The sequence below is a fragment of the Marmota monax genome, unplaced genomic scaffold (genome assembly GCF_021218885.2).
Source record: "Marmota monax isolate L192 unplaced genomic scaffold, Marmota_monax_Labrador192_F-V1.1 WCK01_AAM20220418_F8-fsc00025, whole genome shotgun sequence".
Classification (NCBI taxonomy): Eukaryota; Metazoa; Chordata; class Mammalia; order Rodentia; family Sciuridae; genus Marmota; species Marmota monax.
Window position 1 is genome coordinate 12886806 of NW_026691950.1, and position 234252 is coordinate 13121057.

At 37.4% G+C, this 234252-nt stretch overlaps 3 protein-coding genes and 1 pseudogene across 11 annotated transcripts; 2 read left to right on the forward strand and 2 right to left on the reverse strand.

The window, feature by feature from the left end:
• Nucleotides 1–10885: 10885 nt before the first annotated feature.
• Nucleotides 10886–103766, reverse strand: LOC124107196 (cyclic nucleotide-binding domain-containing protein 2-like). Its single transcript, XM_046465140.2, has 14 exons — nt 103623–103766; nt 100885–100999; nt 98952–99026; nt 91026–91114; nt 86712–86865; nt 84350–84433; nt 64242–64306; nt 42749–42826; nt 40350–40410; nt 39592–39739; nt 39198–39274; nt 27363–27422; nt 14662–14709; nt 10886–12241 (listed from the first exon to the last, which is right to left on the reverse strand). Exons 1-14 carry the CDS (start codon nt 103742–103744, stop codon nt 11978–11980), a joined length of 1440 nt encoding a protein of 479 aa, XP_046321096.1. The 5' UTR covers nt 103745–103766; the 3' UTR covers nt 10886–11977.
• LOC124107264 (heterogeneous nuclear ribonucleoprotein A1-like) lies at nt 16041–17888 on the reverse strand (annotated as a pseudogene).
• Nucleotides 103767–124924: 21158 nt separating the features above from the next.
• On the forward strand, nt 124925–141954 carry Exoc1l (exocyst complex component 1 like). Its single transcript, XM_046446458.2, has 3 exons — nt 124925–125071; nt 135778–135908; nt 141688–141954. The coding sequence occupies exons 1-3, from the start codon at nt 124951–124953 to the stop codon at nt 141952–141954; spliced, it is 519 nt and encodes a 172-aa protein (XP_046302414.1). The 5' UTR covers nt 124925–124950.
• A 16226-nt stretch (nt 141955–158180) lies between these two features.
• On the forward strand, nt 158181–209522 carry Exoc1 (exocyst complex component 1). Of its 9 annotated transcripts, XM_058586066.1 has the most exons (22): nt 158181–158336; nt 158755–159058; nt 161163–161296; nt 164882–165012; nt 167818–167977; nt 171054–171074; nt 172630–172817; nt 174542–174769; nt 174971–175103; nt 175701–175810; nt 176687–176740; nt 181952–182101; nt 186997–187102; nt 191792–191836; nt 192983–193146; nt 193954–194061; nt 195441–195517; nt 196093–196321; nt 200002–200185; nt 202750–202949; nt 205909–206103; nt 208829–209522. In XM_058586066.1, the coding sequence occupies exons 3-22, from the start codon at nt 161173–161175 to the stop codon at nt 208979–208981; spliced, it is 2760 nt and encodes a 919-aa protein (XP_058442049.1). In that variant the 5' UTR covers nt 158181–158336; nt 158755–159058; nt 161163–161172; the 3' UTR covers nt 208982–209522. The 9 variants fall into 9 exon arrangements, with proteins under 9 accessions (XP_058442049.1, XP_058442026.1, XP_058442074.1 ...); XM_058586043.1 differs by lacking the exon at nt 158755–159058; XM_058586091.1 differs by lacking the exons at nt 158755–159058; nt 191792–191836.
• The last annotated feature ends 24730 nt before the right edge of the window (nt 209523–234252 follow it).

Consider the following 234252-nt stretch of genomic DNA (forward strand, 5'->3'; position numbering starts at 1 on the left):
AAGATGTTTTTAATTAATTGGAAAATGGGGATTGGGAATATGTTTTATGTGTATGCTGAAAGCAATTTAATCCATTAATATTTTAATGAGGTGCTTCTGGATGGCCACTTCTGCAAGTTCTGCTTTATTTAAATTGACTCAATTCCTTCCATCATTTCTCAATATTTGAACTTGACATTTTTGTGCATCATTTATGTCCCAGAAACAATGTAGTCTCTGTTCTGATACAGCTAATTTCATAGGTTGAAATATAGAAAAGCAGACAGGAATAACTACAATAATAAGCTCTATAGTATAATTAATTGCAATGTTTTGTGTTGTATAAAGCACAGGGGGAAAGAGGGAATGATTATTTCTGCGGCAGAGAAATAATTATCACCAGATTATTTCTGGTGAGCAAAATGAAAAGAGGAATTCCAGGCAGAGGAAAAAACAGGAGAGAAGGCTTTGGTGTAGGATATGCACAGCGTGTTCAGATAAACAAAGGTGAGCAATCTGTCAAGGGATAATGAATGGAGGCAGGTCTGGAGAGATGGGCTGGTGACGGTTATGAAGGGGCTTTGTTTATTGTGCTAAGATGTATGGGCTCTTTGAAAAGGACAACGAGAAGCCACTGAGAGTTTCAAGTGGATAAGTGTCTTGGAAGACGTGTGTTTTAGAAGGATCACTCTAATGCAGTGTGGGAGGCTGGATGGAACAGGAGGGCGCTGGGGGTGTGCTGCTGGGCACATTCAGGACTGATTCAGGTAGTAGGGGCGGAGGGGCAGAGATGGACCCGAGAGAGTTCAATAGATCTCAGTGGCCTCACTTTTTAGAGAGACTGTGGCGATATGACAGGAGAGAAGCAGAACAGCACACACGGTGTGGTTAAGTGGAGCAAATCCGTTTAATGCCGGAAGACAGAAGCAGCATGAAAAAATGAGAATGTACAGCATTTTTGACCAGGTTTCCACCCCAAAGTGCTGTCATATCTAACTTCATTAAATACATGTCATTGTATTTAATGGACTGACTTTTGGTGAGCCAGAGAGGTAATTTTCAGAGGATGGGAGAGGGAGAATTAAGTAAATAACTTGTGAGAAAGCAGCAGTATGTATACACATGGACGTATAACCAATGTGATCCTGCAATCTGTACATGTGGAAAATGAGAATTCATACCCTATTTGAATCAAATGTATGATATGTCAAAATCATTGTATTGTCTTGAGCAACTAAAAAAAAAAAAAGAACTGAAATAAGAAACCACAGCAGTGACTCAGACTATCACCTCTTGGTAACCACCAAGTAACCATAAAGTTAAGCTGGATTTGTTTCCACTGAGTCCTCAAAAGTGTTCGAATATGTAAGGAGAGAAAAGCAAACCATTCAAATTCCCTTTTACCAGGATATTGTTAGCGGTCAAAGGTCCACTGGTAATCAATTGCTTTTCAATTTTATAACTTCAGTGTTCTAAAACTCTGTACCTGTGGTAAAAGAATGAAGTGAGACCTGCAGCTCTTTCTGTTAGGAGAACAGACCAAATGGTCCATGAAGGAACCGAAGAGATAGATCAGAGTTGATGCTGGACTGAGGATAAAATGAATCCTTGGCTGATATTTAACTTCTCTGTGTCATTTACTATTTTATTATTTTCTTGCTGACCTGTTCAGACTTGCTGGAGAGACTCATGTATCATTATTAAATACATTTCTGCTATCATATACTCTGGAGTACACTGCCCAGAGATGGCCACGTGAAAAGCAGCTTGCAGGAAAATTAGTGCCGTAATTGATGGCCTCCGTACTTGAACCATTCATTCCCTTTGGTGTCTACGTTTGCAGGCTCTGATTTCTCTATCCACATTGGCTTAACAACTAGAGCATGTGGTCTACCTTATATCAGCAGGAGGTTTTGTGCATGGAAGCAGTTTTTTTGTATATTAAGATAAGGAATATTGAATCCAGAAAAACCAGAAAGAGGGGGCAGGGAATTGAAAATACAATTGGAAGAGAAGATAATGCAGCAAGATTTTGGAAGAGGCAAGAGACACGGAAAAAAATGTCCCCATTCATCTGAAAAGTCATTTTAAAACTGAATTCCAGAAGGCTGCTAAGAAATGCTCCAAGTTCTCTAACTTGAAAATCATTCAACTTTGCAACTCCTCTGTAAGTTTCTTCGAATCAGAGTAATAGAGTAAAATAATAAATCAAGAATTGTTTTTTGCTGTTCGACTCTCTGAATTCAGGCATTCAGAATACAAATTTAAACTGTAGTGGCTCCATTGCATTTAAAATGTTTGAGTTCCTGTGAATTTGGATTTGAGTTGATTATTCTATTTAAGAGCCACATTATGTAAATGTAGCTTTATGAATGCATGTGTAATGAACGCAGTATAAATTATTTACTATCCAGGCATATCCAGACAGTTCAGTACCTAGACAAACTATTTTTACTGTGTCAAGCCTCAGTACTAAAAACAACATGGAAAAATGGCTGTCAAATTAGTGGTGATGGTACAATTAGATGACCTGTAAGGAAATAATATATTAACCAGGCATTTGAGAGTAGTTAATTTGGTATGTGTGTCTTTATACTTTTTAAAATTTCATATTATGAGACATCAATAATGTAAACAAATAACAGGATAATATATACCAATGAATACTTAGCTTTGACAAGTTGGTTTCAGCCACACTCTGTTCATTCTTGATGTGTTATGGTTTAGATATGGGGTGTCCCACAAAAGGTTCTATTAATGTGGAAATATGCAGATGCAAAATTATTGGATTGTGAGATTTATAGTTCCTCCTAGTTTGAATGGACTGAATGGTGGTATAACTACAGGTAGGTGTGGTGTGGCTGGAGGAAGTAGGTCACTGATGCATGTCCTGGAAGAGTTCATTTTCTCTATAGCCCCTTCCTTCTCCCTCTCTCTGCTTCCTGATTCCACAATGAGCTGGGCAGCTTTCTTCCACTGGGCCCTTCCCCCATATGTGCTGCCTCACCTTGGGCCAAGAGCAATGGAACTGGTCATCTATGGACTGAGACCACTGAAATTGCGAGTCCCAAATACACTTTTCCTCCTTCAAGTTCTTGTCAGATATTTTGGTCACAGTGACAGAAAAGCTGACTAAAACAGAAATTGTTCCTGAACAGTGGGGTAATTGCTGTGTCTAAACTGATTATGTGACTCAGAGTACTTTGGAGCTGGTTTGCAAGAGGAATTTTGAAAAATTTAGAGATTCAATCTGGAAAAAACTATGTTGTAAGAAGGGCTTAATGGGTGGTTTTGGTGGGAGCTCAGAAGACCAGACTGTCAATAAGTCCAATTTTACTTTGGTTCAGTTTTGGAGGTTCTAGTGCATGATAATTTGACCCTGTTTCTTTGGGTCTATGACAGCACATCATGGCAGAAATATGTGGTAGATCAAAGCATTTACCTCATGGCCAGGGAGTGAAAGGGAGGAAGAGAAAGGGACTGGGGTCCCACCATCCCCTTCAAGGGCATGCTAAAGATTACCCAAAGACCTTCCACTAAACTCTGCATCTTGAAAGTCCCACAACCTTCCAGTAGCATTAAGCTGGGAACCAAGTGGGCCTTTGGGGAACATTCCGGATCAAACAATAGCACCAGGCCATTGGCTAATGCACATGAGTTCAGCTAGAACCCAATCAAGGGCTCTTACTATTGCTCAAGTCTTCCATCACTGCTAGGAAAACAGTATGCAATTCAGCTATTGAGCTAATTTGTCCCTACCTCCTTCAATCAGAGTCTTTTCATCTGCTAGTCTTAATATTTAAATTTCAAAATGGGCTACAGTATTGTCCATTTACCTTAGAACTCCTATCTGTAAATCAAGCAGATCTTTGCTAGTTGATTGAGAGTTTTTTTGTTGATCACTGTCCACATGGCAATAGGTAGTTGATTCAAAAACAGTCATAAAGAAAAAGAGGTTACTTGCCTTTGGCTACAGTGGATGCCACTGTGCTTTTCCTTAGTGGTATGTTCCTGTGTAAGCCATTTCCAATTCCACAATTTATTATGGAATTCTCATGGGCACTCCCTTTCTTATTAGAATGTTACATAACCCAAGGTATTATGGGTATCTCAGGTTTCATGATTATTTTGTCTTTTTTAGTCACTGATACAATCTCAATTAATGCTCAATAGCAAGTTAGTAATTGTCTCTCAAATGGTGTAAAATGGCAGACACATCTGGAAATGTACTGGTCCCAGATTCCAATGGTGGCCACTGAGAGGTGCTCATGGGCTTCTTTCATAAGATCCAATTTTCATGAGGTGAGTGGCAGATGTTTCCAAAATCATCTGAAAGTGGATCATAAGGCCCAAAGGCCCCGAGAGTACTACTGTTTTCAGAATTCAGGCTTGGCTTGCTTTTGTTTAGCTCTCCACTCAAACATAGTTTTCTTTCCTATAGTCTTATAGATTGGAGCTAGAAATGTTTCTAGATGGTGCATTCTCCAAAATTCAAATAAGCCAATTAAACGCTTATCATCTTCTTTGGTTCTAAGGGTGGGTAGCAACAGCTGTTCTTAGTTGCTTGTAGACTGTTCCAAGTAGTTCCTGCCCAAAATATTCCTAGGAATTTCACTGAGCAGGCTCTTGGGTCTTTGCTGGATTTATTAACCAGCCTTAGTCAGTCATGTGAATCACCATTGCATTCAAATAAGTCCTAGCTTGATCTTCAGTTTGTGATATTAAATAAGATTATCAATATAGTGTACTATTACACTGAGACTTGCAGGAAGTGCAAATCTCTTTTACCCCAATTATGACAATGAACTGATAAGTTGAAGATAATCAGGCAGCAGCACAGCTAATTTAAATTGGAGTCCTTCCCACACTAATGAAAACTGAGGTTGGCTCTTCCCAAGATTTAGATAGAGAAGAAAGTATAAGATCAAACACTGAAACCAATTTTCCTTAGACTGTTGAGTTATTTATTTTGTTGAAAAAATATCTGGGATTGCTGAAGCTATGGCCAGTACAACTTTATTTAAGCCTTGGAAGACTGCTGTTAGTCTCCGTATGAAAAAGTCACCCACCTTTTTCAAAGATGACAGAGGACTACTATACAGAGACTTCATTAATACCAGTACTCCAGCTTGTAGCATGCCATTGATTAAAATGGCAATCCCTTTTTGCCCAGCAGGAATTCTATGTTAAATTAACCAATCTGTGTAGCTCCAAGCATTCAAGTGTTCTCCATTCAGCTTGTCCAATCAAGTCTGGCCTGAGGGCAGACTAACGTGATTCCTATTTTACTAGGTATGAAGGGGAAGAATCCTCAGCTGTACATAGTATTCATGCTAGTAATACATTCAGATAAAGGAGACATGACCACTCATATAATATCTGTTCAAAAACCTCAATTTTCACCTAAACTTTCACCTTAATCTCATCAACTATTGCATCTCTATATCCTCCCAATCTAACTTTAGGTCTATTAAGATTACCAATAACTTTCAGAATCACACTGCCTGGGATCCTGCATCAAGGAGTACCAGAACAAGTATCTGTCCCCTGGCCATTTTATCTACACATGACTTTTAGGTGTCCAGTCCAGTTAGAAGACCCTACTTTTTCTATTAATCTTTGCCTTGACTAATATGCCATGTCCATCATGCGAGAGTAGGCATTTTGTAAGTCCACAGATAGTCACTTTGGTAGAAGTATTGTGTTAATCAGCTTTCCATTTTCTATAACGAAATATCTGAGATAACCAACATATAAAGATAAAAGGTTAGTTTTGGTTCACAGTTTTGGAGGTTTGAATCCACGATTATGTACAGTGCCATTTTAAGATCCTCACCTATGTTGGAATAATGTAAAGTATCCAGGAAGCTGTGCCCAGCAACTCTGCCAATCCAATCATGTGAAACAGCCAAGTGGCCCAGCTTACCTTCACCTCCACACCCACAGGAAGCAATCAGGAAGCCCATCCTGCATGGATTAGCTTACTGAAGCCCCCAGGAAAGTATCAGACAGCTCCACCTACCTTCCTGCTGCCTCCAGATGGCCCCATCTACTCACCCTCATCCCTAGCAAGTGGCCAGGCAGCCTGCCCAGAGTGGTTCAGCCCACAGAAGACTTGGTAAGCAGATGGGCAGCCCTACCTACCCACCCACCCATGACCCTGGGAAGCAGAAAAACAGCCTTCCCTGACTGATTTGGTTTACCTAGAGCCCTGAGAAGTAGATGGGCAGCCCCTCCTGCCCATCCACTGTGGTGGCCCTGATCCAACATGACCCTCAAAGATTGATGGGTGCCAGGTGCACCATGTGCAGAGCTAACTGAAAACCTGCTCCACTTAAGAAAGCTGAATCCCAGATGACAGTGCCTGTGGTCTAGGCCTCTGAGGCACCTGCAGATAGTACTGATGTTAAAAACAGCTGTTGAAGTTTCACCTTATAATACTGGTAGAGGCAACTTACCTGTCAGATGGACAAAGCAACAAAAGACAGAAGAAGAATGCAAAAATAAATAGATAATGTGTTACCACTTAAGGACTATAATAATAAAACCCTCAAAAAATTTGGTATAGAAGGAATGTATCTCAATACAATAAGGGGCATCCTCTTTTTCATCCTAAATTATATTGAATGAGGAAAAGCTGAATTTTTTTCCCTCTAAGTTAAGGAATAAGACAAGGATTCCACTTTTACCACTCTTATTCAATATTGACTGAGCAATAAAGCAAGAGGAAGAAAAAAGGAAGGAAGGAAGGAAGGAAGGAAGGAAGGAAGGAAATTCCTATAGGAAAGGAGGTGGTCTAATTATCCTTTTTTTCCAAAAAATATGCTTTTATGGTACAGACAATCCTAAAGACTCCACCAAAAAAAATTGTTAGGACAGATAAACAGATTCAGTAAGTTTGCAGGATACAAAATCAATGTGCAAAAATCAGTAGTTTTCTTATACATTAATAAAGAAATTTCTGAGAAAGAAAACAAGAAAGAAATTACATTCACAATATCTACAAAAATACCAAGGAATAAATTTAACTATAAAAATTAATATCTGTTAAGAAATACAAACATTGATGAAAGAAATTGAAGAAGACACAAAAAATTGGAAAGACATTTCATGTTCATGGATTAGAAGAATTAATATTGTCAATTACTCAAAACAATCTTCAGTTTCAATGCAATTTCTATCAAAAGAACAATGACATTCTTCAAAGAAAAAAAAACTCCCAAAATTTGTATGAAACCACAAAAGACAGAATAGCCAAAACAATCTTGAGCAAAAATGTATTACAAATTGATAGAACCAAAACAGTATGATACTGACTTAAAAACTGACACATAGATCAATAGAACACAATATAGAAATAAATTCACATATTTACAGCCAACTGATTTTCAACAAAGAGAACAAGAACATACATCAGAGAAAGGAAAGTCTCTTCTATACGTGGTGCTGGTAAAACTGGATATCCATATGCAGAAGAAAGAAACTAGACCCTTATCTCTTATCATATACAAAATAGAACTCAAAGTGGATTGAAGATGTCAATAACTATAAGACCTAAAATCATGAAACTACTAGAAGAAACTGGGGAAATTGCTGCAGGACGTTGGTCTGAGCAAAGACATTTTGGATATGATCCTAATGGTGTAACACACAAAAAAAGCAAAAATTTACAAATGGGGTGACATCAAACCAAAAGCTTCTTATAGCAAAGGAAACATAAACAGGGTGAAGATACAATTTACAGAATGGGAGAAAATATTTTGAAGCTATTCCTCTGAGAAGGAATTGATATCTAAAATATATAGAGAACACTCAACAGAAAAAATCTGATTAAAAAAAAAAGGTGAATGACATGAAAAGATATTTCTCAAAAGACAATATACCAATAGCCTACAAGTGTATGAAACATTATCATTATGACTAATATATCAGGGAAATGCTAATGAAAACCACGATGAGATTTCAGGTCATCTCAATTAATATGGCTATACCAAAAAGACAAATGCTAGTGAGGATATAGAGAAAAGAGACTTCTCATACACTATTGGTGGGAGTGTTAATTAAAATATCCATTAGGGAAAACAGTATGGAGGTTCCAGAAAAAAATTAGAATGATCCACTCATCACAGTATATCCTAAGGACCTGAAATCAGTAGGTCAAAAGTTACATTTGCTTTAGTATGTTTATTGCAGAATAGTTCATAATAGCCAGGATATGTAATCAACATAGGTGCCCATAAATGGATAAATAAAATGCTTATATGTTTTATGAATTTTTATGTTATATAAATGTTTTCGTATATAATATATACAATAAATGCTATAAATGTTTTATATATGTAAAATTATAATGGAATATAATTAAACCATTAAAAAGGATGAAATTCTATCATTTGCAGCAACCTGGATGTAACTAGAATAAGTAGGCCCAGAAAGACAAATATCATATATTCTGACTTTATCATGTGGAAACCAAAAAGTTGATCTCAAAGAAGTGGATAGGGCTAGGGCTGTAGCTCAGTGGCAGAGTGTTTGCCTAGCATGCGTGAGACACTGGATTCAATTCTCAGCACCACATAAAAAGAAACAAATAAAATAAAGGCATTCTATACATCTACAACTACAAAATAAATTAAAAAGAAGAAGAAGAGGAGGAGGAGGATGAAGAGGAGGAGGAGGAGGAGGAGAATCGAAGAGTGGTTAACACAGTCCAGGAAGGGTATAGGGGTAGGGGTGTTGGGGAGGATGGACAATGGGTATTGGGATGCAGATGTACTGAAATATCACACTGTATCCCATAAAGGTGTACAGCTGTGTGTTAATTGAAAAAAATTTCAAAAAATATTTAAGTCAGTGGAAAATGACCACAACCTAATTCAGGTAATTTAATGGCCCAAACCCCTCAGGAATGAAGGTCTGGGTCACCCCACCAGGTAAATAACCATGACCAACTGAAGGGTTTTGGTGAAGGCCAAGGGAGTACAGATGATACTGTCTAAGGTGGATATGAAAATCAGCCATGACCACCTGATTAGTTATGGAAGCAAGGACTGTAATTGTCGTGAGCATTTTCTCCATGTATTGTTATAGATATGTTTGTGTATTTTTATTCTTAAAACTTTTTTTCTATTGTGTATATTTTATATTTATATACACGATGTTTTTATTTTCTTCCTTTCTTATCCACTAGTCTTGGCACATAAGATATAATGACATTATGTCATATGGCTTAGGTACTATTAACCTTATGTCGTAGTGCCCAAGCCACAGGATATCAAAGAGAAAAGTAAACAGCATCCCAGGACCATGGATCCTCTTCCAGGGAGAGGGTTAATGCGCTTTCGGTTTTACACAGGATGGATGTCTCAAGTTAGACACGAGTATGATCTTATCATCGTCTTCATTTGAGATAAAATATGATTTAATGAGGTGCATATGGGTGCCAAGTTGACAAGAGTGGATTTGTAAATGTTAATTTTATGTGTCAACCTGATATTTTTGGATGAAATTAATACTTAAATTGGTAAATTTTGAGTAAACAAACTGCCCTCCATAAAGTGGTGGGCCTTGTCCAATCAACTGAAGGCCTGAATAAAACAAAAAGACCCACCTCCCTGAGCAAGAGGGAATTCTCCAGTAGTCAGCCTTCATTTGCACTATCAATTCTCGTAGGTTTCCAGCCTGCCACCCACAAGGCAGATTTTGGACTCTGCATCCTTAATAATTATATGAGTCGATTTATTATAATAAATTTTCATACAGACTCTCTCTCTCTCTCTCTCTCTCTCTCTCTCTCTCTCTCTCACACACACACACACACACACACACACACACATACACACATCCTAGTGGTTCTCTTTCTTTCAAGAACCCTGATTAATATAAGGAGCATGATAAATGCAACCTACTTTCAAAGTTCAGCAAGCATTTTAAATTAGAAAAAAAATGTGGTAAAATATTAAAAATTGATGAATATGGGTAAAGGTATATGGAAGTTCTTTATATTATTACTGCAAATTTAAGTTATTTCAAATGAAAGCATTGAATATTTGCAGTAGGTGGCCACTTATTTTTCAATTAACAAAATTCAAGGAAGATCCTGATTGACATTTTGCATGATGGGCCAGGATTTCCCTTACTTATTTGAAGGGTTTTGTTTTTGTTTTTGTTTTTGTTTTTTCTGAAATGAGAACCCAAGTCAGACTGAGACATAGGGAAGTCATGGGGGAGTGAGGGTGTCAGGAAGTAGAAATGAGGGAATGGGAGAGGCATACATGGAAGTAGAAAAGGACAATACCAGAATGCATGACCAGTTGATCTCTCACATAGACACCTGGGACTACTCCTGCAGGAGACCTGTGGTAGGCAGCCTCCAAGATATCCCCCCATGATCCCCGTCTCCACATTGTCATACCTCTATGTAGCGCCCTCCAGTGCTGCACCAGGATTGGTCTGTGTAACCAGTAGCACACCGTAGAAATGATGATGTGTCACTTCTGAGATTAGGTCATAAAAAAGACTATGGCTTCCATTTGGGGCACTGGTCTCCCTCTTTCTTTCAGTTGACTCATTTTGGGGAAGCCACATAGGATGGACCCTTACAAAGGGGTCCATGTGGCAAGGCGAAGTTTTCTCAGTTGAAGCCTCCTGCCGATGGGAAGAAGAGAGCTTGGACATGGACCTTCCAGACTGAATCAGGCTTTAGTTGACAGCAGCCTTCACTGACATGTTAATGAAAGCCTCGTGAGAGGCAAAACCACCCAGCCAGCTGGCTCCCTGGTTCCTGATCACAGAAACTGTGAAATAAGAAATGTTTGTTATTTTAAATCACTGTTTGAAGTTATTACACAGCACAGGTAACTAGTATTGGACCCTTTGAGGGACTGTGTTGAAAACACCTTAGAAACATTCCACCAAAGATTGGAAGGCTGGAACGTTTATCCATCCAATCCCATTCTTACTCTGCTTGAGCTTTTCTCCTGGAGAACCCTCAGGGTGGGCACTGGGGGCGAGATGCTGTTGTCCTGCCAGAGTGCCTGAGAGCCGAAATTAGAGGTAGGTACCTGGGATAGAGGCATGAACAAACATCCACTAAAGTATCTAACCATTGTACCATCTTTAACTCTCCCAGGACAAGACACAGGTTTCATATAATGTGAAGTTCCCTGCAGGATCATTTCCCTCTTTATTCACTGTGTTAATTTTTCAGTCTTCCAAGTTTATATCATGGAAACATTAGCCTAAGAAGAACCAGGATTTTTTTTTTAATATTTATTTTTTAGTTATCGGCGGACACAACATCTTTGTATGTGGTGCTGAGGATCGAACCCGGGCCGCACGCATTCCAGGCAAGCGCGCTACCGCTTGAGCCACATCCCAGCCCCGAACCAGGATTTTTTTAAGACTTTATTTTTCTGATTAAAAGAGTAATTTGCTAGTATAATATTCTTGAAAAGACAGAAATACTCAAAAAAGAAAAAAAATAAACACAAAAATGCATAACTTGGAGACTGGGAATTTAACCCAATGGTAGAGTCCCTGCCAGTACACATGTGGTCCTGAGTTCAATCCCCAGTACTGACAAAAGAAAAAAAAAATAAAAAACAAAAAAAAAAACTTCCATTCAGTTTACCATTGCTAAATTCTTGTGCCATTTTGTATGTGGTAAACACACACATGTGCACACACACACACATATTTTTAATTGCAATCATATTAGTCAGTTTTCTAGCCTGCTTTTATTACTAACAAATGTATTGAGCACACTATCCAATGTGAACTAAAACCTCTTGGATAACTAAATCTTGAACACATCATTTAATGAAAAATAACAGTACAACTTCTCAGGTTTCAATTGTGTTTTCCAGTGTAACAGTTACCAAGATACAGTTCTGAGCAAATTAGACTGTGACATCATCTTTTTGAGCAGCACTGCATATATATATCCTGTGCCCTCATCTCCGTAAAGGCAGGTCTTCGAGCATACTGAAATGAACTTTCACTTGTGTTTTTTAATGTCTTTTAATATTTTTAAAAAACAAAAATGAGCTCTGCCAGTGGCCCTGCTTCTTGTGTTCGGGTGCTGTGCCAGGAGTCTGTCCTTGTACTCATTCCACACTTGCTGTGTGGTCAGGTGCTCCTGAATGGCCTCCTCTGTGGGGTAAGGACACACCAGCTCCAAAACTGCTCTCCTGAATTCAGTGCTGGCTTCTGCTAGAAATAAGTTTTTCGGAATAAAAATGCATTCTGCTCCTTCACTAATCTAGAAGAGAGAAAAAAAATATGGAATGCTTAGTTATTTAATACACAAAGGAAATGTAGTGCCGGATCAAACATGGACTTGAAAAAGTTAACTTGCCCCACCCATGTAAGGGCCTAATCAATCATCATGAATGTGTTGAATGTAGGAGGAGCTATGGACTGAGCTACCTAATCTGGGAACCAGGTGGCAACTGTAAGGTCATTTGGGTCCTTCTACTTCCGATATCCTTCCTTGTCAATACCTTAAGAGATAAGATTCTACATAAGGAGTGCAAAAGGGTTAATTTAGAAAATAGAAATGCCAACTGGGTGTGGTAATGTGTACCTATAATCCCAGCTACTCAGGAGGCTGGGGCAGGAGAATTGAAAGCTTGAGGCCAGGTTGCGTGATTTAGCAAGAGCCTGTCTCAAAAATTTAAAAAATTGAAAATAAACAACTGTGGATGTAGCTAAGTGGTAGAGCATTTGCCTAGCATGTGTGAGGCTCTGGGTTCCATGGCCAGTACCAAGAAAAGAAAGTATGAGTGGAGGGGAAAAAAAATCTAAAACAAAAGAAAGGATGAATGCCAAATGGGACAAATCATACATGGTTTATGTACCAACAGTTATCAAGAATACAGACAACAATAAATGTCAGCGAGGATGTGGGGAAAAGGCACACTCATATGTTGCTGGTGGGACTTCAAATTGGTACAACCAATCTGGAAAGCAGTATGGAGATTCCTTAGAAAACTTGGAATGGAACCACCATTTGATCCAACTATCCCACTCCTTGGTCTATACCCAAAGGTCTTAAAATCAGCATACTGTAATAACGCAGCCACATCAATATTTATAGCAGCTCAATTCACAATAGCTAAACTGTGGAAGCAACCTAGATGCCCTTCAATAAATGAATGGATAAAGAAACTGGTATATATACACATGGAATATTACCCAGCATTAAAAGAGAATAAAATTATGGCATTTGCAGGTAAATGGATGGAGTTGTGAAGTGAAGCATGATATTGTCCAAATCCAAAAAAAAACAAAGGCCAAATGTTCTCTCTGATAAGGGATGCTAATCCATAATGGGGGGGGCATGGGAAAAATGGAGGAACTTTGATGGGGCAAAGGGGAGGGAGGAGTGGGCAGGGGCCATGGGGGCATGAAAGATGGTGGAATGACATGGACATCATTACCCTATCTATGTGTATGACTGCACATATGGTACGACGCTACTTCATGTACAACCAGAGAAATGAAAAGTTGTGCTGCAATTGTGTACAATGAATCAAAATGCATTCTGCTGTCATATATATCTAATTAAAATAAATTAATTAATCAATAAAAAAGGTAGATATATAACAATGTGCTGGTGACATGGAGTATGGTTCTGATGTTAACTGTGAATTCTCCCTCAGGAGGACATAGCATTCCAGTCCAGATGTTGCTCTTCTGTTGGTTCAGGTTCTGTGCTTCTGACTTCTGTTTACACTTTGCCCTTGCAGGGTCCGAGTGTGCCAGGGATTCAGCAATGAACACAGCACCAGTCACTTCCTCCCATCAGACCTCATCTCTCTTTAATTATTTAAAATTTCTGTCTCCTTAAGGTTTGTCAAGATTTTTTGTTGTTTTGTTGTTTTGCAACTTGTATTCCTTCTTAGTTGATTCTATTCAATGCCAAAGTATCCTAACATAGGATCCTGAGCCTCTAAAATACTTTCTACAGCAGTGCAGGAGTGGATTAGACTAAACTAAAAAAAACAATTTTTTTTTCTTTCAGATTTTGAAAAAAGGAAAATGGCGTATTCTTAGTTGGATGCTGCCTGGACTGCAGTCTCTTATTATGTAAGTGACTCTTGAGTTCTTCCTTTGTCCCAGTGCAAATGGTTTCCTTGCTGATGGCTGCTAGGAGAACAGAGACTGGCCTTGTAGCCAAGAGTTCTGCAGCTACCTCCTTACCTCCTCATTATCGGTTGTACAAACACAGGGATGGCTCTGGCTATGCAAGTTTCAAACTTCCTGAAAGATTCCTTCCTACTCTATGTGTTCGAAAACTTTTGTGAATCTCAGGAAGGGGTGAGGGGAACCTAAAGGACTACTCCTAGGAAACTCTACATAAAGTTTCAGTTAACATGGGTAAATCCCAAATATGTGTAACATAGAAAATAGCACATGAAAAAAAAGTATTTACTTTAAAAAAAGAAAGAAAGAAATCCAAGGCAAATTCGAAAATTTGAAATTCTATTTAAAATATCTCAATAATTTTGAACTAGAAGTTTTATGATTTCTGTGAATCTCTTGGGACTTCTACACATAGGATGCTGCTAGGAGTGCTGTGTCCTGTCCGTGAGCTCCTGTGTGCTGACTAAATGGACATAGCATAGGGCATTTCTAAGAATGACCAGACATCATTTTGGAAAAATGACATGCTCTTACCAAGCACAAATGAAGATCACAAGGTTTTCCCACTGTTTCTTCCAAGCCCTGTAATTGAAAGAGAACTCAAATCATTTAACTTCAAAGGCACGTCAAATAAGAAACATGATTATTTTTTTAAAGAGAGAGAGAGAGAGAATTTTTAATATTTATTTTTTAGTTTTTTGGAGGACACAACATCTTTGTATGTGGTGCTGAGGATCGAACCTGGGCCGCACGCATGCCAGGCGAGCGTGTTACCTCTTGAGCCACATCCCCAGCCCAAGAAACACGATTTTTAAAAAGTAATTCCACTGTAGCGATGGACCTACACTTGATTCTTTAGGAGTCAAATAAAGTGGGAACTGAACCATGTGAGAGTACTCTAAAATCCATATGAATCTGAGAATCAAATCTTCACAGGAAATGAACTACATCACCAACTAAAACATCACTTAACATAACCAAAGAAAGTAATCCATTTTGTTAAGCTTTAAGAAATTTGTTCTAATGGCAAAACTGAATGAGTATTACTTGTGGGAATTATTGGACTAGGGTTAGGACTTGTAAGACAGAAAAATTCTCATTCAGGAGGGCAGATGATATAAAATAATCCCCATTTACTCAGTTATCAATATGTATGACTCTTACTTTCGACCCATACATGATTTTTATTTCTTAACTTAAGAGACAAATATTCATACATTTTTCTTCAGTGAAGAAGCCGAGAACAGGGCAGACGTTGGTAACCATGTGTTTAATACTCAGCTTTCACTTTGACACAGGAAAGTGAACACCTCAATTAAGCAGGAAATTACAAGCCAGTTTGAAAAGCCTGAACCCAGAAGCTAAATGCCCTAAGGTCTATTAAGCAAAGGTTTGGGGAGGGAAAAACTTTTCAAAGTAAGCATTATGTGATTATAAAACAAAAAGGTTGGTTCATCTAATATTCTTTTTGAAAAAATATAGGTTCTGTCAAAAAGAAGAAAATTTTGTAATTATTTCTCAGTTAATATATCTCAATATTATGTGTGTGTATATACGTGCATGTGTATAAATTTTATTAGTACATTATAGTTATTCATAATATTAGAATTCATTATACATTCGTTATATATATATTATTAGAATTCATTTTGACATAATTATAAAAGCTTGAAATACAATTTGCTCCAATTCTGTCTCCAGTGCTTCCACTTTCACTCTCCTCCTCCCTCCCCCTGGTCCCTTTCCTCTACTGGTGTTCCTTCTGTTTATTTATAGTTGTTTTAAAGTAATGCTTTATAGATATACATAGAGGTGAAATTCACTGTGGCATATTCATATATGTACGTAGCCTAATTTGGTCAATTGCATTCTATTGTTCTTCTCTTTTCCCATCCCTAATCCCTTTCCTTCAATCTCCTTCCTCTACTCCACTGATCACTCTTCTATTTTCATGGTGTTTCTTTCCTCATTCCCCATTCCTTGGTCTAGCTCCCACATCTGAGAGAAAACATTTGACCCTTGACTTCCTGAGTCTGGCTTATTTCACTTCGCATGATGTTCTCCAGTTCCATCCATTTACTAGCAAATGTCATAATTTCTTTCTTTCTTTTTTTTTTTTAAAGCATCATGATCAGACTATTACATTTAGCAATCAAAGCATGGGTGCAAAAAAAAAAAGTCTACATTAAAAGCCTTTGTATACTTTCCACAGAACAGAAACTAAAGTAACCTGTAATACAATTAGTCACAAATACAGTCTTCGAGTCTTTTTGCCCATACCCAGGAGTATTGTCTGAACCATGTCTTCTTTGTAGCAGCTTGGCTCTGCCACCACTGCGCTGGGCTGAGTTCACAAATCTGTTGTAACCTGTAGCTTCCCTGTCACTTCCTGGCTCTCCTCTGCTGCTAGGCTTTGTTTCCTGGCAGGATTAAAACCTTCTGCCATTGCCATAGCTACTGCTGCTGTTGGAAGCGCCATGGTCACCTTGGTTTCGTGGTTTGGCAAAGTATTGGTCCCCACCACCAGAAGATCCAGAGCGTCTGTCTCCAAAATTTCCCCTCTTCATGGGTCCAACATTTGATGACTGATTGTTGTAACTGCCAAAATCATTGTAGCTTCCACCACCTCCAAAATTGCTTCCATCATTACCAAATCCATTGTAGCCATCCCCGCTGCCACCATATCCAACACCACCACGGCTGCCACCAAAGCCACCACGACCACTGAAGTTCCCTCCATGACCAAAATTGTCATTTCCACCAAAACCACCTCCACGACCACCACCAAAGTTTCCAGAACCACTTCGACCTCTTTGGCTAGAGGAGGCGCTAGCCATCTCTTGCTTTGACAGGGCTTTCCTCCCTTCACAGTTGTGGCCGTTCACAGTATGGTATTTCTGAATCACAATCTTATCCATAGAGTCAGGGTCATCAAAAGTTACAAAAGCAAAGCCCCTTTTCTTTCCACTGCCTCGGTCAGTCATGATTTCAATAACTTCAATTTCCCATACTGTTCAAAATAATCTTGTAGGTGATATTCTTCAGTGTCTTCTTTAATGCCACCAACAAAGATCTATTTCACAGTTAAGTGGGCCCCTGGTCTTTGAGAATCTTCTCCTGAGACAGCTCTCTTTGGTTTCACAACTCTTCCATCCACTTTGTGTGGTCTTGCATTCATGGCTGCATCCACTTCTTCCACAGTGGCATAAGTGACATACCCAAAGCCTCTGGAACGCTTGGTGTTTGGGTCTCTCATTACCACACCGTCTGTGAGTGTTCTCCATTGCTCAAAGTGGCTTCTCAGACTATCATCAGTTGTTTCAAAGCTCAGCCCTCCAATGAATAGCTTCCACAGCTGTTCGGGCTCTTTAGGGGACTCTGATTTAGACATGATGGCAGCAGGGATAGAGACTTGAACGATGCTTTCTCGGCAGTGTCCATGGGCAGAAAGCAAATGTCATAATTTCATTCTTCTTTATGGCTAAGTAAAACTCCATTGTGTGTATATATACCACATTTTCTTTATCCATTCATCTGTGATGGGCCCCTGGGTTGATTCCATAACTTGGCTATTGGAAATTGTGCTGCTATAAACATTGATGTGGCTGCATCTCTACAGTATGCTGATTTTATATCTTTTGGATATATGCTGATGAGTAGGATAGCTGGGTCATATAGTTTCCATTCTAATTTTTTGAGGATTCTCCAGACTGCTTTCAGAGGTGTTGTACTAATTTGGAGTCCCACCAACAATGCATGAGAATACCCTTTTCCCTATATCCTCATCAACATTTATTATTATTTGTATTCTTAATAATTGCCATTCTAACTGGAATGAGATGAAATCTCAGAGTAGTTTTGATTTGCATTTCTCTGATTGCTAGAGGTGTTGAATGTTTTTTTCATATATTTGTTGGTCATTTATATTTCATCTTTCTGAGAAGTGTCTGTTTAATTCTTTTGCCCATTTATTAATTTGGTTATTTGTTTTATTTGGTGTTTTTGAGTTCTTCATATATTTTTGTATATTAATCCCCTGTCTGAGGAGTAGGTGGCTAAGATATCCCATTCTGTAGGTTCTCTCTAGATGCTTTATATTATTTCCTTTGCTGTGCAGAAGCCTTTTAATTTGATGCTGCCCCATTTATTGATTCTTGGTTTTATTTTCTTGTGCTTTAGGAGTCTAGTTAAGGAAGTTGGTGCCTGTGGCAATATGTTAGAGTGTTGAACTTACATTTTTTTCTAGTATTTACAGAGTTTCTGATCTAATTCATTGGTCTTTAATCCACTTTGAGTTGACTTTTGTGCAGGGTGAGATGTAGGGATCCAGTTTTATTTTTCTGCATATGGATTTCCAGTTCTCCCAGCACCATTTGTTAAAAAGGTGTCTTTTTGCTAGGGTATGTTTTTGGCACCTTTGTCAAGTATCAGGTGGCTCTATCTATGGGGATTTGTTTCTATGTCTTCTATTCTATTCCACTAGTTTTTGTGTCTGTTTTGGTACCAATGCCTTGCTGTTTTTGTTACGATAGCTCTATAGTATAATTTGTGGTCCAATACTGTGATGTCTGCAGCATTGCTCTTCTTGCTCGGGATTGCTTTCTCATCTGGGCCTCTTATTCTTCCAAATGAATTTTAGGCCTTCCCCCGCCCTAGTTCTGTGAAGAATAGCATTGGTATTTTGATGAGGATTGCATTAAATTTGTATAATGCTTTTGGTAGTACAACCACTTGGATAATATTAATTATTTCCATCTTCTGAGGTCTTCTTCAATTTCTTTCATTGGTATCCTGTGGTTTTCATTGTGGAGGTCTTTCACCTCCTTGGTTAGATTTATTCCCAAGTCTTTTGTTGCTGTTGTTTTTGATTTTGGGGGTTATTGTGAATGGGATAGTTTTCCTGATTTTTTTTTCCTCAGCAGATTCACAATTGAAGTAAAGGAAAGCAGTTGATTTATGTATGTTGATCTTATATCCTGCTACATTGCCAAATTTGTTTATAAGCTCTATAAAGTCTTCTGGTGGAGTTTTTTTTTTTTTTTTTTTTTTTTTTGTGTGTGTGTGTATGTGGGGGGGGTGCAGTTCTAGATATAAGAGCGTGTCATTAGCAAATAGAGATAATTTGACTGATTGCTCTGGCTAGAGTTACAAGGACTATGTTGAATAGGAGTGGTAAGAGTGGACATCTTTGTCTTGTTCCTAATTTCAGAGGAAATGTTCCCCATTTTTCTCTGTCCAGTATGATGTTGGCCTTGTGTTTGTCATATACTGCTTTTACAATGTTGAGGTAAGCTCCTTCTATCCCTAGTTTCTCTAGAGATTTAAACATGAATGGTGGCTGGACTTTGTCAGATGCTTATTTTGCAAATATTGAGAGAATTATATGATTTGTGTCCTTAACTTTATTTATGACTTGAATTGCATTTATAGATTTGTGTATAAAAACCAACCTTGCATCCCTGAAATGAAGCCCACTGGATCATGGCGTACTACCTTCTTAATGTGTGTGTGTGTGTGTGTGTGTATGTTTTGGTTGTAGATGGACACAATACCTTTATTTTGTTTATTTATTCTTATATGGTGCTGAGGATCGAACCCAGTTTCTCACATGTGCCAGGCAAGTGCTCTACCACTGAGCCACAAGCCCCAGCTCCCTTACTGTGTTTTTTAATGTGGTTTTTAGATGTTCTATTAAGAAATTTGTATCTGTGTTCATCAGGGATGTTAGTCTGAAGTTTTCTTTCCTTGATGTGTCTTTGGTTTTGATATCATAGTACTGGCTTCATAAAATAAATTTGGCAGTGTTCCTTCCTTTTCTATTTCATGGAATCATCTGAGGATTGACATTAGTTCTTTTTTAAAGGTCTGATAGAGCTTGACTGAAAATTCATCTGTCCTGGGCTTCTCTTTGTTAGAAGACTTTTAATTACTGATTCAATTTCATTGCTTAATATTAGTATGTTTAAGTTTTCTGTACCATGCTGGTTCAATTGGGTAAGTCATATGTATCTAGAAATTTTTCAATATCTTCAACACATTATAGCTTATTGGAATAAAATTTTTCAAAATAGTTTCTAATGATCCACTGTATTTCAGAAGTGTCTATGATGACATTTCCTATTTCATCTCTAATTTTGTTGATTTGGGTCTTTTCTTTCTTTCTTTTGGTTAGTTTGGCTAATGGTTTATCAATCTTGTTTATCTTTTAAATGAACTAACTGTTTCATTGATCCTTTTTATTATTATTATTCTCAATAATAATTATTGAGATCTTAATTATTTCCATTGTTCTATTAATTTTGGAATTTTTTATTCTTTTTGTAGGGTCTTGAGGTTTACATTAGACTATTTATTTGGTATCTTTTTATCTATTTAATATAGGAGCTCAATGCTATAAACCTTTCTCTTAGAACTGCCTTCATACTTTCTCAGAGATTTTGATATGTTTTATCTCTATTCTCATTTGCTTCTAAGATTTTTTAAATTTCTCACCTGATTTCTTCTGTGACCCATTTCTCATTCAAAAGTGTAATATTTAATCTTGAGTTGTTAAAATTGTTTTTTATCTTATCATTGATTTCTAATTTCATTCCATTATGAGCTAATAGGATGCAAGCAATTATCTCTATATTTTGTATTTGCTAAGGTTTGATTTATGCCCTAAAACAATCTATTTTGTAGAAAGTTCCAGGTGCTGCTGAAAATAAAGTGTTGTTGAATGAATGAAATATTCAATAGATGTCTATTAGGTCCATTTGATTAGTAGTATTTTTTCTGAAGCTTCTTTACTTAATTTATGTATAGATGACCTACCTAATGGTGAGAGAGGTGCATGGAAATCACCCAGTATTATCTATTGTGGTCTATTTAGTTCTTTATAATAAGTAGGGTTTGTTTTATGTACATAGTTGCACTGTTGTGTGAGGCAAATATTTACAATATCTTTTTATTAGATGATTCTCTTCACCAGTATGAAGTGACCTTCTTTGTCTCTTCTGATTAACTTTGACTTGAAGTCTACTTGATCTGATATGAGAGAAGCTACATCTGCTTGCTTTCAGTTTCCATTAACTGAAAGCAAGCAGGTGTAGCTACTCTCATGTAAATGGTGCATAATATATCTTTTTCCATCCTTTCACCTGCAGCGTGTGGATGTCTTTGCCTATAAGGTGAGTTTCTTATAACTAACAAATAGTTAGGTTTTATTTTTTAACAAATAGTTAGGTTTTATTTTTTAATCCAATCTACCAATCTATATCTTTTGATTAGAGACTATAGACCATTATTTACATTCAGTGTTATTATAGAGTTGATTTTTATTTTCTACCATTTTTACTTATTTCTAATGCTTAATTCAAACTTGATTCTCCTTTAGTTAACTGTTCTTCTAGTGTGCTGTATCTCTGTGCTGGTTTTCATTATTATTTTTCATTTCTTCTGGATGAAATATTTCATTGAATATGGCTTGTAGTGTAGACTTAGTAATTATGAATTCTTTTAGTTTCTGCTCATCATCGAAGGTTTTTATTTCACTTTCAGTTCTGAAGGATAAATTTGCTTGGATAAAGCAATCTTGGTTGGCACCTGTTTTCTTTCAGGAGTTGGTATATATTATTCTAAACCTTCCCTGTTTTCAGGGTTTGGGTTGAGAAATCAGTTGAAATCTGAATTGGCTTACCTCTAAATGTAACTTACCATTGTTTTCTTGCAGTTTTTAAAATCCTGTCCTTATTCTTTATATTAGGCATTTTAATTATAATGTGTCTTGGAGAGGATCTCTTTGGATCTTACCTATTTGGTTTTCTATATGCGTCTTATATTTGGATTTCCATCTTATTCCCAGAATTTGAAAATTTTTAAGATATTATTTCATTGATAAGGTTCTGCATTACTTTAGTTTGTATTTTGGAGTTCTTCAGTTATTCCAATGATTCTTATATTTGGTCTCTTTATGTTATCCCAGATTTCTTGAATATTCTAATGATGGTCTCTAAACTTCTTTTCTATATTGTCAACTTTTATTTTTAAGATTATACACTTTGTCTCCAAGGCCTGAAAATCTACCTTAAAGTGATCTAATCTATTGTTGATGCTTTCCATTGAATTTTAAATTTGATTTATTAAGTCTTTCACTTCCAGGATTTCTGTTTGATTCTTTTTCAGAATCTCTATCTCTTCATTGAAATAGTCTTCCTTTTCCTATGTTTACTAAATTTATTCCTTACATCTTCTTTTAGATTACTGAATGTTTTAACTGTGAACTTTTTAAATTCTTACTCTGACATTTCCTCCACTGTGGTGTCAATGTTGTGGGTTGTTTGGGGTGGTTTATTCCTTTGCTTTTTCATACTGCTTGTATATCTACCCATCTATTGGGATGATTATCACTTCTACTTTTATGCAAAGGACCGTTTAGTGAGCTTCTCTCTCTTAAGCACTCCAGGCTGGGCAAACATCCAGGTATTGATACTTTCACTCAACACGTGTCTTCTGCTTTTCCCAGTACTATTTACTACAGACACTTCAGAGCAAAGCCATGTATTGATCAACCTTAGGAAAAACAAAAACTTGTTGATAACATTCTCCACAGTTCCTCTAATCCAGGTATAAAATTATAGTAATGTCCTGGAATAGGTTGAGAAATTAGTAATATTACTATTACACTATATAGGGGCAGAAAAGGAGAGGAGAGTAAAAATGAGCAAAAGAAAAATAAATAAAGAGAAGACAGGAAAGAATAATACAAGCCAAGAAAAAAGAAGGAAAAGATGTATGGGAAGGGTGAATTTGAGGCAGCAGCAGGTAATGTAAGAAAGGGAAAAAGGGACTAAGAGAAGCAAGTGTCAACCTGATACAGAAAAACAAAAAGGGGATGATTCCAATTAATGCTTTAAAACATTGGAAGAAATACAAACAGATGGACTGAAGTCACAATATTTAATACTAGGGAACAACTACCAAATCAAAATGAAGAGTAATATACTTATGATCAAAATTGACATTAGGGCTATTTTTGATAATCCAGGCCAACGTGGAGAAAACTTACTGAGTCTTCTTGGATTGGGGACCTTTAGAAGATGCCCATTACTATGCAGTTTTGGATCCTCCTAGAGGTGCTGGGGAATAGGAGCTACTTCTTTGGTGCTACGAATTTCTCACCAACCGATTCCTGATCATCAGCTTAGGCACCAAGTGTACATGCTGTGTTGGAGGGTGCTATGTTGAGTCTGTTGTCTCTTTCTACTGGGTGCAAGAGTACAGGATGCAGGGCTCAGGACTTTCACTCTGACTGCTGTGGGGTGTTGTGCACTCATTCCCCTCCACAGGGTTTTCTTTAAAGTGGTATAGAGCCCAGTGGCTGTCTGCAATTGTGGGGTTTGAGATTGCGAGCTCTCTGAGGGCCATCTGAGGCACAGAAGCCTCAGCGCAGGTTGATATAGATCACGGGGCTACCATCCTCCCTGTGGCTGGAAAAGAGAGTCAGGTGGTCTGCCTGTGTCTGAGCTCTTACTGACCACAGTAGTGAATCCTGGGCGTTTACTCCCATCTTTGCCTGATCTCCCACAGAATTTTTATGGAGCACTGGGTTAGGGATAGTGCTCCCCAGGAGTGAGTAGCTCTTGGGTTTGCTCCACCCACAATATTCCATATCTGTGGTGAATTTCAGCCAGCAGCAATCCCTCTACAAATCCTTCTAGATGGATTATTGAGACATCCCATTTCAGAGGCATACCCCCCCCCCCCCCGGTTTTATCTGTTGCTATGTGAAGATGGAGAGAAACTGCATTGATTTTATTTCTTCTAGGGAGGCTGGCTAGGTATGGAGTCTACAAAATGGCCACCATGTTCTGTTCAGCTTTTAGTCCACAATTTGAGTTTAACTGCCTGGTCTCTTTTACTGTCTTTGCTGTTCCCATAGCATTTCAACTTGGTCTGTTTTTCTTTCCAGCTGTTGATAAGGAAGTAAGCTTATGGGCTTTTGCTCTCCCTCTTTCTCTCTCTCTGTTACTCCTCCCTCCCAGTACTACCCTGGTCTGGGTTCAGGGTTAAGGATTTCTGACCTTATTTTCTGCTCCAGTAACCAAACTTAAGTCCCTCCAAGTCTCAAACTGTCCAATATTGAGTCTTGGATTATTTACTCTATCAGCCACCTCTCTCATCATCTGTTCTTTCACTGTTTCCTTTCTGGGCTATGGAAGAAAGGTCAGGGAATCTATCCTGTGCCATCTTCCACAACTAAATATGAACTTTTTGTGAAGCATTATATTACCTGTGCCTATGATGGAATTTGTTATTATTTTAATTCATGTGCATCATTTCAGCTTATTTGTTTCCATCTTCTTGTCTTTTGACTTTTGGTTGCAAAATACTAATATTGTTATAAGAGCAGGAATTTGGGAATCAATCCTGGTTCTGTAAGGTAAGATACTGGACCAATCCTTAACTTTATGGAGACCAATTTTGTTTTTATTGTTTTTAGATTTTAAAAAATGGAGATAATCATTAATTTATGGACTCATTATAAGGATCAACTAAGAAAGCATACATAAAACCCTTACTGTAGTTTTTCCTTTATTGGTTACTTGAACGGGAGACTCCTCCTTTTGTATAAAGCATGACAGACAGCCTCCCCCTAAAACTGATAGTTGTCTAGACCATGAGAGTACATGTAAATATCCACTTTAAAATCGTGGTTTCAATCAAATGTATGCAAACTGAAAAGTAAGTACAGTATATATTAGATTCTAATAGCAGGCTGCGAGAGGACTATAATCTAATCTTAAGTCTCATTCCTCCAGAGCTCATCAAGAATGGAGTCAGTCTAAAAGCCAGATAATGTGAAGCTAAATAAGCTTTATTCTTATCCTCTGTCTGCGCCTCTTCCATAGAGACATAGCCCCGTGAAAACATGCAAAGGCCATAATCAGTCATCTCATGACTGTGGCGACCACTTGAAGAGCTAGAAAAAGGCCTTGCTTTATTTGAGGTTTATAGTTAATGATAACCCATATAAGTTACTGAAGAGTATTTTATAAATATACATGTCTGAGAAGAATGGCTAGCAATCAAGAAATATTTATGTAGAATGTGTGAGACTATGGGAAAGATGAATAAAAAGTGATCTTGCCTTCAAGAAAACCCAGTCTGCTTTGGAAGACAAGACTTGATCTTCAAGTCCAGCAAGGTGGCTCACACCTGTAATCCCAGGGGCTTAGGAGGCTGAGACAGGAGAATTGCGAGTTCAGAGTCAGCCTCAGCAACTGCAAGGCACTAAAGCAACTCAGTGACACTCTGTCTCTAAATAAACTACAAAATAGGGCTGAGGATGTGACTCAGTGTTTGAGTGCCCATGAATCCAATCTCTGGTACCAAAAGAGAAACAAAACAAAACAAACAAAAAAAATTGCAAAGAGCTAATGTCTAATTGCAAAGAGCTAATTTTAATCAATCAAAGTCACATAATGAAGAAATTCACATATTTTGCATGCTGAATATGTGCCCAATCACTGGGGGACATGTTGTCTCAATACTCACAGAATTTCTGTGAAGTGGATATAATTATTCTTATTTTGTAGTTGAGGTCATTGAAGTTTATACAGGTGAGATGACTTGGATATGGTCACATAACTAGGGAGTGACCATTGCAAGAAGGCTATGTAGGCCAGTATTTCTGGATCCAATGTCCTGGTACTTTCACTACCACTGGGATGGTAATAGGGAGAATGGAGGAGAGAAAGCATTACAAAATGCACTGTGAAGGGAGAATTTGCAAATTCTTGTGACAGCTTGAATATGGATGATATTAATATCAATATTTTATTAACAAAACCACAGGGAGCCCTGACTGAATCTTAATAAAATCTTTCATAAACGAGACAAGGTGGGAGCATAAGGAAACAGAAATCCAATTAAGTGTGTTGAAAGAATCAGATTAGATTATATCTATCTATTTTAAAAGACTCAATAATTTAGGAAATCATATTACTGTCCTCTTATGCAGTGTTTTAATTGTTGACATTTAAAATTTATTATTGTTATTGTTATTAGTGTTATTATTATTTGCATTGCTGGAGATTGAACCCAGGGCCTCACACACACTAGACAGGTGCTCTACCATTGAGCTATGCTCCCAACTCAAGCCTTTGAAATTTATAGGGAAATACTGTAGAAAGGGAAAGGCTTCCATTAGAAGATCTGGGTTTGAGTTTCAGCCCCAAATTACTGTGGCATGACCTTGGGAAGCTCATATAATCACTTTTAGTCTTATAGGAATATTAATACCTATCCTATCCAATTCAGTCATCACTTTCCTGCCCCCCCCCACATGTATTTACTCATCCATCTTTCATTATTCCTTCTAAATGCATTTATTGAGTATCTAGTAAGGGCCAATCCCTTGGGACATATCAGTTAAACTAGATTCAGACTCTGCCCTTGAGGAGCCCATAGTCTAGAAAGAGAGACAGACAGGCACATAAAACAATGCAGTAAAACATGGTGGGTACTATAAAAAGAAACTGTCCTGGTCACAGTGAGCAGAAAGGAGAGGTCATTTCCACTTGGTGGGAGATAGAGTGAAAAGACATCTCCCTCACACTGTAGGAAAGAGGTGGGACAGGTATCATGAAAAAGGTGATGCTTCAGTTGAGTCTTGGTAACGTCACTCTGGGTGATGTTGGAAAGGGTGTTCTAGCCAGAGTAAAAAACGTATTGGTGTTGTGGTCAGCGGCATGTAGCTTGATTTGGTTGAAACATGAGGTAGGGGAAAGCCACAAGTGGAGGCAGGCTGGAGGGGATGGTATGTCATGCAGAGGACGTTAAACTTTATTTTGGGGCACTGGGAAGTCATTCAAATCCCATAAGTGAAATAATCAGATTTGTATTTGAGTTCAGGCATTCTCTGAAACATAACTAAAGGAGATGGAGAAAAGAAGGCAGAAACGTCAAATGTCAAATTCTTAAAAACAACTGGCTGTAGCGTGGAGAAGCTGTGGAGATCAAGAGAGGCAAAATGTGATGCATAGTAAACTGCAGATTACTGTCTACACCATTACGTGTTTGCTTTTATTCGTAGCATGATATAAGTCAGGATTTGCTATATTATAGCCCATGTGTAACTGAAAACCATAAATTCTATTGTACTCTATTCATTTATTTAAATAAAGAGATCTATGAAGTAAAATATTTTTCTTTAATCAGAATCAAATTATAGTAATAAACTACAGGAAACTCACAAAAATTCCACCTTGTTCCAGAACTCTTATCTCAACAAAACATGTTGCTGGTGAAGATCCCTGAAACAAACAAATCAAAACATTAATGATCTTTAAAAATAACAGGTTGATGAGAATATGGAGAAACTGGAACATCTGTGCACTGTTGGTAGGGGTATAAAGTTCAGCCAGAATAAAAAACAGTAGGACAGTACCTCAAAAATTAAAAACAAGAATCACTGTATGATATAGCAATTCCACTTTGGGACATATATCCAAAAGAAGTGAAATTCAAAACATGAGCAGATATTTGTACATCCATAGCAGCATTATCACAACAGCCCAAAGCTGGAAACGATTCAAGGTTCTACTGATGGATAAAGGAATAAGCAAAATGTCTACACACACACAGTGGAATATTCTTCAGCCTTAAAAAAGGAGAGAACTTTTGACACCTGCTGCAACCTGTATATGCGCACACACACACACACACACACACACACGTTAGAGAGAAATTACTTCCAATTCGTTAGGATGGTATTTTCCAAACCTGAGTAAGAATAAGAATCATCTGGGGAATGTATGAAAATTGTAGATCCCAGGCACCATCTCCTCCCACCAGATTCTGATTCAGTGGGTGGTGAAGCCAAGGAATCTGCATTTGAGCCATACATGGGGAGAGATTCCAGTGCTTGAGTTTCATAGACTATTCTTTGAGATAAACTGCATCTTAGACGACATAATAAAAACAACCTCTCATACATGCTGCTTGAATGTTGAGATAGGGTTGAAAATGGTCTGTTCTAATTGAAAGACTCTTTAACTTCAACAGGTAAGGCTCATATCATGCTGTGTTTATCTTTGGAACAAGATCTCCAACAAGCGGACCGTGATCCACAGGTCAGACTTGTGTCTGAGATGGTTGTGACTGTGACATGCACTGGCAGGTTCCCAGTAGGCAAGAGTATTGCCCGTGGTCTCTTCTGTGGGAAACTTGCTCTCTGATTGTCCTAAACTCAAAAAGGGTTATTTTAATTAGCTATTGGAATTCTCTGAAACATAACTAAAGGAGACAGAGAAAAGAAGGCAGAAATGTCAAGGGATCCTGGAATTTCAGAGCTAGAAGTTGATGCCTGATTGAGTATCTAAGTCTCTAAATTCACAGACAAGGAAACAAAATAAATAAAAATATAAGCAACTTACTGAAAACCACACTAGTGGGGTTTCCCTAGACTCCACAGTAATGACGGATTGCTATTCTTCCAATGCACCAGGAAAAAAACAAACCAATTAGATACACATTTTTTAATTTTGAATGGCAAAAGGAGTTCTTGCAGGATGATAGCAGGCAATTGGAAAGCTGGCAATCTTCCTTATAATTATTTCATTTAAATTTTTAAAATCTGACTTCTTTATGCCTATCTCCACTGGTTATGAATAATGACAGGGATGTAAATTTACTAACTAAAATTTCACATCATGGAAATGTTGACTCTCAAAGTTGAAGAAAACTCATTGATTTTTTTTTGCTGGTAAAGTACATAGTTTGTTTTTATTTACTCTTAGATTTTTATATTGTATCCACCAGTACAAGAAATAAATTGAAACAGTGCCTGATTTGATAAATAACTAGCATTTATAGTAATATTTTATATATATAACATTTTATATAATATTATATATATATATATATATATATATATATATATATATATATGTATATATATATATCAGACAGGAAGAAAACAAGTGGTCATTTTGGGTAGTCTTTGGGGACCAGAAAGTGAAATCTATACCCTTGACTGCAGTTGAAAAAGTAAATCACTATGAAAATGACATAAGCATTAATAAAATGAGAAAACAAAAGATTCCTACACTCAAGACCAGGTGCTTCTTGTAGGCTATCACAAACCCTTTGTGAAATAAATCAAGGCATAGACCGACATGTGTCGACCTGTGCACTCATGCACTCTGTATAACTGAATTTCTCTTTCATGTCACAGTCAATTAATTCAACAAATATTTATTGAGTGCCTACCAGGTGCCAGATGCTAGTGTGAAGAATAGCTGCAAATGAGGCACCTGGTCCTCTGGAGCCAAAAACCTAGAGGCAGGAAGCCAGACAACAAGAAAGAAAGCAAACAGATATAGAAGGTGATTTCAGAAAGCAGGACAAGCACAAAAGAGTGAACCAAGACACATGGGAGAGCCTAGGTAAGAAGAGGTCTTGTGAATGGAAAGTCCCTGTGGAAGAAATAGCATAGGAACCCGAGATGGGAACAATGAGAAAGAGTCTGCCAGTGCCAAGCACTGTGGGGGGAGGAGCATCTGAGCAGAGCCAACAGCAAGTACAGCTGTCAGTCAGGAGGCGGGAAGGAGGCTGGCCTGAGCATCCTGAGCAGGGAGGGGATGATACCAGCTGAGGCAGCTGTCAGGTGGAGCTGGGCTTGTGGGATTATTCCAAGGTTGCATAAGCAATAGGGTCAGAACTTGGACCTTCCTCTATGTCTCACTCAAGGCCCCTTTGTTCTCACTCTTACCACTCTGCTCAGTGGGGAACAAGAAAGGGAATAGATAGTCACTCAAATTAAACATAGGAACCCCACCCCCAAGCTCTGCCCATCTCTCATTCTGCCTTCTTGACTGTGGCTCCCTCTGGGTTCTTGATTTCTATCACTCCCATTCAAGTCCCCAAAGTATGGAGGTCCACACATAGATACAGAAATATTCTTGTCCTTGTCTCTCTCTAGAATGTCTGAGATGAGCAAACAGTTTTAAAAGAGAGATTTAGAAAATGTGAAAGGGAAAATAGAATTCCAAGATAAAGATTTCTGAACATAAGATTCATTCATCCTATATGGACTGGTGTTGATCCTCAACTATCTCATCCAGCTTGTTTCTAACCCAAGTCCCTCCTGACATTTGGCATTCAATCTTGGGTTGCTGTTATGGTTTGGATGTGAGATATCCCCCAAAAGTTCATGTGTGAGACAATAAAGGTTTAGAGGAGAAGTGATTGGGTTATGAGAGTCTTAACCCAATCACCGAATTAATCCCCTGAGTGGTAACTGAAGGAGGGTAGGGTGTGGCTGGAGGAGGTGGGTCCCTGGATGTGTACCTTTGGGGTATGTATTTTGTTTCTGGAGAGTGGAGTCTCTCTGCTTACTGATGATCATGTGAACTGCTTCCCTCCACCACATTCCTCTACCTTTGATATCCTGCCTTACCTTGAGCCCAGAGGAATGGAGCCAGCTGCCTATGGACTGAGACCTCTGAAACTGTGAGCCCCAAGATAAACGTTTCCTCCTCTACAATTGTTCTGATAGGGTCTTCTAGTTGCAGCCATGAAAAAGCTGACTAAAACAGTTACCATTCAGTTTTCTAACCCTGGGAGATGACTTATCTGTCTAATCTATATCATTCTGAGACAAGTTTTCAAAAAGGTTGAGTTAAACTTTAATTTAAACTACTCTCCTTATGAATGAGTAAATATTGGCTCTCTCAGGAAGACCTCTCTTTCTTTACTGCCTATCCAAATCCTTTGCGATCATTAAGATTTCAGTTCCCATCATATCTGACCACTGCAGGTCACTTTACTGTCCTACCGTAAGTGGCCACCTACTAATCACTTATATAAAGCAACAAAGTACTTATTTACATATAGTTTTATTCTCAAATCACAGCAGCAAAGCTGTAGATTCCCCAAAGCAAGAGACAAAATTATAATATTTTAAGGTTATTTTTATTTCTGCTGATCATAGCTTGAAACTTGAATGCGTATTTGTTAGATTGAACGTTACTCCCCAGGCTTTTTTTAAATCATAAACTCAACTTATATCTTTAAAAGTCAAACAAAAAGATATGCTTTCTTAATTAAAAAGTTTAGCATAACACTGAGAACAATAGTATATATCTAATATCTTTGTTAAATTTAATTAGGAGGTAGGAGGTTGCACTAATACACTAATGGTTTTCTTTGTGCCAGGCAATGTTCTTAGTGCTTTGCATAAATAACTTTATTTAATTAAACAAAATAAGATGAGTCACATGTAAACATTATCATACATTTAGAATGTGCAAATCAGATGCATAATTTTTATCAACTTAAAAATGCCAGCTAACTCAATTTGACTATCCAAGAGATCATTCCTCAGAATCCCAAATTTTTGTCTTGACCTATTCCATCACAATGAACATGATCAAACTTAGAATATTAGATACACTTGATAACATTACTAAGCATAGTCTCCAACCATTTATAGTGATAATCATGTTTTAATATTCTTATAAAATTATTATAATTTTTCTGAAAATATTTTTCATTTTATGCATTTGAATTATGTCATGAAGTAAATAATTTCCTCCAAAACAACTATTTTATCTTTTTTTCTCAAGACTATGCTTTCTTTATATTAAATTCATGTGACTGTCAAAATATGTAAATGTGGGCACCAAAAATATTTTCCAGATCAGAGCAAATAATTATCTGAAAATTTTTGCTATTTTTTGCTAAAATAATTTCTGATAACTTTTTTCCTAAAAATACTCAATGTAAAATGTAGTAGAATTATTTAATGTTTGTACCACAAAACTTTAATTGAAATACTGTTCACCTGAGTGAATGTGAGTCATTAAATGAAATAAAAAGATACAACCCGTATTATGACTGAAATATTAAGATTTCTGAGCTACATCTCCGGTCCCTGGCACTCAACATTTTTAATGGTGAGGTTTAATGAGTGTTAGGGAGAAGTTATTTGTATGTCAGTTCTTCATAAAAGTCTCAATCTTCTCTTATTTAAAATAGTTACTCACACATATATACATTTTTTAAAACTTTTTTGTCTACATAATATGTGCCTGGTCCTAAAGAATTACATGTTTTCTTTGATATACAGAGAATGTATATACACATCAGCACCTAATACTCCAAAGTTTCAGTATTATTTAATATCTCTCCCAGGGAGTAGTCATTGAACAATGAACATACCATGTTTCTATTTACATTTCTAATCTTAAGTAATTACCATGAAATAATGAATCTTAAGATCTAGAACCCCTCACTGGCACAATCCTCTTACAAGACCTAAGAGGAGCTCTAGGAGCACATTCACATGGGCTTATATTTTTGTAAAATTTGCCAACGTAAAGCATATTAACCATAATTGTTTAACTTAGCTTTCTCTTTCTACCACTTTCCCTCCACCACATTTTTCATCTTGTTGGATGGTGCTGGAGTAGTCAGAGATATTTTGAGAACCAACTTAGGGGAAGCTGAGTTGGACCCACATCTAGCTTGGATTCAATGGAACATACTGGTACAGTTGTCCATCACTTTTCTACATAATGAGGTTACTGCTGCCCCGCTCCCAAGATAAAATTTCTCTCATGAATAGTCCAAATGACCATGCTGGGACTCAGCTGGCTGTATTGTGTTATGAATGTGGAGACAAACAGCTTCAAAACATACAGATCAGAAGCTCATCTGTAGAGCCAGGTATGGTGGCTCATGGCTATAATTCCAGCAGCATGGAAAGCTGAGACAGGAGGATTGACATTTAAGGTCAGTCTCATCAATTTAGTGAGGCTCTAAAGCAACTTAACAAGACACTGTCTCAAAATAAAAAACAAAAAGGGATGGGTATGGAGCTCAGTAGTAAAGCTCCTCTGGGTTCAGTCTGAAGTGGCAAAAGGGAGAGAGAAAGAGAGTGAGAGAGAGGGGGAGAGGGAGAAGAAGAAGGAGAAGAAGATCATCTATGGAGATGTCTTTCAATTATCAGACATATAAAACTGTAAATTGAAGATTTGATCTCATTGTCATCCGGTCAAAGTGGAATTTCCTTTTTATCAGACATGTTTAATATTGCAATGTATGCAAATATGAATGCACCATATTTTTTTTTAAATGAGAAGCCTAAAAAAAGAAAATGTTCAGAATTCCTGAGTGTAGCATGCAAACTTACAGCAAAACTACAAACAGTACCAGGCGCAGGGCGCACACCTGTAATCCCAGAGGCTCAGAAGGCTGAGGCGGGAGGATTGCAAGTTCAAAGCCAGCCTCAGTAATTTAGCAAGGCCCTAAGAAATTCAGTGAGACCCTGTCTCTAAATAAAATACAAGATAGGGATGGGAATGTGACTCAATGGTTGAGTGCCCCTGAGTTCAATCCCCGGTGGGGGGAAAATTATATATATTAAGTGTTTCTGTGAACAAATGTACTATAAGCATCTCAACATATCAGATTACATCTTGGTATATCTGCACATCTTGCAGTGTGGCAGTTCCAGATGAAATGGTTTACAAAATTCTTTTTCTTAAAAATGATCACTAAATTATATAAGCTTCAAGTACCACAAAATCTGAATATGTCCCTAGGAAGCAATTCTGCTTAGATTATCCTCACCCAGTGAACTATAAAATCATAATATCTTAGAGATGATATAGACTTCAGATACCACATAAGTACTGGGTTTTTTCATGATTCAAGTTTCAAGGTCCCTTTTTTCAAATAAAAGTTTATGCTGGAAAATACAGTAGAAAGTCTCTGTATACTGAGAAAAAAGTTAATAAAATGGTTACTAGTGCTCTAAAAATAAGGAATAATAAGCTAAATAATAAGTAAATATAAAACAGTGCAAAAAACAATAAACTAAATTGAAAGACTCCGTGTAAACTCATAATCTTAAAAAGATATATCATCTCTTCTGTTTCTGTTCAAAGTTATTTATTCAAAATGTTGGGGTAGGCAAAAAATTCTCAAACAGAGCATAAAAAACATCATCAATAAGAGAAAATAAATTGGGTCTCATCAAAATTTAAAAAAAATCATAAAAATACATAATTTCTTTTTAAAGTGAAAAGGAAAAGCCAAGAGGAAAGATCAAGAACAAGTCAGTAAAAAAAAAAGAAAGAAAGAAAAGAAAAGAAAAAGAAATTTACCAATAAACAAAAGATGTGGGCAGGTGCCTCACAAGATACTCAAATAGCCAATAAGAATATTGAAAAAGTGCTCAACAACGTCAATCATTAGGAAGATGCAAATTATAACTTCAGAGAAGCTAAAATGAAAGGATTAGCAATACCAAATGTTGGCAAGGATGTGGAGCAACAGGAATTCACAGACATTGGTGGGGAGTATTAACCTGTTCAACCATGGGACTGCAAATTGGTGCAGCCAATATGGAAAGCAGTATGGAAATTCTTTGGAAATCTGGGAATGGAACCACCATTTGACCCAGTTATCCCTCTTCTTGGTCTACACCCAAAAGACTTTAAATCAGCATACTTCAGGGCCACAGCCACATCAATGTATATAGCAGCACAATTCACAATAGCTAAACTGTGGAACCAACCTAGATGCCCTTCAGTAGATGAATGGATAAAAAAAATGTGGCATATATGCACAACAGAATTTTACTTAGCAATAAAAGAGAATAAAATCATGGCATTTGCAGGTAAATAGGTGGCGTTGGAGAAGATAATGCTAAGTGAAGTTAGCCAATCCCAAAACCAAAATGCCGAATGTTTTCTTTGATATAAGGAGTCTGATTCATAGTGAGGTAGGGAGGGGGAGCATGGGAGGAATAGACAATCTCTAGATAGGGCAGAGGGATGGGAGGGGAAGGGAGGGAGCATAGGGTTAGCAAGGATGGTGGAGAGTGATGGACATCATTATCCAAAGTACATGTATGAAGACACGAATTGGTGTGAATATACTTTGTATATAACCAGAGATTGAAAAATTGTGCTGTGTGTAATAAGAATTGTAATGCATTCTGCTGTCACTTATTTTTTAAAAACTCAATTAAAAAAAACCGTTCAACCACATTGAAAAACTGCCTGGCAGTTTCTTTGTTAAACACCTGACAGCTCTATGGCCCAAGAAATGCATTCCTAATTCTTATGGACATACCCAAGAGAAATAAATGCTATGTCCACAAAAAGATGTATACAAAAATGTTAGCAGCACCTTTATTAATAATTTCTTCAAAAGGGAAATGATACAAATGTCCTTCAAAAGGAAAATGGAGAAACAAATTTTGAGATATTGATACAATTAATTTTGTTCAGCAGTAAAAGAGAAAAACTTCTGATACACACAACACTGATGATTCTTGTAACAGTCAATTTCAAACATTTCCCATTTGCCACTGTCACAACTTGAGTATCAATGAAAATAATAGTTGCTATTAATTATAAATAATGAGTAATAGGCATTAGTAATTACTAATATAAGTAATAAAACTTACTCATCATTTGGTTAGCTAAAATAAACTATCTATAAAATATACAAGTTCCAATAATACTCAAAAGTTAATAGAATGCAGTAACTTTTGATTTTTTTAAAAAAAACTATGACCCATAATTGAAAATATATTGTATGTGATTCAGCACACACACACACACACACACACACACTTTTTTTTTTTTTTTTTTGAGACCAGGTCTTGCCATGTTGCCCAGCCTGGACTTAAACTCATAGGTTCAAGCAATCCTCCTGCCTCAGTCTCCCATGTAGCTGAGACTACAGGTATGCACCATAGAATCAGCTCACACATACTTTAAACATTGTAGAAAATATTACCATTATTATTATGTTTGATGAAACCTGTTTCTATTTTATTCTACTTTTTAGTTAATTTTAAACAATGATTACACAAACAACCAATTGGTTGTAAACTACAGTTTATAAAACACCAATAAAGTTTCCAAAATTTGGTCAAAATGAAGGATGAGGGTAATTTTTACTGATTTTGAGATTTTGGTAAATAGGTATAAAGGAATTTTATATGCCAACTTGACTGTCCCAGATATTTAGTTAAGTGTTATCTCTGGAAGTTTCCGTGAGGGTGCTTCTGACTGATTAGCAATTCAGTTTGTGAACTGGATAAGCTGTGTGTCCTTCTCAATGTGGGTGGACATCATGTCATCCAAGGAGGGAAAATTCCCTCTCTCCCTTTCTCTCTCTCTCTCTCTCTCTCTCTCTTTCTTTCTCCCCTTCTCTCTCCCTGACATTTGAGTACGAACATCAATCTTTGCCTGCATTCAGACAGGAACTTAAACATTGTTCTCCAGTTGTCAGGCTTTGGGCTTTGACTAGAACTTACATCACTGGTTCTCCTGGTTTTCAGGTCCTCAAACATGGACTAGAACTATACCACTGATTTTCCTGGGTCTCCAATTTGCAGATGCCAAATCATAGGACTTCTTAGCCTCCTTAACTGTGTGAAACATTTGCTTAAATTTAATCTACATATGTATGTGTGTGTATATATACACACATATATATTTGTATCTATATATGTACGAGTGTGCGAATATATACACACCCATATCTCCCATGGGTTCTGTTTCTCTGAAGAACCTGAATATTATTATATATGGATATTTTGTTTCAGTAATCCCATGCCTATTTTTATATAAGACATGTACTTGTTGCTCTTCAATGTATGCATAGAAGAATAATATTCAGATAACTGTAAGTAAATCAAATAGTCCTAGAAAAAAATAAGAATTATACCCAAAAGAGAAGGAATTTTCCAGTATGGGTAATAAAATGGTCTATAGAAAAGGAATCCAAAAATATGTTTCTTAATGATAAAATTACCAGAATTAAATATGTTAAAACTCAATCTTTCACGTCTAGGGATTGTAGCCTCTACATTACCAAACTAACTATAATAAAATGCTAATAAAAATACATAATTTTATTCTTAATTTCTGAAGAATTAATATATTCACATGGTTCATATTTTAATATAAAATATGAATAGGTATGAATGATACTAAATATTGCTATGGCTTGGATATGAGGTATCCCCTGAAGGCTCACATGTGAGATAATGCAGGAAAGTTCAGAGGTTAAATGATTAGATTATGAGAGCTATAACCTAATCAGTGGATTAATCCATTCGATGGAAAAATAATTAGAATAAATTAATGGGTGGTACCATAGACAGGTAGGGCATGACTTGAGTACTAGGTCACTAGGGGTGGAACCCTTGGGAATTATATTATCTGTGGCTCCTAGATTCTTCAAAACAAAAGGCTTTCATCTACACCCTCATTTAACAAAGAAACTGAAACCTAGGAGGTTAAGTGACTAGCCCTAAGATACACAGATTATTCTTTACCTGAATAGCTTCAATGGAGTAGGTGTCTTTAAATTAAGCCCACAGACCTAGGGATCTTTAATTAATTGCAAGGATTTATATACCTCCTGAGAGTTAGTGTAAAAAAATGGTATGGATTTATAGGTTTGGTAGTTTTTAGGAGTCCCTAGTTTTCATTAAATTTTCAAAGGTGTCTATATTTGTTCAGATAAATTCTCAGCTTCCAGCACAATAAACAGCAGTAGAGATATAAACAACAGTTGACTGTGTCAAATTTTCAACCAAGAAGAAGTTAATAACCATCGAAATGGTAAAATATAATATAGTCATTCTCTGGAAAATAATCCACACAATGTCCTGCCCCCATCATGCTCCAATATCCTGTATAGTCTTTCATCACCTTATTGTTTCAAGTCCCAGGTGAATTACCCAATGTTGTGCTTGTCTTTTAAACTAATTTTAAAAGAGTTTTAAAATCGCAGTCTCATCTGCTTTTGGAAATCATCCATCTTTTTAATTTAATTTTACAATCTTATTTAATTAACAAGAGTTTAATGACAGTTAATAAATGATATATTAATTAATTTAGGGAGTGACTATTTTGTCCTTATTAAAGTAATTCAAATTTTAAGTGCTTGTAATTTTAATTCATTCAATCATGTAAGACATTCCAAATCCAATTACACCTAAGTTACCTTACTTTACTGTTAGTTCAAGTCTGAAGGAAAATCTCTAGTACAACAGAACATATGCAGGAGTGATTATCCAAACTGTAACTTTGAAAAGGCAGGGAAATGCCTTGGACCCAAGCCATAAGCAGTGGGCAACAGCACCTCAGAGAAGGGTCCCAATACATATTTGAGGAAGCAAAGAATTATAAAGAAGTAACTAATGCTGTTCAGAGGATAGATGGCCTAAGCAGGGCACCATCAACCTTAAGAATAGCTAACAACACGCACTAGTGAAGGGTGGATTCTTAGGCCCTTGTCTCTAAGAGCATGTGTTTTTGTGGGACATTAAGGAATGGCACTAAACTGTATCAATGCACTTACCAAATACAACTCTCTTGTTAGTGTACATTCCTTTTCATAATTTGTTTCTAATAACATACAAATATGGAAGCAGCCAGAGACACAGAGAAGGTAGTCTTGAGACAAAAAGTATGATACCTTGCAAGAAACAGGCCAGGTCGTTTCATTCATATATATATATATATATATATATATATATATATATATATAAAATGATGAATCCCATTTTACTCGGAAATAATTTATAGTCTATAAAGGTATTTAGATATCATGATTCACTTATCTAATAGAGATTAAAAGCTCTCTGCCTTTACAAGACTGGGTTTTACTCAGCTCAAAATAGCTATTTAATAAATTACTGTGAATATAAATTAAGTATAATCAAGAGCATTATTAAGCAAAACCAAGAACGGACAAAGTCTTTTCATGTATCTTGTGTAGCTTGCTAGACTACTTGATACCAGCATTTCTCACACTAGAAACTGCCTGAAAAAGTAATCATCCATTTACAGACTTCTAAGACCATCTGAGACTTAAAAGCCATAAAAGAAACAAATGGGAATTGTGAATGCTTACTAGGTGAGATGAGACAAAAAGGGTATTTCTATCTTGTTATTCTTTATCTCCTAGGACAATGATCTTCAATATTTTAAGACAGAAGAACCTAAGATTCAGACTTTAATGAAACATTAATTTCAATCTGTTTATCTCACCTGGTGCTGGGGTTTTTTTGTGTTGACTGGTGTTTTTCTAGCAGCTGAGAATGAAATCTTTGGAGAAACTGTGGATCCTGTTTTTTTAAAAAAAAGTAGATATTTTGTTGTTACAGATTTTATTTTAAACCTATTCACCTTATGATCCATTTATGAGATAGAATACTAACCACTTCTTAAAATGGAGGCATAGATGTATATTTAATAAAAGGCTTACCTTAATTTCTCCTGCTTTTTGTGAATAATACATTTTAATTTTTCTTGCTTTTTTATATTGAACACTACTTCACACAATTAAGTATAATGTAGTAGATACAGGCCCAGAATGAGATGATTTCAACTCAGAAATAAATTCTAATGTTTGTGCAATAGGATTACATAGAAATGTTCTTACTTTCTAAGCTTTTCCCAGTTACACCAATAGTTTGCCTCGATGGAAGACCACTGTGAAAATTTTTTAGAGTGGAAGAAACTGTCTTCATCACCCAGGAAGGTACAGATATTTTCTCATAGTTAATCTGTGCAGTTACCAGACAATGACCCTGAAAAAAGACAGATAGCAGAGAAACTTGGAGTTTAAATGCATCACCTTCCATGTTGATACATAAAGATTATATGCAATAAAATGTCAAAAGAAGATTGAAATTACTATGGGTTAGCCATGCTATTGAACCATCTAATATCCATGGATAATCTGATCAGGTTCAACCAGCTCCCTAGACCTAGAACTGATCAGTAATAGGAAAGCGTGTCAGCCCTTCATATCTGTGGGTTCCACATCAGTGAATTCAGCCAACTGCAGATTGAAAATATCCAGCAAAAAGTTGCATCTTATTGAACAGGATAACTGATTTTTTTTGTCATTATTTCCTAAACAGCACAGCACAAAACCTATTTCCATGACATTTACTTTGTATTAGATATTATAAGTAATCTTGAGATGATTTGGAGTATACCAGGCAAGGATGTATGCAGATTGTATGCAAATACTACACCACTTTATATAAGGGACTTGAACATCCATAGATTTTGGTATCTGTAGGAGGTCCTGGAACCAATCCTCCACAGATACCAAGGGACAACTATAATCATTGGTTATAGCTCCCTGCCAGAATTTTAACTGAAAATTTAATGCTTCAATTACATACTTACAGATGTGATGAATACAAAGAAGCAGGATTTTAAATGATCAGAGATAATGGTTGTTCCAGCCCTGAAAGTAGGCGGGGGTAGGGAAGATAACAAGGCTCATTGAAAAATGTATTTATTTATACAAAAATTCCTATCAAAACTATTATGTGCTGGACTCAGCATAAAATGAGCCAGATGGAGACAGTCGCCCACTATGTGGAATTTAATGTATTTATCTGCTCTCAAGTAATTCTTGTGCCTACCTTGTAGAATTAGGGCGGGGAGGGCAATAGCCCACAGTGGCTTAGTCTTGAAAAGCAAGGATGTATTTTATTTGCACTATAATTGGAGATATTAAGGAAATACATTAGAAAAATGTGAGAGAGATGACTATAAGATATCATTTAAGCAAATGTGCAGTGGCATAATCAGAATAATTTGAGCTAAGATTATTAAGTAGATAAAGCTTGACTTTGGCCAAACTTGACTTTAGTGCTCTACTTCCATTTTCATAGATTTCTTTTCTTTGTGTGTCTCTGAGGTTCCCTGTCTTCTTCCTGCAGTAACCCCCTGGATATTCACCATCCATGGCTTCAGAGCTAATCCAAGGCCAAATAACTAATTTGATAAGCTAATCTCTACTAAATTGCCATGGGAAATAATTAGTATTCTCCTCCTAAATAAAGTTGTGAATTTTAGGGCTGAAGTTGTGGCTCAGCGGTAGAGTGTTCACCTAGTACGCACTGGGTTCGATCCTCAGCACCACATAAAAATAAATAAATAAATAAAGGTATTGCGTCCATCTGCAACCATAGATATATATGGTTCTGAATTTTAATTTCAGCTTTGTAGAGGACTTTGATGTTACCTGTTGGGTCCAAGCATCACCTAATGACCTCTCAAATTAAACCCTACTTTCTTTCCTTCCTTGGATCACAAGCAGGATCCTGCGTGCTGCTGTCTGCAGAGACCCTAAACAAAGTCTCTGCCATATTGTACCAGATGCCATACTGTCCCAAGGAAAAGAACTCAGAGATGATGATGGCAAAACTCCCAATGTACATAAATGTACACCTGGCTCTTTTTGGAAGCAGGATCCAATCTCCTCTTTACATGTTATAGAATTCAAATCCTGGTACTGACTTCATTATATAATGGAGAAAAAAGACTCAGGAAATTAACATTTTTAGAGTTCCTTTAGAGTAAAACTCTTAATTCATAGAGGAGCACTTAAACCCAGGATCTTAAATTAGTAACTTATTTGAATTTTGAAAATAGAAAAGTGAAAATGCAGCATTTTAAAGAAATAAGTCCTTTGAGTAAAAATTCTAATTACTAGTTATTCTCTGAGATGATAGTTGTTATAATAAAAAAATACTATTATAAAGGCTAATTAGAATGAAAATCATACGGCAACTTAAAGTTTTTCTTTTTCTTTCTTCAGACATAAAAATATAAGTTGAAGATTAGAGTAAATGTACTTTGGATTTTCTAAACTAATGCAAATGTTTTGCCTTAAAAGTGGCCTAAAAGGGACTTTTCTCTATAATTATCTTGGTCAAAATACAGAGGTTGAGTAGTGATTGGGTGGAAATATGAAGCATCCTATATTGTCACGGTGATAACCTGCATTTCCACACATTAGAACAGTCATAACATTCCGTCCATAGTTTGCCCCAGAGCCATAAATGACTATCAGCTGGTACCATCAGTTGCTCTCACAACATTTGGAAAATGATGATCATTTCCTTATCTTATTTGCTGCCCTGCAGATAATATAGAGTAAACAACAGATAAATGAGGATTCTTTTACAAAGGCAGCTGCAACTTGATAAAAAATCTGCCAGGGATTCATTTTACTAGATGTTGTGTATTAAATACACAAGCCTGGAATGGAAGTTCTCTGGGGGGAAAAACACACAGATATCCTGTCTCCCCAACATGATTATATGAATGGCCTCACAATCTTGGCATAGAAGCCCATAAAACTTGAAAACCTACTTGGTAGGTGTAGAGAAGACCTTCCAAGATATTCATGGAATTAGAAATGTTCTCGACTGAAAAATACCAGTACAATCACTATTGCCTAATAAATCCTACAAAAAGGTAAATTCTGTGATGTTTAAGAGTTAAAGGAAGAATATCCACACCGAGGTTCATAAAGAATTTATAAACAAAGGTGCTCAGAGGTTCAAGGACTAAAGAAACCACATATGGATGGAGGAGCCAGGAGAGGTTCTCATGATAGAGATGATTTTTGACATGGTTATAGGCAACAAGCAGGGGCATGACTGGCAGAGACAATACTGAAGGGTCTGAAAGAGAACCATGTTTACTAATTCATTTAACACATTTCACTTGAATGTTTTATCAACTAATTCTAAAAGACAACCATTTAGTGGAAAATATAACCATGCAACCTGTAGTATCGGCGTAAGGAGCAATGAACCAGAAATTCTATCTTTTCTTTGGGCCATGAAGAGAATAATGGGAGATTCCTGTTGAGAAAGAGAAACACATTCATTAGAATTCAGAAGGAGGCTCTGGGCTATCATTCCCATTCTTCAAAGGTGACTATACTTTCTGTTGTTCATTCTAAGATCAAGATCAAAATCCATACTTCCCAGCCTATCAATCCCCCTCTTGGCCCAAGAGAACCCAGCATTACTTTCCTTACTTTTCAGGGCCACTCCCACCTGCCTACTCTGGCCTCACCTGAGGGTAATGACCTCTAGTTGTCCTCCACAGCTACCAGGGTCTCCTGGGCTTGATGGCACTATTCAGGGCCGTGGAGACTCCCCTTTCTCTTGGAGAGACTCAGCCCATGATTACCCCCATCATAAGTCTGCTGAGTACAAGAGGGTAAAGCTTCAAAGACACCCAGGGCCTTTATTCATCCGGACCCAAAGAAGTGAAGCCTTGAGAGAATCCAAGTTCTCCTCACTGCCCCCATCCTGATGAATTCTGGTGTCCTGAGGACCTTCCTTTTGCCCTGATGGTTGCCATTCAGTGACTGCATCCTTCCAAGGAAAGACACCAGATTCTTCTCACAAGGGGACAGCCTTGGTCCATGACTTCCTTCTGCCATCAGCAAACACACACACCACACAAGCCTCCGTCTTCTGCTTGCACCCAGAGGGCTAGAGGAGTTTCACACCAACACACATCTGTGGCCAAATGTTTGACTACTATTGTGACTCCCAGGATCTCCTCTATCTTCCTATAAGCACTGGAGCCCAGTTCCTGTTCACTGGACTCCTGACTTCCACATCTAGAATGTGCCAGTCCCATTTCTAAGGCTGCATCTTGTTTCCAGAATCCCTTCCTGATATTCTATTTATGCACCCCTCTGAATCCACAAAATCCTTGCTTCCCAGCCTTGTTCTGCCCCGTGGGAGAAAACCTGAATTGTGAAGCCAAATAGGGTCCGGGAAACCAGTAGTTTCCAAAACCTACCTAGTCACAAGGAATCCTTAGGAACACTCAATTAAAAACACAGATCCTTGGGGCTGGGGAGCGGTAGAGTGCTCGCCTGGCATGTGTGGGCCACTGGGTTCGATCCTCAGCACCACATAAAAATAAAATAAAGATGTTGTGTCCTGAAAACTAAAAAATAAATTCTCTCTCTCTCTTTTTATTTTATTTTATTTTTTTAATTGGTTGTTCAAAACATTACAAAGCTCTTGACATATCATATTTCATACATTAGATTCAAGTGGGTTATGAACTCCCATTTTTACCCCAAATACAGATTGCAGAATCACATGGGTTACACATCCACATTTTTACATAATGCCATACTAGTAACTGTTGTATTCTGCTACCTTTCCTGTCCTCTACTATCCCCCCTCCCCTCCCCTCCCATCTTCTCTCTCTACCCCATCTACTGTAATTCATTTCTCTCCTTATTTTTTTCCCATTCCCCTCACAACCTCTTATATGTAATTTTGCATAACAATGAGGGTCTCCTTCCATTTCCATGCAATTTCCCTTTTCTCTCCCTTTCCCTCCCACCTCTGTCTCTGTTTAATGTTAATCTTTTCCTCCTGCTCTTCCTCCCTGCTGTTTCTCTCTCTCTCTCTTAAAAAAAAAAAAAAAATCCTAAGCTCCTCTGCTAAAGACCCTGCTAAGGCAGGGCGTGGCAATTGATTTTTAAATGATGTCCTAAATGATCTCTAAGGTGTTTGACATTTAGAAAAATACTAGAGTTTACTATGCCTTCCTAGACCTGGCAATTTAGACTTCTAGACCTTCTCAGATTCATTTCCCCTGGCTCCAACCCCAGCTAGTCTCAATCCTGTCCTTTTCTCTCCCATTTCCCAGCACATCTTACAGCCAAGGAAGGTCACCCTTGTCATGCCACTTCTTTTTTTAAAAAAATTTGTTTATTCTAACTAGGTATATTTGACAGCAGAATGCATTTTGATTCATTGTACACAATTGCAGCACAACTTTTCATATCTCTGGTTGTACACAATTAAGTTTGCATCGTATGTGCAGTCATGCATGTATCTAGGGTAATGATATCCATTTCATCCCACCATCTTTCCTGCCACCATGCCACCTCCCCTCCTCTCCCTTCCCTTTGCCCAATCACAGTTCCTCCATTTTCCCATTTTCCCCCTCCCCTGTTATGGATCAACATCCACTTATCAGAGAGTACATTCGGTCTTTGGTTTTGGGGGATTGGCTTACTTCTCTTAGGATGATATTCTCCAACTCCATCCATCTACCTCCAAATACCACAATTTTATTCTCTTTTAATGTTGAGTAATATTCCATTATGTATATATACCACCTTTATCCGTTCATCTATTGAAGGGATCATGCCTCTTCTTACACTCAGAAATCTTCCTGACCTAAGATTCTCACACTAGCCTTCCCAGGTCAGTTCCAAGGAAACTGGATAGGATCGCTGGCCCACATAAGTATGCGATGGACCTTCCTGCGAGGAGACCATCTCTTTATACTCATTAGGTTTTTTCTTTTTTTTCTCTTTTTAGCCCTTTATGGCAGCTTCCTCTTTGCTGTAAGCCAAAGATATAACCAGCAGATTTATGATCATACCAGCACTTCAAAACAACATAGTCTCTATTGCATGTGCATGCCTAAAATTCCCTAATAATTTATCCTAACTGTGTAATATACAACAGTCCCCACTTATCTATGGGATGCCTGAATCTGTGGATAGTATTGAACCCTACAAATGCTATTTTTCCCCCAATAAATACATTCCTGTGATAAAGTTTAATTTATAAATTAAGCACAGTAAGGAATTAACAATAATAATAATAAAATAAAATAATTATAAGATATACTATAGAAAAATTATGTGAATATGGCCTATGTTTACTTCTGGAATTTTCCATTTAATACTTTTGGACAGCAGTGATGGAAACCATAGAAGGCAAAACCATGATAAGTGAGACTATGGTAAATGAGATTTGCCTCTCCGTTTTCAGCACAAACCTAATAATTAAACAATAACTACTTATTTGGCACTTTTACCTACGCAGGCCATTCTATGAATGTATAAAATACAAAAAGTATAGTTTTAATTTTTCATTATTTTTCTTTGCTTCCATATCCTCAGCTTCTTTCTTATCCTTCACAGCGCTAGAATCCACAGGTACAAAGTAAGCAATTGATCACTGATTAGGAGGAATTAAAACTATAAAACAACTGAGGACTAGTAAGAACTCATCATCAATCTCAAAGACAAGAATATCTGGAAATCACCCACTAGAGGAATTTAATAGATCAGCCATGAAATGTCAAAAAAAGAAAAGTCTGCCTTTTTAGTCACCCAGGTCATTTCGACATCCAAAAAGACGACCTATCAATCTACTTGACAAATAGAAAATGAAATAGAATAAACAAATATACAACTAAACCTCAATTGCCCTTTTTGACTGAAAATAATGAACATGGAGGTTGGTGGAAATCTAAAAATTGGTGTTTTCTGTGTTTGTGTTGGCAGAGATCCCGTGCAAAAGTGACCACCTGACCAGGGATTGAACAGCTAAGGAATATAAGGAGGAATTCATTTCCCTTTCCATGAATTCTGCTTCTAGACATTTCTCTTATAAACCATCATAAGTTTTCTCTGAAAATGCTTTCTTTTGAATGAATGCATTGAAAAAACAAAAACATTCTAACATAAAAAGGATGGGATGGGTGTGAATGGATCAGAGAGCGGTCATTCTCTAAGCATCAACACATCCCAGGCCCTGCAGCTGATGTGCGTTCACACGGTCTCAGTTGGTCCAACTGTGCCTGACACCTGAGGAACCCAAAGCCCTGGAAGGGAAAGTAACTTGTCCCAGGTCAACAAGTGACAGTCAGGATTCTAACCACCTCTAGTCTGACTCCAGGGACAAAGTCCTTCTACCAACACCAGGTTACCAACCCATCAATCAGGGCGTTGATTGATGTCTTCAGGCACTGCCTCAGCCCTGGGGGCACAACAGTGAACACAAGAAAATCACTGCCTTTGAGGAATTTACATTCTAGAGACTCCCAAAAATAATCATTCAGGATATTTAAGATATTGAGGATAACTTACAGTATCTTTTAAATGTCTAAAGAAACAGTGAGGAAGTAGTCGTGAAGGTTATCAGAGTACCAAGTCAATAAGAAATTTCATCCTGAGTATTTTTTAAAATTTTTTTAAGTTGTAGATGGACACAATGTATGTATGTATGTATGTATGTACGTATTTATTTGTGGTGCTAAGGGTGGAAACCAGTGCCTCACATGTGCTAGGTGAATGCTTTTATACCTCAGCCACAACCCCAGCCCCATCCAGAGGTACTTTTGCACCCATTTTTCCAAAGCTCACTAAACCAAGGCAGTTTTTTTTTTTTTTAATTTCAAAGTCAACGAAAGGCAGAGAAGACATGCAGGCATGAAATTACTTTAGAAAAAGTCTTATTAATGTCTCATAAATGTAAATTTCATGATTTACCTGCTGTCACAACTACCGCTCCACAGCACCAAACCTACATTATGTACCAGTAGATCCCAGGATCCACATACTCACTTCTTGTGTCATATTTAAGAAAAGAAGTCCTTTTCTCCTTTCCACACAGACACTCCATGGAACTGCCATTGCAGATCTTACTCTGGCCTTCCCCTGACCTCAAAATTGTCAAAGCCTTTGGGAGAAGTTTAGAGTGGCCCAAGTTATAAAGGAAATTGAATATAAAGAGCCATTTCCAAGATTCCCCAAGTTCAATTAAGCAATGTAGAATCATTCTTAAATATGGAACAGACAGCTTTTTTGCACACACATTTTTTTTTTCCCTTTCATGTAAGGGATAAAAATCAATCAGGGCTGGGTGTGGTGGCGCATGCCTGTAATCCCAGCAGCTCAGGAGGCTGACACAGGAGGATTGAGAGTTCAAAGCCAGCCTCAGCAAAAACAAGGTGCTAAGCAATTCAGTGAGACCCTTTCTCTAAATAAAATACAAGAAAGGGGGCTGGGGATGTAGCTTAGTGGTCAAGTTCTCCTGTGAGTAAATTGTGTTGACAATATAAGGAGTTCTTATATTGTCAATATTTTTACCAAAGTCACTGCTACAGAATGCGTTACAATTTTACTTCTTATTTATTCCCATCCCTTCTCAGATGCCTCCAGAAGAACACTTCTAGAAGTGAGCAATCTAGTGATTTTGGAACAATCTGGAACCACCTTGATTCATTTGTAAATCTGGACCCTTTCTTGCCATGCAAAAGAAAAATTCAGACATGTCAATGCTCACCCTTAGCAAAGTACAGACAAAGAGGATTCTCTGCTCTGCACATCAGGATTCCTCTGGCACCCCATCCTCTCTCCAGAAATAAACATGAATGCACACAGAGCGGGGACCAGATTTATAACTATATATAGAAGACACTAACCTGGATTCTGGTTTTGTGGGGATAAAAAAGGAAATGACATTAGGAGCAAGGAATAGAAGGCAGTGGGATAGAAAGAGAGCAGAAAGCTTTTCCGTATTATAAAGCAGCACAGGAGAGTGACGGAAACTGGATCAATAGAGACACTGAGAAGCTGACACTAAAAGGAAACATCCTGGAGGGAATCGTTATCAGAAAGTTGTGATGGATTCCTGTAGACTTCCCTTTTCCCCAAAAATATTTAGTGTCACTGCCTCATATAAGTACTCAAAGAATTACATTCTGGTACATAGTTTGTTTTGTTTTTTGTTTTTTGTTTTTTGTTTTTAAAAAGAACCCCTTATATGCCGCAGTCTGGCTGGGCACAATCAGGAGCCACTTGTCAAAAGAAACTAACTTTATTTTTAGAACCACACACGCCAAACAAAACAGCCTCTCAGGAAAAATCCTCAGAGCCTCAACTGCCACCACCAGCTTTCCACAAGCCTCTCTCTCCCACACAAGCTTCTCTCCACCTCCCCCAATCCTCCTGCTCTTGAGGCCAATTGGCTGGGTCACGTGGGCGGAGCCAAAAAAGTCCCCCAATGAGCAGCTCCGTGGTCTGAAAGGGCAGGGAAACAGCCCAATGAGCATCACCGCAGAGGAGCCAATCAGCTAGATGTTGCTGGGGCCGCTGTGAGCCAATCATCAGCAGGCAGCTGGAAGTTTGCTGGCAGCTGGAAGTTTGCTGGGACCCCTTCGGCTGTGGCTCTCAACACTTATATATAAATTATTTCTTTTCACTGATTTAAAAGAATACTTTACCTTTGAAATAGTGTCTTCACAAAAAAATTGGAAAAATAGTAGAGAGAGTTCCCAGGTACTCTTCACCCAGCTTTTCACCATATTCTTTTTAATATATATTTATTTTTTATTTATATATAACAGCAGAATGTATTACAATTCTTATTACACACAGTTTTTCATATCTCTGGTTGTATACAAAGTATATTCACACCAATTTGTGTCTTCAGACATGTACTTTGGAAACTAATGATCATCACATTCCACCATCATTTCTAATCCCACGCCCCCTTCCTTCCCCTCCAACCCCTCTGCCCTATCTAGAGTTCGTCTATTCCTCCCATTCTTCCCCTCCCTACCCCACTATGAATCAGCCTCCTTATATCAAAGAAAACATTTGGCGTTTGGTTTTTTGGGATTGGCTAACTTCACTTAGCATTATCTTCTCCAACGCCATCCATTTACCTGCAAATGACATGATTTTATTCTCTTTTATTGCTGAGTAATATTCCATTGTGTATATATGTCACATTTTTAATCCATTGGAGGGCATCTAGGTTGGCTCCACAGTTTAGCTATTGTGAATTGTGATGCTATAAACATTGATGTGGCTGTGTCCCTGTAGTATGCTGTTTTTAAGTCTTTTGGGTATAGACTGAGGAGAGGGATAGCTGGGTCAAATGGTGGTTCCATTCCCAAATTTCTAAGAAATCTTCATACTGCTTTCCATATTGGCTGCACCAATTTGCAGTCCCACCAGCAGTGTATGAGTGTGCCTTTTCCCCCACGTCCTCATCAACATTTATTGTTGTTTGTATGCATATAGCTCCAGCCATAGTTAATTATAATCCCTACTGGCTACCGACCATGTCACCACTATTTCTTGTGGCTAGGTTGTCAGGATCCTCCCTTATCACCAAAACCATGTTACAACTACCCTGGTAACTAGGTCATCACAACCCTCATGTAGGAAGTCCACTAAAGGCTATAGTAAGGAATAATTAGCTGCTTATGAGGGTACAAGAGAATAGAAAAATGACAAAGAAACTCAAACGCTTATAAACCCGGCTCTGTAGGACCCGTGCTGTTCTCTTCAGACATGGTCCAGGCCACTCGGTGTACTATAGATTTATCTCTCTTATTCTCCCTTTTCCTTTTCCTTCTAAAAAACTCCTACCTGCTACTATGTAGGACTCTTGAAACCCTTCCTGTAAGGTGGCAAGAACTGGTGTCTGTGGATTCCCGTCGTTGCTCATGCTCTATGGGTCTCCTCCTCTGCATCACCCCCAGTACTAATCCTAGGTCACGGATCTGATCTTCCTGACTATAACTTTGTCACTTGGAGATTGTTATATAATCATACAGTATATCGCTTGTTGAGACTGACTGTTAAGCCTACTGTTAGGACCCACCCTTTACATTTATTTTTTATTTGTTTTTGGTTTTGCAGTACTGGGGATTGAATCCAGGGACATTCTACAACGGAGCTACATTGTCAGCCCTTTTAATTCTTTATCTAGAGACAGGGTCTCACTATATTTAAGAAGCTGGCCTCAAACTTGCAATCCTGCTACCTCAGTCTCCCTAGTCACCGGGATTAAGATGTGAGCCTATGTCCATCCCTTTACATTGATTTTTTAAAGTTTCAATTAAGGAAAATTCCAACATCTTCTTATCATTAAAAGTGATCTTACAGTTTTCCAGAAAAGGTGTCAGAATAGTTTTTGTTTCATTTTGTTCTAATTAAGAGAGAGACAGACAGACAGACAACACGTGAAATTTGAAATGAAATGCAGATTTGTTAATGGTTCTACTTTTGGGAGGAAATAAGAAATAGCTCTGTAATGGAAGCATTGTGTTTCAAACTCCCTCCAAAATACAAGGATCACTGGGACTACAGGCATTTTGTTCTGTTGCTCAAATAGCTGTTACTATTTCTGGAGAGCAGACTACAGTTTGGAGATAAGATTTGCTTTAAGAACCAGTTTCACAGAACCCTGAACTAATCAAATGTTGATGGCTACAATATATCTGTGTCTGTAACTAGAAACACAAACTACAAAAAGCAGCCGATTTTCACATCTATTTCTGTCATTAATGAAGTGGTGCATTTACAAAGTTTCTATTAAAAAGTTTGTTATTCTCAGAATTTTAAAGGCTTGGATTTTAAGAATTTAATATAAAACTCACACCAGGCTCAATTTTAAGTGTCAATTCTTCATAACATAAAAAGCACTTCTGGTTATACAAGTTTTGAAAATAAAAAGTAATTCAGATAAATGGGCTTTCTACAGTACTCTTTTTAGCATAAAAGCTGTTTTAGAAATATGGTGTAAACTTATATCCAGAAATTACTGAGTTAGTTTTTAAATATAAGTGAGTAGGACTGTCTTGCTAAGCCAGGACAGTAACATGTACTAAGCTAAGTACAGTAACATGCATCCTAATGGGCATTGCTGTTAATATGGATCCTAATGGGCATTCCCAGCTAGCAGATCTCCAGTCAGTCCCAAGGCTCCTCTGTGAGGTTATTTGACCTGGGACCTGAACCACCTGCTCTGAATGCACATCAACACTGAGCTCTTTACTTGGTTTCCTGGGAATCACCTCCTCTCACCCTTCAGACATCTTTTCTAACTCACAATGCTTCCTGCCTCCCTCAGGTGGACTCCTACCTCCGAAGGAGGTTCCATGAGGTGCAGCACTACAGGTGGCACTCTGCAGACCAGCACAAGCAGAAGCCGGCAGTCTGCAGCTGGATAGACTGGGGCAATTTAGAAGTCAGAGCCTCTATGCACACATGAATGGCAAAGAGACGCTACACACAATGCGACTGGATAGGTCTTTTCTAAAGCATCAGGTCTCCAGTGATTTGGAAGAGGTCATCGGGTAGGGCAATTATCAGGAGGTGGAGGGGGGCTAACCTAGCAGCAAGAATGGGAAGATTGTGGGGGCAAGAGGAGTGGTGGGCATACTCAGAGGGCAGCCAGCCATTCAAGAAGGCAGGCAGGCAAATGGCCACTGAGAGGTACAGAAAACCACATTGGGTGGTTGCCCAGCAGCACAGAGCACCAGACAATAAAGAACCAGAAGTAGCAAGATGATTTGGATGTGGTTTGAGTGCTCCCAGATGTCCTCCATGTGGTGATGTGGGGGCTGATGGGACCTTTAAGTGGTAGTGCCTAGTGGGAGATCCTGAGGTCATTAGGGTCACCATCCCAGAAAGGGAGTACTAGTCTTTCAGAGTTACAAAAGTCTGAGTCTCTCAGGCTTTCAGTTTGGTGAGATAATCACTTGCTCCTGCACATTTTCCTACCTCAATATGATGCTATCTGTCATCAGGCTCTCACCAGAAGTTGAACCAATAGAGCTCCTGATCTTGGACTTTGAATCTCTAAAACTGTGAGCTTTTTTTTTTTATTTATAAAGTTAACTTGCCTCATGTGTTATGTTATAGCAACAAAAAACTAATCAATATAACAGAGATCCAAGCAGTGCTCAGCATCAGGAAAGTCTGGAAGCAGGCTGTAGGCAGGAAAGACTCAGGGGAGCCCAGCAGCATACCTGTTAGCACTGATGTGGGTTTGGAAATCAGAATGGGGTCTTCGTTCCCCTAATGTTGAAGATTAAAAATTCGAGGAACCCTGAGGCACGCACAGAAAGAAAGTTTTATTTGAGAAAAAGAACAGAGAGAGCAGACTTCTCCAGAGAAAAGCCGGGGTCCAGAACTGGGTCCCATGGGAGTGGGGATGTTTTGCTTTTTTATAGACCCCCATCCTCTCTTTCTTCCCTGCAGATGTGCCCAAAGGCAGGAAAAGAGACCAGCCCAGCAAGTAATCACTTGTGTTGGAAAGTGGGATCTGTGATCAGTGGGATCCTTCCCCTTCCCTGTTGTGGGGATGGGAGGGGAGTGTTGTTATCCTGAGGTCAGCTATTAGCAACTCATTTCCTCTTCTTTGATAATCAGCTACCTGTCCTTTGCCCCTGTCTCAGCATGGAGAACAGATGTTGAGTTAGGGCACAGGAATAAGGTAAGCAAGGGAAATAGGCACTGAAATTGATGGGCAGTCTACTGACCTTGGCACTTGAAGCATTTGATCTCATTGAATCTCACAGCCACCATGCAAAGTAGGAAGCAGTCTACCACACAGGAGCATTTTCTCCTTGTGTTATTTACTGTTGCTCTTTATATTGTGCCATAAATTGGGATTTTGTTTTTTTAAGATAGTATCTCACTAAGTTGCCCAGGCTGCCCTCAAATTTGCAATCCTCCTGCCTCAGCCTCCAGAGTAGCTGGAATAAAGACTTGTTAATGATTTAAAAATTCACTTCCAGCTACTGTGGCTGGGAAATAGAGTCAGACCAATTTGTGAACGGCAACTGGATGCCTCCAAGAGGAAAGCAGGGGTCTGGGTGAGTTAGCCAGACTGCAGCTTCCGAGGGATCCCTGGAGGATGAAGGTGAACCAAAAGCAGAGACCAAAAAAAAACCTTGGAGAATGGAGTCACAGTTTATTGGGTGAGTCCCGGGGGATACAGAAAACTAGAGTTCTCCCTTGAACTTTTCACAGCATTCAGAGGGCATCCCACAGACCCACAGTGGGGCAGGTGGCTCTCACAGGGGACCAGCTTCAGCCCCGAGGATCTGGGAAGAGGACATGTAAACATATAGACAGTTTTGGTACAAATATTCACTGATTCTCTTGTGTTATTTTTTTAATTATACTTTTTGTTTAAGGAAACTGAAACTAGGATAATTAAATAACACTCCAATTTTCCTTCTAAAAATCATGTTTTGAATAAAAATATGTATTATTTAAATAATATAAATATTTCCACATGAAGGGTGGTAGGTCATGTATTCTTTTCACTTCGGGTAATAGCCAGCACTGAAAGTTCCAAGCAACATCATTTTTTAAATTAAGGACTGAAGTTTATTTGGTATTTCAGAGCACCACCTGGTGGATTAATTAACAATGACAGTCCAGAAAGAAAATGACTCTTAAAATAGCTCTGAACAACTGGTATTAGACCTCCCATGCTCATCCCTTCTGTTTTATCTTCTCTCTCCTTTAGTTCTCATTCTTTCTCCTCTGCTCTCTTTCTCCATCTCTCCATCTTCCTGTTTGGTGACATAATCACTTGTTCATGCATATTTTCCCACCATTATATGATGCTGTCTGCCATTAGGCTCTTACCAGAAGCTGAACTAATGGAGCTCCTGATCTTGGACTTTGAATCTCCAAAACTGTGAGCCCTCTTATTTATAAAACTAACCTACCTCATGTATTATGTTATAGCAACAAAAACTAACCAATACAGTAGAGATCTGGGCAGTGCTAAGCATCAGGAAAGTCTGGAAGTAGATACAAAAGGCAGGAAAAAGGCTGTGCCGGGTCTCTTTTCTTTTATTTATACCTTAAGCTTGTCCATGCTGTCTATCAGTATTACTAAGTCTTCAGAGTGGCAAAGAAACTTGCTCACTTATGCCTGATTTCATAAGATCTAAGATATGTATCCATTTCAAGAGGAAAGACAAGTATACATGAAGTTGGAAAACTCAGTTGTCTTCCAGAGAGAATCTTTCTACCAAAAATGCACTTGTGTTTCCTCAACATGGAATTCTTATTTGTTTCTATGTCTGTTTCATACAGAAACACTCTAATAGAACCCCTCTTTCCTATTTCATTTATAAATAATATCTAAAGTTGAGAAATTTTCAGTTTTCCAGACTTTTTGCTCTAATCCAGCTGCCCAGTGGCTTCTGAGACACAGGTTTACACTAACATTAAATATCTCTGATCTCAAATGACCCCAGATAATACAAATGAGTGGAATGGAATAAGTAAAAGACGTTAGGATATGGTAAAGACTAGAGACCTGGAGACCTCACAACTTGTCCACAAGTGTATATATTATTTGGATATAGCCAGGTCAGCTCTAACTTTTGAAGAGGCAACAAGAAAGACTTGATTTTTTTTTTTTTTTTTTTAGTGAGAGATATTTGTTAAAACTTTTTTTAGTTGTAAATGGACACAATACCTTTATTTTACTTATTTTTTTTAAATGTGGTGCTGAAAATCAAATCCAGTGCCTCACACAAGCTAGGCAAGTGCTCTACCACGGAGCTACAACCCCAGCCCCTGAGAAGTCTTAAAGCATTTAAATGTCAGAATTTTTTTTTAAACTGTCACTCTATTGCATCCATGAACTCAACCAACAACCCATCAAAAATATTTCTAAAAGTTACACCTGTACTAAGCACATAGACCTTTTTCTTGTCATTATTTCTTAAAAATACAATATAACAACTATTTGCATCTTATTAGGTATTATAAGTAATTTAGAGATGACTTAAAGTATTTGAGAGGATGTGTATATGTTATATGCAAATATTATACCATTGTATATAAAGAACTTGAGCATCTGAAGATTTTGTTATCCCCAGCAGGTCCTAGAACCCAATCCCCCATGAATACCAAAGGACAACTCTACTTTCTCACTTATTCAATGAGGCCAGCATTATCTTAATACCAAAACCAAAGACATTACAAAGAAGGTACTGTGGTCTGAATGTTCATGTCCTCCCCAGATTCATATACTGACACCTAATCCCCACTGTGATGGTATCAAGGACAGGGCCTTTGGAGAGGTGATTATGACATGAGGGCAAAGCCCTTCTGAATAGGGCTGGTACCCCAATGGAGGATGCCCAGGGGAGTTTGTTTGCCCTTTTCCACCACATGAGAACACAGCAAGAGTGCACTGTCTATGAACCAGGAAAAAAGCCCTCATTAGACACTGAACTTATGGCATTGAACTTCAAAGCCTCCAGAACTGTGAGAAATAAATTCTGTGGTGTACAAATTACACAGTTATAGTATTTTGTTATAGCAGACCCAACATAATAAGACTAATACCAATCATAAACATACATACAAAAATCCTCAATAAATAGTGGCAAATCAAATCCAACAATGTTGGAGAAGAATTGCACACCACAATCAAGTGAGTCTTATCCCAGGTATGCAAATTTGGTGCAACATTTAAAAATCAATTAATGCAATTCATTATGTCAATAGGCTGAAAAAGAGAAATTACATCATATCAATAGATGCAGAAAAAGCATTTGAAAAGAAACCCAACTCCTATTCATGATTTAAAAAAAAAACTCTCAGTAAATTAAAAATAGAGAATTTCTTCAACTTATACTGAACATCTACCAAAAAAAATTATACTTAATGATGAGAAACTTGAAGCTATTTCACTAGGATCAAGAACAAGGCAAAAATATCCCCTCTCAATATTGCTTTTCAACTGGAAGTTTTAGCTAATGCATTCCTACAAGAAAGGAATATATTGATTGGGAAGTAAGAAAGAAAATCACCCTTGTTTGCAGATTAGATGATTGTTGTATTAGTCAGTTTTGTGTTTCTACAACAAAAGTTATTTAGCTTTTAGTTTTGGAGGCTTAAGGGCACAGTAACTGTATTAGCTCTGTTCTGGTGAAGGTCTGTGTCAGATGGCATATGCTAGACAGAAATGGGAAGAGTTTGTGTTGGAGGAGCCAGAAAAGCAGAGATAAAGAAAAAGACCTGCTTACTACAATTCCTTTTCCAGGGCCTCCCACTAGGCCCACTTCCCAAAGGTTTCACATCCCTCACAGATATTGGTGACCTGAGATTTTAATATATGGACCCTTGGGGGACATAATTAAATCACATCCAAACCATAGCAATTGTCTATGTAGAAAATCTGAAAAAATCAACAACAACAACAACAACAAAACCCTGGAACCAATAAGCAGTTACAGTAAGGAAGTGGGATACAAAGTTAATATGCAAAATTCAATCACTTTTCTACATTTTAGTAACAAATTAGTGAAGTTTAAAATTATAAACAAATTGTTATTTATATTAGTAATAAATGGTAACAAAGACTTAGGCATAAATCTAACATAAAATACTTAGATATAAATCTAACAAAATATATGCAAGATCTTTGTAAGGAAACCTTTAAAATTGTGATGAAAGTTATCAAAGAATTAAATAAAATGAAATGTGTTCATGAACAGGAAGACTCATTATTGTCAAGATGTCAGTTATTCCCAACCTGATCTACAGATTCAATGCCATCCATCAAAATCCCAGCCAGTTATTTAGTAGATACCAAAATATTGTTCATACAGTATATATCAAGAGGGAAAAGGCCCAGAATAACCAACTCAATAGTGAAGAAGAAAAGGAGGAGGAGGAGGAAGAAGAAGGGGAAGGAGAAGAAGACATTACTCAATTTCAAGACTTATTGTAAATTGGCTACAGTAATCAAGACGGTGTGGTCTTGGCAAAAGAGGAGACAACAAATAGATCAACAGAAAAGAAGAGAGAACACAGAAATAGAATCAAATATAGTCAATTGTCTTTGACAAAGGAGCAAAGATAATACAAAGAAGCAAAAATAATCTTTTCAATAAATGCTTTGAATAACTAGACATCTACAAGTAGGTATCTACACATAAAAAGAAAAGGAACCAAACACAGACCTTATACTCTTCATAAAAATTAATTCAGAATGGATAATAAACCAAAACATATAAACTAAATAGTCTTAAGAGAAAATCTAGATGACTTTGGGTAAAGAGATGACTTTTTAAACATAACACCAAAGGCACAATCAATGACAGATATAATTGATTAGCTTCATTTTATTAAAATGGAAAACTTCATTGAAAGACAATGTTAAAAGGATAAGAAAAGCCACAGACTGCAAAAAAAATATTTTTAAAAGGCATCTAACAAAGGACTATTATCCTAGATCTACAACAAATTCATGAGACTCAACAATAAGAAAAGTGAACAGTCCACTTAAGAACAGGCAAACACCTGAATAGATGTGTCACCAGAGAAGATAATCAGATGGCAAGTAAGCATATGAAAAGATGTCCAGCATCATATGTCATTAGATAACCACAGATTAAAACAACAATGAGATGCACCTATAAGAATGGCACAATGAAAACACCAAAAATTGGTGAGGATGTGGAGCAACAAGAACTCTCCTTCTTTGCTAGTAGGACTACAAAATGGTACATGCTTAGGAAGACAGTTTGGTAGATCTTTACCAAATTAAACAGACTCTTACCCTATCATCCAGCAATGGTACTCTAGCGTTTACCCCCCATGAATTGAAAATTTACATCTACACCAAAACCGCACAGGGATGCAGCTGCGTTCCTTATGGCCAACACTTGGAAATCAGCAAGATGTCCTTCAGTAGGTGAGTGGGTAAATACCGTGTGTTACCTCCAAACAATGGAATACTATTCAGCACTAAAAGAAATTATCTAGCAAGCCACTGAAAAGACACGGGGGAAAGTTTAGTATGTATTACCAAATGAAAGAAGATAATCATGCTGTATGATTCCCACTACATGATTTACGGGAAAAGGCAAAACTATGGAGACAGTAAAGTTCCATAGGGATGGCCAAGGATGGGGGATAGGGGATGAATAGGTAGAACACAGGATTTTTAGGGCAGTGAAAGTATTCGGTACAACTCATATTGGTGGATACATGTCAGGATACATCTGCCAAAACCCATAGAATGAATATACACTACTTAGAACCCTAACATAAACCATGAATTTTGGGTAGTTATAGTGTGTCAATAGAGGTTCATCAGTTGTAACAAATTGGTATGGTGTACAAATGAGGAAATGGAGGCTATATAGGAATTCTTTGTGAACCTAAAATTGCTCTAAAAATAAAATCTATTATTAAAAAAGAATATTTAAAGGAGTGCCATTCTAACCCTTTATCATTTATAGGCTAGATACTGTGGTATGTTTCTCAGTATCTACCAGAATGTCTCTAGAAACTAAAATAAAACATCCCCTTTTAAAAAACAGTAAGTTCTAATGTTGGATTTTTGATCTTAGCAAAATTAGATTAAATCCATTCACCTTTTAAAGTCTAATAAACACCCTTGGTAATTATTTTCACATGTTCTGTTAGCTCTTCATCATGTTCCAACTTAGTCTCTGAAACAGTTCTTCCTTTGTTGTGAAATAATTTCTAAGATTTAGCTTTCCAGGGAACTTTGTGGCATTACCTGTAAGCAATAGGTATAGAGAGCTTCTCCTCCTCCTCCTCCTCCTCCTCCTCCTCCTCCTCCTCCTCCTCCTCCTCCTCCTCCTTCTTCTTCTTCTTGGCTTTAGGACTTGGGAAAGTCATTTCATAACTCCTACTAGGATATCTGGCTTAAAAACATTTAGATCTCTTGGAGTTCTTTATCTTCACTCCTTGGGAAATGAGCTACCTGACCACATATGGTTTTGAGAACAAATGGCTTGTAATATTTTCAGCTATTTATGATTTTTTTTTTAAAAAGCAGAATCCTTTTAACATCTTGAAAGGATACTGAGAACTGCCTCAGGCAGTGGACATCAGCCACGGGTCCTGTTCCTCCCATTTCCCCTACTTTAAGCCCTGCAGCCCTGTTTGTTCTGCCCTCTGGCTGAGCTCATTAGTGGAAAGCTGACCCAAGGGAACCAACTCAAGGCTGGACTGTGCTGATCACTTTCTTTCCTCACAGGAATCTGGAATAAGGAAAGAGAAAACCTAAGGAAAGAAGATATGGAGAATATCATGCTAAACAAAGTAAGCCAATCCCCAAAACCAAAGGCCAAATGTTCTGATAAGTTTATTCTGATCCATAATGGATGGTGGTGGGGGCATGGGAAAAATGGAGGAACTTTGATTGGGCAAAGGGGAGGGAGGGATGGGGTATGGGGACCAGGAAAGATGGTGGAATGAGATGGACATCATCACCCTAGGTACATGTATGACTGCACATATGGTGCAACACTACATCACGTACAACCAGAAAAATGAAAAGTTGTGCTGCAATTGTGTACAATGAATCAAAATGAATTCCGCTGTCATACCTAATTAAAATTAATTAATTAATTAAAAAAGAAGATATGGATGCTGGAAGTTTTAAATTTGTTCTTTTAGATATACATGACAGTAGAATGTACTTATTTAATATTTTGTTTTAGTTGTAGTTGGACACAATACCTTTATTTTATTTTTATGTGGTGCTGAGGATCAAACCTAGTGCCCCACAATGTTAGGCGAGCATTCTACTGCTAAGCCATATCCCCAGCCCCAGTAGAATGAATTTTGACATTATATATATAGTATAACTTATTCCTGTTAGGATCCCATTCTTGTGGTTGTACATGATGAGAAGTTACACTGGTTGTGTATTCATATATAAGGATAGGAAAGTTATGTCCAATTCATTCTACTGTCTTTCCTATTCTCATTCCACCTCCTTTCCCTTCATTCCCCTTTGTCTAATCAATGAACCTCTATTGCTCCCCTCGCCACCCCCCACTTGTTATGAGTTAGCATCCACATATCAGAGGGAACATTAAACCTTTGGTTTTTTGAGACTGGCTTATTTCACTTAGCATGATATTCTCCAGTTCCATCCATTTACCAGCAAACGCCATAATTCATTTTTCTTTATGGCTGAGTAATATTCCATTGTGTATTTATACCACATTTTCTTTATCCAGTCATCTGTTGAAGGACACCTGGGTTGGTTCCACAGCTTTGTTATTGTGAATTGAGTTGCTATAAACATTGAGGTGGCTAGGTCACAGTACTATGGTAATTTTAAGTCCTTTGGGTATCTACTGAGAAGTGGGATAACTGGGTCAAATGGTGGTTTCATTACAAGTTTTCTAAGGAATCTCCATACTGCTTTCCAGAGTGGTTTCACCAATTTTCAGTCCCACTAGCAATGTATGAGTGTACTCTTTTCCCCACATCCTCATATTTATTGTTACTCATATTCTTAATAATTGCCATTCTGACTGGAGATGAAATCTCAGTGTAGTTTTAGTTTTCATTTCTCTAATTGCTAGAGATGTTGAACACTTCTTCATATATTTTTTGACCATTTGTATTTCTTCTTCTGGGACGTGCTTGTTCAATTCCTTTGCCAATTTATTGATTGGGTTATTTGGGGTGTTGGTGTTAAGTTTTTTGAGTTCTTCGTATATCTTGAAGATTAATGCTTTTTCTGAGGTGCAGATGGTAAAGATTTTCTCCCATTCTGCAGGTTATCTCTTCAGGTTCTTGGTTATTTCCTTTGCTGTGAAGAAGCATTTTAGTTTGATACCATCCTCAGTTATTGATTCTTGATTTGACTTCTTGTACTTTAGGAGTCTTATTGAGGAAGTTGGTTGCTAAACTGACGTGATGGAGATTTGAGCCTACTTTTTCTTCTTGAAAAAAGAAGAAAAAGGCTCAGGGACTCTGGTCTAATTCCTAGGTCCTTGATCCACTTTGAGTTGAATTTTGTGCAGGGCGAGAGATAGGGGTTTAATTTCATTTTGCTACATATGGATTTCCAGTTTTGCCAGCACCATTTGTTGAAGAGTCTATCTTTTCTCCAAGTATGTTAATTTGGAGGCTTTGTCTAATATGAGATAACTGTATTTATGTGGGCTTGTCTCTGTGTCTTCTATTCTGTTCCATTGGTCTACATTTTTGTGCCAATACCATGCTGTTTTTATGTTACTATAGCTCTGTAGTATAATTTAAGATCTGGCATTGTGATGCCTCCTGGATGCTGGAATCTTAACAAGTCATCCAAGGAACCACCTGAGGACAGTTATGACGAATCACACCCAAGACAGCAGAGGAAGCTGGTCCTCAGAAAGCAAGAAGAAGGAGACAAGTGTTCAGAGCAAAGCTACGAGGGCTTGCAACCTCCACAGTTGCTAGTTTTCATACTTCTGAGCCCTCACTATAGTTAAGAGGACTTAGAATGGAGTCAGATTCTTATTGTTTTAAAATACAGTGTATTAATAGGAACATTGAGGTATAGTGAGATCAGAAGATGACTGTCACTGAAAGATAGTTTGTTACTCACAGTTTCCAAGAACAGGAGACCACACAAGGCAGCATTAGGGTCAGCCATGAAGCAAAGGAACAGGGGAGCTATAGGTAAGAGCCTTTACTGTGGATTCCATGGAAAGGAAACGGTGAGGCAGGATAAGTAGGCTTAGGATTGGCTTGATTCAAACAATTTCACCAGGCTTTGGGGCCTAAGGGATGTACCCAGTTGTGTGGAAACTGACCCTGGGGTCATTAGGGCAGGTGTCATGGGGCAGAGTATGAGAGTCTGATAAAGGAGAAGACTGGGTGTGTGCACTCTGGATTGGTTGGTTTGTTTTTGGAAAGCATGTCCTGGGGGTAGAACTCGTCCTAAAGGAGCAGAGAAGGGATGCGAAAGGCAGGAGGCCAACACGGGGTGACTCGGGGATGTTACTGAGCTGTCCAGCACACACATGTAGGGCAGATTTAAAGCATTGCATTTACAGAAACTAGAAACGGGTCAATGCATTTATATCCACACAACTCTGAAATAGGTTCAGAACTTGTCCTAAGTTGTAGGGCTGATTAGAAGCAACAGCAGGACTGAAAGCTAAGTTTCCTGTTAACGTGCTACACTGCTTCTAGTGTGTCCCCAACAAAACCTCCTGCCGATCCAGGCCTCGTTCTCTATGTAGAAAAATGTGGGCCAGGGGACCCAGCATCCGAAATAGCCAAAGCAAAAATACCCAAAAGGATTTCTTGATTTTCCTGGAAGGGAAAATGTTACCTCTGACAGCAAACCCCCTAAGCTACAGTACTGTTCCTTCAAACAATGACACAGAACTTGTACCTCGCCAGACATCAATGGCTAACTTTTCTTCTCACCTGTCACTTAGAAATGATTGACAATATCATGGTATGGATGTTCTTTGCAAAGATACATGGAGGGTTTCTGGGATGCTATTAAGAATGTGATCTGAGTGTGTCACTGTAGGGTCAACAGCCTGACCTCAGGATTGACAGGGAAGCCTCTCCTGAACATGCCTTTCACCTCGATTCCCCTGAACTCTACATTTCGTGTACTCAGACACATTCAGCTCCATGGCACACACTCTCATTCTTCCTTCATCTTACCAGACTTTACACAGTGCTTCTTCACTAAATGGGTAATATTGTGTGTGTGTGTGTGTGTGTGTGTGTGTGTGTGTGTTGCTGGGGATTGAACCCAAGGCCTTGTGCATGCAAGGCAAGCACTCTACCAACTTAGCTATATCCCCAGCCCAGGCTTGTTTCTCCTTACAGATTACAAATTTCCTAGTGGCCAAAGTATTTCACATGTCTTTTCTTTCCATTCTCTGGAGGCTTTATGCCCCTTATAAAGTCCAGCCTGTAAAAGGAGCCATGAGCACAAACGAGCTACAGCAAAGCCCAAAACTAAATGAAGTAAAAAAGAACCCAATTATTGGGAATAATGATAAAGATCTAATAAAAAAATTAAATACTAAAATAATATAAATGAATAAATAAATAAACTGAGCTGCTTTATAGCTATATGGTCCTCAGCTGCACGGTGATTCTTTGATTTTTAAAATGTTTGTACTTCTCATCTCAGAGCCTAATTAATTCATCCACTTATTCTTAGATAATGTAATATATGGCTGGTCTGAGATAAGGTATGATAAATACATGAATCATATGTAAATTAAATGCATGAAGATATACTGACTACATCAAATTTATTTGCCTCATGAAATCTTAAAATGGGCCATCTGAAGAACTCACACACACATGCGCACATGATGATACTGGCTTCTGACAGATGATGGTACTGCCTGATTAGGTGCTGCCCCAGGAATAGACTGAGCAGCAGAATAAAATAAAGGATCCAGAAATAGACACAAACTCATAGGATTTACATGTCAATTTTAGCATTTTGTCTACACTAATTCGTTCAATTATTTATTCATCTAACAAATATTTATTGAATAAGTATTGTCAGGTACTGCTCTAGGTGTCCAAAAAAAAAAAAGATGAAAATAATTTTGTCTTATTTCATGTACATCAGCCTAGTGAGGAAAGTACTGTTATGGTCACTTTATAGATGGAAAAATTGAGCCTGAGAGAGATAAATCTATTTTTCCAAATATACATAAATAGTAACAGAGGGATTCAGAGTTAAATATATCTACGCTCAAGGCTCAAGTACTTTTTACACACCCCTGCCCTCCAACACAGTAAACACCTATAAGATATTAGCCTGAATTTCAAATCAAAAGTCAGATGAATTCGTCAGTGACTTTCCTTTCAAACTGTAAGAACTATCTACAGAAAATGTGTACCTTAGAAAGCTGCACATTTCTTGGTATTGTTCTTGGACTCTCTGTGCAAGCATGCAGTGAAAATCCTAAACAACAAAGTAAAAGATAATTAGTTTCTCTTTATACAGGACACATAAAACACACAACACACACACGTACACACACACACACATTCACAGAAAAAAAGCTTTTTAAAATAATTCACTATTTTCCCCTGATCAAGTCACATAACTTTTTAAAATTCTATACACTTCTGCTGGAATACAGATTTGCCAGAAAAAGACAGTTCAAATTTTATTTCATGAAATAAATTTCAATGGCAGTAATAGTGTTAATGTATTTTTATTTTCTCTTTAAAAATAGACAAAGTGCACAATCTTTTACATTAGCCTTAATTTCTTAAAAAAGAGGCTTTCTCTTAAGTTTTCTTTTTAAAAGTTTCTTTTTTCTTAATTTTGAACTACATAATGTTTGTATTATAAACTGATGACATTAACTGCCTCGGGTAAGCTTTTCTATTTAATAGAAAATGTTTTTCAATGATTTGAATAATACCACACAAAAATAAAATGACATGCACATGTATAAAATGATTTTTAAAGGCAAAGCTAATTTTACCATTTCCCCCAATATTAATAAAAACCAAATTTGTTCATTAAAGGCATAGAAAGTCAAAATGAATACACTGTATTGCATTTTCTACACACTGAGGCATGTAAATGCCAGAAAAAGACCAAAACACAAAACACAGAGAAAACAATACAAAAGAAAAAAAGGCAGGTTTTTTGGTTTTGTTTTTTTTTTTAATCTGTTCAAACAGAAACTAAGGATTTTCCCTTGTTTCTTTCTAAACGCTTCCGTCTTGGTCATTGATGGTACTCATCACTGAGTCCTGTTTTCCAAACACATCCTAAGACTTCCTGGGTTTGGCTCCCCGTCAGCCAGGACAGGCTGGCTATTCTGTAGTCCCAGCAGCTTAAAATGACAATGTCTGTTTGTCACCCATGTTCATGTCCAGCATGGGTCAGCAATGGCTTTGCCTGCTCAATGAAGTGACCAGGGAACCTCTGTTGAGTGACTCTGTCATGACACACCCAGAGAGGCAGAGAACGAGGAGAGCCGTGTGCTGACACTTGGAGCTTCTGCCCAGAGTGACACACCTCGCCTCCACTCACCTGCCACTGGCCAAAGCAAGTCATATGACGGAGCCTGACATCAACAAGGTGGAGATGAACAATTACGTCCCTGGGAGAGGTTCTATTTCTATTTATAAATAGAATCTTCCACAAGCTCTAAAACTACCCTTCCCTCTAGGACTGTAGTTTACGATACAGGCTTGTCTGCATCATCGTGTTCGGTCTTGATAACAACTCAGGGCTCTGCAATGTGCAGGAATGATGGGGGTGAACAGCAACAACTGAGCACTGCAGAATATTCAAGAACTAACCCATAGTGTAACTGCTCCTGCTATTTCTGGTCTTCCATATCAGCCAGTAGATCTGATAGCACAGGGTAGAACAAAGCTAGAACAATTTTAGAAAAGAAACCATAGCTACTTCCAAATTGCTCTTACGTCCACCTGTTTCATCCACCCTAGTTTCTGCCTGTTGCATGCTTCCAATTCTCTGCACTCTCTAATATTCCCAGAAAATGGAGTGGGAAGATGATTGACAGAGAAGGCTGCAGGAAGGCATATGTGAGACATAAGGAAAGCAGTAGAGAAGCCTGGTCATCTGATCTGCGGGCGTGGAGCAATGTTACCAGACAGTTGTGTTTCTGAATAGTGAAGAGATATATAATGAGAACAGAAGATGCCTGTGCCTCATGAACTCTTGTCATAAATGCTAATTAATAATGGGATGTAACAAGTAATAGTGTGCATGAGTTCCAGCTTGAAGAAATTCAGGCAGGGATCTCAGGCCTGTTAGGGGCTTCAATCCACAATGCAGGGGCCCCAGGCAGCTGGCAGATCATTCCTTTCACAGCTGTCAATCCAGTTCTTTCCTTCTGCCACAACTTCAGGTACATTCACCTCTGGTCACCATAATCCAGTACCTTCTCATCTCAGAGTGAACAAGATGCGGACAGTAGCCATTTGTACACTGTGTCCCTCCAGTACTTCCTAGGTTACCGCCACCATTTGGAGCTCCAGGCACTGTCCTGCACCCTGTGGCAACTGTAGTAACAGGTGTCTGTAAAGTTACAGTGGATGCCTTCCCTTTCTTCTCCAGGCAGTGGAGCGTAGTAGTTAAGCACATAAGTGCCACCATCAGACAAACCTGAAGCAAATCTTTCACTTGCCAGGTGAGTATCCTCCAGTGACTCTCTACTTCTTCAATGATTCATTCTTAAATGGAAGTGGTAATGGCAGTGCTCACTGCCGGGGAAGGGTTGAAGGGATGGGGTGGAGAAGCACTCATCAGCACATCTCAGTTATGCCTGCAGCCGTGGTCATCAAAATGACAGTGCGCTCCTGAGCTGTGCAGAAGACCATACCCCATTGGGCCTGGGTCCTCAGGGTACTGCTATAAAGTCCCCTCCCCATTTTATTAAGCCAAGAAAGTGGCTCCTGACTTTCTCCCCAACACCACAGAAGAGGGAAGCGGTTTGCCTATGCCCCAAGATCCCCAACCCTTTTCCTTTCCTTCTTCTCTTGTAAGCAAAAAACATAAGACTTGTATCCCACCCCCACCCCAGTCCCTGTCATCCATGAACCTGGTACCAAAGTGCCTCAAGGGCTCACCATCCCCACGCCAGCCCTGCACTTTTGCCTGGTCCTTGCTCCTCCACAAGAGGCCCACTGTGCACTGGGCAAATTCACAGCCAATGGACCACCAAATATGTAATTATATGAATAAAAAAATAAACAAAATTAGCTTTAAGATGCCTTGAAAATCTTCTATTAAATTCAGACCGAAATCCAAGTCATCTCAACTCCCAAATTGGAAAGCTCCATTAAATCTGTTTCTTTCTCGTCGTTTTCTGCCTGCTGCCCATTATACCTATTGAGCAAATGTAGAGCAAATTAATTTGTTTTTCATCTTTTGGCAGGTCTCAGAGTATTATAGGAAAATAAAAGTGTTTTATTGATTTCATGGTGAATCCGAAAGGCTTTCAGATCTATCCTCAAGTCAATGAATGCTCTAAGGGTATGGATCGTTAAAAATCAAATAAAATTAAAGATTGAAAAAAAATACAGAAAAGGAATAGCTGTCATGTCACTGGAGTCCTCTGGAAAGCAAACTTTAGTGCTAAAGCTACCAATATATTGACAGTAGAGTGTAATGTGATGCTAATGGCCTCAGGGTAGAAAAGAGTTTGCAGTGTGGGGGGGCACTACACCTGGAGCATGGTGGGTAAAAGGTGACTGCTGGCAACAGACACTAGTATGGCAATATGTAAATCAATGGATGTGTAACTGATGTGATTCTGCAATCTGTATACGGGGTAAAAATGGGAGCTCATAACCCACTTGAATCAAAGTGTGAAAGATGATATATCAAGAACTATGTAATGTTTTGAACAGCCAACAATAAAAAATTAAAAAAAAAAAAGAGGTGACTGCTGGGAGATGGCAGAGAATGGCATGGTGAGTTGAATTACTAGCCCCAATCTCCCCCCGCCCGCCACACACACACACACACATGTGACCTTCACTCATGTAACTTCACAGTACCCATGGAAGAGGGAAAATATTTCCTCTGCCCTGGACTTTAGATTTACCATGAAATCTTTCTTGGCCAACAGGATGTGCAGCTGTGACAGAAGAACTGTGCTCAAATGCTCAAGTACACCCTCTGGTACTGTGCCAGTGCCTGTTAGTGACTGATCCCAAGAGAAGAATGAGAGACACTTGGAGAAAGTCCCCAAGCCAACCTGCTGCCTAAAGCAAAACTGCCCAGTCCACACAGCCTAGATCAGTCACCACCCACCCTGCAACATGTGGGCAAACAGCTTCAAATGGCAGAGCAGGCCTGGCTGAAAGGCAGATCCAAGAAAAAGAATTTTGAGGAGCCAGAGATTTGGGGGTATCTTTTACTTGGGTGTTTGTGTAGCATGAGAAACACACAATGCAACACCATTTTGAGGTGCCTCAGTGACGATCAGAACAGTCTCTGGTTTCTGGGCTGCATGCCTGGTGTAGGCCCCCTAGGAACTGCCAGTGGTGCAGAGTGTGGTCAACAGCCTCTTGGGAGATGTCTGCCTTGGGGGAGAAGGGGATTGGGAATCCACCTTTTCTTTGTTCTCTACAGTGCTCAGAAGATGTGGAGAAGGACCACAAGGGCTCCTTCAGCTCCCAGCAGAGATGCAAATGAGTTGACAGAAGGGCAGAAACAGGGACTGACTGGTCAGTGAGATGCCCTGCTCTCTGAGAGGTATCCGATGGAGTAAAGCTCAACAGCACCAAAAGAAAGCATCTGTACCACGTCAGGGGAGGAGGCCCAGAAAGGCCCATTCCTTAAGGAGACTTCTGTCTTCTCTCAAAGGGGTAGGTGCTGGAATCTCAAGTTAGATCACAACCCTCTATTCTCAAAGTAGGTGTCTAGACTGTGGCTCTAGAATTTGTTGGAACAAGGGGAGAAGCCAAGTTTAAAAACTGAGGATTTGGACTGGGCTGAATTAAATTTTAATAGCTTAAAATGATTGATTATGGGATTGGGTCAATTTCATGTTAAGGGGACTTCCAATCAGAAAAGAAAAAGAGTACAATTCAAATAAGCACAAATAAAAGCAACAAAATTAATTAATGAAAACATTTTGCATTCACATCTTTGTGTTTCAAGACTCTTAAACAAACCAGATCCACCTATTAGGCATTAAGGTGAAGACATCAAGTTGAGCAGGTGAGTCAGACTCAGATGAAGCCCTTGGTCATTCATGAGAATATTCAATTTGGGTATGTGAGTGTGGAGCTCAAAGGAAAGATGAGCAATGGGAGATGGATTTGGAAACAAGGTGGGACTAGGTGAGCCATCTAGGGAGATTTGCACAGATTAGGAGCATCCTAGGGCCTCCACACATAGACACAAAACATCCTTGGATGGAGTCAGCAAACAATAGTAAAAAGTGGACCATCAGATAAGAGAAAAAGAGGACAATGTTCTAGAAGCAATAGAAAAAAATGTTCCATGAAGAAGAGAAAGCACAACTGTGGTAGCATTTGTCTTTGGGAAGCCATTAGGTCATGAGGGTGGAACCCTCATAAGCAGGATTATCTCTTATAAGAAGAAACACAAGAGCTTGCTTCCTCTCTTTGGATTCTGCCATGGGAGGAAACAGCAAAAAGACGCCATCTGCAAACCAGGAAACGGGTCCTCACCAGACACCAAATCACCTACTGCTTTGATCTGGGACTTTTTATCTAGAACTGTGAAAGATAAATGTTTGTTGTTCAAGTCACCCAGTTTGTGGTAGTTTGTTACAGTACAGAACAAATTAAGACACAACTGATGCAAAGACAGAGATGGCAAATACAAGAAGACTCTAAGAGTTATCATGGTTCTCAGCAATGCAGCAGTCACTGGTGACCTTGATGTGGCTGTCTCTTGGGAGCAGTGGGAGCAGAAGGGCAAGTGGATGAAACTGAGGAGAGGATTGAGAGGAGGGTGCAGAGATGACAGGCACCTGGTTCAGCAAGCATTGCTGTCAAGAGGAGCAGAGCACCAGAGGGTAGCTGGAGGGCCAGGGAGAGAAGAGATTTTACTCTGAATGCTGAAGGGAGGGATACAGGGGAGAGGGGGAGCCTGGCCAAAGAAGGGAAAGGGCAGTAGCAGGTAACACAGACACAGCCCCTGCTGCTAAGCACATCCGTTCTAAGCATTTCACAGAAATCATTCCTCTGATGTTCACCATTCCTCTGTGAAAGAGGGAACGTTAACTTGATGGGCACCCAAGACCCCGAGAAATCACATCATCTTCCCAAGATCACACACCCAAGAGGTGGCTAAACTGAGATTCGCCCTTGGGTAATTAGACTCCAAGACCTGAACACTCAGCCACCAAGAGAAACTATGGGTCTCCCAAGAGATGCAAGAGGATGGGACCCAGGGTACCAGGGAAGGCTTGGGGACACATCATCCAAGGGGAGATTATAATTGCAACCCAGAGTGGCCATGCCATGGGAAAGGGATCAAATGATGAGGGGCCCCGGCTTTATTATTTATCTTCTCTAAGCACCATAGAGGGCAAGTGCATGGATCAAAACAAGTGGGGAGAATTAGGAGAGAGGAAAAGAAGAGGAAGAGTTAACTAGGGAATGGGAAAGCTATCATACTAAGGAAATAAGCCATGAGGGATTGTGATGCACTGGTCATGAACGTGAAGAGAGGCTGGTTAATATGCTCCAGTGGTTTCTCCACATTATTCAGCTGCTTGGTTCAGAGCGTACACAGTTCTGAGAGAAGGAGGAAAGCATGGCAATACGGGTATGATTACAGCAATGACCATGGAACCTCAGCTGGATTTGAAGGGAACTGATGATAGACACAGAGAAGAGAGGGAGACGTGTCCCCGAATTAAAGGTCCAAATGAATTTGAAGGACTGTTAGAATTGGAGGAACCGAGTAGGCAGGCAGGGAGCAAAGAAGATACTAGTTAAGAGGTAAATGCTTGAATAAATAATTTGGGGTAGTCCATTAGAAAGATCAGTGTTAAGACTGAGGGGAGCAGTGGGTAGGTGGAGAGAACGAAGCCCCGGTCAAGGGGACCCGGCATTGGGTGCAAATTGCCAAGAGTGAAGTCGGTGAATGGTGACAGGAAGACAGTGAAGCAAGCTGTGGTCAGCACTGAATGTGAAGGAAGAAGGTGGCCACAGTGAGCAGCAAGGGAGAGGCAGAGGGGTGGGAAAGTCAGAAGGCATAATCCTCAAAGGAGCTGGGTATTTAAGGAAGACCCGTCAGCAGGAGTAGGGTGCTAGGGGACAATCACCTGCCCTCCAAGTGAGCAATAGTAATAACACTAATATTAGAACATCAGGGATAAACCGCCTCTACCACAGAGGGCTGCAGGGGAAGTGGTGTCCACAGGAAGTGCCCAGGTTTCAGGCAGGTCCAGCAGATGGCAATGGTGGTCAGAGTAGCAGCTGAGGCTAGTTAATGACACAGGGGACGTTGCTGTGACCGACCATTGAATTCCAAAGGGCCTGTGGGAAAGTTTAGGAGGTTGAAGAAGAGCAGAACATTGGGCCAGATGAATTGAAACAGAGAAAAGTAGCAGAGGGCACAGGCACATGGGAGCCCTGGGGATGCGGCCTTCTGGTGGGAAGTGAGGCATGATGGGATAAGTTCTGAACCCTTGGTGGGGGTCCATTCAGGGTCCTGTGGACCTCAGAGTGTGGTGCCCAGGTAGGAAGCCTGGGTGCAAGGCTCTCCTTTTGACAGGCCATAAAGGCACAACCAGGAAGAAGAATTAGAAAGTTAATTCCTCACAGTTCTGTTTCTACTGCTCAACAAAAAATAACCAATCACTACCCAAGAAGTTAAGATGTTGGTTATTAGTGAGTATTCAATGGGTCTGGTTCTTGCTGTGAAGTGAAAAACGTTGGAAAATTCCAAGCATGGAACTTATGTTCTCAGCTATACTTGAACCATCAATAACTTGAATGAATCCAGAATTAAAATACACAAATGATTGATAGAACCTGCACAAACAAGAGCCTTCCTCAGAGTTCTTTCCTGCCATAACCACTGATTGGAGATATCAGAACAAAATGCAGGTTTGATTCTGCTGAAAACTGCAATGTGATATTGGTGTCGTTCCATTGTTGTTTTTTAGTCATAATCTTTTCGTATATTGCTGTTTTTAATTATCATATTTCATAACCCAAATGCCCACGAATGGATGACTCCTCGATCATTGTATAACTATTTTATAACATTCTATACAATAGTGTTTTAAAATGAGGTCTTATTTTTACCTCATTGAAAGGTGTGAGGTAACATAAACCAGGTACGGTGGCACACCCCTGTAATCCCAGTGGTTTGGGAGGCTGAGACAGGAGGATCTCGAGTTCAAAGTCAACCTCAGCAACAGTGAGGCACTAAGCAACTCATCGAGACCCTGTCTCTTAATAAAATACAAAAAAAGGGCTGGGGATGTGGCTCAGTGGTTGAGAGCCCCTGAGTTCAATCCCCGGTACCCCACCAAAAAAAGAAAGGTATGAGTAATATTAAGTGAAGAAAGAGACAGCATACAAACATATGCAAAAAGAAGGCAGCTGAATAGATAGAAGATAATTTTTCTCAGGGGTTACTTCTTGAGGGTCAAATATGGAATGTTGTATTTTTAAGTTTCTGCAGTCTTTCTTTTCCTTTTTTCTATTTACAGTACTCAGTTGTAGTAGAGAGGAACAAGGGACAAAAATAGTTCTTATTTATCTCAGCCAACTGAGAATCTCAAAGCTTAATCAAAAGTCTTATTATTCCTTGGGTGAATCCTGTTTATCCTTTAAGCTGTCGGAAAACCCACTGTTATACTGGCAACAAACAGTTCCTGTTTTCCAAGTAAAACTGTGTCAGCAACAGGATGTCCTGTGTCCAACCTAGATTGTGGTCTGCAGAACCGGTGACCCAGTGAGCCCTGTCAGTCAGTGTGAGCTGGTCATCAAAAGGGCTCACTTTTGACTAAAGAAGGAGAAGCATTTCTGTCCCGGGGTACACAGGAGAGAGGGACAAGGGGATGAGTGGACGGGATGGGATGAGATGGAGTCTGCGCCCTTCACAGTCTAAGGCCCTGGTTTTGAATCATGATGGAGAGAACAGTGAACCATGAAACTGAAGGGCATGAAGAAGAAGCCGACCCACCCCTTCCCACAACAGATCAAAAGACCGCAGTGTGGACCTGGCCCTGCCCAGGGGCATTCTCGGGGCAACCAAAGCAGCTTAGTGAAAAGGCAAGAGCAGAAAATGTTGAGTGGAAAGTTCCTGAACACAAGTAAATGCCACCTCGGGGATTCCTGGAACGAGGAGGGAGATTTCAGAGAGAATATAAAGTGGTGGCCAAGAGCTTCCAGGGTCTGGGCATCGATCTCCCATCCTGAGGGAGGCTGTGAGGGGCTCCTTCTGTAATTATGTATTTCTTATTTCCATATTTATGGCCCCTTGGAAAGCACGGTTTACTGTATCTACAGGACTGTTGCCTTGGTTATTTTGTGTTGTTATCATAGAACACCTGACTCTGGGTGATTTATGAAAAGAAATTTATTTCTCATAGTTCTAGAGGCTGGGATGTTCAGGATCAAGGGCTGCACCTGGGAGGGCTTTGGGGTGAAAACTCAGGTGTCTCTTCCTCTTTCTAAAAGCCACTTATCCCATCATAGGGGCTGTGTTAGACAGGTTTTTTTTTTTTTTTTCCTGCTGTGACTAAAAGATCTGACCAGAAAAGTTTTAAAGGAGGAAAAGTTTATTTGAGGGCTCACGGATTCAGAGGTCTTAGTTCATAGAAGGCCAGCTCGACTTCTTGGAGCTCCAGGTGAGGCACAACATCATGGCGGAAGAGTGTGGCAGAGGGAGCAGCTCTCATGGTGATGAGGAAGCAGAGAAAGACTCCACTGGCCAGATACAAATATATACCCCATAGCCATGCCCTAATTCCCACCTCCTCCAGCTATACCCTACCACTTCAGTTACCACTCAGTTAATCCTTGTCACAGGATGAATGCACTGATTGGGTTAAGACAATCACAACCCAATCATTTCTCCTCTGGAACTTCTCGAATTGTCTCACATATGAGCTTTTAGGGGACACCTCACATCCAAACCAAAACAGGGACCCACTCTCATGACCTCATCTAACTTTAATCATGTCCCAAATATTCCCAGTACCATGAATTTGAGGACAAGTTTCCAACACAGGAGCTTTTGGGGAGACACATTCAAGCCAAAGCAACTATACATGAGGTTGTAACTTCTCTAACCTATTGCTAAACTCAAATTACTCTGTGCTAATATCATAAAAAAAAATCATGGAATCTTCACTTTACATTTGAGTTTTGACCAGATTTTATATGACACATCTTCACTTGACATTGCAAGGAAATCTGTCCTCTCAGGCACTTAATCAACCACTAATCACATAAGAGGATTCATTTTCAAAGAACAGACCCATGAAGAGAATCCTTGAACATTTGCTTGATTTCAAGTTAAATGGCTGATTATTTCTAAATAAGAATGGCGGGGTCTTTAAAAAGTGGAGGCTCAATGACATTTGCCATATGTCTCCGTACAGGTACCAGACTGTACTTTAGCAACATGAAGTCTTTAATTTAAGAATGTGCCATAGACTCTATTGGAAAGGACATGAATAATGGAAACTGGAGCCTGCAAAATGGCAAGCTGGCTCGACCTCTTGGAGCATCATTCATTAGATCCAGCTCCAAAAGCTAGAACTTGTTAAAAATGCATGTAGAATTTCTTTTTAAGCATTAACACACCACTATTTTAAATGTTGATTCTGACTGAGAATTCTTCTCTGCAGGTGCTTTTTACCCCCATAACCTTAGCAAGCTGCCAGAACCTCTAGAGACTAAACAAATTGCTAACTTAAAAATTCATTATAGTAGCTATTCCTTTTCCAATACATAAAATGTACTTTATAATATTTGTTCTTCTGAGTCCCAAGAATTTAATCTTCAAGGCCCCGCGTGCGCACATGCTGCCCTCTCTGATCCATGATTAATTTACTAGATTGGCTTTTTTTAAAACACACACACACACACACACACACACACACATCACACCCAAAAGTCCTAAAATGAGAAGTGAAAATACCACTAGTCAGCACATTAATTTCCCTTAAATAAGCAATATCAACAGGGATGACAAAGGTAATGTCAATGCACTAGATTCTTAGGAAGGAAGGGAGAAGCATTAAACTCTATGGTTTGCAGTTAGCAACAGAGGGTGCACGGAGGCACTGTTAGAAGTCCAGGAATAAAAGAAATGTGATTTTGTGCACTTATGCAAATACCATAAAATTATCAAGGATACAATGCAAAAGTGTGGTATGTAAGCACTACTTTGAAAATATAGGAGCTAGACATCTGGGCAAGGTCCCTGGCTTAGAACAGTTAAAACAGGTGACTGATTGACTTACTCCATTTCAAAATCTCATATAAAAGGGCAGAGGAACTCAAGGCATTCAGAATTCCAATAGACCTAGTCAAACTTCTGCTCCCTAGAATGGCCACATGGACCAAAGAAGGAAACCAACATCTAGAACCAGGGAAACAGAGCCAGCCAAAGAGCAAAGGGACACCAGAGAAAGTGATAAAAGAGAGAAAATGGAGGTAATTGATACTAGTTTATTTTAAACCCATGGGTTCTAGCTCATGATTAAGAATCTGACTTTCTTTCTCTGATTGCTTAGGGTTTCAATTCCTAACTGAATTTAGTTCAAAGAACTTGTCTAAAATTTAGTTCATGGGGAAATATAGTAGAAATGAATTAAATAGATGAAAGAATTGGAAGATCTAACCAAAGAAAGACTCATGGATTATATACATCTAATGTTTCAGTTCTAAAGAAATATGGCATTGTGTGTGTGTGTGTGTGTGTGTGTGTGTATCTGTCTGTCTGTCTGTCTATACTGAACCCTGCGCCTCCTGCATGCAGGGCAAGCACTCTACCACTTTAATCCCAGCCCCCTAGGCAAGTGCTTTACCACTGAAATACATTCCCAACCCCTAGCATTTTTTGAATAGATAGATACGCACAAGCAAAGAGAAGAATTTCATTTTGACATGGGTACAAAAAAGTCCTAATTTGGCAAAAAATCACAACCCATTAGGGGTTAAATAAAAAACACACAATCACTTTAAAGAGATGGTATGATCTTAACTTATGATGGTAACTTAACCTTGATGATATTAGTATATCACTATAGACTGAGTCACTCAGAAGAGTAATCAGCCCAACATGGGAAACAAGGATCAGAAAGCATTAGCAGTGAGTTCCCAGCACTGGCAGGATATGGAATCTGTAGATACCATAGGTTTTCTCTGGAGGTGCTCTTAACTGCAGGGTGTAGATTTATACCAGGTATCCCCATGGCCTAGATAAAAGATCCCTTGGAACCATTTACCTGACTTTACTTCAATCCCATCTTCACTTAGCAACTCTTCTGACTGTTAATTCAGTCTCTCAGGCACCCTGATACTGGAAGGATTCATTAGATGATAAAAACGAATGTCTTAGTGACTGGAAGGAGACATTCCCCCATCGAAATTAATAAATCAATAATCAGATTTATGCACCATTCTCTTATAAGTTAATAGGAGCTTGTCCTCTCCTTTTGTCTCAGGAGGCATCCTGTGAGGCACTGGCACAGAAACTTCTAGAACTGCAAGTCTAAAATCAAGCCCAGATGATAGGAATTCTACCACCCAGTGAGTCAGCTTGGCAGCCAGCCAGACAGCTCCCTCAAGTGTTCCAACCCCTTCAAGTTACAGAAAAAAAAGAATCATGTAAGAACAATGATTCACTTAATGTCTTATGAATTTAGCACCATAAGATTATGTGAGTTGGAAAGCAATTCTATAAATCAAAAGTCAATATTGAATTAATTTGATTGTGCAAGAAAAGACATCATATTTATTTTGCTTGTTGTGGACTCCAACTCAGTGTCTGGTACATTTTAAGAACTCAAGAAATACTTTTTAAGTAAATAAAATTTGAAGAAAGAAGATAAAAAGAAAGAATCCAGTGTCTTTCTAGAAGATTAAGCTACTGATGAGATGGGATGACTTTTTTTTTGCAAGATTATGATGTTAAGTGGTTTCCATTCTTTGGAGAAGCTGTACATAAAATTTTGGGGAGAACAGAGAGAACTATCTTACTTGTGATGTAATTGGACTATTGATAATAGTACAAAACTATAAAGATATTAGTTGTCCCTACTTGTATCAGTCAACTTTCTGCTACTACAACAAAATGCCTGAGATAGTCAACTTATAAAGAGAAAAGGTTTATTGGCTCACAGTTTTGGAGGTTTTAGTCCATGGTTGCCATCCCCATTCCTTTTGGGCCTCTGGTGAGGTAGCGAATCATGGTGGGAAGCATGTTGAGGGGCAAAATTCCTCACTTCCTATTCAAGATGTGAAAAATTGGAAAAGGAAAGAGCTGGGGTTACACAATCTCCTTCAAGGACATGTCCCCCCTGTGACAGAAAGACTTTCCTCTAGGCCTCACCTCTTAAAGTTTCCCTCACCTCCCAATGGCACCAAGCTGGGGGCTAAGCTCTTAGCTCATGGACCTTTGGGGAACATTCCAGATCCAAACTGTAGCACTGCTTTAATATAAACATAAACTAAGATGATCTTATCCCACCTGTAATGGTTAATTTGAATTGTCAACTTGATTAAGAGATGCTGATGATTAAGAGGTGTGTCCATGAGGGTGTATCTAGGAATGATTGGCATGTGGGACAGCCAACTGAAATGGAGACCCTCCCTAAGCATGGGCAGCACCATCCAATAGGATGATGGCTTGGATGATAAAAGTCGGAATAAGGAAGCAGCAGCAGATGCAGCTCGGTTCTTCTGGTACTGGTTCTTGATTGCCGCTGTGATCATCTGAGGATATTGGACTCTTGCTTCTTCACTCTTCCTCAGTGGACTCTGACAGTGATTCTCGAGGGAGTTTCTGGAAGCCTTCAGTCTCTTGTTCTGGGGCTTCAGCCTCTTGGACTCTGCAGCTACTGGTGCCTCCAGCTCTCCAGCCTGCAGATGGCCATTGTGGACTACACAGCTTCTGGTCACATAAGCCAAGCTAATAAATCCCCTTTTTATGATTATGCTTCCTGTCAATTCTGTTCCTCCAGAGAACCCTAATACACTACCTGAAGAAACAAACACCTGAAAGTCCACAGTATTTGTCTATCATATGATTCAGGTACACATCATCTTCAGAACCAGGCTTCCACAACATATATGAGGGAGAGAAAGTGAGAATAATAACCTCTAAGAAGACAATACACTGCTACCTCCATATTGTCCTCACATTATCTGAGGGAACAGAATAATAGCCTGTCACAGATAAGTCAGGACCCTCAAATGTTTACCATGGAGTCTCATCAAGCCTTTCACACTTTCCAGGGACACTGCTGTGACATCTTTGGTTTGCTGAAATATTATGAGCTCCCTCACATCTAGCAGTTCCAAAGTTGTCATGGGTCAGAGTTCAAAGTCCAAGAAAAAGACCTGCTAAAACCTAGAGAGGACAGGTGCTGAGTGAAATAATCCAGTCACGAGAGGGCAGACACTGCATGGGCGTGAGTCCCGTTACCGAGGGATCTCCAGGAGTTAGATGTAGAGACAGGGGTTACAAGGGCTGGGGGAGGGGGGAAATGGGACATTACTTAAAAGGTACAGAGTGTCATCCTGGGATGAACGACGGTGGTGAGGGATGCACACCAATGTGAATGTACTTAATATCACTGAACTGTACACTTAAAACATGGTTAAAGCCTGGGGGTATAGTATCCTGGCATGTATGAGGCACTGGATTTAATCCCCAGCTCCACCAAAAAAAAGGTTAAAATCACCAGTTTTATGTTATGTATTTTGCCACAATTAAAAAAAAAAAAAGAAAGAAATCTAGTGAGGAGCTAGTCCCTGGACTCTGTAGCCACAAGGGGAATGGGATGGCCTGCGACCCAGGCCAGCGATCTCTCCCACTCGTGTGGCTGTAATCTAAATGTTCTGAGCAGTGAGCTTCATCATGACCCTTGAGTACATGCAGAATGTCCCTCCCTTCCTGGGAGTAACCGATTCTAAGAATTCAAGCGTCCACTGCTAATAGCCATGTCGTCATCCACTGAGGTGGGCCATGTGCCAGCATTGATCCCTTTATGTAAGCTATTTCTTTGGAATGAAGTCCCAGTCCCTTGTGCTGTGCCCTGGCTTCACTCTCCTGCCTCCTCCTTCTCGGGCTGTGTGCTCGACCCCCTGCATTTCTCCAGAATGCACCAGTCTTTTCCCCTGCAGTTACACACACACACACACACACACACAGCCAACTCTGGAGCATCCAGCAAGCTTCAGCTAGACACTCCACCTTCCTCTGATAAGCATCCCTAAACACAGCCTAAACCAGTGTTTCTCAAATGTTTCTTCTTGGCACCATATTTGAATCACCTGGGGGCTTTAAAATTCTGATTTAGCTGTGATGAGACCAAGACATTGGTTTTATTGGACAACAGTCAAGGCAGAGATCCACGGACCTAAACTGTTACTTACTTTTACCCTCGAGCACCTAAAGCCCTTTAAATTTCTCACTATCTTAGTCTGCATATTATTTTATTATAATTGCTTGTTAGCTTGCCTCTGCCCTTTGAAGTTCAAGTTTATTACCATCTCCAAAAGGCCTGGAACGGTGCCTGGCACATGGTAAAGTTTCAATAACCACCTTGAGTTGCATTCTTGAATTAATTCTGTTGCCACTGTGTTTAAAAGACATTATCTTCCCCATTTGCAGGTGAGCCAACTGAGGCTCAGAGAGGCTGTCATTTTATTCAAAGTCACACAGCAAGTAAGTAGCAGTGTCAGGATTAGAATTTATTTCTCTCTGGTCGTTAGTCATAATGCTGTACTGCTTTTGGACTTCTGGAGTAAATCAACTGTATAAAATGAGTCATTCCTGCTGAAATAAGGCAAGAGTGGAAACTGTAAGTGTGCTGAGAACAAATGGGTAATACACCTCCGAAGATCAATTTCCTAAGAACTTCTAGGAGACAAGTGTTTGTACAATCTGGACCTCGAATGGATAATCAGCCACATGCTGCTAAAGAGTGTAATCTCTAATCTCCCAGGGCCTTTTATTTCTCAGTGGCTCAGAACTCTTTTTTAGGGCTTAAGATCTAATCAAACCTAAAATGGTATTGATGGATCAAGTTTCTGAGCAAACAAGGAGCAGAACAAACATAGAAAGAGAAAAAGGTGACCTTGTAATGTCCCCTGTAATTTTCTTGGGCGACCATAGCAGTACTGGTGACAGCCATCCAACAATTTTGGGTACAACCTGTGATGCAGATGTTCCAAATGCAAAATGAGTCCTCCAGTTCCCTGTGGCTACCCACTCTCTGCCACAGTACTCATCCCCTTCCCCCCCACACACACAACCAAGGGAAGACTCAGCAGAGACCACTCCACTGCGGGGCTGAGCACAGCACCTACCAGCATGAAAACTGAAGTGAGATGTGCTCATGTCCTGGGACAAACCTCTCTACTGCTTTGGAGAGAGCGTGGCTGCCCAGTGCCAGGTGGCGTGGGAGCTCCACCTGCCTTCTTCTCGGTACCCAGCCCAACCTTACTATGGAAAAATGTTGAGCATAAATCTAGCAAGAAAACACTGTCGCCTGTGCTTGAGCCAGGCGGTAAGCACAGACGTTGAGTCAGGCACAAAGTGAGGTTTGGCAAGGGTTCTGGGGCCAAACTGCAGGATAAGCCACTAGACAGTGAGTCTTGGCACAAATGATGCAAGAGCCTTTTTCATTATCCTGGGAACCAGGAAGTTTCACAACCATCTCTCCAGGCTCACCTAGTCAGGTCCTTGGCGTGAGTCCTAGTTCCAAGGTTTATTCGTCTGGGAACCTTGGATAACTTCCTTAATATCCCTTAGCTTCCCCCGCTTAATTATTGAAAGAGTGGGGAAAGTAGTCCATGGGATATTGTAAGAATTAAATGAGATAAAGCAAGCAAAATCCTTAGCACACCCATGTTTTTACTTTAGAGTGCTCAATAAGTCATAGTGAGCGATACTGTCACCCCGCTCTCACTCCCAAGATCTCCTGATGGGCTCTCACCCAGCAGCCAGTGGCCTGGGTTCCCACAGGGTCTCATGACCACTGCCACTTCACCTCATCTTCACCTCGAATATTCTAACCACCTTCATGCAGCCGAGTGAGTTGGATAATTGGAACAGCTCTGAAGTCAGGGGACGGCGAGGCCACTCAGGCCTGAAGTGGTCCGAAAAGATTTGTTAGTGCCGGAGGCAGAACTTTTAAAGTCAATAATTTCATTTATTTATATCTTACCCCATCCCAACTATTTGCAGGATTTATTTAAAATGCACATAATACAAGGGTGAAAATGAATAGGTGAGGAGGTCAGAGGGAGGGGAGAAATATAGATAGGGAAAGAGAAAGGGCTGGCCATGTTATTTTACCAAATCACATCCCAGGCAATGTGGAGTTAGATATGCATAAATCTAGTTATAAATGTCCCGTTGCCAAGGCAAAGAAGGTACGTCATTCAGTTTCAAAATTCATATATGCCAATCTATGTCATATACCAGGCACTGTTCTAAGCATTTTATCTGTATTAACTAATTTAATGGGCACTGTTAACCCCTCAGTCCACTATTACCATTGTCTCTCTTTACACAGAAAAGAAAATGAAGCTCTTGAAGGCTTAAGTAAGTGGCCACATGCTCACGGAGGCAGCACTGAAATTTGAACTCTGGTCACCTGAGTTTACAGCCCTTGCTCTTCAGCACCAAGCAAAACGGTTTTGATAGTCAACGTAGCACAGACAACAACAAACCAGCAATGCAGAGGAAGCATCTCCTGACATGAGATCCGAGTCCTCATAAGACAAAACAGTCTGACAAACTACACCGTTTCCAGATTGGGGGATTTCCCAGATAGGTTGAAATTTTTTTTTAATCATAGAAGTAGAGGAATTTATCTAGAGCTAGAAACCACTTTTTGGTTTGTGTGTACCAAGAAAGAACATTAAAACAACTACCAGGGATGGTCAGTATCATTTTATTTTAAAAAATATGGCCTTATGTACCAAAAAATAAAAATAAAAAGGACATCATCTAAAAAGTTCCTCTGAACAAAATAGAAAAATGCTGCCCCTGTGTTAGCCTCAGGAAAACATATAACGTTCCTAACATCTAAAAGATTCTCCTTTAAAAAAAATGTGCATAAATTCAGCTTTGCAAAAAATAATGGACACCGTCCATACTGTTCTCATTCTGTCCCTGGAGCAGAATGAAATTGAAGCACACCAGTCAGAGAATGTGGTGTGTGAACTAATCCTTGAGACCGCTCCTGACCTCTCCCTGGAGTCACTCTGGGACTCAGAACACCTAGTACCTATGAGCAGAACTGAGACATCTGGTCTCTTCCTCCTGGCTGGAAGTTCTCAAAATCCGTCTCTTCAGACCCAGATGATGTGATCAGATCAGAGAACTCAGGAGGTTTGTGAAGAGGCGCCTGAGCCGAAGCCCAAGGGTCATGATCTTCACCAAGACATGCACAGTTCTCCCAGGCGTGAGCACATCACGGCTGAGATACACCACAGGGATGCTTGTGACTCTATAATCAGAGTCCTGAATGAAATGAACCCTTTAAAAAGAACATGACAGGCTTACAGATTGATGCCAGGAATGTTCTTATGTTTTCCTGATGGTAACGCATGGGTAGCATTTTTCTATTTTGTTTGTTAAGGAATTTGAGTTTTGTATAAATGTATATTGAAACCTGCTGGACACGTTCAGAAGCCAAAATAAGCAACCCTTCCTCTTCATGGTGTTGTATTTACAATACCTAGTGTTCCTGTATTTCCATTAGAATGCAATTATCCTGCTTGGGAAATAAATAAATAAAGGTCACTGGGTTAATGGAACTCACCTTTCTTTCTTAGTCCATAAATAATAAATCAAATATGATTTAAAATGAAAACCACATCCTATATATCATTGTACTCCTGATGCTTTTTTTTTTTTTCATAGAAATGTTGACTCTGTGGCACTTACTGTGACCATAATAGCTGCAGCCCATCAGGTTCCTGTAGCACCGGCTCAGTAAAGAAGAGCACAGCATGTTATCTATTAAGTTGATATTCATCAATGCTAAAGTGTTCAAGAAATTTCTCATGACATTTTCAAATTAGATTACTGCATATTCTACTCCAAATTCAAGGAGCATATCACAGAATGATTAATGCACAGAAAAATCTCATGAACTTCATCTGATAAGTATTGACAAAGGTATCCATTTAAAAAATTCTAATCAAATGCAGACTTAAACACATTCCTTTGCTTCCAGAATGGCTCACCAACAGTGCCTCTGAGAGACAGTAGATGGTTCTTAGGACCATAGGACTAATAATAAATATCTCTAGGCAAGATTTTGATGCTACCAGTTTCTCTAATGAAAGAACAAATAATTTCCTAACATCTACATAGCTGAACAGCATCTTCCCTAATCAATTAGTTCACTTCAACATTCCCAAGGGATCAATTAAGCCATTTCTCCACTCCCTGGCACATCAAGATTTATAAGGCAGGGTGGGAATGCATGGCCTAAATAGCTTCAGAAAACCATTTGTCTTGAGTAATAATAATAAAACCAAAAAAATAAAATAAAATAAAAGACAGCTTACAGTACCTGTTGTTAGATCACCATTAACCTCAAACTAAGGTTGTGTGTCTTCTGAGATTTACCTAATAAATATTTCTAAATAAAAAGGGGATGATAGTGCACCCCTGAGCCTATTATAAAAACTGTTAAACACTTCTAATCACTCCCCCAAAACGATGAAAATTTAGAACTTTGCTTTCCACTCGATACAGTAACACAACACACTGTGATGGCCAAACACCAGATGCACACACAGCTCTTGCTCAATTATTAAGAGTCTCAGCAGGGGCTGGGGTTATGGCTCAGTGGTAGAGTGCTTGCCTAGCATGTGTGAGGCACTGGGTTTGAGTCACATATAAATAGTTAAAATAAAGGTCCGTTGACAACTAGAAAAGACTAAATTACAAACAAAGTAACAAGCCAGCAAACTGTCTTGTTCCTAAACAATACAGCATTTATACTCACGTGACAATTTTATTAGAAGGACATATTTGCCATCAACAGCAAGAACTTATTTGTTCTCATGATAATCAAGAACAGCAACAGTTACTACCACTTACCATTTTGTTCTTCCAGGTACAGATCTAACAGATTTAATTTAATCCTTCGAAATGCCTTATGGTGTGTGATAAGACCTAACATTATTTATTCCATAGGCATAATTTTCATTAGTATTCATTCTCAATGTGAATATTTTTAGCTTTGAAAGATATCTGGGATTCCTTAAAACATCAGCTGTTTAATGTGCATCATCAGATACTCACTTCTTTACTTACCACCAGAAGTTCTACATTTGTTTCACATACAACTGAAGTAGGTCGATTGGCATTTGTTAAGAGGCAGATTTCCTGAAAAACAAAAACAAATGCACCTCTTTAAAGTTATTTCAGCTCTGACATTAATCTTACACTGGAAGTCTGGGAAACTATAAAATTACAATGGTGTATCATTTTAAATAAATAATTTTAATGTTTAAATTGATACAGAATAATGGTACATATTTTGGAGGTACAGCATGATATCTTTTTTAAAATATTTTTTATTATAGATGGACACAATATCTTTATTTTGTTTATTTATTTTTATGTGGTGCTGGGGATTGAACCCAGTGCCTCACATGTGAGGCAAGCTCTCCACCACTGAGCTATAACCCCAGCCTAATGATATTGTGATACATATAGACAATGTTTGATGATGAAGTCTGGTCTGTGGCATATGGATAACCTCAAATATTTATCATTTCTTTGTGGTGGGAACATTCAAAATCCTGTCTTCTAGTGATTGTTGACTACAGTCACCCTACTGTGCTATAGAACACTAGAACTTAAAAGAAAATCTTGAGCTTACAGATTAAATGAATAAGGACTAGTGTGGTCCATGCTTTCATATAACCCACAGTCCCAGCAGCATTCGTTCGTGCAAAGTTTTCTATGAAAACAGAACCCCAGGTGGAGACTTCTCTACTCTGAAACACTTCATGTGTCAAAACAGAATCATGATCTACAAACATACGTAATACTGTGTCCTACCTCCATTTAACACTTTATTACTGAGGAAAAGGGGTGCTTGGTTCTGAAGATAGCAAGCTTGAGGTAGATAAACTGATATAGATCCATGACACTAATGGGCAGGGGACAGGGAGACATTAGTGTGAACATTTACAAAACTGTAACACTTCTTTATGATTATAAAATTGAAAAGGTTGTGGCAATAAAGAACAAAAGTGTGCATATCACAGCATGACTTTAATATTAAATTTGCGTTGGGGTTTCGAGGACAGCCTCAGCAATTTAGCGAGGCCCTAAGCAATTTAGTGAGAACCTGTCTCAAAATAAAAAGGGCTGGGGATGTAGCTCAGTAGCAAAGTTCCCCTGGGTTCAATTCCCAGTACCAAAGGGAAGAAGGAGGAGGAGAGAGACCACAATATTTTAAAAAATTAAATTTGAGAAACATCACATAATATCCAAGATTCTTTCCTTTAGTTGAAAAACAATGGCTTGGTTTGATCTGCACAGAGTCAGGGCAGCACAGTGGACTCACTAGGATTAAAATCATTACAAAAAATGCAGGAGGAGGCTTCTGCAGCCCGCATCCTTCTCGGTATCCCCACATCCAGTGCCTTGGTCTGGGGGCTCCTGATCAGTCTCCCAACTCCAATTCCATTTTGTCTTCTCCCTGTTAATACAGTCCCCACATCACCACTAGTCATTCATCTTAATGAAAATCCAATCCATCTCCTCCCTACTAAAAAAAAAAAAAACCCCAACCAGTTTCACTGCCTGGAGAATCAAGTCCAGACTCTTTATCACTGTTTCTGATACTATATCTCACCTCAGTTGACATTTCTGAAATCAACCCAGCAAATATTCCCACTTCGCAAGATCTCTATACTTAGGGACTTCAGGGATCTCCAAATCCAATCTGGCCTTGACTAAATGTAGAAATGAAGTAAGTTTGATTTCTACACACAAGCTGCTTTCTTAACCTAAATCTTATCCCTTTTACATAAAATCTTTTGCAAGCATAGAATTTCTTCAAAGAACCAAAAAGAACTCTTTGAGAGTTGGGGCTGTAGCTCAGTGGCAGAGCACTTTTCTAGCATGTGTGGGCACTGGGTTCGATCTTTAGCACCACATAAAAATAAATAAAATAAAGGCATTCTGTCCATCTACAATTACAAAAAAAAATTATTAAAAAAAGAGTTCTTTGAATAAGTAGCAGTTAATTTGTGAATATCACCCTACCTCTACAGCCACATGGTTTGCAATTCATTCATTAAATTGGTCAATTAAAACAATAATTGTTTATTAATTTTATTGATAAATTTTGAGAAACTATATTAGGACATATGGTGGCTCTACACTACTAAGGAAAAATGTATTGTTTTTGAAGTATTTCAGTTACCAAAATATCTAATACTCGAGGACAATACTGTAGCACCTTCTTATTTTAACACAATGAAATATGGATTACATAATTTTTTTTCCTGGTACTGGACATTGAACCCAGGGCCTCATGTATTCCGAGAACAAATTCTACCACTGGGTGATACCCCCATCACAATTTTAAAAAATTTTTAAATAAAAAAATTATAATGAGAGACTGAGAAAGTGAGACAGTATTTACCCCAATGAAGTCGCCTTCTTCAAACTCACTTAAAATGTCAGAGTTTTTGTTGGTGCTTGTGTTACTTGATACAACCCTTAAACGGCCAGCAAGAATCAAGTAGCATTCAAGAGGTGCATGTCCTTGCCTTAGAACCAGGCTTTCAGCTCCAAACCTGGAGGGAAGGAACATCAAAGACATTTCTCCTGCAAAATGGCTAGCTGGAAGTCACAAACAGAACAAAAAGCAAAAACCCTGTCATTTTTTGCCTAACAGAGGTTTACTTTTGTTAAGGAGCAGTTACCATCCTCTTCTGTATAGACCCTGAGGGCAGTTGATACCCAGGGCTGTGGCAGCAGTGCCTGGAATGGCGCTGGTCCCAGAAAGTAGGTACTCGATGTATATAGATTGAGTGAATTTATGAATAAGCAAAAGGAGGTATTGCACAACCACAGAGTGGAAGGTCTCCACACAAATGAATTACTTAGGTGAACCCACTCTTTCACAAATATAGGCCTTTTTTAAAACCACTACTGCTAAATTCATGATATAAGGCAAAGGTTTTGACTTTCTGGGAGATAGATCTGGTGATGATTTGTGCACTTTTTATCAAGAATTTTTTAAAGTAATATATTCAGGAACAGTTTTGTAAAATTCACCACTTTTCTCAATGTAGATATTTAGCCAGAGGATAATAGTTTACTTACTCTTGGTTTATAGAAGCAGTTCATCTCTGGCAATAATTCATGATAAGCTTTAACAGACACAAACGTTTACCTGGATAAACTTTTTTAAAAACACGGTTCTCTTGCACCCTGGAAATTCTGACTAGATAGATCTGGATGGAACCCAGAGATCTATCCCTACAAGGCTCTCCATAATATCTTGAGGAAACTATACTTGAGAAACACTGTAAGGCTGAGAATGAACACCATTGATTTTATTTTAGTTTTCTCATGTGAGTATTACCTTTTGTGAAGACTAGAACAGAACATGTTCTATTGAAATATTGGTAAATCTGCATAATTTCACATTATCAATTAGTAATTATACTACCCAGAATCCTTTCTTCCTAGAACATAAATTATAATTCCTAAGTCCCAAATGAAGTTGGTATCATCATTGCAGAAAACCCTAGTGAGAAAGATGGCAGTACTATGTGGTAAAGATGCCTCCATTCTGATGTGATCAGTGAAAAGGTCTGAATTGAGCATTTGATCTTCTATCAGTTACTTAAATGACCTTGAGAAAATCACTTACCCTCCACTTCTAATTCTTCATTTACAAAATAGGAATAAACATGCACCTATTAGGATTCACAATGTTTTGGGGGGAAAATAAAGAACATCTACCAGTGATTTAGATTCTTCAAAAGGATGATATTTTATAAATACAGTATTGGGATTCAGCCCTATTTCTATAAGTATTACAGTGTGAAGGAGAGTTCAAAGCAGGAAAACCCCACCCAAAAAATAACAAAAGTTAAGAAATTAGGCTTCCACAGTTCTATGGATGCTGTTAGAAGGCACTAGACTCCTGAGCCACATACCAAATATTTATTAGTTACATCAGCCACAGTGACAGTAGTGTCAGCATGGTTGCACAACTTCCCCAAGGCCCATAGGACAATACTTAGGCCAGTGGAACCTCAATATGCAGCAGGATGAGTCACAAGAGACTGGAGCTTAGGGAATCCATTGATTTATAGCAAGCCGTATTCAAGCCTATTATTTGTCTGGAAGGAGCCCAGCTCTGGTACCAGAATTGCAATGCACTATTATCTCAGAATTATTAGGTATATGAACAATCCTGACAAGTGGCCCTTATGAAAAAAAATGATAATAATAGTCAAATTTCTGAGAGTTTTGGCATACATGGCAAGGCATGTAGTAGCACAAGAAGACCATAGCAGACTCAACTGTACCTCAATATACAGGACATGATAATGCAAGTGAATAGAATTCTAAGATCAACTTATATGGTTACTTAAAGAACTATGATTCTAGTTCCAAAAAAAGAAGATGCAAGAAGTTGTTATTTTCACTGCTGTTAGGAAGAAAATTATAAGATTAAAATGTGAAGACTTCTGACTTTCCATTTTTTTATATTAACAAAGACTCAAAAATTTTTTAAAGCCCTTATCTCAACTCCACAGTCTTGAAAAATGATTTAAAATTTCAGAGATAACTGTTACACCATGAAATGTCCTTAAGATAATGATTTGTTTCTAAGAACAAAGAATAGGGTAATAGTCCAGTGGACCACTGTGGAATCATGAGAATGAGGCCAATAATAAGTATGTGATGGAAAAGGAAGGGAGAGGGCACGTGGGAAGGCAAAGTTAGAGGGAAGAGTTCATGTACGAAAAGCCCTCCAGTGGATGCAAGTCTGATTTTCAGGGCTCTGTTGGATTAAAATCATCACAGAAAATGAGGGAGGAGGATTCTGCATCCTGCTTTCTCTTTTTTATATTGCAAAAATGTGGGTGAGGGCCAGTTCTTCTCAGCCAGATTTGGAAGTGCATCATTCGGGTGCCAGATGTCCATTACACTAATTGGATCATCAGCCTCTTCTACATTTCATTGACACAAAGATTACAGGGCTGCCCATTTCTCCTGCAGCATTAAAATTTAAGAATATTGCCCATATAATAAAACCATAAAATATTTACATGGACCTGTACTCTACTTTTGTATTATTCTACAACCCCAGAATGATTCTTCAAGAGCCTATTTAGTGATGGAATGCCAATACTAAATACAGTTCTCATGTTTAAACATTTAATTTTATGCTTCCGGAGCATTTGAAGCACTTATGAATGGATTCCTCTTCCTCCTTAATATTTATTTTCCTTGTTAAGCCTATAGACAAAACTATTCCAACACAACTAATATAGAAATCAGAGTATTTTTAAGAATAGAAAATGGCTTAACACCTTCACACTCAGAAATTAAACTATCTACATAATATGCAAATGGCTATATAGGTAAATTTTCTATTAAACTCTAAGAAGAGCCTATGAAAATTATTAATTATTTATAGAAAAATATTGATTCACTTTTGGTTTTTAACCTCCATTGAAAAGGGAAAATCTGAGTAAATATTAATGGCAATTTTCATTGAATGAACTGGTACTTAATGAAAGTAACTCCTCACTAAAAGTTCTGAATATCCATGATTTTTACTTGACAGTCTCCTGAGAAAAGCAGTCAATGATTCACAAGTTTTTTCCAAGAAGGAATCACATACAAATGGATCTTATATTAGACAGCTCTGAATTGCAGACAACAGAATCCACTTGGATTGGTTTAAGAAAGGGTTTACCACGGGGATAAGGTACCATAGAGACTCTTTGAAAAAGTTAGTAAAGTGTTTTTTCAGGCTCAACTTCTAGCATCCACTCTGGTGAAGACACTGGGCCAAACCCACTCCACACTATCTCCACCACAGTTAGGAAACCAACTCACCTAAGCAAAGATTCATGTGACCTTTGCCCATACCTGTACCAGAAACACTGAGGCCCTCACCCTGCTTTTCCTCTATATATTAACTTCAAATCAAAATATCTCAAAGCATATCTATCAGAATCTAAATCATTGTCTTATATATTAAGAGGGGTTCTGAAAAAGGTAGCTATTCTGTTTGTTTTATTTTGTTTATAGTCCATACCGAGAAGGTAGAGTTAACCTATGAAGAACTATGAAAAAGTTAGTTAGCATTTAAAGAGATTTGGGGTGACTCCAAACTACAAATTATCAAGTGCAGACCTTTATCATAAAACTTAAAGTACTTTGCCTAATACATTTTGCCTGGATTTGCATGTTCTCCCTCATTCTGTAGAAGTCTAGTCATTTTTTATCGTTTTGCTCCTTTGCTTATAAAAATCTTAGTCTTCATCCTGTTTTCTAGTTTGCTTCAGATTGGTTTGAAAACTCATCATTACATTACAGAGTTCAAAGCACAAACTACAAATGGTGACATATTCCTTTTGGTCAGTATTCGTTTTGTAACATGCCTTTTGTTTCTGAAGTTTTGCTAAACTCTACTCACCATCTGGCACTGCCTTTCTTAGGGACTGCAAAGACTTGAATGGAATATTTCTGTGTCACTTACTTTTTTTTATATACACTGGTGATTTTACCAAGGGACTCTTAACCACTGAGTCACATTCCCCAGCCCTTTTTTGTATTTTATTTACAGATGGGTCTCTCCAAGATGCTTACAGCCCCACTAAGTTACTGAGGCTGGCTTTGAACTTACAGTCCTCCTGCCTCAGCCTCTCAAGAGCCGCTGGGATTATAGACCTGTGCTACCATGCCAGGCTGTGTCACTTACTCTTGATATATTGCGGTCTGGCAAAGTTGGAGCTGAACTTCATTTGGCAGACTGCAAAATGACCTGTTCATCTTTAGACATTGTTGAATCTTAAAAAAAGAAGAAGAAGAAGAAGAAGAAGAAGAAAGAAAGAAATAAAATAAATAAATAATAGCTTAGAAAAGGTCTAAAGGGAAGTTATTATGCTGATGTTCTGCTATTAGCTTGGATCCTTCAATATTTCTGATAATCAAAACAAGAATAGGTTTTATGTGTTCTCCAAAGGCTAGCCAAGTTTTACATAGTGGATACTGGGATATAAAATATTCTATGAACAGAGTAATAAGACTTTGTTATGATTTTTTTTTTTTTTTTGAGACCAGGATCTCACTGTTTTCCCCTTGCTGGTCTCAAACTCTTGGACTCAAGTGATCGTACCACCTCAGTTTCTCAAGTGCTTGGACCACAGAAGCATGCCACCATGCCCAGCTTGGTATGATCCTAATAAGGCAAAACTTCCCCTGTGGAAGGAAAGAAGACATGAGACACAGCAAGAAGATGATGGTCCTCACCTGCATTTACGCATGAACTTCTACAATGTCAGAACTTCACTTACCTCTGTGAAGATGGTCTTTCTTTAAAGGCTACTGGAAGTGAGAAGTTCAGATATGCCTTATTTCCCTTCTTCCAAAGTACTAAGTTTGATATGCATTAATATTGATCTGCCTACTATTTTTGAGAATGTACGTGACATGGCTACTAAATCTTTAAAATGTTTGCATTTTTTAAAGTCTAAAAAAAGTAGCTCAGAACCCCTAACTCCTACCTTATACAAAGATTAGCTCCAGGGGCTGGTGTCAGCAAGATGGTCAGCTAGAAGTTCCTAGCACTTTTCAACTACATTTCATCCAAATTAACTAAAGAAGAGCACTAGAGAGGAGCAAAAAGGAAACAGAAACCCACTGAGAAAGGAAGGAAATACATTGCCTCCAACACCGCATCCACCCATTTGGGATCAGCTCAGAACCAGGAGGACCTTCTCCCTGCAGGGAAACAGTAAGCGAGAGGACCCTAGAAGTCCATGCCATCATCAACACCTACCATCTTTACTAATGGAAACTCCGGGAGCCTCAGAGGCTCTGAGCCTTGCTGGACTCTAAGCACTGAGCTACTTCACAGGGGAGCAGATGCTGTCCTCTTCCTGTGCTGCTATTGTTCTTTACCATCTTAGAACCAGAGCCACTTGTAGAGTGCGCCCTGTTCTAGTGGAGAGTAGCCATTGCATTCCCCCATCCCTGAGGCTCAACCACCACTGCACCATACCCACCCAGTAGCATGTCATCCCCAAGCAAAGCTGCTAATTATTATGCTTTAGGGCCACGCTGCCATATAGCTTTTGTTCTCCACCTATCCCAGTCCCAGCACTGTCCTAGTGCACCATCCCCCTAGGGCCAAGCTGAAGTGGTACCCTGCTACTGGGAACCCCGAGTTTTGAGCTACTGGAGTTGTCACACCCCAGCACCACAGCCAAGGCAGTACTTCATCCCCCAGGACCCCAGGCCTCCTGCACGTTGGAATAGTCACACCCTACCCCTAGCATCGTAGCTGATACAGCGCCCTACCCCTTGGGGATCTCAGGCCTCCTGCACTTAAAAACAGTCTCCCACCCACTACAAATAAGGCTATGGCCACCTCTGGGGGCTCCAAGCCTCTAGAACACAGGAGCAATTGCACCTCTTAGCACCACAGCAGATGCAGCACCATCTCCCTTAAGGGATCCAAATAGCTGTGATTTCTGAGGCTGAGCAGATATGACACCTCCCAACTCAAGAAATCTAAGCCTTGGCCAAGTTTGGTCACCCTGACCTCCAAGACAGCTTGCCAACCTGGAACTGGACTAGCTCTCCACAGTCTGAGCTACTTCTCCAGGCAATGGAGTCATTGCCGAACTGCTCCATGCCACCTAGGACCCAAGTCACAGCATCCCCAACCCACTCTTGGGTTCTTAAGGCTGCTGCACTTCACCTCACAGAGCATGAACCACTGCTGTGTCCCATCATCCCAGAATCGTTACTATATGGTAGTTTATTCCCTAGACCCCCAGGTGCCACTATTCCCTGGTGTTTCTGGGTCCCAATTTTGCAGCTGTGCCTTGGTCCTGGGGAACCAAACCTCTGGAGCACCATGGTTTCCCAGAACCAAGATGGTACCTTGTCCCCAGGGTCAGAACCCCAGTTATACCCAGTCCCTTGGACCTGAGCTGCTGGGGTATGCCTGAGAGCAGGAGATCCCAGCTTAGTGGGAGATGACATCCATGCATGCCTTGGAGAATGACCCTGTGCTTCAAGTCCCAGATGCTGCAGTAGTTTCCTAAGGTCTCGAGCACAGAAACCTTGTTCCACAGTTTGTCACAAAGCGGGACAAGAGAAGAAGAAAGGAACAAAGGAGCTACAAAAAGCCACAAACCAAATTGGAAAAGGGAAGTTAGTGACTCCTTATCTATCAATAATATCCTGAATGTAAATGGTTTTAATTCTTCAATTAAAAGACACAGAATATCTGAATAGATTTTTGGGGGGGGGATGTTGTATGCTATGCTATCTACCACAGATCCAGATAATCTTTAAGGATATTCATAGGCTAACAGTGAAAAGATAGAAGCTATTCCATGCAAATTGTAACCAAAGCAGGGAAGAAACTATGCTTATCTCTGATAAAATAGACTTCAAGGAATCAATTCATCAAGACAACATGATAATTATAAATATATATGTTGCTAATATTGGAGTGTGTGACTATATAAAGTAATCATCAATGGACATGAAAGGAGAAATAGATAGCAACACAACAATAGTAAGGAATTCCAATACCCCACTTTCAACAATGGGTAGATCAACTAAATAGAAAATAAATAAAGAAATCCTAGACTTGAATAGCACTTTTAACCACATAGCCCCAACAGACATATACAGAAATCTGTATATGTCCAACAGGAAAACACTGCACATTTTCCCAGTGCATATGGAACATTCTCCAGGATAGATCATATATTGAGCTAAAAAAACAAATTTAAGAAGATCAAAATAATGTCTAGCATTGGCTCAAACCACAATGCTATGAAATTAGAAATCAACAACAGGAGAAATCTTAGAAAATACATGGAAATTAAACAACATGCTCCTGTAAAACAACATGGTCAAGGAAGACATCAAAAGGGAAATGAAAAAATATATTGAAACAAGTGACAATGACAATACAAAATAAAAAAAATATGGAATACAGCAAAAGCAGTTCTAAGAGGGAAGTTTATAACAATAATGGTCAATATTTAAAAAGAAAAATCCTAAATAAATAAACTAGCTTTATGCCTCAAGGAACTAGGAGAAGGATTACAAATTAAACACCAAATCAGAAGGAAGTAACAAAAATCAGAACATAAATAGAGAATAGAAAAACCATGGAAAGAATCAATAAAAACAAGAGTTGGTCTTTTCAAAAATTAACAAATTGCCGAACACTTAGCTAGTCTATCATAAGAAAAAAATAGAGAAGACTCAAATAAATAAAAAATAAAAGTGGAGAAATTACAGATTTTCTCAGGAAAAAAGTGAAAAAGAATACTTATATAAAATTGAAAATGAAAGCGAAGAAATTATAGATGCCTCACAACTAAAAAGGATTGTAAGAAACTATTATGAATAATTATTTGTCAACAAATTAGATATAAGGAAATGAAATGAAATTCTAGAAAAATACAATCTAACTGATTGATTCAGGAAAAAATAGAATGTATGAGCAGACAAAAAAACAACAAAAAAAGGAGATCGAATAATAAATTAAAAATCTCCCTACAAAGACAGTCCCAGGACCAGATGGCTTCACCAGTAAACTTGAGCAAACATTCAAAGAAAAATTAATGCCAATACTTTTTAAACATTGCAGCTGGAGAGAATAGTTCCAAGTATATTTTATGAGGCCAGTATCATTCTAATAACTAAGCCAGACAAAGACATCAAACAAACAAGCCCCCCCCCAAAAAAAAAAAGGAAGGAAAAGAAAACTACCAGCCAATTGCTCCAACAAACATTGAGGCAAAAATTCTAAATGAAATATTAGCAAGCTAAATCCAACAACACATAAAAAAGATTATATATGATGACAAACTTAGTTTTATCCTTTACATACGAGAATGGTTTAACATACCCAAATCAATCAGTGTGATACACATTAACATAATGAAAGATAAAAACCATACAAACATAGCAATTGACATGGAAAACATATCATAAAGTCCAACATGCTTTCTTAATAAAAACTCTCAAAAACTTCCTTACATACAGAAGGAAGTTCCCCAACATAAGAGATATTTATGAAAAACCCACAAGTAACACTATAATCAACAGGGAAATAATGAAAGTTTTTCCACTAAATTCTAGTATAAGGTAAGCATGCTTACCTACTCTCACCACTTCCATTCAACACAGTAATACTAGCTAGAGCAATAAGACAAGAAAAAGAAATAAAAGACTTGAAATCAGAAAGGAAGAAGGAAAATCATTTGCAAATAACATTATTCTGTATGTAAAACTCCCAAATATTTCACCATCAAGACTATTAAAATTAATAAACAAATTCAATAAAATTTCAGGACACAAAATCAACATAAAAATCAGTAGCATCCTTATACACAAATAACAATCTAACTGAAAAAAATTAAGAGAACAATTCCATTTATGATAGCTTCAAATCAAAAAACTAGAAATAAATCTAACCAAAGATATGAACAGTCTGTACTCTAAAAACTCAAAAATATTGGTGAAAGAAGTTGAAGAAGACACAAACAAGTGGAAATATATATATATATATATATATATATATATATATATATATATCACACTCATGAATCATAAGAATTAATATTTTTAAATGTCCATATTTTCCAAATTAATCTGTAGACTCAATGTAATCCTTATTGAAATCCTAGTGACATTCTTCATATGAATTTTTAAAAATCGAAAATTCATATGGAACCATGAAATACTGAGAAGAAAAAACAAAATTGGAGGATTATACTTTCTGATTTAGAATTACATTACAAAATGGTAGTAATAAAACAGTATAGTTCTAGCATAAAAACAGACACATAGACCAGAGGAATAGAATAGGGAGCCCAGAAATAAATACAAACATATGTGGTTAACTATGGGCACCAATAAGACGCAATGGGGGAAAGACAATCTTCAATAAATGTTGCTAGGAAAACTAGATTTCCATCTGCAAAACAATGAAATTGGTCCCTTTTCTTACATCATGCACAAATGTCAACTCAAAATGAATAAAAGACATAAATATAAGATCAGAAATTATAAAATTCCTAGGAGAGAATATAGGGGGAGAGCGCCTGGATATTGACCATGGCAATAATTTGGGGGTTATTGCAAAGTTAAATGAGATTATTCATGTACCTATGGTAAAGTCAGAATAATATGTCAATTTTATTTGCTTCAGCTAGAATCATGAATCGACTCAGCATGAGAATATCAGTCATATTGCTGATCAAAAGTGCTAACTGATGGTAAGAGGTGATTTTTTTTTATTTTTTTTAGTGGGGAGATAAACTATTAATGAATGACTTTGTAGGGGAATAAACGCCTTTCAAACCACCAAACACAGGGTCATGAAGCTGCAATGATTAGGAGCCAGTGTGCTACTGTAAGACGCCCGCCCTCTACTCTTGGCTCTGAAAGCTGTCACCTCCACCTCATCGTCAGTATCTTCACCCCTGGCACTTCTTCCTATCCTGGAAAGCGTTCTTTGGTAATCTCTACTGTGAATCACAACTGCTTGATAATTTAACACATCTTGACTGATTTGTGCTTACTCAAAAAAGATGTGAATTGAGCTGCTATAAACATTGATGTGGCTGTGTCACTGATTTTAACTCCCTTGGATTATACCTAGGAGTGGTATAACCAGGAATAATGTGGTTTCATTCCTTGCTTTTTGAGGTATCTGCATACTGCTTTCCAGAATGGTTGCACCAATTTTCAGTCCCACCAGCAATGTTTATAGCAGCTCAATTCATAATAGCTAAGCTATAGAACCAACATAGGTGCCCTTCAATGATTAATTGATAAAGAAAATGTGGTATACATACCCACAATGAAATATTACTCAGCCATAAAAAAGAAAAACTTTATGACATTGGCCAGTAAATGGATGAATCTGGAGACTATCATACTAAGTGAAATAAGTTAGTCCCCCCAAACCAAAGGTTGAATATTCTTTCTGATATGTGGATGCTACACACAAGAGGGGGCAGAGAATGGATCTAACGTGACTTTCCTATGTACACGTATGAATGCATCACAGTGAATCTCCACATCATGTACATCCACAAGACTGAGATCCTAAATAAGACATACTTCGTGTTTGTATGAATATGTCAAAATATACTCAACTGTCAGGTATAACTAAAGAGAAGATATAAAATTTTTAAAAAAGAAGATATATAGTTCATAGTATGCATGTTATTCATAGAGTAAACCTCATGTCTGTTTATACACTTTCAGGAAAAATATTTAAAATGATTATATGAGAAAAATTAATTTCAATCATGTTTACTTATATTACTCTCTCCAGGTTTTAAGTTCAGAGCTTTCTGTACTCAGATAAAAAGTTCAGCTCCTAGCAACAAGAATTCCATGGCTATGCTATTTACTAATGTTGGATTCCCCCTGGTAAAAAATAGTGTAGGTATATTCAAGGAAATGTCAGATGCACAAAAAAAAATCCCACTTTTAGAAATGTCTGATGCCAAAAATAATGATTAATACTTTAATATTGCACTTTATTCTTTAGGATACTCTGAAATGTTTTATATCTTAAAATGTTTAAAAATCAATACAGCTTTTTACTTTATAGCTAGTTCATAAAACATGACATTCTTTAGAGGCTAAAAAACAACAAACACAATTCTGATTTGCCTAAGCATACTAAAATTTTAATAGAGAATTAGGTTCACCTAATTTCTTAGGGACAAAAATTCACATCCACATAATGGATCACTGAAGTTCATTCAAAGATTAGTAAGTTAAAGCTATGGAAAACATTTTAATAGGCTTTAAAGAAATTGATTTATATTCACAATTATTTATGTCAAATACATACCTCAAATAAATAGAACACAAAGTAGAAACTTGTGGACTAAAATTTCTTTAATCACTGTATAAAAGTAATGAAAGAAAATAATTGCTTCACTAGACCAAAAGAAAATATTAATATCTCAACCACCTTTATTTAATCTCAATTTGATTTCTAAACTTCTAAAAGTTAGGCAAGGATTAGGATGGTAGAAATCTAAGTAAAATTATTTGGCATGATTTTTTATAGTGTTAACGTGTTATTTGTTGAAACTGATAGGTCAGGGGCCGCCCTGAACAGGAGTTATGCACACATCTTTAAGTCCTGAGCCAGAAGGTACTGGACTGGAATCGACCCACTGTAATGCACGTGGTCTTGCCTCTGCTCAGGTAAGAAAGGCACAGCTCTGGGAGTGGGTGTCACTTGATGGGGCTGAGTTACACCCACCTGTTTGTTGTAACCCTACCCTTTGCCCTTTTTGGATAGAATGTTCTATGGATTCGCTCCCCCCAATAATAAAGGTCAAGCCTCAGGATGTGCTCCCCCTCTCTGTCGCCTGCCTGCAGTGTTTTTCTCTTGCCCCTCTTGTGGGAGCCTCTGACTGGAGGCGGGAAGCCGTCTAGACGCCCATAAAAAGGTATTTTCCATGTCTGCGTGGTCATTTCCTGTCACCCCAAATTCACCCAAGTGACCTTGGTTCAGTAGCCCGAGCTGGACGGGGGCTATGCTGATAGAAGAAATGCATAATTGATTAACATGTATAGGGAAAATTTATTATTATTATTATTATTATTATTATTTTACCTCTCTGAGATTTTCTTGGCTCCTTTGCTTAGGCTGAGTGAACAACAATGTCTTCAGCTTTTCAAATTTTTTGCTCTGTAAAATAAAGTGTATTTACATTGAATGTATGCTACTTGTTCCCATGGACACAATTTCTTCTAAAAACTTGTGAAGGATTTATAGTCTGGGGAACATGAAGTGGTATGTTTATGTAATATTGACTTTAAACTCTGCACATAAACTTTGTTGAAATATCTTGAAGAAAAAGATTTACTTAAAGCAGTTGAAGTAGCAAGTAATGGAATTTATTGACTGTTAAGTGTAGACATGTTTGATTATAACTAAGACAACAAAACCTTTATAATAAGCTGAGGATGTTTGCACAATAAAATGCTATTTTGTGAGTTATGATCATGAGTCGCTGTGTGGATTTAAATTAATCTCAGGCTCACCAGAAGACTTTGAGTACCATTAAAAGAGGGTCAACAGTATTTACAGTCCCCTCCTTATCTGTGAAAGATATGCTCAACCACCCCCTGTGAATGTCTGAAAAGACCAACAGTACCAAACCCCAAATATACTATTTTTCTATACCTACACATCTATGATAACATTTAATTTTAAAGTATGCATAGTAAGGGATTAATGATAACTAATAATAAAATAATATAACAATATGCTGTAATAAAAGTTATATGAATGTGGTCTCATATACTCAAGAAATACAACAGAGATCCTTAAGGAACTTTGCTTCACTCTGATACCTGCCTACATTGGAAACTATACCATACAAGCAAATTAACACTTGTGCCAAGCTGGGACTGTTTTAATGGATCTAGTAAATGTTATTCACACAGGGCCATGAAAAACAAACTTTTACCCTGACAAACCCTACATAATCTACTCTTAATAAGTGCCTGCAACCAGAAGAAAACTGTTATTGATATGACTAATAATAATAATTGAATTGTACCAAATAAAATGAGAATGAATTGTTTGTATTTGATATCCATATACTTACTAACTATATATACACAGTATTAAAAAAGGAAGCATAATCAATGAATTTTTTGAATTGACTTTTAACTTGATAGAATAAGCTAATTTTCTAATTTTAATAAACTTTTAATCATTATTAAACATAATAAACTAATTTCCAGAATTAAGTTTTAATTTGATAGAATGATATGAATAGTAATCTCAAATTATGTTTAGTATTGAATATGCTAAAATTTCAAACTGTTCTACCAAACATATATCACCATAAAAATTTTGAATACATTCATATCCACAGAAAGAAAGGAATCATATATCCAAAATGTTAAGATTGATCGTCTGTCCTCTTGGGATGAAATTCTTTAATCTTTTTCATTTTCTTCTTTATGACTTTTCTATAAATTCCAAATTTCTTTCATGAAACCTGAATTACTTTTATTTTACTTCAAATTTTTAAAAATAACTATAAAATGTTATAGTAAAGATAATATAATACTTTTACATATCAAAATAAAAACAGTTGAAATGTACATTGCTTTCTTTTTAAAAAGTTATAAACAATTGAAAGAACATTTTTGAATATACAAATGTGTGCACTTATCTAATCATACTCATGAGGTGAATTTCTAAAATTGCCAAGAAAAATACAACAGAGGTGAGACAACACATGATCCTTAAGCCAAGGAATGTGGCGTGCACATTCTGGACAATATTATGTATTGTCAAATTGACCTCCAGATCCCTGTAAGAATTTACATGCCCACAAGAGGAGGAAAGTGTTCATTTCTCCATGTCTTGGAAACAATGAACATTGTTATCCTTTAACCTTTACCATAGGTGATATCTTATAATTATTCATCACATTTATAATCAAAAAATAATAATTTTAAAATGAATTAAGATTTTGCTATTCTAAAAACTATGGTTATTAATTAGGATGCAAACAAAAAATACTAACCAAATTATATTTAGAAAAATCACTCATGGTAAACAAAAATGGTTCATTAGTTGAATGATTCTTCATATTCAAGTAAAATAGTGCCCACTCTTCTGCTCGACTCTTCTCAACATATCTGCAGAAAATAAAAAGGAAAATTATGTAGAAAAAAATAGGTCCCTACTTGATGGAGAAAATATGCACAATAACAAGCTAATATGGAAATATGTCAACTAGAGTAGAACATATACAGATTAATGTATAAGTCAGGATGTGAAGTGAAATTCTATGGCATATATTCAAAAAATAAGGTGAAATTGACAACTTAATATCAAGGTGGTTCCCTTAGTCCATTTTCTGGTACTACAACAAAATATCAGAGACCAAGTAGTTTATAAAGAAAAGAGTTTGTTTAGCTCACAGTTCTGGGGGTTCAAGATCATGGCATTAGCATCTTCTCAGTTCTGCTGAGCACCTCATGGCAGATGGCATCACACTGGTAAGAACGCATGTGAGTGGTGAGCATGTGGAAGAGGGACTTGGGGGAATTGCTGGATCCACTCATAAGAAACCATTTTTTCATGGGCACTAACACAGTCCCATTGAAACCTGACCCATTCCACAGTCCAGACTGCATTAATCTCGTCAGGAGAGTGATGCCTTCAAGTTCCTCCTCTCTTCTAGTTATTCATAAAATATATAATAAGTTATTGTGACTGTAGTTTCTCCACTATTCTGTAGAATGCTAGAACTTATCTATCTGTGTTTGGATACCCATTATCTAACCTCCCACTAACCCCTCTCCCCTCCACCATTCCCAGCCCCTAGCAATCACTATCTATACATTCTGACAAACATTTTTTTTTATTTTCTATCCCATGTGAAATGGACCAGGCAGATGTTGTCTTTCTGAATCTGGCTTATTTCACTTAACATGTAGTCCAGTTCCATCCATTTTACAGCAAGTGATAGGATATCATTCTTTTATATGTTTATACATATACATGTATTTACACATATATGTATCTATACTCCACATTTTTTGTCCATTCTTTTGTTGATAGATAGCTAATACCTTAGCTATTGTGAGTAATGCAGCAATAAACATGAGTGTGGGGGTGTCTCTCTGATATGCTGATAATCACTTCCTTTGGTTATAATACCCAGAAGCAGGATATATGTAGATCTATGTAGATCTATTTTTAGTTTCTTGAGGAACTTCCATACTGGTCTCCACGGTGGTTGCACTAATTTACATTCCTGCCAGTGATGTATAGTGATGTGTGAGAGTTCTCTTTTTGCCACATCCTTGCCAGAGTTGGCTTTTTTTTTTTTTTTTTTTTGTCTCTGTGTTAATAGCCATTCTAACTGGAACAAAAGGATATGTGATTATGGTTTTGATTTACATTTCTATGATGTAGTGAAGTTGAGCATTTTTTCATAAATTTGCTGGTCATTGAAATTTCTTGACAAGTGTCTGTTCATATCCTTTGCCTGTTTTTAATTGGATTATTTGTTTTTGTTACAAAGTGCCTTATATATTTTGCCTATTAATCCTTTATCAGATGAATAATTTGCAAAAATTTTTTCCCATTCTATAAAAAAAAGTTTCAGGAGATAGAAAAGTTAACTACCCTAATTTGATTGTTACACGCTGTATACATGTATTGAATTATCATGTGTTATCCCACTTGTTTCTCTCCACCACCCCACTTATACACACCTGTTTGGGGTTTTTGCTTGTTAGAGATTTTCGTTGTTATCCTTTTGTTGGTTTTTGTAGCACTAGGGATTGAACCAAGTGGTGGTCTACCATTGAGTTACAACCCTTTATTTTTTATTTTGAGGCAAGGTTTTGCTAAGTTGCCCAAGTTGGCCTCCAACTTTGCTGCATTCTCCTGTCTCCACCTCCCAAGTAGCTGAGATTATAAGCAAAAACTACGGCACCAGAACCTCTTCCCCTTTTTAATGTGAATACAAGAAAATTCAAAATTACAAATGTAATTCACATTTGTGATTTACATTGTATTTGTATTGGACAACAACTATCTAAACCAGTAAGGTCAAGGGCTGGATTATGAAGTTATCAGAGTGAATGTTGTGCCCTAAGAATCCTCCAGAAAGGAGCCATAAAGTGAAAATTTAAAGGGAGCTAGGAAAATACTGTGAATTGGGCTTGGCTTGGATCCAAACTATAGCAGATGCTGTCTCAAAGTCAGCTTTTTTTCATTTCCATGAAGACCTCTATAGGTAAATTCTTCATCCAGTTCATGTCAGGAAAAACAAACATCAAACAAAAATAAAACCCTCTGCCACCCATGCTGTCTGTCCGACTCCCACCACTAACCCAGAGCTCTCCTGGGTCAGCAAACATTCCCAGGGTTACTCCCTACACTTGGAGCAACACTTACAATCCAAGTCCCAGGGGGCCAGTTTCCTGACTCTTGCACGCTCCAGAGGCAAATGTGATAAACCTGGGACATCCTCAGGTCTCTTTGTTTGGGGGCCAAATTAACACCTCTGATTCACTTAGAGAAGGTGAGATGGGTCACTGGCGACTAAACACGGTTCCCCAGAGAAGAAAGGCAAAGATTTTCCCCTTAGGGATTACCAGCAAATTAACGGAGGGGCCGACGGGGCTGCTTTGGCCGGCTGCCTTCTGTTCTGCCCAAGGAGCCCAGTGGAGGCTGCCTCGGAATCAGGGCAGGAGGGAAGGGGCGGCCCTGGCCGCGGCAGGCCAGCACCTGGGCGACAGTTACCTTTTCATATACAGGGCTAGTCCGCAGACGTGCGCCAGGATCCCCGCGGCCCGTCGCAGCCTTTCCCTAGCCCCAGAACCAAGCGTCCCCAAAGAGCCCCCCGGGGTGAAAGCCATAGCCATCTGTGCACTTCTGACTCTTGGTCCCCAGAGACGCCCAGAGCTGGGCGCCCTCCTGGGAGGTGGCCGGAGGGCGGAGTCTGGGGAGGACACTCCTCTGACTCAAAGGACACTCCTTTGACTCAAAGATCCCCTGGCTCCTCCAAGTGGGCACCCAGGTAGTGAACCAGGTCTGGGGCAACGGGACGCGGGGCGAGAGCCGTGGAGTTGGAGCAGAAACAGTCAATGCGTTCGTGGAAGTGGGGAATTTGAACTTTAATTAATTGATTTATTTATTTATTTATTTATGTGAAACTAAAAAGGATAAGCTGAAGAGGTAGAATAGAGCATTTGCATTCGTTTTTAAAATAATGCCTGATTTTAAAATAAATGTAGCTGGGCGAGACAAATCATCGGGTAGGCATCAGAGAGGTCCTTCGGAGACAAGTTTGAGAAGTGCTGTTAGGCAAAAGATGCTTTTTTCTAAATACAAAGTCCTGAGGCTTCACCCTAAGTTCCCTCTTGGTCTGGATCCAGGAAACGCCCTTGGTCTGCAAACTGCTTGAAGTCATTCACCGGGAAAGGTGGGAGGCAAGACAGAGGACCCCCGTCCCCACTCTTTACCAAGAAAGAGTGTAACCTGCATCTGGACCCTTAGGGAGAAAAATGAGGGGACTGAAGCATTCAGAAGCCATAAGCATAATTTTAGGGAACTGTGCCGTGAAAGCCAAGGTCTCTACTTTTATAAACCACGCTGTGGACACTAATAGCGCAAAGGACCCTAGAAATTCCTTTATTAGATAGAGTCATAAGTCACGGCTGTTTTCACAGATAGCTTAACATTAACAAAATCACCTCGTTAGCCTTAAGTTTCCTGGGAAATGAAGTTAAATATTTTAGCCCTTTATAAGAATGTACGTTGTCACCAAAAAAACAGCCACTGTAATGAATTGATCATCAAGGAATTTGATGTCTTCTACAATTTTCACCTTTCATTTCATTAGAAAGGCCTCAGAATGGAGTCACACTAAGAGTATATGGAAATTCACTTGGTTTTGTAAGGAAATTCATCTAAGACAGTCAATCTATGAAAGCCACTATTGCTTGTATAAATCAACTTTATTTTTTAAACAATCATGATTTTTAACTGGGGAAGAATACAAGGATGCCCACCTGTCTTAAGACTTAAGGAATTCTAATAGTAATCATGAATATAAGACCTTTCCACTTCTAAACATACACTGATTTTTCTTGTGCAAAATCAGCTCTAATCAATCAGTTCCCCACCCCACAAGATTTGGTGAAAGACTTGTTTTCTGAGGTGGTTCCCTGGTTGAGTGAATGGAACCACCTGTCCACTTGTCCAAGACAGAGATCTGAGAATTACTCTTGACTCCTCCCCCTCTGCCCTCCATCTCTCTGCAACTGCAAGAATGACATGTATAAAATGCAAACCTGTACACATACCACTCCCTTGCAAGAAACCTTTAAAAGGTTCCCCATTAGTTTGAGGATAATCCTAATTTCTTCATTGAATTCTAAAGGCTTTGGGGCAGAGGGTTTGGCTCAGTGGTAGAGCCCTTGACTGGCCTGTACCAGGCCCTGGGTTCAATCCCCAGAACCACAAAAATTTTGTTAAAATAAACTAAAAAAAGAGGAAGGTAGATTTCAAAGATTCTTTTATGCTTTACCCCCTACCCCCTCCACTTGCTTTTCTAGTCTTATCTCTTCTTACTCTCCTTATCTCTCCACCACCCACCATCCCTCCTTCCCAATGGCACTCTTTGGGAAATTACTCCAATTTCCCCAAGGCACAGGAATGTCTCTTTGATCACTCAACCTGCTGTGCATCTTAGACTCCCCACAGTTTGATAATGCGGCACTGTAACCCTTTGGTACCCCCTAGCACATAATACAGTAATTACTTATTTCCCTTTATTTTAGATGACCTGGGCCCAAAAGGAAGCTGAATATGAAAAGAACCTGAGCTTTCAAGTAAGAAAAATTTGGGTGCCAAACCTGGTGACCCGCACTTACTAGCTGTGCACACTTCAGCGAGTTTCTTAACCCCTCTGCATCTCAGTTTGATTCTGTAAAGAAAGAAAATCATAACAAAATTTTAAATATTTTGCATACAGTCAGGTACTTGGTAGATGCTGAGGAGCTTGTTATAAATGGTAACAATTCTGCCTCAAATCTCCGTCCTGATTGGTCTCTTCTCAGGAGAGTAGACAGTTCTTATGACTCTAAGTAGAGATAGTTGAAGAAAACCAAGATTATCCCAACCCCAGAAAGATCCTTAATAACTTAATAACTTTCTAATTCTTAAAAAGGTTATTAGGTCTCTTTGATGCCTCATTTTTTTTATATCTGAACCTGCTTCATGTAATTAGTATAATCCAAGGATAAATATGAAAGTATTTTGAATGAAAATACCATCTTGAAAAGATATATTCTTTCACTTATTGTTTGCTGAAAGAAATGTGATTTTAAAACATTAAAAATTTGAAACTAGCTGGAGGCTAAGAGATAATAAATAATTTAAAACAGCAAACCCTCATTTTTAGCCAAGACTCTTAACATTTTCTTTTCGGCATCCCTTTTACCAGAAAAGATAAGCTATAGAAAAAGTTGTTAGGAATTTCACCCTACTTTCTGACCCTGTCCAATATGATAGCTATGTAACTAAGCAAATGAATAGCTAGTATAAAACAGGCCCTAGTAAAAGTCAGGAAAAATCTATATCTTGTTATCTTTTTTTTCTTAATTTTTTTTTAGTTGTTGATAGTCCTTTATTTATTTTACATGGTGATGAGAATTGAACCCAGTGCCTCACACATGCCAGGCAAGTGCACTACCACTGAGCCCCAGCCCCAGCCCTATCTTGTTATCTTGTACAACACAGCCTGGCATGATTGAGATTAGGTGTGTTTTTGGTTTTTGTTTTTATCCTCACAATTCTACATCCACATTTTAGACTGAGACTCAAAACCAGAAAACATAGTATTCTGGGTAAAAGGAGAAGACTGAGCACATATTTACTTTCATTACCTTCAAATTTCACAAAAATGAAAGTAAAAAAGATTGTTGTAAAACACACAAGATAAAAAGAATGAAAGAGTACATTTTGCTTTGCAACGAAATTATGTAAGTTGGAAAATGGTAAATGAGAGGAAATTGACTTACATGATTTTTTGTTTGCTATTTTTAATTAACAAATAACTTTATATATGGGTATGGTGTGATGTTTTTGTGCATGGATATGTTGTGGAATGATCAAATCAGGTTAATTAACATATTCATCACCTCAAATATTTATCATTTCCTTGGGTAAGATGTTTAAAATCATATCTCTTAGCTATTTGGAAATATACATTAAAATTATCTACTGTCGCCATGCTGTGAATAGGTCACAAAAACTGAAATTTTGTAGTCTTTGACCAGATAACTGATTTAAACCTCAATCTTAAACCAGTACAGGGAAAGCTCAGAAGCAGCCTAGTACCACTACTAAATCCCCAAGATTAAGAGAAAGCAACTTCAGTTATCCTTGAAAGTAGGGACAAAACTAGGGCTATTGAAGAAACGGGTAATGTTTTATTCATCCATTCACTTTCTTCTAATTTTAGACAGGGTCTCACTAAGTTGCCCAGGCTGGCCTCCAACTCACATCTTCCTGCCTCAGCATCCCTAGTCACTGGGATTACAGACTACTTGATTACAAACCAGGTCTTTCAGCAGATTGGGTAACATTTGTTTAAGAAGGATTTAGATCTTAACATCACTCTCTCCCACTCTGTGCAGCAAACCAAATGCCTTTCTCTACCCATCCAAATACTGGAGTCCTATTTTCTGGGAATAGAAAGACAGAGTTTCTGGACTTAGGGAAATTCAGCACAGAAATGGGGGTATTGTGAACCCAGAAATACAAACAGAACACACTCAATAAATGTTGAGATCTCCTACCTCTCCCCAGGCCCTTTTCAGTAACTTTTCTTGATGAATTCCAAAGTGAAGGGCAACAGGACTGGATCTTTCAAGCAGAAAATTAGAAGACACTTCCCTGAACATTTTATTCCAACAATTTCACTTCTGATCCAACAATTCCACTTCTGAGTATAAACTCACAATAGTTCACATACACAAAACCATGAAGTGTTCCATTTAAAAAAATAAAAAGTGTCGATGAGAATATGGGGAACTCTCTCGCACTGTGGATAGGAATGTAAATTTTAATGCAGCCACTATAGAAAACAGTATGACAGTTTCTCAAAAAATTAAACACAGTTGCCGTATAACCTGACAATTCCAATTCTGAGTTCTCAAAAGAACTGTACACCCATATTATTCACAGTAGTTTTATTCACAATAGTTGAAAGGTAGAAGTAACCCAAATGCCCACTGACAGACAAATGTATAAACAAAACATGGTGTTTGCATACGATAGAATATTATTCAACCTTAAAAGGGAAGGAAATTCTGACATAAGCTACAATATGAACGAACTGGTAAAACATTGTTCTGAACGGAATAAGCTAGTCACAAAAAGTGAAATTGCATAATTTCAGTAATGTAAAATACTCTATGGAGACAGATAGGAGGACAGTGGTTACTAGGGATTGGTGCAGGGGATCTTGGGGAATTATTGTTTAATGGGTACCGAGTTTCAGTTTTGGATGAGAAGAGCAAAGACAACGGTGAATGCACAGTCATGTGAATGTCTTTACCTCCACTGAATTATGTACTTAAAATGATAAACCTCATGTACTTTTTGCCACAATAAGAAAAACTAGCAACTAAGCATGTAACTTAAAAGATACAGAGGCTAATATTAAAAAGTAATAATTTGGAATTAGAAGTAGTTTCCTCTAAGGATGAGAACTGTCAGGGGAGAAGATGCTGTTTTTCAAAGAAGCTTTGTAGAACTAGCTCTCAAAATTATGAGCACATAAAATTTTGATAAGTACTATAAACAAACAACACTAATAACAAATTCAAGATAATTTTCAGTCCTTCGGTTTTATAGATAACCAACTCACAGAGAGACTAAGGTAATTCTAAACAGTAAGTGGCAAATTGAGGTCTTGAACTATGTTTGAAATCAGAGTTCAGCCTCCTTCCCACCTCAAACACGCTGGAACCTATAATAGCATCTTCTTGCATCTCCTAAAATAAACTTTTCTGGGAGTCCTGCCTTAAGCCTTCTTAAATTACTTTTCTTCATGTTTTATTAAATGCATAATAATACTGCAGATTTTTCCATTTTGCCTAGCATCACTTGTTAATGACAGTTTTTTTTTTACCTAACCCAAGCATACTATTGAAATAATGTGCTTTTCCTGATTTTCTTCTCTATTTTCATAATTCAAATTGAATGGGATTTTTGGGACTCACATTTAGTGTTACTCCCTGAATTGTTAGGGAGATTTTGCTATGGATGAATAAGACACTATTCCTTTATTTCTCATGTAGAGTATCTTGTACTAGCTGAGTCCAAAAACCTACCCATGGCCACCTTTTGGCAACAGAAAGCATTTCCATTTCAATTCAACTCAAGTCACCAGTCTAATATTAATTTTAATGTTAATATTTTCCATTAGAAATATGATATCATTATAAAGAGCAGTTAGACTAAGCAATAATATATAATTTACTATGCTTCAAGCTTTGAGTGAAACCCTTATGTGCACAGTGCTTCCAACAATACCCCATTAGTTATCAGTTGAACATATGCTAATGGGCATCTATAAAATAATTTTTTAAAGAACTATAAGGACATATCATCAGCACATCCTCCAACACTGACAGAGAGCTTTTTCCCAGAAGAGTGCTTGATAAGTCTTTGAACTCTGAAAAAAAAATTTACTGTGCAGTTATATTACCACTCTTTATCACATAGTGGAGATTATTGTGTGTCATTTCTCATCTCATCTGACTGTCTTGACCAGGTTGTGTGCTTCCTGAGGGCAAGGTAGTACATGATTACATTCATAAGAAGTGTTCCTTTAGTATTCGTAAAGAACCCATGAACCAGGGTGGAATTATGGAATGTTAACACTAAAATGGGTCTTAGGGATCCATGGATCTAATTTCTTCTTTTTTACAATAAAAGAAATACTAATAAACATTGAATGTGGGACTGGGGTTGTAGCTCAGTGGTAGAGCACTTGCCTGGCAAGTGTGAGGCCCTGGGTTCAAGCCTCAGCACCACATAAAAATAAGTAAAATAAAATAAAGTTATTGTGTCCATCTACAACTAAAAATATTTTTTAAAAAAAAAACGTTGAAAATGTGCTTATGTGAAACATTTCATATGAATTTGGTCATAGCAGCCCCTCTGAATAGGTACTACTTTATTACCCCACATTAAAGATAAGAAAAAAGAAAGTCAGAGAGATCAAATAACATGCCCAAGGTCACACAGATCACCAGTACTTGTACTTGGACTGCACCAAGGTGATTAGAGTCCAGATATGGAGCTTTGCTGCAGCCCAGAGAAGGTGTCAACTGACCCACATGGGCATTCGTATGACTGGCTGCTGAAGAACAGTCAGACCCAGAATTTAGAGTGACTGACTTCCTAGAGTAATAGCTCATGTGGGACCCACTGGTGCATATTTTAAGTTAAAAATAAGTTTCCGTCTGGGGATGCTCTTGACTATAATTTCTCATTTTTGTATAGCAGAATTTGATAAGACTTTGCATGTCAAGTACTCCTGAAAAATTGTCTCTTTGAAATATATATTTTAGAACTGACAAAAGCTATAGCTTCAATTGTCTCTCATTTCTTAAATAAGGAAACAAGCTCAGAGACAGGAAGAAACTTATCTGACACCATCCCACAGCTAAGAAAAGACATGGAACTGGGACCAGGTCTCCTGCCTCCTATTTCCATGCATTAACAGAAGCCACTATATCCCGTGCTGTATAAATCCATACTCCATACACATCCTTTTGGAATTTCCCATTTCCCAATTATTTGCATTGGTATTTCACATACTTTCAATCTCTGGTTTTCTCATTATTGTACATATCAAATCCAATTTATTCATATCCCCAGATTAGATCAGTGCCACCTGCCCCTCGCTCAGTTGAAAGCTCTGGCCACTGCCTTGGTGATTTCTCCTCCCAGAACTGCTGAAGTTCTCTTCCTTCCAAGGAGGAAGACAGAGCAGAGGTACGTGGCCTTCCCCGAGCCCCACATGGTAGCAATCATAGCAGCTTCAACCCCAAATTTAGCCTTTCAGACAGCAGAGGCTCTGTGCTGCACAGCTAACCTGTCCAAAGGGTCAAGTAACACAGCAAAAGAGAAGCAAAGGCTGGCCATTGAGAGACAGGTCGCAGAAGGAAGCAACAAGCTCATTTCATTTCTTTCCTGTGATAGTGTGCTTAGAGGCACAGCGATTCCACGCAGCCTATCTGGAACCTATTTCTGATACCAGTGTTTTCTTTTGCAGCTGTGTCCAGTGCAGGAGTGCTCCACCCTCCCTCTGTGTGTCCTCTCACTCTTGCCCCCTTGGGGTGCGACTCCCCGAGAAAACATTAGCATGAACTCTGGCCTCAGGTTCTGCTTCCTCCTGGCAGCATGGGAAGCAGGTGTGTTCTGGAGGAAAAAACTCCCAAAGGAAAAGCATCCTTTCACATGCTCAGATGGCTAATGTGGGTGAGCATTCTTTTTGGAGACCTCTTAAGTCCTGGCAAGGGAGAGGAGGGTCATACAGGAGGCGGGAGAGGAGTAGACAGTGGCCATAATCTCCATCTTTTCCTCCAGTTTCAAACGCAGTTTAACACGTCGACTCTAAGAGGGTATTTGATGGACCTAGGAGAGAGGTCCTCCAGTCAGGTGAGGTAGTAGATGTGTGCATTCTTCTAGGATATCTAGACTAGATGTGGGATCGTTGGATTGGTGTTAAACTCAATTCCAAGGGCGAGGACCTCCCTCCCCTTTGAAAGCTAAGTGTTAGCCATTCACCCTGGCACTGGGAAGAGGGGAGAGGTTCAACTCATGGGGGAAAAGAATCAGGAAAGCAGCTAGCAGCCCTGAAAACTAAACCAGCTGCAGTATATGGCTCTGGGGGTCCAGCTATGGAGGGTACCAGGAGAGCACTCAGGAGCTGGGGCATCCAGTTTGGGCACTTCTGGTGAGATATGACTGCTGATATTTACAGAGCCCTTTCTATCTGCTTAGCACTGCTTTCAGTGCTAAGGGTTAACTTATTTCATCCTTACCACAACCTATAAGGTAGATAATATTATCTATATTTTATAGATAAGGAAAGTGAATGAGATAAGGAGACACAGAGAGGTTCAGTAACTTGCCTAAGACCACCCAGGTTGAAAGGGGCAAAGCCAGAACACAAATTCAATCTAACTGACTCTAGGACCTACTTTCTTAAGCTTTATGATACTGTGATACTCAGAAACTCCATTACATGGAAGGGACATGGCAAAATCTTCATCTTCATCTGTGGTCATTATTATGCTACTGTCTCTCAGTTCCAAACGCATGACTCTATGCCTGCCTAGGGCTGGGACCTGTGAAAATCACATTTTTGCTTTGCCAGTGGGCTCATGATTACCCCTTGCCAACAGGAGGGATGCAGGAAAAGGAAGGGGCCTGTCCACATGCTGTGGGCTTCTTGTTACTCTCTGGCTTCCTGCTCCCAAACAATGGCCCCACAACACTTCTCCAGCCTGGTGGGGAGGCAGTTCCTGTAGCAGCTGCTGAATCCAGTCTGTAATTTCCATGGCTCTTCCAGAACCACTTCACCACTTCCTCACCAGAGACCACAGCACCAGCTGGCTGAAGATCCCTCCCCAGAGGTCAGGTCCCAGCCCTGGCCCCCTCCTGGGGACTCAGAAACACCAGCCCAGCCCCATAGCGCCCTTCCTCAGAGACCTGTGTGTCATGCCAGAGGGCCCCTCCTCTAAGTCTCCAAATTTTAATCATTTTAGCCTCCTTCCTTTGTTCCCCCAGGTCAAGGTACAAGGTTGCTTCTGCATTTGCTACTCCGTGAGTTCTTCTTCTGCCTTTCAGTCAAAGGTTCTTGGTACCTAGTCAACAAGTCTTTACATCAAATCTTCTCTGTCCAAATAACTCATGCTCTCTGCCTCTTGACCAGACTGATGAAAACTTCATCTTATGCTCAGTTCTGGCATTTAGGTTTGCATCAGAGTTTAATAATTTATCAATAGCTCATGAGATATTGCCAAGGTTGGGGGGAGGTACATGTAGAATCAACTCAGACAGTAAAAATGCTGGGCAAAGAGATTCAGATCAACTTGTGATATATCATTCTCAAGAAAATAATGCTCAATTCCTCGCACCTGCCAATTCCTCATCGTATACATCAATGATATTCTAAGTCTTCACCTTTTATTAAATCAATATTGGGAACCCATCCAAATATCTATTGTCAATAAAGGTCACAATACATTTCTAATCTTATGAAAATGGAGAGGGCTTCAAAAATATGCTCATAATGGAGAGCACGATCCTGCTGGGTGAGAGACTTCCCAGTGACATCTTTATCTTCCTTCTATACAAGAATCTTTCTGTCAAGCTGAGTGATTCTTCCAAAATTACCTAGCAATGATGGGTAGTATGAAATACTCTGGAGAAGATGGCATAGTGCCTGGGGAATCTCAGCTATACTACTCAATACTAACTTGGTGATCTTCAGAAAAGCATTAACTTCTCTGAACCTCAGTTTCTTTATCTGTCAAATATAGTCATTACTACTACTTCTTCTTCTTCTTAATTTACAGCCTTATGCAATTCACCAAATACTTACTGATCTTACTTCTAGGTAGGGTCTTGCATTATGTATCCCAGAATATACAAAGAAGTAAAACAGTTTCTGCTTTAAGAGAGTTTATAATCTAGGACTTTCCTCTGCATCCAACAAACAGTCAATAGAGCATCATCTACCAGGTGCTGTTCTAGGAGCTGAGAATACAGACATGACTAAAGTATGGTTTTTTCTATTGAAGAGATAAGGGCACAGATAACTAGAGCAAGAGACAGAGTATGCAATAAGGGGATAAAACATATTAGTACGGCAGTTAAGGAAATAGAAGCCCTAACCATTTGAACTTATTGAGAACAAAAACTTAGAAAGGAAAGATGAAAAAGGACCAAAACCATGAACCTGGCTGGCTAGCAGAAGACCCTGAAGTACAGTGGAGTCAGTAGAAATGTGAAAGGAATGCAAACAAGTGACAGGAGATGCACAATGCTTGGAGATCCATGTGGGGTGATTGGGGTAGTAAAGGCGAGTTATTAATGAGGACAGTGGGGTGACTAAGGAAAGCGTGGTTGGGACTGGGGGAAAGAATCAGTTCCCCTATTATAGCCTCTGGTGTAAAATGTGCAGTGTTGGTGGAGAATTTAAGGTTTGGTAAATTCAACAGAACTGGAGATAATTGCCTAGAAAAGATGGATTGTCATATTCAGAGATCTCAAGAGGAGGAGGCACATTGTGCCATGCAGTGGAGGTGTGGGCACCCAGGGAGACCCTGAGTTTGGTCAGGAGGTTTAACTCTGTTTCTGAAGGCAGCAACTGACAAGGCAGGGTAAGCTGGTCTAGGATTGGTGACTTTGAATCAGCTCTGGAGCATAGGACTGGCCCTGGTTGTCTAGTACCTGACCTTGGATTAGTTGGTTTGCATCTGAAAGGTGGACTCACAGCTGAGTCCTTTACTTTCTCCTGTAACCCCTGGTAACTCCGGAATCCTAAGATTACAGGCTCAGGAACAACCTGGGCAATTTAGCAAGACCCTGTGTCAAAATAACAGAAATAAAATGGGCTGGGGGTGAAGCTCAGTGGTACAGAGTCCTTGGGTTTGGCCCTCAAACACTCCCCAGCACCCACCCCCCACACACACACACACACACATATGCTCACTTTACTGTCCCTGGGAATTCTCTAGCTTTTGGAGGGTTGTCCCTCCAGGGTCAGCAAGGCCCTACATGTCAAATCATTGGATTACAGAAAATAAAAGAAACAGTTAATACAATTTCCTTAAAAGTTAGGGAGTTTAATATCCATCACAACACACTGTACACAATCAGTAAAGGAAGCAGGAGCATTTGTTGGATAGTCAGATTAATATCTCTAAGTCTTTAGTTGTTAGAATTGGGCAACTGTAACCCATCCTCCAGTGATCAATTGGACAGTCACTTCCTTAAGGAAGACCTTTCTGACTCCTCAGACTATTAGGTACCTCTATAGTGGACAGTATAATGCAATGCCCGCAGCCCCTGTTAATGATAGAGGGCTGACGGCAGAAGCCCTTTAGAGATTGGCTTCAGGAGATTGTAAATAAAAGTCCTGTCTTTTTCAAAGTAAAGGTATTATTAAAATAAAAAAAATTAAATGAGTGATCGCTTCTTTTATGGCAAGCTGCTTTATATCATGATTCGTATTCTTAAAATTTTCAAGAGACAGAAATTCAACTTGAACTTGCTTAAGAGGAAAAATAAAAAAGACAATGACTAGAGCTGTCCTGTGATTGGAAGGTTACTTTCAGGCTTAGCTGAATCTGAGGAGTCAGACAATGTCATCAGAATTCTCTCCATCCTCATTTGTCTCACATCTTTCTCACTCTGTTCACATCTTCATCTTTTCTCTCTTTAGCAGGGTACAGCTCAGAGCCATTCAGTAGATGCAACTTGCCATGATGTGAGGGTGCAGACAGGCTGCAGAAGCAGCCCACAGATGCCACAGGGTGTGACTGAGCAGAACTGCCTGGAAACGACTGCTGGGCAGTCAAAGTCACATTATTTTATTTTCAACTGATGATAACCAATGCATGGTGATAGTCACATAACGCTCTTTGTCCCACACTGTTCTAAGAGCTTCTCAGATGTGAGTTTACTTAATGTAGCTGACCTGAGACTGTGGTCAGAGGATACAGCTAGAGCTCCCCTGTGCAGTGCCTGTGCTTCCACTCTAATAGCAATAATAGCCCAGGACCAGAACCTGGAATGTGAGCATCTTCCTGACACTATTGCCTCGAGGGGTCACTCCATTGCCTTCTACGGATGAAGGTTCACATTCCACCAGTAGGCAAAGCAGCAGCCCAATTTATAGGGATTAGCTCCAAGATTCAAAGCAAGGCAAGAAGGATGGATTTGGAGCTAAGAGACAATAAATAAGGCACAATCCTGCACAGGTCATATGTACTGTCCTGAACCAATCACCGTTGCCAGGAGAAGGAGGATTCTGGTTAGTTGAGTCCAGATCAGCTTCATGTGCTCATTCTTGTGTTTTAAAATGCTATTCGTGGAGGGAGTTTCAAAATGGAGGAATAGAGAAGGTTGCTTTTCTGGCTGTTCCACGGTGTGAAACCAAGAAAGACAGGCAGCTTCTCAGCAAGTGAATTGTCATGCAGAGCACTGGTGCAGGAGTCAGACTCACCAAGGGATCCATGATCCACCAGTCGGAGTAAAGACAAGTCTCCAAAGGTGAACACTTGGGATCCTGGGTGAGATGTTAGAGGCCCAGTAAAAATGTTGGCACCATAACCACTAAAGAAAAGAATTTCTGACACTTGTTAAAACAGTGAGGAAGACTTCATTTAGGGTTAATGAAATAAGCATCAAATGTATTGCAACCAGGGGGCAAAACTAAACCTAACTCCACAAACCACAAGGACAAAGGGGGACATACAGTGAGAGGTCAGGGGATGGGAAATTATAAGAGGAAATATAAAAGGTAGCAGAATTATTGCTAAATTGGCTTAATAGGTTTCTTGCTAATAGGAAAAAATTATACTTGATTTCTAATAAGATAGTAAAATAGGTGTTATCCTACAATATACAGAAGAAAATACAAATCTTTCCTTTATAACTTTTCTTTGACCATTTATAAAATTTATGAAAAGATAAGATCTTCCCTGAAAATAGTTTTGTGTATATGTTTTGTCAAAAGAATGTTTTTTCATAGAGTATTCCTAGGATTTCTTTTTCTTTTAAAAGGCACTCGCCTGTATATGTTTTAAAATCACACCAGGATATTCCAAGAAGATGTATGTACTCAAATTTCTGCTTAAGGGTCAAAGAAGCCCTTCCTAACGTGGACTCTGGCCCTGGCTGTGGATCAGAGTGGCCCTGACTGTGGACCCAGCCCTTTCTCCAGTGACACTTCCTGCAACATTCTTCTCCTGATAAACTGAAGCCTGAGACTTCAAGCAGCTCAGCAGTTCACTTCAGTAAATGTCATGACATGGGGGATGAGAGGTCACAAAAGAAGGGACTGCAGTTCTTTTCCTTTGTGACATAGGACTGTATCCTCTAAAAACACCTATGATAGTCAGAGCTATGGGACTATATGAAGTATTCATATCCAGATGAGAACAAACAGAACCAAGAGAGAACATCTCATATTCCTGGATTCAGCCAGCCATCGATGGAAAATCCCCTCCCCTCAAATTACATCTATATCAGGCTGAACATATACAGACTTTTTTCTTGTCATTATTCTCTAAGTGAAACAATATGACAACTATTTACATAGACTTACCTTACATTAGGATTATGGTTTGGATGTGAGATGTCCCCCAAAAGCTCATGTGTGAGACAAGCAAGAAGGTTTAGAGGAGAAATGATTGGGTTGTAATTCTTAACCCAATCAGTAAATTAATCCCCTCAGGGGGATTAACTGAAGAGTAACTGGTGGCAGGTAGGGTGTGGTTGGAGGAAGTGGGTCATTGGTGTGCCTTTGGGGCATATATTTGGTATCTGGAAATTGGAATCTCTCTCTGCTTGCTGATCATCATGTGAGTTGCTTCCCTCAGCCATACTCTTTCACCATGATGTTCTGCCTTACCTCAAACCCCAAAGAACACAGGCTGCTGTCTATGGATTGAGACCTCTGAAACCGTGAGCCCTCAAATAAACTTTTCCTCTTTAAAATTGCTCTCCTCAGGTCTTTTAGTCACAACAGTGAAAAAGCTGACTAAAACAATTAGATATCATAAGTAATCTAGCAATAAACTATATAGAAGGATTACATAGGTTGTGTGCAAATAGTACAGTCACTTTATTTACAAACCCAGCCCCTACAGTTACTTTATATAAGAGACTTAAGAATCTATGGATTTTGGCATGGGGGAAGGGGAGAAGCCCTGAAACAAATCCTACAAGGATACGGAGGGATGAACTTAGCTTAGGTCATCATTTGCCCTCACACGCACTACCACACATACACACAATCAAGTGGATATATACACATACTCACAAAGTATTCCTAAATAGAATCACCAAAGATATACTGGACTAATTAAAAATTATGATCTGGTACAGTAGAATTTTTTTGTATAGTACAAGATAAAATGTCTTGATAATAACATTATCCTGATTCCCACAAATAAAATTTAAGAAATATAACAAAGAAGTGTCATTTTCCAGTCATACATACAAAAGTTTAAAGTTTAGGACTCTGTTAATGAAAATATTGTTACAGTGACATTTTATTACTGCAGACATTACTACAAAGGTGGAACCAATACACATGGAGAGAATTCTGGAGAGAGAATACTTCTTTTGGAGCCCTAATGAGGTGTCGGTAGAATACTGTTTCTCACATGTGAAGTGAGGGCAAGACAGCTCCCCCTTAGCTTTGTTGAAAGAGTAAATGAAACGTGCATGGCTCAAAAATCAGTGAGCAGGGCTGGGTAGAGTGCCTGCCCAGCATGCTTGAGCCCTTGGGTTCAATCCCCCACTCTAAAACAAGTCATTGAGCAGAATCTGGCATTTCCTTCTGTCCTGTGGGTCACTCAAGGATAGATGATGTGAAGCCAAATACAATCACAGCCTTTCCTTTAAGAGAAAGGACTGTGTTTGAAGTGTTGGTCTAAAAGAAAATGGAAGTTGGGGCCCAGTCTGTATTTGCACAGCACCTATTTCTATCTGCCTATGGACCTACAGAAAATCCTGAGAACTTTGGCGCCTCAAACCCTAACGAGGCCAACTCTAATTCCAGAGGAGCATTAACTGCCTTGGTTTAAACTCTGTGCAGACCTTTCATTCCCATAATTTGTGACTGTGTAAAAGGGACTCATATGATCATTTGCTAACATGATTATCTTATTACACATATACAACTAAGAAAGTTAGTCACAGATTTCTTCAACAAACAAATAATTTTGTGGTTGAAAAAGAATGCAAAAACTTTAAAGTTGAAAGTAAGTTAAAGCAAGATTCCAACACCAAAACTGAAAAGAAAAATCTTCCCTTAGCCTCTGAAAATAAAATGAGGATAAAATGGGCTTTGAAATTATAGTCAAGCCCTCTAGTTTAGCTCTTTCTCAACACAGACCTCAATCCCTCAGCTCCGACAGGTCACATATGCAAGACATTTTCTTCCAGTAACTCCCATCCCTCACCATCAGGTAGGCTGTATGTACAGGCAAAGCTTCCTGTAGGCTTTACCACAATGGTGGGCCAGCCAGGCATCCTTAGTATAATAGGAGGTATCAAAAATTCCTTCCTCCTAGGAAATACATTAGAAAATTTGGAGATTTTGGTTGTTATTGTTCTAATTAGTTACACATGACAGTAGAGTGCATTTTGACACATCATACATAAATGAAGTATAACTTCTCATTCTTCTGGTTGTACATGATGTAGAGTTACACAGGTCATATAATCATATATGTACATAGGGTAATAATGTTCAATTCATCTACTTTCATTCCTACCATCATACCCTCTCCCCTTCCCTCACTCCTCTCTGTCTAATCCAAAGTACCTCTATTCTTCCCTAGTGCCCCCCCCCCTTATTGTGAATTAGCATCCATATATCAGAGAAAACATTCAGCCTTTGGTTCTCTGGAATTGGTTTATTTTGCTTAACATGATATTCTTCAGTTCCATCCATTTACAGGCAAATGCCATAATTTCATTCTTCTTTAAGGTGGAGTATTATTCTATTGTGTATATATATACACAATTTCTTTATCCATTCATCCGTTGAAGGGCACCTAGTTTGCTTCCATAGTTTAGCTATTGTGAATTGAGCTGTTATAATTATTGATGTGGCTGTATCACTGTTGTATGCTGATTTTAAGTCCTTTGGCTATTAACCTAGGAGTAGAATAACTGAGTCAAACGGTAGAAGTTTTTATTCCAAGTTTTCTGAGAAATTTCCATACTGCTTTCTAGAGTGGTGGCACTAATTTTTAGTCCCACCAGCAACGTATGAATGTGCCTTTTTCTCCACATCCTCACCAGCATTTATTGTTGCTTGTATTCTTGATAATTGCCATTCTGACTGGAGTGAGATGGAATCTCAGCATAGTTTTAATTTGCATTTCTCTAATTGCTAGAGACGTTGAACAGGTTTTCATAAATTTGATGATGGATTGTATTTCTTCTTCTGTGAAATGTCTGTTCACTTCTTAACCCACTTATTGATTGGGTTAAATTTACAGATTTTTAAAATAAGTCTTTCCCCCTAAAATGCCATTTTTCCAAAGTGTCCTCCTTATCCCTAATTGATAAATCTATATCATTTCAAAAAACAAATTTACTAACTGAATAATCTTTGGTTAAGAGGAAAGAATGTTTTAGTAGCTCTATTAAATATTGTTAGCATCAATGTATGCTTTGGGAGGTCTATTTTTCATTTTTCTACAACCTCTTTTGTGATGTCAGTTTCCAAGGTCTTAGTATTTTATTTGCCTGAACTAACACACAGTGAAATTAAGATCTCTAAAATTTTTCCTTATTTCTATTTTTAATGAATTGTCAATTGCAGTTTTTTAAGGCCAATTATTTGAATTCTTTAACTTAGATAATGTTTTGATAGATTGTTCTTATACAATTTACTTAGAATCTTACACATTCGCATTTTAACATGCCTTTTTGACTTTTTCTTTATGACTGTCAACACAAATCAATGCCATAAGAATATTGAACACAATGGCAGATAGTTTCTAAAAACACTTTAGTTAACAGTAAACATTTCATTTTGGAATTATAAAGTTACAAGGACAATTTCCAAGCTTCTAATTTCAATATTACTTAAGACTGTATGAAATACAAATTTGCAATTTTTTTTAAGGACATGGAGGGAGAGTTGTGGTAATTCTTCCAGAAGTCCACTTGAAACTCTCACAACTGAAGACTAGGTCTTCATGGTAAGAAGTAAAAATGGATATTGGCCAAGAGCCATGACACATATCTGAATCCCAGCAACTCAAGAAGCTAAGGCAGAAGGAAGTCAGGTTCCCGGTCAACATGGGCAACTTACCAAGACCCTGTCTCAAAATGAAATTTAAAAAAAAATGGGATGTAGTTCAGTGGTAAAGCACCTCTTCATTCAATCCCTGGTACCAGGAAACAAAAAATGGCTATTGACACAGGGTAAATATCCAGTAAGACATATACCCTCACAGTACACTTCCTCCATGAGGATATATCGCTGCAAAACCATCAAAGCAAAGATTTTTTTAAAAACCATTACATGATTTTTTGATTTATTTATTTGTTCATCAGTTAATATGTACAAATAAATTAATGACTGAATGAAAGAATACAAGAATATCCAATATGTGCCAGGTACTGCAGACCACATATCTTGGCTATACTGTGAGAATAAAAAACTGCCCAGGTGCAGTGGCACAAACCTGTAATCCCAGCAGCTCCAGAGGCTGAGACAGGAGAATCGTGAGTTCAAAGTCAACCTCAGCAATGGCAAGGCACTAAGCAACTCAATGAGACCCTGTCTCTAAATAAAATACAAAATAGGGCTGGGGATGTGGTTCAGTGGTGGAGTACTCCTGAGTTCAATCCCTGGTACCAAAACAAACAAACAAAACTGTCCCTCACTATTTCTTCTGCTCCTCTTACCCAAATTGTAGGGGGTGGATGGTCAGTGTTTATTTGTTTGTTTGCAATGCTAATGATCAAACCCAAGGCCTCTCTCATGCTAGGCACATGCTCTGCCCCTGAGCCACACCCCCAGCCCCCAAATTGTTTTTATATACTCTCAGAATCACAGAGAGAATAGAAGGATATTAAAGTAGGAAAAGAGGTTGTTTTACATTATTCTATAGATGAGGAAACAGGCCTATGAAAGCAAATATCTCCCCCAGGACCCTGCAGTTCAACCTAGCTAGGAGCATGTCATTAATTTTTCTTTAGAGCAACCATGGAAGACGTTATCAGTTGCCTGCTCACAGTCACACCCAACCCCTCTTGCTTGTTAGAAAGTCCCACTTCCCCTGAAAGCAACCAAAGATGACAAATACTTACCTTACTAGTGGTCGTCATATGACCCAGTTACAGCCACTGAGATGCAAAGGGAGGTCTGCTGGCAGGTTTCTGAGAAGTATTTTGCCTCTGGAACAAAAGAAAAATCAAAATAGCTGCTTCCCCCTCTTCCCCCCCCCCCCCCCCCCCCCACCCCGCATCTTTGGAGCTGAACCACAGCTGCCTGAGGTGGTGTGGGAGGGGAGAGCCAGTATCTGAGGAGAGTAGAATGGAAAGCACTTGGGACTCTTTTCTATCAGCCTTACGCTCACCTTGGGAGCTTACGTGCAGACCTTATTACATGAGATTATTTATATCTTTATGTCACGTATTCTGTGTCTTGTAGCCTTGTACACCCTGAATGCACTGCTGCTTGGGTTAGTCCTTATTTTCCATCTACCCCAATGAACTTCTCAGAGCAGGGAATTGGCCCATTTTTTTCACTGTCATATCCCCAGTTCTTAGAATAGAGCCCAGCACATAATCAACTCTTGATAAATGTTTGTTAAAAGAATGGCTGAACGAATGCCCCCAAATTTTCATTGGCTCTCTACTTCTGTAGAATACAGTCTAGAGGATTAACTTGTTGTAGAAGCATTTCCATGATCTGGTCCCAATCTTTCTTTCATCTTTTAAATACACACACCCTACAACTCAAGAAAATAGGACAATTTTCTGTCCTCCCTCAACACCCTGCCTCAGTCCATTTGTGCTACTATAACAAAATACCACAGACTGCATAATTCAAAGGATGCCAGAAAGCTACGAGTCCAAGACAGAGATGGCTTGAGGTTGGATTGTCCAATGAGGGCTGCATCCTTCAGAAGGTAGGAATGCTGTGTCACCACATGGCAGAAGGCAGAAGGGCAAGCCAGAGGAAGGCTGTGGGAAGCCTGTCAGCCTTTATCCCACTCCTAAGGGAGAAGTCCTCATGACCTACTCACCTCTTAAAGGCCCCGCCTCTTAATACTACCACATTGGCAGCAATGGAATTTTGGAGAGGACACCTTCAGCTACCCTATGCTTACTGATGCAGCTCACAATGCTCCTTCCATTTCAATATGCCCCTCCTTCTCCACCTCTATGCTCTTCTCTCACTCTCCCAGCTTCAGACTCTCCCATGGTACTTCTTCTGTTCTTTCCAGGAAAAGGTACATTTCCTAGTCTGTTTTCCCTTCTGTTTGGTGCCATGTATCACTTTTACACATTTGGGTTAATTATATGGTGTACTTATCTCTATTAGACCATAAGCTCTTTGAGGATAGAAACTTCCCAAGAGCTCTCTCTCTCCCTCTCCCTCTCTCACTCTCCCTCTCTCCCTGCCCCCCTTCCCCCCTCTCTCTCTCCTCTCTCTCTCTCTCTCTCTCCCCTCTCTCTCTCTCCCTCTCCCTCTCTCCCTCTCCCCCTCTCTCTCTCCCTCCCTCCCTCCTCTCTCTCTCTCTCTCTCCTCTTCTGTAAACCTCGCTACCACATTAGGTGGCTGGAGGCAGGAGCTAGGAGAAGCCATCCCGGAGCTGGTTTAAAGATTACAATGGAGTGTTTTTCAAGTCTGCACAGCATATGGTGTTTCAACAGATTAAATATGAAGGCAGTTAACTCAAAAGCAAACTCTTACCTGCTATTTGAGCTGGGACTCAGGATATCAGGACTGCACATACAGGATTACAAGGACAGAGAAGGACAAGGATGGAGAAGGCTTCGTAACTCATCATCAGTACAGAAAACTATGCAAACATACTGTTTCTCCTGCTATTCCTGATCTTCATCCTTAGTGAGAGCAAGCAACTACTATATTGCCTTAGGTTAAGATTCATGGGTTTGCTTGCACAGTGCCCAGGCTTAGAAGGGCCCCATGCTTGGTTTAAAATGCCTTTGTCACCCTCTTGAAATCCTTATCAACTTTTGGAAGGATCCCCACATATTGACTTGTCCCTGAGCCCAGTGTATGATGACACCTGACCTGTTCCTAATCAAGTCACTCTTGCATTCCCCCAAAGGACTATCTCATATCTTGTTTTCTTTCTTCTCAAATACTTGCTCCTTTTCTCTTCTTCTTTTCTTGATGATTTGGGCATATTATACTACCACAGACACAATGAAAACAATCGAAAGAGAATTTTCACCTTCCTCCTACAACTATATTGAATAATTTACTTACGGCTATACCCAAATAAACTCTAATGTCCTGTTAAATTGGAAAAAAAAAAAAGAAACTTCCCAAGAAACAAACAGAATGCTTTCCCTTAGTAAGTACCTAATATATTTTCATCTGTGAGTGAAGAAATAAATAGCATTAAAATGATCCCATTTAAATGTCCATTTAAAAATAATTTTGAAAAATTTTTTAAAAATTACAATTTAGATCCATAATCTTTAGAGCTTTGGAAGCAAAGGTCTGAACACATTGCAGGTGGGGAAAGAAACTTGTTGAAAATGCCTAGAGCGAGAAGGGATGCCTTTTCCTTGGCGGATGAGAACAAAGTTCTTAATGGAAGATGATCCCAATCAATAGAGCCAGACAGCTGATTTATATGATGGCATCAAGCTGCAGTGGTGGTCTTTTCTCTGCAGAGTGCTGCTGTGAAAGGGGAAAGGGTACTTAGATTGGAATAACCAGGGGACTCCACAAGTAGATCTGTGGATATGGCTCGGCGTTCATAAATATGTTCCCCATCAGCGAGCCACAGGAGAGCTCCCGAGAGCAGCCTGCTTGAGGCTGGATGCTCAAGGCTGGCGGTGGGGCTAGTGCCACTGCTGTATTTTAGCTGCTGCAGCCGCTGCTGCCACTGGGCAGATACCGCAGTGAGGAACTGACCACTCGGTGCTCTCTGGAGCCTGGGTTCTAGCTACAAATGAGAAGTTAAAGGCAGGTAAACTGGGAGGATTGCAAAGCCTAAAGAGACAGCAAGGAGCAAAAGGAGAGCAAGCCTGAGTGTGAACCAAAATATCAGGCCAAGGGGAGCTGGAGGAAATGTCATCATTGGTGAAGGAGGACTTGGAGAAGAAACTGTTTAAGCCACTCTCACAGAATCTGTGCGAGTTTATTGAAATTGAGTTCTCGGTGCAGGACAGGTACTACCTCTGTGTGTCAGGTAATCTACTCTTTCTGTTCTCGTTTCAAAAAGCAAGTCATCTAAAGATGCTTGGGTGGTAGGGGGTTTGTCTGTGTTTCTTATACAGCAGATGTGTGCCTCTTGTGATAGAGTTTAACTATGCCTAGTTTGAGAATTTGGATTCCATTGAATTTTTCTTAAAGTGCTAAAATGAAAGAAAGAAAAATGATATCATAATATTTTCATTATTTGTTCAGAAATGAAACTGAATATGTACTTCTGATTTGATTATCTTGTCTCTAATCTTTTAGTTCACTCTCGTGGCATGTAAGAGCTCATTATTGTGTAAGAGTTCATTTTTAAAACTTCAACAGGGAGTTCTCTGTATATTTTTAAATACATTGAAGAATTGAGTTATACATCTCTATTTTCAACCATTTTAGATGACTGGAATTTTCTTTTCATCCTAGGAAAGAAACAAAACCTTAGTTTTTTTATTATTATTTTATTTATTTTTTTGTTCCATTCATTTGTTTAGATTTTCTGGGATTTAGATTTTCTGTTTTGAAGACAGAAATGAGCCTTTAAAAAATATTTCTCTTATATGAAAAACAATCCTTTAATGGTAGAAACCAGCTCATGAAGATGGAACTTTAAGGATAAGGGAATGTTCTCTAAAGGATTTAAGTAAAACAAGCATTTTAAAATTTATGAAAATTGTCATGAATAGGCTTTTTCACTTAATTATAGTTTGCTGAACCTGTGACTTTTTTTGTGCTGAATTTAGATAGAAATGTGTGTGCCACTATTGAATTTAATATCCCAGTCTGTGCCTTTGAATACTTTTCAGAGGCTTAGGAGAAAAGAAACTTGGTGTTCATTGTGGACTTTCCTTTTTAAAGTGCACCCCTATTTTCAGAGAACTTGTTATAATTCTTTTCCTGATAATTGGCTTAGAAGGTCTTTCCAAAGGTAACAAGAGGGAGTACTGTAAAGGAAATAGAATATCTCTAAGTTAAGTGCTTGAATTTAAAAAAAATATAATAATTTCTAATAAATACAGTCATATTTGCCCAGTATTAAGAAGAGTAATATTTATTGAACACCTTAGCCTCTTTTGCTATACATATAAAGTGTGGGAACTGGGCATATCAACAAATAGAAAAAACGTAATCAGCTCAGGAAAAACAAAGAATGTAAATTATGGGGGAAGGTCAATTAAACACTTTAAGTAAGAATCCATGTTGTATCCTAACTACCAAATCACTGTCTCATGAAACATCTCCTTGAATTAAATGTTTGGAATTGATTCAACGATTCTGTCATATATAAGAGAAAAAACAAGGTCCTCTCAAAAATGAGGAAGAAATCCAGGCACAGTGGTGAATACCTATAATATCAATGGCTCAGGAAGCTGAGGCAGGAGGATCACAAGTTCAAAGCCAGCCTCAGCAATTTATGGAGACCCTAAGCAACTTATCGAGTCCCTGTTAAAAAAGAAAAAAAAAAAACTGGGTGGGGATGTGGCTCAGTGGTTAACTGCCCCTGGGTTCAATTCCTGGTGCAAAACGAGGGGATGAGAAAGAAGACAATTTTATGATACTCCAGATAAAAGTTCACTAACTTTTTACTAACTTTTCTCCTCTATATCACATCCATCAATTTGTGAGCATTTCCCCCCAAAATAGCACATTTTTATGACCATTACAAACCCATTTTGGTAGAACAGTAATTTAAATAATGCTCGACCATCTTATCTTTGGCTATGTTTTACTTAGAAAATTTCCATCTATGGGAATCAAACAAGCTGAATCAAAATTGTTGAGGCAGGTTACTATCCTTGGAGGGCTCTTCCCCTTCAAGGAGACGTCACATAGTTCTGATTTCCTTGCACACCCTATAATCTAACGGTTCTAAATTTGCAAGGCTCACAGGTCCAGAGTAATCAAATCATATAATGCATTTTTCAAATTAAAGAAATATATTTGGCAGGTGGTGAAGCTCAGTGGTAGAGCATGGGCTTAACATGCCCAAGACCCTGGCTTTAGTCCCCAGTGCCGAAAGAGAAAAAAAAAATTGAAATTTGGCAATACTTTCTACTTATATGACTGGAGTCTGTCCTTCTGCAGGAGTCTCACAACCAGAGTATTGTCATTTACTGTTAAATCTTGATGATTACCTGACCAATGTAAAATGCAGATGTCATTAATTCAATTTTCCTCTCTGTAGTTGCTGGGATACACATTGAGGATGTCTTGGGTCCTCAGTTCCCTCCACCTCAGAGTTTACATGTCCCTTTCTCCCTGGGATTATCTTCCCAGTCCTCCAACAACATTATCATTGACGGTCAAAACCAGCATCTCATGAAAGGGGTAGGAGGTCTGTTAGGTGCAGGCACTAGGAAGGAACAAGTCCTGAGAGCAATGAGGAGAGTGCAAATGGGTTCGAGACACTCCAATAGACTTGAAATGGCATATTGAAACCTTAGCCAAAACTGGGAGGTATCAGGGCATGGTTAACACATCCCTTGGAATGCTTGGAATCAGGTCGATCTGGTTGTAAAATCTGGCCCTGCTTTGTCTGCCTATCAGCTATGAACTTGGGACAAAATGGCATCAATGTTAACATCTCTGGTATCAGTGTTAACATCTCTGGCATCAGTGTTAACATCTCTGAAATGGAAATAAAAACGTCTATGTTTGCATGAAGTGCTCCCCTATAAAGTCCTTACTAGAAAAAAAAATAATGACAAACTATATTCCAATAAATGAAAGGTGGGTTTTTAAGAAAGATAGCATTACACTTTTTAAAATGTACGGAAAAAATATATTTACTGTGTGGGCTGGGGTTGTGACTCAATGGTAGAGTGCTTGTCTAGTATGTATGAGGCACTGGGTTCGATTCTCAGCACCACATACCAATAAATAAATAAAATTTTAAAATTCATCAACAATGAATTAAAATGTTTATATATATATATACATATATATATATATAATATATATATATTTACTGTAAAAATACATGCTAAAATATGTGTATGTAGGTCTATACTATAAATATGCATTTGTAGTTAGAATAAAATATATAGTAAAGGTATATAAATATGTTCATTTGATATAAAATTAATGGAGTATACTGTATACTATGTTTTAAATTATATGCCTATTAAGATATAGACTATTTTAAGGTATTCTCATGTCTTTAGAAAACAATTTTCCATATACAGATATTAATTTGAAATTAAGGGCATTTGCTAGAATTGTGAAAATATTATATGTAATTTTTCTACATATATTAATTTTTGCTATCAAAGCAGAACTTTTTTCCTCTATGAATCAAAGAACCTAACAATTTGTCAAATCATTTACAAAAGAGTGTTAATTAAGAATATGAAGACAAATAAAGGGGGTTACTAAAAGTGATTTTTGAGGCTTCATTTGGAACCACTGTTGCTAAATTTGTGAATTCCCAAAATCTTATAAATAAATCACAAAACTAAATAACTTTTTAAATTTTTCATTTCATGATGATAGTGTTATCTGGGGAGATAGTAGTTTAATCTTTCCAGCACTAAATTGAGAACAAATTATTGTAGTGTTTTTAAGAATGAAAATATAGGATGACATTTTGAAAAGTTTTCAGACACTTAAAGATGTTATTTTGCTGGGGTGTGGCTCAGTGGTAAAGTGCTTGCCTGTGCAAGGTCTTGGGTCCAATTCCTCGGACATCATAGAAACAAAGAAAAGATGCTATAATAGTGGTAGAATAACAACTGTGTGGGTCAAATTATATCCAAACAACTATGCACATATTCTGACAACAGAGCAGAGGAGAGTGCATTTTTTTTTTATTTTTCAAGTTGCAGATTTACTTAAGGCTGTTTTGATATATCTTCCCATTCACAACCTATATTTCCTTTCATAAATATGAATTCACTTGGTTTTACAACAATATAGCACTCTGTTCTCTAAAAGAGAGCGAGCACTTGGAGAAATTCTAATTTGATTGCACTTATTCTCTATTCTAACAAATTAGGAAAAGAAGAAATATGGGATTGATTGATGAAAAGTACACTTTACTAAAAATAAAATACAAATATCATAAACCACAAAACTTAGTTTTCATCAAGATTATGAGATGAGGAACAAATCTTGAATATCAAAGTCAATTTTATACCTTAAAATAAAAGGCATATCTTGCTCTGTATCTAAAGGTAGAAAAATGCTTCATTATTTTTGAAGTCCCCGCCCCAGACACTCCCTCACACAAGCAAAGTACATCGCACATTCGTTGACCATCATGAAATATCTCTATGGAGAAATGTAAATAAACTATTCTGTATTCTGACTCTCCAAATCAGAGTAATTATAAGTGGAGAGTACAACACAGATATGTCCCCTTTGGGATCTCTTGTTACCTTGTATTTATTATGACTTAGCTTTTACACCTGAAAGGGTTGGTGACTCGGATACTAGAAGTGGAATACTATCATTATCTATAAAATCAAAGACTTACAATAACATCATAAGTTAGTCACTCTTGAGACAGATTTTCCATTGGTAATTTTCTACTTTGGGAATTTAAATGTGGAAATCAATATGCTCCACCTATTCTAAAGTCCAAGTCACATCAATTATAGAGTGAACAGAAACTTTATAGCAGAGCTTTTAAGGGAAAAAATATTAAAACTTTTTCATTATTAGAATGGCCTTATTTATTAGGGGATAAAATAAATAGTTGTAAATTATACCTACAGAGTGTCAGGCATAGCCAAACGTGGTGTCGCATTCCTGTAATCCCAGCAGCTCAGGAAGCTAAATTAGGAGGACTTAGGATGTGGCTCAGTGGTTGAGTGCCCTGGGTTCAATCCCCAGTATCAAAAAAAAAAAAAAAAACTCAGCCAGACTGTTAGGCACAAGTCTATTTAATTCCATTTCTATACATTATTCGTTTTCATCTTCATGACAACTTTATGAGGTTAAATTTCTGTTTTGCAGATGAGAAACCATGGTCATAAGAAGTAAAGTAACTACCCCACGGTCACAGGAAGTAATTTTAAAACCAAAGTTCTTTCCACTTTGTGACACTGCTTCTAACCAGAAAGATGACTGTGTTTCTTAACACACACGCCAGACTATGCTAAGTACTCCCCATGCATTATCTTATCTGCCACTTCTTGTGGACAATAAAGTTGAGGCTTACAGTTACTAAATAATTTGCCCAAAATCATCAACTAGCAAGTGACAAATGAGAACTTTAAATTCAGGTCACTTGTGCTCAACCACTCTCTTGTGTTGCTTTCAGAAGGTGATCTGAGACTGTTGTAGCTTGGAGCTCATTAAATAGACCTTGCCTGAGCTTTAGCGGACGGCCCTCTTTGTTTCTTTTCTTCTGCTCCCACAAAAAGCACTTTCTTTCTCTTCCATTCTCTCTCCTATTTCTGAGAGTACATCAATAACTTATGTCCTAACTTGCTTACTGTCAGTCATTTTAATATTTTAAAGATACCCAGTATAGCCCCAAAATTGATTTTATAAAAATATTTCTAGAAAAATGTTATTTGAAAATTACTTTTTAGGTGACATTAATGACTGCCTACTCAACAACCCCAAGGCATCATCAGTGCCTTGTGACTTGTCACTAAAGGCTTCTTTTCTTCAATATCTGGTGGTAATTTTTTCCTATTACTTAATTTAAATAGTGAAAACAATTATATAAACCTAGGATTAGAAAATAAAAGGATCTTACTTATTTAAAGCATTCCTATGCAAATTACTTATTTGCTACTGTTTTTCCTCTATTCTGCCAAATCATGTTGGATCAATTTGCTAATACTGACTCATGAATATAACCATCATTTTGTCATGATAATAGAGGTATTTATCAATGACAAAGCTCATTTTTAAATTTAAGGTAAAAAAAAAGATTGTTATGAGTTAAGATCATAATTCTGGAAACGCAGACTAAAATATTAAAAGTGGAGCAGTCTAATTCTGAAGTTCCCTGCATCTGCAGATATCATTCCCTAAGCCGTAATTCTCCAACAGAGGCTCTGATGTTAGTGAAACCGACACTCTATCGTTTTTACTATGTAAACACATTTCTGTTTTAAGACGATGTGCTAAGTTTCCACTTTGCCAGTGCCTTAATGTGGTGATGGCCATTTAATTTGAGCTGGCAGCAGAGCTCAAGTACGGAATTTAGGGATTGGGTCAACTCCAGCCTGAGCAGACTTCTTTGGCTTATGGCTACAGAGAATTCTTGGAGCCTTCTTAGTTCTAAAGGAAGTCATTTTGTCAAATTAAGGAGGCTGTAGTCTCTCTGTGCTGCTTCTTTTTATCAAAAGTTTAATCTTTAAAGCATGTTCTTTTATTTTCTTAGCTTTGTGTTGGTAGGGCAGTGACCATTAATGTAAGCAAACTCAATAACTGGTAGATTCTATCTGCTTAGCATCTCCTTTCTCTGTTCTCAACCTCTAACCCATCCTTTGTGGAATGTTCCAAAAGAACTAACTTACTTACTTTCTTTTCTTTCCTTCTTTTTTTTTTTTTTTTGTACTAGGGATAGAGCCCAGAGGGGCCTAACCACAGAGCCATATTCCCAACCCTTCCAAAAGAATTTTCTAAAATTTAAATCCCTGCCTGTCCATTCATTTAAAATCCCTCGATAACACTTCCTCACCACCTACCACAGCTTTCAGAATAACATCTAAATCCCATGGCTTGGCATTCCAGATCCTTCCAGGACTAACTCATGCTTAACTTGCTACCTTCCACTTGGCCACACTCACAGCTGCTGCCAAAAGCAGCAAATACTTATAATGACTCAAAAGTGTCAAGCGCTTCATGCTTTTGTGCCTGTGCTTCTCAGAGCCCCCTTTACTCTTTTCTTCATTCTACTAACTCCTACCTTTGCAGCTCAGATGACCTCCTCAGGACGCTCCTCCTGATGACCAGTCAGACGATGATGTCCCTCTGTGTCCTGACTCATTCATAGCACCGTTAGCATTGGTTTTCTTTCTGAAGCCCCCATCCCCTGCAGTCTCAGTGAGAATTAATTTGGGGAATTAATTTTTTTTATTAGCTACACATGACATTATAATGATCCTGGCAATTCATACATTTTAATCATTGGGGTATAATTTCTCATTTTTCTGATTGTACATATTGCAGAATCACACTGGTCATAGAGTCATCTATATACATAAATCCCTATTTATATACATAAATTTCAATTTCTAACACCATGCTTAGTACAAAAAAGGGCACTCAAATAAATATCAACTTAATGAATTGAATGAATGCCTTTATCTTTGATCATTTGGTTATCATAATTTGTAGATGAGGCAGTGGAATTTGCTCCCTGAAAGTTACATTTTCATATAGTGTCCTAGTATTTCTCCTTATCTCTCCACCCCCATTCTCTCTCACCCTCTAAAGTAGCTTAGTGAGACATCTAGCTGAACAAGAATATAATCCTCTGATTCTGAGGTACAGCTTCTGTCGGGAAGACACAACTGTCTTCTGGTTGAAGGAACCTCCTCCAAGATCCTGTGCTTAACAATTGTGACAAGCTACTGAGATCTTTTCCTCACTAAGGTTGCCTCCACTACAGTGCACCAGCCTGATGGCAGTTCTTCCCCTCCTTTCCTCTTTGCAAAGCTGACATCGAGAACTGTACAGATAGACATTTTTAGGGCTAGAGTGGTATAGATGGCAGAAAGCCACCAACTTCTACACAATTTTATTTAAAGACAGGCTCTCACTGAGTTGCTTAGCACCTCACAGCTACAGGGGTCCTTCAGACTCTTGAGTCATTCATTGATCCTGGATTAAGATCTTGAGGTCCTCTCTAGACATGCCCCTCAATTTCTCCCTTGACCCTGAAATGCACCATATGTCTTCTTCTGAACTCTTGGAATATGTCTAAGTCATAGCCTTTAGCCTCCATGTTTATTACCTTGTGTAATCTTACCTAACCCAGGAACTGGCACAGAATGTGTACTCAATCTGTATACAGTAGAACACAAAGGAATCCTCTGCAAACCATCTTCTGCTCTTGCCATTATAGAGAAACTGCCTTCATGGTGCTAATCAATGACCTTCCCAAGTCAGATTCAGTGCCAGGGCTGAACTCCACCTTACCTAACAAAGTGATTTCGCAGGATTGTCTCCAAACCTCTGAAAAAGATCATCCTCTGATTTCCATGGCATTGCACTCTCTGATCTGTCTTTTCTGAGGCCTCTTCTCAGACCCTTTGCTGACATCTCTTTCTTCTCCACTTTCTCTTATCCCTTTCCTCTGCTCTTTTCTTATACACCTGGTCTTGGAAACCTCTCCACACTCAAAACCCTCCAGTCTCTATTTCCATTCCTAAACTACAAAACTTCCATCTCATTCTCTCCTGAATTAATTTGTGAATACCTTATGTGTATGACAAAAACAAAACTCATTAAGCTGGGTGTGGTGGTGCATGCCTATAATCCCAGCAGCTCAGAAGGCTGAGACAGGAGGATGGCAGATTTGAAACCAACCTCAGCAATTTAGTGCTAAACAACTCAGGGAGAGCCTGTCTCAAAACAAAAAATAAAAAGGACTGGGGAGCTGGGCACGATGGCACACGCCTGTTATCCTAGCAGCTTGGGAGGCTGAGAAGAAGGATCACAAGTTCAAAGCCAGCCTCAGTAAAAGTGAGGTGCTAAGCAACTCAGTGAGACCCTGTCTCTAAATAAAAGAGGGCAGGAGATGTGGCTCAGTGGTCAAGTGCCCCTGAGTTCAATCCCTGGTACATCCTCCGCCACAAAAAAAAAAAAAAAAGACTAGGGATATGGCTCAGTTCAATCCCTGGCATACACACAAACACACACACACACACACAAACACACACACAAAAAAATAACTCATTATTCCACCCAGCCAGCTCAACCTCCATGCTTTGCTATTTGGGCTTGCATACAGTGTCTGCTTTCCACCAAGTGCTGAAGTGCCTCATTTTAAACATTACTCAGATTTGCCGCTTGTCTCCCTTACCTTCATCCCATGCGTAGGCTACCACCACAGCCTGCAAAACAAGCAAAACCCTTCAGCAATCACCATGAGTCAGACACAATCCTAAATCCTTTACATACTGTATCCACTTTAATCTTGAGTAGATAAAGTTTATATCACTCTCACGTCTGCCTTATGGCAGGAGAAAATGAGGCTTATCCTCTCCAGAGATTAAGTGACTGAGCCATACCATATTGGTGTTACCAGTTTGACTCCAGAACATCTGGTGCCATAACTCACTGAGCCACATTGCCTCCTCCAGGGCTCTCTGGTTCCTCTTTCTTTTCTTCTTTAATGTATCCTGTGCATCACAGCCACCAGAAAAATACTCTTTTAACAGGGTATCATTTTATTAGTCTCTAGCTCATAGAAGAAGGAGACCTGCTGGCTTGGTATTGCAGTACGAGCTTGCACTGGCCACCTGTCACCTTGCCCTCATTTAGATTTGTCAAATTGCTCAGAACCTCTTCTCCAGTCCTATTGTTAACTCTGAGATCCAATGGTCATTTTGATTTCAGTATCACCTGTTCTTTCAGAAGAGAATTACTCCCTTCCCCAACCCCATTTCTGGAGCCTTTGAGGTCCAGACCAGCCTCCTGTGTCTCATGCCAGACTAGTGTGCACTGAGATTAAGTTTCCAACACAAGAACTTTGGGGACCCATTTAAACCATAGCAGAATCAAAAGAGAATCTTCCCCCAAACAAATTCTCATTCTTAGAAGACAGAACCAGCTTGTGCAGCTCTCTAGGTGACATTATCTACCTTGAAAGAAAGTTTTAGACAGTTGATCCCTATCTGTCACCTCTTTATAATATATGTATGTTAGCCCTGTTTCCTGAACAAAACCATAAGTTACTAGAGGGCAGGCTCTTACTTGTCTCCCCTTTGGCATCTATAATCTATCAAGCAAATAGCAAGTACTCGTAAGGAAATACTCCTTGATTAACTCACTGGTAATTTTCAAAGAAGAAACTCTATAATAAAATGTTGATAATTCTGATGTGTTTATGTGAAACCAAAGAAATTATTTTAAGATGAGAAAATTATTTCCCTCATTTTGTTCACATAAAATAAGCAAAGATTTCCTTGAATTTTCAAAGCATAGTACTAGAATCTTCTGTGCTGGGGGCATCATTTAGAACACTAGAATTTAAGAGGCATACTTGAGAGGATTAAAAATCTCCAACAACATCAAACAGGTCAGTGGTGGTCATTATTCACACAGCAAATTTAGAAGAAATTGTCCCAGTTCCCGAAGTACTGTCCTGTGTTGCTATGTGAGCAGAACTGTTTGCTCTTCTTACCTCACTTGCTTATACTGTCATGAATTTAAATTATAATGTGTTCTGGTAAACACTTTGGCACTGACTGTATTGTAATGCTAGGCCTCTTATTTCCTGCCTCACGTTGAATCCCATTCTCTACCACAAAGTTTAGAGCTCAAAGCACATAGCTCAGAGTTCTATCTGACAAACACTGTTGTGGCAGCATAATTGCTGCAAAAATAAATTTAACATGTGGAGCAAATTTGGGGGGCATATTCATGAAGGTTCAACTACATCAGGTCTCAAATTCAGGCCAAAACTATAATGTGGGTTCAAGATCATTATATAAAAAGTGTATATATAATCCTGAAAAGTGTGACTTGAATAATTTATAGTCTTCTAAAACTAAGAATTTTTCTGTCCTACAGTGACCAAAAATGAAGAAGTGAAAATAATCATGGTAAAACACTACAGAATAGGTTTAGATGAAAAATATGAAGTAACAAAAAAGTGGTCTTTGAATGATCTGCAGATGATTGATGGAAAAGAAGCAGACACTGTAAGTATTATGTTTCATAAGGGAGATGTGGGATCAATATGTTGGTGATCTTTATGCTCAATATCCTACATCATATATTCTTGTCATGTACTAAGTGTTAAAATGACATATTGTTCTTAAGTGGTATGGATTAATTTCCTGTGATCTACTTTTTAGTTTTGCTTTTATGAGTTTGAATTTGAGTTTTGTCTATTAAATTTAAAGGCATTTTTCCCAAGGTCCTCTTAACAGAGTAAACCAGTCAGTCAGGCCTAAAAATCTGAATGCCATTTTCCCAAACATATTACATTTCCACCATTACTCTCTCCAATTTCTTCTGCAGGTTTTGAGGATTCCTTCCCTCTGTCAGCAAGCCGCCTTCATGCTGCAGAAGGATCGTAGTGCTTGGAAATCCTAGAATCTTAGAGTTGAAAGACAAGAAAGAGTCTCCCCTCTTGTCCACTTAAATAGTCATTTCCCAGTCTGATTCTAGAGTCTTCTGGAGAGGGAGAGTTCATCCTGCCCCTGAATTTTATATGCCCACAATGTCTAATTAAGTACTGACTCCTGAAGTTTACAATGCCCAATCCCCCCCCACCTCTTACCCCATTTCCAGATTTCCCATTAGGTGAAGTCCTACTCATGACTCCCCGCCTGGTGCACCCATTCATTGTGGATGTAAATATGTTGAGGCCATAACCCTACAAACTGCAGTTATTGTATTACTCTAACTCCCCTTTGAATGGAAAGCCCCTTCTAAAGTTTGAGACCAGGTCATAGCCTTCTACCTGATAGATATCAGGCACTCAATAAGACTCATTTTTTTCTCTTTCTTTCTTTTTTTTGGGGGGGGGGGAGGTACTGAAGTTTGAACCCAGGGCCTTGCACATTGTAAGTTGCAACCCTTCTGCCTCATCCTCCTGAGTTGCTAGAAATACAGGTGTGCACCACCATGTGTGCAAAATTCATTTATTGTTGGTTTTTTCCTTTGGGGAGCAGGTACCAGGAATTGAACTCAGGGGCACTCAACCTCTGAGCCACATCCCCAGCCCTATAATATATATATTTATATCATTTATATTATTTCTAAATATATTTATATTTAGAATCAGTGTCTCACTGAGTTGCTTAATGCTTTATTGTTGCTAAGGCTGGCTTTGAACTCAAGATCCTCCTGCCTCAGCCTCCCAAACCACTGGGATTATAGGCATGGGCCCCTGTGCCCTGCTCATTTATTGTTAATCCTAATAAATATCATATTCTTAGTTTGGCCTGTTGTTCCAACCTACCAAACCTACCAAACCTTTTAATATCTTGATTTTTAAATATCAGCCAGCTTCAGCAAAAGTGAGGCCCTAAGCAATTCAATGAGATCCTGTCTCTAAATAAAATACAAAAAATGGTTGAGGATGTGGTTCAGTGGTTGAGTGCCCCTGTAGTATGATACACATTTAATTAATTAACTGAACATTTAAGACTTTATCTAAGGCAATAACAAAACTAATAAAGCAGGTAGAGCCAAGGACATACCTCTAAGGAATCGGTGGTTATCATTATTACTACTATTAGTGTTGTTACTAGCAACGATCCCACACTTAGTAAATTCTTACAAGGTACCAGGAATCAAGCTAAGTCCCTTCCATATATAATTTTAATCACCTGGCTGAGGATGTGGCTCAAGCAGTAGTGGCCCGGGTTCGATCCTCAGCACTACATACAAACAAAGATGTTGTGTCCGCCGAGAATTAAAAAATAAATATTAAAAAATTCTCTCTCTCTCTCTCTCTCTCTCTCTCTCTCTCTCTCTCTCTCTCTCTCTCAAAAAAAAAAAAAAAAAAAGAGACTAATTGAGCCTGGCGCGGTAGTGCATGTCTGCAGTCCCCGCGGCTCTGAAGGCTGAGGCAGAAGGACCTCCAGTTCAAAGCCAGCTTCAGCAAAAGTGAGGCCCTAAGCAATTCAGTGAGACTCTGTCTCTAAATAAAATACAAAAAATGGTTGAGGATGTGGTTCAGAGGTTGAGTGCCCCTGAGTTCAATCCCTGGTACCCCTCACCAAAAAAAAAAAAAAAAAAAAAACTAATTGATTTCCTCAAGGTAACAGCTATTAAGTGGTAGAGCTAGACTTTACTCAGAAATCTGTTAATTTGCCTTCTTTAGATTGGTTGTTCAACCTCCACAAATTCATATATTTATTAATTTCTTTGTTCAGTCCTCTATCAGAATTTATAGCACCGAAGGTCCTGCTAAGCTCAGAGGATACAGTAACAGCCATAAACTCTGCTTAATGATCTAATCTGAATGTCCATATATGCCTTCTGCTATTACCTTGGCTAACACCTAGAAATCCTATTTTTCTTTTTTTTTTTTTTATTGGTTGTTCAAAACATTACAAAGCTCTTGACATATCATATTTCATACATTTGATTCAGGTGGGTTTTGAACTTTTCAAGCTTGCTGTGTTTGACAGGACTCCTTGGTGAAAGCGCTGGATTTCATTGCTTTGTTTCCTAATTACTCATATAATTTTTTTGTTTTTTTGGTACTGAGGGTTGAACCCAGAGGTGCTTTACCACTGAGGCACACTCTCAGCACTTTTAATTTTTTATTTTGAGACAGGGGCTCACTAAGTTTCTTAAGGCCTCACTAAGTTGCTGAGGCTGGCCTCAAACTCGCAATCCTCCTACTTTAGCCTCCCAAGTCACTGGGATTACAGACGTGTACTACTGCATCCAGTCAAGTAATATTTTTCTGATAATACATTTTACCTAAATGTTAGGCAATTAAACCTATTGCTGCATATCCATAAGATGGAATAGCATGCAGGTTTCCAGAAGAATACCTCAAAACACAAGTACAAGTATTCACTATTTAATAAGTTTTTTAAAAATCAACTGAAAACAAAGCTTTTCTAAAATAGTGTCAATTTTGCATATTTATTATATTATAGAAATCTAAATCTTAATTTTTTCTTTCTTTTTTTTTGTTACTGGTGTTTGAACTCAGGGGCACTCAACTACTAAACCACATCTCCAGCCTTTTTTTTGTATTTTATTTACAGTCTCAGTGAGTTGCTTAGCGCCTTGCTTTTACTGAGGCTGACTTTGACCTGAGCCACTCGGATTACAGGTGTACACCATAATGCCTGGCTTAAATCTTAAATTTTAATGCTAGAAAATACATGTAGTTACATGTATGTGTATATGTACATGTATATATGAAACAGCCCCGTATAACAAGGTTAAAAATTTTACAATTTTTATTTTCTTCTTTATACTTTTCTGTACTTGCCAGATTTCTATACTGTACCAAATTTTAACAGAAGTCTAGGTCAGTTTCACCAATCCATAGTTCAGAAATTAACCACCCTCACCCAATTATTGGCCCATTTTTCTTTTTTTCTTTTCTTTGTTTCTCATGTTCTCAAATGTTAGTGGTGTCATAATGTCTCTAAATTTGGCCAGTGCCTGGGATATTTTTATCAGTCCTATCACAAGAAAACTATAATATCCTAAGAAGAGTTTTTTAAAAAACATTTATTTTCTACAATGATGTAATATATATATATATATATATATATATATATATATATATATATATATATCCATCCTGAATGTTCTGGGAATATAGGAAAATCATCTCTCTCTTTATCTTTCTCTCTCTCTCTCTCTCTCAATTGAAAGGAGTGTTTACTACATTTTTCTCAATGGCAACGATACAATTGTCAATAGAGTAATTTTAAGCCAGAAAATTATCAAGTGTAAAATGGAATGGAATTGAAATTGAAGACAGTTTATAAAGCATAAATCAAATGATTTAGATTTGGAGACTGACTGATCCAACAGTTGGGCATGGGCAGGCTGGGGTGTTGGTTCTTGTCCTGACTCTGCCACTTAACTCTAGGTGTGGCTTGTGCTTCACCTCTCTGGAAAACTATCATCTCATCTATAAATAAGGGGTTACTAAATAATCTATGAGATCCCCTCTTAGCTCTAGAAAGAAAGGGGGGAGATGAAGAAAGGAAGGGACTTGTATTCTATGTGCATGCACGCTTGTCCTTTCAATTATTAAGCTAAAGCAAAGATTAATCCTCATTATCTCAAAGACATGAAGGATATTTTCTACATGACAAGAAGCAAATGGAAGAGAAAACCATCTAAGGAACATGATTACTATCTGGTGGTGGAATGGAGATTTCCTTTTGACAGTCTCTGCAGAATTGTCTTTCAATGTATGACAGTTAGAAAAAACATTCAAGGTATGGCTAAGGGAGCACTACCTTTGAAATCACAACACTCTTATATCTTCCTTTTAAAGTGTTGTTTAAAAAAAAATAATGGTACAAAGCAAAGCAGTATTAACACCAGTATCACAATCTTTGGGGACAGATGTTTGGGGTATGATCATTTATTAAGCTCCATACTAGGCATTTTATATGATTAATCTCAAACTGTAGGGCAACCCTAACTAAAATGGAAAAGTGAGAGATCACATAAGTAGTTTGCCCATGGTTACATCAGAGAGTCAAAATGGTCCTCTAGTTTCAAAACCCATGTTCTTTTTCTGGCCTTTTGCAAGAGTTTTCCTGTTTGAAAATACGTAGTTATTTGTATATAATGCTTAAAAGCTACTTGCTAGTGAATTTACACTCTTGTGTGGTTTGGTCCCTCTCTGCCTCTTTGTCATTTAAGCAATGTTTACTTTCATTTTTCTTCTTACATAGAAGCAATTCAGATCGGTCCAACACACATTTGTTGAGACAACAATGGTTGCCATGGATGAGCACGAGGAACACAAGGAATGCAAAACCTTTGCCTTCAAGGAGAGTTGGGAATTAGGGAGAATTGTGAAAATATTTTCTAAACAGAAATATACTTTGTACACTTTATAAATGCATGATATAGTTTTGTGTGTGTAGAGCTAGGACTTGAATCTAGGGCTCCACATATGCTGCAGAAGTACTTGACCACTGAGCAAGGCACTGTTGTCACTACTACTAATAACAATAGCAATTATTATTATTCTCTCTCCCCTCCTCCCAATCTCTTTTTGAGACAGAGTCTTGCTAAATTGCTGAGGCTGTCCTTGAACTTGAGTTCCTCCTGCCTTAGTCTCCCAAGTTGCCTGGGATTCTAGGTGTGTACCACTACTCCAGACTCAATTATTATTATTTCAATACGTAATATCCAGATTAGGTTTGATGTCTCTTCTTTTTTGAAGCATTTCTACTAGACATATTGCAAGAACCTAGAGCCATCCAATAAGAGGCATTCTAGCAGTTTGTCAAATGACTAATGGTCCCTGCTATTACTGTCAAAGATTACTCTTTGCTGTCAACTGCAAAGTCATCAAATTGGCCATCCGTACTATGTCAAATGCTAATTAGCCATCCTGCATTTCCCCCACTTACCTTTTAAATATCACAGAGGACCAAACTCCTAGTAAAGACACCAGAGAAAAATGCTTTTCTCCACCTCCATCCCCAAAAGTCTGTAAGGGGGTTCATTATTTCCATCCCATCTTCTCAAATTTACTACACAGAGAAGATGTGATAACTACACATTCTATGACATTCATTTCATGTGTATAATTGACAAGACATAGATGTTTCAAAAATAATCTTTCTTGTTTATTTTTTAGAAGGAATTACATTTGAAGCAGGTAGTTTTGAAACGCTTATTTGTAGATTTTAGAAATATATTTGATACTGTCACTTTCAATAGACATATCCAGGAGAATATGAGAGAATCCAGGAAACTACTTTCATTGCTACGAACTAAGTCATTTCTGTCTTTCTCTTCTAGGACAATCCATTTTTTGATCTGCACTTCAAGAAAGTGTACAGTTTGGAAGCATATAGTTGTGCTTCTAAATATTCCTTTGCTCGAACTGTAAATAAGCTGAATCATGCATACCTCAAGAAGGACTTGCAGATTGTGAACTTTGATTCTACTTACATTAATGATGATTCCATTTGGTCCTCCAACAACAAGGATTGCTTGGTTCTCATGAGAATATGCTTTTATGCTTTTAATTTGGTGTGCTTATCTCTGTGCCCCCTGCCACTTTGAAGATGTATTCCATATTCCTTCATCAGTGTCTTACAAAAATGGTTCCTCAAGTAAATGCTGATCGTCAAAATTTTATTTTTCCCTTCATCAGTGGCTATTATTTATATGAAAATAAAGGGATGCTTTGTGGATTTCAGTGAAATGTGCTTTAATGCCATCTCTCAACATTTGGGAGTTTTGGGCAATGTATCTTGTGGTAACTTTGGAAGGAAGTTGCATGGCTTTGACTAAATTAGTATTCTGCTAAAGAAAATTGAGAAGTACTTTTAAAAAGACCTGGATCTGAGGAAAGACATTTATGTCTATGGATAAGAAGACAAGATTTTCAAGATGCAATACTATCCAAAGCAATTTGCAGACTTAATACTATTCCTAACAAAATTCCAACACCCTTTATTACAGAAATGGAAGGTCAATCTTCAAAATTCACATGGAATTGCAAGGGATTCCAAATAGCAAAAGAATCTTGAAAAAGAAGGACAAAGTTGGAGGACTCACACTTTTGATTTCAAACCTCAATACAAAGCTATTGTAATCAAAATAGTGTGGTGCTTGCATAATGATAGACACAGAGTCCACTAGAATAAAACCAATTCAAAAAGAAATCCATATGTCTATGGTCAACTAATTTTTTACATGGGTGCCAAGTCCATTTAAAGGAAAAAGAATAATCTCTTTAACAGATCATGCTGGGAAAACTGGATATACACAGACAAAAGAATGAAGTAGGACATCTACCTTATACCACATACAAAAGATAACTCAAAATGGACAAATGACCTAAACATAAAAACAGAAAATATAAAACTCTTAGAAGAAAACACAGGGGTAAATCTTAAGGACTTTGGTTTGGCAGTGAATTCTTATAATATCAAAAGAATGAGAAACAAAAGAAAAATAGATACATTGGTCTTCATCAAAAATAAAATCCTTTTACACTGAATGACATTATCCAAAAAGCAAAAAACAACCTACAGAATGAGAGATTATGTTTTCATATCATCTTTCAGAAAAGGTTTAATGTCTAGAATACATAAAGAACTCCTACAACTCAGTAACCAAAAAAAATCAGCCCAATTTTAAAATGGGCAAAGGACTTAAACAAAGATTTCTGCAAAGAAGATATATAAATGGCCAATATGCACAAAAAAGGTGCCCATTAGTCAATAGGGAAGTGCAAATCAAAGCCATAAATGTCAAGAGAAATATCACTTCGTACCTATGAGGATGACTGTTTTTAATTAAAAAAAACAAAAATGGAAAATAACAAGCATTAGCAAGGACATGGATTGCCGCAATCTGGCTGGGCACAAAATCACGAGCCACTCAAGCAGGAACAAAGTTTATTTTTTGAAACTGCCGCCAATGTCCGGTACCGCCCGGGAAGCTTTTTTCCACCCACGCGGCCTCCTCTCGGAACCGGGAACCTCGGAGAGAGCTCCTCCCCCGGAACTCCCTCCTACTATACTTCCCCAACCAATGGGAACTCTCCAGGAGTCCCGTAGCCGGCCTAGGTGAACAGCAGGAGTCCAATATCCATATGAATGCAAATCTTAACATAATCATATCTCAATGGCTAGCTGGCGTCACCTTTCGACCAGAAATGCCATGCATCATATACTTGGCTCTTAGCAATGGATGAATTGAAACCCTCTTCTATTGCTGCTGAAAATGTAAAATGATGCAGCCACTAAAGAAAAGAATTTGGCAGTGTTCTAGAACAGCCCAGCACGGTACATGAAACTGGCCCCTTGGTGTCATGAGACCAAATAAAAGAGGCAGAAAGATCCAGGATTTCACAGATTGCAATTTACTAAGGACACACTGACAATCCTGGGTGGCAGAGAAACCAGTTGGATTCCCACAGTTTGGGTCAGAAGGAGAGGTGTAAATAATGGTCAGAACAAAGTGGACTCATCCAAGCTGGAAAGTACATGGTTTATCTTAAGATAAACCTTATCAATAAGGTTTATAAATAAATCTTATCAAAGATTTCAGCTACATTTCTGATGTTGACAGAGCCAGGATCCAGTCAGGGTCTAATCGTAGCATTGTACATACCACTCTAATGGTCTCATTTACTTATACTATACAGGGAAAACCTACCAGGGTTACTCATGAGTGGTCATGGCGGTTATGACTCAAGATGGCTGCGGTGGGGTCAAGCTGAATCCATGCAAATGGTTCCATAAAATACTAAACAGAGGGCTGGGAATATAGCTCAGCTGGTAGATTGCTTGCTTTATATGCATAAGGTCCTTGGTTCAATCCCTGGCACCACAAAAAAAAAAAAAAAAAAAACGGAGTTACCAAATGTCCAAAAGCAATTCATTCTGAGGTATTCAAAGAAATTCAAAAGACCCAAAGGAAATCAAAGCAGAAATATATAATAGATATTTGTACAGTAATATTCATAGTAGGCTGGCTTTCTGGACTATTTGCAGCATTATTCACAATAGCAAAAGATTAAAATAGCATGTGTCCATTAGTAGATGAGTGAATAAACAAAATGTAGAATAACTATACAATGGAATATCATTAAACTTCAAAAAGGAATGAAGTTTTGATGCATGCTAAAACATGGATAAATTCTGAAAACATTATATATGCTAAGTTAAATAAAAAACAAAAATTGTATAATTCCATTTACAGGAAGTTTCTGGAATAGGCCAATTCAGAGACAGAATAGGTCAGAAGTTAACAGAGACTTGGAAGAGAAAGGAAGGAGGAGTTCCTTAATGGTTATAGAGTTTCTGTTTGGGTTGATGAAAAAGTTTTAGAAATAGTGATGGCTAAACAACATGGTGAAGGAATGTATTAATGCCACCAAATTATACAATTTAAAATGGTTAAAAATGCAAATTTAAAAATTACAACTTTTAAAAAGTAATGTAATAAGCCAAAAACCTTGGAGCTTTAAATGGGTAAATTGTATGGAATATGACTTATATCTCAATAAAGCTGTTAAAAAGGAAGAAAAGACTACCTTAAGTTTATAGGAAGAAAGTATGCATGAATTTTTTATAAACTGAAAGTGGGGAAAAATTTCTTAGTGATCACTCAAAATCCAGAAATGAAGGAAAAAATATGATTAACTTAACTAAAAAGTTAAGAAACTTACATAAAATATGTATGGAAAAAACTATAGCTCGAGCCAAATAACAAATTGAAAACTAGAAAAAAATTGCAACTTATACAAAAATATGCTAATATCCCTCATATATAGTGAGTTTCTAAATTTGAGGGGTAAAAAAAGACCAACATTCCAATTGGCAAAACATGTGAACAGACTGTTCACAGAAAAAGAATTGCAAATGACACTTAAACATATGAAGAGATGCTCAACCTTGCCCACGATGAAAAAAATTCAGATGAAATCTATGGGGCAATCTCATTTCTCATCTAACAGATTGGCAAATTTTTTAAATTTTTTGACAATATTCCATTGGATATAGAAATAGTCCTCATTCATTACTCTCAGGAATGGAAAATTATACAAAATCCCTAGGAGAGGAATTTGACAATATTTTGCAAAATTACATGTACATTTACTCTTTGACCCAGACGTGCAAGGCTATTTCTAGAACTCTATCCCAAAGATACTTTGGCAAAACTATAAAATGACCCATGCAAAGGCATGTGACTTTGTTAACAAAAGCAAAATATTTAAGGTGAGAGAGATAGCTCAGGTAGAGTGCTTGCCTACCATGTGCAGGTCCTGGGTTTGATCCCCATCATAGGAGAAGAAGGAGACCAAAAATTAGGGAAGCTGCCAATTATTAATCAAGTCCTGGTCATTTTTGGTTGCCTGAACTATTTCATGGACTGGTTACTGCATGTAGTAGATTGGTTTCCTGGGCTGAATGCTGCAAGTTGTGGGTTGGAGTTCTAGTTTTACATTTAGTCTAGCCCTTGTTTGTTTATATATTCAGAAATATTTTGATTGTCCTAGTGATGGTTACATGAGTACATATGTGTAAAGAAAAACAAAAGAGAGACAGAAGCAAGCAAGGTGCTGGGGCAAAGTAAAAGGGGCTGCTTGTCCAAACTGCCAGCTTTATTTATAACCATAGGTTACACTGGGTCATTGACATCATTAGTACATATCGCTTATTGTATAAAGTTACAGTTATGTAGTCAAGTGTAGGCCCAGTGACAACATTGGTGTTGTCTAAGAGAGTTCCTTTATTCCCTTAATCTGAGATTAAGGTTGAGGCCGATAAGACTCTAGCACACTGCCTCCCAATGAAGGACATTACCATAGCAGCTAGGCATAGAGCATGCATTAGTCATCTTACTATTTCCAGGGAGAAACTGTAGAATATTCCAAGTGTGGATAACCGGATGCCTGTTATCCTCCTGGAGTTTGCTCACCAGAGGAATGCTGTCTTGTACATTTCCACAGTGAGAATCCTTAAACATTTGATGCTTGTCAAAATCAACAAAATGAAAACACTATTTATAAGTATAATTGTTAGTAGTTATATTGGAGTATTATTTTGACACTAAAATAAGAGCATAGTAGATAAAGTAGCTTCCACCAGACTATGATGGGGCAATTTGAGCATAAGAAAATGATTGTAATAGAATGAAATATTCAGATATATGTAAGTCCATGACACTCAAATAACTAAGAAATAAGTCTCAATTTTCACCACTGTAACATTTGAAAATGATAAAAAATGCATTATGCATTTCCTATAGGAGCTCTATTCCAGATGACAGAAGATAAGGGAAATTTTTAAAGAATAATTCCAAATAATAAATGCAAAAAGAGTGATAGAACTAGAAAATTACCATTTGCAATCTCTAATGAAATAATGGATTTAGGCAACAATTACCAATGAATGCTAAAATCATGAGGAGAAAGGTTATGGAAGAATGAGCAATCTTTTTGTTTGTTTGTTTGTTTGTTTTCAGTGCTGGGAATTGAACCTAGGGATAGAGTAGATAGAGAAGGCAGGATACATACATAGGAGTCTACCCCTGAATCACACCCCCACCCCCATAATGAGCAATCTTAATGCTAAAAAAAAAATGACTCAGCAACCATTAAGTATTTATAATATGATGTAGTGATATAGTAAGAAGTATACAGCACTAACAATAAAGAATTCTTACCTAAAAATGAACCTGAATCTAACTATTCCCCTCGATCTAGCTACTGAATTTGAAGGAATAAGCCAAATATAGAATGTGTAAAATTCTACAGGACTATGGCTCAGTTTCTGTAAAAACCAATAACATGGGTGAAAAGAAGAAGGAGCACTGTTTAATATAAAAGAGACTTAGGAACTATAGCAAGCAAATACACTATATAGGCTTTATTTGAACCCTGATATGAACATAACAAGCATGAAAAGCCAGTTTTAAAACAACCAAGGAAATTAGAATTTGGCGGACACTATAAATAAAGGAATAATCGTTGATTTTATTCAATGTGATAATGACATGGTAGGTGTGCTTTTTAAAATCTTTCTCAATTAGGAAATACAGATACTAAGATATTTACTAGTGATGTGATATGCACTGGGGGAAAAAAAGAGGGAAGGGAATTCAAAATAGGATTGGAAAAATATTAATCATTGTTGAAACTGGATCATGAATCCTTAGGAGTTTATTATACAAGTTTCTCTATGTTTCTGTATATTTGAAATTTTTCATAATAAAATACTTAGAATGCATCTATCATTCTGAGACAAAAGAAAAGTTGAAGGTCATTTTAAAATATCACTTTTTTTTAAAAGGAACCAGAGTGTCTTGGGTATGGCTAGAGCAGGGGGGAAATAATAGATGTGTCTAGAATTTCTTGTAGTACTAGAGGATAAGGAAGTTCTATAAAATAAAGTAGCTCCCAATGGCCAGTGCTATAAAACTTAAGGCAAGAAAACAATGATAGTATTAGAACATAACTCAAAGAGTAAAATAAGTATCTCTTAGTCTATTCTCATAGAAATGTATGAATGGATGAGTGGATGGACAATACTTGCTTACAGAAGAATTCCAAATAACAAAAGTGGAAGAAATGAGGAAAACTAATAATTGTAGACCAAATTAGGAAAATAGGAAACCACTAAACACCATAGTTATAGTTGCTGCAGGTAAGATCAACAAATGAATTCTTAAATTAATGAAAGTATAAGGAGAAACTGTGTGTTTTCATAGCCTCAAAGTCTCTCCCCTAAAATGTTTATTGACTAGAAAGGAAAAAAAAACAGTTTATAGTGGCAGACACCTGGAAGACATCACCTTGGCCAGGTGGTCAAAGCTAACCACATGAGTAATGGGACTTATCAGTGTTGTGTGCCACTGATGTAATGTAGGAGGAAGGCACATCACCTCTGTGATGCTGGCCCAAGTCTATAACCTTAGTATAGATTGAATTGAGGGACAAGAAGTATAAGTACCTTTTTATCAAAGTAGGCAGTAAACACTATATGCTAGAAAACGTGCTAGAAAAATCTTATATATCATATTCCAAGTCCTGGGGTGCCTCTCCGACTAATAAAACCCGATCCAATAGCTCATGTGTTTGCTTCTTGGGAAAAAAAAGTTCAGGTTGTGGTTAACAAAAGCAACTACTTCCTATATTAGAGTGCTGTCTTTATAGAGAGAATAAAGATAGTATCTTATTCACTTTGGGATTATACACAGGAGACACTCAATATATGTATATTTATTTTTGAAACATAATCCTTATAAAGGAAATTTGACTTTAGAGGTACTGTTGAAAATCTGATTATGTTAGTGTTATTTCATCTTATGTGCCTTTTCTCTCCCTTGCCTTCTCTCTTTTTTTCTTCACTTTTTTAAAGTTTAATTCCACAAGTCAATGTCTTCCTTCTCCAATCTCTTAGAGAGACAAAGAGAGAGAGAGAGAGAGAGAGAGAGAGAGAGAGAGAGAGAGAGAGAGAGAGAGATTTTTTTAGTACTGGGTATTGGACCCAGGGATGCTTTATCACCAAGCTACATCCCCAACCCCCAACCCTTTTTGTTTTTTATAGTGACACAGGATCTTGCTAACTCAATGAGGCTGGTCTTGAACTTGAGATCCTCCTGCCTCAGCATCCTGAGTTGCTGGGATTACAGGTGTGTGCCACTACACCTGGCTATATATTTTTACTTTTAGTTCTATTTTAACTTAAGCCTCTGCAAGCAGTTGGAACTCCTAGGAACTAGAAGGCAAGAATGATAGGAGTCTCCCATTTAGGCTCTCAGGTTGTACACTATACAAGTGCACCACATCTAAAAGAGAATCATTCCTATCCCAGACATTGTTTAGATGACAATGTACAAGTGACCTCTATAATCTCAGCACCCTGCTGAATTCTGGAACAGTGGGCAAGGGCTCCCTCCTTCATAAACCCTCATCAGCACTCATGAAGAGTACCTACAAATGTTCTCCCTAATAAACACTTGAGCTATTGTCTATACCCTCTCTTAACCACATTGTGAGCATCTCTTTTAATCAGCTACCTGTTTTCACAAGAATTTTTTGTAACAAATGGTCGTAAATTTACGTAGCTTAAAAATAAGCATTTAGCTCTTGCTCAGGCATCTCTTCACTGACTTCAGTATGGCAAATCTAAGCTGAACTGGCTTCTAACCTTTAGTTGGGTTTAGGTTTGTTCCACATATCCCTTCCTCCTTGGATCAATGACTACCCCCAATTTTTTCTTCTTGTGATCAAAGATACAAGGACCAGTCTGATTATGCAATCACATTTCAAACTTCTGCCTACATCATGTTTACTAGCAAGCTATTGCTTAAAGCAAGTCACTAGGTGAAGCCCCAAGTCCAAAGGCGGAGAAATATACTCTACCAACCATAAGATCATTTCAAGGATATGAATGTATAAAACAAATATAGAAAAAATAAAGACCAATAATTCAATATTGCTTCTCTTGCTCACCTGTTACTCTCACATGTCTGGGCCCTTCCTGACTTTGTCTCCTCACCTATGTGGGTGTTAGGAGGATGGCTAGTCATACAGGATTCATCCTGCTTATCTGGACTCTGGAAATCTCCCTAAGTGGAGTTATTCAAGTTATACAATAAATATTGCTTAGACTTTTTATTTTATTTTTTGCTATTAAAAAGTTAGAAGGAGTTCTTCATTTAAATTCAGACCAAAACATTGCATGAGCAAGGAAGTGGTAGGCCCACAGGGAGGATATGTCCAGTGGTCATCAATTTTCACCCCAGGGTCTCTAAAGGCCTACTGAAAACGGGTTCATCTTGGGGTTTCTCATGGCACATAATACAGTACCTGCCACAGTAGATGTCTTATAAATATTCCTTGCTTGAAATAGGTGAGATTATATTATTTTATATTTATATTATTATATTCACATTATTAATTATATTATTTCAGATTTTTTATAAGGAGACAAATTTTAATGATGTTTCATTGGTATTTGCCATACTTCATACTCACAAAATATACTTTTTAGAAATCCTTAAGTAAAGCACAAATAAGTCTATGAAGCTGCAAATCTAATAAGTTTTTTTTTTTTTCAGTTTAAAAATTTGGTACCCTTGCCTGTTGCAGTGGAACCCGCCTATAATCCTGGCAGCTCGGAGGGTGAGGCAGAAGGATCACGAGTTCAAAGCCAGCCTCAGCAAAAGAGAGGCACTAAGCAGCTCAGTGAGACCCTGTCCCTAAAGAAAATACAAAATAGGGCTGGGGATGTGGCTCAGTGGTTGAGTGCCCCTCAGTTCAATCCCTGGTCCTCCCCCACCAAAATATATATAGTACCTCAAAGTCTAGTTGTGGGAGAAACCTGAAAACAGTTTTTGGTTATATGAAATTGTGATAAAAGAGAACTGAAGGACTCTTTAGTGACTTCTTTCTAAAACCTCTGAGAACAGCTTATTCATGAAGTGAGAGCTAACATTTTTCCTTTCTTGGGCAAGTTTGGGCCAGGAAATTATGGATTAATACAATTATTTCCCAGATATTGTAGGAATGCTTAAAAAGACAAGTATTTGGTTATCTTATGCAATATTTAAAAATCATCTTATTCTATACTCCCTCCCAAAAGAATCCTATTAAAAGAAAACAGTACACACACACACACACACACGTGCGCGCACACACAGAAAATATCAGTAAGTAAAATAGTGGATGTCAGGGTTTGGAAGGCAGGGAGTAGGGAGTTCTCGTTTAATGGATGCAGAGCCTCAGTTTTGCAAGATAAATAATTCACTAGAAGAATGGTGGTAATGATTACACAATATTATCAATATATTTAATGTCACCAAACTGTATACTTTAAGGTGATTAAAATGGTAAACAAAAAAAAAAACCTTGAAAACAAAATCATCACTGAAAAGACACTATTTTCAATTTTTTTCACCCTCAAGCAAAAAAAAAAAAAAAAAAAAAAAAAAAACAAATGAGCCCAGGATGGATTCTATTATTTTTAATTTACAGATGAGAAAACTGTCTCAGAATGGGTAAATAACTTTCCCTCTGATCACTGGTTCAGGAAAGACAAGATTTTTACCCAGGTCTGTGTGAGTCCAGCAATCTGTAGTTATCATTATTTTGTATTTGCCTTGATTTCACTGTCAAACAACAACAACAAAAAAATACAAAGTAAATTCTGAAGATATCCATAGCTTTCAGAAACAAGGCTTTTATTTCAACTATGCTGATGGAAATTTGTTCCAGGTAAATTAACTTTTCATTGATGGTTTGCTCTAATAGCAAGATTCTATATTGTTCGAAGTAGCCATTCCAGGCTGGATGACTTAATGTGCACCACTTTCACCGAATTGCTCCTAACAATTGTGCCTTTCTATTTCATGGTTTAATTATCCCTTTTTTTGCTTACTACTGACAACTTAAATATTTTACCTGGAAGTCTGAAGATTCTGTGGGAAATTAGGTAAGGAGCTCATTACAGGAGTACCAGATTTCATATTCAATTATAATACCACTACTGCAGTCTTAGGGACCATTTCATGTCTCTCCTAAGAAGCCCTTGATTTGTAATTACCTATGCTACCTGTCACTAATTAATAATAACAGCAATAGCCTTATCTTTGTGCAGTTTAAGTGCCATTTACCGGAAAGTTACTTTAGTGTTGTTTAAACACATTATTCAGTATATGTGAAGATATATCTTCTTGCTGAATTTTATCAAAATAAATCATAAATAATTTAATAACTTAGGATAAAGGAGGAAGATAAGCTCAAAGAAAATAGAGCTGTCAGATTATTAGCATCAACAAAACACCAAATAAATCTGATTATACATTAAATCTCATTTTCATTGAAAATTAAAATGGTCAAGTCCACATATCAGTTATATTTATCTTGGTTTGCTGACACTTCTACAGTGCAGGTCTAGGCTTGCAGTGGCATGATTGCCAAATCCCCCAAGTGCAGAGAAGATGAAAATCCTGCATTCCAAGCTTGAGATGAACATATTAACAAAGTCAAACTCTGAGTCATTAATCTCTAGTTAAAGTCAAAATATGGGTGTGATGTCTTGGTGGTCAATGTCCAGAAGAGATTCAGAATTAGGTGAGAGATGATCTCTGCCCTTCTGAGAGAATCTCCCAGAATGTGTATAGGGAGCTCAGCACTATGCATTTATAATGACTGCCTTTTAGTGTAATATCAGCCCACAGTATGTATATTGAATAAAGCAGCTGCATAAAAAAATGAGGGGCAATGTTATTCTGCAATCCAATCTTTGCTTTTCCTTGAATTTATTATATTTTCCATGTTGTTCGAATCTACATCTATTGTAATTAATATTTTTAATTTTTTTGTAGTTGTAGATGGAAAGAATGCCTTTATTTTATTTGTTTATTTTTATGTGGTCCTGAGGATTGAATCCAGTGTCTCAAACATGTTAGGCAAGCGCTCTGCCACCGAGCTGCAGCCCCAGCCCCCTATTGTAATTAATATTTATGTGCAATATCTATTTAGTTAATATTGATGCGAGTAATTACCATCCCCATTTTGTGGCTCCCTGACTTCCTCCTATAGAGCTGCAAAGAAATGCAAAGTATTACATGGGGATATTTACAATCTATTTCTAACAAAACCTATAACAAATGCCAATGTTTTATATACATAACATCACAGACTCTTCTTCCATGCTATGACTATTAGAGCCTTTATAAAATACAGAATCTGAGAAGTGGACCACTGTGTGACTTTCATTATTCCAGAAAAAAAGTTTATTTGGTATTTTGTTGATACTAATAATGTGACAGCTCTGAAAAACTATCCTTTCTTTTTAGGCTAGGAACATGCATGTTTGAATTATAGGAAAATATATCAAGAAATAGAAAATACAAAAATCAAAGTAACTGACAAAATAAGAAAAAATGAAATTATATAAACCCACATGACTTGAAACATTTGAAAACTCCCTTGCCTCACCTTAAAAATCAACTGAACTTAAATTAAGGAACAGTTCAGATTCAGTAAAAGTGGGCTATGTGAACTTCTGCGAAATCTGTGAGGTTTCCCACCAAACAACCACCTCAGAGCCATCTGTGTTACCACCTGTGGGTACTTTCATCAGGCAGAGCCCTGGAGGAAGTAAGACACTCCATCCTTTCTTGATCAGGCTTTCAAGAGGTAAGAACTTCTTGCCTCTCCAAAAGGTGCAAAATGAGTGCAATTTGCTTGAATACCCTTCTAAGTACATTAAGTCTCTGTAAGCTCCTTACCTCTGCTCCTTTGGTGCACAATAACAAGAGCAGTTTCTCCAAGGAAACAATTAACTTCAGTAAATCAATATGCACTATCTTTGCCACTTAGAAGCAACTTCCTTTGGAGCTTGTTAACAACAGAAAAATTCACACTATCCAAATATAAGAGATTACTTCATAACATGGTGTATCTTAATATAGGAAAACTTCTTTCTGTGAAAAGGAAGCAGAACTTCAGAGATTCCTTGGGCAGAGAACTGAATGACTATGACACGTATTCAAGAACATTAAGCTACTCAATTTAATCTTCTAAACCAACCTGCATGTACTATTAGCTACCATTTATTGAGTGTTTACTATATACCAAGCAATGTGCCACATGTATTACAACAAATATCTTAGCAAATATGCATTATAGTCCTAAAAGGTGAGGACTATTATTGTTAATTTACAGATGAGAAAACCGAGGCTCAGAAGGATTAAATTATTTGTACTGTGATCACTGAATTAGTATAGGGTAAAGATGAGATTTGAACTCAGTCTGTGTGATTCCAGTAACCATGTACTTCACACTATTTTATGTTGTTTCTCAAGTCTAATTTTTGCAGAGGATTATAGTGATATTTAAAAAAGATATTTATTGCAAATTACTATGTGTCTACAAAGAGTCCTTGGACTAGCTGTGAGTGGTAAATTGCAAGTAATGATAACTCATAGCATGCAGTAGTATCACAATTACTAAGACTCTCAACTGTAGTATATTGGAAAGGGGTACAAACAGAAAATAAAGCCATGGATTATATGGTGGGTATGGTACTTGGGCATTATGGTAGCAATTATACAGTAGACTGGCATTTGTTAACTGGTTTGGAAAGCTTGATAAAAGGAAATGACAGGCTCAGTTCATCCAACTATCAAACCAGGGCACCCTATGAAAGCCATAGGTTCTCCTGTGTAGCTACTGAGCAGACTGTGCTAAAAATCAGCCCCAGTAGCTAATCATAAAGGTGGCAGAGCCACAAAGGAGTTCAAATTCAGAGCCTTGGAATATCACCAGAATGCTACTAAGAAAATAATGGAAATTTGAGATTTGAAATGGAAACATTTGTGTGGGCTTTATAATCTTAAACCCCCAGATTTTTTTCTTCCTCTTGCCAATAATCTCTTTCCTCTTGATAATGGAAAGCAGCCTCCACTTGTCTGGAAATGCTACAAAAAACATGCCTAAGGAAAATACCTCAAAATATGACTTTATTTTCTTCATCCTCTATCTGTAGCCCCACCCTTATTGCCTCAAGCCCAAGGTTGGATCTCAGCACAGCCTATGTGAGGATTTGCAATCCTGGAGAGAACAAGATCAAGCTTTCTCATCTTTGACAATAGCGGCATTTTGGATTGGATAATTCTTTCTTGTGGAGGGCCACCTATGTATTATAGATTGTTTAAAAGCATCTTGCCATATACCTACTAAGTGCTAGTAGAACTCTCACAGTAATTATAACAAAACTATGTCTAGACATAAATGTCCCCTGTTGAAAATCATTGAACTAGACTAACTCAAAAGAAATTACAAAATGGGTTAACATTTACTAATAGGAATGAGGAGAATGTGAGAATAAGTATTTAGAGTGGTAGACCAGAGGAACAACATTACAAGACTAGACAGGGGAAATTTTATATAGGGGATAACCTGTAGTTTAATACTTTGGCAAGTCCTAATACACAGCCTTCGTCTCCATAAGGACTGGATATGATGACAGCCTGTACTAAATGAGATTAAGTTGCTATAACAATCTTAATGGATACTGAGAAAGGACTGTACTTTAGCCCCACTCAGGGATCACTCTAAGGAACAACCCTGGAGAGGAAACTTTCCAGGTGGCAAAGCTTGGAGCAACACGCTTTATCATTCACTTTATAAAAAGGGAGAAATAACCCAAAGTAAAAATATTTACAGACTCCTATATTTGCCTTTCTTGCCTACATCTACAATCACCAGAATTATAGCATTCTGAATCAACATTACTTCAACCAATCACACTCCCCAAAAAGTGACAATATGTGCATGATCACTGATATACACTGATATTGTCATATTCTTCACCATTCAAACATAGTTAGCCTTGTAAAATGGTGGAATGGTTTGTAATAGTCTTCATTAATGTGCCCTCTTGGAATTGGAATGTTGTCCTACAGTTTTAGTAAATGCACTGAAGGAACCAATGGAACATTCCAAGCAGCTCAAGACTTAGCTCCAGAAAACCAGGAATAGGAGCAGGACTGATCCATCATACCAATCCCAGTGACCTACTTGCAGAATTTGTATCTTGTACCTCTCAAATTTAGACCTTGCTATAATAACTGCAAGAATTGTTTCTCTGGGGTTGAGTGAAGAATGCTTCCAACAGGATACACAGTATGGAATTCTCTGAACTTGAAGCTCTCACTATCATTTTGTCTCTTTGGTTTTGCCTTAACAGTGGACCAGCCTCCATAGAAAGCAGTTACAATACTGGTGGGAGCAATCAACTGAGATTAGCAAAGTATCTGGGATTGTTGCTACACAGTAGCAGTAGGGATGAATATATCTGTAGTTAAAGGAATTCACTGGAGCTTATCTTGGTGGTTCTGTACCCAAGGATAGGTTGAACAGGCAATTATTGCAATCATGGCCCAATTAAAGAAGGAAAATAAATAAAATGGTTATCACTGCATAGAAACAATCTAGATCAGTTGATATGTTACCCAAGGGTGGGGTAAAATTAGAATGAATGGTAGAGAAGGAAGTTAATGAATACAAGTATGGTCTTAATATTAGCGCATCACTAAGAACAAAGCTTATTCCTTAACTCTTTTACATTAATTCCTTGCAGAGATTGTGGCTGGCCATCACCTTGGAGAGACCTGTGTGAAGGTCTGGATTTAACCAAAGTGGTGTAAAGGACTCTTTATGTGCACTTTCTGTTACCACTTCAAATCCCTTAAGACTCTTATTTCAACCACCATTGCAGCAACCTGTTCTGAGCAGAGTTTGATGAGTTTTGAGCAAGTGCAACATGACAGCACCTCTCCTCTCACTTTCTGCCTCAGCACATCCTTGATATGAGAGTGGCATTCATAATTGCATAATTTTGAAGTGTAGAAGAGTTAATGCTCAGGAGTATTAACCTTTGATCGAAGAGGGACGGGAGTTGACAGATAAATGTTTCCTCCATTGTTTCCTTCAGTGGACAGTTCTGGGACTCATTTTATCAAGCTTCTTAGAAGGTCCTAAAGGATTGGGAAAACAGTCAAACATAATGATGATCATCAACTCAATAACTCCGCCTCAGACTGCCTCTCCTTCTTCTGTTTCATTTCCCTCTCCCTTCCCTCACTTTTGCTCTTTGGAGTCAAATCCTCAGAAGCCTCACTTCAGGGAGAATCAAGGAGGGGAGGGGAGAAATGAGAATTAAGTTATTGAGTTGAGATGCCTCTGAGTCATCTGAATGGAAAAGCCAGGATAGGGGTGTGGGTAGACAAATCTGGAGTTCAGGGAGGTTTAGATTTCTGAAATACAATTCATTTCCCAATTTTAAGGAAGAAAGTAGCATACAATTGTCATATAAAGTATGCAAAGTATGCATTCCAGGACTGAGTAGGAAAGACATAACAGGTATTTGTAAAGATAGGTCTAGACCCTGCTCTTAAAAGGGAAGTCATTCAACGAAAATGAAAGGCATTTTAAGCAGCCTTGACTACAGCATATTAATCTCAGTAACAAACAGTTCCCTACTATGTCTGCTAATTTTCCCACCAAATTCTATCTTGAGATTATCAGTGAAAGATACTTTGCACAGCTCATCTGTCACTTTCTCAGTGAATCCATCACTGATAGAGTGAGTTACTCCCTCTTTTGCATTCCCCTTGTTAAGCACTAACACACTGTGAACTCCTTCAGAGTGGGATTCAGGCGCGAGAATCACCTCCCTAACCAGAAATAAAAGTGCCTGGCATAAGTGTCATAAATAAAGTGACAGGAATGTAGAATTAATGAACCACCTGCCTCATAACCAGTAGCACTGTTATTATCTTTGCCTCTCAAACTTAAATATACAAAAGCATCATCTTGTTAAGATATAGCTGGTTCTGATTCGGTAGATGTGAAGTGAGCCCAAGGCTGCATTTTCTAAAGAGCCCTCAGATGATGCTCAAGCACCTGGACAGCAGAGCACACTGTAGTAAGAGTTAGAATTAAAAGTGCTTTACATATGCTAACAACAAAACAAAAGATTTAATCAGCTCTCTTAAGTTGCCGCAAATATCAGAATAAACATTTATAGAGAAGGGAAATATCCCATAATATCAAACCCCCAGTCTCACTTAGGCCTCGCGCATTTGACGTCCCGCCCCTGCCTTTACAAGACACGCCCCTCCAGCGAGAGTCATCCCCGCCTAGCCGCGCCCTTCGGTTGGCGCTCCGCCCCCTCCACATCTATTGGCCTCTCCCTTTTTCGCACCGCCTCTCCTTCCTTTTCTACGGAATCAACTTCCGGCGCGGAATTTGTCACGTGTCCGGATATGGGAAGTTGTGGGGAAACTGCAGCTTCCCGTTGGCGGTTTAATTGAGGGGCACGTCCTAGTGGTGGTGGCCGCCACAGCCCCATCCGGTCTCTGTGTTGGAGGACCCGCCTCGGCATAGCCGGGCTCGGTCCGGCCTTGCGGTAAGCTTTCGGCCGCGGCTGCTCCGAGGTCCCGGCGGCGGCGGCGGACCGAGGAGTGGACGGGCGGGCTCCAGGGTTTGAGCCGGTTTGTCACTGCCGCTACTGGCTCCGCGCCGGGCATCGGGCACTGAACTCTGGCCAGGCCTCTTCCCAACCCCGCCTGATGTATAAGGAGAAAAGCCCAGTGGGAGCATCCTCCACCCCTTGCTGGGCGAATGCGGAGCTGGGAGGGCAGTCCTCTTAAGTTCCTCTACGGTTCCGCCCATCGGATCCAAATTTCATATTTGACAAACAGTCCTTACCGTACTTACGCTCTTTGGCGTGGACTAGGAGAGAAGGGCGTGACAGTGCCTTCTCCTTTGTCCTAAGGAACATGTTCTTCGAAATCTCTTAAGCGTGTTTCCCTGTCTCTATGCAGTTTTGTCTTCTAGATGATGGTGCTCCCTGCCCTAAATTGTCTCAACAGCATTCGAGGCTCAACCCACATGGCCTCACTCTGACCAACTATTTGTCATGCAGTGTAATGGCCCAGCTGAGTTTAAGGAAGCAAGAACCAATACAGAACCAACAGTGGCTTGCTGTCTCTGACACATGGTCAAACTTGGGGTTTTAGACCTGTAAAATAGATTTATATGATCGCTAGTGATTTGTTTACTGACATACAGAAAGGTACTGTAAAAACCGGAGAGATCATTACTGGACCTATAGGATGTAAATTCCATGTAAGTAGAGGTCTTGGTGTCTTCGAGAATATGTTTGTCATGTTCACCACTGTAATAGACTAGCACCTGGTACTAGCACCTGGTACTTAGTAGACATCAGTATTTGCTAAATGAACGAATGGTCACATACAGCTTTTCACTATGACTGCCTCTTTTATGAGGTATGCCCAGTCTTCTCTTTTTACCAGTTACCATGCACCCAATCATTGCTTTAGACTAAGGAGAGACTGTGTGGTAAACACTGGCCATTATTAGTCATTGATTAGTCACTGATTTGACTATTTTTTACTGTTCAGCTCAGATTTCCTTAAGAAACATCTGTTAAGTACTTATCAAGAACACAAAAATGGTACAGCCTCCCTGCCCTCCCTCCTGTCCTTCTCTACCCTTTCTTACTGTGTTAATAGGGCTCCCAAGATCCGGGAGCTTATGCTCACATGAGCAAAGTAGACAGCAAGTGCTTGATTATTCAGTAAATGCAATAAGTGCTATAGAAATTTAGAGATGAGGTCAATTTGGATTAAAGTCTTTATTGAATTAACTTCATATAAACCATGAAATGTAATTAGAGTTTGGATAGGGAAGAGATATTTCCTGCATGGAAATGTGCCTAAGCAAAATGAACAGAGTACTTTAAGTGGAAGTTTTGTATTTCGGAGCATTAAAAGAATGTTGAGCGAGGGTATGATTTGATGAAAAGTATGTTTTAAGATTATTTGTTTGTTTTTTAGGATTATAACAGTTTGCAAAGAGATAACCAGGTGCACTCTATAAAGTTCGTATGAACCTTGGTAATATTGGAAGTGGAAACAAAAAGACAGAAATAAATTATATGTAAATGTAGGAAATCACAAAATGTGATCTCACTGCAAATGCCATGTTGACAATGGAGAAGGAAATAAAATATGACAGATTTTGAACCTGGGTATTTGCTTACACATGTGGAAGTTGGAATGTGGGAGTCTTGAGGGAGCCTCAGTTGTTGTTACTTAGTGCTATCATGTTAGTTAATTTGTTAAACATTTATAAAATATACTGAACATGTACATACTTGACATTATTTCCAAAACAATATAGTATTACAAGTGCATAGCATTTATATTGTATTAGGTATTACAAGTAATCTAGAGATTATTTAAATTTTGTAGTTTGTGCAGATACTATGCTATTTCATGCAAAGGACTTGAGGAACTGTATATCTGAGTATTTTCAAAGGGTCCTGGAATCAATGTCCCACAGATACTGGAGGAAGACTATCATGCTGCTGTGAACACTAATGTACAAGTTTTGTATGGAAATACTTAAAATTTTTTTTTTTAGTTATACCTGGACACAATATCTTTATTTTGTTTATTTTTTTATGTGGTGCTGAGGATTGAACCCAGTGTCTCACATGCAAAGCAAGTGCTCTGCCACTGAGCCACAACCCCAGCCCTGGAAATGTTTTTTTTCTTCATTTCTCTTGGGAGTGGAATTTTGAATCACATTGTAAATCATGTTTAACTTGTTGAGGAACTGCCAAACCATTTTCCAAAGGAGACACACCATTTAACAATCCCACCAGCAATGCCTGAGAATTTTATTTTCTCCAGATCTTTATTGTCTGTTGTTTTGACTTTAGCTAGACTAGTGGATGTAGAGTACTAGGTTTTTCATTGTGGTTTTGAATTGTGTTTCCCTAGTGGTGAATGATGTTGAACATTTTTTCAGGTACTTATTGGCTATTTGTGTACCTAATTTGAAGACATGTTTATTCAGTTTTTAATTAGTTATTTGTCTCTTTATTGTTGAGTTTTAAGTATTCTTTGTATGGGAGACTATATGTAAAGATTGAGCATGATTTTTTTAAATAAATCTCTATGAAAGGGGTGAAAGGAGAGATATAATACTTGGTGAGCATTTTTAAAGATGTTAGAGTTTGGTAACACTGATTCTCTAATTTCATTTTCACACTTACAGCTTTATGTTTTTATGATGCTGATGCATTAATATATCATTTTTCTATACTTATTAACCAAAATTAGATCATTTTTAAATCATAAATGGAATAATAAGGTGGAATGATTTTGATAATGAGCTAAATATCTACACTCTGAATTTTCAGCTGAGAAAAGATGACAGCAATCAAACACGCATTACAAAGAGATATTTTTACACCAAATGATGAACGCCTGCTGAGTATTGTGAATGTCTGCAAAGCAGGAAAAAAGAAAAAGAACTGTTTTCTGTGTGCCACAGGTGGGTATTTCATAAGAAAAAGTATTTGTTTGGCATTCTTTTATTTCTTAGGGGATGTTTTCTTTTTTTAAAAAAATATTCTCATTGTCTTTATAATTGGAAAAAAATTGGAGGACCAATAAATTAATTTTTTGTTAAATATTGAGCAAATATTTAAAAAATTTTTATAATATATACGTAAGGCATAAAGATGGCTTATTTATAGAACACTTGGGTCCTTTCTACTCAGTATAAAAACCTATAACATTACTTTTGAAGCATCATGCATGCCCCTCCTTGACCCCATTCCCTTCCCCTCTCCATTAAGAGGTAACTGGTATCTTGAATTTTGTTTACTTTTTCTTTATCATGTTACCATATATATTTTAAATTTTAGACACTATAGCTTTTCATCTCTTTGAACTTTATATAAATCGAATTATAGTGCATATATACTTTGTGTTTTTTTTTTTCCCCCACTCAACTTGAGTCCATTTTTCATGAGTTTTTCTTTTGTTCTTTCATATAGTCATAATTACTTCATGTTTATTGCTCTGGATTATTGTACTATGTAAGTGTCCCACAGTTCACCTATCCATTCTAACAGTGATGAAGATTGAGTTTGTTTCTAGGTTTTGCAACTCAGACAGCACTTGGATGAATGTGTTTGTTTTTATCTCCTAGTATATACAAGCAAAAAAGAAAAATTTAAGGTAGATTCTTAACATGAGGCTTTGCTGAGTCATAGGTATATGAGTAACCAATTCTGCTCTAATACCAAAGTATTTTCAAAAGTAGATTTAATTTTCACACCCATCAGCAGTGGGTATGTGTTTTCTACATCCTAATCAACAGTTGATTCTATCAGACTGATAATTATTGTCAATCCAATGGGAGTAAAATAGTGTCTCATTAGGATTTTTAAATGGAGTTCCCCTAATGAATATCAGATTGAGCATCTTTTTATTAATTTGTTAATCATTTTGTTTCCTTGTCTATGAAATTTACCTATATAAGCCTTAATTTATTTTTCTGTTGTGTTGATTGTCCTTTTAGTGATATGTACAAATTCTTTATATTGTCTGAATATTAATCCTTTGTCAGTTATATTCAACCCAGCATATGGCTTTCACTTTTTATGATGGCTTTTAATGAAATTTATAATTCTAAGTAATTAAAGTAAATCAATCTGATCCTTTATGGCTTTCCTTTTTGGTATCTTATTTAAAATATTCTTCCCAGATATCTTTTATGTACTCATAAAAATTTTCTTTATTATACAAGTTGTATAATTTTGCCTTTCACATTTTTGTCTTTGGTTTACCTGTATCTGCAATTCTGGTATATGTGTGTTTGTGTCTGTTTCTGAGTTCTTTATTATGTTTTGCTTTTGTTTTATATTGATTTTTTTCTTCTTACTCTTTTACCTACCTTTTAGAAGTTCCAGATTTCATTGGGATTTTGATTGGAATTGTTTGGGTTCAATTTGAAGAGAACCTACATTCCTTATGATACTAAGTATTCACATCCCTAGACTTGGAGCAGTTCTCCACTTATCTAGGTCTTTTATAATGCCTTTTCCTAAATTTCATAGTTCTCTCAAGGCTTTGCATTATGTAATTATGTAAGCTTAGATTTTTTTGATATTACTATGAGTAATAGTCCTTATTAGAATTAGTACATTATTATTTTTATTTATTTATTTAAAGAGAGAGAGAGAGAGAGAATTTTTTAATATTTATTTTTCAGTTTTCGGTGGACACAACATCTTTATTTTATGTGGTGCTGAGGATCGAACCCAGCACCCTGTGCATGCCAGGCGAGCGCCTTACCGTTTGAGCCACATCCCCAGTCCAGAATTAGTACATTTTTAAAAATCACATATTAGAATTCCAAAATGAGTTGTTTTTTAAAATATGATATCAATCTTGCTGAACATTATTATTATTAATTGTAATAATTTATAGACTCTGAAAATAGCATATTTTCCTTCCTTCATAGTCCCTATATCTTTCATTATTTTTGTTACTTTAGTCTGCTAGTTAGGACTGTCAATACAGTCTTGATCTCAAGGGAATGATTTCATATTCAGTATGATGTTGCAATAAGTTTTTATAGGTATCCCTTAAGATATTAAGGACATTCTCATCTATTCCTGGCTTCTTACACTTTTTTCCTACTCCTTTATTTTTTTATAAATCATAAATGGGGATTAAATTTTATCAGTTGCATTTTCACATTGTTGAAGTTATCAGATAATTTTCTCCCTAAATTTATTAATGTGGTGAATAATTAAATTTGGATTTTCAAATGACAAATTGGTTTCTGAGAATAACCAAACTCAGTCATAATGTACCATTTGCATATATTATTATTTTATATACTAGTAAATAGGGGCTAGGGGTATAACTCACTGGTAGAATGTTTGCCAGGCTTAGGTTTGATTTAGAGCTGAAGGAAGGGAGGGAGAGAGGATGAAAGAAAGAGAGAGGGAGGGAGTGAGAGAGAGAGAGGAAGGGGAAAAAAGAGAATGATATTGCATTTACTGTTAATATTTGCCCTGATTTTACACATTTTAAATGTGAAAAGGGTACATCTTAGATTTGATGAAATGAAGTATATTTTGTAAATATACTTTTTTAATACAGTATTTAAGATTTTGCATTCATGCTGATTTGTTACATGGTCATAATTTTCTTCTTCACTGTCTTTGTCTGACTTTGTAACTAAAGTTATAAAATAAATTGGGAAGCATTTCCTTGTTTTCTCACACTTATTAGTTGTGTGTGTTTGGAATTGTTCATTCCTTTAAAACGTGGCAAAAGACACCAGTAAAATTGTTGTACTAGTTTTGGCGGGGGCAGAGGATGAGGGAAGATTTATACTTAGCAAAGCAATTGCTTTAATGATTACACATTTTCCATATTTTCTATTCTTGAGTCAGTTTTGATATGTTCTATTTTTTAGGGAAATTGGGGGAGTTTTGGAGGAAACCACTTACTTTTTATATGTATTGACATTCATTCCAATCACTCCCCATTCTGTTGCCAGTGTAATGTTATTTCCCTAGCCACAGTTCTTAAACAGCACCCCACAACTTCATATAAAGACCTTTTATGATCTGAACTCCCATCTCTTGTAGTAACATCATTTCTCTCCACCTTATTACACATACTACCTATATTGAACAATTTATTGTGCCACTTTGAAGCAATTATTCTCTTCCAAGCCTCTTGGGATTTACATATATCAGTCATTCTTTAGATTTTAAAACTGATCTGGGCTGGGGATATAGCTCAAATGGTAGAGTGCTTGCCTTGCGCATGCACAAGGCCCTGGGTTCAATCCCCAGCACTGCCAAAAAAAAAAAAAGGCATCAAACTGATCTAAAACTTTCTTTCTCAAGGCATCTGCCTCTGACCCTCTGGTCTGATTTAAATGCTTTCTTTAGGATTCTGCATTCCTCAGTCTCTACTTTTAAAACATTGCACGTGTTTTAATATTATGTACCAGGCACCTGAAAACTATGTTTACAAGAGTGAATGAATGATGAAGATTGAGCAAGTGAAGGATATTTCTAACAAAAGTATGTATTTTGCTCAACAGTGACAACTGAACGCCCTGTGCAGGTAAAAGTGGTCAAAGTCAAGAAATCTGATAAGGGAGATTTCTACAAAAGGCAGATTGCTTGGGCTCTTCGAGACCTTGCTGTGGTAGATGCCAAAGATGCTATCAAAGTATGTTTTTCTGTTCTTTGACCTGTGTTCAGAAGTTTCTTTAATTTTATAATATTATGTCTACAAAGATGATCTAAACTTGCTGATTTGTGACCACCTGAGAAATAGTCTAAGATGTATTGTTCAGCCTTTTGCCTCCTTACCCCCCCCCCCACTCTGAGGCAACTTGGAATGAAACATGTATGTTTGTTTTATTATTGTTGCTTTTTTGGAACGAAAATTTTGTTTGTGCATAAGATACATAAACTAGAGCAAAATAACCTTGACTCCATGTATTTCTATTTTAGATAAGTATAAAATCTGTAAATTAGAATGTGTTTTAAAGCAGTATGTCATATGAGTTCTTTTTTTTTTTTTTTAATCTTCATTGTTTTTAAAAACCTAGTTCCAAATCAAGTCTGATATAACCAAAGTGTGTCCTCATGAGTTCATGTAGAATCACCAGCCAAGTAGCCAAGTTGGAGGGCATGACTTTGATGTTTCTTGTTCAAATAAAAGAAGTGATTATGTGTATTGTAAGGAACTTAAACATTAAGATTTAAAAGAATATAAATCTGGTGACTTAATGTGATAGTCACATTAAACAACCTCTTGTAGTCCCTGGAAATTCAAGGCTTTTCACAGCCTTGCACAAACAGTAGAAACTATAGAGCTCCTCTGATTCAATTAAGTGTGGCCTCCTCCTGTTCCTCTTCCACCTTTTCCTCCTCTTTCTCTTCTTCTGCAGATCAGAAACACCTCCAAAGCACTAGAGAATACTTTGGATCACATCCACTTGTGCTCTCGATGGCATTAATAGCAAGGCTTATACTAATGCAACTACAGGCACTCTTTGATTTAACTCTGTATATCTCATACATTTATTAAAAAGGCAAAAAGAAGTTAAAAATGACCTTTGAAAAGCACTCTGGTAAAATAAAATTCTGGTTTTACTCTTACCTTGACATAAATCTCTGAAGATCAAAGAGCTAAACGAAACAACAGGTTGTTGAGTTAGATGAAAAAAAAGAAAAAGGAAGCAAAACAATTTTAGGAGAGCCCTGCCTATCCGTGAGATTCAGACTGCTTCCAATACAGATAATGCCTTTTAAGTATTTTAAGTAATCTTATTTATCCCTGAAGAGTACCCAGTTTTTCGAAAAATGTGAAATGTGGAAACAGTTTTACAAGCTCTAACAGAAAGAGAATTTTGTATGTTTAGAAAGAAAACAAGAAATGAAATTTTTAACCAACTTCAGTAAATAATTTGTTAATATGTGGAGGAATCAAGAGATTTTTGAGTAGGTTTCTGTTTGAGAGACTATTTTAAGGGCTTATTAGAAATGCATCTTGATTAAAAAGCTTTTTTCTCTTCACTAGTTTTTCACTTCATGACCCTGTTGACTTGCATAAATCACTAACATTGCTGAGTGCCTATTTGAATGCTTTCTTAAAGCTGATGCCTCTTTTCTGACTGCTTAATGGATGTTTTTTCATTTTATGTAGACACCTTGGTGTATGTACACTATATATGGATAGAAAACATAAAATTTTTATACATAGCCTAACATTAGCCATTTAGTATCACACATTGATTTGTGTGAATGTTGCCACTGGAGCACTCAGCTTCTTTTATGGCATTATGGGAAGTATTCCCAGGGAAGAGATCATTTCCCATCAAGTTCATGTTAGCTGCCAATACTCTTAGAATTTTTTTAAGTAATAACGTAATTAGCTATAAAGGAAGGTTTTAATTTTTTTGATGCTTCAATTCTTTTAAGCTGTAAGTTGAGCTAATTAGAAGTTCTACATTACTGTTAAAATTGTTGTACCAAAGGTCATGTCCTGATCCCTAAAATAACCCAACTCTTCAAAGTAATTCTCATATAAGTTTCCTTGCTTTTTAGGTGTTGTATTCACATTTAGTTCCCCTTACATTATGCTTTAAATAAATGCAATGTACCCTGTAGAGCATTTGAACTTATTTAATTCCTTGGAAGTGAAGAAAAGTGTACACTCATACATTTTTGGTTATTATCTAATGGTTAAGTACTTCTACAATTAAGGAAGAAGTATTAGCCTGACATTAAATTATTGCTCAAATGTGGCTTAATAGACATGTAGAAAGCATGATGCAGTTTTCTCAGATTAGTTGAGGGTTTTTGTCACTTGAAAAACGTTAAATCTTGCCAGCATTTTTGGGTTTTGAGACACCAGTGATCATTCTGTGTTCGTCTCATTTGTTCTTGAAAAGCACACCAGGGTGTAGATTGTATTTCTTCCTCATGTGTTATAATTAGAAAATGTATTCCTTAATAGGGAGTTAGTGTTAAATTACACTTATGAATAATAATACATTATCAAAGATGTAACTCTAAAATTTCATGGCAATTCTTAAAGAAAAATTAGATCCACATCAAAACTAGAGACCATTGTTATTTTATTGACAAGGAAGCTGAAACACAAAGCCTTGAAGTATACAACGTGTGCTTCCACTCACAGACCTGCAGGGCATAGAAAGAAAATGACCCCAACAGTGTGTTTTGTTTTTTATCTAGCCATTTTGGGGTGATAAAGTTTTTACTATAAATTGAATTCTTGGAAGTCTTATCTTCAAATTACTTAGCTAATTTGTTGTTGTTCTGTTTTGTTTTTAAAGTACCAGGCATTGAATCCAGAGCTCTGCCCATACTAAGCAAGTGTTCTGCCACTAAGTTGTCTCCCCACCCCAAGAACAGCTTTAGTTCTTTTTTAAAATAAAGATTTTATATTAATAATGAAAAGGAATCTGATCAAAAACTACTTTTTTGTATATTTTCATTTCAGGAAAATCCTGAATTTGATTTACATTTTGAAAAAGTATATAAATGGGTTGCCAGCAGCACTGCTGAAAAGAATGCATTTATCTCATGCATTTGGAAATTGAATCAGCGATATCTCCGGAAGAAAATCGATTTTGTCAATGTTAGCTCACAGCTTTTGGAAGGTAAAGTTAAATAAGAATGTATGTATAAATTCAAGTGTATCTTTAATTGACTATATAATTTTATATTACTCAAAGCAATTAGAATACTGAATTACCTTTTAAAGGAATTTTAGAATAACTTATTGAAGAAATGGTGCTTATTCATTGTAGGATATTGATACATTAAATTAAAATAATAAAAATCACTTGTAAACTTACTCCTCAGAGATAATTACTGTTAACATTTTGGTAGATATTATTCTGGTCTTTTATGTATGCATATATAAATAATTTTTTAAAAATAAATTTACATTGTTTTCTAATTTTTTCATATAATAATGTATCATGAACATTTTTTACATTATTAAATATTTACCCCATCATTTTTAATAGTGTTCTATGAATATACCATAATATTTTAACTAATCATTTATTTTTAGTTTTCCATTTTTTTACTTTTTTAAGCAGTTCCAGGATAAATATTCTTGTGGCATTATTTTTGTACAGAGTATAGGTGTAGTAGTTAAGAATTCAACTGTGGAGTCATACTGCCTGGGTTCAAATTCTGGCTTTACTACCTACTATATGACTTTATAGTTACTTAATCTCTTGTTTCAGTGTCTCTTATAATAGAAATAGAGATACTCACTGCTAGGATAAAATTTCTTAAATCATAAACATTAGGAGAACAGTGCCAGATATATAGTTTAAATGCTTAACAAATATTAGCTATTAATCTATTATCAGCATAAAATCCTTAGATATGAAGTTAATTTGGGTTATTTTTGATCAGTCTGTCTTCAGGAAGGGTGGACAAAAACTACTGTTAAAATTGAAAATGTACAGTGAGATTTTATACTTTGAAATTTTCTTTCATAAAGGCATAAACATAAGAAAATGATTCTAAAGGCCTTGTGGATGCAATTCATATTGTATTCTTTTTTTATTTTTAAGAGAGAGAGAGAGAATTTTAATATTTATTTTTTTTAGTTTTCGGTGGACACAACATCTTTGTTTGTATGTGGTGCTGAGGATCGTTCCCGGGCCGCACGCATGCCAGGCGAGCGCGCTACCGCTTGAGCCACATCCCCAGCCCAAATATTGTATTCTTTATCTCAAAGAAAACAGTTGAAATAATAATTACTATGCAAGAAAATAGAGTTGTTGCTCCTCTTTATTGAGGGAAAAAAAAGATTTGTCCTAAGTTATGTATTAGAAGGAAAAATGAGATTTGTCCCAAATTGCAAGTTAATATTTAACAGTAGAAGTTTCTTTTCTTTCAGAAAGGTTGAAACATCTGAAATTACCAATATTGAACAATTTTAATATGTAGTGTAAAAAAAACTCTTCCTGTATTTAGTCATTTGTCTCTGTCGCTTTGGTTTTGTTTTACTTCTTTTTTTTTTTTTTTAATTCTGTTTGATGATAGACCTTTCCCTTCTTTACTGTAGTATTCTTTCCCAGCATTTAATTGGTGAACTGCTGCTGGTTTAGGCAGATGCTTAGAACTGGCAGAGGCAAGTGGCATCTGTCAGACCCTATAGCTGCTCTTCCCAGAGGAGCTGGCCTTCAGTAGGATTCCCCGAGGTTACTATCTCACCAGTATTAGACCCCAGTGTCTTGGCAGTTGCACGTATTAAGGAAATGACCTTCCAGAAATTTATGATAATTTTTTATACCTTAAATTGGACATTAATTTACTTCAAATGGCTTTTATTTATTTATTTTTTCCCATTTTAGGATTAAACATTGTTCTGAGTCAATTATTCATTGACAAGCTTGATTTCTATTTTCAAGTTTGTTGCCTGCTATATATTTTAAACCCATATATTTCATTAAGACAACCAGGTGGAAAAACACATATTGTGCTGATTTAACTCATTAAGAAATACTACCAAAAGCAATGAGAAGAGTATTACTGTTTTTGAGAATTGAGAAGAGTATTACTGTTTTTGAGAATCAAGTTTCTAACTTACAGAGAAAAAAAAAAAAAGGTATTTAAACTTTCGGGCATAAAACAAAAGTGTAGACATTTTTGTGTTTACAAACATTAACTCTAATTGAGGTCAGTTTTTAAGATACTGAGAAGATCCTTTAGGATCTCACTATGATTAATAATGGTTGCTTTGGTTTAGTGTTCAGAGAATAGCTTTATTAATGACTAAAAACCTGACTTAATGGACTTTGAAATCTTAGCCATTAATTCTCATTTTAATTTATTATTTTAAAATTTTATTCATTTTTTTGGTGATTTTGAGGGTCAAACCAAGGGCCTCACTCATGATAGGCAAGGACTATATCCCCAGCCCAGTTCCCATTTTATAAAAGTGTCTTTATGGTTTGGGAAAGGTTAGAAGACAAATAAAAAATTATTACTACCTCCTTTGACAAACTAAATAAGTAAGACTGTTCTAATTGTTAATACTAGTGGTGGTAACTTGGTAGTTTTTATCAGTAACAGTTAAATGTTTAAGTCAAAGTAAGGTTCTTTTAAAAAGGGGAATTTCTTAATGGTTGAAGTAGAGTGAAGTTTGTTTGGCGTTTTCTTTTTTCAGTCTTTTCCTTGCAGCCAGATTTTGAAATAATCTTTGACTCGAATCCTTAAATGTCAGCTTGAACTGATATCTCATGTTTTTGCACTTGCCTCAGTCTTGTCTCTCCTAACAGTGTTTTGTGACTAATCCTTTTTGAGGGAGTGTCTGGGTAAAGCCTTGGGCCTTGAGTGAAAATAACTACACTAAATGTGTGAGTCATAACTGACCTAAAAATAATCCCCAGGAAATGTTCTGTTTCCCAGTTTTCTCCTTTAAGGTCTAGTTAGTACTGTTTCTTAAAAGACTAAAAGGAAATAGAAAGATAAATACATTTTTAATCATTGTCCCAAAATGAATAAGAAAAATGAATCCTGGAAATTTAGCTGCTTATGGAAATTTTCCACTTTGTAGTTAATTTTAATATTGTCTTTTAACCTTAATTTAACTAGAAATTCAAATGAAATTTGGGTAGTATTTTACAATTTTAAGCTTGTATACTTTCTACCCAGCTAATACTCTTTGCTTACTTTCTTCTGCTTCTTTCATACCTTTTTATTCTCCAGAACTGCCTAAAGTTACAGAAGGTGCGTAACACCTTTCTTCTTATTCTATTTCATATGTTTTAATTACTTGCCATTGTTATGTATTGTCAGTTGCATATTTTATGAAGTTGTATAATAGGGTGAATTTATTACAAAATCCATATAGTAATAAAATTAATAGTGGTATTCATTATTGGCCTCCAAAGAACTGTTTCAGGGGAGAAAAATACTTCTGAAACCTTTATCATAATAATTTAAAATATTTGTTTACTTGAAACATGTACTTGTGTAAGGAACTGCACAGAAGGATTTGAGCAATCCCTGCCCTCTAGTGGCTAACAAGCATTCATACCTGACAGTGTTAACATTTCTACAGTGAACTAAAATGACCTCATAGAAAGGATAGGGAACTTGTTGATGCCTCTCGTATGTATATGCTGTATTATAGTCATTATAATTGCTTGTACAAAACATTTGGTCCTATTTTTTTTTCTGAGATTGTAACTAAATCTGGGCAATTTGTTACCATTCTTCAGAGTAAATCCTTTTTGTTTTAAATTAGCTGGGTTTTATTTTGGGACAATAACATATGTCAAGTCATGCTGAATGTAAACACTTTTTTCACGTTAAATAATGAGGACTAAAAACATACAGAGTTTGATTTAAGTCATATTCCATTAAGCCTAGAAAATCAGTAATTTTATTTAAAGTTGTAAAATAACCTCATAGGGTTAAAAATGATTTCTTCATTTTATCTCCTAACCTCAAGTTTTATATAAAATATCCATATGCTAAGTGTGTTCTTTGAAAAAAAAAATGGACTGAAACATTTATTCAAAAAGCACTTCAGATTTTACCTCTTGGTCTTTTGTTATGAAGCATGAAGATCTTTTACATTTTTTGTAATTTCAAACCACTGTGCTATTCTTACCTCTTACATTAGAGTCACCAAGAAAGTTTCTGTAGCTCATCTTTAGCTATTTTGTTAATACATGTGAAATTTTTAAGCAAAAATATAGAAATTTAGTTAATATATTCAGTATTCAAAATAAATTATTATAGAGGCATGTTTCATCTCAGTTAAGTTGTTTGAAAGAAAAAATACACACACGCACACACATACACATATAACAAAGATGAACAAAAACAAAAGAAAATGTTACTTGGTGAAAAAAGGAAAACAAATTGTTTTCATGTGTACTGAATTCATAATCATTGTTTTGTTAGAGCACCATCCACCTCAGGTAGGAAAAAAGATTAGGTGCATTTCTTCATGTTTTTGTGTTTTGTTTGTATTTTAGTTTGTGTTTGGGGAATTTATAACTAAAGCCTATTTTAACACTTATAAGTCAGTGTATTAGACTGCATGCTTTTTATTTGTTATTTTTTAGGACTTTATTTCATTAACATATGTATTCCTATATAAAAGTAAAGTTTTAGGGTTTTTTTTTTTTTTCATATATTTTGAATCATTCTTTCCTGTTTTTCAGCCACTAAATGTGACCTGTGCTTATAACTGATCATAGCTAGCTATAAGTACCATATTTAATCCTTCCTAGTTTTTTACTCTTTACTTTGAATATTTGCCTTCTTTAAGAATCTGTTCCAAGTGGAGAAAATCAGAGTGTGACAGGAGGAGATGAAGAAGCAGTAGATGAGTACCAAGAATTAAATGCAAGAGAAGAGCAAGATATTGAAATAATGATGGAAGGCTGTGAGTATGCAATCTCTAATGCTGAGGCCTTTGCAGAAAAGTTGTCTCGAGAGCTACAGGTGCTAGATGGGGTAAGACTTTCTTGTAATCTATGAATAAGTGATGTGTCGTACATTGAGAAGACTGGTGATGTTCATATTTTACTGCCTTAGCACTTCAGCTTTTCCAGAGTGATTATTGCTATCCTTCTCTATAAGCACAATACAAGTTGCTGTCAGTCTTTCACTGTTCTTGTTCAAAAGATAGAACCATTCCTAATAAGCAGTAGCTTATTAGGCAGTAGCTGAGGTTCTGAATTTTGATATGAAATAAGGGAAGAAGAAGGTAGACAACCAGAAACCATCTTAGAGGTTGTTTCCCCCAACCTCTGAAACACCTCAGAATAGTTCACTAGCGAAGAACAGCGTTTTTGTGGTTTGGGGAAAAAAATAAGTGCAAATTAAAGTAAGAGAAATGCGCCTGAAATAAGTGAATCATTTACCAAAAGGGAACAGAATAAGTGTGGAGGAAATAAGACAGCTAGGAAATCTGATCATGGGCTTGTCCACTAAAATGTTTTAAAATAGAATCTTTTATAAGCACCATTTTTTGAGTTTGTAATCTAAATGCAAAGCACCACATATGTCAGAATAAAACAAATCATGTGGGGGCTTTTTGTTTTGTTTTATTTTTAAGAAAAATTACACCATTAAGAAATTTCTGAGGGAATAAGAACTATTTTAAAGACTTAAAAAGTTTGAATTCTTTATACATGAAAGGTATAGAAATCATGGGATCTAACTCAGATCCAGAGAAATAACCAAACAGTCCAGGCTTACTAGTTTGCAAAACTCACTGGAAGCAAAACCTAGAAGAGATTTCAAGATATTAAAGTGGAATTGGTCCTAGGATGAATCAAACCCTGGCTCTGAAAGACATCAGTGTGTTCTGAGCCACACTGACTGTGGTTGTACTTGTGGGGCTGTACTTACAGTTGAGTTATTGTGAACAGTATATAAAATAAAATGTATGAAATCATAGCATTGACTATATGATTTTTCTTTTATTTCCTTGTCTAGGTTTTCATCATACCATGTTACTTGCCTTACTATGGTTTAGTGATTTATATTTTCTAATTTGTATTGGATATATGTTCTAAGTCATATTAGCAGCTTAATTTTAAATTTGGCAGCTTCCTTACTTTAGAGAATTTAGAATCAATAGGCAGAACATTTAGAAAACAGTGATAAGGGGATAGTGGTTTTATAACTACTTTGCTTGATGGAATATAGTTGCAAGAGAAAAGAAAAAAAAAATGATAGGAGGAGCTAGCTTTTTTCCATATACTCGTCCATATCCTGTGAGGACTAGTCATCCTGCAGCTATAAGTTAGTTCCCCGTATCCTTCAAAGACTGGTGTGACATTACGCCCCTCTCATCTAAGATATTATTTAGGTGATTTTGGTCTTATTTAGGGCTATACATAGATCTTAAGAAGTATAGAACATTTCTGTAGCTGGTGAAAGAAATGTTAAAGATGACATATCATAATGGCATTAAATTTACAGAAAAGAGGATGTGCCTTTACTGAGGACACAAACTGTTCCTGTTCACTCTCTGGAAATACAGAATATAGAGGCATGATGTCAGGTATACCTACATGGACTGTTTGTATAAAAAGTAAAACATAAAGTGATAAACTAGGGTAGATGTATAGCAATTTTTGTTATTCTACTTTCAAAAAGATTTAACAATATTATATTTCTTTTATACATTTGAGTAACATGAACTTTTACTTTTGTCTTTCACTTTGTAGGCCAACATCCAGTCCATCATGGCCTCTGAGAAACAAGTGAACATCCTAATGAAGTTGTTAGATGAAGCTCTAAAGGAAGTGGATCAGATTGAATTGAAACTGAGCAGTTACGAGGAAATGCTCCAAAGTGTAAAAGAACAAATGGATCAGATCTCTGAAAGCAATCACCTAATTCATCTTAGTAACACTAATAATGTGAAACTCCTATTAGAGATAGAGTTTCTTGTGGTAGGTGTTGTTATAAATTACCAATAAAAATAAAAACAAAGACTAGTGACAGTATCTAAAATCCATCTGTAAACATTTTCTAATTTCCTTATGATAGCAGGATTTAAAAGAATTCCAAAGACCTAGTAATAGGATTGAGTAGCATCTTGCCTATAAATTTCCTAAAATTATGTGTAAGGGGTATGTTTGCATGTATTTCAGAACCATATGGACTTGGCCAAAGGTCATATAAAGGCTCTTCAGGAAGGGGATCTTGCTTCTTCCAGAGGCATTGAGGCCTGCACCAATGCTGCTGATGCCCTTCTGCAATGTATGAATGTAGCTCTTCGACCAGGTTTGTTCACTAGAGATGATAAAATCTGACTAAAAATTGAGTCTAAGATGGTAGCTTCATATAAAGATTTTGACAAGATATTACATAGGCAAATAGTTCAGGCTTACATATTAGCTATTCAGACAAGTTTCACTTACGTCCCCAGGTATTTCTATTGACCATAGGAGCTTTTTCATTTCAATTCCTTCTTATTGACCGCCATTGATGCTAGTTAACATCATGATCTTTCTTTAGTACTGTCCACAGCACAACATAGATGCTTTGATTGTACCAGAGAACATAAAATTTTTCTAGGCTCTTCTTCTAAAACTTGAATATCCATCAGAGTCACCTAGAGGGCTCGTTAAGATAGATGGACAGGCCCCACTCCCAGATTCAGTAGATCTGGGCTGAAGTCCTAGAAACCATATTTGAAGCAGGACCACTGTGCTATGCTATTTTTAATCCTGCTTACCTTTTATAAAGCAAATAAATAAGCTAGTAAAACTTTGGATTCTTCAAAACTTAAATGTGACTACTGTTAGAAATGTTTTCATTAAACTGAGGAAATACTTTTGTCCTTATTGAATCAGTCAAGAAATGCTATTCTGATTTCAGGCCATGACATGCTTCTGGCAGTCAAACAGCAGCAGCAGCATTTCAGTGATTTGCGAGAGTATTTTGCCCGGAGACTGGCCAGTCACCTCAACAATGTTTTTGTTCAACAGGTAATTTTAATTTATTATTAAAATTGGCATGTTTCTATAGTTTACTTATATTACCTTAAACTTAAATTCCCACAAAAAAAGTTTTTGATGTGTTCGGTTGATGTTATAGTATATTCCTTTGTACATTTATTTGATTTTTGAAATATGTACATATTTTCTCACAGAGGTACTTTGGGCTTCAGTTGCCCCTTTTACGTAAATTATCTGGTTCCTTTCAGCTGGAGCTCTCTGATTCAAGAAATCAGATAAATAACTATGTTTATTAATTGCATATACCATTTAGGCATTCTTTCTTATAAAAATTTAAAGTTGTTATGTGTTGACTATTGGACCTGTTTTATTTTTAAGTGTTTTGAGATGAGGAACACAACTTGATTTAGTATTTTAACTGTTTCTTCATAGGTTCTATAGTACACATATTTTAAAAAAAAAAAAAAAAAGACTGTCTCAAATGTAAATTTCAGTTGATTTAATCTTTATATAAATGATAGGCTTGTTATATGAAAAGGGATGTTATAATTAAGGATATGGCAATGATATATTGATAATATTAAGAGTACCTTAAAGGGGTTTGAATAAAAGCCATTTTAATATCTGGTGTAATAAAGTAGATGTTTTTTTTTGTCTCTTATTCCTTTTATTTTGTTAGGGTTATTGAGTGGAAAAAGTTAGAAGGTAACCTTACTCATTGAGAAATGCCCTCTGGGGCTGAGGTTATAGCTCAGTAGTAGAGTACTTGCCTAGCATGCATAAGGTCCTAGAGTCTATACTCAGCCCCAGAAAAGAAAGACTGTTTGAAATCATTAGATTTTGACTTTTTTTCCACTTTGCAATATTCTAAAACAATTGTCTTTACTATATTTTATTTCCAATTAGTTTACTCAGGCCCTCCTTCAACTCTATAACAGGTCCTACTTTCTTTCGGTTCCTGTGAGTACATCAAATTTGGCTCAAGCTTCTCTGATTTTTTTATTTTTATAAATATATGAAGTTTACTAAACTTAGCATCTTTGTAGCTTATAACTTACCTTACTGATTTAAGCTACCCATTAACCATATTTGTAAGTTTTTAAATGTTATATAGCAGAGTTTATTTTGGCAAAAAAAAGCATTTAATCTGTTCTGCTTCCCTATCTTCTTGTTATTCTTTCACCCACTCACTACCTCCTTCATTTACGTAGTAGTTATTTGTCAGATGGTTGAGATGCATACCAGACACTGTCTTGGATTAGACGAAAGACTCATCCTACCATCCTCGTGTGGCTCACAGTCTCAGGAAAGGAAGCAGGAAGGATAGATTCTGTGATGGTGGTGCTGAGAGCATACAGAGGACCACCTAACCAAGCATAGAAGGGGAAATCAGAGCAGACTCCCTCAACATTTCATTTGACCTGAAAAGTGTCAGGAAGAAAATAAACTTAAAAGCCACATAGGAAATACTAATTCACATTTTTCTTATTATTCCAGTAGCATCTATTTTCATGATTCCTTAGTTTTTAAAAATGATAATGTTGACAATGATGTTATTCATGTTTGTAGATGATACCAAAAATACATCTATAGTCAACAAACTATAGTCCTTTTTATATCCTTAACTATTTGTTATAACATGCATTTATTTGTGATCTTGCTTCTTTGCCTTGTAAACTAATAGCTTTGTTTATATTGAATGCTTTCTATTTCTGAAAACCTAATATGTATTGTTATATGTAAGTGTTGCATGTTAAATACCAGAATGTTGCAACAACCTGGGATGTGCAAGGTGGAAGGTGGAAGAAGATGTCTCAAGTGCAAGAGATTTTTCTATTCATTGAATTCAGCGTACCAGGTCACCTAGCTAGTTTTTGATGATATGTGAATTTTTATTCCTGATTGGGGGACAAACTAGCTGTGAAAACTTGGTTAACATATTATGGTATATCTCTTTGTCAATCACCAAATTTTCATTGTAAGTCTATTGTGTACTCGCTGCTACTCACGTGTCAGAAGAAGTAATTGCTCCTGCCCTCAAGATGCTTATAAGAAATTAAGACTGATGTACATAAGGCTAGAACTGTGGGTTGTAAGTGCTAAAGAGGCTTAATCAAAAGTGAAGTTTATGGAGGATTTAAGGAGTTCAACATGGAATCACAGATAAGGTAGGAATTAAACAGAATCCATGCAATGGATTCATAGTAAATGTATAATTATAATATTTATAAATATAAATATACAGAAGAATCCAGTGGAAATAATCTGTTGATCACAACAGTTATGTCAGGGCTTTGGTTCCTGGTCTTTTTAAAATTAATAATTCAGTAAAATTAAATAAAATTTAGAGACTGGCCAAGTCACCAGTTTTTATTTTATGTAGTAAAGATCTTTAAAAAAATAAATTACTGCCACTTACTTTGACTCACCTTATTTTTAAAATGATATTTTGGCACCAAAAGAATAGAAAGAACTTAATTTCAGACTTTAAAATTTTAACACATTTGGGCTGGGGTTGTGGCTTAGCGGTAGAATGCTTACCTAGCACGTTTGAGGCCCTGGGTTCGATCCTCAGCACCATATGAAAATAAATAAGTAAAATAAAGGTATTGTGTTAAAAAAAATTTTTTTACACATTTACCAACTCATTCATGTCATTTTATTTTTTTTCTTATTTCTTTAGGCTAATAAAAACATCTTGCATTTGGGAATCACTGATCCAGAGCATGCTGTTTGTGATACAGCTTTCCTATTAATACTCTCACAAAACTACACTCTAATGAAACTTGAAAGGCATCTTTATGTCATATTCACTTCCTACTATGAGTAATGTTTTCAACAGATGTCTAGCTTCTTTAACATGTTTTAAATATTATGAACTCAGCTTCCATTAAAATTACAGACTCTTACCCATAATTGTTATGCATACTAGAGATCTGAGTATTTAGAAAGGTGAATTAGACCAGTTACAGAAATTATATTTCTAAAAGCCAGCAGTGAAATTAAGGCTAATGAAATTCAGGAGAATATGTCTTTTTGAAAATCCTTGGGATAGATTTTGAAAGATTTGAAAGCATAACTGTTCTGCTCCCACTCACACACATACATGCTTGGTTTTCAGAGACCTTATGATTCTATGTCTTTGCCTTTAGCAACATGATGAGACTGATTATGCAGATACCTTAGAGGAAATGATTAACTAAAATACACTGAACTAAAAGAACAACCAAGAAAAAAATTGATGTTGTAATTTTTTGCTATTTACTTAAGTTTGAAATTTTTTCTTTCAATGTCTATTTATAGAAACTTTTTTTTTTTTAGAAAAATGTGTAATAGGGATGGGGATATAGCTCAGTTGATAAAGCGCTTGCCTCGTGTTTTATAGATGTGTTATAGATCACCAATATTCAATCAGATTTCATAAAAATTGTTTTATTAAGCACATGTTTTTCCTTTCTTTTTCCGGCGGGGGGTGGGGGGGTGGGGGACCAGGGATTGAACTCAGAGGCACTTGACCCCTGAGCCACATCCCCAGCCCTATTTTGTATTTGTTTTGAGACAGGGTCTCTCACTGAGTTGCTTAGTGCCTCGCCATTGCTGAGGCTGGCTTTGAACTTGTGATCTTCCTGTCTTAGCTTCCCAATACGCTGGGATTACAGCTATGTGCCACCACACCCAGCTGTTCATTAAGCACATTTTTCAAAACACCAACTGATGATCTTAAGTTCAAAGCTTAGAAAGAATTATGATTGAGCTGCTCAGAAGGCTGAAGCAGAATCATCACAAGTTCAAGTCAGCATGGGCAACTTAGTAAAACCCTATATCAAAATTTTTAAAAATAAAAAAGAGTGGGAATGTAGCTCAGTAGTAGAGTACCCCTGGGTTCAATCCCCAGAAATGAAGGAAGGAAGAAAATAAAAATAAACATGTCAAACAAAAAAGTTCCCAAATCTTGAAAATTTACTTAAAATTTGATTTGAATTTACCATTCAAAAGGAAGTAAATACAGCAAAGTACGTAAGGGTACAGTCATTAGAGCCAGACTTCCTGGGTTCCAAATCATGACACCACTACCTCACAGCTAAGTGAGTCTGGAACAGGTTAAGCTCTTTGTGCTGCTTTCATTGTCTTATGTTAATGATGGTTATAAGTATTTTCTGTCTCATTAGGTATTATAAGGATGCATATGTTTATTATGTTCAACACTTAGAATGGTGCTTGGCTATAGTAACGTGTTCAATGACAAATTTTAGTAATATGTATACTACTGAAAATTTATAATTCACAGAGTTTTTATTAAAATGTATGGCTTAGATTAGTTTTAAAATATGATATATAAAAGAGTTTTAGCATTTTTTAATAAGGATAGGGCAGTGGGGGTAGCTCAGTAGTAGAACTCTTGCCTACAATACATAAGGCCCTTGGTCTAATCACCAGAATTGCAAAACATAAAATCAAATAGAAATAGAAAAATAAATGGGAAGAAAAATACATTGCAAGGTTTTCATATATATAACCTAGCAAGGTAGTGGGCAATCAATAAATTATTACTAATTTATTATTAGTTATAGTAAGAACATTTAAAGAATGTCTTTAACTTTTTAAATATACAAAAAATAAAATTATTTACACATCAGAGTTCTACATGTGTAGTTTCTATATGTTATGATTTAAGATTTATTTTTTTTATTTTCCATAGTTATTTTGGAACTATCCTTTTTTTGTGAACACTAGTCTATTTAAGTAATAATGATTTGAAGGCAATTAAATTCATATTAGAAGTGAATTTTTCAGATGATCATAATGTGAAAATACTGAGAAAACTTGGAATAATAATATATGTGAAAGAGCTTTGTAAACTGTAAAATCCTTTTCAGATGTTAATTAATTCTTCTATTTCCAGGAAAGAAAATGATATGACCCCAAATAGTATAATTTAATGTTAATAGATTGAATAAACAGTTGTAGAAGAACATAAATAATTTGATCCTTGAGTCACTAAGAAAAATTCTGTAGAATCTTGATCATCCTTTTGAATTAGCCATTAAAAAACTTTACTGTAGGGCTAGAGTTGAAGGTCAGTGGAGAGCGCTTGCTTGGCATGTGTGAGGCACTGGGTTCGATTCTCAGGACCACATATAAATAAATTAATTAAATAAAGGTTCATTAACAACTAAATATATTTTTAAAAAAAACTTTTCTGTAAAACAATGTTTATACTGACCTTGTTTGGCAACTATAGAGATAAAAGTATAGTCCAATGATAATACCTGAATATTATTTATTAATTTTGTTTATTGTTAGCTTTTACTTCACAGAAAAGATGTAGGTGTTCAGATATTCCAAATTTAGAGAATTATGCCATTTTCAACTTATAGCTTTTAGACATAAGTGATCTGTTGGAAGATGTTATTATTTTAGCCATCCAGAAAAGAATATCCATACAGGTTTATTTTTCCTTATGCAAACCTTTTGGAATCAGTTTTTAGAATTTTTCAAATTTTGTAAAAAGTGATATGGTAACATACTGTATATTATGTTGGATTTTAGAATTACAGAAAGGGATTGTGGATGTATATAATATACCTTATATATAACATCTTTGAAAACTGTGAACTTCTGTTGCCCTTTTCAATTGATTCATCCAGTTTTGTGATGCTTTTCTGCCATTGTTATTAAGAATTATATAATTCTGCATGTTGTTTGTTTTTATCTATTGTTTTAAATATTATGGACTCTAATAGGAATGAGATAAGTGTGGACAGTTCAGGGTTTTTGTTTGTTTGCTTGTTTGGTTTTTTACTTTTTTGTCCAACTTCCCTACTTGGTGATTTACTTAATGCAGTCTATATGAAGAAGTTAATTTGCTTAGTAAACATACAGTGTGAGAGAGAGAGCTTGATTAAAATTAATTCATTCTCAACTTCTTTAAAAAATGGAATGAATGGTTTGTTTGTCAGTAACATTTTTGCATGTTTATCATTATTTTATGTTGGTGATGTTCAGTTGATGAACACAGGATGATAAAAGTAGACGAGTAAGTACGTGGTTTCTGTTTTTCTGTGATCTATTTGTTTTACTTGGCCACATTTGGTCATTGTTCAGAATTTTCAATTTTAACAATGTTTCTCTGAACTGTCACTGATGTTTATTTTTATTTGTTCATGCCAGGGTCATGATCAGAGTTCAACTCTTGCTCAGCACTCTATTGAACTGACTTTACCCAATCATCATCCATTTCATAGAGACTTGCTTCGATATGCCAAGCTGATGGAGTGGCTAAAGAGTACAGATTATGGAAAATACGAGGGACTAACTAAGGTACGAATTTTATGTCAGTTACTCACTGAGTATAGAATGTAATTTTTTAGAATCAAAATATTATATGTTTAGTTCCCCAAGTTTGAAATACTAAAGTATGTTCTTAGCAAAGAAGAAAATAGACAGGCACAGTGTCACACACCTGTAATCTCAGCAGCTTGGGAGACTGAGACAGGAGGATTATGAGTTCAATTTAGCAACTTAGCAAGGCACTTAGCAACTCAGTGAGACCCTGTCTGTAAATAAAATATTTAAGAAGTGCTGAGATGTGGCTCAATCTCTGGGTTCAATCCCTGATACCAAAAAAAAAAAAAAAGCAGAAAATAATTGAATTGTTTGAGTGCTCATTAACCAGGGATAACAGTAATTTTATTTACTTGGATAAAGAAGAGCTCCTTTTCAAACTTTATTATAAAATAGTAGTAAGGCACACGGTAGCCTAAAGCATCATTCAGTTTAGTTAAATGCTGTAATTTAATTTCTTCATGAAAGAAATAAACTCCTTTCTGAAATTTATTTATAAATGTGCGAAGATGGGTGAGTTACTTGCCTCTTAAAAATATTCTGGTAAGAAGTACAAGGTGCCTCTTTATTAAGCAAGCATTCCACTCTGCCAGGCACCTGGGGCCTAACAAGCAAGCCTCCCCCTCTAAGAAGCTTTAAATGTGACTGGAAAAAATCATACCTAAAACAGTCAGCAAAAAATTAAGTGTTAGACTGAATTGAGTTTAAATACATAGTAATTTAAAGAAGGAAATCTGTGTACTAAAGCTGTAGGAAAACTTCATAGAAAATAATAGACTTCAATTGAGTTTTAAATAATTAGTGGAATTAAATAAACAAGACATAAAAGGAAGGGCATCTAGGAGATGTGAGAGCAAAATGTGCAAAGATGGGGGAAATGTGCCTGTGTAGGACACTGAGGAGGTTTATCATGACTAAAGCAGAAATTTCATATTCTGCTGTGAGAACTTATGTTAAAATATGGGACTTAGAGTATCTAATGGCATTCCTCAAGCATGGAGAAAAATAATTAAGAACCTAATGTAATATTCAGATGAAATGAGGTCTTGAACCAGGAAGATGGTTGTAGGAATAAAAAGAGAATATTAAAGAGAGATTCCAAAGGCACAAGCAGCAGGATGATACCAATCTTCACAGGATTAGAGGTTAGGACAGTGGTATATATCAGTGACTAAAATTAGCATTTGGGGAAGAGCAGAGTCATCCATTCATATATTCACTCAGTAAATTGATGGAGTTACCTAGTATGTGCTTACATAGATGTCAGGTTGATGGACACAGGCACATGTTCACCTTCTCCCAGTGTACATTCTAGAGAAGTTAATTATACTGTATGTTAGAAGGTACTGCTTAAATGCTGTGGAGAAACTAAAATCGAATGTCATGACTTGGGGAAGGATCCAGTGTCAAATAGGGTAGTCAGTGAAGGCATCATGAAGAAGTGACATTTGAGCACAAATTACAAAATAAGCAGGGGTGGGGTGAGCAATGGGGACTCTGGCCGGAAGCTTTCCAGACATGCTGCATTACCCTGGGGCATAGTAGGCCTGCTGTGTTGAGAAGGAACATGGTGGGTAAGGGGATGGATCCCTAGGTGGGAGCTGGGCAAATCTGAAAGGGGACTAGATCACTGAAAGGGTTTGGCTTTCACTGGGTGTGACATTGGACAGGGTGGGGGTCAGTGGATTTTGATCTGCTGAACAATATCATCTGACTTAGATTAGTAATGGCCATTGTAGAAGAAAGCCATAGGGACTATACTTCCTGGCATTTATGCTATAATCTTTAGTTTAAAATTGGATATCTTGCCCCTTTTCTTAAAAAATAGAGTTAAAGAATTGCCCCCTATACAACTCAGATAAATGAATAGTGAATGGTATTCTGGATAGTTCTGGTTGAAAGAACAGTTTAATTTAAAAAAAAAATCTTAGAAATATGTAAAAATTTTTTTTTGTGAACTAGAGTTTTAAAATATAAAATCTAAGCTCATAAGCTGTATTAATGATTGTGTGAACAATATGACCCTAAAAGATGTCCTGGATTTGAATAGTGCTATGTTTTGTCTTTGTGTATTGAGAATATTGAAATTGTGATATAAAAATAATTCCTATCTAATATCTTAGATTCATACTTCAGGAGAAGGCAGAGGGTTAGATAGAGATTTATGAGAAGTATGATGCAAAGAAAGAGGCAAGACTATATTTTCATATCAATGCATTGATGTCAACATATTTGATAGTAGAACATTCTTTATAGAAAGAGTGTTTTGTATGTATGTATGTATATGTATATATACACACAGACATATACATACATACACACATATATGTCATCCTTTAAAATACCTTTGCCCGTTTAAAGTATAATCTTGTAAAATAATCTTTTAAATTATAATTTAAAAAATGCTTTTCAGGGGCTGGGGTTGTAGCTTAGTAGTAGAGTGCTTGCCTAATATGCATGAGGCACTGGGTTAAATCCTTAGCACCACATAAAAATAAAATAAAGATATTGTATCCACCTAAAACTAAAAAATAAATATTTAAAAAAATGCTTTTCAAAAAGAACTTTCATCTCCTAAGGTTTTTATTTATATCTTATCTAGCTAGCTATTTTAAGTGAGATCAGGGTGGGAAAGATGGTGGAATGAGACTAACATTACCCTGGGTATATGTATGATTGTACAAATGGTGTGACTGCATTGTGTACAACCAGAGAAATGAAAAGTAGTGCTCCATTTGTGTACAGTGAGTTGAAATACATTCTGCTGTTGTGTATAATTAGAACAAATTTAAAAATAGCAAAAAAAAAAATAGCCTATTAAGTATTATACAACTTTACTGTTGTGTTATATTTTGTTTTGTTCTCATTCAACAGAATTCTGATTTGGACATATCTTAAGGAAAATATTTACAGTACTGGAATTCTTTGCCTTTTGAAGTTTTAGGAGAATTAATATTTTGAATAATTAAACACAAATTATATCTCCTTAAGAGTTTTGTGCCAACAAGTGATTTGTCCCCTAGTGAATGTTCAAATAAGTAAAATAATCAATAAGCTTTTTGCCTAATTGTGTTCTCAGTGAGTATTATTGTCCTATCTTTTTATATAATGCAGTATTCATGAATGTAATTTAAAGTAAACAAGACTAGAGCCTACCTAGTGATGATTTATGGAATTATTCTCTGATCCGAGGATATTTTTGAGTGACAATATTAATGAGCTTTTTAAGTGAAATTGACTTCTTTCCCAGGAATCTTACTTAACCCTGTGGTTTGAGCTTTTGGAAGATTATGGGTTTTTTTCTTCATAATCCAGTTGGGTTGCTGAAATATTATCAAAAACAGAAATTTTGTTTAAAGGAAGAAGAAACAAAGGAATAAAAGAAGAAAAGAAAGAAGGAAACAGACAAATAAGTGTTTCTTTTCTAAGAAATAATACCTAATTAAATCCTGATAACTATTTCCACTTGTTTGGTGTACACAACTCCCCCTTTTTGGAAGGATAGGAAAAGTCAAGTCCAGATTCTTCATGTATAAGAATTATAGCCATATAATTCTTGTTATGGCTTAGTGGCGGAGTGCTTGCCTAGCGTGTGTGAGGCACTGGGTTTGATCCTCAGCACCACATGAAAATAACAAAATAAAGGCATTCTGTCCATCTATAACTTTAATAACTAAATAAATAGATAAATAATAAAGTGAATTCTGAGTAAAATATACAAGTGTTTACATAGTTTGTAAGTTCTGGAAAGTTATACCTGATCTTTAAAGCAGGAACATAAACCTGTTCTAAAGAATGATATATTAATTTGAGAAAATAAAGGAAGTTGAAGCTTAGATTCCTTGATAAATTTTAAAAAATTGCTAGGAACAATTTTTCTCTTTATTTGTTTAAATTTAGTCAAACTCTATGATATAATGGCATTAAACTTGGGACTTGGAAAAATGTCTGGCCTCCTACTGTTGAAGAGTCCTTCCTGAGGGCATAAGTGTTTTTATGTGACAATAAGCAGAGATGATAAAAAAATTAGTTTGCATGCTAAATAATGGATGTTTTCATGTAAGGAACAGTTAACCAAATCCATTTCAAGAAAACACATTAATTATGAAAATGAGTTGTTCTAAATTCTTACTGAAAATAATCTATATATGCCATAACCCCAAGTTCAACAAGGACTCAGTGAAACTAAATGTTCCCCATTGCCAGGGGCACTGTGTATCAGTCAAACAACATGGCAATGTGGAGGAAGAATCATAAAGAATCATATTCTTTGGACCCTAGGGACCTTAGGAAATTGTCCCAAGGAAACAATTCATTAGAGATGGATTGTAACACGGTCGTAGCAAAACATCAAAACCACTTCAGTGTCCTGTATTAGACTAACAAAGTAAAGTACTGTGCTATCATCACATCATGAGACAGCAGAAACATGATTTCCCTGATTCAAATATTCTGCCAGGTATGATTGTAACAATATTCCAAGTGTGCAACGGTGCCAGGTACAATGGTGTAAACCTGTAATCCTAGTGACTTGGGAGCCTCAGTTTAGGATCACAAGTTCAAGGCCAACCTCAGCAACTTTAGTAAGGCCCTCAGCCACATAATGAGACCCTATCTCAAAATAAAAAGTACTGGGAATATAGCTCAATGGTACAACACCCCTGAGTTCAGTCTCTAGTTCAAAAAAAAAAAAAAAAAAGGTGTGAAAGAAAGTAGCCTACTTTTTAACATACTATTAAATGCATCAAGGTTTTTGACCAAAAAAAAAAAAAAAAATTTATAAGAAACATGAGGGATTGGGTGGAGATTGAAAAGTAGAAATTGTTATATATGTTTTATTAATAAGAAGTACATGTTACATTTATTTTAAGAATTACATGGATTATTTATCCCGACTGTATGAAAGAGAAATCAAAGATTTCTTTGAAGTTGCAAAGATCAAGATGACTGGCACAACTAAAGAAAGCAAGAAGTTTGGTAAGCTTAGGCATGTTGGTTCATTATCTTCCTATTATAAATGGTTTATTTATGACATAATTCTAAGACATTTTCAACAAGATGGAAGAAGATACAATAGAATTAATGAAAGAGGAGATCTAATACATTTGATTTATAAATGTTTCATAAAAATATATATATATATATATATATATATACTTTTTTTACTAATTAAAACTATAATTTGTGGGTTTTGTGACAGCAATTGTGTTTATGCTATATATAAAAATATATATTCATAGGGAAAGCAGTTGATGAGAAGATGAAGCACAGTGTGGTAGAGAAAGTATTAGACTATGAGACTGATGTTGAAAGTTCAGTTTCTGATTCCCTAGAAGATCCTTGTAACAGTGGGCACAGGTCATTGATCTCTTAAGTCATTGCTCTTTTCAGAGAAATGAAAGTGATTCCTGGCTTCTTACTTCTCATTGGCTATTTTGAATTAAAGAGAAAGTTTAAGAATTTTTTTCCCCTGGTCAAGGGACTATAAAAATGCCCAAAATTTCCCTCCAATTATGCCTTATTTTCCTAAAGCAATATTTTTTTTGTTGCTTCTAAATATTTTAAATGGACAAAAGCCGTAATTTGTGAATAGCCAGTGAAAGTATCAAGTTAAGGACCCTGATGTGCTGAGGCCAAGTTGTGCTCTTGCATGTATCCATCTCTGGAGTTCCATTTGAATGAAATTCTGTGCCTATTCAAGCAAGTCCAAACCTGGCCTTAAAGGGCTACATTGTGTATTCCTCCTCACTGTGTCTGCATAGCTCTCCTTTAGAATAATGAGTTTAGCATTTGCTTGTTGAAAGTAGCCTATGCCCTAAGCAACTCAGTAACCAGTAAACTTGATCGAAAATTGATAGCACATGTTTCTATTCTTTAGGGACAGAGAAGACTGTCTTTAGAGGTAATTCTTTTGTATTCACTGTTATTTAAAAAATACAATGCCAACCGGGCATGGTGGCCCGCTCCTGAAATCTCAGTGGTTTGGAAGTCGGAGGGAGGAGGAATGTGAGTTCAAAGTCAATCCCAGCAACTTAGCAAGGCCCTAAGCAATTTAGGAAGACCCTGTCTCTAAATAAAATATAAAAAGGGCTGGGTATATGGCTCAGTGATTAAGAGCCACTGGGTTCAATACCTGGTACCAAAAAAAATTAATAAGAATAATAATACATGAATATATTAGTTATACTGTCCAGACATTAGAAATTGTTTGTCAGTAAATATAATAAACTTTAATAAAGATACTGATAAGAATCTTGGGACATTAGGCTTTTGGAAACAGAAATGCTAACTCATCCTAAAGGTTAATTGTTCTTGAACAGTGGTGTATTCTTGTTAATGTTTCACTGTGGATATGTTATGCTTTTTTTTTTTTTTTTTTTTTGAGTAAAGAGCATATTATTATTGCAGTTACATGTTTAATGTTTCATTAAGTATATTTGTCATCACTTGTTAGTGAACCATTTTATATCGAGAGAACTTCTGTATATGAAAACAAGTCAGAGCCACATTAAAATAAATGAAATAATAAAAATAAACTTAAATCAAGTATAATAGTATCTTAGTGTTATCAGTGCATTAACCTGAAACCTAAACTTTTTCTTTCTTACTCCTTGAGAAGTTCTTATATTATCTCATTAAAAACATTTTTAGGGCTGGGGATATAGCTCAATTGGTAAAGTGCTTGCCTTGCATGCACAAGGCCCTGGGTTCAATCTCCAGCACCACAGAATAAATAAATAGATGGATAGATAGATAAATAAATAAATTCACATAATGCACATTTAGAAGGCAATTCCATAGTTTTTAGAAGTGTCAGAATTACATTTTTCCTATGTATTTATTAAAAAGTAATGAATAGGAGAGTAATTTTGTGATACCTGGAAAACTACAGTAGCAGTTATTTTGATCTTAGCTATAAGAGAAGGAAAACTTAAAAAAGAGGGCAAGAAGGAAAACTAAATAATTCAGAAGATAAAAACAGTTTGGTTCATCTCTAAAGATCTAATTTATTAGTTGGAAACATTCATTTAAAAAAAAAAGTAAATTTCAAATTAAATACAAATGACGTAAATGCCAAATAGGGCAAAATGTAGTTTTGTTTTTTTTGTTTTTTTTAATTTTTGTCATTGGTTGTTCAAAACATTACATAGTTCTTGATATATCATATTTCACACTTTGATTCAAGTGGGTTATGAACTCCCATTTTTACCCCATATACAGATTGCAGAATCACATCAGTTACACATCCATTGATTTACATATTGCCATACTAGTGTCTGTTGTATTCTGCTGCCTTTCCTATCCTCTACTATCCCCCCTCCCCTCCCCTCCCCTCCCCTCTTCTCTCTCTACCCCCTCTACTGTCATTCATTTCTCCCCCTTGTGTTATAAAATGTAGTTTTTTTAAAGATTTTTTTTCAATGATCCAAATGATGTTTAAATGAACTTTAAATAATAATTATAAACTAAAATAGAAACCTGAAAATTTGGAAAGATAACTTTTCAGTGAATCAAAGTTAAGTAATTATAAACGAAATTTAAATTTCTATTGCTTTTTACTTGCTGATAAGAATGTAACAAAAGGAAATGGGCACTACTAGTAACTCTGATATGAACAGTGAGATAGAATGTAACAAAAGGAAGTTGCATAGTCAGTATAGTTATAAAGAGCCAAGGGAACATCCTTCTCTTTTTAAGCAACTCTTAAGTCTTTAATATCTACTTAATTCAAATAATTCAAAATATATTAAAGATGCCAGGAAAGTATGTGATAAGGTCTTTATATAGATCATTAATAAGCTTGATTAGTAAGTTTACTTTGATATCCTCAGAGGCAAAGAATTTTTACCCTAGGATGAATATTTTGGTACTTTTTTTTTCTTTATAGCCTACAAATGTACTTCAATAAAATAGCAGGCAAAGGAAATTTAGTCATTATTTTTTAAATCACCATCATTTTTTTCTACATGACAGTTACTTAATATATTCATTTGTTATTATTCTCCCTCCTATTTAATATTATAAATTCTTAAAAATTATGTGCCAAAATCATTATATCATTGTTTTTCCACTAAGAAATCTTGTTAATGCTAAAACTCTTCTTGAATACAATACTCAATCACAGCTGGCTAGAATTGTAATTCAATAATCAGTCATTAATCACATATAATAATACCTATTACTTATTATACAATAGGTACTGAGAATGCAACAAGCAAAGACCCTATCTTTATTAAGTTTATATTCTCCTAGGGATTATTTAAAGACATTAAAATTTTTACTTGAGTAGTACTCCTTATTGCTGATAAATAACGTAGATTATTTTTATGAACCCCAAATTATAATTAATGGGCACTACTAGTAACTCTGTATTCACTATTGGCTACTAAAAAAAGAAAATTATGTAAATATTAGGCTCTGTCCTGAAACTAGTGAACATAGCATAATGGTAACCAAAGACCAGTAGAAAGTACCGTTCAGATTAGCTAGCTATTATCTCTACTGCGATTCCTCTTTGCACTTTAATGTGCAGGATTTTTGTTTCATATTCCTTTGAGCTTCAGGTAGCCATGGCTGGGAAGATATCTGTATCACAGGTTTAGCAAGCTAAAAGCTTATTATACTTGGTCTTTTGCCTTGAAGTGTTCAGGGATGGTGTCAACTGGCACATTGTTCTCTGTTCTTAAGGTAATTTTAGATTATGTTTATATTCTTTAGCTTCCTGTTTCATTCTATGGTTTATTTTTTTGTCTTTCATATTAACTTTTTTTTAAGTATTTATTTTTTAGTGTTTTGGGTGGATACAATATCTTCATTTTATATCTATATGGTACTGAGGATTGAACCCAGTGCCTCACACATGCTAGACGACCACTCTACCACTGAACCACAACCCCAGCGCCACATTAACTTCTAATCTGAGTTTAGCATCGTTCACAAGATGAGCTCTAAAAGTGATATATAAATATTATATAAAGCAAAGTTTTAGAATAAAAGAAATGCCAGATGACCCTAAAAGAGTTCAAAATCTTATATTAAATCTGTTCCTTCAACCTTCCCCTTCTGCATTTCCTGATTGTTAGTATTAAATATGTGCTTTTTCACAAGACAATTAGTAATTAAGCTCGATATTTGTTTTTAATTTTAAAATGGTCTTAAATCCCTTACATAATTTTCATAAGATAGAGTACAAAATTATTTAGCACAGTAGAGATTTCTTTCAGGAACTTTCAAGGAACAAAGATTGTTAATATCTAAATATACAACTTTGTTCTATTAAATCTCCACTGTATTAAATTATTACTTGAACTTCATTTTCTCAAGAAACCAGAACTTGCAAATTACCTTTTAAATTTAAGTGTACCAGCTTCCTAACGTTTAAAACAAAAATCATTTAAAAGTATGTGGGGGTGTTGAGAAATATAGATTTTTTTCTGAATATAAAAAACAGTACATTAAAAACTAGTAAAGTTTATTCTCTCATAATTTCTCAAATAGTAGCTGACCAACTAAACATGTGTTTCCACTTCTTGTTACTTGATGCTCATGGTTCTTTGCATGTGTCTTTTAAACTAGAGCTTTAACTTCCTCTTGTGCATGGTTTGTGCAAATTGCAGTTTATTAACTTGTCTTTGTCTTTGATGCTTGCAACCTAATCCATCACAGCTACACTGCCTCGAAAAGAAAGTGCTGTCAAACAGGAAACAGAGAGTGAGTATGCTTAGTGTATTAGAAGGTATTCTCAATGCATGTTTGTTTAATGTCTAGTAACTAGTTATTTGTCTTGAAAAAGTTAATACCAGAAATATCAATTGCTTTGAACTGCCAGGTATTGGAGAAAGAAAACCAACATGATGGTAGTGGTATGGTTATATCTAAGAAATATGTAATATAGGAAATTATATGGCAAGTAGTAAAACTTAGTGTCAGAAATTTATGAAAAGGCTTAACCATCAAACTTCTATTTTCAGGCTGTATTTAGAAACTCTATTTTTAAAAAATTTACATATATGGTCAGATTTGCATAATGAAGCCAAAGTTTGTCTTAACTGCCCTTAATAGATCTCCATTTGTCCCTTCTGACCATTATTAGCAAGTAGTACAAATTAACTGAGAGGTATTGAAGAAAAATGTTTTTAAATATTATATGTATTGTTTGTATTTAAATTCTGAGTCAAAATATCACATTTTCTTATAAATTTTGAATCCTTTAATTCCATGGTGTTGTGAGATTGTCCAGCCATATGTTCTTACTTCTCTTCATGGCTATGATAGATACCTAAATTCAACCTAAACACAGACATCTCATAATAAGTATGATTAGTGATACATGCATTAGGTTTAATTTATGTTTTAAGTATAATAAATTCTCGGTATGCTTTGCTTTTCCTTATTTTTTCTAGTTTTTAAAGAACTGGAGTTAAGTAGTTCATTTACTGGAAAAAGCAGAGTTTCTAGGTCCTGGAATATATTAAGTTGAATTAAATGTAATTGACTCTTTTTTTATAGGGCAAAATGATTAAGTATTGGCAGTTACATATAGATCAACCTAATATACAGATTTAAGGTGGACATGAGTGATTCAGGCAGTTTTCTGCAGAAATAAAACAAAATCAAGTTAGCATACTGGTCCTTTCAGTCCTATTCTATGGATCTGTGTAGTTTTGCTTCTCTTTGCAATATGCACTGGAATGGGACACAAATGTTACTAAACAACAAGGACACTGTACATCCTGCCCCTTGTGCACTAAGTAATGTGAGTCCTAAAAGACCAAGACAATAGGAGGTAGCCCTGATTTATACTCCATATCTTTTATTTGTAAAGATCACAACTTTCAAAGTTTTATTATTTCTTAGGTCTTCATGGAAGTTCTGGGAAATTAACTGGATCTACTTCTAGTCTAAATAAACTCAGTGTTCAGAGTTCAGGGAATCGCAGATCCCAGTCATCTTCCCTGTTGGATATGGGAAATATGTCTGCATCTGATCTTGATGTTGCCGACAGAACCAAATTTGATAAGGTAAAATAAAACAAGTACTTCTTAACCATTAGCATTGCTTTTTCTTTTCTAACAGCAGTTTACAGTTGCTTTAAGTGTTTTCAAAGATTTAGGTGGTTCTTTGGGCTTTCTTTGAGACATTAGCCATGTCTCTCTTTCCAATTCTGAATTGAATCTGGGAAAAAAAAATACTAGTCAAATGGCAGCTAAAATGTGAATTATCAATTGAATAACATAAAAGTTTCATTAAAATTCATTTTTATAAATCACAAAGTGTCAGGCACTATAGTACATGACTATAATTCCAGCAACTCAAAAGGCTGAGCCGTAGAGTCACAAGTTCAAGGCCAGCCTTAGCAATTTAGCAAGACCTTATCTCAAGATAAAGAATAAAAAGGACTAGGAATGTAACTCCATGGTAAAGCATCCCTGGGTTCAATCTCCAGTACCAAAAAAATAATTCAGTTATAAAGTGCTCTCATCTCTAAGTTATTCAAATAACCACAAAGGGAAAATAACAGCTTAACTGGGCTCTGCATTAATCAAATAAGTTTTAAAAGTTTATCTCTGTGTTCCACTTCCTAGATTTGAAGAGAAAAACCCTTTTGAGTTTTTTTAAGTATGTTCTGTGGGCCTGTTTTACCTGGGTTATATTATATTTGTCCTACCATTTTTAGAAAGGGGTGTCTATGGGGTTCTGTAAACCCAACAGAAGCCCAAAGGCAATGCAGTATAATCCAGGTCCTTATAACAGAGGGAATTAATTGGGGATGTTATTTTAAGTACTTCATACAGCTTTTTCACTAGGATCATTTTGGTTTTCTTTAGATCTTTGAACAGGTACTAAGTGAACTAGAACCCCTGTGTCTGGCAGAACAGGACTTCATAAGTAAATTTTTCAAACTGCAGCAACATCCAAGTATGCCTGGAACTATGGTATGATGTACATCTATTTTGACTAGTATTTATAGTCTGTAACATAATTAAACTAAATAACATGTGGTCAGAGTTTCATTATCCAAACAGAAAAGGAAAGAATGTGTGATATAGTGATCTTTAAACATTTTGTCATGTCATAAAATAATCAAAGCAGTGATAGTTTGGGCACCTGATAGTCCAGAATGTCTTACACCTAAATATTCTCTAATGTTTGTGTTTACTTTCTAAAGAATATTATTAAAAAAATAATTTTAACATTTCAAATAATTACCAAGAAAAAAATGTGTATGTGTATGTATATAGTATTTACTAACTACAGACCTTAAGCCAATCATTTAATCCCTAGTTTTCTCTTCCATAAAGTGGATATAGTGATGCCTGTTCAGCATGCGTTGGGGTGGCATAAATGTGAGGAAACAAAGTAAGTGATTTTCTAGCATAGAAAATTTGAAGAACTTAAAAACACAGTACAAATAGAGTGATTTTTTAAATTAAGGTCATCTTAAAAATGTTTTCCTTAGATAAAAAATTCATTTTTTTATGACTGATTTTCATTTGTTGCTAGAAATGGTTGGGATTTCATTGTTGGTAATGGTGGTATTGGTGATAAGTTTGCTTATTTGTTGGTTGCTAAGAATTTTTGATACCTTTTTTCTTATTTTTTTTTTTTTTTTGTTTTAGACATTGATGGACCTTTATTTTATTCATTTATTTATATGCGGTGCTGAGAATCAAATCCAGTGCCTCACACATGCTAGGCAAGTGCTCTACCACTGAGCCACAAAACCCCAGCCAGTTTTTTTCCAGTTTTTTTTTTTTTTTTTTTTAGGTGGACACAATATCTTTTATTTTATTTTTATATTGTGTTGAGAATCAAACCCAATGCCTCATGCATGCTTGGCGAGCACTCTACCACTGAACCACAACCCCAGCCCCCTGATATATTTTTAAATGTTCAAGTTTTGTTACAGTGATTGGTGAGGTTTCCTTAATTATTTCAATTTTCTTTTAAAATTTGTTTCTGGACATTTTCCATTTTTTTGTTGAGCTGCCTTGCCATTCCTAATATTCCTAGCCTCTAGCACTCTCCCTCCCCCCACCATGTGCACACAGATAAATACACCTTCTCACCCCACAGTAATTCTCAGGTAAAATTCTAATAAAAATGCATTTCATGAATATCCTTAAATAGCACACTAAATTATATAGCTTCATTGGGAATACAATCATTAAAAAATCATTATACTACCAATAAAAAATCATTACTTTTCATAGTGCATTCTCCTAGACATTTTAAGACTGAGCAGGCTTTTGCTATATAAACTAGTCAAATTGTTGGTCTTTTATTATGTAAAGTACCTAAATAATTTTTACAGACTGAAGCAGAGGATCTGGATGGAGGAATGTTATCACGGCAACATAATTCTAGCACACAATTGGCTGTGTCATCTGAGTATGTATTTGTTAATGTCTCTTATTTATTTTGGAAAAAAAAATTAACTTTTAGTGGGCTGGGGATATAGCTCAGTTAGTTGTTTTCCTAGCATATGCAGGGCCCTGGGTTTAATCCTCAGCCACCAAAAAAACAAACTTCAAATTGAAACATAGAGAAATGCTGTTCATTGAGGAGTGCAGGTGTTTTTCAGTAACCTGACAGCACTGATAAGAATGTCCATTTTTCTGGATTAAAATTGGTGTTGTGTGGCCCTTCAACTCTTCTTCCTAGTAATCACAGAAGATTCATCCAATTCTGACATTTGCTTATAGGAGGCAGCCTTTGAATTGTAATGGATTTCTTAGTATTCATGAAACACATTTCAGAATCCAGCTTTACAGATGACGTAAAGCTTATTGGAACGATAAGAACTTACCTTCATTAAAATATTTTTATATTGGAAATTGTACAGTAGTAAGTTCATCAGTTTGGACATTTTTCATTGAAATACTAAATTTTAGTTATTTTTATATTGTGAATTAATTCACCTGAAGCTTATAATAACTTTTATATTCTTTATATTTTCTAAACAGGAAAGATATGATTCGCCAAATGATGATTAAAATATTTCGCTGCATTGAGCCAGAACTAAACAACCTAATTGCATTAGGAGACAAAATTGATAGTTTTAACTCTCTTTACATGCTAGTCAAAATGAGTCACCATGTATGGACTGCACAAAATGTGGATCCTGCTTCTTTTCTAAGTACTACATTGGGAAATGTTTTAGTGACTGTCAAAAGAAACTTTGACAAATGCATTGTAAGTTTTTTTTTTATAACAATAATTTGAATCATTTCTTAAAACTACGTACTTAGATCAAGGGGTCTCCAGCTTTCTCTTGGGGTTCTAATGTTTGCATCCCCCAAAGCCTTAAAAATGGGTATTGGTGTCAACCTATATGAACAGTTAATGGGATGGCACTATGCCATCTGTGCTATGCTGTGAATCTTGGCAAGTTCCAGAGTAGGTGGCACAGTGGCAGCAGCTGTGTAAAAGAGCCACTGATTACTGACATCCCAGTGACCATTGACTTCATGGAACAAGTCAAACTGTCATGTGGGCTTATTGTTACAATTTTTTCTTATATTCTTATGAGAAAGCTAATTTTTTATTATTTTAATTGATAGTTTTCTTTATTTTAGTAGTTTAATAATTTTAATAATTGTATTGCTTTAAGAATGAATTATTATAATAATATCCAGTAATCATAATAATTATTATAATCATAATAATAATCATAATAATAATTTTTCTTATTCTAGTAGGGTAAAAAAATCATTAGCAACTTTTTTTATTGTCTGTTAGGTTTTCATAAGCTTGTACGTCTGAATTGAGCTGGATCATATCCTTTAAAAAGGGTTTAATCTTATTAATGCATTTACTTTTTAAAAGTGGATATGTATCATTTGAGTATTTCTACTCTGTAACCTCTCAGTTATAGCTAACTCTTGAATATCCATGCAATAATGAGAGGTAAAAAAAAATATTAAGGACAATTAAAAATCCATGTTATGTATGTATTTTTTATTTTGGGAGGTTACTAGGAATTGAACTCAGGGCCTCCTACATGGTAAACAAGTACTCCATTACTGAGCCACATCTCTAGTCATTTTTTAACATTTTATTTTGAGACTAGAGTCTGCTAAGTTGCCCAGGCTGACCTCAAATTTGTGATCCTCCTGCTTTAGCCTCTCAAGTAGATGAGATTACAGGTTTATGCCACCATACCTGGCTCATTTTTTATACTTTATGTAAAAGTATAAAAAAGTATATACATTTTTATATGTATTTTATTATGTACTTTGTAAAATAATATTTACAGAGTTTCTGTAAATATTATAAAAGCAATATAATAAACTATAAAAGCAATCTATTGTAGAAACTTGACTATATCTTTAATAAACTTGTTAATCCTACCAACATGATTTCACTTGGTATTGGAAATACTATGAAAGTTGACCATTTAGCTGTCAGCCTAAGTCTGACTATAGGCTGACAGCTAAAAGGAAAAGGAAGAGCTACCAAAGGCTAAGATAATGAGTTCCATGTGATGCAGATGCAGTTGTAATGCTAAATCATAAGGACACTACATGTTTACAGAATGTAAAGGCTTAGTTGTTTTTATCGTTAAAATGTAAGTTCATGGAGTACCTCTTGCTTGACCCAGTAGAACTTAGGATGTGGCAATAGATAGATGAACACAGTGGTTCAAATGAAGTGCTTAACACACCTGGCATAAAATAAGAGCCTAATCCCGCATAGCTTGTGTAATTAAGAATGGCTTATTAAAGAATGGTCCTGTTACTCTCAAGACAGGTACTAGAAAATGGTGTAACCTAGAGAAAAGTATAGATTCACATTATCTCCTAAATTTCATATGTATCTAAAGGACCTACCTGCTGCCTATCATTCACCTCTTTGTCTATTTTAAATCACATCTTATAGTGTTTGGCAGACTGTATGTTCCCAACAAGGTTATATGTATTGTATATTTTGGCACTTAAAACAAGAGAAAAACCTAGGGCATGAAGAATTTGAAAAGGTAATAAACAGGATCTGTGTGTGTTGAGGAAAAAGCATAAATGTCAAATGACTACAGAATGTAGAACAGCACCTGAGTTCTACAGTTCCATCAGGTGCCCAAGCAAAAAGTATCAAGTGTTCTTCAAAGAATAGGACAAGAAAGCTATCCTTGCCTGTACTAGAGCGAAATTTAGAGTCACTTATACATCAAGTTCTACCAAGCCGAATTCTGTGATCCAGAACTTGTCTTAACCGTGTTTCACTTGCTTTTCAGGATTCTTCACATTATGGTGATGCAGACTTGTACTCTTAAACCTTTAAGAATTATTTGACTTAGTTAAATTACCATGGACAAAAGTTGAACAAATAATATAATATATGGCTATCATTAAAGTTGTAGTCTTAAACAGTGAATAACCTGCATGTCGTTCTGATGATGGCAGTATGATTGGGTAACCACCTTGAGAGAAATTTGGGTGACTTTTGTTAGAATTTCCTCATTGATAACCCTTTTCTTAAATGAATGCACTATTTCTACTCTGTGCTTGACACAAATCCAGAGAGGATTTAAAACATTCCCTGCAGGCTGGGGTTGTGGCTCAGAGGTAGAGCGCTCGCCTAGCATGTATGAGGTCATGTTTAGTATATAGTGGCCTGAGTTTACACACACAAACACTTTTCCTATTAATGTTCAAGTGTCTTCAAACTATATGTCCTGTATATTTTAAATGCTACACAGAGAAATACCTATATGAAACTTAGTAAGAATAATAGACTGGCATTCATAATTAGTGTTTACTATGTACCAGGCTCAGATCTAAGCATTTGCACACACCATCTCATACCACCACCACTCTCCCATCAGGCAGGTGGTTAGGCAGGTGAAGTGACTTACCTGAAATCAACAGTTAAAAAGTCACAGAGCTGCTATTCGAACCCAGACATTCTGGTTCAAGCACCTGCAGTCTTACCACTGCCTTCTCCGCTGCATCCAAATTTACACCTCATGGATATCAGCATTACTGAAGGGTAACATTAGTAAAGATAATATGAAATAGTTGACAGTACTCACAGGGCCTTCTTATATTAATACCTGAAATAATTATGTCTCCATTTCATATGTTCAAATTATACTTCCAAATTTGTGACACATTAAACAATAGGAAGAAATTGTAATAATTTGACTGTGAGTAGATCTAGATCCCCTAAGAATTACATAGATCCATAATTGAAGCAACAGGTCTTTTTCAACGCTGGTGTCTGGATTCTGTCTATATAAAACATTCCCATTTTACACTTGATCATTGTCAAGCACAAGCACTTTGCTAAACTTAGAATTAAGTCATTAATAGATGGGCAACTTCATAATACAAACCTATAATAGAAATACCTGTCCTCCCTCTGCATTACTATACTCCCAAAGAGAAAATTTTCCTATCCAAACAGAAATTTTAGATTGATGAAAATTAGAAATGGCTATTGTTCTCAAACTTGGCCACATGGCCATCAGTTCTACTAACCCAGAGAGATCTTACGTGTACTCTGGTATCTGCTCTGCTCTAACACAGAATGGGCAATCGCCCATAAATTCATAAATGATAGAATTGCATATTTATTGTTTTTTAACAGTCCTGAAGTTCACAATTCTCCAATGTGTCTTGTTTGATTTTTCCTTGTTCAATCTTATTTTCTTAAATAAGACATATTAGAAAAGTGTTTTTTAAAATCCATACAATTAGTATTTCGTGGTTACCCTTGTTGTGATTCATCTTTAACAGTTCAAGCTATAAATAAGCATTCCAAATATTCTAGGGTACTAATGTCCCTGCCTTCATCTTATATGCATTTGATTATAATTATATTTAGTTTCTAAGTTCCTTGGCTATTTCTCTCCCCTCCTTTCTGCCTAACTTTAGAGTAATCAAATAAGGCAAATGGAAGAAGTAAAGATCTCAAAGAAGAGTAAGGTAGGAATTCTTCCATTTGTTGCTGAATTTGAAGAATTTGCTGGACTCGCAGAATCAATCTTTAAAAATGCAGAGCGTCGTGGAGATTTGGATAAAGCTTATACCAAACTCATCAGAGGAGTGTTTGTTAATGGTAAGCTTTTGTTCTAAAGAATTTTTGTAACTACTGTTTTCATTATTTCTGGTAATTCAAACATTGGAGACACAAATGACCTTCCTTTTCCATATTCTATAGTCTTATTTTAAGTTTTCTGAAGTTAAAGGTTTCTTAAATCCGAAAAGGAAGCAGTACATAAAACCTATTCATATTCAGAAACCATTTACATTTTAGAGTTTATAGGGGCTTATCACTATGCAAAATTGAAAATCATTTTTAAACACAAAAAATGATCTCCAAGATTATATTTGCATTTTAACAAGAGTCTCTGAAGATGATGAGCAGTGATGTCTATGTAATATGAACAAATCAATTCAGTTCCTTAGGCCTCAGTTTTTGTTGCACAGGGAGATTAGTGCCATAATACTATAACTCACTGTCTTCCTAGTCAAATCCCACAATCAAATTAGAAACAGAATAGACATGTCATTTAATTTGAAATAATGTACTGATTACTTATACTCAAGAATTTTAAGGGGCTGGGGATGTGGCTCAAGCGGTAGCGCTCTTGTCTGGCACGCGTGCGGCCTGTGTTCAATCCTCAGCACCACATACAAACAAAGATGTTGTTTCCGCCAATAACTAAAAAATAAATTTAAAAAAAAGAATTTTAAAATCTAAGAAATTCACAAGAAGTGGAATCATTTCATCAGTTGCTTATAACATTTTGAATAGAAACATTTGAGAAAAGATAGATTTAATGATTGGTTGATTTTTTTTTTTCTTTTAAAATTCAAATTAGCTTTGTACTATTTATTCTAAAATAAAATGTGCTTATTAAATACCCCCTCAAAAAATTGGAAAACAGATTTTTTTTTAAATAAATCCCTCCATTATGTGATTTTTTTTTTTTTTTAAAGAGAGGGAGAGAGAATTTTAATATTTATTTTTTAGTTTTCGGCAGACACAACATCTTTGTTTGTATGTGGTGTTGAGGATCGAACCCGGGCCGCACGCATACCAGGCAAGCCCACTACCGCTTGAGCCACATCCCCAGCCCTGAAAAACAGATTTTTTAAAATCAAGAAGGAAGCAAGAATCATTTGTAATCTCATTGTTCAGAGATAACATTTAATTTTTTTAATACTTTTTATTTGTCAATGGACCTTTATTTTATTTATTTATATGTAGTGCTGAGAATCGAGCCTAGTTCCTCACACAGGCTAGGCGGGTGTTCTACCACTGAGCTACAACCCCAGCCGCAATGACACTTAATTTTTATTCTTCCAAAATGTTCAGTGTCACTCTTCTTCTCAGTATATATGCACATATATATTGTGTGTGAGGTGGGGGTGTTCCTGCATGTGTGCTTTAATGCAAAATTTTTTATCATGCCTTACACATACTATTTTGGAAGCTGCTGAATCCTATAATCCTATTGTGCATGCTTGTCAATTAATATGTATGACTATAATCATTTTAATGACTAGATAGTCTTCCATATTTCATTATTTATTTTAAAATCTTCTGTTAATATGTTTTACTTTGTCTCTATTTATCTTTGTATACTTGTTGAATAATTTCCTTAGGGTAAATTGTAAAATAAATAGAATTTCTGGGCCAAAGAGGTTGTATATATCTCAAGACTTTTGCCAAATTACTATGATATGGTGAACTCGTACCTGTTTAGGGCTATGAACAGTTGGTGAAAGTTTCCATTATTATATATGCTGTATCAATGCTAGATATTACTGTGTATTATCAACTTTTTTTGCCAGCTGAATAAGCTATAAACTATTTCACTATTTCAATTGCCTTTCATTTATTTTACATTTTAAGTAATTAAGCAACTTGGAGTTTAGTGAAAGATGTGAAATAGGGATTTAATTTAGTGTACTCAAAAGGACCAGTTTAGCCAGGCATGGTGGTACATGCCTGTAATCCCAGCAACTCGGGAGACTAAGGCAGAAGGATCACAAGTTCAAAACCAGCCTCAGTAACTTAGCAAGACCCTATCAAAATAAAAAAGGGGTTCAGGGTGTGGCTTAGTAGTCAAGCACTTCTGGGTTCAATCCACAGTACCAAAAAAAAAAAAAAAAACTCGTCCTGAAACATTTTGAATAGTTTATTTCCCCACTGATTTCAAAAGTGACCTTTATGTTGGGCATGGTAGCACATGCCTGTAATCCCAGCTGCCCAGGAGGCTGAGGCAGGAGGATTGCAAGTTTAAAGCCAGATGCTGCAATTTAGCAAGACCTTGTCTCAAAATAAACGTAAAGACGGCCGGGGATGAAGTTCAATGGTAGAACATCCCTGGGTTCAGTCCCCTTTATTGCGGGGGGTGGGAAAAAAAAAAAACTCATGTTATACTAAATTTCCATGTATACATGGTTCTATTTTAGGATGACTTAACTGTGTTCAGGTGTCTGTAAAGACTCTCCAAGACAAAAAAATTTTATTTTTATTTAGTCCAGAAATGTGCTTGATTCTTAAACATACAAGAGGAAAAAAAAAAAAGAATAACCACTGTGCTGATAACTAAATATGGTTATAGTCATATCAGAGATTTTATTTATAATTTTTTTCTGCTTTGATTTTAGTGGAGAAAGTAGCAAATGAAAGTCAGAAGACCCCCAGGGATGTGGTTATGATGGAAAACTTTCACCATATTTTTGCAACTCTTTCTCGTTTGAAAATCTCCTGCCTAGAAGCTGAAAAAAAAGAAGCCAAACAGAAATATACAGATCACCTTCAGTCTTATGTCATCTACTCTTTAGGACAGCCTCTAGAAAAACTAAATGTAAATATATTTTTATTCAGATTTTTTTCTTGGTTTTGTACCTGTGTGCATCTGTTTACATGTGAATAACATGCATTTATTTATCTTAAAGTTGCTGGTCTACTGACATAGGAGAAAGACTCAGTTATCAAAGATGACAGTCTGGAGACATTGCTAGATATTCTATGGACATTATTTCTTTTTATGAAAATTGATTGAGCTAAGGTAGTATTCCCTCATTTTATAGATGAAGAAACTAAAAGTAAATAAACTTGCCTGCCATCAAAATAGTTTGTTAAAGCAAAGCTGGGGTGGGAGTGAACCCAGGCTGGGCTTTCTGTTGTACCAGGCTCTTTCCATTCTTGCCTCATAATGACCAGCCTGTGCCAAGAGAAGAGGAAACCAAGATTTGTTTTGTACATTACGTTTGCTTTTCTTTATTTCCCAACAGAGCAGATCTAATAATAAAAGGAAATGATGATTTTAGGGTACTTTTTTAACATAGCAGAAGCTTAAATGAACCCTTCTAACTAACTTTGCCCACATTGTGATCAATCATCTTTTATAATTTTTTCATTTGAAACTAGAACCAAATACGTATCTGTTGCAAATAATTCAAAGAAATATTTAAAAGACATTTAATCAAATATAGAAAGCCAATTCCTTATAAAACTGAATCAGACAGCTACTTTTTTTTTTCTTTTTGTAACCAGGGATTGAACCTAAGGGCGCTTAATCACTGAGCCACATCCCCAGCCTATTGCCCATTTTTATTTAGAGAGTCTCACTGAGTTGCTGAGGGCTTCACTAAGTTACTGAGGCTGAGTTTGAACTTGTAATCCTCCTGCCTCAGCCTCCCAAACTGCTGGGATTACAGGCATGTGCCACCATGCCCAGCAGGTACTCCATTAATCAGACAAAAGATCCATCTCAGCCAGGCACTGTGGCATATGCCTATAATCCCAGAGGCTCTGGAAGCTGAGGCAAGAAAATCATAGGTTAGAAGATAGCCTCAGTAGTTTAGTGCAACTGTAAGCAACCTGGTGAGACCCAGTCTCAAAATACAAATTTTTTTAAAAGGGCTGGGGATGTGGTTCAGTGATTAAGCACCCTCTGGGTTCAACCATGATCACACACACACAGATCCATCTCACACCTAAAACCTGCATGATGCTTAATGCATTATAGGCATTTTCTTTTAAATTAAATCTAAAGTGGAAACATCACCAAAATCCTTTACTATTTAACATAGTTCTATCTAGTCTAGTAAGACCTGAAACCTACATAAGAGTTAAAGAATGGAGAGTAGGGATTATCGTTGCCAGTATATGTGTGATATGTTGAAAATACTAGTCTCTGATTAAGGGGCAAGATTCAAAAAATAAATGTATTGAAATCCATTTATTGCCAGAAATGGTGGTACACACCTGTAATCTCAGCAGTTAAGTGAGGCCATAAGCAACTTAGTGAGGCCCATTCTCAAAATAAAAAGGGCTGGAGATGTGGCTCAGTGATAAAGCACCTTTGGGTTCAATCCCTAGTACCCAAAGGGGGGAAAAAATAGTAATGACAGGGTATTATCATTATCAGTATTAAATCATATTGTAAAGTGCTTAAATACAGGCATATCAGACAGCAAAAGTTCATATTAAAAATTCAAATATAGAGCTGGAGTTGTGGCTCAGTTGGTAGAGTGCTTGCCTAGCATGTGTGAGGCACTGGGTTCAATTCTAAGCACCACGTATACGTAAATAAATAAAGGTTAATCAACAACTAAAGAAAATGTTTTAAAAATCTAAACATACTTAAAGACAACCTGAAAAGAATATTTGTAATCATACTGTAATCAATATATTTAAATGAAGATCTTTTTAAAAAATCAGTAAAGTACCAAGACTCCAGTATGTAACTAGGAACAGCTCCTGTTCCTAGTTACATACTGGAGCTGTTTTTGGCTAAATGAAATTAATTGCTTTCAAACACTCTAAATGTTTGAAAGCAATTAATTTCATTTAGCCAAAAAAATTATGGAATAAAATGACAGTCTTTTTGTACTCTGGCAACCATGGTTTTATAATAATTCAAGATAGCAGTCTTATATACTGTTGACAGAAATGTAAATTGATTGAACTTTCCTAGAAAGCAATTTGTACACAACAGAGGTCTTCAAAATGATCATACTACTCCACTGGGTAATTTCAGTTATTGAAATTTTTACTAGAAAATAATTAGTATTGTGGGTAAGTACTATATACAAAAGATATTTATGACAATTGTATTTATAAGAGATATTTTTAAAGATATGACTAAATTTTGTCAACTCCCAAAAAAGGAAAATATCCATTAACTGAATAGTGATTCAGTTATTAGATGGATTATTATGTAACCATTACAATTTGTACTTAAGAGAAATCAAGGTGTGTAGTAAAGTATGTGTGTAGCATGTGTGAGGCTCTAGGTTCAGTCCCCAGCACCAAAAAAACTCACAATATTCAGTGGAAAATGCAAGGTATGGAGTTGTAATTTCAATTGTGTACTTACATCAAAAGATTAGAAAGAAATCTAGAATGTTAATAATGATTATCTCTAAGTGTTATAATAGGTGATTGTTATTTATACTTTCACACGTTGTCTGGTTTTTATACAATGGATATGTACTGTATCATAATACCATTTTGGGTTTTTTTGTTGTTGTTGTTGTTTAGTTTTGTTTCCGTCCTGGGGATTAAACCCAGGGTCTTCTACATGCTAGGCTAGTGCTATTACTGAGCTATTACCCAGCCCTACTTTTATTTTTGAGACAGGGTCTTGCTAAGTTGCAGAGGCTGGCCTTAAACTTGCCATCCTCCTTCATCAGCCTCCTGAGTAGCTTGAATTACAGGCATGCATCACCACACCCAGCTATTGTCTGATTTTTTTTTTTAATTGTAATGATAACAACAGTCATTCTTAACCATTATTTATTTTCATCTCCTTAAAGCATTTCTTTGAAGGTGTTGAGGCTCGAGTAGCACAAGGTATAAGAGAGGAGGAAGTGAGCTACCAACTTGCATTTAACAAACAAGAACTTCGTAAAGTTATTAAAGAATATCCTGGAAAGGAAGTGAAAAAAGGCCTAGATAACCTCTATAAGAAGGTTGATAAACATTTATGTGAAGAGGAAAACTTACTTCAGGTATGCTTCAGGGTTTTTGGTTTGGGGTTTTTGGTTTGCTTACTTGTTTTGTTTTTGGTTTGGGGATTGAACCCAGGGGATCTTTCTACTGAACTACATCCTCAGTCCTTCTTATTTTTTTATTTGGAGCTAGTCTTTTTGTTGTTGTTGTTTAATTTTTTATTCTTTTTAGATATATGTGACAGTAGAGTATATTTTTATATATTATACGTACATGGAGTATAACTTCCTATTCTTGTGATTGTACATGATGTGGAGTTACACTGGTCACATATTCATATATGAACATAGGAAAGTTATGTCTGATTCATTCTCTATCTCTCCTAATCCCATCCCTCCTCTCTTCCCTTCTTTCCCTTTGTTTAATCCAATGAACTTCTATAATTCCCTTCCCCGCCCCTTGCTTTGTGTTAGCATCCACATATCAGAGAGAACATTTGGTCTTTGGTTTCTTGGGATTGGCTTATTTTACTTAACATGATATTCTCCAGCTCCATCCATTTACTTATAAATGTCATAATTTTCATTCTTCTTTAAGTTTGAGTAATATTCCATTGTGTATTATATATGCCGTATTTTCTTTAATCAGTCATCTGTTGAAGAGCACCTAGGTTGGTTTCATAGTTTAACTATTGGGCAGTTGATCTGCTTATAAACACTGATGTGACCACATCACTGTAGTACACTGATTTTAAGTCCTTTGGGTATATGCTGAGAAGTAAAAGAGCTGGGTCAAATAATAGTTCCATTCCAAGTTTTCTGGGGAATTGGAGACGGAGTCTTGCTAAGTTTCTGATGGTCCCACCAAGTTGCCCTGGCTGAACTGCCTCGGTTTCCCAAGTCACTGGGACTACAGGCATGTGCCACTGTGCTCAGCTACTTCATTCTTTTGACCATCCTGGCTTTGAATATATATTGCTTTTCTCTAAAATATTCCTCTATAAATTATTCCTATTTTCCACTTTTAGTGCAAGAAGAAAGTTTCATAATATGCAAATCAGTTTAATAAATTGTGAAGAAAAAAGCAATAATATTTCTGTGATTATAGTCATTTCTGCTTATTTTATATCCATGTTTTATTGTGATAAGGCATTAAGTTGCTTCTCTTTTATTTGATTGGATTTGTTTTTGTTTGTTTAGATCTTAGTGTGGAATATAGTACAGTGGGCTTGTAGAGATTAGGATCAGAAATGGGTTCATAATCTGGATCCAGATGAAGCTGTATGATTTGGGGCAAGTTGCTTAATCTCTTCCTTTTTTTTTTTTTTTTTTTTTTGAGAGAGAGATAATTTTTTTTAATATTTATTTTTTAGTATTTGGCGGACACAACATCTTTGTTTGTATGTGGTGTTGAAGATCGAACCCAGGCCGCCCGCATGACAGGCGAGCGCGCTACCGCTTAAGCCACATCCCCAGCCCCATAAGCTCTTCCTTATTTGAAAAGTATAAATGATGCCTCGCTCATGTGGACACTACTGTTATTATCATTGCCATTTTACAAATAAGAAAAATCAAAGCTTAGAGATATGGAATAACATGACAAAGACCTCATAGCTAATAGATGATAAAGAGATTTAAACCTTAACTTAAGCCATTGTTCCTTATAAACCATGCTGAAAGGCCCAGAGATGAGTGAGAGTAATTCTGATTTTAACATCATAGAAGGCCTATTTAGGGATATTACATTTTTGTTGACATCTGAAAGTCAACAGTATTTTAACAAGTAGGGAGGATGGCATTCTAGCTGGAAGAAATAACATGAGCTTAAAGATAAAAAGTGTAATAATGGTTAGGGAATAGTGATTAGTCTTAAATTGATAGAAAATTGGGATTTATGAGGTTCACAAGAAAAAAAAAAATCCTGGAAGAGTATATTTCCTTATCTGTGAAATGGAGATGATGATCATAGTACCCACCCTCACCAGGTCCTCTTAAGACTTAAATAGGATAATACATAAACAAAGCACTTTGCACTGTGCTGATACAGAGTGAGCTTCAATAAATGTAAATAAACGTAAGCCACTATGTCAGTGTGTGGCAAATTCTGTTTAATAGTGGTCCACATATCTCCACTGCTGGATTATAGTTATTCGATTGCAGATAGTTTTCTCTCTCACCCTGGTGTCTTCCCCAGCATCAAGCAGTGTTTTGCATCATCACCTTTAGATAAAGAAAAATTTAAACTTGATCTGAAATGGAATTTAAACTTAATTGTTGCATTGCATTTAATCTATAGTCAGTTCTCTACATAATTGTGCATAGCCATATCTGTGTTGGTATAATAGCTAAAACATAATGAGTGTGTGTTTGTGTCTGATGCTCTTGTAAGTGCTATACATGTGTTTATTCATTTAACTCTCACAGGAATCTTAGGATGAGAAGGTATTATTATTAATACCCTGGTTTACAGATGAACTTGAGGCCACAGATCTTGTAGGCAGAAGGTCTTAGGATTCTAGCTCCGGAATGCATGTTCTTAACCACTATACTATGCCAAATTCTTAGACAGTGTCTCGCAATTATTTCTACAGACTTGATTATGAATTATTTCCATTCATAATTTAGTGACTTTTGGGGGTTTTTTAAATTTTTTTCATTGTCAATGGATGTCTATTTTATTTATTTATATGCAATGCTGAGAATCAAACCCAGTGCCTCACACATGCTAGGCAAGCATCTTACCACTGAGCTACAACCCCAACCCTTGTTTTCTTTTTAATAATAGGTGGTGTGGCACTCCATGCAAGATGAATTTATACGCCAGTACAAGCACTTTGAAGGTTTGATAGCTCGCTGTTATCCTGGATCTGGTGTTACAATGGAATTCACTATTCAGGACATTCTGGATTATTGCTCCAGCATTGCACAGTCCCACTAAACCTTTTGAAAGAAGAAAAGATAAATGAATAAAGCACTTGTGGTATATCAGACACTATTTAAAAAATCAAGCCACTGATTTGAGAACCCAGACTTAAAAATTGGTGTAATATTAAATGTCAAAGAAATGGATAGTACTATACTACAAAAATTTAAATGCAAAAGTATAAATAATATGGCAATTTTATCTGCCCAGTAAGTTGTATACTAACTTAACGCCTTTATCTCATCATAAAATGCCATTAGCATTTTATAATATCTGAGCAGGAAATTTTCCTTTATTGCCTAGTTTCTTGTGTTTGAGAGTGGTTATCCTACTGTCATACATTGGGAGTTCTTTGGCACTTGCTACTTTTTCTTTTGGTTACAAATCATGTAATTATTAAAATATTGTACAGACTTTTTTCCCACTAACTAATGTGTAAATGAACATAATGGAGTAAATAACAGAGCTTATGTGATGGTCTGTTGCACACTAAAGTTTTAAGGATTATGTAACTCTTGTGAAGTAATAAATCTGAAATAAAGAAATTTTCAACAGAGTTAACAATTGGTGACATTATTCTTAGGGGTTTTATATGCTGTCTTTTATATAAAAGCAAATTCTTGCAAAATCAGTATATAAAAATTACTTGCAAGTATATATATATATAAAACACACCACAAAACACTTCAGAAGTGTAATAAGAAGGTTAACAAGACAATAATAAAAAATACCACCTCATAAAATAGCACCAAGGATAATTAGAATTTAAGACTAAATCTAACAAAAGATGTGTTATGGAGTGAATTGTGTCCCCCCAAAATTCATTATGCTGAATCCTTGATCCCCCATGAGACTACATTGGAGATAGAGCTTTTAAGGAGGCAAGATTAAATGAGGTCATAAGGGTGGAGACCTGACTATAAAACTGGTACCCTTATAGGAAAAACTCTAGATTTCTCCCTTCCATGAGGGGACACAGGGAGAAGGCATCTCTTACAAGCCAGGAAGAGAGATCTCACCAGGACCCGGTTGTGCTGCCTCCCTGATCTCAGAATTCCAGCCTCCAAAACTAAGAGACTAAATTCTTTAAGGTACACCTTCTACAGTATGTACTATGGAATCCTGAGGTGAATAATTCAAGAGGCATAAGACCTTTATGGAGAAAATTATAAAATTGCCATGTTTCCAGATAAGAATATATAATAAGGTAGAAATAACAGTTATTCCCAAATTTAATGATTTAGTGCAATTCTAGTCAAAATCACAACTGTTGATTTTTTTTTGTTTTGGTAAGACTTGACAAGCTGATTCTAAAATACATGTGGAGGAACAAAAAAGGCTAATAGCCAAGACACTGCTTGACAGGCAGGAGTTTCCTTATCAAGAATCATAGCTAAAGCAGCATTGTATTGGTTCAGAGATAAAGAAGTAGATAAATACTAGGAAAATAATGTCAGGAGAGAAAAGCAAATCACATTCAGTATGACTCTATTAATACAAAAGCTCAAAGACCTGCAAAAGTAAACAATACATGATTTAGAATTGCAAATGTAAAACTAAAGAAAAGAAAGTGATTGCAAATTGTGAACTGATTGGAGGAACAAGAAAGTGAATGGTATCTGACAGGGACATAGAAGATTAAAAAGGAGCATGATAAGGTTCTTCTACTTCTATATAGGTTCTTCTACTACCTATATAGATTTCATTGTATTCTGATACTTTATACCTTACATATACACGGTCTTATACCAGTTCAACATTTAATTTTTTAAAATCTTAAAATCACATATGTGTGTATGTGCATACATCTTTACTGATATATAATATTAAACTTGGATACTTATGGGTGACAATCTGAAACCAAGGAAGATCTGGTGATTTGATCAAAGTCAATGAACAAAACTAATAGTCTACACACCAAACTCGTTCTCAGAGTGCTGGACTTTTGCCTTTCTCTCCTAACAGCAGGAATAATACATATATAAGCATATATCACATCTAAGGACTAAATGCTAGTAGCAGACAAAGCTAACTTTTAACCGAGGTGGCTTAGCTTTTATTTAAAGAAAAAGGAGTGCCTTACTCCCCTCAGCAAGTTTTCTAGACCTTAAAGATCTATATCATTATTTTCTAGAAAAAACATGTAACTTTTAAACAAACTAATGAAAATCATGAGAGAATATTAGTAAACAAAAAAGTACTGAGAAAATAAAATACACAGGAAATTAAGATATGTAATATATATGGAATATCAGTGCTATTGAAGAAGGTGATCACTTCTGTTCACTCTCTCCTTGGGGATCCTCCTTTGAGAAGCCAGTGCTTCTCGAACTTTAATGTACTTGTGAGACAACTGGGGACCTGGATGAAATACAGATTCTAGTTCAGTAGGTTCTTTGAGGCCCAAGATTCTGCATTTCTAACAAACTCCCAAGTAATTTCAATGCTGTTGGTCTGTGGCCCACAGTTTGAGTCCCAAAGCTGGAAGATGTAAAGGTACCTTGTTCACAACTCTAAACAAGTCGGGATTATCTGTTGTTTCTGTCTTGGGAGATGGCTGACATTTATGCTTGCAGTTTGAACAAGTGTTTCAGGATGTTATTTTTAGCGTTACTGTGATGTAATGCTCACTTATCCAAATTCCTGAGTGAATATACTTCTGAGTACATTTAGTAGAAATTCCTAATTTCAAGAGAGGGTGGAAGGAGGGGTCAAAAGGCAACTGGGCAGATAGAACATGAGAGGAATATATGAAAAGAGAAAGGAGGTACTAAGAGGCAACCAAGAGAGTAACAAGCAAGATATAAAGTAACAACAATCCATAAGCATATTGCTTCTCCACCATCTTGAGAAAGCAGATTCTCAGAGACCAGCATCTCAGTGGATTTCACTTGTCCATCTGAATCTTATGCAAGATGGGTCTTTCTTGGACTGGAGTCGTGGCTTAGTGGAAGAGCACTTGCCTAGCATTCATGAGGCACTGGGTTAGATTCTCAGCACCACATATAAATAAATGAATAAAGGTCCATTGATAACTAAAAATATATATATATATATTTTTGAAACATGGGTCTTTCTGGAAGTTAAACATTTTCTCTAATTTTTCTCTAAAGAAGTCAGGAAACTGAAGGGCAATGTTCTAATCTGATTTTTTTTTTTTTTTGGACACCATAATATCTTTTATTTATTTATTTTTTAATGTGGTGCTGAGGATTGAACCCAGTGCCTCACACATATGAGACAAGTGCTCAACTTCTGAGCTACAACCCCAGCCCCTAATCTGAATTTTATACCTGCCTCCATTTAATTTTAAACAGTTAGCTTTTCCTGGCTGCCTTTAAATTCCACATTGCCCTGTAATTCTCTCATAAGAGCCTATTATTTCCCTTCATGGCACTTACCATAATCAATTTGTCTGTTTTACTTCATTAGTATCTTGTTTCCTCTACTTATACCACAGGCTCTATGACGAGAATCAAGACTATTCTGTGTGCCAGTGTCTGTCTAGCAAATATGAGTACTTAATATTAAGTTAAAAAGGGAAAAGTGAAGGCTAATAGTTCACAGCAGGAGGAAAGTGTAACTCATATTTCTGGTGATAGACCCAACCTGATCTTTTCTTAAAATTGGGAGGCATCTCGCCACAAAGCCATGAAAAGATAATTTCAGCTTTACTATAAATTACTGCAAATTCTGAACCTGCTTAGAATGCCTGCCTGTGCCTTGAACTCACCCATGCCTGGCTCTCTGACCAGATAGTAGCCCTCTCTGAAACTTTAGTGACACCTCATAAATATTGGCCTTCCCTGGCCAGACAACGACCCTCTCTGAGGCTCTAATGGTCCTCATAAATTCTGATGTTGGGGCCAGCAAAAAATGTAAACTACCATTAGTGTTATGCTCGTCAGAGTTCTGTTATCTGTAACCCCCACTTTGTGTAACTTTCTGGGCTATAAAGCTGGGCTGCAGGAAAGCTGGGATGGCTGTCTTGTTCCCGCCGTTTTGGGAGGGAGAGGCAGCCCGGCAGGTCGAAATAATAAGCTTGCTTTAATTTGATTTTAATTGGAGTCAGTGGTCTTTTCTTGTGTCCTGGTCTAACACTGGACTTTGCCTTCAGTGTTATTTTCCACTGAAGGTCCAGATGCTGGAGGCTCAGCCTCCTCTGCCCATTGCTTGAGTCCAGTGCCTGCCCAATAATCTGCCTTTCTCTAAGTGCTTGTGACTACGTTTAGCACTTACTCACGTAGGTGCTGAGTGTAGGGATTCTTTTTCTATTTCTGTGTGTGATACTTGGGATTTAACCCAGGAGTGCTCTACCACTGAACTACATCCCGTCCCCACCCCCTTTTTGTTCCCAAAGCTGGCCTCTGATTTGTGATCCTCCTGCCTCTGTCTCCTGAGTTGCTGGAATCCCAGGTATGCAATACCTTCCTCAGCCTTGATCCAAGGAATGCTTAAAAGGAAATTGGCCCACAAGGGAAAGAAAAATTGTGCTCTGCTCCCAGTTCCTACAGCCAATAGAGGGCCTTTCGCAGACAGTAGCTTAAATTTACAAACACTGTGAATTGAACTAAGTTTATGGAGGGACCTAAGTAAATAATGTCCCCTGTAGAATTCAGGTATGTTCTCTGTGGGGGGAAAGTGTCTAGATCTACTTTTGTAAGCTCCTCTGCTAGACCTTGGGAGCCATAGAGTCTACCAAACCCTTCTGATTAATAAAACTTGACTTTTCATATGATAGGAGTATGCCTGGACTAAGGCACATTATCAAGATTGGCATAACCCATTGGCTCTCAACTGGCTTCATATTAAAACCACTGGGAAAATGTTTACAGATACTGATATCTGTGCCCCACCCGAGTCAAATAAATGAGAATCACTAAAGGTAGGGCACAAGCATTTCATAAATCTCCCAGGTGATTCTAGTGGACACCTAGGGCTGAACTGATCAGAGTCAGCCACGACAATCCCATTCTCCCTTTGCCCCTATTTGGTGTAGGAGTGTACATCTGTGTGATTCAACGAAATGAAAAAGAACTTCTAAGGGATCCTAGAAAAGATCCCCCCCCCCCAATAAAAGGGGAAGTTCCTATGGCATGCAAGGCCTTTTGCCTTCTTCTCTTCTTCCTTCTTGGAATGTTGTGATAGGAGGAGCTCTTCTGAGCTGTAGCAGCTCTGATGTGAAGAGGTGTGGCCAGCACACAGCCCACAGAGCAACAATGCAGGCACCCTCCAGTGTAGCATTCTCTTTATATGAGCTAACTCAGTCTCTCTATTATTTACACCAACAGTAGTCAATGGTACTGTGACTTGCATATAACTCCCTTTTCTTCCTACTTATAATCTTTATTCATTCTTTCATTCATAATTTATCAATGTAAGTTGCATCATGGTTAAAAGCATGAACTTTGCCACCAGACAGCCCTAGCCTTGAGTTGGGCCTTACATACCTGTTAGCTGCATGGCTTTCTCTGTTTTGTTCCTTCTCTTATAGAAACAGTGATATCTATGTTACAATTCCATTATAACAATGAAAAGAAAGGATATGCAAAAAGCAGCACATTGCTTGACACTGTACTCAATCTTAGCCATTTTTATTACATGCCTGCTCTGCACTCAGAACTTTCTCTTGTTCCACTGAGTAAAAAAAAAAAAATGGCTATTTACTCAGAATAAGTAATAGTGTTGCATTTGATTATTAAATACTATCCCAGGGTTTTTCTAAGGAAACATAGTTAAGAGTCTTATTATTCACAAATTATACATTAGATTGTCCATATACCAAAGTGTGAGATCTGTAACAGGATAATGATTTGTTTTCCCCAAGTTTCTTATGAAAAGAAAAAAAGAAAAAAAAAAACATCAGTCTGGTTTTAGTCACTTGCAACTGAAACCAGAAGGTGGGAGTAACTGTGAACACTATTGTGGGTTAGAGGACCAGTATTTTGTTTGATTCATGGTTTTGCAAACTCAGTTTTACTCCTCAAGAGAGGTAACGAGTTGTTTTTGCATTGGGTAGCACCAGCATGTTAATTATAAAGTCAGGTTTCAATAGTTGCTTTAGAGCTAAGTAGAGAACAGAAGATATGACCAGAAAAATGAACTAGAACCCTTTCTAGAATAACACAGTGCCCTGGTGGGAAATCTGAAGGGAAAGCTATTAGTTTGGTTATTGTGTTCAGTGAAGGGAAAAGTAGGAGGGTTACGTGGGGTGATAAAAAAAAAAAAATCATTGAGTGATATGTACTTATCAATTAAAATAGGTAAAAATAATATATCTATAAACTATAGAGTATGAGTGAAATCATTTAATTTTTTAGGGAGTTGGTCTTTATTTATTTACTGGTCATCTACATGTTACTATTAATCGCTAGAGGTTTCAGTTTAACTCTTTGTTACATAACACATTATATGGATAAAAAATTCTTGCCCATATTTTGTACTCATATACTGGGTAACCTTAGGCGAGTAATTTGGGGCCCTTGAAAAGCACAATCATGATCCTTTTATGTTTTACAGATGACTTAATAATATGTGCAGCGGGGCTGGGGTTGTGGCTCAGTGGTAGAGCCCTTGCCTAGCACGTAGCACGTGTGAGGCACGTGGTTCGATTCTCAGCACCACATAAAAATAATTAAAAAACAAAATAAAGATATTGTGTCCATCTACAGCTAAAAAAAAAGAACTTCTTTTAAAAATATATATATGTGCAGAAAGATTCGAGGGATATTTGGAAAAAAATTTATATGGTTTCATGAGAATTTAACATAGCAGGCATTTGTTCTGTTTTAAGAGATCTTTATCCTTGGATGGTTTTTCTAGACCAACAATTCTTAGTAGTTTACCCCCAGGCTTTGCCAAACTGAATTGAAGCCAATATCAATTACTCTGCAACTACTTTGAGGTCAGCATGGACCAGTCAATATTATAGCACTTAGGGAAAGAGAACTTTCTAAAAGGATTTTTAAGTAGTGGAATAATATCACATTTAATCCAGAATACCACATGCTTTCTTAAGAAGATTTGTAAGACCTACAATTTAATATGATAAGAACAATCTTGAAGTGGTATTCAAATCTACTTATAATAACTTTTCTTGGAATTTATAAACCAAGTTTCCTTTAAATTAACTGTAGTTATACATGTACTTCTAAACTGTGCTCATAAAATTCATATCCATATTTGTTTATTCAAAAAGAGCAATCTACTTTAAGATTGATCAAACCATAACCTGTATCATAATGAACAGAACTCTGAAGAGAAAATAGAATAGTTAATGAGAGTATAGTAGACTGAGTACTTCGATTTTTTGACTGACAAAGTCTGAAGTGCTGTGTCTCTCCTGAGGATATCACCCTAAGAACTGAGATTTCCTTGCTTATCTCAGGGTCTCTTGTCTTTAACATAATTTCCCGCCTCTTTAACTTGTCTGTGCCCAGTTTTTTCTACCTAAAAAGTTATATTGTTCTTCATCAGGAGGTATAAAATTAATCAAATTTCTCTAGAAATGAATTGGACTATTTCCCATGTTTTGTCACAGTGCAATCACTCTGGACTCCAGTGGAAATATCCATCAAGGTCCCTGCTGTAGAATTGTAGGATTGATCACATGACTAAATTAGCTGGACCAATCAAGCTCTCTGCCTTTCTGCCAGGAATCGAAATCTTGACTAGAATGACAGAGTAGAATTAATAAAGTTGGAGTTAAGTCATTGCAGTGGATGTACCACATGAGTGTCCATAAATTTCTTCACAACAAGCCCCAGAATTGTCCTGGTTTCTATCCCTTCCAAGGGCAGGTGGTATCTTCCTTTGACTCTAAGACTGACTCAATATTTTCCCACTTTGGAGTAAGAGATGATTGGAAGCATCTAAGTCAGCTGAAGTTATTTTCTCTATCTTGCAGCCAAAGGCCTTCAATTGATGCAGGCACAAGACAACAAATGGTACAGACAATACATGTTGAAAAAGCTCAGAGGAGCTAGATAATTAGCTTTATTATGATCTGATAAAGTCGTAGAAGATTTCATAAGGGAAATGAGCCATATGTCTTTCAGTTTGCCTTCCACCCATTGGGAAGCATCTATAAAAGATCAACAACAGTATAGTATTGAGCTAAGAGCTCAGGCTATGGAGCCAAAGAGAGTGGAGCCCAAATCCTGGATCTTTCTGGCTGTATGATCTTATTCAAGTAAGTTTAACCTTGTGGTGCCTCAGTTTCTTTGTATGTAAGATGCAAGCAGTAACACTCCTCTCATAGGTTCATGATACACATTAAAATAGATGAGATTTTTAGGATACTTAGCACAGTACTTACCCACTCAGTTTTAAAAAGAAATAATTCCATTGTGTATTTCTTGGCACTAGTGAGAAACAACTCAAATTTCCATGGTGAATGAACGAAATGGTGCAACATCCTTGGTCTAAGAAAAATGGCCACAACAGAAAGGGGTTCATACCTCATTCCACACCCTTCCCCAACACACATGTATTTGTTAGAATGGAGAATCTCATCAAGTTCTTTGTGCAACTTTAATATCCACAGTCTTTAGTGACTTGCTGATGGCATTTCATTAGCCTTGTAGTGACCCTGAGAGATGGGCCTCTTATCACTATTACACAGAGAGGCACAGCAAGTAAAATGTCTCCACTCAGATCACCAGGGTACCAGTGGGTATGAAGTAGTATTTCATCTATCTGGATGATTTACCTATTCCTAATGGATGAGGATGCTGAGCATCTTTTGATTTGCTCACTGGACGTTTGCGTAACTTCTTCTTTTTTAAATTTTTTTTAGTTGTAGATGGACACAACACCTTTATTTTATCTATTTATTTTTATGTGGTGCTGAGGATCGAACCCAGGGCCTCACACATACAAGGCAAGCGCTCTACCGCTAAGCCACAACCCCAGCCCCTGCGTATCTTCTTTAGAGACATGCCTGTTGAAATCCTTTGCCCATTTTTAAATTGGATTGTTTATCTCCTTATTATAGAGTTTTCATAATTCTTTATATATTCTGAATTTAATTTCCCTGTCTTATTTGTGACTTTTAAAAAAATTCTCCCATGCTGCAGATTGTTTTTTCACTTTTTTGATGGTATTATCTGTAGCACAAAAGATTTTTAGTTTTGAGAAAGTCCAATTTTTCTGTGTTTTTCTTTCATAAACTTGTGCTTTTGGACTAGTATCTAAGAAATCATGTCTAAAAAGCAAATGTTCTTAGGTCAGGGAAACTAGACGTGAAAGAGAGATTGTTACAGCAAGATTGCAATAAATCACCAAGTCGATCTTCAAGCAGGATATGGAAACTTTATTCACCAATTGGTGATCCAGATCCACCAGCTGGAGGGCTAAGGGGTACGTAGGCTTTTTTGTCCAAAACCATATTAAAGCATAAGTGGCTGTTGCTATGATTCAAAAACATAAGCAAACATCATGAGATCTAAAACCATAAGCAGAAAAAGGAGTGGGCCAAAATGTCCCTAGTTGAGTACAAGTTAAAGAATGGTTACCAACATCTAGGCACTCAATCTCTGAGGGTACATTGTCCAAGAAAAATGGGAACCAAAGAGAGAACACTTTTACACTGTATAAGAATTGCCATTTTGTGTTGCCAAACATGCTATGCTAAGCAACTGTTGATGGGTACAGAGGCGGGACATTCCCTGGGAGAAGCATTTCTTACAGGACATGGAGTCTCAGAGCAAAATGGAGTCTGCTTGGTCATTGCCCATATAGCCTGGCCCATAACGATATAACAAGGAAGAAAGAGCCTTGTAAGTAAAGGCAGGAGACAGGAAACCTACCTGGGAGATAGTTTCAGAATTCAACATATTTGGAGGCAGAGGTAGAGAAGGAGGCAGCCTACGGAGCCCAGAGCCTGCAGGATTTCTACACAGAAGAGGTGTGGAGATTTGAGGGTAGGTACTGTAGGCATAGTGTCTGAATTCACAAAGTCAATTTGATCGCCCAGTGTACTAAGAAGGGGAGAGCCCTGAGGCTGGAACAGCTGAGAATGCCCTTGGAAGAACCACCATCCAGAGAGCATGAGGAGCTCATGATGGAGTCTGACAAGGACCCGCCAGAAAAGTAAGAAAACATCAGGAGAGATTGGGTTTTTACCAGTGGGGTCCGGGGGGTCTTGTTGTGTTCATCTGCTCTTATATCTGTGGAGAGCCATTCTCACACGTGACTGGGCGACTCCCGGTTTGGGTCTGAGGCGCTCTGACTAATCTGTGTCGGAGCTTTCCTGGCCCTCTCCTGAGAGAACCCGTCAGTGTGGGATATCCTTGCAGGAGAAAATTTCAAGCAAAACATCAATGGTAGTAAAAGCATAGCAAACTTTATTACAGTAAAAAAGAAAGATCCCCTCAAGGCAGAGATGGTCCTCTCTGAGGAGAGAGGGGTCCAGTGTCCCCTTTGTTCCCTACTTTTATTAGAGTATTAGGAAAATTTCTGGAGAATTACACCCAGATATCACCTCTTAACTCTTGACTGACAGTAGAGTGGCACCAAATTTTAAGTCCCTGCTGCCCATGGTCTTACCTACAGGTACTCAAGTGAAACTCATGGGAGGGGGCAGATTTTACTACTCTAATAAGATTTAAATGACATGCTATAGATCTAAAGGCAAGTCTCAGTCATTGGCACCTGCTGACTGGCTTTAATTGAATTTGTTCTCTGTAGATTTTATGATTTGTGGGCTTTGCTTTATTTATTCTGACTTCCTGGGTCTTGGAATCTTTGGTCTGTTTAAAGGCACGTAAGTCCCCCTTCAGGATAATTTGTATTCATATCCTAAGGGAGGAGTCCCAAATTCCAAGGCCCAGAGAATAGCCCTGAAAATAACAGGTTGTTGGTCAAGAGATGTAACATCCTATTAATTTAAGACAGAGCAGGGCCAGAATGGCCTTGGTAAACTGCTTTTAAAGAAAGCAAGAGGAGGACCAGCACATGGGCCTAATCTAGAGAATCATTCCCTTCACATTCCTACCACTCATATTTATTGTCTACCTATCAGTGTCACATGGCCAAGAGAAGAACAAATTCCAGAAAGAAAGGTGCACTCAGCAGTGCCCACTAGAGGTTAAAGAAGACAAGGACTGGAAGAGTCCACTGAAATTGGCATTTGGTTCACTGTTGCTGTCCTTGATCAAGGCATTTCACTGGCAGAGAGAGGGGCTGAATATGGTAGAATACAATGCAAACATACATAAAAAGGTTATGATTATGCAAGGACTACTCTTTCCAGAAGTTTAATTATGAAGAAGAGTAGTGACCCAGAAAGGAAGCCAGGATTTTATCAGAAAGATTTTCAGCTTATGTAGTGAAGGAAACTGAAAATCCTTCTAGTTGTAAGGGGACAGATAGATGAGAACAGCGGGAACATAAGGTTAAGAGAACAATTCTATAAAATGAGCACACTGTGCTGACCCCCACAAGCTTTCTTTGCCAAAAAGCAATCTGTCTGCCGCCCTGCCTAGCCTGAGTGGACAGGATATGTCACATTCCTCAGCAAACAGAGGCAGGGGGTGAAGGTGGCACAGTCTGTAGAGGTAATGAATGATGGGGGTTGAGAGAGGACGAGGACTGGTTATCAAAGAAAGGACAGTGGGTTGCTACTGATTAACCTCCATGCTCCTACTTCTTCCTGCCCTTAGACTCGCACAGAGAAGAAAGAGAAGGCAATAATTAAAAGGGGGGTTCTGGGGACTATAAAAGAGCAAAACACATCCCCTCCCATGGACACTTGTGGGGATAGGTGCATGGAGTACTGCATACGTGGCAGATGTTAAGGGTGCCTGAGTGGCAGGCCACTCCTCCCGTGCTAGGCATGAGCCGCAGGCTGCTCACCCTGTAGGCTCAGCTCTGGGCATGAGGCCACATGTTGCAGTCACAGCACTTGCTCCATGGACTGTTCCTCAATTGATTACCATAAGGACAGTTGGCCAGAAATTGCATTGGTGGCTACCTGTAATCTGCTTGGCTACTGCCCGAATATTTATGTACATAGTAACTGCGCAATAAAATCAGACCTGCTTCCAGCCTGGTCTCCAGAGGTCTTGATTCGTGACTCCGCAGTCACACTCTCCTCTACCCTGTTCCGTGGACCCCCTCGCTGGACAAGAGAGAGCCCAAGCAGACCCCCAGCTCTGGGGCCCCATCTCTTCAGAGAAGCCTATCTTTGTCTTTTTCTTAAATAAAACTTGCTCTCTACACTTGCGTTTCTCGGGTATTTAATCTTCAACACCAGGGAACAAGGACCCATTCCTGATCTCCAAAACTAGTATCAGTATTTCAAAAATAATTTAATTCACGAAGTTATGTATTTATAAAATCAGTGGAAGGGCTGGAGGGCCAGAAGTCAGAGGACCACCACTGAGCTTCAAGATCACATCAGTGCCACTATAATCCAGGATTTCCACCATTGTCACCAGGAGAGCTGCAGCCACCATAGCATTCCTGCTGCACCTCTGTGATGGTGACAAGGAGGAGAATGGGAACTAGTTGAGGTGACTGTGGGAGCATGGAGCAGAGGCTTGCTCCTTCCAGCAACAATCCAAATATATATATGGTTATAAACAGATCCCTTGTTTCTACATGGATAATCATTTGCAATTAGCCTTGAGCACAATGTGTCAGCACTACTGTCAGAAAGTCAAGTTTAAGCCAGGCATGGTGGCACATGCCTGTAGTCTCAGCAACTTGGGAGGCTAGGGCAGGAGGATCACAAATTCAAAGCCAGCCTCAGCAATGGCGAGGTGCTAAGCAACTCAGTGAGATCCTGTCTCTAAATAAAATACAAAAAGTAGCTGGGCATGTGGTTCAATGGTCGAGTGCCCCTGAGTTCAATCCCCAGTACCAAAAAGAAAAATAAATAAATAAAAGAAAGAAAGTCCAGTTTAATAGTTCAGTTCTTGCACAAGCCTACTGAGGAAGTTAGACAGTTTTCCAAGATCACCCCTCTAAGAAGGGACGGAGCCACACTTCAAACCCAGCCTGTCTGTTTTCTGGTGTGTTTCCAAGGCACAGTCATCAGGCAAGGATGTTTACCACCTGCCCACATGGGACAAAATGGAAAAGAGTGTCTATCCTCAACTGACCTTCCAAAAAAATGGTTTAGAATCCTCCCAAATGACCTGGGGAAAAGTGCCATTCACCAAATCTGAAAACTAGACATAAACTGATCTTGTTTCATATTCATATGCCAAAACCTATTCATTAAACTGACATGTCTCATCCCCACTTTACCCAGACTGTCACAGTTATGTCTTCTTTAATTTAAAAAAGAATCATGTTACCACCTTTTAAGACATTGACAAATCCATCTGATCAATCATCGGTGCACTCCATTCTACTCTATCACATTAGACAGCCAAGGCTGAGTTGGCCATACTTTATAGCACATCAAAAATAAAATAAGCCATGAAAGCTTTTGGACATTATTGCTATGGTATCAGACAGTCACATAAAAGCAAAAAAGCCTTGATGAAATGCCTTGTCATCATCAATTTCCTCATCCTGTTACTATTAGGTCACTAAATATATGAAGCAGTTATATAGGAAACATTTAAAAGAAAACTGCAAGTCTCATCATATAAGCTCTCTTCTACTTTAATTGGATATAATCCCATCAAGAAAGCTCAAAAATAACTAAGCATCTTAACAAGTTTATTTAGCTCCACATTTTTTTCTTAAAGATAGTTGAGTCACTCTGTAGTACATGAAACATATTCATTCACTATTCTTTGAGCATTTATCAATGGCCTATGGAACTACAGAGATAAGGTTACTTACTTCAAAAAACTCATTGTGTAATTGGGGAGATAGACATGTGAAAATAGCCAACAAAATACAGCCATCATCTTTAGGGAAAAAATATTAAATGGGGCACCAGGACAGGGAAGTATTAGAAGTTCAACGGGGACTTTCACCTTGTGTGTTAATCAGTTTTTGTGTTGCTATGACCAAAATACCCAACAGAACAACTCAGAGGAGAAAAAATTTATTTGAGCTCATGGTTTCAGAGATCTCAGTCTCTAGATGACTGATTCCATTGCTTTGGGTCCAAGGGATGCTGCATATCCTGGGGGAAGGGTCCAGCAGAGGAAAGCTGCTTGGCTCATGGTGGGGTCTGGAAGCTGAGGGAGGGGAAAGAAGACAGAAGCTGCAGGGAAGATGCACTCTTCCAGGGGACCCCCCAGGGACCCACCTCCTCTAATCACACTCCCTCTGCCTACAGTTACCATCCAGTTAGTCTATGCCAATTAGGAGGGACCGATTGAGTTACAGCTCTCATAATCTGATCACTTTCCTTCTGAACATTCATGCATTAACACAGGAGATTGGGGGTAGGGGACTTCAATCCAAACCATAACACATTGTGATCTTAACATTTATATATTATCTGAATTCCCAACAAGCACATATTAATAATAGATGGTTGATAATAGTTGATAATTTTGAAATATGATAAAGTATAACTGTTAATGAGGTTAAAAACCTTAGAAATTATTAACATGATTTTTCTCATTTGACTTTCCTAGAACATGTTGTTCCTGGTTAACCCAAGACACTAACCATTCTCAGAAGATTATCTGTTATAGAATAATAGCATTTACTGCTTACTGTGTGACAGGCTCTACTATAAAGTATTTACCTGTAATGCAGAGAACTTCACATTCAGAGACTTCATATTCAGCTTTTGACTTTCAAAGTAGCGTCTTCCAACCAAACAATAGCCTCAAAGCAACAAGCTAATGTATTGGTAGAGTATTTTGTAAATTATAATTTTTTTTTGCTTTCATTCTCATCCATTAGAAACCAAATGTATTAATCAGGATTCTCCAGAGGAACAGAACTAATCAAAGCTCTGTGTGTGCATGTACATGTGTGTGTTCTTTACCCTGCAGATGGCAGGTGGTGCAGATGGCAGAACTATTATATTGCATCTATATTATAATTGCGATTATAGAGTCCCAGAAGTCCCACCATCTGCCATCTTTAGGCTAAACAGGTCATAGTACAATTGAGTCTGAGTCTGACAGCCCAAAAAGCAGGCTCTTCAGTGTTTGAAGGCAAGAAAAGATGGATGTCACAGTTCAAAAATAGACATAATCTGTCTTTCCTCCACCCTGTTGTTCCATCCAGGCCCTCCACAGATTGAGTAGTGCTCACCCACATTGGTGAGAATGGATCTTCTTTACTCAGTCTATTAATTCAAATGTGGGTGTCTTCTAGAAACATTCTCACAGAGATATATACCCAGAAATGATTTATCAGCTATGTGGGTATCCCTTAGCCCAGTCAAGATGACCCATAAAATTAACCATCCCACCAACTCTGGAGACATCCTTATGGTAGAAAGAAGGTATGTTACAGAGGAAGAGGGGAGGGGAAGCTATTCCTCTTTAGCCCCAGGATTGGGGAGCTTAGGAGGAAGTGAGGGAGACAGAAATAGCAATCAGACATTTGTCCTAACTATGTATTTGATGACTAGGGGAAAAACTTGGGGCAGAGGGGATTATTTTCCCTCACTCCCTATTGAAACTCCTAAGAAGAGGTCTCACTGCAGACTGTCTCATGATAACTCTTATAGTTTAGATGTGGTGTCCCCAAAAGCTCATGTGTGAGACAAATGCAAGAAGATTTGGAGAAGTGATTGGGTTATAGCCTTAGCTTAATCAGTAAATTAATTCCTGATGGGATTAACTGAAGTGGTAGTGTGTGGCTGGAGGAGATGGGAATTGGGGCATGGCTTTGGATATATATTTGTATCTGAGATTGGACTCTCTCTCTGTTTCTTGATCACCATGATGTGAGCTGCTTTCCTCCACCACTCTATCCCACCATGTCTAACCTCACCTTGAGCTCCGAGGTATGGAGCTGGCTTTCTATGGACTAAGATCTCTGAAACTGTGATCCCTTAAATAGACTTTGCCTCCTCTACAATTGTGTTGGTTGGGTCTTTAAGTCACAGCAGCAAGAAAACTTACTAAAATAATAACTTTAGTGAGGCCAGCATGACAAGGTATAGGGAGGTCATGAGGTTCTTCTCTAGAGTTATCTATAATTTCCATATAGGGCTCTGAGACCCAGAAGTATCTGAGAATCTGGCTGGGATCCACAGTGCAGGTGAGGTGGGTAAGGGGCTGCCAAATGGGACAGGATTAAATGGGAAGTCAGAGGACCAGGTGGTGCAGGGAGGATCTCAGTAGAAGTTGAAAGGGTCAAAGAGGACCAGCAGAGAGAGAAGTGATGAATCTCATCAGCTAGATTTAGGCTGCAATGCCAGCAAAGCTGAGAGCAGCCAGCTTTGGGCAAGGACTGAAGAGGGGGAGGACACTGTTCCCCAGGACCACAGTTTTCCCTAGTCATAGAGTCAGACAACCCTTCCCCCAACATCTACACATCCTGTTTCTCCAGTGGGAAATATGACAGTCTGAGCTTTTGTTTTCCTAGAGAGACACCAAAGGAATTGGATCAGATTAAATTTAATCCAGCAAGGATTTATGTATTAATTGTTTTTAGTCCTCACCAGCAGGTGGTGACCAAGGAAGGTTGGATTAGTTAACAAAGGAACTTCGATGTCTCTACCCTTCTGAGATAAGGTTTAAGTTAAATTCACGCTCCTGCTGAGTAAATTTAAAAACAGAGTATTAAAAGTTATGAAAAGAAACATGATACAATGCGACACAGTAGGACAATCGTAATTACTGAATTGGACCAGACCCATTGAGCATCCATCCCAGGCTTTGGTCTTCCCAGGGAAACTTCGGCACATTTGCTGAGGGTTGGAATAAGGGAGCATGACTGATCCCATTTCGTCAACTGGAAATTTAATAAAATTCCTTGAAATTTAATAATATTTCCTTGAAATTTAATAATATTTCTTGAATTATGACCAGCATCCCACAGTATTTACATTTGGCATCCACTGATTTTTCCAACTCTTCTTGAACATTTTTACACATCTGTACCTCCTCTTGGAGGTTTTCAGTCTCTGTAGAGGATATTTATAAAAGTTCTTGTTTGTTAACATCTAATTTGGGAGAGTTGGGAAGAATGAGCTGAGGCAGATTCTGTATATTAGAATCTTCCCTTTGAGAAAAGAAGAGAACCCAAAGGATATTTTTGTGCAAGGTTTAGATACTAAGCACAGGCTGGCTTGGAACTTAAATTTTATATCCTGACATCCAGTTCTTCCCCTTGATTCTGAATAATAACTCAGGCAGGACCCATGATTTTTCAGGTCTCTTTAAAATAGAATAAGTCCTTGGTCAATAATCAAAATATCTAGTTTATTTTCATAATCAAAATTTTTAACACAGCTTCGTTGTCGATTTTTCACTTTTCTCCAGCTTGTGCCTGCTACAAAGAAGAAAAGGAAAGTGTTTACCTACTTTACAGTCTTCACCTACTTTACAGTCTTCCCATTCCACTTGAATTCCTCTTCTTCCCAAATTACTCAGGGAGATAGAAAAGGGAAAGAGGTCAAGAAAGTTCTTACTTGACCAATATTGCTATGAACCAGCATCTGCTCTCTGACTTTACCTTTTTTGCTGTTTCTTTGGAAACTCTCCTTCATTCCCTAAGGGTCTCTCCCCTGCGGTTCACTAGCTAAGAAGAAATGCATTTCTGTTCCCACTGGTCTCTTCTTCTTCAGCCCCAGGAACTGGCACTATCTATCTCAGCCACTCTAGGCAGATGACTCCTATGTTCTCTGCAGACCTTCTGATACAGGACTCTTCCCACTCTATGCTCTTTAAACAGATAGGGCTTACAAGCAGATTGCAGGAGGCTTACAAAATTTTTAGAAGGGCCAGAACAGACTCCAGGCCAACCTTCTAGAAACAGCTCCCTCTCACGGTGGATAAACAGGAAAGCTTCCACCAGTGTGCAGGATCCCCCGACCCACCTCACCAAGATCATCTTGTGTGAGGTGCATGTCTGGTTGCAGAAAAGATACATTTTCCCCAGACTCTGAGAGGGCATTCTCACCTCAGGGTTTTCTCCTTCACTCATGGGATATATATTAAGTGATCTCCTTATATACCCTCTTTCTTGAGCTGAAGAGAGAAGCTCTGTTTTTTAAAAATCCTGGATTTATTTTAATATTCTGTTATGCTTGCTAATAGGATGCTAATTTTGTGTGGGAAAAAAATCTTTACTAATTCTGGTTTCTTTGCCAGTGACTGCTTTGGGATGGTCTTTATACCCAGTTCTGTCCAATAAAGGAAACTTTACTAGAGGATGCTGGGAGACATCTTTCTCCCTGGTGACAAAAAGGCATATGAGGCAAGACCTTCTTTTTTTTTTTTTTTTTTGTAATTGGAGATGGACACCATGCTTTATTTATGTATTTTTTTCTTAATGTGGTGCTAAGGATTCCAGTGCCTCACATGTGCTAGACAAATGCTCTGAGCTATAGCCCCAGCTCTTATCCTCACTTTTTGCTTTGGGTGTTGTTATGTGCAAACCTTTTTCTTAGGGTTATGACAACCATCTTGTGACAAGCATACTGTGACCAAGATACAAAATGTCTGAGGATAAAAGTCATCCATTGATGGGAGAGGAAGGATGCAAAGTGGTCAGATCACTTATGACACTATGGAACCTAAATCCAAGTAAGACCTGGGGCCACCAGGGATGCTTTTGTTACCTAACAGTCATTAACCTGTTGTTCTGACACATGCAGCCAAATTCAGGTAAACTAACACTTGGGCTGAATTCTTAGAACCTATTATAAGAAAAAGAGGGAAAGAGTAAGAAAGGAGTGGGTGGGGGAAGGTAGGCACATACCAGCCAGTCTGGACCAGGGAAAGGACCTGGATAAAGTCCAAGGCACCAAGTGTACATTTTTATGTTTTTGCTCAGCACATTCTGAGCAAGTTCTACTGGCACCTGGATTAAAGAACAAGACTTAGATGCTATCTGTTTAGAACTACTACTGAATAGTGAGTGACAGAACTCTGGAGATATTTGCCTCCCAGGAGGTATGTGTTTACTATTCAAAGATGGAGTAAAACTTGGAACCCAGGAGTCGTAATCCAGGAGAAGCTTCTCTCATCCTGCCTGAGGACACTTATTTATAGTCCCAAAGGTAAAAAATCAGTACTCTTTCCTTGCCTTCCCAAGGAAAACTAGAGTACACTAGAAAGCAAAGTTTTCTTGCCCTTTGTCAGAAATGGAAGGCAGAAAGCTGGACCTCTCATGTAAAATCTCCCAGACTGACAGTATTTCATCTCCTGCAGTACTGACCCCAGTACATGTAGGTGATCTGGCTGTGATCATATCACCCCAGGGATTTGGAGCAAGGGAACAAATAGTTATAATTATGATGTATATTACAGGAATTAATCTCTGCCCCAGAAACCTCAATGTGTGTGTGTGTGAGTGTGTGTGTGTGTGTGAGAGAGAGAGAGAGACAGAGAGAGAAAGAGAGAGAGACTGGAGATTGAACCCAGGGTGCCTCTATCACTGAGTTAGATCCCCAACTCTTTTTTATTTTTTATCTTGAGACAGTCTCACAAAGTTGCTCAGGCTGCCCTCAAACTTGCAATCCTTCTGCCTCAGACTCACAAATAGCTGGGATTATAGGCGTGTGCCACTGCACCTGCTATACTCAATAAGTCATTTACCACCAATTTATAGAAGATCTTTATATACTAGGTTTATGATATTAGTTGCAAATATTTCTTGACTTATTCTTTGTGTTTTGACACATAACTTTTGACATATAGAAGGTTTTGTTTTGTTTTCGATGTTTTTTTGTTTTGTTTTTGTGGCACCTGGGATTGAACTCAGGGGTACTCAACCACTGAACTACATCCCCAGCCCTTTTTATTTTTTATTTTAAGATAGAATCTCATTAAGTTGCTTAAGGCCTTACTAAATTGCTGAGGATGGCCTTGAACTTGTGATCCTTCTGCTTCAGCCTCCTGAGCCACTAGGATTACAGATCTGCACCACAAAATTGTGTTTTGAAAATACAGGGAAAAAATCTGGCCTGTAGGGGCGGGGTGGGGGGAGGGAAGGAGCAGGAACCTTGATTTGTCTCCTATATATTACTTGCATATACCCAGGTGTTTCCTAGACATTTTGGCAATACCACCAGGAAATCTCATACCCACTAGTGGTAATAACCCATTATTACCATTGGCCAAATCCCTTTCCAGCCCCCAAACATGCCAAAGTGGCTTCCAGATTATACTGTCTTGGAGTCTCCAGTCTCTGAAGCTCCAAACCTTGATTTTTACCTGTATTCCTTCTTCAGAGAGGCTGGTCCCTCACTAAGCCCTACATCTTCTTCCTTCGTAATATTCCCCACATTTCCTTCAGACCTTTATCACATCATTAAAATAATCATCTCACTTGTGTCCTAGAGAACACTGTTTTCTGCACCACCTTATTCATCATTCTGTCCTTCTACTACTCAGATCAATATTCTCTAATTTCATCAAATGTTTGCTCAGTTTAAAAACATTCAATAACTCTCTATTACGTATTGGATAAAAGTCAAGTTCTGAAATCTAACATCTGGTGAGTCTTTCAGTAACCTGACTTCACTTTCCATTTCTAGTCCTGTCATTATCTATGGCATCTGCTTGTCACCATCCCCAGCAGACTGCTCTGTATATTACTGGAGGAAATGCTTCCCCATCAATACCTTCCCTACCATGTTATCTCCTCTCTTTCTCTTTGCCCCTCCCCAGATCTCTCTCTTCTTCCTCATACCTCCAAGTTCTAGTCTCAAGGTCCAACTCCAAGGCCCAGCTGCTTTATGAAACTGAGAGGTTTCTCTAGGCCTCAGAAGATCTTTTTCTTTTTCTGAATTTCTGTGACATTTCTTCTGTTCATCAACTGATATTTAAACATATGTGTATTAGCTTGATAGGGCTTCTGTAACAAAGTAGCATAAGTTTCCTGGCTAACCTAACAGGAATGTATTATCTCTCAGTTCTGGAGGCTGGAAGTCTGAGGTCAAGACAGGGTTGTTTTTTCTGAGCTGTGAGGAACAAGCATGGAAATGCTTTCTCTTAGATAACAGTGGTTTGCTGGCCACCTTTGGCATCCCTCGCAGACGTATTCTCTGTGCTCTCATACTGTCTTGCCTCTGCACGGGTCTCTTTTCTTCCCATGGTGTTCTTTTCATAAGGACACCAGTCGGACTCGCTTATTGGCCCAACCTACTTTAGAATGACCTCATCTTAAATAATTAAATCGCCAGTGACCCCATTTCTAAACAAGGCCACATTTTTAGACACTGGGAGTTAACATTTTTAAATACGAATTTTGAGAACACAATTCAATCCATAACAATGTATATTGAAGTTCCATCACACAAACATTTACTTACATAAGTTCATCAAAATGGCCTCATTTAAGAAACCAGAAATGAGAAGAAAAGAATTTACACAATCTGAATGATTTGGGCAGTTTTGCCCATGTTTTTACTTTGTGCTCCTGTGACATTGAGATGGAAGTTGTAATACTGCTGTTTATTCAGTAGGCCACGATTTCCCTGTGCCTTTTGGAAAGTGAGCATCTAGTCACTCATAATGAGATTCTTGACTTTAACACATACATTTGATAATATGTGATACCTGTCTTTCAGGTGGGCTTTATGATCTCACTTCTTAGGATACTATCTCATAGTTTGCTATGCAATTTTCTCCTCAGTCATTCTTTTTGTCCTACTATCTTTTTAAAAAGTACCTTACAAATCCCTTTACTGTCACTTTAGCAGGTAAAGGAGGGAGGGGGCTGAAGCTACTAGATACATTTCACAAATTTAGTTATAATGATGCACATTGATTGAAGATTTGTGCCTTGATTCAATCTGGAAAATGCTTAGTTGTCATCTCTTACAGCATTGCTTTTCTGCAGTATTAATTTTCTACTGTTATTGTAATGAGTCACCATAAATTTGTAGATGAAAACAAAACAATTTTATGTAGGTCAGAAATCTAGGTGGCCTCTGCTGTCTAAATCAAGAGCCAGCCTGTACTCTTATCCACAATAAGAGAATCTGGGGTAGATTCTGCTTCTAAGTTCATTCAGGGTGCCGTAAGAATTCAGTTCCCCAAGGTGCAAGGATGAGGTTCAGCTAGAGTCTGGCTGCTAACTAGGGTCTCTCTCAGCACTTGCTCTTTTCATTTTTAAGCCAGCAAGTCAGCTCATTACATCCTTCTCCTCAAACCCTCCTCACACTTCTCTGCTTTTAAGGACTCATGTGAATACATTGAGTCCACCCTGCACAATCCAGGAAAATTCCCCTATTTAAAGGCCTTTAATTTTTTTTTTTTTCAGTACTGGAGATGGAACGCAAGTGCACTCTACCACTGAGCTATAGCCCTAGTCTTTTTGCTTTTATTTTAAGACAGTTCTCCCTAAGTTGCCCAACCTGGCGATCCTCCTGCCTCAGCTGCCTGAGGATCTGTGATTACAGGCATGTTCTACTGTGCCTGACAAAGCCTTTACATCTGCAATGTCCCTCTTACATGACATAACATTCACAGGTTCCACAAAGTAGAGTGTGGACATCTTTGGGAGGCCATTCTGCCTACCACACCTGCCACTCTTTCTAGAGCCTTCTTGGAATCTCTTGAAATATTTCTTATTTTGTTGTTTGATTGTAATCTTTTTAAAAATTTTTTTCTATATTTCTTAATAGCTTTATAAATATAGTTTATTTCTTTGTCTGCACTGGGATCCAGGTGAATTGTCTAATTCTTTTAACTGTGTCTAATCTATAGTCTATTCCAGATAATGATTCTTTAAATTTTTTGGTGACTTTTTATATTTTTTTTTATTTTTCAATGATATTTTTTTGTTTGTTTGTTCTTTTTGATTATACATGACGGTAGAATGTATTTTGACATATTATACATACATGGAATACAACTTCCCATTCTTCTGGTTGTACATGATGTGGAGTTACACTGGTCCTGTAATCACATGTAAACATAGGAAAGTAGTGTTCATTCATTCTACTGTCTTTCCTATTCCCATTCCCCTCCCTTCCCTTCATTCCCCTTTGTCTAATCCAAAGTACTTCTATTGTTTCCACTGGCTTATTGTGAATGAGCATCTACATAACAGACAGAACATTTGGCTTTTGGTTTTTTGGGATTGGCTTATTTTACTTAGCATGATAGTCTCTAGTTCCATCCATTTACCAGCAAATTCCATCATTTCATTTCTCTTTATGACTGAGTAATATTCCATTGTGTATATATACCACATTTTATTTATCCATTCATCTGTTGAAAGGCACCGAGGCTAGTTCCATAGTTTAACGATTGTGAATTGAGCTGATATAAACATCAATGTAGCAGTGGGTGACTATATTTTTAAAATCCAAGTTTCTGTTTGGTTCCTTTGCATACCCATCTGCTCTTGCTTCATCAAATAATTCTTCTTTTTCATGGCAGTTATTCCTTCATTCACCCAGACCAATGGTTCTCAATTAGGGGTGATTTTTGCCTCACAAGGGACATTTGGCAATATCTGGAGACATTTTTGGTTGTCAAAACGACCTTGGAAGCTGCTGCTCACATCCAGTGGTGGAAACCAGGAATGCTGCTAAACATTCTGCAATGTGCAGGACAGGCTCTGCTCAACAGTTTTCCAGCACAAAATGTCAGGAATGCTGAGGTTGAGAAAGCTTCATCTAGATAATTTTAAACATATTCATTTAAATGTTTCATCAGTCTTATTTCCTCTGGAGAATTAGTGTTTTGATTGTTTCTTGTGTCAGCTATCTTTACTAGCATTAGATTTCTTTGTTATTTTGACATCATGGTTTGCAAGTTCAAAGAAGGTAGTAACTGGGCTAATTAGTGACTGGGATGACATTTCTGTATTCATATTATTTCTGTCACTTTTTTTTTTTTTGTACCAGGGATTGAACCTAGGGGCACTTAACCACTGAACCATATTCCCAGCCCTTATTTATTTATTTATTATTTTGAGACAGGGCCTTGCCAAGTTGCTGAGGCTGGCTTTGAACTTGTGATCCTCCTTCCTCAGCCTCCTGAGTCACTGTGCCACTGCACCTGGCTTCTCGGTCCTTTTTGCTGCCTTAACTTTGGGGTCAGACTCTACTCAGCTGTGTATGTAGATGTGTTGATTGTCTGTTGGAGCTTGTGCTTTCTCAGCAGTGATAGCAACCAAGCAACCAGTGTCCTTCAGTTCTATCACAAGGTCTAGAAGGAGCCACAAAACCAGAATGTATGCACAGGACGATGGTGCCAGCTCCAACAGTAGTAACTCAGCAGTTCCTGGGATAAGTTGACTATTACCACTCAGTGGTCCAAGTCTCATGCAAGAAGAAACATCTTTTGAAACTGTGGCCCTGGCCAATGGAAAATTACCAGACTTTATTTCTAACCCCAACCTCAAAATGCTTGCATCTCCCTTTGTTCAGGAAGTAGTCTGCTCTCCCTCTCCATCACTGCTGTCTCCCTTCCAGTGAAGCCCCCAAAGTCTTGCCTGCATGCATGTTTGCAATCACTTGGATTAGTTTCTATCATCATTGAGTCATAAGCTGCCCCTCATGTACCACCCCAACTCCTTTGTGTGACAGGGATCTTAACCTCAGGCCTTGGAAGACAGCAGTGAGTCTGACTCTCTTCTTCCCTATTGCTTGGAGATGTCTGTCCCAATCACCTTTTTGCATTTCTTTATTGAGTTGTCTTTTACACTTACTAATTAGTATGTGTCTGGAATGAAAAACAATGATTTGTCTTGGCTATGCACCCTCAAATGTGTTTAATCGCAGATGTGCAAAATGTTGTACAAAAGTTATCCACAGGCCCTGTGCGTTGGCCAACACCTGTAATCCCAGCTGCTGGGGAGGCTGATACAGGACCATTGGGAGTTCAAAGCCAGCCTCAGCAAAAGCCAGGCACTAAGCAACTCAGCGAGACCCTGTCTTTAAATAAAATACAAAATAGGTCTGGGGATGTGGCTCAGTGTTGAGTGCCCCTGAGTTCAATCCCCAGTACCTCCACCCCACAAAAAAAGTCAGGACTTTCAACTCATTGCCTCGTAGAAATTCCATAAAATAGCTCATTGAAGCATGTGAAAAACAGATGAGGCACACAAAATGGAAACATTAAAACAATATATGAATGGGTACACAGCTATCCACAACTCATAGTGCAGCTGTATGATAGACTAAGTACATTTTCAGAGCGAAGGCCTACTTGGAAGGGAGAGGAAGGAATAAACAAGAAAGAATGGAGCTCCTGTCTGATCATCTAAAGTTTTCAGAGGGA

What these genes read in the sequence shown, in the direction of transcription:
- LOC124107196 (XM_046465140.2), bottom strand. Translation starts at nt 103,744, where the DNA reads ATGGCTATGGCTTTCACCCCGGGGGGCTCTTTGGGGACGCTTGGTTCT. An exon ending in AAGAAGGCGACTTCATTGGG is followed by an intron (nt 84,434 to 86,711) that starts GTAAATACTGTC and finishes TTTGTTTTTCAG; the next exon opens with GAAATCTGCCTCTTAACAAA. An exon ending in TGGAACAAGGTGGAATTTTT is followed by an intron (nt 14,710 to 27,362) that starts GTGAGTTTCCTG and finishes TTTCAATTACAG; the next exon opens with GGCTTGGAAGAAACAGTGGG.
- Exoc1l (XM_046446458.2), top strand. Translation starts at nt 124,951, where the DNA reads ATGTCATCATTGGTGAAGGAGGACTTGGAGAAGAAACTGTTTAAGCCA. An exon ending in GTACTACCTCTGTGTGTCAG is followed by an intron (nt 125,072 to 135,777) that starts GTAATCTACTCT and finishes TCTGTCCTACAG; the next exon opens with TGACCAAAAATGAAGAAGTG. An exon ending in ATGGAAAAGAAGCAGACACT is followed by an intron (nt 135,909 to 141,687) that starts GTAAGTATTATG and finishes TTTCTCTTCTAG; the next exon opens with GACAATCCATTTTTTGATCT.
- Exoc1 (XM_058586066.1), top strand. Translation starts at nt 161,173, where the DNA reads ATGACAGCAATCAAACACGCATTACAAAGAGATATTTTTACACCAAAT. An exon ending in CCTACTTTCTTTCGGTTCCT is followed by an intron (nt 176,741 to 181,951) that starts GTGAGTACATCA and finishes TGTTCATGCCAG; the next exon opens with GGTCATGATCAGAGTTCAAC. An exon ending in ACAGAACCAAATTTGATAAG is followed by an intron (nt 193,147 to 193,953) that starts GTAAAATAAAAC and finishes GGTTTTCTTTAG; the next exon opens with ATCTTTGAACAGGTACTAAG.